Raw genomic sequence first — 288,358 nt, forward strand, 5'->3', positions numbered from 1 at the left:
CTCAAACAATTTTGTACATTTACAAGAAATGGACTGACCCTCTTTTCTTGAGGAGAAAAACAATGGTTATTCACCACATCAATGTCCTTCTAAGTTACCTCCCCATGAGGACTCTCTCCAGGCTTGTGTAACCAGCTGTGTGTTGGTTGCTGCTCCTTTTCCTTATGTACCACACAAAGGAACATGTTTCAGAGAGATCACAAGTAGCAGAAGCCAGGCTAATAGAAGAATCAAATTAACACAGTCCTGTCAGACCTGTGTTGCACGTGAGCTAATAAGATTTGCAGAAGGTGGTGGTTGTAAGTGCAAGCCCAGTACAATATGCAGGAAGCTGATTTGTTTGGGGGAATATTGTTTACAATCTCCCCAAGACAACACCTTGTATAGTATGGCTGAACTACAGGGTTACTGTGGGGGATATCTAAGCATGTCTTTTTTTTTTTTCCATTTATTTCTCTCACATATGCAACCAGTAATTTCAACAATACCCTTTTCAGCCCTCCACCCAGAGAGCTGAGATTCCTCAGTTGCTTTCAAGATGTCCGTGTGTTAGTGTGAAGACCAGTGGCACTCCATGAACAATTTGTTTACTTGACTCCAGATGGTCAAAACTGCCCACTTCAGGGGAGCTTCACTGGACTGTTGGTGACTGAAAGTACTGGAAGAAGTCGCAACTTCAGCAGCTGTTTTCTCTTTCTATGAATAGTATATACAAAGAGATAGGTATCCTGTGTGTTACCAGTCCTATCTGGAGTAACCTTCTGATCTTTAATGTCGACACTATGGATTTTAGTTGGAGCATTTGGGATCCAAACTTAGTCATGTGTTTTGGGGGTTTTTTTATGCAACACCTAGCTAAATCCTTTAAAACAGCTGGACTGTCACAGTCTTCTGTAGAAAATAACCAATGAGCTATTATGGAGAGGAGGGTCACAGGAGCAAATTATTGTAAGGAAAGGTAGGGGCAGAGGCAGTACCAAATCTTGAGTGTGTGCTTCTGTCCTCCAGCAGAGGTGTAATTGCATCAGCTCGCTGTCAAGGCTGTGAGTAAATGGAGACTAAGAAATGATGTGTCTCAGCAAAATGGGAACAGCTCTCCCTAGTTATTACACATTGCTTGCTGTCACCTTTAATGCATGTTTATAAAGTACTTGGGGGTCTTCCCATGCAAAGTGTTAAATATGAGCCACTGATAATTAAATGTTTTATTATGTACTTGTTTAAGCCAATGCTAACAGTAACTAGTGGAAAACTTCAATCTCTGTCTCAAAAAGGTCAGAATAATTGGAAAGAGCTGACTGTCTGGGTAAAATGTGTGAAATCTGAAAAAAGCCTGTCTGAAGAGTGTGGTGTGTTCTCACAAATGGGTGGAGAAAGGGAGTCCTTTTCATTTATCAGCACTTGTATTTAATCTAATATGAGAGATCAAGAATACAGCAAGCTGATATAGCCAGAATATTTTCTGTGTATGTTGCACTGATAGCAGTCAGCACTTAAACAGGATGAAGTATCTAAAAAGATTCGGTACCTATATGTTATTCAAACATTATAACATGTAAGTGGTCATTAGACAACTTTAAAATTCAGCAGAGGAGTCCAATCACCTTATTAAGAGCTATGAATCTTCTCTGAAGTGGGGTGAGGCTCTTGTTATCCATACCTCTAGTATTAGTGCTTAAAACAAGTGGATGCAACAAACAATGCAAAAGGATGAAGAGGCTGGTGACAACTGAGAATAACACAGACTGGCCCTGGCTTAAACACAGGACCTATACATTAACATGTGTGCAGGTGCAATTCTGAACGTGCTCTTGTGCATGTGTGCACATGTTCAGTGTCTGCCAGACAGAGATCACAGCAAGCTATTGCAGCTCCCTCAATCTTTGCTTGGCCCTGGCAGCAGTTGAGGAGCTGGTTGTTTCCCTAAACTATGCACCAGGTGCAGCTCCTTTGGCTCTAGACTGTCATTCACAACACTACACTGCACCCACTCGGGAAGAACCCACACCTTCTGCATACACCATCCTAAAAAAAGAAGACAAGTGAGAACCAGGGAATAAGTACTTTAGTATTGAACAAATATGTATCAACAGCCCTTGCTGGTTCTATCCCTAGCCATTAATATGTGATTATGTGACTTTATTTTTAAGACAATTTATTATCATAAATGTCAGTTTAAAAAAATTCTGTGTAGGATGGGCTGAACAATATACTCACCTGTTTTGCCACACTTTAAGCTTCATGCAGATACCTGTGAGCCTGGGACTGACTGACTACATCGGCGGGCAGAGATTTTAGGATCATGTTCCTCAGGCTGGAAGTCCGCATCCTGAACCTTGGCACATGCCAGGAGGCTGCCTTTTTTCCCCCCTCCTACACATTCACTTCATAATGTCATAAACTACTTTACATTAGCTAAACCCATTAACTAATCTTTATCATATACAGCATATATATCATACCTAATAGGGTTAAGTTGCTAAATAGTTCAATAGATGAAAACGTGTGCTTTACAAATGGAAGAAGTCCCGACTGAGCGGTTGCGTGCTGCAGGCCCCCGCCGCCGAGCCGCCCGCCGGCCGCCATTTCTGGTGTTATACTCCCTCTGCAGGGCGAGCCCGCCCGGCAGCCGCTGCCCGCCGCCCCTCGCCCCCTCCCCTTCTCGCCTCCTTTCAGGCGTCTTTACTTTCCGTCCCCTGCACTTGTCCACTCTTCACCCGCACGTTAACCAAAGGAGTGTCCCGCTGAAAAGGCGGTTAAGGAGTAACATCGTACGTTTATCACAGGAACAACCTTAATCCCGTCATCACATATGCTCTATCCTACTTAGTTTCACCCCATTTCTTTCTGGTGCTCAGGTGCTTCCAGGGATCCTGTTTTCTCCTTCTCTCCCATTTCTGCATAACTTGGGGTAGAGCCCCCTTCTCCTGCTCGTGCCCCGCTGCCCCCTAGCACACCTCTCCATCATGCCCTCTCACTACTGCTCTGTGGTAAAAACTGAGGGACACAGACGATTTTTTTTTTTTTTTTTTAATCCCTCCATGAATTCTGACATCTGAGTATCTTCAACCTAAACCAAAGACAAAAAGTGGCATTTTCATTTTTTCTTGGTATGAACAGTGAGAAAAAAAGGAAATTCTGAAACATCTGTTTGAGTATTTTCAATCAAAACAAAACATAGTTCAGCATCTAAATGCAGCTGGTTTCAAATGCTTTGTCTTAAACTGGTATTAAGCTGCCTTTCCCTACAACAGCATATTGCCTTATAGGAGGAATCTCTGGCCGTTTAATGCCACATCTTGCCTATGGAGTAGTCTTCCCAGCTGAACATCTGTCACAAAGGCTCCAGAGTTGTCTGACTTGCACCCTTTGCTTGCAGCTTGCTTAAAGAAAAGTCCGCGCTGCATTGTGGAAGATGGCCTCCTTCGGGCACCTGGCCAGAGGACAGCTGCAGAAATGGGGATGAGGGCCTGAGCCGCTCTCCTCTGAAGTCAGCGTAGCGATAAAGAAATGCAAGGCAGTGGCTTTGGCGATTTGATTTAAGCCCACGTGTTTTAAGTGGGCTAAAACCCGCAAAATATTCCAGTTTGGTTCCATGAATCATTTCAACTTTGTAGACACTTGTGTTTTCTTCCCAAAAATTCATTCAGGTGGAAGGTTCTCTCTTCCTTGTCCTACCAAATGTCAAGCCTCACCCCCGAGCAGAGAGCAGGCAGTGGTGAAGAGGGATGTGGGGACTGTTCCCCACTGAGGGTCCCGTCCCTCGGGGGAGCGTGGTCCTGAGCCCAGTTACTGTCCCAGCCAGCAGTCTGCTAGGCCAGGCTGCAGCACCTCCCTGGGGACGGGCCAAGCCGGGGTCAGGATCAGGCTGTGAGTATAATGTACCTGCAGCATGGCCTCTGTGGGGATCAAGAAGGAGGCTCAGCCTGGAAATGGCTGCCAGGCAGAGAGCGGGGAGAGCCTCAGGCGGGGAGCCAGCTGGCCTCCAGCAGGCCCAAGCCGCTGGCTGCGGGGGCGCAGTCCAGGCCTGGCAGGTTTAGGCACACCCCGAGTGGCCTTGTTTCCCTAGCATTGAACTCACAACTTGGAAGTCCAGTTTCCTCTATTAAATGCTTTCAAAAAAACCACAGTTCTTAACAGTGTAGCCATCAGTATGAGTGACAATCCCAAGTCTGTCCAAGAGGGAGTTCAGCTCAATTCACTTTGCTGATGCAGAACATAAACAGGGGTGAGCATTCATAAAGCTATTGCACAAAATCAAATAAGTCAAATGAGAAACATGGCTGGATAATTTTAATACACTGATAAATTCTGTCATCCAAGGTCCTTGCCTATATTTCAGGTACATGAGTAATACCACCTATTATCTCCAGAGCCACTGAAAAACTAATGCAGGCAAACAGAGATTTCCATGGTTCAACTGGTTAATCAAGGGTTCCATGATACACAGACTTGTTTTCGGCACTCAGGTACCATCTCAGCAGTAATAAATTTTACAAGACAGCACTTTTAAGCTTTTACAGTTTTCAATTTACAAAGGACTTCATAAATATGAATACAATCACTGTAACAAATACTGCTGTGAAGTAGCCATTATTCATGTTGCACAGAGGGAGATGCTAAAGCACAGTGATATTTACTAACCTGCTGGCACTCATCTTTCCCTGAGCAGGACTAGCGCCCAGCTCTCCTGACTATCTGGTCTGTGCTTTAAACCTGGGACCATGTGCACCATATGCACTTTGCTCTTTTATGGGGAGAAAACAGAGCAGCGGGATACAGTGGGGGCCTGAGGGGTCTCTGCGATCTAGCATTGGCCTCACCATTCTGGGACCTTGTCTTTCCTCAAGCAGTCACTGGGTTCTTGGCCTTCTCCAGTCTCTTTCCAGCACCTGTGTCCAGCCTCGCTCCTTGTGTTGTTTATTTAAGCTATGAAGACCCTTGGAGAAGAGGTACTGTTTCAAAAGTGGCTGGCACATTAATGTCTCAGTCAAGATCAGAAACCCAAAGTAATGCATTCAATTTATAGTGATATATTAGTTTCTTCAGAAATACTTTCATTAGACCAGCATCTGAGTCCAAGTGTTGTACCTACCAATGAACATACATGACAGTGACAGCCATAGTCCGGAGAGTTTACAGGAGGTGTTATTGTTTCAATTACATATTGTATACACAGACAACCTGAGGGCACAGGAAAGAAATTGCGTGTTCTAGTCCATGCTGGAAGTCCATGCCAGAATCAGTAACCAGCAGTCACTCTTCAATAATGTCATTAGTAGGAAAAATAAGACATCTTAGATGTTTGAAACAGCAGATCATCCTCTCAGCACGGATGACTTTTTTGCTTCCTCTAATTATTTTTATTATGATTATTATTATTACTGCTGTTGTTATTGTTGTTATTAATCCTTTGGCTTAATTAGATCATACTCGTTCTTTCCTTACCAAGAGTATTTTTCTTTGGTACTTCAGGACTGACCTTCTTTTTCTTCAGTACTTCAGGACTGACCTTGTTTTGCACTGTATAAATAAGGAAGAACAAACTTCTAAGACTACCTTCTGAAAAAACTTTTATTTTCACGCACATGAGGCATCTCCACAGTTAATGAATATTGCATGCTTTTTTAAATATATGCTAAAATTGCCAGAATAGGACCTACAAGAAAGCTATTTACAGCCCTTATTTTCATCTGAGTGACCATTTCTTTTTTCATCCAATGAAATTTTTTATGCACTCTTGCACATTTATCTTCAAATGTAAACAGAAGGGGTGTGATTCACTATATACAATTTTATATATCCAAAAGTTAGACATCTATTTGAAATTAGTTGAATGTAATCTAGGTACAATCAATTGAAATAAGACATTTTTTCTCACCTGTTCTTATAACTGTTTTGAGTAGGATGAATCGCTTCCTATGTTTCTATGCATAAATGTGATAAGCACTCTCTGAAAGTGATGCAAAAAAAAAGTTACATGTAATTATGAGACTCACTATTGTTTTGAAGTAGTTCATATGGTCATCTGTACATAACTTCTACCTGACAGCAAATATGCAGGAAAATCCAAACCAGTGTAGAGATGGTTGTGTGCATGTAGTGAAACCTAGTGTGCACCAGCAAAGATCTCATATAGGAGTGCACCTCTGTTTACTTCTGTGCTCTCAACTCTTGCTATAAGCGGTACCGCTCTGAAAACACAGGATCATCTTGCTTAGCGTAATGATTAATAGATGTGAGTGAGTAATAAAAGCCACAGCCTAGCCTACAGGCAACCCAAAAAACTTTCCAACAGTATTTACTGCTCTACAGTTTTTCATTAACTCTAGGTACTAGATTTCATCACAGGGAAAAACACAATTTGACTGTACAGACACAAACCAGCATTTTGACTGCAGAGGGCATGAAAGAGCTACTGAATAACACTGGTTTACTTACAAGGCATTATTACTTGAAACATAATTTTCTACAAGTTCGATTTCTTCCACACTCAGTATTTACAATATCACATTTTAGTACTGAAAGATCCTCTGAGGATCCATCTGATTGCTTTCCTGGGGAAAAATACAAACCTAAAGAATATAAATTATCAGATTCATTCTAGAGGATATTTCTTTATGATAGTCAGGGACTAGAAATCGTTATCCTCACTGAATCTAATGGCTGTCACTTCTTACTGAGATCTTATTTCCCATTTTACTTCACACTCAAAATCACTTTTTAAAAATTTGCATACAAGACTGCTAATGTAGGATGAGCTGACATTTACCTGTTTCCCTCTTAATGCCACTTTGAAAACCCCCAGCCATGACTAGAGTCACTGACCACATCCATCATAGTGCAGTGCAGCTATTTTTAAAGCTTTTCTGATGCTTGTAAGGCTTTCATCAAATTGGGAAAATAATTTTTAAAAAAGTGGAGATTTTCACTAAAGTATAAATCATAATTCAGAAAAGCAGTTGAAGGGTCATAATTTGAACACAGAACTGTCCACAACATGCCCATTTGGCCTGTATTTTAGGGTTTTCTGGAAATCTGAAACAGATCTTACGCAAGGGTGTGTTTTCAGAGGAACAAAAAAGGTCTGCAAAAACCGCTACCAAGAATCCAGCCTGAGGCAGGTACGTGTTGGCAGGAGCAGTCCCAGCCGATAACAAACGCTTTGCCCTCCTCCACCCACACCACACCCACACACCCGATTAGCATGAATCCCCATTCTTCCATTAACCCACATCCTAAGCATGTTTTCCAGCCTCCTCTTTAAGCTAGTTGCATCTTTGTTATTCACTTTGTAGACATTTGGGCTGATGCGGGGATGATGGCTGTAGAGTCCACCATGCTCAGTGTTTTTTCCGCCCATCTCAGTACCTCAGGTTGTCACTGCTGGGAGTCAGCAAAGATGGAGAGTGAAATATTGGCTCTTCCTCTACCATCAGCAGTGCTTGGTTTTAGTTAACTCGGGGAAGATTTTTGATAAAATATTGATGGACACCACCAGAGGGTGCATTGCTGCCACCGTAATGCCCGTTCTTACACTAAGTAATCATAAGTAACCATGGTGTGGTGTGGCAAGGCTTTGGACAAATCCTGCACCTTCCGTTTCTGTGAAGCTGCCTACACAAAGGTGCACAATGAAAAGCCGGATTAAATACCAAAGTCAGTGAAGCCAGTTGCTTTAAGAGGAAGAAAAAAGAAACAAGGAGAAGTAATATGCCTTTTGTGCTGCGCACTCAAGGCATTTTGCAGCTTTTCTTGAAATATCCATCATAAGAGTACTTCTTTGATCTGCTGCAAGCAGCCACTCCCAGAAGGGGTGAGAGACACCTTGTTTCCTTCCTTCCTTTTCTTATCCTGACCTACCGGTCTGGAATGCAGTTCACCTCTGAGCATTTTCAGAGGTATCATTTTCAGAGAGTCTTGCATGTCACAACACACAAACCGGGGCTTACTTCACTGCTTACAAAGCCTGCACATGACAGCCAAACAGAGAAGCCACATACTGTGCCTGATCCTCCCGTGCTTCACCTACATATACACTTTTGTCTGCAGAAGGGGCATAGCAGTGTTAGAATAACAAATACTCATCTCTCCCTCAACATAGGCAGGACTGGAGACTGCAAAGATAAAAAAATTGTGCCCCACAGTGCAGCTGAGCAGCAGTTTAGGCTGATCTATGCCTGTATTGCTGCAGCCCTATGTGTCCCCAGCACATCCCTTTGCAACAGGAATCATGACGTCCCTCATGAGAGGGACAAAACACAGTGTCCAGAAGAGGCCAAGACTTTTTCTAGTCCTGCAGACTAACTTAAACCAAGCACAAAATCATCCTTCTAGGCTTACTGTGCTGTCACTGGATTCAGAGTGAGTCTTCAAAGAGATTTTTTAAACTCTGAATTGCCCTTTAGAAGTGCCTCTATAACCCCACGTACCATAGGCCTGTGGGTGCTGAAGCTGGAGTCACAACTAAACTCCAAAACATAGTTGGCATTAATCAAGACCGTAATGTTCCCTCTCCAAACGGCAAGGGAGTTGAGCACAGCATAAATACACACTTAAAACTGCAACACAATAAAAATAATAATAATAAAACCCCAGCATAACCAGCATGGTTATGTGTGAATTAGCTGAAGATGGCCGGAGGGAGGAGATGCCACGCATTCTTGAGTGCACTGCAAGGAACTTTCAGTTCCATTGACTTCAATGGGGCTTCAATCAGACTGTGTCTCTGCTGTGGAAAGGAACTGCTTAACACAGCCTCGTGGGGTTCCTCGTTTTTTGTCTCTGAGCAACTCCTGGCAAAGCCACTGGTTAGTAAGTGAAAACACACTTTTTCCAGTCACCAGAACTGCAAGCTATACCTGGATTTGGCTTCTCTTTTCTTTCACTTTTCATTGTTGCTATGATTCTGATAGATTTGCAAATCTGGCTCCTTGACTAGGTGCTGACTTTACAAACCCAACTTCAGCTACTGAAGCGGGGGAAGTGGGGGGGCCTGACCTTGGAGTGGATGATTTTGCCTTCAGTGGGGTGGCTCAGCTTGCAGCTTGACTCCAGCTAATAAGCGGCATTCAGTGTCAGCCCAGCAGCTGCCATGCAGGAGGTCTGTCCCTTCGGGCAGCTGCTGCTCATCTGCCTGCAGCTGGCAGCGGAAGTGACATCTGTTCTCGGTCCCAGCTGTGAGCAGCATGGAGGTGCCAAAGCCTAAACGCCTCAGTTCTCGATCCAGGAGCAAAGAAGGGTTTCTGATGCCAGACCACGGCCTGGCTTGCAGGGGAAGGGAGGGGGGGGGATTGTCTCCTTCAACGATGGTGGGCTGGGAGGAATGGAAAGAGAGTGACAAATAGGGAGAGAAAGAACAAGTAAGGGAAAGGATGGGAGAAGAGCACGGGAGAAGACAAAAATGGCTGAAATGGAAAGGAAGCATGAAATTTGAAGTGACAGGGCCAGTCTGAGGCAAGGAAACAAAAGGAAGGAGGCGGAGTAATGAAAAAGAAAGTAGCAAGAAATAACTATCCAAGGAAGGTGATTATCTAAAATGGCTGATGAATAGTGAAACACCTTATTGAGCTGCCATCTCAGGCACTACTGAGCCGGCACTGCTGAGCCTGGAAAGCTTTCCTGCCCACAGCCCTCAGCGTATCATGCCATTCAAGGTGTCTCCGCTGCAGATTTTGCCATCTGGAGGAGCTCTGGTATATTCTCTCTTGCCTCCTTGCTTCTCCATCTTATTTAAATTCACAGCACTTTTTCCTTGTCCAAGTCTCTCACTCTCTCATTTATCTTTGTAACTGTGTTATAATTCACTGTTGTGGCATTTTAACTGAATTATAATTTCAGCTTCTGAGACAGGAATATGTGCAGGATGAAGGACAAGATCTGTTTCAATATAAAGATTGAAAAGCAAACTTAAATTAACCTGGGAATAAATGTATTAGGAAATGCCACTTTGCTACACAGGTTGGTGTATGCAAGCTGAGTATGTTCTATCATAAATGTATTTTCACAGTTGGGACTGTTTCTTAGCACAGGCGATGAAATTGTGTTTTTCAGATCTCAAAACTGATTGAGTATTCCTGGAAGAAATAACCAAGGAAAATGTATATTCAACAAGTGCTTTACAGCCCTGTCAATCAAAATCAACTTACACTGGGAAAAATGCAGTGTCAGTGACTGCTTCTTTCCCTTGGTGCTTGCCAGAAGCACAGTACAAACTGAGTTGTGGCAAACAACCCAGCTGAAGGATGGGCCAAGGGAGATAGACATCATAAAAACTTACCAGTCTGAAGCTGAAAATACAGGCATTGGGGGAACAATGGTTTGAACATGTTTTGATACTTTGCCTTGGTATCTTACTGTAGGCAGCCAGAGTGGGCCATTAGTCATCAAACTGGGTGCCATTACAAATTATTCAAAACCAGGTGCAAAAGATTGGATTGACTGAGTTGGGCAGGAATAATGAAAGGAGTTTCTTAGTTTCTGAGAATTCATCCCTTCAAGATTGGCTTTAAATAATGTAGTTATAGTTAAAGTTCTTTTTATATCACAATTATATATTTCTATAAAATAAAGATAAGATATATATTTATATCTTAGTATTTCATAACAGATTTTACCAGTGGGAGCCCTTAAAGATATTATTGTTTTTACAAGTCTCAGCAGCTCTCCGTTTCAGTGAGAATTAGTTGTGGTTTTAATAAGTGATCTTTGAAACAAACAAGAGGAAATTCCTCTGAATACCATTCTTTCACTACCTCCACAAAGAGAAAAATCGACCATCTAGTAAACTATGCATTTGAATTAATCAATCTAATAACTAAATACTTTTTTTTTTTCAGTCAGACAGGAATAAGGCTAGTGCATCTGTCATATGGACCAGAGAGAAGAATCAGAAAGCTTAAAAAACATAAAAAACTGTGAAGGGCTCAATTCATCCAATAATACACAGTTTTCACAACTACCAACCATTTATATGTCCCAATCATCAGAATAGTCACACTGGGCCAGGTCAAAGGTAGCTCTTGCCCAGAATTCTGGCTCCTACAGGAACACTGTTAACATGAGCCTATTCCTGAACCCCAAACCCTTCCTTAACAGGAACAAAGGGAAGCATGTCTGTACATCTTGGTGGCTGCTTGATAAGAAGAACTAGCATTTTTCAGATCAAAAGTTATGGATGAAGAGGAAGGAGATAGGAGATAAAAAAAGCTTTTATATGTCCGGAAGTAAATGTGCTTTTCTTCAGAAATAAAACATCAACAAATAGCAGTGACCAGTAGCAAGTGTCTGAGACAGGGAGAACAGCACAAACAAACAATGACCCTTCCTTGGTGAAGTGACCTATAGACGGGAAAAGTTGCTGTATTATCGGAAAGTACTAAGCAGAAACTTATGTGTCTTTGGAAGCTGATGTTTGCATGGCACCTAGAACAGCATTGTGGAGATGATGAAGCTCTGGCGTCACACAGAAATACAAATCTGAATGCACCAAAAGCTTCAAGGCATCCAGACACACTTTTTGTTCTGCAGCCTACCTTAGTTATCAAGATGAGCTAAAAGCTTCATTGTGATGTTTTAAAGTCAACTAGAATTACACCACTGATTACAATAGGGTCACATCTCACTTTGTTTCTCTTTGCTGTTTGGTTTGGTTTTGGGGTTGGGGTTTTTTTGTTTTTAATTCCATCATCTTCTATCCTTTTCATTATTTCACCCTTTTTTAGAGAACTGTCAAGCCATCTGTTTCAAGCTAGGTAGCCTGGAAAACTAAAGAAAAAAAAATTGCAACTAGAAATTCTTCTGCCAACTGATCTAAGACAAATGACATAATTTAGTTTTTCAGATTTTGCATGAAGTGGGTTGGTTTCAATATACAAATCTAATTCACTCAACTTTGCAGTCATCATAGAATCATTGAATGATTTGGGTTGGAAGGGACCTTAAAGACCACCTAGTTCCAACCCCCCTGCCATGGGCAGGGAAACCTCCCACTAGACCAGGTTGCTCAAAGCCCTGTCCAACCTGGCCTTGAACACTGCCAGGGAGGGGGCAGCCACAGCTTCTCTGGGCAACCTGTTCCTGTGTCTCACTGCCCTCATAGGAAAGAATTTCTTCCTTATATCTAATCTAAACCAACTCTCTTTCAGTTTAAAGCCATTATCCCTCACGCTATCACTACACTCCCTGATAGAGTCCCTCCCCATCTTTCCTGTAGCCCCCTTTAAGTACTGGAAGGTCGCTACAAGGTCTCCCCGGAGCCTTCTCTTCTCCAGGCTGAACAACCCCAACTCTCTCAGCCTGTCCTCCTAAGGGAGGTGCTCCAGCCCCCTGATCATCTTTGTGGGCCTCCTCTGGACCTGCTCGAGCAGGTCCATGTCCTTCTTATGCTGGGGGACCCGGAGCTGAACACAGTGCTCCAGGTGCGGTCTTACAAGAGTGGAGTAGAGGGGGAGAGTCATCTCCCTTGACCTGCTGGCCACACTTCTCTTGATGCAGCCCAGGACACAGTTGGATTTCTGGGCTGCGAGCGCACATAGCAATCATAGTCAGTTTCCCGTCCACTGATACCCCCAAGTCCATCTCCGCAGCGCTGCTCTCAATCCACTCATCACCCAGCCTGTATTTGTGCTTGGGATTGCCCTGATCCATGTGCAGGACCTTGCACTTGGCCTTGTTGAACTTCATGAGGTTCACACAGGCCCACCTCTCCAGCCTGTCCAGGTCCCTCTGGATGGCACATCCCTTCCCTCCAGCGTGTCGACCGCACCACACAGCTTGGTGTTGTCAGCAAACTTGCTGAGGGTGCACTCAGTCCCACTGCCCATGTCACCAACAAAGGTGTTAAACAGTGCTGGTTCCAGTACTGACCCCTGAAGAATGCCACTCGTCACTGCTCTCCACCTGGACACTGAGCCATTGACCTTTGAGTGCAATGCAAATGTGACCATCCAGCCAATTCCTTATCCACCAAGTGGTCCATCTGTCAAATCTGTGTCTCTCCAATTTAGAGACAAGCATTATGAAAAGCATTTCAAGGGCAATATTCTATATTCTCTTTTCTGATGAACGATACCCAAGGAATACTAATTAGAGTGCTTGAGGAGTAAGGTAAGCAAGACTGGCAGAGTCTGAGCTTTTATTTACTCTGTGTTATCTCTGTCCAAATGTTTAAAGAAATATGGGTGGTGACTGATTCACTAGTTAAATTCAAAACAGCATGTGTGTACAAAAGGCTGCCAAGTTTCTCATGTATATTGCTATTTGTGAGAAGTTATGCACAGACAAAAACCAATCAACCAGTTTCTTAATTTCATTTTATATCTTTATTCCCATTGTAAGTATTAACAATCATCCAAAAGACCATTTAAATTTGGTTTGGATACACAATAGGATTAATCACAGTCCAGTTTCTTTTTTTTTTTTTTTTACTGCAGTTCTAGTATTTCATGATCTGTTTTAGTAGTTCTGTTGTTGGTGTATTTGCTTCCAGCAAAATAGATTTTTCAGTGTTTGTAGATTATTTTAAAATATTCTTTAAAAAAATGCATAATGCAGGGATTAACAGTACATTAATAAAGCTTATTATCTTCCATTTAAGATTAGTACTAAGTATGTTTGATGACCTGAAACTTACTTTTTGTTGTGCATTGTCTGTTCATTTTTCAAAATAAGTCCATAAACAACCATAATATAATTTTTCATTACAAGAGTTCATTGCAGTAACATTTTTAATTGGATTGAAATCCTTTTAATATAATGAGATAAGTAAAACAACCCTACAAAGTAAAAGGTTCTGTTTAAGCAAATGGTAAGTTACACACAAACCAATCCTAAGGCAGTATCACAATGAATAAATTAGAGTGGATGGAAAACATGAAGGATTTTCTAAATTCACTTGCTTATTATTTGGGGAAAACACATCACAGATTGTATTTTAGTCTTCAAGAAAAGAAGAATCACAAAATACAATCAAGAGACATCTTTCATCATGTTTTTTAAAAGTCTGGGAGGTGCATTCCTCCATTAAATTTATCAACGTAAAAGTGAATTCAGAAAACTTATTTGTGAAAGCTGTCCTGTTAAATTATAAATACCAATAATAAATCTTTAGTTTCTCATTTATTTGAGTACTCTGCATATGAACAGGCATGAATATATATATGAATAAAATATACCTATTGTATAGCCATACACAGAGCTAATATGAATGCTTATGTTGTACTATGTCAGAAAAGGACAAATTATTAATCAAAGTAGAGAGGAGAGAGAAGCAAAGAAGAAAGCAGATGATACACAAGAACTTTGTTAGTTGTCTTACAATGACTTCTGTGTGGAAGAAAATGTGTGCTTTGGATATAGCAGTGTTAGCTAACAACTCTATTGTGCAATGAAGGAAGTTTGGGATCAACATCAGCTTCTAAAGGGGATTTAAAACAGAGATATAGACAGTCAGGTGAAGGAAAAGAGGAAGTGGAAGGGGACCAAGCATGCATCATGCTATCCTAAATTTTGTCTGAGCAGCAGAGGGAGTGGAACATGGTGGGAATAAGGGGAGGAATGCTGATTTCAGAGGGAAACTTGCTGAACTGACAATGCTGTCGTTCAGGACAGACTGAATGGGGGACTCACTGGACACTTCTGGTGGGGATACTTCTCTAAGACCTTATTCCAATTGTGGCAGGTATGTAAGACATTAACCTAGCCCCTTCACAAATTGAAGGGGAGCTGGAATTCCTGAGTCTGATGCATAGGGAGGGACAGGTTTTCAGGTACTGTCCTCTTCTATTGCTCTTAGTGGTTGTGATACCTTGAGATATTCCACATAATAACCATTCACCATTTCACCTTCCTGTCACAACTTTCCACACTTGAATATCAATGTAGCATATATTTGAACTCATAACACTCAGTCCTCTTCACTACTAATTAATACATACATATGATAACCAGTAAGAGATGAAAGTTGTATTCTTGTAGATGAGCTAACAGAATCTTCCTATTTCTCCATAACCTACAGATTGGGTTGCAGAACATTTTTTTTGGTCTTAGCACTTTTGTCTTCCTTTAAGCATGCATATGCACATAACATGCACATATGTACACACATGTGCAAACACAAAGAGTAGGTGTAATGCAGTACTCAGTGGAGCTCCTGGACCTAGTTCTGAATGATGGTACATGGGCAATAGAAGAAGTGTAGCACTAAGGAGTGTTACAGCCAGAGCATACTGCATCTGGAAAACTGGGGTTTAGCACCTCATTCTCCCCGTGCACATCTCTTCTTAGATTCAACATCACTTTCACTTCATGGAGGATGGGGACCTGACCCTTCAAACACTCCTTGCAATGTGCATATCTGTGAATGTCAGGAAGGCTACACTGTATAATGAACTCTACATTCACTAATAGGTATAGCAGCAATTTTAAAATAGTATCATATAAAGAAGATGAGCTGTGCTTTAGGATTATTTTGTCATAAATAAAATGTAAATCATGCAGTCCTAGAGTACAACACACATACATGGCTTAAAGACAATTCTGCATGAATGCTTTGGTGTCTTGTGCACCTTTTTAAGTGATTGGTACCTCACAAAAACATGTCAGTATCACTCCTCACAGTATGCACCCAGTGTATCTCAGAATGGTTTGTATTTCATTTTACACTTTATACATAACATCAGACTTACATTTTAAGTATCAAAAATATGTTGTTAAAAGATCTTAATAATAAATGTCAGAAATTCATAGTTTTCATCAAAGGGTAAAATGATTCAAGACCTTTGGTGAATGGATGATGAAAAAGAAACATTTCCGAAAGCTACACATGATTTATGGTCTTATGCTACCAACAGCTGGCCAATCAGCTCCGGATTTCTGTCCTTTATTAATGCCATGATAAGAGCAGCAGCAGAATTTACTGTCTCCTGAAGCACCAAATGGTCCTGGGGGGAAAGAAAAGAAAAAAAGGAAGCAGGGAAAACAATATGTTAACAAAAGTGAAAAAAGTAAATACTTAAAATCAATTTTCCAGTATGCAAAATTATCGCATGATCATTGAAAAAAACTCCAACCATTTATTAGTACTTATTAGAAGAACTTCTAAAACTTGTGTTTTAAGGAAACACAATTTCATAGCAATATCTATTTTTCAATCTCCATGATGACTTAAAAAGATTATTTTTTTAAAAAAAGGAATATATTGTAACTGCTAGAGTTAATGTCATCTATCCAGAGATCAGCAAAACAGAAGCTTGATTCTGTCACTTGCTTCCTAACTGATTTTTAAAATCTAAGAGGTAGTCAGAATTTTGGGTTTGAAAACATTGGAACAACATGGAGGATTTGAGTAGCACTGTTAAAGACCTGTAACTTTAAGCACCTACTGAATCCCATCTGTAGTCTACAAACTACTTTACTTAAACTCACAATGACATTCAAGCACTGGGACTTCAGTAGTTTAGGCTGATCTTTGTATCAAATAACTTAGTCTGGTTTTGATAGGCAAGTATAGAGACCAACACAGGAAGAAGTAATAAAATGAGACTTTGATTCTGTGCTTCTAACTGAGCACTCCAGCTCACATTTGAAAGAGACCTTTGTCTAATTGCCAAGTTTTCTCAATTGTATTGACTATAAAAGGTTGGCCTCTCGGTACCAGTAACATTTTCATTTGCACACTGGGAAAATATCAATAGGTGTAGCCAGGCAGAGGCACATCCCTGGAGAGAGAAATAGGAAGGAACAATTTCTGTGAAGCAACGGAGAAAAAGGTCTACAAAACTCTAGGGAGAAACTAGAAGAGTTTTAAGTACAGAAGGGGAGATACAAAGAGAAAGCAAGAGCTCTTGTCCATAGACATGATGGATAAAACTGGAAGCAACAGGCTTAAGGAAACTTAAACTGGGATATAAGAAGTCAGAAAAGTTGTTTTAACAGTAAGGACTGGTATACAGTGGAACAGATTATTGGACAGATTAAGGAAACTCATCATTAGGGTCCTGTAACAAGAGACCCGCATACATGTAAAACAGGATTCAGGAACAGCTTCCTGCCTGGGGCAGGAGGATGGAGCAGTTGATTCCGTATCTTTTCACCACTATTCTCCTAACATGCTGCATCAAGGAAGAATGTGTAGAGGATGTTTAAGAAACTTGGATTAATGGAGAAAGATGAACTGGTTTCAACAACTTATACAAAAACATAACATTAAAAACTGCTTTTTAAGGAATAAGGCTACTACTGAAGGGACCCACCTATTGAGCTAGCACAGAGGGGAGCTGGAGACTAAGAAGTTGGGGTTGAGGAAAAACTGAAAGGGGAAAGGTGGCTGTGGAACACTCTCCATGTTGGAGCGGTTCCAGAGGAGGGCCACAGAAAATGATTAGAGGGCTGGAGCACCTCCCCTACGAGGACAGGCTGAGAGAATTGGGGTTGTTCAGCCTGGAGAAGAGAAGGCTCCACGGAGACATTATAGTGCCTTCCAGTACTTAAAGGGGGCTTATAAGAAGGATGGTGACAGACCTTTTAGTAGAGCCTGTAGCAATAGGACAAGGGGTAATGGCTTTAAACTAAAAGAGGGCAGATTTAGACTACATATAAGGAAGAAATATTTTATGATGAGGGTGGTGAAACACTGGAACAGGTTGCCCAGAGAGGTGGTAGATGCCCCATCCTCTGGAAACATTCAAGGTCAGGTTGGATGGGTCTCTGAGCAGCCTGATCTAGTTGAAGATGTCCCTGCTCATTGCAGGGAGGGTTGGACTAGATGACCTTTAAAGGTTACTTCCAACCTATTATTCTATGATAATGCTCTTACTAACTTTGTGTTTTAAGTAAATGACAGAAACATGCCAGAGAGGTAACTGGATAGAATTAGAAATAGCTAGTTTATACCTGATTCTCTTATCATTCCTGGAAGAATGATATTTCTATTTGACTAGAGTTTTGTCCTAAAAATCACCAAATAAGTAAGGTGTTACAATTTGTAACCCTCCCAAAAGATTAGACTCCTCAGAAATTTATGTTCTATATTCTAATATGCAGTAAAATTATTTATTAGCATTCTAAGAAATTGTCACAGAGCAAAAATGTTCACTACAGCTGTGTCTTGCTGTTTACTGAGTGACACCTCCCATTCAGTTAAGCAAGGAGTGCAGAACTGTACTTAGGCCCTGCTCCTCCAGTACCTTCTGTCATGGACCGAGGGTGCAAAGAGGAACTCAGAATCCACTACTCCAATTTGTTAGGGGTTTCACTCCCTCACTTCCCATGGGTATAAATTGCTGTATAATGTACAAGGAGAGCAGACGTCATGTGCATACACCCACTCAGACCGCAAACACTGCAGTCGCTTTCAAGATCTAGCAACACATTGCTTGCTGTGCAGCAATGCCAATCTCTTTGCAGCCCTCATCACTTTTTGTTCAGTTTGTCTCAAGAAGCACTTCACAATTACAGACACTGTTTTCCAAATGGGCTTCCACCCATATCTGAAGTTGGCTGGAGATGTATATTTTTTTTTCTCATTTCACAAAAAAGAAATAAAATACACCTGGCCAGGAATGCTCTTAATGTTTCTCCCAATAAATCTTCCCACATCCTCTGTTGGTTACTGGATTCAGTACACATTCCTTTGCAGTAATAAATTATTTAAGTTTTTGAACATAAAAGGAAGCAAGAGAAAGAAATTTAACTTTCACAGGAGAGATTGAAAGTGACACCGTAAGATTCCTTTAGACTGAAAAAAGATTTTTCTAAAGCTAAACCTAAGGCTTTAGTGCTAATTTCCATGTTCTGAAGGAAAGACATGCAAAAATTATGAGTATTATTTGTAACACAGGCAATGCGGCACAGTAATGTGTACGGAAACCTGCATGCAGAAGTGGTCTATAAATCACACTGAAAATGACTGGTGAATTGCAATTTGTTCAAAAAGAGAAACACAAAAAAGTAAGCAGCACAAATTCAAATGCATTTGAAAGTTTTACAATTGCTTCACTTCTAATAATCTGATTATTAATATTATTATTATAACTATTCAGGAAGCCTACTGGTTCCTGCCTTTCTTAGAATTAATCAATACAATGGCAGGAACAATGATCTGTCAGACAGAATTAGCCCCTGTGCAGGCCTGGTTCCTGTAAGTCTGTTTTTTGGAAATAACCATAAGTGTATTGTTTAAGTGAATATACATTTTCTTATTTAAGATAACAAATGTAATAGAAAAGACATTCTTAATTTTATACAGTTACAGTTGATGGTTAAATGACATTGTGAAGCATGTACTGAAGCTTTGAACAGGTCAATCCTTTAAAGTATTTATCATAATGGTTACTAGTTTTTAGATCTATGCTGTTGTTCCTTCCCAGTAACACTGTCTCAGTCTGATATCAGGGTCACCTATTCATTGAACAGTGTCCAGCACCTGGGCCTATGAGCCAGCCTCTGAGTACAGGAGAAATCAGTGCCACAGAGGTCAAGTATGTGCCAATTTTAACTTGCTTTATTCTCACAGCCACGGGCTTACTGGAAAGAGGTAGTAAATAACATGAAGAACTGGACTCTTCCAGGAATTTCAAAATCATTGTATATCCTGTATCTTTCTGAGAATCAAAACTCGCTCTTATGCTAGGAACCATTATTGTAGTATCTGAAGGTCATAGCCTGTGCATAATTTATAACTTTTGTCGATCATTTCTAGTTCTTTATTATCACAAAAAAGAGAACAGAAAAAGAAAGTCTATCAACTTGAAGAGAACACATTGTTCAAAGTGTAGGCCTAACACTGGTTAATGGTTAAGTTATATCTTAAGTATTCTTTCCTCTCCTCTGAACCCTCCTGGGAATTTATTTCATTTTAGGCCATTATTGTGCATGTAAGTGGGTATTTTCAATGTGCCACGATGACACGTAGCTTTTTCCTAAGTAGTTATATGTAATTTGGATGCCAGCAGTGTTTATAAAGAATATTAAGAAGAGTTAGAATGACAGAATTCAACAAGAAGTCAGGAAAGAAAAAGAATCTTGTGGGTCTTTATTAATTTAAAGTTAAACAAATAAGTGAACACTTCAAGTCCCCTGGCTATACCTTTAAAACACCCATGTTTCTGACGCTGCAATGTTATTTCTGGCAACAGTGCTGATTATTACAGCTGATAGTGCCTACAGGGAGGCTTCAATAAGGATGCCAGGACAAATTTAAGCTACCACACCTAACTCCATTGCACATACAGGCCTCCGATCCTCTTTCACATTCAATGGCATAGCACTAAATCTTTCAAAAATCTCATTATTAGTTGCAGGAAGTCAAATAATCAAGCAGAACCAGGTCTTCACATGTCTAATTGCCTGACATGTTTGCATATATTGTAACCACGATAAAAAACAGGATATAAGAACAGGATGATCAATACAAATCCTCATGTAGCCCACAAGAGCTCTCGCACGTTATTGCCCACCCACTGCTCAGTGTTACAAATTCCAAGCAGAGAACATACTTCAGCATGCTAGTCAGTGAGTGCACATCCATTCATGTGTTGGATGGATCAAACATGAATAGTTCTTTTCCTCATCAACGAAATCCTTAAAAAAGCCCATGACCTTTAAATAAGACTCGGAGGCAGTAACGACTTTAATGGATTAATGACTGAAGTTCCACATGATCAAGTGGTGTGCCATGATCCCCCCTTAAACCATTGTGATATTCACTGTCTATTCATTTCATCCAGTTGACTTAAATGAGTCTCTTGTAAAAAAGAAAAACCAAAACCCCCTAACATTTCTTGGCCGTTAATAAATAGAATTTTTTATTGTTTGAACAGATGATTAACTACATTTATAAGCTAAAAACAAAACTTTTACCACTTTATATTTATGTACTTTGGAAAAGAAAGTACTCAGAAACACTGCCAACCTTATAAACCATAAATCCACATAACAGCACTTTGATTCCAAAAAAAAAAAAAAAGATCCACTTTGTCTGTTATTAAATAGTAAAAATATTCAAACATAACCATATTGTGTGATGGTTGTAACTCAGAATTTATTTGATGTAGAGTTACTGACTGTAGGGGTTTTCTGGTCTGCAGAATAAGACTGGGAATGGATACAGGGACAGAGTTAAAATTGTATTTGTAATATGCAATCTGATATTTTACAAATGTGCATTTATTTAAGAAACTGTGAGGATATCTGAATATTTACTGACATTCCCCTAACGATTCATTTCCTTGCTTCAATCTGTTTAGGATTTTTTTTTTTTCCCCCGCTGGAACTTCACATACATGCATTTCAATTTACATATGTACTAGCTCAGTTTAAGCATAGCTTGAAAAACACACACTACCCATTACAGCTCAAAAAAAAAATGTCTCTGCAGGTTTTACCTCTGCCTTGTACTGCATCCCTCCAGAAGAATAGAACAGCTGTGTTCCATTATTTGCACTCTGTTTTGCTGTAATATTATTTGACTTTCCATTTAATACAGTTTTAAAAAATGAATTGCAATGTTAGTCCTGATTATATGGCTGATGGGAAACCTGAAAACATGATTTAAAGATGCTGCTAAACTTAGAGAACATGTATTAATACAGTTACGTTTGTACCAGGAACGGAAAGGGGGCCAGGGCATGAGCTGGCATGCCCCTGCCCTTGCTGTTCCATTGTAAGCCCGCTCCCTGGCACAATTTTGGCTCCTGCCAGCTAACATGTTCCCAGACAATGGCTGGGCATGGTTCAGGGGACAGTGCAGGCCAGGGACTGCTCCTAAGGGACAGTCTGAATGAGGCCACCCTCTTTTGGAAAAACGAGAGCTTAGCCATATGGACATGAGGCATGCTGTGCTTTTTAGCCAGAGGACAAGAGAACCATCCCTGGCCTGTTTTACTCACCATAGATGTAGCCTAAGTATTGCTGGGAAGTGACAGTTTTGCCTTTCTCTCCTTACCCAAATGCATCAAGAATACATAGAACAACAATCAAATAATCCCCCCCAGAATGAGGCACAAATCCCATATAGCTACCACATAAACAGAGTCATTTAAAAAGTGATTAACTGCTCTATGGACACTTTCCCCACCAAAACAGAGGAGAGAGGGCTTGTGTTGGGTTTGCATGTCAAGGTTTTGGTAGCGGGGTGGGGGGGCTACAGGGATGGCTTCTTCAAGAAGCTGCTAGAAGCTTCCCCTGTGCCTGACAGAGCCAATGGCAGCCGCCTCCAAAACAGACCCACTGCTGGCGAAGGCTGAGCCCATCAGCAACAGTTGTAGCGCCTCTGGGGTAACATATTTAAGAAAGGGGTAAAAAAAACCCTTGGACAACAGCAGCTGAGAGAGGAGTGAGAATATGTGAGAGCAGCAGCCCTGCAGACACCAAGGTCAGTGAAGAAGGAGGGGGAGGAGGTGCTCCAGGCACCGGAGCAGAGATTCCCCTGCAGCCCATGATGAAGACCCTGGTGAGGCAGGCTGTGCCCTGCACCCATGGAGGGTAACGGTGGAGCAGATCTCCACCTGCAGCCCGGGGAGGACCCCAGGACCCCACGCTGCAGCAGGTGGATGTGCCCAAAGGAGGCTGTGACTGTGGGAAGCCCACGCTGGAGCAGGCTCCTGGCAGGACCTGTGACCCCATGGAGAGAGCAGCCCACGCTGGGGCAGGTTTGCTGGCAGGACTTGTGACCCCGTGGGAGACCCACGCTGGAGCAGCCTGTTCCTGAAGGACTGCACCCCGTGGGAGGGACCCACATTGGAGCAGTTAATGAAGAACTGCAGCCCATGGGAGGGACTCATGTTGGCATTCATAGAGGACTGTCTCCCATGGGAGGGACCCCACACTGAAGCAGGGGAAGAGCATGAGAAGTCTTCCCCGAGGAGGAGGGAGCAGCAGAAACATGCGATGAACTAACCACAACCCCCATTCCCCATCCTCCTGTGCAGCTGGGAGGGAGGAGGTAAAGAAATTGGGAGTACAGTTAAGCCCAGGAAGAAGGGAGGGGTGGGGGGAACATATTTTAAGATTTATTTCTCATTACCCTACTCTGATTTGACAATAAGGTAAGCTACTTTTCTCAAGTTGAGTCTATTTTGCCTGTGATGGTAATCAGTGAATGATCTCTCCCTGTCCTCTCCACCCACAAGCTTTTCATTTATTCTCTCTCCCCTGTCCAGTTGAGGAGGAGGAGTGATAGAGCAGCTTTGGTGGGCAGCTGGCGTTCAGCCAAGGTCAACCCAACACACTCCTTTTTGGCACCCAATGTGGGGCTCGAGGAATTCGAGATAAGGATAGTAATTGGAGAGGTAACAGGCAAAACATGGACTAAACAATGTTAAGAGAGCAGAATAATTGTGGGAAATTTTGTTGTTCAACTGTGGTGAATGGACGAGGGGTGGACTGTGTGTAAATTGTCCACTTCTGTTTGGTGTTGTGAAGATGTTGGTTTGATTTTGGTGTGGGGAATTATTTTTTGTTGATGTGAGTGAAGTTTGTGAAGATTGTGTGATGAATGTGGACTTTAATGATAATTCTTAAATATGTGATTCATGAATGGGTCTACCTTTACCCAAGGCAGGAACAACCCAGACTGTCTTCCCCAGTGTATTTTTGATGCACACTACAGGGACTTTATCCCCATCTAAAGTATGTAGAAGGTTTGATTGGACAGGGCCAGCTTGAGAGGCAGATCCTCTAGTATTGACTAACCAGGTGGCTTTTGCTAAATGTGTATCCCAATGTCTGAAAGTTCCACCACCCATTGCTCTCAGTGTAGTTTATAGCAACCCATTGTACCGCTCAATTTTCCCAAAGGCTGGTGCATGATAGGGGATGTGATATACCCACTCAATGCCATGGTCTTTGGCCAAATGTCTATGAGATTATTTCAGAAATGAGTCCCATTATCTGACTCAGTGCCCTCTGGGGTGCCATGCCACCACAAGACTTGCTTTTCAAGGACCAGATTAGTGTTCTGGGCGGTGGCACGGGACCAACCATCTGGTGGTTGCTTCCACCCTTGCAAGCACATAGCATTTGCCATGCCAGGTTTGTGGGAGCATGATAAAATCAATCTGCCAGGCCTCCCCATATCTATATTTTCACCATCGTACTCCATACCAAAGAGGTTGTAACTGTCTGGCTTGCTCGATCGCAGCACATGTTTCACATTCATGGGTAACCTGTGCAACAGTGTCCATGGTTAAGTCCACCCCTTGATCACAAGCCCATTGGTATGTTGCATCCCTTCCCTAATGGCTTGAGGAGTCATGGGCCTGGTGAGCCATAAATTTCTCACCCTTATGTTGCCAGTCCAGATCCACTTGATCCACCTTAATCTTAGCAGCTTGATCCACCTGATGGTTGTTTTAATGTTCTTCAGTGGCCCAGCTCTTGGGTACATGAGCATCTACATGACATACTTTCACAACCAGATTCTCTACTCAAGCAGCAATATCTTGCCATAATTCAGCAGCCCAGATGGGTTTGCCTCTGTACTGCCAATTGCTCCGTTTCCACTGCTGTAACCACCCCACAGGGCATTTGCCACCATCCATGAGTCGGTGTAGAGACAGAGCACTGGCCACCTTTCTCACCCAGCAATATCCAAGGCCAGCTGGATGGCTTTCACTTCTGCAAACTGACTCGATTCACCTTCTCCTTCATCAGCTTCTATGATCCGTTGTGTGGAGCTCCACACAACAGCCTTCCACCTTCGATGTTTTCCTACAATGAGACAGGACCCGTCGGTAAACAGGGCATATCACTTCTCATTATCTGGTAGTTTATTATATGGTGGGGACTCTTCAGCACGCGGTACCTCTTCCTCTGGTGACATTCCGAAATCTTTATCTTCTGGCCAATTTATGATCATTTCCAGTATTTCTAGGCTGCTCTAGGGCTCCCTATTTGATCCTATTGTGTGATCAGTGTGACCCACTTACTCCATGTGGCATCAGTTGGATGGTGTGTAGAGGGGACACTCCCTTTGAACATCCAGCCCAGCACCGGCAGTCGGGGAACCAGGAGGAGCTGTGCTTCAGTACCAACCACTTCTGAGGCAGCTCAAACTCCTTCATATGCTGCCAGTATCCCCTTTTCGGTTAGAGTATAGCGGGCTTCAGATCCTCTGTATCGCTGACTCCAAAACCCCAGGGGTCAACTTTGGGTTTCCCCTTGTGCTCTCTGCCAGAGACTCCAGGTAGGGCCATTCTCCCCGGCTGTGGTGTAGAGCACATTTTTAACGTCTTGTCCTGCCCAAACCAGCCCAAGGGCTACTGCATGAACTATTTCCTATTTAATTTGTTCAAAGGCTTGTTGTTGCTCAGGGCCCCATGTAAAATCATTCTTTTTTCAGGTCACTTGGCAGAGAGGGCTTACAATCTCACTGTAATTTGGAATACACTTTCTTCAGAAACCCACAGCACCTAAGAAAGCTTGTGTTTCTTTTTTGCTAGTCGGTGGGGATGTAGCTATTATTTTATTAATCACATCCATATTAATCACATCCATTAGAATCTGTCAACGTCCACCTTGCCATTTTATTCCTAAAAATTGAATCTCCTGTGAAGATTCCTTGACCTTACTTCACTTTATGGTGAAACTAGCTCTCAGAAGGATTGGGATTATTTTCTCTCCTTTCTCAAAAACTTCTTCTGCTTTATTACCCCATACGATGATGCCATCAATGTATTGCAGGTGTTCCAGGGCTTCACCTTGTTCCAGTGCCGTCTGGATCAGTCCATGGCAAATAGTGGGGCTGTGTTTCCACCCCTGCAGTAGTCAGTTCCAGGTGTATTGGACACCCCTTCAGGCAAAGGCAAACTGCGGCCTGCATTCTGCTGCCAGAGGGATTGAGAAGAATTCATTAGCAATATCAATTGTGGCATTCGACTTGGCTGCCTTTGACTCTAGCTCATACTGAAGTTCTAGCATGTCTGGCACGGCAGCGCTCAGAGGTGGTGTGACTTCATTCAGGCCACAACAGTCTACTGTCGATCTCCACTCTCCATTAGACTTTTGCACTGGCCATACGGGGCTGTTAAAAAGTGAGTGAGTCTTGCTGATCAGTCCTTGGCTCTCCAGTTGACAACTCAGTTCATGGATAGCAATTACGGAGTCTCGGTTGGTGCGATATTGTCGTCAGTGCACTGTTGCAGCAGCGATTGGCACCTGTTGTTCTTTGACCCTCAGCAATCCCACAGCAGAAGGGTCTTCTGAGACACCAGGCAAAGCAGACAGCTGCTTCATTTCTTCCATCTCTAAGGCAGCTATACCAAAAGCCTATCAGTACCCTTTTGGGTCCTCAAAATACCCTCTCCTGAGATAATCTATACCAAGAATGCACATAGCTTCTGGGCCACTCACAATGGCATGCTTTTGCCACTCATTCCCAGTTAGGCCCACTTCAGCCTTCAATACACTTAGCTGTTGAGAACCCCCTGTCACTCTTGAAATATAAATGGGTTCTGCCCCGTTAAAATCTGATGGTATTAGGGGGCATTGGGCACCAGTGTCCACTAGAGCGTTACAACCTGGGGGTCAGATGCTTACCTGGCAGCAGGAGATGATGAAGCACCAACCGTGAATGAAGTGGCTACCCAACTCCAGCAATTTTATCCCATGGGGCTCAGACCCACAATCCTGAGACTAAAAGTCTCATGCTCTACTGACTGAGCCAGCCAGGCACCAAAAAGGCCTGTCATGGTTTAAACCTGGCCGGCAGCAGTCACTCGCTCACCCTCCTCCACCTGGGGAATGGGTGAGAGAATTGGAGGGGTAAAGGTAAGGACACTCATAGGTTGAGATAAAACCTGTTTCATAATTGAAATAAAATAATAATAGAAAATACAAGCAGGTAATGCGCAATGCAATTGCTCACTACCCACCAGCCGATGCCCAGCCTATTCCCAGCTAGTGATCCCAGAGAAAAGAAGATCCTGAAACCACAATCCTGGAAGTGGGAGCCCCAGCTTCCTGGCCAACCCTCATCTAGATACTGAGCATGACGTTACATGATATGGAGTATTTCATTGGCCAGTTTAGGGCCGCTGCTTTGGCTGTGCTCTCTCCCAGCTTCTTGTGCACCTGTGCACTAGCAGGACATGGGTAGTTGGAAAGTCCTTGATTTCTTAGCAACAACTGAAAACGTCAGTGTATTATCAACATCCTTCTCATACCAAATCCCATACTGAATCCAAACCTCAACACTATTCTAGCTACTAAGAAGGAAAATTAACTCTATCCCAGCCGAAACCAGGACAGTGCTGTACTGCACATTCCTGCTATCTTACAGAAAAAGGCTGGAGCCAGCAGAAGGACCACATGCCCACCACTCCCTTTCGCAGGGTGGGCCTAGGTTCACACTAGGTAAACCACAAGGCATGAGTGGAAGAGAAAAGGGCTGAAACAGTCTGGCAAGCATCTTGCAAAAGACTATGCTGGCAGTACAAGAGGAGCTGCTGTTAATTTAAAACTCCACGGGATGCTGCAATTTATACTAAAGCTATACCAGGTGCCTCCAAAACTCACCTGATGTCACATATTGACAGTGTTTTATTTGCACTCAGAGAAGCTGAGAATCTAGCCTCAAAAACCTCAGTACTTGAAATTTTCTTCTTCAATTAATATTTTTCATTTTAAAAGGTGATCCAAAGAGGGAGTGAGGTCCTTCCACTACCAGAAATCAATCGTATAACATGGGTTGGTGTTTAATCTCACCATGAGGAATTCTCTGGTAGATTCATGAAGAAGCATTTTTTCCTACTCAAGATATGTAGTGGCATGCACCTACATATTAAAGCAACCTCTATTTCTGTAACAGCAGAAATTAATCTGAAGTCTCCTTTCTTCTTAAAATGCTTCCACATCACATTTTTTAATGCATGTGCCAAAGGATCTATTGATAAGTGACATCTCATACATAATATCAACGTAGCAATTTACCTCAATAAGAAGATAGCTATGCAGATCATTCCAAAAGATAAGAAAACTATTTCTCTGAATATTTTTAGGTTTCCTTTCAAGTAATACGTAAATAATTAAGGTAGCATTTGAGTTCAGATAGGTAGCTGGGTTCAAAATTACTCCAGCAGCTTCATAACTGAACCTCTGTATACACAGCCTTGCTTCCTTTCTGAACTAAGAAAATACCATCAATTCTTCATTAGAGGATACTCCTCAAAACAGAAATAATTTAGAAATCTAGATACTTGGGATGCAATGAGGATTGAGAAAAGAGAGAGTAGCACTGGAAGAACCAAACTGTGACCGTGCTAATAAAGCCTAGCAGACCTCTTAGTTAATGAACTCTGATAGATCTGAGTTAATTCCTGCAGTTAAACGGTTGTATATCCATGCTACAATCAACCCAAACCTGGATAAACTGTCCATAAATATTGTATCTCTCTCTCCTGTACTACTGATCAACCATGCCTCTTAAAGTTTGTCATAAGAAAATGGAGAGCCATCAACATTTAAAGTGACTCTGTGGATACACTGAAGACAGACAAGTATTTTAAATCTGGAGTCTGTTGGGGTTATGTCTCTTATGCTATTGTGTGTATCTTTTCACCTAAGATTCACAGATTTAAAACTGAAGGGAAAATCGCTCTTCTGTTAAAAAAAACAGCATAAACAAACCAAAACCCAAATGGGATTAATTCCTTTCTCTAGTATGAACGGAATAGACAGAATTCCCCTAAATTAGCAGTTTTAAAACAGCTCCATTATCTACATGTTCTGCAGCATGTAGGTGACCAGGGTTCAGTTCCCTTCTTTGAGTGAGGTGGTTTATCCACATCCCAGCTCACAATTTTTTTCCTCCTGTGGAGGAATACCCATTCTATGTACAGTCACTGTGTAACAACAGAAGGATGACAAGACTCCAACCTAGATGTTAGTTCACATGCCTGGGAAGCAAGTGAAAGCTCTGTTCTAACTTTTGCTCCAGAAGTTTGTTCATTTGATGTAAAACAGACAAATGGTGTTTGGAACAGACATGAGCTTGGTGCCAACGCCTCTGTCATATGCAAACCTAGGCTTTATATTTCCTTGTTCTTGTCCTGTCCAAGTCTTCTTTTTCCCCCACCCATAAGAAAAATTGTTAGCGTGATCATACTGAATAATCAATAAAAATTCTTGGACCAAAAAATTCTCTGAAGAGTTTGTTACAAAGAGCATTTTCAGCACATTCAATCATTGCAGTTTAAGCAAGGGTTTTCATTCAGCACTTACCACTATCTGATCTAAGCTCCTGGCAAGAGTGAATATGGCAGTACTGATAGCACAACTGTCTGTCAACCATCTTTCCCTCTAAGTTGTTCAAAAAGCTACCTAATGCTTGAGCTAGCAGCCAATTCTGCCACCTGTATGGAACTGGTACAAAAATACTGGCAGAAATAAGCCACATTTAACAGATGTGGTTGTCTGCAAAAGTATATTATGTGTTTGAGGTTTCTTAGAGGTGGTCTCTTAATACAGTATGTTACCAAATAAGACTATAATATGAAATGTATTCATGTTAATATACTGTACTACCTACAGGCCCTATGAGGTGTCACTCTGGTAACCTTGTAAAACACACCATAAGGGTTTTTAGGGGGAATGAAAGAATGTTTCTTACTATCAATATAGGAAAAGTGAAACGCTCCTGACGCACAGGAGACTTGCTTTCTCCTCTGACAACCAGCACAGCAAGACGCTGAAAATCTAAGATTGGGCTGAGGTCAGGTGAAGCTGTGGCAAGTCTTTCCTCTGGTTTCAGAAGGCTTTGGCTCAATTTAATTTCACTAACAAATTCACATGGGAGTGGGATTTAAGCCTTCCATGCAGCAGCAGCATGTAATAGCGTTTCCCTCAGTGTATATGTGTGGTGGATCCTCTGCTGCCTGTTCCACTGTGAGAGTCTATAAATACTTTCATGGGCTGCGGTGTTAAATTTTGCAGGCAGCCAGGAATACACAGCAGACCCACCACACACACATACAGAAAAAACAGGTTAAGTAGTGCTGGCCTCCTGCAAAACATAACACCCCAGTCATGCAAATCATTCACAGACCATTGCAGTGCACCGGGCACCAAAGCGACGATAGAGCAGCTATGGATCATGTATGAATGCATTTGACACATGGGGCTAACAGCAGAGCAAAAGTGGTTCAGCACAGTTTAGCTGGTTTTCTCCTATTATAAGCTGAGAAATACAGCACCTTCAAGCTCAGTTTCACTCGACGACTAGTGTTTTAGCACTAGTCAGCACTAAGTAGGAAGGCAAAAATGTGTATGGAGGTAAGATGGAGAGAAGTGGAGGGAGGAACAAACTAGGAGAAGGGGGAAAAGAGGGTAAAAGAAGGAAAAAAAGAAGGTAGAAGAAGGAAAAGAGGTAAAAGATTAAGTACACAACTGTCTCAATCCTCAAAATATAAAAAGACATGCCATTGCTAAAGATCAGGAGAGATTACTATCAATGCCAGAGGCTCTATCTGATAGGCAAACTGTGTCATATACTGCAGGGAAAAAAAAAATCTTCAAAGAACAGAGTAGGACTTTTCTACCCAGTGAGATCTGAGGTCATCAGTGTAAACATAAAATTATAAGTAGGAGTATCACATATCTGAATGTTCTCTTTACTTTTAGAGCACTATCACATCGTTACTTAGGATCTGACAAAACCCACCTAATGGGGACAGAGAAATCAATACAGCACTTCTTCATATAAACTTCTAGGAAGAGCAAAAAAGTACATACTTTATGGTAAATTTAACACAGTGTATTTCGATATTACAGGTTTTTTCTTTCCCATATTATACTGACAACATAGATTGGTCGTTGCACTTTTCAAGAAAAAAATGAACACATCAAACATCTAAGTTGCTAATATGCAGTACAAGACACAAAATGCTCTATCACAGGTTACAGAATTTTGCATACAAATGCGCAGAACCATTTTCATATCATTTGTAACATATGATTTGTGATTGTGATTATTGGTGTTATACGGAAAGACTGGGCAACTTTGAATTAGTGACTGTAACAAAATGGGAAGGTCTTTGGAAAGAATGAGCGATACATTTGAATCTCCTGGGGGATGCTGAAAATCAGTGCAGAGGAAACGTGAGCAATTTTTCCGTTCTCTCAGTCCAAAGCACATTTTTCTCCCTTCCTATAGGTGCTAACTTCACACGGAATATTATGCATAATAGACATCCAGCTCTCCAAAATAAGAAGAGGCGTGCTTCCATCCATTTCAATATAAGTGTTCTGTTCAGTCATTAAAATCTTCATTATAACAACTCCTACAGACTGTGAATAACCTAAAATATAAACACACGGCTGCAGTAACTAATTGATTTGAAACATTCCTCTTGATTACAGATAATTTATTTGAGATGGTTCAGAGGAAAAACTGTATAGCCTGCTAAAAAACAAAATTAAAACTTCTCCTTTGGGGAAAGAAATAAACAAACCCCAAGACATTCTGAGGGGCAAAGTATGCGTACACATGTGCTGAGCTATTGTTCACATCCCAGTCTTGTGGCTTCCAAACTCTTAGGATGATAATATCAGTTCAGTGGGGTAAAGGTCACATTCCAATCTTGGTTACAGAAATACAAACCAAAGTAACTACAGTGTTACAAGCCCAGTTACTTTGCAGTTGCAGAGACTGAAATTCAACTTTAAACTGTATTTTGCTACATAACTGTTTCTAAACTGCTTTCTCAAAATTTCAAAAGCATCTTTAAAGTAACTCAGATGTCAGTGTTTTGGGCAGTGAGACACAGTGAGAGGAAGGGGCTGTCCAGAAGCTCATTGTTACGATTTGATATCACAGATTTCCCTAATTTGATACTCTTAATTGAATCTAGCTAGTTGCTTGCAAGTGGCTCTCAAATTGCATCATCTTATCATTCTGTAAGGAAGGACTGATTGCAGAATGAATTGTAAAAACTTCATATTTAAGTTACACACTGAAATTTGAAAACATCCTTGAAACACATCTTAACATTTCAAATTGAATGTTCATCCTACATCTCTCATTTCATCACTCAAATTCTACTTCTTTGACTGCATCTGTGTGATGCTTAGGCATAGTTTATGTCCCATCTCTGACTTCTTTTCCTGTCTACAGATGAGGGTCTACAGCCTACTGGAATGCAAAAAATGTAAATTCCTTACAATTCAATACTTTTAAGTAAGGCCAAGCTAGTCTACTTCCCCCCAAAAAATAAAAATACCAGACTGATGAAGAAGTGTCCAGAAATGAGACAAAGAGTTACAAGGACATGAGGTGACATCTCTCCTTGGAGAGTAAGAGGAGAGGAGTCAGCAGGGCAAAAACAAGTTACAACACAAATTATTAATAAAGATTCATTCCCTTTGTCTCTCACACCAATATGACATTTTAATACATTAATTTTGTGGTAATTCTGGTTCTTCTCAACATCCCTTTGCACACAACACGGACTTGTTCCCTGCTCCAAAGCAGTCTTCACACAGTGAATGTAATAAGCAGGGAAGGAACTTGCATTTCTTGCAAGCATGAATATTTCTACAAGCAAAGGAGCTCTGAACACCAGTACACTCAAATATACTCAAATACACTCAAAACTGCTGTGAATGGAGAAAGTATATTTGCCTCTATCTACTGTTTTCTTTCAGTAGGTTGCCTACACAATGTTTACTTACACACTTAAGACTGGACAGTTTATCTGAGCAGCACCCTAGGACATGAACTCAATGAATCCCTATCCAGTATGCACGGGGAAATAATAGTAATTTCTGAAAATGATCCAAACTTTCAATTTCTCTATTTCTTTGTCCTCCTTAGTTCACAAGCCTAAAGCCAGTGCAAATAGAGCATTTACCCTTGTTAAATTTTTCAGCTAAGCAATGGAATGAGCATATAAATTGTGAAAATTTAATCCTAGAGGAAAGATGGTTCTTGAAGTCTGGTGTGAGCAGAGGCGCTGGGTTCAGAAAGCAGCAGCAAACATCCCGTGTCCAATCCAACAGATGGAGCAGAGAAGAATCATAAAAACACACTAGGAAACTGCTGTGGCAAAGTCCTGTTTCCACTGAGTGGCTGAGAGGAATGGCAAGCACCGGACACACCGTACCTTTCTATGGAAGCATGGATGGTAGCAACAGATGGACAGGGCTGAGGGGTATAGTGCAATATTTAAAGATACAGTTGAAATATCGTCAAGCCAGCTAACTTGCCAACAGTATGACTGGAACAGCACAAACTGTCAACATGCACTAATCACATATGCGCTTACTCACTTTCTCAGCTGGGTTTTGCAGCCCCTGGGTAAGCTGAAGCTGTGATGGCTGTTCTGAGTCTGGGCCCCCATCTGATCATCCCTCCATAGCTTGAATCACATGGAGGAATCTCTCCTGCCACTAGCTACTGATTAAACCATCCCATAGCTGGAGAGCAAATAGCCAATTTCCCAAAAAAACCCTTCCAGTATAAGCCCACTGATAGGAAGGCTGAAGAGGGCCCACAACTTGTCTTGTAGATAAAACACAGCAAACAGATAAAGCAGTTAATACCATTCCTCAGGGTTCACCAGTAAATCCTTATCCTTGAACTCAAAATGTATAATCCTTACAATTGTAAGGGGACCGATTGCTTGCTTTTAGATTCTAGTTTTCTTTTAGGCTACGAGAGTCCAGCTACACCACAAAGATAGAGCTCACAGATGTTCTCTTACATAAAAATCGGGGTTTGCCAAGACAGGCTTCTCTTTCTTTCTGCCAGCTAATATCAGCCCAAACCATGTAACACAATAGCCTGTCTATATACAAACAAAGGCACTCAAAATGAAAATATAGCCAAGTGATAAAACTCTTGTAAAATAACAAAATTGTTTTGTGCTTTTAGAAAAATGGCTATTTTAAAACTTTAAAAAGAAACAGAAATAGAATAAAATGAATAAAGAAATAAAGGAGTCTTGCTTTAGCAGATGGATTAATTGTACTCCATAATTAAGATGTTTTATTAAAAATAAAACAGAACAAATATTTTGTTAGCTATGAACACATCTCTTTTTGAGATTAGCATTCAATGCTAAGCTTATTCTTCATGAATGTTGTCTCTTGAGTTCTGCATAACAGAAGAGTCTCTGTTTTACAGCCTTTAACACTTTCAATTAAATTGTTACCAAAGTTTCCTTTCAAAACATCCTATACCCATCTTGTGCCTACTTGCAACTTCAAATATGTCTGTGACTGTCTGCAAAGATTAAGTTCAGTTCTCCCTAGTATCTTCATGTAATAGGCAGTTGATTAAGAAACTATTTATGACAGCTTCCAACAGCATGACTAAACACGATGTGTAAGAGTTTACCACATTACTTACTCCTCACTTTAAAATTTGTGTCATCCAAAGTTAATTTAAATCAGTGGGCTGAGAACAAGTGACCAGTGCTATTTCCACAGTGATGGGCACTAGTCTTTTTCATAAGGGCATTGCCATTCTGCCAAAACAATAAGGTAAAAGAGGTGATATTAGTGTCGTGTAGACTGCCTGCATATGGAGTGTTTTTGTTTTTCAGCTTTCCCTACGAAAGCTGAATATTAAGCTAAATATTACTGTCACCAATATTTAGAAGTGATGCAAGAATCATGATATTGGATATTAAGTAAATACCTGTATAAATCACCTACAGGATCTCTAAAGTATTTTAAAATATGTTAATTGGTAATAATATTTAAAATAAACTCAAGAATAATTTAGGGGGCTTAATAAAATTGTTGGATTATTTTCTGAATATAACTGTCAAAAATAAAAGCAAGCAGAACACCAGCTTTCAACCTGATAGTAATTTTGACAGCAGTTAATCATTACAGATCCTGGACATAAGACTACAGAGGAATTTAAAATTGATTTTTTAAAGTCATTACTTTTTTGTAAAAACTGTATTCTAAAAACAACATTTATGTTTAAAGGAAACATAGTAGCTTAATTTTGTTGGGTTCTGGTCTTGATAGCCACAGCTACCGAGGAAATAAATCCCATGAAATGGTACAGTTGCTCAAGTGAGAACACTGGATGGCACAGATGTGAATCTGAGCACCCACTGTGTGAACCAAGCTATTACAGCCTGCAGAGCTGTTATGTCTGAGATTTGTTTGATTAAAAAGAAGAGGAATGTTTAAGTCTTATCCAGAATTAAATACTAGTTCAGATGCTCAAATAAGTTAGGTGTTTGTTAAGAACGAATCTACTGGTGCTTCAACTAGAAAGAACAACTTTTACTTTCTCTGTATTTGACTCACTTTTTTCTTCCCTCCAGCTTCAGTATTGCTTCCAAGTTCATAGCTGCATTTAGAACTGCATGTATCTTTTTACATGGGCAATGATTTCACATTGTTCATCTCCTCAGCCTGTATTGATTAGATGAATGTGTGGTTTGGCTTTTCATGGACATGTTTTAAAAGTTTCCTCTGGACAAAAGAAGTAATCTCAAACTCCTTTTCCACTAATCCCTCTCTTGACTTAATATCTCTTTTGTCTTCAACAAACTGTATTCCCTTGGGCCTGCTCTTGGCCTCAGCTTTTACCCTGCATGCTCTACTTCCATAAATCTGCTGTCTATTCAGTAAGCAGAACTATGTCTGCAGCACTATGTACGTGCCACAGCCTCATCTCTTAACACTCCTAGATGTCCCCAGTCACAATGTCTCCTTCACATTAACTACTGAGGTTAACTTTCTATTATTTACTTGAAGCTTACCTGTTAGGAACTTTTACATTAACTTTTGTTGCTGAATACCCTTTTATATGCTCAAAGTGAGATTCCATTCTCCCAGTCAAGCAAATCTAACAAGCAGAGCTACACATTCCCTTCAAGGTCTGTTAACAAAACACAGGCTCTCTTGTGCTCAAGACTGTCTGTGGACTTGCTCCAGTCCAAAGATGGGACTTAAAAATCCTTACGCAGTTACTGCTTTCGGATTACTTCCCATTGGTTTCTACATATCCTTGCCTTTAACCAGATCTGACACTAGCAGGAAGGATTTCCCAAATTGTTTAGCCTAACCTTCATCTGAAAAAATGTCTTCATGCCTCAGTTATTTTACTCTTCTTATAACATCGATGTTGCATCACATATTTTTACATAAACTGTATAGCATAATAGAAACATGTATTAGGAAAAAACTTCCTGTCTTCCACTCTCCTGAAATCTTTGCTCTCTTTACCAATATCCTGGATAATATAAGCAACAAGTTCAGTTTTTCCCAGGAATCCAAAACCTACACTTTCAAGACCCAGACCTTGCTTTTATATAGAGACTCATTAGGTCCAAACCCACCAGTGAAATCTTTCATAGTGGTAATGCATATATAACAAAGAGTATTATTCTGACTGATACTGGAATATTTGACTTATTTTTTCATTTTTTAAAATGTTTTAATATCATTTATAGGATTCTATTAGTAGGATGGAAATTTGAAGTGTCAATTTTAATTTTTGTCTATTTGTTTATGACCAATCTCAAAGCCTTATGAATATACAGTAGAATTAATTTGTTCAAACAAACTCAAAAGAAAAAGTGTGGTTGTATAAGATGGCAATAAATATCAGATAGGGGCATTATTAATAATTTTCCAATTACATTTAAAATGACTAATCAGGAAGTTTTTTCTCTCTAAAATTCAACCCAAATATCAGAAAGAATGTATTTTAAAATGCAGAACTATTTATAAAATAAAATGTAATTAAGCCAAAGTCCTGTTCCCCAAAACATTTCTAGATTCACTCCATGTCATTAGGATGCATTTAGGGAAGTAATGAATTTAAAGAGCTTTGTATAGGAGTCCTTGTTTCTGCAGCTATCATCATATTGAGTAAATATTCATGGCAACCAAATTCATATTCTGCAGTCAGTAATTATCAGGATCTCTAAAGCCAAATCAGTCAGTAGAAGCAATCCTTTAACACGCTTAACTGATAACATCCTGAGAAAGCTGCCATGGAGCCTACACTTTTCTAATTCCAAGGGCTGGCCACTGTGATGTTACTTTCTGCTGTGACTTTAGTATGTGTTTAAAGGAACCAATATTGTATTTTCACAATAGATAATACATAAACTGTAATAAGTTATGACAGGCATTGTATTTCAAGACAATTATAATTTGCCTCCAGTAGCTTTATAAGGCATGAGACTAAATACCTATTGAGTTTTACCACCCAAGAAGTACTGTTTTGGACTGAAATGCCTGGATTATATTACTGATATAAAATAGAAAATAAACTTCAAAATAAGGAAAATGGGCTACATATTGATTTGTGAATGATATCATTGCACATCAGCTCCAGAACATCCATTTTATCAGGAACCCTGAAGATATTTATAATGGCAATTGCTATCAGTTAATTTCCAATTTCTTAACCTGTTAGGCAAAGGAAAGCACAGGCCGAATGAAAAGAACTAGAAAATATTCTCATAAACAGTATTACAAAGCAGAAGTACTGCATGATTGTGAGATTCTGCCAGCACCCACTGCTTATAGATCATGCTCTAATATGATCTGATTTGTTAACTTAGAATCCGAAAATAACATTTTAAAAAGTTAAAATTTATAGAACAGTGCTAATTCATGACCAAAGGGTCAAAAATCAAGAAGCATATTCACATGCCTTCATCAAAAAACCAGTCTATGAATCCTTGTATCTAAATAAGGTAATTCAAACTGCTATGTAATTTGCAATTGTTATTTGTGAAATCTTCTAAAGTTTATTTTGGAATCGGTTCCTTCTTCTGCAAGAACTATAAAAACATAAAAAGCATCACAAGTCACTAAAATAGATTATTTAGTTACTGCCCAGGTTGTCAGTCCCACTTTAGGTAAAGACACACATCCAAGATTCAACATCAAGAGCACATCAAGGCTTTTGGATGAAACAAAGTACCAGCAAAGACTGTTAGCAGTAACAAAGTCAGTCAGCCTTACAGTAGGTAATTAGCTACTCTCTGAAGTCACACCTGACAAAGGCTGCAGTCACGTACTTCAGGTGCAATAACCGAGGATGGCTTTTTGTAAGTGCTTTGAAAGGCTCTGACAGCATCCCATGAACATCAGCTTTCTTGGAAAAGTGTAAATATTTCTGATATGAATTGCTCGTTTGTCACAAACATGTCCATATTGTACTTAAACTAGGATTCTAAATCTCTTATTGACCTTAAGACATAAAATATTATTAATAAGTATCTGTACCTCAAAAATATTTTAAATTTGTCTTCATAAAACATATAAAATGCATACCTTTGTTTCTACTATAAACAATTTCTACTGCATCTTCAAACACTAGTCATCAAAAGGAGAAATCAGCATGAATGATGTGTTCACCCAAAGTACATTTTGCTCACCACTTCTGCTACTTCTCTACTCTGTTCTCTCTCTTGCAGATCCTGCTTTGCAACTGTGGCTTGAGATACCACATGAAAAGTAAAGAATAGAAACAGAAGGTAGAATACTACTGTGAAGCTATGGTATAATCCAATTAGATAAAAGTAGGAATTGGATTCTAAAGGCAATATAAAAAAGTGAGAAATCTGGCTTATATACCAGTCAGAGGTACTCTTTCATATTTTATTTAATGTGAAAGGAGTTGAAAGTAACAGTGAACCACAGCCTCCTGGGGTACATGTACAAACAGTGATTAAATGACAGCAAAATTTACTGATAAGGATATCATGTGTATGTGCATAAAACAGGTTAACAGATGAAGTCATTTATAGTAAGAATAATGTCAACTTTTGAATACAAGACCACCATTATTTCATAAGGATTCCTCTGTTAATATTTATTCCATGTCCAAGATCAGAATTGTTTGTGATAGCATTTAGGAGAGAAGGCAAACAGCTGACAGTTACAGATAAAGCATTAACACTGAGTTGATACAACCTCACAGCTAATCCCTAACAAACCCTATGTAATAATTTGATCTGACATATACAGAAAAATGCTTTAAAATAAAGGGGTTTTAAATATCTTTCTGTATAACATAAGGAGCTCTCAGTGTCTATTGTGGTGAAAGAGGTATGTGGATACAAAAGCTTTATTTAAAAGCAGACAACCAGATTGACACAATCCACAAGAAAGTCAGAATTACAAAACTAGACAACGAGAGAACAGCTCTTAACATAGTTAACTAAAATTCACTCCTACATCAGATGACAGGATCCAAAAATATATCATATTTAGACACAGATTCACAGAAGGGCTTTATGGCGTTCAGTAGATCTTGGACAGGAAAAGGGTGCTCAAGTCCAGAAATATAACTTTCAAAATCCAAGGACACCCGCAAGTCAAGTAGTTCACATGTTTCTGACAGCACGCTCCTGAGATACTCTGGTTTCAAAGCACCAAACTTCTAAAAAGCAGAATCACTAAACCTAAAATCTGCTAAATCTCTACATACTTTCTCTAAGTTGTCTGATTTACTCTACTCCAACATTAAATGCAAAAAAATGGACAAATGGATCAGGAAGCCTGTTTCCTCTAGACCCCCTTTACAGGTATAAATGAACTTCTCCTTCCCTATAAAGCGATTCAGATCAGAAGCCTAATGCCTACAACTAGTTTAGATATTGTAGCTGGATGTCTTAATCAAGTGATTCTAATATGGAAAGGAATGATTTATTTTTTCAGATTCCACACAGAACTTTGCATTTGTTACAAAATCTCATTTAGCTGAGAAAAATTCTTGTGTGGGAGAGGGACATTTTAAAAAATCTATTCTAAAGGCAGATGCAACCTGATATAATATATATAAGCAGCAAACCACCAAAACTAAGTCCCACAGATTCTTCTTTTTCATAAAAATTGCATTTAACCTGTCTGTGGTAATAAAAGAAAACTCATGAAATTATTACTTGAATAGTCTCTGAAAATAAAAGCAATATTTTGCAAAAAGTATTGTTCCATTAGAAAACTATATGTAATTCTATGCCTGCATTAGTTGTCTCTCATGCACAGAAAATTACAATAGAACTCGATAGATTTAAATTGCTATAAATGATACCTAACAAGAGGGAATTTTTTTTAATTTTACTTTTGAGTTGTAATAGCTCCTCACTCAAATAAGTTTGTATTTTCTGCCCACCTTTGTCTTGCATGTTTGTTCTCAATTTCCCATTTACTTAGTGTCTGGGTAAAAGGGCTACAGGTTAAGTAATATATTTTCTTAAAGATCTGTGATGAAGTATTTGTCTTCAATTTAATTTTTTTGTTTAGAAGCTTTGTATACTAGGCAAACATAAGGAAATTAGAACGCCAGGGTACTTGGTTAGATATTTCATGAAAAGATATTTCGGTGTAGCAAAGAAAGTTCTGCAACACAAAGTGATAAATTCAAATATACAGTGGTTTAACTTATTAAAAAATGAGAATTCTTAGAGGAAATTTTGTATTTTTACAATTATATTCTATTGTATTATTTTTACAACTTCCATAACTATAAATACGTAGAATATCTGTTAATTGAAAACACAGAACTGACTATTTATATCTAGTAAGAATTCAGCAGAATTTGAAATACCCCAATAATAGGATTAAGGATCTTGAAACTGGAAAAAGTTTCCTTTCCATTCTTCCTTGTGGTCAGTAATAGGGGTGGCACTGCACATTATAAGTCTCCATTTGCAGTATTTACTACACCAATTCCCCAAGATAAAGTAAGCCAAATAAACATGAACATTTAAGAGTCTAAACAACTAATTAGGCATAATTGAGATGAAAGGAGAAGTTCCATAAACTTCAGTGATAGTCAACATAATATTAATCTCATTTGCATTTGTTAAATGCCCAGATTTAATAAGTGGAGGACAGAGAACATCCAAAAAATGAAACATGCCTGCCAGATACTGTTGCTTAATTCATTGGAAGGTATACAGTGAAGCTACAGATGAATGACACATGCTGTATGTGCTTCACAGATACTGCTAGTTCACTTAAAAGTTCATTTTAACAAATGAACAAAAGAGCTCTAAAAATGTCAGCTGCATTATCTGTAACTGCGTGAGTTTATTGAGTCTATTCCCCAGTCATATCTATCACACCCACTCACTTAGGCAAATACAATTGTTAATGAAGAAATATTTTCTAGCTCAATCTACTCAACCCCTGCTACAAATCTGTATTCAACAGAGCACTTTCAAGTTGCCTGAAGTCGAGTTTTCAAATTGCATGCATACACACTGGAGGAAAGAAACTCCACTCTTCCTGTGCCATACCTTGGTTTCCCACACTTCAACGTTTGAATCATTTCTCAGTGAAGTTTTTTGCGTACTGCCACCTTTCTATACTCTGCTCTTAAATTGCTTTGTTTTAAAAAGTGCTTTTTTTTTGACCAATCATACCAGGCAGCTGCTGTTATGTTTTTCCGGAAGGGCTATTTTCCCCAAAGGTCTAGAAAAATTTTTATGTAGGCAAGCGTTACAAAGTCTACCAGTCCTTAGAGTATAGTATTACTGAAGAAATACCTTCTTGCTTAAACTTGTATACATGTATACGTATGATTTCACTCACCCATGGATTATTGAGACTATTGAACAATATCAGTATATAAAATACACTGCACAAATATTTAAGACAAAACACATCTGCATACTAGCTATAATGTGAAGTAAAATCCAAGTACCAAATTTTTGTTTTCTTGGATATAAAACCGCATATGATGTTAATAAATATATTGATCATAGTTTTGTAAATGCACACGTATTTATAAAAAGGGATGCTTTAAGCAAATTTCTTGAACTAACAAACTTGTTTCTCTTTCACTGAAAAGCCTGTTTAGTGTAAGACTAAAATCTGTACAGAAATCTCCTCTTCTGTTTTATAGCATCTCTGCTTTTGAACAATTCAAACATGATAGTATATTTACCATAGCAACAAACTAATTTTTTAGACACAAGTAACTTTGTGAGAAAGCTCATCAACCATCAGAGAACAGGCTTTCTCACCATCTCTTGCTTGGTAATAATTATGGAAAGAACCCATCTATTGATTTTTCTGTGAATTCATAAGCTGTTTCAAATGGTAAACCTGCATGCTATAACATGTTCAGATGGTGGGATGAGAACCAACACATCTCTCTTTTACCATACTCAAGAGTTTCTTGTGGGTTTTCACTCTCTAATTTTGATTGTGGAATTTATTGAAAAAGCACTTTTCAAAAATAACTCTCTATCCCCATTTCTACTTTGTTCCTATGATTTGTATAGAACACAGTGGGATTTGCTTGTGCTGCCATTCAGAAGGACCTGGACAGGGTGAAGGATTGACCCAAGAGGAATCTCACAAAGTTCACAACAGAAGTCCTACAGCATGGAAGGAACAACCCCATGGAGCAGTACAGGCTGGGGACCGACTGGCTGGCAAGCAGCTTTGCAAAGGACTTTGAGGTCCTTGTGGACAAGAAGTTAAACAGGAGCCAGCAACATGCCCTCACAGCAAAGAAGGATGAACAGCCCCCTCAGATGAATTATGCAGAGCATCACCAGGAGCTTAAGGAAGGTGATCCTCCCCTGCTACTCAGCACTGATGAGGCCACATCTGGAGTGCTGCATCCAGTTCTGGGCTCCCCAGTACAACAAAGATATGGGCTTACCAAAATTAGTATACAGGCATACAAAGACGATTAAGGAAATGGAGCATCTTTCATGTAAGGAGAGGCTGAGAGAGCTGGGACTCTTCAGCCTGAAGAAAGCTCAGGGGGCCCTTAGCATAGAAATAACTGATGGATGAGAATGAAGAGGAACTCTTCTCAGCAGTGACCACTGAAAGAACAAGAGACAATGGACACAAATTTAAGAAAAAAAACACGAAACTCAATCTGAACACAAGAAAATACCTTTTTTTTTTTTTTTTTTTTTCCACTGTGAAGGTGGTTAAACACTGGAACAGTCTGGGCAGGGAGTCTGAACTCTCCATCCTTGGAGATGCTCAAAACATGGACATGGTCCTGTACAAGCCCACTGTAGCTGACTCCACTTGCGCAGGGCAGTTAGACTAAAAGATCTCAAGAGGTCTGTGGTGGTTTTGGCTGGGGTAGAGTTCATTTTCTTCATAGTAGTCAGTATGGGGCTATGTTTTGGATTTGTGCTGGGAACAGTGTTGACAATTCAGGGCTGCTTTTGTTATTGCTGAGCAGTGCTTACACAGAGCCAAGGCCTTTTCTGCTCCTCACACCACCCCACCAATGAGTAGGCTGGGGGGGGGGCACAAGAAGTTGGGAGGGGACACAGATAGGACAGCTGCCCCCAACTGATCAAAGGGACATCCCATACCATATGACGTCATGCTCAGCATATAGAGCTGAGGGAAGAAGGAAGAAGCAGGGGGGGGACGTTTGGAGTGATGGCGTTTGTCTTCCCAAGTCACCGTTACCCGTGATGGAGCCCTGCTCTCCTGGAGATGGCTGAGCTCCTGCCTGCCCATGAGGAGTGGTGAATGAATTCCTTGTTTTGCTTTGCTTGCGCATGCGGCTTTTGCTTTACTTATTAAACTGTCTTTGTCTCAACTCATGAGTTTTCTCACTTTTGCTCTTCTGATCCTCTCCCCCATCCCACTGGAGGGGGAGCAAGCAAGTGGCTGTTTGGGGCTTAGTTGCTAGCTGGGGATAAACCACGACAACGTTTCCCTTCCAACCTGACCAATTCTGTGATTCTGTGGCTTGGAACTACAGGAGGATCATTCCTGACAGTGCCGTAACAGGCATCAACCTGCAGGTATGACTGTCAACATTTACCAGAATATGAAGCAGAACAGGGGGCAAAAAGCCAGTACAAAAGCACAATGTATCTTATTATCACACTTTCTAAGCAGCATCACTCTCAGCTGTGTAATAGACCTCAGTGCACTAGGGAAATCACCACACATATATCCTCACTGTTCTCTTAACAAGTTACTTGCAATTAACTATCTCTTTTCTAATTTTTAGAACACTATTTTGCATACAGGTGTTAACTCTGACATTTCATATCAAACACACTCCTGCTTAAATTGGAGTGTGTGTTTCAAAAATGTGGTATTTGCAGTGCAAGTAAGAGTATTGGTGGAGTATGTTGCTTAACAATCAGTCTTCAGGAATTTCATCTTATATTATCATAAAAAGATGTTAAAGTTTTACCTTTCCTGAAATAGTTGGGTAGTGTGCTTAACAGGGGCACAGTACTATTTTGTAAGGTATATGCACATTGCAGCACTAACTTAACATTCCAAAAGTAAATCTTGGTCTGGCTTTAAAAGCAGTGTTATATCATTATAACAGTTTTCAGTTGATCATATACTGCTGCAAGAATGGAATCAAGCCCAAAGCCTCAAGTTTAGTGCTACAACTTGATGTGTTTTAAAACTCTGAGCAGTGCCCTCAAAATAACAGTATATGTCATGTTCAACTTCGATGGTAAAGTTAATGTACATATTGACACACTTCTGTTATAGCCTCACCCATGGAGTGCAGTCCCCGCCATCATGAGGCTTCAGCAAAACCTTCAACATGATAGACAGAAACAAAGTTTAAAAGGCATTTATGGAGTTCTTGTTTAACAAACGCCTGGTATAACACATTATTCCCAGATGAGGATTATAATCGTTCATCAAATCAGAAAGACACCAATCATTTGCCTGTGAGACAGGTATTTAAACTTAAAAGAAAAGCACATTATGAAGTCTGAGCATCAGAATCATCGAACAGACTGTATAAAACTGTACAAAGCTGCTATGTTAATACCACTTGGCTTTAACTTTCAGTGCATACTGCGATAAATTGCTTTTTTGTTCAGTGCATTCCCGTCACTTCCAATTTTAAAACTTTATCTGTTTAATAACCAAAATACTACTTAGTAGTAACAATGCTTGTTTCCACATTCTTTTCATCTTCACTCTACCAAAATGAATTGCCATGAAAAAAAAAAAACAGATGATGAAGCTTGTTCCTACCAAGAGAAGATCCTTATCTACATAAAATTTTTTAATTATGAACTCCATGAAACATTTCCTGTCACAGTTTGCTTAGCGCTCAATTTTAGGCACACAGTACCTTTACTACCTGCAGTGTTGTCCTCCTTGTAGCTACACTAGCAAGCACAACCCCAGATATCTGCTAGGAAACTTGAGTCTGTGTAGGCTGTTTGTCTCACTGTAAAAGTATGTGAACAGCATTGAAACACAGCCACCAGCTCCACTTTGGATCACGCTGCTCTTGGGTACGCTGCAGAATGGCTCAAATTACCACGCATATTCAGTGGAGAGTGCTTACTGCACTTGGGGATATGTCAGGAAGTATTTCTAATTATCAATATTTGAGCAATACTACCTGTTTGGGCCAGCCTGCTCAGGATATTTTCTTTTCATGAGGGACATGAGCAAAATAACATCTGGAGGTCTTTTACAGCCCCTACCCCTTTTTTTCAAAAAAAAAAAAAAAAGATTGTCTGACTTAATGATTCACTGTTGTAATTTTTCTAGTAACTGGCAACTTTCTGTTGCCAATTATTTAAATATCAAAATAATATATTTGCCTGAAGCAATAAAAAGCAATAAAAATAAGTTGGCAGTTATTACTTACATTATAAAATCTTGATCCACAGACTTCATCCAATTAGCAAAAGAATAAATTAGCTAAAAGGTATACTATGCAAAGTGTTTAATGCTGTTTTCATTTAGCTTATATTTGTGTTCAAGTTCAATAACAAGTAGTGAGAGTGACAGGGATCCATTTTGCTGATCCTGCCATTTGGCACAGGATCTCTTGGAAGAGTCACAGAACAAATGTTTAAGCACCAGATGCTGTCGAGGGAGACAGACTACTTCTGTGAGGGGCATGGAGGGTAAAAGAAGAGCCAGATGGGGGGCTCACTGGGCAGGAAGACATCTTCTCCAGCCTCTAGACTAGCAGCATCCAGGCGATTTAGGTTTTGCTTGACCAAACTACTCATTCCAGACTGCCTCCGCTCCATACCAGTAGCCAGAGGCATAACTGGGAACTTCTGGACAGGGGTAAGAAAATAAGGGAAATGAAGAAAGTTTAGAGTAAATAATAAAGCTAACAGGTAATTCCATTGCTGAATGAAGTAAGGGAAAGGGACTATTTGCTTACAAAAGGGATGTTGCTGCTGCAGATGAAAGTAAGGAAAAGATAATTATATGTACTGAAAAGACAAAAAGAGAGGGGAAGGTTGCCTGGCAGGGAAGAAAGGCGGGGAGTTGTTGTAGGGAGAGGAGAGAGTTGCCTGCTGCTTTCCAGTGCAGGAGGGACAGACAGTTGAAGCCAAGGCACAGGAAGGCTTGGGTTAATATTCTAACACAAGGAACCCAAGAAAAGAATAGTTCCTGGGGTTTCCTAAATTCAGACTTCTTCACCAAGTAGGGCAGCACAGTAAGAGCAAATCAATACAATGATGCAGTTGCTGCTGAGCACCTTGCAATTACACAATACGCATTTTGGGGATTTTACTTCAGACTAGTTCAAATCTGAGCCCCAGATCAAGTGTTCCCATTTCAGCAGTTCAAAGGAAAGCTATCCCATAAATCTGTGGTTTCCAAAGAGCAGATATTTCAATTGGATACTCTGGCAAGCACTTCATCATCCTTTTGTCTGTCACATGATAATGCTAGGAGAGAGGGGCAGTGACATGCATCTCCCTTATAAGTCTCATATATGGAGTCAAGCCTTACTTCTGTTTCTCTTCCTGTTTCTGCTCTGTGTCTTCTGTCCTTGCTTACCCAAAAGTGCCACCATAAAACCATCAGGAGTTTCCTATCCATTCTTACCTTGCACCACTACTTTGTCAGTGACCAATATAGAAGGAGATGTGGCCCTACTCCTCTATCTGTGGTAGTTACTCTATGAGGATACCCCAGATGCACTGACTTCAGACCTCATGGAGGCACTTCAGACCGTGGAGGGAATGTCTTCTAGGAGTCTCTAGCACCACAGCTGCTCTGCCTTTAGTCTGACACCACCTGGAGTTGACAGAACCTCTGGATGGGATTGCATCATCCTGGGACATAGGATGAAGCATACAGCATGTGCAGAACTTTTGCACGCAGAGACAGTCAAAGATTTCTGCCATGAGCTGACATCATGATTTCACCACATTCATGATGAATTTCAGATGTCTATAATTGTGCTCAGTTACACTAGGCTAGCCTGGTGTGGGCAAAGTCATAATCGATACTGCTGGGGGCATTTTGCAAACCATATTCTTTGACCATAACTCTACAAGGAGAATATCCTTTTCTTATATGAGCAGTATGATATGATCAAGTCTTAAAACTAGAGACGTTCACACTACACATGAAAACTCCAGGTAAATTTGTACTTGAGGGACAGTGATCGCTGGCATCGAAGTCGATGGCAAAGACTATGAGGTTTTATTGGTCTGTGATGGTATGAGCAGAACATCTTGGCAGTATATTCTATATGCAACAGAGGTTCCCTTTGTTATACTAATGTTAAAACTCAACAAAAGAAAAAAAAAAAAAGAGACAAAACACCATTAATATACTTAACATTTGTCAACTATGCTAACACCAGTAGATTATTTTGGGTAGACCCACCTTGGACTCCATCCTCTATTATGCTCAAGTGTCAAAATAGCCTGAAAGCCATTTATATTTTGCCAGCTTAAAACAGCAATGAATAATTAAAAAGCTTCTCCTGGTGTATGAATAGAATTAGAATTAGAAATAGACTAGACTAGACTAGACTAGACTAGAATAGAATAATTTCAGTTGGAAGGGACCTACAAAGATCATCTAGTCCAACTGCCTGACCAATTCAGGGCTGATCAAGCTACAGCATGTTATTAAGGGCATTGTCCAAATGTCTCTTAAACACTGACAGCCCTGGGGCATCGACCACCTCTCTAGGAAACCCGTTCCAGTGTTTGACCACCCTCTCGGTAAAGAAACGCTTCCTAATGTCCAGTCTAAGCCTCCCCTGATGCTGCTTTGAATGGTACCCATGCGTTCTGTCACTGGATCCCAGGGAGAAGAGCTCAGCACCTCCCTCTCCACTTCCCCTCCTCAGGGAGCTGTAGAGAGCAATGAGGTCTCCCCTCAGCCCCCTCTTCTCCAAACTAGACAAGCCCAAAGTCCTTACCCACTCCTCATACGACATGCCTTCCTGCCCTTTCACCAGCTTTGTTGCCCTCCTTTGGATGCATTCATATCCCTCTTAAACTGTGGGGCCCAGAACTGCACACAGTACTCAAGGTGAGGCCACACCAACGCTGCATACAGCTGGATAATCCCCTTTTTTGACCGCCTGGTTATGCTGTGTTTGATGTATCCCAGGATGTGATTTGCCCTCTTGGCTGCCAGGGCACGCTGCTGACTCATGTTGAGCCTGCTGTCAACCAGCACCCCAGATCCCTTTCTGCAGGGCTGCTCTCCAGCCACTCCTCTCCCAGTTTATACTTGTGCCTGGCATTACTCTATCCTAGGTGCAGAATCTGGTATTTTGACTTGTTAAATTTCATCCCATTAATCATAGCCCAATGCTCCAATCTATCTAGATCCCTCTTCAAGGCATTCCATCCCCCAAAAGTCAACTGCACCTCCCAGTTTGGTATCATCAGCAAACTTGCTAATGGTGCATTCAACTCCTGCACCCAGACTGATGATAAATACATTGAACAGAACTGGCCCTAGAATGGAGCCCTGAGGAACACCACTGGTAACCTCAGGGTAGCCAGATGTAGCCCCATTCACTACAACCTTTGAGCTCTGCTGTTCAGCCAGTTCTTCACCCAGCACACCATGAACCCGCTCATCCCACAGCTGGAGAACTTGTCCAGAAGGATGCTGTGAGGCACAGTATCAAAAGCCTTACTAAAATCCACAAAAACTACAAACACCACCTTCCCCTCAACCACTAGGCGGGCACAGAAGGATATCAAATTAGTTAAACAGGACTTTCCCTTTCTGAACCCATGTTGACTGTGCCTGATGATTACATTATTCTTCAAATGCCTTTTACCAGTATTCAGTATAACATTCCTCACCTTTTTTCCAGGAACAGGTTACACTAACAGGTCTGTAAGTTCCCTAGCTCTTCTCTCACGTCCTTTTTGTAGATTGGAATAACACTGGCTAGCTTCCAGACATCAGGGACCTCCCCAGACTCCCAAGACCTTCAGTAGATGATCAGGCCCCATGGACTTGTGAACATTCAGCTGATACAGCTGGTCCCTTACAATTGCCACAAATGGAAAATCACCATTCCCACACTCATGGTCCTCTGAATAAGGGGACCATCTGAAACAACACTGGCCAGTTTCAACTCTAATTGAGCTTTGGCCTTTCAGGTCTTCTCCCTGCATATATGAACCATGGCTCTGTACTCTTCCTGTGAAGCCTGACCTCGCTTCCAGAGATCACACAATTTATTTTCCCTCCTGTGCTCCATGAAGAGTTCCCTGTTCAGCCAAGTTGGTCTTCTGCCCCGCATGCTTGACTTATGACACAGTGGAATTGCCTGCTCCTGTGCTTCTAAATGGTGGTTCTTAAAAATTGACCAGCACTCATGGACTCCTAAGCCCTCAAAAGCAGATTCCCAGGATACTCTGCTATGATTCTTAAGGGAGAAGCTTCTTATTCTTGCAAGTTTTAGCAGACCTGCATATTTATTTTAATGGACTTGGGTTTTAAATTTTACTTTGCAATTCCAAAGAAATAAATAGCCCTGCCATTACTTTATTTCACCTTTATAATCTTGCATTTAAATGTTGTTATCATTAATAACGAACTCTCTATTGTCTTCCAAATTAAGAATTTTACTTTGCTAATCTCACATTTTACAGTATTATCAATCAGTCTGCTAGCACAGCAAGCTTTTTCTTTTGAATAGGATATACCAGTAGCATTGCAGAACTTGGTTAATTGACACTGAAATTGTTTTTCCCTCAGCATCTCAGATAATTGGGTTTCCACTGAACATCTTCAGCAGCCACTGAGAAATGCTTTTTAACATGCATACGCAATGAAATATGATGAGTAGTCTGGCACAGTCATTTTCATAATTGAGTAGCTGTTAGGAATTCTATTTTCTTAAATAGAAGCATAAAACTGGAGGAAATCTCCACAGTCCTCTAATCCAAAATCTTGCTCCTGAGCTGCCCACAAACAAGATTACTGAAAAACTGAAGTACCATTACTATGGCAACACAGACCGTAACACTAACTAAACCCGGCTTGTCACAGCTAGACATGTAGACAAACCCTCCATTCTCCTAGACGGACTCCTAGGTTCCAGGCTCCCACCCAGCTTACGTTAAATTCAGCTTTCTTGAATGTAACTAACCAAAACCCACATTGTTTACATACACTTATGCATACCAGAATAAGGTACCAAAATAAGTTCTGAAATACTGCAGAATTAATTTGCATGCCACAAAGAGAATATATTTTAAAATAACAGTGTATTTTATAAAGACCATGATTGTGGAATATCAAAAGGATGGAATAAATCAAAATAATACAAGTGAAAAAACAAAAAACAAACAAAAAAATCAAAGAAACATATTCAGCCTAAAGCTCAGCATGAGGTAGAACCTTTCCTCTATTTCAAGCTTAAGATGAAGAATTCCTCACCACTTTTTCTCTCTTTCAAATCTGATCCTGTGTGTTCACTCCTCCCAGATCTTCTTACACAAGATGACAGAGAGACTAAGATTTGTATCTCCAGATCTGGCCAGAGACAGCATTCCCTAGAATGCGTTCCCCCACACAGAGCACAGCATCAGCGGTCCTGTTATCAATCACAGATGGAGAGAAAGAAATATAAATATGCTTGTTCTAAACCTGATAGCTTGCTGATACTTGAAAAGCGATAAATCACTCTACGAGTATCTCATAAATAGTGTTCACTTAGAATGAATATATATATACACTATATATATAGTATATATAAAGAGCTATGGCAGAAGACTATTTACCTATCCCAGTGTATGGGAAGGAAAAACTAATAGAATGAACAGTTCAGAAACTCCGAGAGGCCCAAGAAACTTCAAAGCTATAAAACACTGTTGGAGAAAAATGAAGAATCACACTAAGATCTTGTGAACTAAAGCTGTGAATCCATATGCATTCCACTCCTCCGAGGATACTCGCCCCAGGCTACTATACTTCTGAAAGAGAGTGTCTGTGTAGAGATTTACAAATTAACTTCACTTATTTTCCAAAACTGCTATTCGTCATTGCATCGTATTTTCAGTGAGGGCAAAGAAGCTAAAATGCTTCAGCTGAAGCCACTAAGTATTTGCTAACTTGATACTGATGTCGATTCCAGGGTGGAGAAAAGCCCAGAAATTAAGCATCATGGTAGGCCAATTTCACAAGAATTTTGAAGAGAACACTATTTTCTGTCTGAATTTTAAAACTCCATTCTGCTACTTGAATTTTTACTAGACCTTTTTCTTCCTCTTTGCTTATATTAAAACCATTGCATCCTAGATTTTTCACTATTGAAAGATGCTGATAATCTCTAGCAAGTGAGAAAGATGGAATAACTAGAACATAATCTGCATGGCTGGCACTATTATTTATATCTGACAGTTGGAGCAAAAAAGAACAGTTTTGCAGTTGCTCACACTTTACCCTTCAATATGCCATGATGAACAGATACTGTTAACAGTAATTAAATATTTTATCCATCTAGGAAATAAGCATAGGTTAGAAAGTGAGACGTTCAATAGATTTAAAAAATAATACAAACACACCGTGTTTCTTCAATATAGTGTGCACTTGTAACTCCTGGTAGGCCTTGAGTGTTCCTGCACGCATGAGCATGCGTAAGAATGTCTTGTTTCAAAATAAACATTAGAATCTTGGGTAATAAATATGTAATTATCATCTGGATAATATCAGATGCCTAAAATCCTATTGCCTCTGAGTATAATTATAGTAATAAAAGTATTGCTGACTGATGAAGAAATGTACTATTTATGCTGCAGGGATTGCAAATCATCACTTTTTTATACTTAGTCAGTTAAAAACTCCAGTCTGCATTATAAAACTTCACTGGTATATAAAATAATTCACCTCTGGACTGCAGTGCTTAATCCTTCTGTCTGTATCCTTCTGTGTTATCTCTTTCCTATTATTTATATTATTGTCATGATAATAAATTCATCAATTCAAGATAACACTTGGTCTTTACTGGATAAAACATGTTTATATAAAATGCACGTTCATGTCCTAAATCACATCTTTAAGATATTTTTCATATGTAGTAAAACATTGTCTCAGTAGATTAGAGCAAATATTTCCAAACATGTCTACAAAGCACAACCCTCAGAAACCTCCTATCTTATTTTAAAATCATATCTTTAATCTTATTTTGCTCACTATATCCCTGGAGTGAATATTAAAAAGAAGACCTATTTTACAGTTGCCAAGTGGGGATACATCATCTGAACTGCAAATTTCAATTTAAATGCTTTAGATCTTCTAGAAAGATTAAAAACGTGAGTAGTGTTTTCATCTATATTTATGAAGTCCTTATTGATAGAGTTTCCAAATTCTGTCAGTAGGGGTAGAAGAGCCTTCTCTCATTCAGAGATGATGTGGATATTGCAATGCCTTTCCTGTTCTCAGTGGAAGAGTTGTGGGCAGTGGTCTACATTCAATCGAGCCAGCTGATGATTAGTTTTACATTATATCACTTTTTGAGAAAATAGAGAGGAAATATACTGTTCACTGTATCCATTTTCTATTTTAAAATGCAAAGATTCACTCAAATGTCAGAACTCCAATAATTAAGGTTTCTCTGTGCAGCCTATCTCAGGATACTTTTGCATAAAGCATTTTTATACCATTATGATTATTCACTTTTTCGTCCCACAAGACCCATTGGGAACAGGACTGACAAGTGATGCAGACTACTAGGACTGGTAAAATGATCGTGGACCCCATGATCTACTCCACCTGTGCCATAAAAAGCCAAGCTCATTGCTGCTGCCCTGCCCCCAGCCTTTTTTCATTCCATCTCTGCAATATTCACTCCTGTCTTGACTTTTATCTACCCCTCCAATTAAAATGTCTGTTTACCCCTTATCCTCTCTTCTTGACACTAATTGCCCAAGCTGAGGGGGATTGTGAGCACATGAAAATCATTCTACCCCATACCAACTATCACATATTGTACAACAGCATCAATGGGTGCAATGAGCTGCAATGTGTTCCCTGGGAAAAAAATGGGAAAAAAAAACAAAACAAAGCCTGTGTGGGGTCTATTCAAAGGCTTTGTGGAAGTGATAGCCATAGAGAAATCTGGAACCCAGAAACAATAAACCATGATGAGAACAGAGGAACATCTGCAAATTTCAGGGCTGTAGCTTTCACTAGCATCAACAGTGTATGTACAGGAGAGAATGTTTATATAGCTGCATCACTTGGCTAAATCTGGATTAATGCTTACAGGAAAAAAGGAAAAGATATTCCTGATATTATGCTGATCCTCCCTACCAGGATGCATCTTTATCTTCCTCATTAAAGAAAAGTGGAAAAGAAGAATTTAAAATAAAATCTAGTACATTTACTGAATCTTCCAGTCCCAGTGTAGCTCATGGCTCATACTGGAAGGTATCTCCATCAGCACAGACTCTTATCAAGGGTCCCTATGAGGGGACAGAAGCTAGGACACTTCATAGTGGATGCATAGGAGGTGGTGATAATCTGATACAGAAGAAAGTATGCCTAATGAACATAAAACCAGGATTTTGCTCACTTTTTACAAAACACAATGTTAGGACAGGCTACAAGTATTTGCTAAGTGAACAAACCACACAGCTCAAACCACACTGCATACAGTTAATCTGCTTTCATCTGCTAAGAGAACTATACAAATAACATTCCTTTCTTAACTGGAGAGCTATCTTTATGCATAGCCAAGAGTTTTTCCTAATCTTACTCAACAAAAGCATCCTATGCTGAAGTGAGAAAGCTTTTGGTCAGTTTTACATTAATCTTGTACTTAACCTTATTTTACCAAATAAAGTCAAATCCTATAGATAACAAATTTAGACTAAACACAATGTGTAAGGATACAAATTTGCTTATGGTGCTCACTAAAGTCTGTGGAAATAATAATCATACTCCTACCAATGATAAAATCATAGTAACAAAAAGAGTCCATTGGACCAGTACCACAGGAGTGTACTAGCCAAGACTAATTAACACCAAAGCACTCTCTGAGCTATTTTGCCCAATGTTCCCATCCCAAGTGAATCTGATCTTTCACATGCTTAATTATCCTGGCAAGTACTATCTTAAACACAGCTATGCTGCTTCTAGAAAACACTTCTTACTTGCAGCTCTTACATATTTACAGCATGTGGGTAACCCCCCCCCCCCCCACTCCCAGTTTGAGAAACACTCATATAAGCATTCTGGATAATTCCTTGCACATCTTCCAGTATCTATATCAAATATGGAATATTGATAGAGAAACTCTGAAAAAACACTTTGAAGGTTTCACCAGCACTGCTACTTTTTTAGGAAAAACTCTTATTTTAAAATAAATTTCCTGTTCCATTTTTTTCTGTGAAGACAAAGCTATCTTAAGTCTGCCCTGTTGCAGCACTTTAGTCTGTGATGGCCTTTGATCTGAGGTAAGAGTGAAGATTATTTTCAAAAGGCAACATAAAGAAAGATCTTGACTTAGGAAATAAGATGTAACTGAACATTAGTGTCATTTGGGCAGACAACTGGAGCGGGAAAAAGGTTGCTTCTCAATAATAACCCTGAACATTTCTGTATGTCTGTGTGTCTGAAAAGATATTGCTCATGTCCCACTTAATCAAGAATACGTAGGCTGTAATTAGGCACTGAGCCAGTGAGCCTCCAAGCAGTTTCTCTTAATGCTGTAATATTAATTAGTATAAAATATGTCCTTGCTGAACAGAAGGGAAGAACAGCCTAATTCATACCAGAAATAATTAGAAGAGGAAAAATATCCAGAGCTAACTACGTAACATTTTTTGCCAAGTAGTGAAAAGCTGAGATAGGTATACAAAACAAATACGTGTTTCAGATGAGCTATATCAAGTCACTCTATGCAAGATGGATAAAGGTACTAAAACCAACACAGAAGGAATGCAAAGACAATATTCGCTTAAAGGAATAATCTTGCATGTAGAGTGGAGGAGGCTGGATGACCATTTTTCCATCTCTAATTTCTAACTTTCTGTGTATGAAGAAGAAGAAATGTTCAGCACTGAACATTCAAATCCATTTTTTTCAGAAATAGACCCCAGTTTCAAGCTCTTACAGAGTTACAAAGAGCTGTTGGCATACGAAATCGTATCTGCTCTTTCACTAGACATACAAGCCCTGTTAACAAAAAGCATCACTACAGCTGACAGATCTACAAACTTGCATGCCTTCGCTATTCCTCTGTCTGACACACAACCTGACTATGAAAAGCTCCATTAGAATACTTAGAAACTTTTAGCAGCTACTTTCTTACACTGCTGAATTTTATCCCCACTGCCATTCTTGGGATGAACTATTTCAGCAAACAGATTATATTGTTTAGGAAAATTAATTTCTCCAAGTGACAGAAAGCCATCTTTTTCCAATTCATGCCTGCAAAAGTGGGGGGGCAAAGTATCTTGCAGAAAAACTGACCAGTCAGAGAAAGGTGGAATTAAGGAAAATGAGGAAATCATCTGAGTTCACTAGGCTGAATGTTCAATAAGCTCTAGAAAAAACATATTTAATATTTGCTGGATGATTCTAGGTAGTGAAATGAACTTCTCAATCATCAGGGGAAAAAACCCCACAACCTAAACATCGTCACCTAAGCTTTCAGTATAATGTTAAAAAGCTAAGAAGCTGCACCTACTAGTAGGTTAATCAGCAAAATCTTCTATCAACTGGATGTAACAAATGCACGGTTAGCTGTTATTTAGGTACACACAGGTAACTACTTAAAATTTGGTTTGGAGTAAACTTTAGTAAGTGGAATTTTGACAAACACACATGTTTAATTCAAAAGCTCCTAAACAGTGCAGTAAATCACCCCAAAACATTTTGAAGCTTTATAAACAAAGCAGACTCATCTCCTCTCTGAAAGATTCAGAAACAGGAAATGCGGAAGACATCAAACCTGCCTGGCCAAAGATGAAGAAGTGTGGAATCTCTGAAGTGACCCACAGCCTTACGTGGATCTCCCATGATGATCGACCTAAAACCTGCTCTGTTAAGAGTTTCATTTACTTCACCCTCTCCTGTGGGATCAAACAACCATATACAAATTTACTAGATTGTACATATAGCATTAATAATCTGTCTTAACTACCTTTGTGTTCCTGAAAATGTACATGTGATAAAGTATTTGCTGGTACCCTAAAATTCTCCTAAAGATGCATTTGCAGGACAGCATAACAAAATGAACAAGCAGTTTGGGAGAATATACATCAAAAATTCTTTCCTATCCTAAAATATCTCACATCTCAGATCCCCATTCCATAATGAGATTCTAATAATATTACTTTTTTCTTTTTGATGGGTAACATAATGCTTAAAGAATGTTTTCAGCACACAATATTTTATCTATAACATAGTATGCTCCTCTTACATAATTTGAAAATACTCTGAATTCAAACTTTTTACTGGAAACTGTTTCCGTTCAAATTTTCAGGTAACTAGACCCTTCATACCAACCACTGTTGAACAGGTTCTAAAAAATCATAATCAGCAAGCTTTATCTGCACTAGAATGCATTTATTTGAACCTCAATATTTCAATCTCTTTGCAGGAATGTAACTATTTTAGGCCATAATCATTTCAGTGTGTTAATTATTCGTCAGGAAGCAAAATAACAGTTACATTCCTGTCTAACATAAGCATCTGGAGCATTTTATGGATGGTTTTAAAAATCCAGGAAGAAAATGTAAACTCTGAAACATCAATAAATTTGCTTCAGTTTTTCTTCTGCCCAAACACAAAGTACCCAGGGCAGACTCCTCCTCGGCCACTGCCACTACTTTTAGAAACAGAATTCAGGATGTTTCATCTCTACTCTGGGTAACTGCATTATATTGTTTCCAGTTATCCCATACTTTATAAAACAAGGATTTAAATCTCCAAAAGCTATGTCACTATGTAACATATACATCTAATAAAGAAGGAGAGAAAATGTTTTAATTAAAATTTCTTATCTACAGAACGAGGAAAAGGGCACGTAACCAGGAGCCAGCACAAGAAATGGAGCTTCACCCTGACCCAGACAGGGTGGTCCTTGAAAGAAGTAATTTACTTTTTACAGAAGGAACTAACACCCCCTCTTCCTCCAACAGCAGAATCAAGAGGGAGGAAGGTTACTCTCAACTTCAGAGGAAAAGGCACATGCTGTCCCTTTTGATAACACCAGTAATTTTGGTTCATAAACTCCATGAGCTCGTAACAATAGTTATGCCATAATTCCACTGACTAATCTTTGTGCCTTGAACACTGCAAGCACAGAACACGCTTTGAGGACAAAAAACAAAAGCTGAACTATGGAACTGGTATCTGAGCTAGTCAAAGGAAAGCTCTGCAGCCATTTTACACCATTTTGGATAATGAAAGATCTCACAGGACAGTGAGAAGCTTCAAAGATTGCACAGTTCAGGGAGTGAGCAGACATAAAAGTTCATGTGTAGTTAGCCTTACAAACTGTACTTCAAACCTACTGTCATTTAAGTAGAGATCATACATTATCTCCGTCTCTCAGATGTTTTACTAAAAATTTTGCCTACAAAATTCAACACTTTGATAAATTTAAGCACAGAACACTGGAATTAAATACACAAGTGAGAGATAACTTGAACACCTATCTGTGTAAGAATGGAAAAACTGAGTCAGGGAAAAAGTTGAAGGCAGAGGCTCTGACAAAAATGAGCATTCATACTGCTGCCAGTACCACACAGGTTGAATCAAACTCAAATGTAAACAATCCCATTTTTTAAAAGATTCTGCTTGGTGGAAACTTCAGAGATCAAAACAGTTATAAATCAAGCAGATTTATTTAAGCACATTGTGAAGTAATGGGCTCTGCCTCCCAATAGAAAGTATTACTTTTCTGAGCTGGTGGGAAGTTACACTGTAAGGCTTGGAATATAGTTAAAATATTATTTAGGAGGATGAATGAAAAATGGCTTAGGAAAACCACAGCTCAAAGAATGTTTTGAAATCAAATATAATTAGTTCAGACTGTGAATGCTGGAAATTCTATAATGGTGACATTTTCCACCTTTTTTTAAATCCAAGCATACGATAGGAAAATAACTTTCAGAAAATACTTCACAATCCATGGAGGTTTCCTATGATCTACAAGTCCTTCTCTGAATGACAGTATTTTTTAAATAAAATATAAACATACCTCATTCTACCTCTGTTAATCCTGAATTCATGCATTTCCACGTCTTGAGAGAATTTCCACAGTAGTTTAATCTAACTTCAAACGCTATGCATCTCACAGTCTTGATATGAACATAACTTCATACCCAGATGTTCCAAAACATATTTAGGTGAATGCCAGAAGAAATGCTTAGAGACTTAACATTCGTGAGTTGAAGTTGCCACAAGATTTGCTTTTGTTCTCTTTAAACGTTAAAAAGTTGCTCTCAGCAACCAGAAGCAAGCAGCAGAACGTACTCAGAGATTGTTCGGGCCTTACCCTTGGGGAAGAGAAACAACACATTTACTGGCTGTAAGTGAATTTGTTTGCTTGGTGGTTGACTGGATTAGATACTGCTGGCAGCAAGGTCTGTGAGCTGCTTTGTGCAAATATGGGTAAACAATGCTGAAGGAGCAAGGGCGTATTTGCACCTTTGAATGCAGTGACTGAATAGACAGCATGAGGCAAATGGCTAGATGAGAAACCATGGCTGACACGGGCACGAGAGCATGCTAGGAGTTGTTGATAAGACATCAGGGGAGCTTGCATGAGAATGTTCTCTCATCATTTCTCTATAAAGACAGAGATATACAGGAAATGGAAACAATACATAGTGAAAAGAAAAACACACTGAAGCTGAAAGATAGTACAGTACGCATGAAATACGTTGTGCTAGAAATCTCAGAATGGAAGACTCAGCTACAGCATGAGGTTGTGGCTGAAGAAAGAAGAAAAAAACTGTCCTGGTGAGAGAAAATTTGCAAACATCTGATGAATAACAAATCCAGGGTGACAGGCCACAACAGGAGCAGAAAGATCCACAGAAGCATAGGACAATAAAGACAATGCAGAAAAAGAAAAAGGGTAATAGAAGAGAAACAGAACTGAAGGATTGGTTTCCTGTTCCAGTAAACAGAAAAGAAACAGGTCAAAATATAAGAAATCTTGCAACAAGAACCAGGTCATGCAGCTAGACCTACAGGAAAAGTCAAGATCCTGGCTTCTGAAAAAGCCAGGATCAAAAGCCAAGAAAGAAGAGGGCAACATCCAGACTGAGGGAGAAAACAGAAGACAGAACAAACTGCAGATGAGGGAGTGGGGAAGAGAGAGTAAGGAAATCAAACCAACACAAGAAAAAACAATGGTTTGTATTATATTTTGAATTTAGGATACAGATCTGTCACAGAATGGATCAAAGCTAAGGAAAAGAGCCTGGATTACATATACTGAATATAAAATGACAAAGGGACAGAAATGAAAACTACGTAATGAAAAACTGAGGAAAGTTGTTAAAAGGAAAGTAAATGAGCAGCTAAGAGAATTAAATGCTCACAGAAAACATGGAAGCTCCTAAGGGTGACCATATTGAAAGCACCAAGCCAATGAATGCTGCCTGGGGGGCCTGGGGGGAAGGCTCAAGGAAGGGCAGGAAGAGGGTGGTATGGATAAACAGCAGGATAAGGGAGGCTGTAAGAACAAGAAGGCATCCTTCAAAAATATGGAGACATGCCCAGATAGAAAAAATAGAGAGAATCATAAATTTTGGCATAGTAAATCTAAAAACACAGTAAGGCAAACAAACAAAAAAAAAAAGGTTTTGAGGAACAACTAGCAAAAAGATTCAACACCAATAATAAATCTTTCCTCACAGACATCAGAAGCAGGAAGTCTGCCAGAGAGTCTGTAGGGCCCACTAAGGATCAATGTGTACAGTGAGCACTCAGGAAAGACACAGCTATTGCTATAGGGAAACTAAATTAATTCTTTGAATTGGTGTGGGGAAATTCACATGCTGGATGCCCTCTTTGTTAACGGCCAAATAACCTGTAAAATTGCAGTTACTGTAGAAGAGGTATGGAAGAAATTAAAGAGAGGAATGTAACAAATCCTCAGGACTATATGGCATTTACCCAACAGTTCTGAAGCTCAGTTCCTAACAGTGGTGCATAATCTCTAGTTTAGAAATTGCCTTAGTAGGCACGACTGGTGGTAGTAATTGCCAATTTAAAACAAGAAAAGTCTGGAAAGATACAAAGAACTACAGAATAGAAAGATGTAAGCCTGTTTCAGGCAATTTAACAAAAAAATAACTACTGGATAGTAATAGCGGACAGCAAGTTAAAGATGATGGTAGAGGCAACATGTCTTTGTTTTGAAGTTTACTTTACAATCTTACTGGATTTCTTCAAAGGACTGTGTGACACTTGATTGAATTTACTGGGATCTCCAAGACTTTCAACAAAATCCTTTTCCAAAGGTTTTTAAGAAAACTAAGGTGCCATGATGTAAGATGGAAGTCCTGACGTGGATACATACTTGCTCAAAAAACAGAGTGGAGAAGGTAGGAGTAAATGGTCAGGTCTCAGAACAGAACCTGCATAGTTCAGGTGGGATCTGGTATAGGATCTACATTGTTCAACACATTCATAAACGAACTGGAAAAATGAGTAAGCAATAATATGAGTTTGCTTATGATACAAAGTTCATTAGGGTAGGGCTCACTGAAATGAAATGCAGAAAGACTATTATAAATTGAGTAGGCAATAAAATGATAAATTAAATTTAATATAGATTAATATATAATGCATGTGTATTTCGCATTTTAAATTATGGGATCTCAGCAGACTATTATTACTCAGAAGCAAGAGCTTGTGATTAGGACACCATTTGGTGAAGAACCATCTCTCTTTTTTTGTTTTCCAGTCTATGCAATTGTTCGTTAGGGGACACAGTGGATACTAAAAGTCTACAGGGACCTCAGGGGACTAGATAAGAACATGCAACAGAAATCTATTAAAGGCTAACACTTCCATAGAAAACAGCTCTGGCTCAGGAAATACTTAAGTTAATGATAACTGAGTATAGGGAGAGAATTAGGGATGTCATATATGCTTGCCCTGATCTGATTATTTCCTAGACATCTCCTTACAGCTACTGTTGGACACAGGATAATGGCCTAAACAAACTTCTGATCGGATCCATGATGGTCATCTTTGATGGCAATATACTGTAGCATAATAAAAGCCCACCCAAGAAAGAAACCCGGATCATGACAGGTACTTCCAGATAAGATGGGTAAGTGACATACTTGTACAAATTTCAAACAGGTTCAAGTGCACAAAGGACAGACAGGCTATTACACAAAGGGAGGATGGAAGAGCTTGAATTCTTTATTCTATAGGAATAAGTTTAAGAACGATATGACCGCACTGTGAACGCAGAGAGATAAAAGACAACTGGTCTTCCAGTAAGAATGCGGGATGCAGAAAAACCTAACTCATTTTGGAAGAGCTCTTGACTGATTAATGAAATGAATGCAAGACTAGGAAGCAAGACTCAACTCAGTGTCAGACACTCTTCCAGTTCTGTTTTCTTAATGCTATAGCTTTAGCAATTTTTAACTGCATTTTTTAATGTAACAGGTTATATTAGTGTTGCTAGATGTATTAAAAGAAGCATTCTTAACTAGCTTCATGCATGAAATAATAATGCATGAAGAGGAAAGCTCTCATCCTTCTATGCAAGGGTGCATCATCTTTCACTCAAAGAAAAATCCTATTGCAGTCAAGAAACACATCTCTCAGAAGAAAGTAAATGGAAAGTAAATGGGGGATGGATTAATTCACATTTCTTAAAGTCCAGAATCAAAAAAAGAAGCAGTCTCATTTGAAGACAACAGAAAATATACAGTGGGAAAGACCCAGAGTAGCAAAAGCAGGTCTATGATTTCCCATTGTTCTCTCCATTATGCTGAAAAAAAGATCTTTATTTTAAATAAACTACAAAAGTTATTGATTTCCTGATACTTTCAATCCAAGATGTATGTTATGTTTTATTTCTATCTTTCCAAATAATTTTTAAAAGTTTATTGGGATCTGAAGGCTGTACAGAGGCTGGGGAGTAAAGGGAATTTTTCATTCTTGACATTAAGGCTTTTGCCATAACGTGTAATATCACATATTATTTTTATACACTTCAGCACTGGGTATGTTCCATAATGGATGACTTGCATATGAACAATCTTATATAAGCAACAAATAAGATTTGGCACTTAGTATCTCAAATCCATAAAGAAACCTCAAGCACTGCTTCCAACCCTTGTAAAGAAATCCCCCGAAAGTCAGCTTGGGTCTGGATTACTTGATTCATGCTTCTAAATAGTAGGACAAGGTGAAAGTGAAAATTAACACTCCCAATACAGATTTGTTGACCACTGCCACACAAATTTAAGTACCTACCATACCTTGAGGGCTGCAGCAAAAGTCACAGAATGGTTTCAGTTAGTAGCAATGTACAGCTTGATGGAGATTTCTTCTTGTGTTTAAATGGCTGAAGAACTTCATATGTATTCCTGTCAAATACAGTGATGAAAATGTGCTACAAACTGAGGAAGCTATATGGTTGAAGAGGGAAGTTACATGACACAGTAAAAAACAATTAAAGCACAACTGATGTCTTTATCATTGGATACAAGTAAATTAATTGAGCAGAAATTACTGATCTTTGCCTGCAGAAACCCTAAATTCCACAGAAGTGTTACATAATTTCGCCATATGATTAAATACAAAACCTATAAGGCAACAGGGAATACAACTTCTGTCAGAGAAGACAACTCCACAGTAAAATATTGATCAACATCTACATTACCAGTGAAACTAGCACTGACTTTAAAATCTTATTGTCAGAGTTGTTTAATACTTCAGCTACAAAACTAAACTGCATTGAAACTGGAAAAAGTTTTCTGAAAAATTTCAGCCATATTTTTTGCTAAAAAAGCGCATCCAAAATACAAAAGATCATTAGGAAACTAACACAACAGCAACCTGGTAACGTTTTCAAAATGCCTCTTAAGCACACGTAACAATTTTAATAAGGTTCTTTTTTGTTGTTCTATGTATTCAGAGCTACGCCAGAAAAAATAGATGTACTCATCTCTATAGGCGAGTATTTTGGTTACATGCTAAATGATGCTACTGGATGATAGCATGGAAGCAAGGTGAGAAGACTAATTTTTGATGCCCAGCTTAGACAGTAAAATAGTACAAGCACTGCTTTAAGTTGAGAATTGCAGTACTAACAATTTGGAAGTGCAACTGTCCATAAACAGACACAATGGGTTTCACGGGTTTCTGTTAGGCAAGCTGGCAATGGAAAAAAGAAATTAAAAGCAATTTGTTTGCAAACAAAATTTTGTGTCAAAATCCTTTCATCTTAAATGTTTATATGTTTCCACTAAAAGATAGCAGGTCAACATCAAAGCTTTCGTAAGATGGAAAAAAAAGTCAGAATAACTCATACTAACAGATTTGAAGATGAAACTCAGATTTGATGCTCATAGTATTTGTTTTTGCAAATGGTTCCAAATCAGTGTTTATTTCCTATCACACAAAGTATCTAGCATAATGAATGCTAGCACGCTTTTCTAAGTTGCTATATTGTATATTACATTTTTTCCTTTCCTCTAGAGAGCTTAGCATGTCACCTTTTGAATCCACTTGTTCCCCAAAATCCCACTCTATAATATTAAGCTACTTTAGAGTAATATATTTTACACAATTAAAATATCCACAATAGAAACAACTGGCAACCTTTACTGACTAACATTGCCAGAATGGCTGAACTGGGCTATAAATGCAAGGAAGTTTTAACGACCATTTTATGAAGACATGACTTTTAAGATAAGTCTACATCCCTTAATCATTTTCGCTGACAAAGTGATGGAAGAACTCTGATTTCTCTAATTATAAGTTCAAAAGTCTAAAAAGGTCATGTGTAAAAGGCATAAAACATTAATCTCCATGTTTTCTGTGCAGTTTGTTAAACTCCTAGAAGCTGTAATAGCAGAGACAAATTGAGCAACTTTCTGACCTTTCTCTGATAAAAACCTATATGGTTATTTAATGAAAATGCAAAAGGTTACCAATTATTTTTCTAAAAAGCTCATTTTCCTCAGATTGGGAATTTGGTACCGCACTGTGAACTCAGCTTGTAGAAATGCTTCATTTGAGTGTGTCTAGAAAGTTGCACAGTTGTAATAAATCCACTAATTTATTACCTTGTTTTGGCTAGGAGGAGCAGGAAGACTTGAGGGGAAACAAGAAAAGGCAAGGGAGAAAGAACAACAGAGAGAGAAAGACAGCAAGAGAAAATAAGCAAGCAAATATAACAGCACATATGCATGCATTCAAGGTAGACACACTAACATCCTGAAAAAGGAATAACAATCACAATTTGTTGATCAATGTGATCCAGTAACAGGCTTCAGGATATCTACTAAAATCAGCAGCAGTACAGGTAAGTGGTTGCACTTTCCACAATGCTACACATTTCAAGCAAGAGAGATTTCCAGGCTTGGTGTTAAATAATTTAACACTCAAATGTTTACGTCCTTTCCTGGCTCAAAGCCTAAAGTTTGACCAATATTTTGGTAATCTTGGAATTAATATATTTCTTAACTGACTAATGTTCCAGAGATGTGACCTTTTTAAATTTTTTGCTTCAAGTGGTACAAAAAAAGAAGGTTAGTTTTGTCAAACAGGTTTCACAAAAAGCCACTTACATGGTTTATTACTTCTGTATATATTACATAGAAGAAAAGAAATATCCACACACAGAAGTATTTCTTTGGAACTACTTAGCTTTCTGTCTTTCAAACATTAAATTTAGAACTGATTTTCTGTAGTTAAGTAATATTTACATTTCATTGAATATTCATGTATTTCAAGAAATCTTAAGAGAACTCACCATCAATTTTGATACTAACACGAAAATTATAGAAATATGTTTTGCTAACAGGCAGTTGTTACAAACAGTATGACTAAATCTATATTTAAAAACTGTGCTATTTTCAGAAGTTCCTGTAAATGTGCTTTCATGTGAGCAAGTCTGAAGATCAAATCAACCAGATGGACCAATGTTTTTGATCATACACTTTTTGAACAAAGCCTGTTAAGATTTCCACACATTCACGCAGAAAAATGTATGAATGAATGATGAGCTGTCGGAGATTTCAAAGCAAAATCAAAGACAAAACTATCAAGGTGGGTCAGAAAGTTATCTGTAAATGTGTGTGTAAAAATACTGATGGAGCACAATGATTCTTCTCTGTGAAAGTATAATCTTATTCAGCAAAGCAAATAAGTCTGCTTCAAATAATCTCCACACAACTGCAAAATTCAAATATGAAGATAAACTAAATATTACTGAAATTACTGAAGATCTGAAATTTGATATATGCAAAATATCACCTATAAATTTTTATTCCATAAATTCTATTACCATCTTTTGGGGGCATTAAAAGGTGATATGGCCCATTCAGAATATTTTCCTTTATAAGCGATCTTACTATTTTTGTGTGAGCCATTCTCAAGGGAAAAGGATAGTTTTATGTTTGATTTCTTAAGTATCAAGATAATAGAGCCCCCAGTTCTGTATCTTTTATTCACTGAAAATTCCATCGAGTCACTTGTAGTTTTATTTTAAAAGTCAGTGTCTGTAAATCTTTCTCATCATATCAGTTCTACCTATTGCAAAATATGCAGTAATGCCTCAGACAGTAGTAGTAAGTAATTATTAAGGATGAAATAGTGTCCAGCCTCCATACATATCAATCTCTAGTTTTATTGGTGAATGACTTCTTATGCCTTTGTACTAATAAGCTTACAGATGTTGATTTCTATAAGGTTACTCATGTAGAAAATTTCAAACTGGATTTGGTTTCCCTCTCTGTCCCACAGTCTGTGCAAGCAAGATCACACTGGCTCATCACTCACTTGCCCAGTTTTCCTTGATGAAAGAGTGAATAGTCCATAGGATCATGCTACTTAAAAATTCAGTTTCTGCCTCTTGAAAATACTAAACAGTAATTACTTGGCCTTAAGGACTTCTATGAATAGATGTAGGTTTCCAGATTCATTACAATCTATTATGCCATTGCAGCTGAAATAAAAACAGTGTCATCTTGAGAAGAGAGAGGTTCTCCAGGCAGCATCCCAATCATTCCAATCAGATAAAAATAATTTGACCGATTATATGCTGATTATTAAATGAATTAAGAAGCATGCAGGGGTCATGTAGGGCATGGCTCATTTGTTTTCAACATGTGATCAAACTTTTCATTTGTCGTTTTACTTCATTTGCTCTTCAGGCTTATTACCTCACTACTGATTGCCAAACAACCTTCTGCTTTGCCACTTGGATTATCCCATTTGGGGCTGTGGTCCCTGTCTTGAGAACCACTGCCTAATGTCTGCACATAATGCTATTTTTAAGGGATCTTTGATGAAAAAGAAACCATAAATATTTACCATTTGGTTTACCAAGTTAGACAGAAAACACAGAATCACAGAATCATATAGGTTGGAAAAGACCTTGAAAATCATCTAGTCCAACCATTAACCTAACACTGACACAACATTTAGCACTCTTAAGTATTTCTTGAATCATCAAGCACACTTCTGATGGGCCTCTCGTCTTCAAAAAGTCTTTAAAGACTACAATAAATGCCCAGTATGTTTGCATAAGAAATTACCCACAGTTCAGCTTGCTTTCACAGAATCACAGAATCATCAAAGTTGGAAAAGACCTTGAAGTCATCCAGTCCAACCGTTAACCTAACACTGACAGTTCCCAACTACACCATATCCCTCAGCGCTATGTCAGCCCGACTCTTAAACACCTCCAGGGATGGGGACTCCACCACCTCCCTGGGCAGCCCATTCCAATGCTTAACAACCTGTTCTGTAAAGAAATGCTTCCTAATATCTAGTCTAAACCTTCCCTGGTGCAACTTGAGGCCATTCCCTCTTGTCCTATCGCTTGTTACTTGGTTAAAGAGGCTCATCCCCAGCTCTCTGCACCCTCCTTTCAGGTAGTTGTAGAGGGCGATGAGGTCTCCCCTCAGCCTCCTCTTCTCCAGACTAAACAACCCCAGTTCCCTCAGCCGCTCCTCATAAGACCTGTCGTCCAGACCCTTCACCAGCTTCGTTGCCCTTCTCTGGACACGCTTGAGTAATTCAATGTCCTTTTTGTAGTGAAGGGCCCAAAACTGAACACAGGAATCGAAGTGCGGCCTCACCAGTGCCGAGTACAGGGGTAAGATCACTTCCCTGTCCCTGCTGGCCATGCTATTTCTGATACAAGCCAGGATACCATTGGCCTTCTTGGCCACCTGGGCACACTGCTGGCTCATGTTCAGCTGGCTGTCAATCAACACCCCCAGGTCCCTCTCTGACTGGCAGCTCTCCAGCCACTCCTCCCCAAGCCTGTAGCGCTGCTGGGGGTTGTTGTGGCCCAAGTGCAGCACCCGGCATTTGGCCTTATTGAAACTCCTACAGTTGGCCTTAGTCCATCGCTCCAGCCTGTCCAGATCTCTCTGCAGAGCCTCCCTACCCTCGAGCAGATCAACACTCCCACCCAACTTGGTGTCATCTGCAAACTTACTGATGGTGCACTCAATCCCCTCATCTAGATCATCAATAAAGATGTTAAACAGGAGTGGGCCCAAAACCGAGCCCTGGGGGACACCACTCGTGACCGGCCGCCAACTGGATTTAACTCCGTTCACCACAACTCTTTGGGCCCGGCCATCCAGCCAGTTTTTTACCCAGTGAAGCGTGTGCCCATCCAAGCTGCGAGCAGCCAGTTTCACCAGGAGAATGCTGTGGGAAACGGTGTCAAAGGCCTTACTAAAGTCAAGGTAAACAACATCCACAGCCTTTCCCTCATCCAATAAGCAGGTTGCCCTGTTGTAGAAGGAGATCAGGTTTGTCAAGCAGGACCTGCCTTTCATAAACCCATACTGACTAGGCCTGATCATCTGGTTGTCCCGCACGTGTTGTATGATGGTACTCAGGATGAGCTGCTCCATCAGCTTCCGGGCACCGAAGTCAAGCTGACAGGCCTGTAATTTCCTGGATCATCCTCCCGGCTCTTCTTATATACGGGCGTCACATTGGCCAATTTCCAATCTGTCGGGACCTCCCCGGTCAGCCAGGACTGCTGGTAAATGATGGAAAGCGGCTTGGCAAGCACCCCAGCCAGCTCCTTCAGCACTCTCGGGTGTATCCCATCCGCTCCCATAGACCTGTGTGTGTCTGTGTGATGCAGCAGGTCACTGACTGGATTGGGGGGGGTCGTTCTCCCCGTCTCTGTCTTCTGGCTGAGGAGGCTGGATGCCCTCAGTACAACTAGTCTTGTTATTAAAGACTGAGGCAAAGAAGGCATTAAGCACCTCAGCCTTTTCCTCATCACTTGTTACCATGTCTCCTCCCACATCTAGCAGGGGATGGAGGCTCTCTCTGGTCTTTCTTTTGCTGTTGACATACTTATAGAAACATTTCTTGTTATCCTTGATTGCTGAAGCCAGATTAATTTCTAACTGGGTTTTAGACCTCCTCACAGCATCTTTGTAATCATTGTGAGTCACTAGCCCCTTCTTCCAAAAGCTGTAAACTCTCCTTTTCTCCCTGAGTTGCAGCCAAAGCTCCCTGTTCAGCCAGGGTGGTCTTCTCTGTCGCCAGCTTCTCTTACAGCACCTGGGGACAGCCTGTTTCTGTGCCATTAAGACTTTCTTCTTAAAGAGTGTCCAGTCTTCCTGGACCCCTATACCCTTCAGGACCATCTCCCAAGGGATTCTGCCAAGCAAGTGCCTAAACAAGACAAAGTCAGCTCTTTGGAAGTTCTGCTGCCCCCTCTCCTGGCCTCCCTAAGAATAGAGAACTCTATTATTTCATGATCGCTGTGCCCTAGTTGACCTCCAACAGCCACATCATCCACCAGTCCTTCTCTGTTCACAAAGAGGAGATCCAGCAGGGCACCTTCTCTGGTCGGTTCACTCACCAGCTGTATCAGGAAGTTATCTGCCACACATTCCAGGAATCTCCAGGACTGGTCCCGCTCTGCTGTGTTGTATTTCCAGCAGATGTCTGGGAAGTTAGAGTCTCCCACAAGAACAAGGGTAAGCAATCGTGAGATTTCTCCTAAGTACCTATAGAATATTTCATCCACTTCTCTGTCCTGGTTGGGTGGCCTATAGTAGACTCCTATTACAACATCTGTCCTGTTGGCCTTCCCCCTGATTCTAATGCAGAGACACTCCACCCTGTCTTCACTACACTTGTACTCAAAGCAATCATAACAGTCCCTAACATACAGCGCCACCCCACCACCTCTCCTTCCTTGTCCATCCCTCCTAAAGAGCTCGTAGCCATCAACTGGCACACTCCCATCATGGGAGACATCCCACCGTGTTTCTGTAATAGCCACTACATCATAATTTTCCTGTTGCACCATGGCTTCAAGCTCCTCCTGTTTGTTACCCATGCTGTGTGCACTGGATCCAGTTTCAAGCACGTTCATAACAATTATTCTGTGGCTTCATTTGTCTCTTTTTAGTGTATGGACTGTGATTATTCTGGCTGTCAGTGAACAGTTCCAGCGGTTTCAGAGGCAAAAGTATTCGGGGCCACTTTACCCTAGAAAAGCCTTAGCACATATTTGCTGTTCTGACCCAACATTCTCTGTGTCTGAAGTCGGATTATTTAAAATTAATATAGTTCTATAACCAAGATATATTAGCATTACTCTCATATTTTAAAGCTTTCTGTGTCTTCCTATGTCCATCCATACAGGGTTTATTTTGGATTATAATTGTTCCTTTTTATTCTCTGTGAAAAGTAACAGAGTTATTACTGAAACTTCTAGACCGAGATTTTATTACGGCAACCTTTAAAAGCTTCTGAATTTGTGCTCCCATATTAGGAAATGCTGCTTGTATTTTCTTTTTATGTGTCTTGACTACTTTTTGTAATTCAGTCTTAAGACATTATTATTTTAATAGGGAAACTAGCAGTAAACAGAAAATAGTTGGGTTTTTCTAAACATCACTGTCATATTTAAGTATAAAACCATTAACTACCTAGGATATGTTTAAAGATAATAATGCATGTGTTTGTGAGATCAAGGCCCAGGCTCAGAACACAGATCAACAAATAAGTACCACATGGAGCTGAGGTTCCCTCCCAAATTTTGTAGTTTGAATGACATAAACCAATGCTTTTAAGATTAATATATTTACAGCCCTGCATGGATGCAATGTCTTGACATTACCTAGATCCAATCTTTGTATCAATATCAGTAATTTGGTATTCCATGCATAATGTTAATGAGAAATAACTATTTGTGTACAACATGCACTCATTTTGAGCAAATGGAAGGTACAAAGAGGTCATTTATAAAGCACATTAAAGCCTTTTCCTTTAATTTTCCTGATTAGTTTCTTGAAGTATCAAATATTCGTAGAAGTAATTGACATCTTTTTCTAAATACCAAATGAACACTGCATTTAAGAAATTAAAACATATTTTTTCTTAGGGCTTCGCATCTCCTCCAATACTGTCAAAAATGTACTCCTAGGTTCCAAAAGCATTTCACTTCCATTTCCAAAACATAAAAAACAATTATAAATCTCAAAAAATATTTATGTCAACAAATTTACTTTTCTAATGCAGAATCTTAAAGAGTGCCCCCATATTCTTTCATCTCAACATATCATCACACCCACTTGAACATATCACCCTTCTAAACATAAAATAATTTCACCTCAGTATTACCATGGTCATGTATCTCAATAAATTCCTCATCCCTACATTTTATCCCTGTTTTTGAATTAGTAAATGTGTGTATAGCAACCGTGCATGTCTGGTACTGATGTTATAAACCTGTCAGCTAGAGGGAAGCTCCATGAAGTAATCTGTCATCACTGTTTTCTCGAAATAAACTATAGCTTTCAGGGACTTCTAGAAAGCAGATACTGATAGAAGCTATTTGACAACAGGCTGAATATCCTGCATTACAATGGCAGGTGCTTTTTGTGCTTTTTGTGCTTCTGCTACCTCTGGACCTCCCATCATGCCAGTATGAAATTCACCTTTCCATGGAATTCACCTGTGGATTCACCTATTAGCTAATGGATTGTACTGAAAGTAAAATACCCTGGTGACTCTCAAATCATGCTCTGGAATTTAAAAAAAAAAAAAAAACAACCAAACAAAACTATTTTAACGATGTCTTTTCACTTAAACTGCTTTTATTCTCACTTGCCCCCAGACGAGCAATGAAGTTTGGGTTATGTCATTTCTGGATTCATATGTCAAGTGTTTCCATACGTCTTCACCTAGAAACAATTATGTTCTTTGTAGGTCTGCAGCCAAAAGAAAACTTGACACATATATCATATATATACACATGATGTATATAACCTAATTCTTAGTTATCTGTCAAAACACTGACAAGCAGGAGGTCAGGACTATATCCCCGTCTTTGTGAGCAGGATGTGTTTTAAAGCCTTTTTAAACCAAGATAGATAGAACTAGTTTGTTTACTTTGCAAAGTGTTTTACTTTATATAATACTTTTTCCATGCTAATAAGTGATGACTCCGTCTGCAGTGATCTTACATAATCAATCTAGCTTTTTATTTTCAAAAAATAGAGGCAGCATTCTGTTGCAATTCTCTGCCCACCTATGGTCAAGAATTTCCATTCAGATCCCATATTGTTATTATACATGCCTGTTACTGATAAAATGTTTGGGTGCCATGGTCACAAAAATCTACTGAAGATTATAAAAGTTCTTCTTTTTTTCCAGTCAGCTTTACTAACTGTTGTTATCCACTATCTATATTTGATTCACTTGCATATAAAATTATATATGCACCCAATGAACTTTAAAAGGAAAAAACTGTATTTACACTCAAGCAATATTTGCAATGTTACTTTTTACCATGATAAGGTGCCTCTCAGAGCTACATTTCAACAGTTATTCAAATTATTTTTACCAAAGGAAGCCAGAATTCACCCTGGAAAAGATGGGGCTTGACAGTACCAGAAAGACTGAAAATAGTTGTATGCCCTTGTATGTTGTACAAACAAGAGACAAGCTAAGGTCATGTAAAAGCATTATTCATATTCTGTTGACATCAGAAGTCTGTAAAAGCATAAACTGATAGGTATTGATACTCATAGCTCTTAATAAAAGCCACAGGATTTGAAGGGAAAATTAAGTCTTTGGTATAGCAGAAAAGATACATAACTATAGCCATGCTTAATCAATTATCTATAAACACGAACACCTAACTCAACCTTAAAGAAATCAGCTGAGATTACATTTATTTTTCTTTGTTAAAATTTCCATTGAGTATCTAACTTATTTCTTCCTTCACCACTGACTAAGTTAAGAAGCTGCAAAGACTGTATCTGCACTGGAGACAAGGCAGCCCACTTTTTTGGTTGGTAGAATGTTTCCCAGGAAAAATGGTTTATTTTAAATAGCTTTTGTGAGTACAAAGGATGCTGGAGTGCTAACCTTTTTTGCCTCCAGCTGAGGCAATTTGCTGCTACTGCAGACATGGACACTGTTTCAACATCTCTATGTCATGCTCTTTCCATCACCTGAATACCAGTTTTCATAAGGAATGTAAAATTCTGCAAAACCACTGATCAAATGTACTTCTACTATTTTTTATTTTTTTAATGCCGCAAAAAGCAAGTTTCAAAGCAGAAAAGCAAAAAGAAACAGGGCCCTGACAGTTTTGTGTGCTTCTAAAAAGTCTTTACCATTTACTCCCCTCTAATCAAAATGCTTACATTTTTGCCTGTAACTACAGGCTCCTGAATTTTGAACAAGAACAGGCAAGAATCTTCCAAAAAAAATCTTTTATCATGTCGTATTTGTTTCTCTTTGATTTTGTTTTAAATGAAGATTCTATCATTAATCATATAAATCACAAAAGAAGATAATCTGCACATAGAAAAATAATTACATACCTTATATTGGATAAGGAGACCATAAACCAAAATATTTTTCTTTTTCATTTCCCCTGCAAATTTCTTGATCCTAGTTAGTTCTTCCATCCCAATGCTAAAAGAAATATCTTCTGAAATATCCAAGTGCATCTGCAAAGCATCAAATAAGAAAGAAAGAAAAAAACATTCCACTTTTTCCATAGTGTGTTATTTTAGACTGCCAGTTTTTCAGTATCTCATTTTTATGTGTTAAGCACACATAAAAATACAGGCTAACAAAGGTTTCTCTTAGTTAGCTTCTATTACTATTGAATTGCATTATTACATATTCAGTGACATGAAAATTTTTTCTTCTCAAAGCATAGTGAAACCAATACGCCAGAACACATCAGAACATAATATTCTAATTGCATATTAAAAATATTTAATTAAATCAGAAAACAAACAACACACTTTTCTAAAATCTAATTTAACTTTCACAGATTTTTCTTTTTACTATCAGGTTATTAAAGAAACACAGGTGTTCTTCTTAAGCATCTTAAGAGGTTTTCCAAATGGAACTGCATTATTTAAAGATTCATTTTGAATTTACTACCTTTTCAGTATAGCATATTAGTTGCCTAAATTGGATTAATTTCAAGATAACACTTCACTTTTAAAAAGCAGAAATTACTTCAAAAGAAGGTAGTGATATGACTATCCTGAGGTCTTGGGCAGGGAAAGGCAAGTCTCATATCCAGCAGGGATGCTGCACAAACATGGTGGGCCTTACAGGACCTGAACGGGTATCTCCAGGGAGGTACCAACCCTTTCCCAAGGCTTTTGTGATCCACAGTTTTATCACTTTGCTTTACAAAGTTTCTATTAACTGTAGAAATCAAAATTTAGGATGATGATTTGTACATATAAAGTGCCGGCATCTATTAATAGCAGAAATACCTTTCCCCTTAAAAGAAAGAGAAAATATTTTTCAGGCTGAATGATTCCATTGATATAAAACTTATCTGTAAGTACTACAGAGAGTAGTATAGTCATAGCCCCAGAAATCTGTGCTTGGAAAAATTATTTCAAGTTTCCTTTGTACCTTATGTTCAATTTATCCTGACAGATAACAGGTTTTTACTCATCTTCCCTTGCAACATTTTTTTAAAAGCTGTTTACTGGCTAAGTGCATATTCACCAGGAGCAAAGTTACTGTCTTCTACTACACAGGCAGAGACTAATTTTCAAACACTCATTATTTTGCTATTTTTTATCCCAAACAAGGCTAAAGTACCACTCATTTGCAGCTATTTACAAGAAATTTTAAAATCTATTCTTTTGAGAGAACACAACCTAACACCTATTTACCATTAACCTGTTCCACAGCTTTAAAAAGAGATTTTTTCCTCCAACTTTTGTACTGAAAGGCAAACAATAGCAACTACAGAGTTGAAGTACTAGTTTTCTTTCTAACCCTAAGTAATAACAACAAAATAAAAATCATATCCATTCACAGCATCTACAAACGTGAACATGTATTACTCAAGAAAAGTAATGCCAGTTTAAGAATATGATTCTTCTGGTTATAGCAGAATTGGAAAGGATACTGGTTTGATGCAGACAAGTAACTGCATGAAGTTTAACTCTGTGCTTCCTATTTCTCCTGCAACTTTTCTGCCATGTCCAGATACAATAGTCCAATTACTGTTTCAGCTTACAGATGCCACAAAAAACTCCAGCCAGGCACCAGGATAGAGGATAGACTTTGAAATCTGTGGCAATTTATAGGCGGGACTATGGACAGAAGTCATCATGTCCAGCGCAAGCTCATCCTTTTACTGGGATAATTCTCCCAAGGCTGGTGAAACAGACAATCTGGCTCAATAGTAACACCTGTCATTTTTACAAATAAAGAAGCTGAATATTGGAGGGAAAAATAGAACTGATTCTCTTAATTATCAGATTGTTACAAAAAAGTTACACGTGTCCTGAAATCAAAGAATAGACAAGAACTTTCCAATTACACAAAAGTCTACCTAGACCTTTCCTGATTATGAGGTTAGAATGGAAGCAGTTAGCTGCTCTCCTCATTTATCCTTTCAGTTCTTCATTACCAGGAACAGTTTTACTTTTGAGAGTAGGAAAGAATAATGTTTCCTGTACATCTACTACCTAAAACCTATGTATTTAAATGTCATCATATTGCTTAAAATTCTGAGTCACATTTGCCTGAGAAATATTAATGTGCCCTTTTACATCAAAAGAAAGTGTCTTACAGGACTTTTCACTAACAATGTGTTCAGGTTTTATGTTAGACAAAGCATACAGCAAAGAATAAAGATGAGGAGAATCCCACTCGTAAGCCTTAGTGAAGAGGACACCCAACACTGAATTTAATTAAAGACTGCTGAAGGAAGTTTCTATCCCCCAGCCATACCATCTGTAATGAGTTTTAGGGATCAGAAGTTTAAAGTATTTAAATAGTTCCCAGTGATTAATATGAGACAATGATTTGTTTAGTTAATTCTTTAGTCATTTAAAACATACTTTCCAGTCCTCCTGCTTTCTCCTTGTATTTCTAAAAAATACTGTGGTAACTCCATAAAATTTGAGAGTGTAGCATAAAATGCCTTTTTATAATTAGTGTACTTCATTTTTTAAAGACGCTTTTAACAAATGTATGTGTATCTGTGTTTTAAATGTTAGCAACTGTTTCCACCTAGTTATGAGACTTCTCCCACTGTCTAGTTTTGGGAAGTTTCAAGGAGTTGTCAGGAACAACTGATGGATCTGGAGTACAATAAAGAGATTAACTGTATTATTTTCTCCTGAGGCTATTTTAAAAGCTGTCCACCTAAATAATTTGTGCATGCTGCAGGCTGCTCAAGCAAGTACACTCTCATTAAAAATGGTGCTGGATTCCACAATCACTTCAAGATCTAGGATCTTAGGGGCAAAACCTGAGCTTCATCATGATCTTCTGTAAGCATTATTTGCATTCATACCTATATCTCAGAAAATATTAAGTCCGAAATATTCATAGCTATAATTATTAAAACAAAGCTCTCACATTCCATATGTTACACTAAAAAGGCACTTAATTCAAAGTCCAAAGTAGAGATTAGCTATGCATCAGCTAAATAAGCATGCTTTTAACATCATAGTATTACCTAGTTGATTAACAATTCCAACTTTATCTGCACATCCCCAAAATTTAACACAGACAGAAATGGTTTTTTATATTCTTTATAAAGGACTAAAGAAAACATTCTCAGTCCAGAAAAGAGCATTCTGCACATATCTGCCTTGTAAATGGGCAACAGAATTGGAGACATGTCATTGCTCTGATTATCAAAGGTGGAAATAATTTATCTTCGAAAATTCAGTAAAATTAAAGCTCTACTCTGAACTTCCTCAGAAATAAGGTCAAGAAAAAAAGACAGTCTAGAAATAAAGTGCTAAATATTGATGTTCACAGAATCACAGTAGCTCACTCCAAGACAACAGAATATAACACGTAAGACTGTAACTTTTTTCATTTCTAGGAGTAATTGATCTTCATGATCTCATTTATTTGTTAGGTCAGTAATGAAATTTCATCACTTACATTTCAGATTAAGCCTAAAATTGGGAAGTAAATGCTCAGTTTTACCTCCAGATCACTAGACTATGCACTTCAGAAATTATTCAGACTCCATGTAAAATAACTATTTATTCTTTTTTCAAGGGCTTCATATATGGAATTATATTTTTAAATCACAACACATTATCTTATGCTATTGCTGGAGAGTATAACAACTACAGTCCAGAGGCACACTCCTTGTGACATATGGCATTAATGACACTCATCTCTACCTATTAAGTCAGAAAACACAATGGATTTAATTGTATCTGGTTACACTGCACAGAGACTTTCAAACCTACTCATATTCTTTTCCTTTTTAACAGTCTGAGTAAAATAAAAGTCATGTACACCTTCAGCTGTTCATCCACATGAACTGTTAAATTATTCTGCCAGCAATATTCAAATAATGAGAATTTCAGCCAAAAATACACTCTAAAACTTTTGCCACATACCGGAATAGATTTTTCAGTCTTACAACATCTCAGTAAGTAAAGTATGTATTGAAGTTATATTGCAAAGCCATTAAAAAATAATTTTTAATGCTTGGACCAGAACAGCAATATTAATTTTAAAACTTTGAATAAGCCACACAGCACAGAAAAAAATAAAGCCACTTAATTCTGTTTCAGCTGAGCATTCAAGCAGAGTACATCATTTACAGCATGTTCAGCAGACATGGAGCACAACAGCAAAGCAGGAGTTAACAGTTCAATATGACTAGCCACAATGAGTCTTTCACAGGAATACAATAAATTGTGATTTGCTTGTGTTGGTTTATTTCCTGACAGCACACAGTATATTTGCTGAAGTGCAAATAATGCTCTTTACAGTCCAATTTACAGTTCAAATTTACAATTTTATTCAGAGCTAGTGGCAGTTTAAACCTAGTCTAACATTTAAAAATATTTCATTAGATGTTTTCTACAGTAACTTACAGGAGTTACCTACCAAAATAAGGACAACTGGATATAAGAGAGGAAGATTTGATTTTTCCAACATATCCACCAGCTGCTGGGTTTCTTGAATGGCATACTTTTTATCCTATATGAAAATATATGTTTAGAATTACTGAAAACATCAAACAGTGATTACATAAAAATGGAATTCAAAGATCTGTTTTTTACCAAAAAAAAAGTACATCACCTTTTTGGTTTAGGGGTTTGTTTTGCTGATTAAGGATACCAATTAAACTTGGACATCAGAATGAAAAGAGTAGGTGTATTTTACTAGTGATAACCAAATAATGTAACAGAGTAAAACATGCAGTAAGAAAAGGCAGAATAATGCACCTAAAGCAACATATAGGAAAATACAGGGTAATGCATCAAATCACTACTACATGAGAGAGAGAATAGTGATTAAGAAAAATACATCACCACTTGCATATGTTACCATCATCCAGATTCACAGACGCTGGGGAGCCCCGGTTACAGTGAGGATTTGGAGAGCCTGTCCCAGCAAGTGGGAAGTCCTACGCAATGTGTCCATCCGTAGGTGAGGCATCCAAAGTCGCTGTGAGCGGGTCCAGCCTTACATACTAGAGATCGGCAAGCCAGAATAGCTGGCACCTTTGTTTTGAGCAGAATATTTCTGGTTTCATTCTCCTGTTGGATTCCACCTAAAGCCTGGCCAGGGCTTGGCGGGGGGAGACCAAGGGAGTTTCTAACAAGGCCAAATGCGTGGGTTCTCAGCCTTGAACAAGGCTAAACAAGGGAAGTTGCATACATTCTCTCAGCATTTCGTCCTCACTACTGATTATATTCTAGGCCGCATCTTTCACTAGCGAGCTTACATACTTTGTTAATGACTACATACTAAGTTAGCAGCTTCGGCTTGGGGCCTGTTGTTCAGGCTGCAGTATTTCAATGCTTTAGCACTTTTTACATCAGCGTAAGTGGGTTGTTATAATTTAGTACAATACCTACTAGCACAATGGTTATCAGTTATAAAATATACAGGATTCATCTATAGGTCAACTCTGGCTTGGGCCGGTTGTCCAAGCCTTAGCACTTCAGGGTTTTATTTGGTTGGTTGGTTATTTTTAATATATTTGTAACACTTTTGTCTGCTAAAGTTATATCTGTTTGAAAAAAAAGAGATTGATATTACCTTTAAGAAATATACATATATATATATATATATATATAAAATGAGCATAAGGGTCTTGACTGGTCTCAGATATGATTCATCTAAAACCTTTCTATTCCCATACAGGAACCCAAATACTGATTGCATGGCATGCATGTGTCCAAAATGGGAAACACATAATTTAGACCATGGGAGCAATACACAGGTAGGTGGCTACACATATGACATACTCATCTTGAGACAAGTCACTTCAATACAATATCTGTGAAAGGAAATTTTAAACTACTTTCTGTTGCATCCCTCTTGTTCAAGAATTCATGGCTGGTTTAACAACATACTGATGGAAGTACAGAACCAGGAGAGAAAGAAGAGATCAGTATCTCAAAAGTCTAGTTTGGTGCACATCGGAAACACCAAACATTGGAATAGGTACACCAAGATGACAGAAATAACAAACAACTTATTATTGAAATATGTAATTATTATTTAACATTACCAATAAGTTTAAGTTCATAACTAAAAGCATGCATCCTTACTACTTACATTTATGCAAACAAAATTGTAGCACTGTCCTGAAAAGATGTTTTGTAGATGGCTATCATTTCTGCTTAGAGATATTGATATAGCTTCAACCTGATTAGAAAAAAAAAAAAAATTACTATGTCACAAATTTGACTTCAGCCTTAACTATCTTCTAAAGCTTCCACCATTATGGCAGAGTTTGTTCATTCAAGTGATTCAAAACTGGCAATTATTATTTCCACTATAAGAATAAAAAATAGCTCAAATTTTTAGGTGACTCAACAGTGAAGCATGGAGTCCAACATCCTGCAGTTTTCTGCAAGTTTTTGCTGAAGCATACTGCTAGGGGGACCCATTCCAGAAACATCCCTGGAAGGATCCGACACTAGCGCTGCTGCCTGGGTTAGGATGGATGTTCAACTGTTCCCAGAGATGAAAACACTGTTCATAGCATTAAGATGATCCAATGATTTTAGACCTCTAATTCTGAGAAAATTTCTATAATATTCAAATACAGTTATATATTTTGTCTTCATGCAACTACTATAAATGAAGAAGTACATATGAAAGACCAGGTGCACAGGCATTCTAGGATTCCGCATACGACAAGACTCATTTAGAATTTCTCCTGAAAATAATTTCCTCAGTGAATACTTTAAATTACTGTCTTAATCACAGACATACTTATTTTTCAACCTTTAACTATAACACCAGCTATGAAATTATCTTACCCTAATTAAAATAAAAAGTAGATTCTACTACATTATCAGCTTCAGTATTGCCTTAAGTAAAACAGCAAAGCAGGTAGTAGAAGGGGAATTTGTTTCCTAAGAGAAGATAACACTTTGAAGCCAATAAAAAATATGCCGAAAATAAGGCAAAAAAACCTTCATGTTGCTTCTATTAAACTACCAAACCTCACTGTTCCACTGCTCAAACGAGTTTTATTTCTGTCCAGAACACATATTACATATAGCTGCAAACAACAGAAGCAATACACTGCTGTGTTCCCTCGAAATGTCACTCAATCCACAATCCAACAGAAGTACCAAATACAACATTTAAAAAGGCTTTACACTGTTATCTAAAGCTGTATTTATTTATTTTTGTAATACTTGGGGAGCTAACTTGTTTGCAAAGGAAGGCGGTTTGAAACTCAAAAGTTGATATTTATGCACTCAAGATTTTAGAAACATTTTGGGCTGAAAATTTGATAACACAGCCCCAAAGTGTTGACATTTAATATTTTAAAGAGAAAAAAAAAAAAATCACAGAAGGCAAGAATTACTTAAAATAATTTTAAAATGCAATTTTAAACTCCAGGGCTCTCCTGGCTTGAACTTCCGCAGAAGTAAAATCAGAAATCCCCAGTACCTTTACAACCTTATACATACTTAGATGAACAGGAGCATACTGCATACCAGTGTCTTTTCAGAAGGTAAAATGGAACATGACTCAAGGGAGAAGGCCTACTTTTTTTTTTTTTCCTTGAGATATTACAATACATGATGCCTAAGTATTCCCAAACATTTAAAATTAATTTAGTGTATCAGTATTTTGATTTAACTTGAACAATGTCAACTGTAAGGTCCTGCACCTGGGCCGGGGCAATCCCAAGCACAGATACAGGCTGGGTAATGAGTGGACTGAGAACAGTCCTGGGGAGAAGGACTTGGGTGTGTTGGTGGATAAGATCAACATGAGCCAACAGTGTGCATTTGCAGCCCAAAAAGCCAACCAGATTCTGGGCTGCATCAAAAGAAGTGTGGTCAGTAGGTCAAGGGAGGTGATTCTGCCCCTCTACTCTGCCCTCGTGAGACCCCACCAGGAGTCCTGTGTCTGGCTCTGGAGCCCCTAACACAATAAGGATATAGAACTGTTAGAACAAGTCCAGAGGAGGGCTACCAAGATGATCAGAGGGCTGGAATACCTCTCCTATAAGGACAGGCTGAGAGAGTTGGGCTTGTTCAGCCTGGAGAAGAGAAGGCTCAGGGGAGACCTCATAGTGGCCTTCCAGTACCAGAAGAGTGCCTACAAGAGGGCTGGGGAAGGACTTTTTACAAGGGATTGTAATGATAGGACGAGGGGTAATGGGTAGAAGCTGACGGAGGGGAGGTTTAGATTAAATATAAGGAAGAAGTTTTTTACTGTGAGGGTAGTGAGGCACTGGAACAGGTTGCCCAAGGAGGTTGTGGATGCTCCATCCCTGGAAGCGTTCAAAGCCAGGCTGGATGGAGCCTTGAGCAACCTGATCCAGTGGAAGGTGTCCCTATCATAGCAGGGGGGTTGGAACTAGACGATCTTTGAGGTCCCTTCAAACCCAAACCATTCTATGATTCTATGATTCTATGAATTTGATACAGCAGTACACTGAGCCTTTGTTTTACAGGTATATTATCCAGCAAAGATTAAATCTGTTTTCTCTCTAGGAAAATTAAGCACAGCTGCCTAACTAGAAGTTTTAATACATCATCAATTAACTAAAATTAATTCTTATTCTATTTGGTATGTTATTATCCCATGGAAAAGTATTTTTTAAATTAAACAATATTAATCAAAGTTATCACCTACTTGAGAGAGCAAAAATTACCTAAAAATACCACCTTAATTAAAAGTGTTTGACACATAATGTTTCAGTGTTTAAATACAAAAAACTCTATGGATTTGCTTAATCACTTCCGGTCATTGTAGCAATTGATATTCAGTTACTGTAAAGAATCAGAGATAGTAAGTTTTTATGAACAGGAAGATAGGAATAATAAATATGTTTTCTTTAACATTTTTCTACTTATTGGATGCCCTGTGCTGAAGTCTCCACTTTACCTAACATCTGCTTTCATAAAATCAAAAAATAATACCAGGACAATGGGAATCTGTAAAAGTTAGTTAAATCATATCAGAATTTAAAATCACAGTTAATACTAATCTGGCAGACAGACAATGCAATGATTAAGAAATCAGTGAATTTCTACTGATGAAACACTAGTTCATTTCCTAATTGAAAACAACCAAATATTTTGATATACTGCTTGTGGATATCTATCCAGTCACAAAAATAACACACAAACTTCACCCAGTTGATTACATTTCATGTGACAGGAGCACCTTGTCACTGAATAAGCAGGAGTACATAATTTCCAGTCACAGAAGAAAACACCTTTAGCCCTCATTTAGGTTTGCTTGCTTCAAAAGAAAGGGCTGAATAACAAATGTAACAAAAGACTCTAAATAACAAATGTAACAAAAGACTCAACTTGTATCTTCCACCGCAAGATATATTCTGCAAAACATTATTAGTTATACAGTTTACAGCAACACTGGTTAAAATACTTACTCTTAAAATACTTTGCAAGCAATAACTGTTGTCTTAATTGGGTATTTTTATAAAAGCTTTTATTTTCATTTGCTTTATCTCATCAGTTCCATTTTTAGGTCTTTCTTCCCCCTGTTATTTGCATTATCATGTTATTGGAGTCTCTCTCAGAAATCCCTCTAACAAATTTCTTTTGAATTCTTCTTTAAAGATTCTTTAAGGATGCATCTAGAAGTTAACAATTATCTTAAAAGTAAATATGGCTGCTACTAAGAACTAGTGTCAAGACTACCTAAAACATTAAAATATTGGCTACAGTTTAAATTTCAGATAATATGTACTATACTGGATGTTTCCCAATTAGTGTCTCATTTAGATCAATTATCCTCCAATTAGCCTTTTCAAAAGGCTCAGCTTTCAGTGTGGTACATTTAACTTGCTTAAAATAATTACCATGTTGTACAGTCACCTCTCTCACTGACAAGGTTACTGTGCTTCCCTTGAGAAATCATAACCCAGTGTAAATGTTCTTTCTAAGGTGCTTCAAATTTTTAAGTTCTGTATATTGGTAAGCTTAAAAATTAATTCTTAGAGATTTTTCTGTTTAAAAACAAGACACTCAATACATAGATGTTAGTTTTTACGAATTTTTAATCTAAGGGTTCATAAAATGAATGACTAAGGATGTTTCAAGGACCAGTAGAAGACAGGGATCTTGATGGGAGTTCTTTGGCAGGTGTCACTTTGCAGTAATGTTTTGAAAGCACTGAAGAGAAATTTAACAATCATTATAAGGAAAGGCAACATGGATCAAAAGAGAGAACAACAGTGTTAGAAATCATCAACTAAATAAATTGATTTAATAGAGCCACCAAAAAAAATATCAGCAGGAATCCCTCATTTTATGCTCTCATTACCTTGCTTGTGGTCATTTTATGTGTGTTTCATTCAAATGCACCATAGCTTCAGGTGCCTGACCAACCCAACGATTAACTGGTTTTGCAATGGAAATTTGGAAACATGTAAAATTTAACTAGTTTTGGTGCCAGTCTGATTTGAGGTTGCTAAGTTTGGAGTCACAGTGCTGGCTGGTGAAACATCACACATTCTTTGACTTTTCTTACTGGCTTGGGAGTGTTTCTCATGGTATGATTAAAGTGGTTATATGTAAACATAATATATAGATATGTCAACACTTAAAGAAGTACTCTTTTTCTAATATGGGTAAGTGATGTCTTCCTAGTAATTGCAGAATAATCTAAATTGAGAGAAAAAAGGAAAAATAGCAATCAATCTGGTATCAGTGAAATGGAAACAGACTTCTCCATTATACCGCTACTCAGACAAGAAAAGATCTTATTCAGCTCTGCTAATGTTTCTCACTTTTATATGTAGACATTTAATAGATATAAAGCATGATTTTCCATACTAAATACATTTTTTTCCAAACAAAAACTGTATGTACAATGTCAAATTACATTTTTAGATATAAAATAGCAATACCATTTGCTACAGAAGAACATCCTACTATTATCTAAACACACAATGCAGAAGATCAACAGACATGAATAAAACCATTACAGAAGTAACATTATGCAAATCGGGAAACCTATATTTTTGAACAGCTATTCCCCATCTGTTTCTCTGGGTAATAGAAAGATGCGATATTATCACATAAGATATAATTAGGAATCACCCCAAGATCGGTCAAGATTTAAGCAATTACCAAATGTTAATCACCTTTGGGAAAATGAAAATATGTGATAGTTCTATTAGTAGGAATAATGAAAAAGGAAAAGATAGTTAAATGCCAGTAGAAAACTCCATCAATATCCTACAGCAACAGCTTCAATGAGCATTCACTAAGACTGAAATGTACCTCTATCTCTCTGCAAAAAGGCTGATTAATTGGACTTTGCATTTGCAGTTCCATAGGAATACAACCTACTGTTTAATTGGTTCAGACTTTAATTCAGACTTCAAAGTAACAAAAGTATTTCGTCTGTAACATATTGGTAACAATTTGGGCTTATAAATTCATAAAATCTAAAGAAAATGGCCTCTCTGTTGTCTGGATCCAATTTCTCCTCTAATCCAATATATACATTTTAAGAGGATCTGTAAGATCCCCCTCTACAGCATAATTGGGCAGAAGATGCTTCTTTCTTGGTAACTTCCACACCTGGTATTAATCCCTTGTAATAAACACTACAGTGACACAGGATGTCTCAGTTTCTGTATTCATATTATTTAGACCATTTCTTATGAGTTGTGACATCCAGAAACATTACATTAATCGTATAGTTTACAGCCACAGTACTTACTTTTACTTGGCTTTTCAGAGATTCATGAAGGAGAAAACCTATTTGTGCAACAGCTTCCTTCACATCAGTAATGACACAAACTTGTTGTGATAGGTTGTCTGTGATGAAGAAAAAAAGCTTAGTATTTCATGCAAAGATAAATCAGTCGGAATTACTAATCTGCTAAACATTACCTTCAATCCACATACTGCTGTCTCTTGACAGAACCTTTTCAACAGCTGTAAATTTAACTGTAAGATGACTTATTTCAAGGCACAGTTAACATAACTACATCATTTATATAACATACATTTCAAATACAAACTTCACATTATATTTTATATGATTTTGTACAATGTGAAAACATCACATAAGGCCTGTTCCCAAAGGCCATTCAAATAAGGGACTTCCATGAAAAGGTATTTTTCAGTTCCACACCACTGACATCGGATGACAACCAAGAACGTAACTTTCTGAAAACTGCATACCACCTACCACTTCAATAGATCACTAAACGCAGTGTCAGCAATATTGAGACAAGCAAAAAAAAAGCAGAAGATAGCATAAATCCTCTTCTCAACAATATATGCTACATAATAGCCAAAAAAAAAAAAAAAAAAGTATTGAAGATACTGTTCAGGGAGACAGCAGATGTAACTGTTCACCTCAATATCAAAAAAGTTGCAGAGTCAGTGACCAAGATCTTGGCATGGAGAACTTCTTAGATCTTTTACCTGGTGGTGGAGGGATGTAATATTTTGTCAAATTATTGCCTGATCTTCTCCATAAAGCAAATATTTAAGAAAATTACTGTTTTCTCTTGTTATTGACCACAGTTTCAAGATTCAGTGGGAATTTTCCTTTCTTTAAACAAACAATTCAAAATAATTCAAGACTGGAACTCTCACTTATAATTTAGGGTTTTGTCCTTTAGATGTTGAATTAATATGCAAAACAAAACATAAGATTTCCAATGTCTTTGGGGTAGCCATTCCATAAGCAGCTAGAAATTTCATCAATGTAAAGTCTAATTATGTTTAAAGCAGACTTCAATGAAACTTCAGGGACAGAAATATACCAAACACCACCACAAAATAAATTAGTAGTGAAAGACATAAAAGAAATTATAAAAATATGGCCTAACTGCTCTTCAAACAAGTCTGAATATAAAGATACATATTTGCTGCATGTGGAAAGTTATTTTTATAATTACATACCACACAATAAGTTCAATCAGATGCATTACTTAAGTAAACATCTCACTTTCTTTTGTAAACTCAAAGACTTCTTTACAAAAATAGACATACAGACCTGAAAATTAATTTTAAAGCTGCTGCAGAGTTAACATTATTGGAAAGTTGCTTATGATATTTAAACAAATTTTTGTGAGCAGGAAAAGTGAATTTACCCCTGGGGATCCCAAAGGATAATTACAATGATTTTATGAATCACGGGCATTTATTATATCCAATATTTATAACGTGACAACAAAAATAGTGGTAGCAACTGGCTTTGTATTAAGTTAGCAAGAATGGGGAGGGGGGGAATAAAGAGAGAGAACAATAAACATCTGCTTATAAACCATCACAACCAGATGAAAGCGAGAATTAAAAAAATGCATGGCCAGTTCTCACAGGGCTGGAAATCACAGGATACCACAACTGTGGGAGAAATTATCTTCCCATAGATTCACTGGGCAAAAAACTATACTGAACATGCATCAAAGTTGGCTTCTACCAATACAGGATAACTTTACAGTCTAAAAAATGGGTCAGTGGGAAACCATATTGAATTAATTTCTTATCAGCAGAAAGAAACCCACGGGTAGATTGAAATCAGAGCAAGAACCACTTGAATTTAGCACTGTACATGGAATGCAGATACAAGATAGATGTACATAATAAACCAGACTGGCATATCAAATTTCAGGAACTCAGATTCTATTGAACTAAGCAATTTAATGAAGAAGGTCAGATTGGAGCTATTACAATAAACCACATGTGGGACAAGGCTGCGGAATCCAAAAAGGCACCATAACTTACGTTCAGACAGTTCTTTTTAAAAAGAAGTCAGTTATCAACAGCAAGTGTCAAAAGTAACCTCACAAGAGGCTGCTCAAAGACTGCAACTATAAAAGCCCACCTCGCTTCTCTCCCCAGCCCCCTTAAAACTCTAACTTCCTGTAATGTAAAGGAGAAAGAAGAGACAACTACCAAAAAAAGCAACTGAGATTTGCAGGTTGAATTTAATAAAGAAGAAAGCAAAACCGAATGGAGTGCAAAAAAATGTATTTTTAATCTGGAAGAGGAATATAATGTTATAGGGGGAAAGTCTATTAATAAAGTATGAAAAAATTAAAGTGATGATAATACACACATCGAAAAGATGCTACATGCTTTTAAATGATTGAGAAAAATGAATAAAGGAAGTCTGGAAATCATCGTTCACAAAATCATCATAGCAAAGCAACAGTTCTTGTCTAGTTTAGGTTTAAAACTCAGTTTCCGTTTAAATTCCAACTGTTTCAAGTGGCCAGAAAGATCTATACATTAATTTAGAGGGTCTGCACCTTTGCTGTACTGTGGGAGGAAGGCTGAGTGGAGCCTTCCTCCCCAAGATTGCCTGTGTCCCACCTCTGGCAAGCTGATGAAGCTCTCTGTCACTCCGTGTAACCACACTTGAACCCAGTGAGTGCAGCTGGAGCACTGGCTTGTAACTCCACAGATTTCATGAGTTCTGCTAACCACGTGCAGCATTTTATTCCTGTTTTTCAGAAGTCTGGTCATTCTGGAAAGCCACGTCATGGCCATATCACAAAGACTTTCAAGACTCAGTTAACAAAATTTTGTTTTCCATCAGACTGCTGAGTAATTCAGGCTGGAAGGGACCTCAGGAGGTCTCTAGTCCAAACTCCCGCTCAAAGCAGAATCACCCATGAGGTCAGGCCTGGTTGCTCAGCCCTTTACCCCCTGGCACTTGAAAACCTCTGAGGATGGAGACTGCACAACCTCTCCGGGCAACCTGTTCACTGCTTGATTGTCCTCATGGTGAAAGAGTTTTTCTTTTTATTGAGTTGGAACTCCCCTTGGTTCAGTTTTTGCCTGTTGCCTCCCACCACGCACCACTGTTCTACTTTACTTCTGTACTTCCATGTCATAGCTTCCTTTTCATCTGTCCAACCTTTTCTTTTTTCTCTTGCTATTACATTACCTATCAAAATCTCTCTCTTCCTTCGCCCTCCTCTAGTTACGTTAAACTTATTATTTCCCTGGAAACCTCCTCTTCCCAATGCACATCTCCCATTTATTCTCAGCTTCTTTCCAGCTGTACCTGACTATGGAGTAACCCTCCCCATACCACACCACATTTAACATCCACTCACAGCATATTTTTTGCATAAAATTAAAAATAGTTAAAACTTTATGTGCCAGATTCTGTTAGGTTTAAACATTAAATTCCTCCATCAGGAAAGGAGTAGGAATTTTCTTCATTAAAGATAAATTTGATACAGGATTTCAGAATTTGTTCCATTAAACCTCCTTCCCTCTCCAGCAGAAAACTTAATTTTCAATTTTTCTGTGCCCTTCTTCGATATCCTGAAAGCTTTAGATCACATTATTATTCAGTAACACCTGTTACAGTCTTTATCCTAGGATCTCACCCAAAATTATACATTAAAATGTCTGCATGTTTATGGAACTACCTTAGATAATGTACTAAGTGTACTCTAACGAATGACTTAGAAGTTTACCCTGAAAAGCATGCCACAAACAAGCAGCAATTAAAATAATACTTTGTTTGAATAAAGATCATAAATATCATATCCTAGGGAATTAATAACATAAGAATAAAAATGCATCTGAAATACAACTAGGTTTTAGCCTACAGACATAAATTTTTTCTCTTAATTGCATATCTATGTGTATACATACACTTGTTTCTGTAAACATATGTTCATACCATGCCATTCTTGGTTTGTCATTACAATTCCTACTATTTTGGAAGCACATCCTATTCATCAAAATACTTTTGAAGTTTGCAGGGAATTCAAAAGAGTAAATTAATTTATCAGAATTCCATTTTCACTTGTCACAGAGCAATGGTTTGACTGGTCTGGAAATTCAGCATAGTTCTCTCTGGCATTTTTAGTATCTCATAACAGAGATGTTTCTACCACTGTAAACACAAGAAAAAATTAAATAAGTACTGCCAAGTATTTAGTTCATTCATGCTCAACAGAATGATTTGAAATTGTTATTGGTATAACATAGGTAACCAAAAATATCTAACAATTTTTTGTTTACCCATTCCACATTTCTCCGCAGCCACAAAAACCAAAATGCAAACTTGATACTGCCCATACCAATATTAGTATACAAGAAAGAGAGGCAGATTTTGTGGTGGAAGATAAGCAAGAGGGTTGTTCTCACCTGACAATAACCATTCTGAGGAGTACCTCTCCATCTGCCAGTCTTTTTCTTTGCCCCACAGCAGAGAACAGCCACTCGTTAATGACTGTGCCCATGAAAATGCAGACTACCTCGAATAAGGTATCTGTTCTTTGATAAGCAAGGCTAATGTCAATTTTTAAGTTTTTTTAATTAAAAGTCACACAGGTTCTTCATATAACACAAAACACAGTATATAGCTCCCAACAGTCATAAACAGTTTGAAGGCACTATGATGTTTCTTGGCACTTGCAAAACATATTTGTGTCTACATCAGCAGATACTTATTGAGCCAAATGTGAGGACAAAATATCCAATCCGCAAGAGCACACTCTTGTGAAAAAGTTGTCGCAGAAGAAGGGCCCTTAAGAAAAGAAAAACGAGGAGGAGAGAGAGTCAAACTTCTACTGAGAAACACCATTTAAAGTTTACATGTTGGAACAAGAGTTCAAAGACACCTACCCCGAGGGCAGTAGTCCTAATGGAAATTTTTTAGGATGTTTTGTATTAGCCTGATCTTAACTACATTTCTAGATGAGTCACCCTTATTGTAAGATAATGTTTTCTTACTTCAAGATTATTAAAAATAGGCATGTGCCACCTTGTCTACATACTGTACAAGTTCATACCTGCTTAACTAAAGAAAAGCATTAAATTTACTGTTTATAAAACAAATGATGTTAGAACTCAGACTTTCATAATACAGTTGTAAAAGAGACTTGAGGAAGTAAGCAAATTATTAAGACATGTTTTAAGAAAATAGTCCCAAAAGATAACTAACTCATTAGTCTACATTATTGAAGTGTTGCTCTGTATTGCCTTGAACATGAATTATATATATGCATATAAATATCTAAACTACAAAAATATATGTACGTATGCATGTTTTTCTTACTTCCACCTGAGCCAAGTTTAGCAAGCTGAAATTTGTCAGTTATTATGTCTCATTAGGCCAGCAGTTAAAAATCTAGCCGTGCTTCTATGAAACATTTGGGACTTGTTACTTAGGTAGAATTACATTTGTAATATAGCTGACTAAAGAAACAGTCTCATAATTACAATCACATGATTAACTGTATTTTTTTCAGACATCATTTAATGGCCAAACACATATTACCATAATAATTTTTCTTGTATTTAATTTGATTAATTACAGAATTATGATTTAATATATGGATAATAGACAGAAATGCAAGAGTACCTCAAAAATAAACAGGATAGCAAAATAACATGTCAAACTGAACCACAAGGAACCTGTTCCTTAGAAAAATTGTCTAGAGGCACAAGTGTAACCTTAACATTCTAGTATAAAAATTTAAGTATTAAACGATCTGTTGAAGTTCATAATTAAAAGCAAAAAAAAAAATACTATTTGAAATCAGAAAGGGAAGAGTTGGGTGAATACTTCTCATCAAAACAAGTATTTTTAATATAGCTTAAATGGATTTCCTAAATAAAACTAACAGGTTAACAGAAAAGATAACTGTCATACTCAAGTTGAAGGAAACCAAGTTTTGGTCACTAACAAATCTAACTAGATGACATGAAATTTGGAACTGTAGTCACAAAATTAAATACGTACACTCAAAAGTTCTTCATCACTGCTGAATTCATCCAGTGATAAAATGTGCATCCAGCAAAGTAAGTTGGATCACTTGATAATAAAGAAATCAGTTGTGAAGACTGGAACAGCAGTGGAGAGAGCTGGTGTGAGGCCAGTGCCCTTAGTACCCTGCACCCTCCCAGCCCATACATTTAGCTTCTGGGATATCTCCAGAGGACCTTGACAGCGTGCAAGGTGGCATACCGACAGCTGGTACCTTGCAACCCAGCCTTACAGTGTCATGCAGGACTTCCACTTCAGGCACTCTACGTGGCCTGAACATGGAGTCTGAATCCACCCAAGTGTGTGATACAAGACTGTACTATCCAGTGCACAATGCTGCATTTCAGTCCTGTGTCCTCTTCAACGACCTGACACAAAGAAGAACCATCACGTACCCAAAGTGAAATATAGCATCAGGATGAGGCACTCTCTTCTCCGTATAGGTAGGAAAGATTGCTGCCAGCTAGGCTCTGCAAGGTTACAGACACTAGCACCAGTGCCATGCAAAAGTAAAAGAAAGGGGTTTTAACAAGGCAAAAGATATTGAATTCCACATGGGAAGGCAGGTATTTCTGCCATAAATATGCCTTTTTGGAGTTCCTGGAACTTCATCATCATCACAAAGAAGGAAAAGGAAAAGGGAAGGAAAGGAAAAAGAGGAGGTAGATTACCAGAAAACCTGTTCCTGAGCACGACTCTAAGGGGGAACAGTATCTGAAAATCCACAACCCTGGGGGTCTTGTGTGAGCCACGAATAACACTGGGGACTTCTGCTAGCCAAGTCTGTGCCTCTAAACTGACCAGAATCAGCAGAAGATCCTTCCCCTCTCCAGAGACTGTTACTGAAACCATCAGAAGAAACATTGCATGCCACTGCCTCGCTGTGGTTGTTTCTCTGTCAGTCTCCATGACACACTTCCATGACAAACTTCCATGACACCAGCAGGTCTGTAACGCCAAAGCTCACAAGCAGCAGCGAGTAGCTACCACACAGCAGACAGGTATCAACATTGTGGGAGAAAGCACAAAAGGGTAATGACAAGTAGAAGCACTTCATATAGGATCACTTAAGGGGTTCTGAAGTCTTGAGAAAAGCAGACGCTGTAATACAGTCAATTACTCAGCTAGTAGGAAAGGCCTAACTGAGCATGCCTTGGATTGTAGGATGGTCACCATTCCGGGAAGTGACCTATCCTTGAAGGCTTCCCACAGTTACAGCACAACATAGCAGAACATAGCTATTAAGATTTCTTCTGTAAAACTAACAACCATAAGACTGAATGATACAACAACATGGGGGTACAACAGGATGACAAAAATATAATCTCCCCTTAAATATACTTTCCTTTAAGTGTGGCATGAACTGTGAATAAAATGCTTGCCTAATATTAATTTACATGTCTCAACTGTCTGCTACAAAAATAAGTCATGTTATATCAACCTGAAGACCTGATATTGGAAGCCTTTTGAAGAGCACAGAATATATAGAGCACAACTCTCCAACTGCAGACTCTGAGTGCTAACAGTGTTTATTCAAAGCCCCGTTAAAGATAATTAATTATGTAAGATAAATCTGCTACAGAGTGTCCTAATTAGCTATGGAGGACTCATTACACTGCTTGCATAAGGAGTAAAGAGCATGTTCGGCTTCCCCTTCCTGAACTCACGCAATGCAGCAAAAAGTAAATCTAAACTTCAATGAACTTAAAGTATTGTTTTTCATATGGACCAGGCACAATAAAGACTACTGTGGTTACTGAAACAGATATATTGCATGCTGCCACAGTAACAGAATATTAGATAAGTAAAGATCAAGTAAGGGATTAGCCTGATTTACCACCATGAAGGTCTTCATTTTTACTTTAAGCTACACAAACTTTTTATCATAACCAACAGCTGGAAAAGATTGTATTGGCTTTAGTGAAAACAAAAAATGTGATAACATGATCAAATACACATGTAAATATGTATCTGTGAAGAGAATGACTGGTCATTTACAGCATTTTTGCTCCAGTTATAAATAGAAATAGTTAAAGTTACTGAATGCTCCTTTCATTTGAATAAGCTGCATTCTCATTTTCTACTCAAGCAATTTTAGAGAAAGCTGCTTGGAACACATCTTATTTTTAAAATAAATTATATCTAATCTTCTTTAATGATTTATGAGATGATTGAAGCCCTTATATACTCAGGAACATGGAAATTCATTTGCATGAAGGTTGCAGTATTGTTTCAGGTTTATAATTTTTTTGTATGAAATAATACTGTGAATGTGTTACATAAAATTAGCACAAAAGACTATAAAAATATTTTTTAAGCAAAAGATTAAAAATATTACCAATCTAATTGTTTTTCTTTAAACAATCTATAAAGAAGAAAGGATAGCACTGATTAAAAGAATACAAGGAGTCATCTTTATCAGGATGAGAGGGCAGCAGAGTGAAAGCACAGAAACCATTTTTTCACATTGTATTAATTTCTAGTTTCCCCACAAGAAACGTGATGACTCAGTTCCCACCTTCACAAGAGCTGCTATGTAATAATGGGGATGTGTCGGGATGGAGGCATAAGCAGCTGGATGACGGGAGGCTGCTGTCTCATTCTCTAGCTACATAAAGCAACGTATTTTACACAAGGTGTCCATCTGGCTTGCTCTTTGCCCACTGCAGAAAAACGTAGCTAGTAAAGGATCAAATAAACTACAAGAAGATGAACAAAGAACATTTCAAAAATATAAATCAGCACTGGTTTTGATTTTTCTTTTCCTTTACACATCCTCTCAACTCCTGAAGGTCCTCTCAACTAAATAACTATTAAATATTTGATTAAATACTGAATGATACAGTTCAATAAATTGGCCTTTGTATTACAAAAGTAGTACAGTCTACAGTTAAGTTCAAGGAAAATGGAAATGAAAATGGATCTACTTGATGCAGTAGTGACTGATAAATTACCATTAACTATTGAGAACATATATGGTAAATAAATATGAAAAATACACAGGAAAAGGGAAAATAAGATCAAAGCCAACATAGAAATATGAGTTTGCTGAGACTTTTTCCAAGTTGAATATTGAACGTTTTGTCAAGGTATAGTCAACACAGTACATTCATTGAGCTGACTCATGGCATTTACACCATTTTATGCTGGCATTGCTGGCTTCAGCAAGCCTGACTGACAGAAATACAACAATTCTTATTACAGCAAATATTTACAAATATTGTAACAAACCAGCACATCCAAGTGGCTGAATCAGCTTTCTCCATTTCCTTATTAACGTTACTGTCACTTCTATGACAATCTCTGCTGTATAGGTAATACTTAAAATTGGAGATAATCTTTAAAATTAAAAGAGTCTGTACTGTAAAAGCATGCATACACTCTATTAGAATTAGGAATGCAGTGAGAACCATGTAATGGGATCTATATTTAGACTGGAAAAAAAGAACCTCATTTTTTTATATAATTACTTTTGCACTTCTCAAAGATTGGAAGCTTCCCTCTTTTCCATTGATCTTTCAAGGTAAAGTATTAGTTTCAATTCCTATTCACCAAGGAGATAAAATCATTGCTTAATTTTATATCATACCGTACCATGAAATCCCTCTTTTGCATACTGATTCACTCTAAGAACTATTCTTTTGAGTAGTTTTGCTCATATGACAACCACAATAACAATAATTGAGCTTTTAAAATTTATGTTCAAATTGAATTGTTTTATCCAAGGAAAGATAACTTAAAATTAAATTATAACTATTACGTACTTTTCAAGAGCACAAGAATTTCAGAAAACTTAAAAAAAATGCTTTGATAATCACTGGGACAGCTGAAGAACTTCCTATCTAGATTTTATTTGGGAAAAACTCTTAATGACAGAATTAATTCTGTTTGCATAAAGTTTTAAAATGTCCAATAACTATCAAAAAATAAGTGGCCAAGATTGAGAAACTGCATATTTTCAAGATATTTTTCCAGTTTAAGTCAGATCACAACCCTATTTTCAAAGCTTCCCATAAGCTTGAGTAAGTTAAAAATACTGTTCTGAAAATATTAATCCAAGTAATTTCTGAGACGAAATATCCTTTTCAATTACTCAATAAAAGCTGGTGAAAAATGGCATTTATAAGCCAAACGATGCTCATATTGGCAATCTCAGCTGAATGAATGATTCCTAGGAAATCAAGGACAGACAATCTCCCTTCCAACCTCCCAGCTTTGTAATAAAAAAACCCCTGAGAATCCTAAGAATTTCCAGGCTTTCCAGATGTGTAAGTGGAATTTTCTGTATTTCAGTTCGCGTCCATTGCTCGTTCTCTTTTTGCTGAACACCACTGAGGAAAAGTCTGGCTCCACTTTCTTCACTCCGCCCCATCTGGCACTTATTGCTAAGATCCCCCTGAGCCTTCTCTTCCCCAGGTATAACAGTTCAAGCTCTCACAGCATCTCCTCATATCACAGATGCTCCATTACCTTAATCACCATCATGACTCTTTGCTCGACTCTCTCCAGCATGATCATGTCTCTCCTGCACAGGAGAGCCCAGAATTGGACCCTACACTCCAGATGTAACCTTACCAGTGCTGAGCCGAGGGGAAGGATCACCTCCCAAGACCTGCTGGCAATGCTCTGCCCACCACAGCCCAGGCAGCTGTTGGCCTTCTTTACCACAAGGGTGCATTGCCAGCTCCAGTTCAATTTGTTGTCCACCAGGACCTGCCCAGGGCCTCTTCTGCAGAGTTGCTTTCCAGCTGATCAGCCCCCAGCCTGTAATGGTGCTTCCCAAGTGCAAGAGTTTGCATTTCCCCTTGCTGAATTTCACGAGACTCCTGCTCACCCATTACTTCAGCCTGTCAAGGTCCTTCTGAATGGCAGCACAACTACCTGATCTATCAACTACTCCTCCCAATTTTACATCACCTGCAGATTTGCTGAGGGTGTGCTCTGCCCTATCATTCAGATCATTATTGAAGACTTTAACCAGCACTGACCCCCTAGGGTAGACCACTAGTGACTGGGCTCCAGCTGGACTTTACTGTTTGAGCCTGGCAGTTCAGTCAATTTTCAATCCACCTCACTGGCCAGTCTGTACTTCATCAGTTTGTCAATGAGAAGGTCATGGGAGATAGTGTTAAAAGCCTTGCTGAAATCAAGACAAACCATATCCACTGCTCTCCTCACATCCACCAAGCTAGTCATGTCATTATAGAAGACTGTAAGGTTGGTCAGGCATAATTTTACCTTTCTAAATTCATGCCAACTACTCCCAGCCAACTTCTTGTTGGAAGAAGTTCATTTAATATTTGGAAATCCTAAACTTGAAAGCTAAAGGAGTGTGGAACCTCTAAGAATCCTACTCAAAACAAGTTTTCCAAAAATTTCAGGCCTCAGTTCTGGAGATGAGAGCCCATTCCCTGTCAAACCAGAACTTCCAAGGTTTCTCAGCCCTACCTGCTTGATACATGCTTGAAAAATTCAATTAGTTCTAGCAATGCATATAATACGCAATATTTGCCTACTGTAATAACTGGAAATTTCAAACTTGTTGCATTCCTGGGCGTCTAGAGAAGCAGCATGCAGAATACCACAGTGATATCTGAGCCCTGTTTAAGTTTTCTAGCTTGTCTACAGTGACAGAGCTGATCTTGGCATGGTCTAATTTACTCAAACCAGAAGCTAAGTCAATACTGGATCTTGTAACAACACATGAGCCACTAAAGCGAACAACTAAGCCAATCACTCACCATGCCCTAACAGGACATGGAGTTTGCTCTGTTTTTCTTAAATAGGAACCACACTCTTTTTTCTGGAAAGATATTTTTAATCCAAAGGGAAGTCCCTTTCTCTTCATCAGTTTGTAGGCTTTTATTCCTCAGTTCTCAACAAGGAGTCAAGCAAGAGTCCCCTGAATCAGTGCCTGTAAGTTTACAATAACCATCAGTGTGCACCTCATACCACATTTAGGAGTTCTTCCTTTCTACCTTCTTTTTAGATTGAGTCGATCTAGATAATGACTAAATCTAGTCTTTATGTTAAAGTCCTATGAAAGCACTGTTACCAGGACAGGAAAAGGTTAAAAACCAGTTCAGCAAAGTATAAATTAATGGAATACCTCAATGTCATATAATTGCTATATCCATTTAGGTAACAATTGTCTATGTAAAAGAGTGATGAGCCCTAAAGAGTTAATCTTTAATTTTCAGTCAACTGCTTAGATTAGAAAGATGGAACACATTCAGAATTGAACTGCAAATGAAAGAAAAAAAATGTTTATTCTTTATAAAGCCATTCAAAATTAATCTGTTTGACTCTATAATATACACAGCTTTGTATAAGGTTCTCTGTTCTAAGAGAAGTAAATAAAGGTAAATAATGCATAATGTAAGTATTCCAGTGAACAAGCTAAAACAACTTGCCTAAGCACATTTTTTTCATCATAAAACTTTTCTTAAAGACATTTAAAACTATAGCACACAAGATTCTTAATTAGACTCAGGAATATGCAAACTGACAGCCACAAGGACGAACACATACCCTTAATAATCGATTCAGCTGCATACAGATCCCGCTTGTAGGTCACCTAAAGGACAGACAAGCCTCATTAGATTTAACACAGCAGGAAGGAATGTAAAACCAATAAAACAATGCCCTGAAGGCAATGCTTTACATTTGAAATACCATAAACAAATGATATTGTCAATTTCTTAATTCTGATAAAATATCACTGGCAAGTCATGAGAACAGAAGTTGCAGAAATTACCAGAGACTCAAGATAAACCTTTTTTTAAATACTTAGATCTGCTTACAACTCATTTGAAACCTAAAACTATTTTTAACCCTTTTAAGAATCATGAAAACACGATATTGCATCTATTTTCACACATCCATTCTACTCTCTAATATTGTGAGTAGATTTGCTTTTTATAGGACTTGTGATCATAAAAATGACTGCCAGGAAGAAGCCTTATTTCTTTTACTAATATAGCTGTAATTTTTCAGTAGTGCAAGACTATTACTGCTAATGAGAGTCCAATTAATCAGTGGGAGTCAGTGAGAGTACAGTAGGCTTCGTATAAGCTTTCAGAGGATTAAAAAAACCATCAAGATCTTCTTGAAGACATTAATAAGGTAAGTTAGATGGACAGTAAGATGCTGAATATTTACTCTGTACTTGCAACAAACACCTTTCATACCCACCTTCGTACCCCCATGGTGGTTGATGGTCCCAGTATTAGACTTTGCAAATAAAAACCAGAAAACTAAAGACAGCATCTACTCAAGACATTAACAGTCTTTGCTAGCAATGTCTTCACAATGACATGCAGTGACAACAATCGATATAATAACTTCTAAATATTTGTCTTTGTTTTTACTGTAACTTCCTTTTATGTTAACTAAAATATTACTGGATTTTCTGCATTTGTTTCTCTAGAGTCTGAATAACTTTTTTCTTTCTTTTTGAAATGGACTGAATAGGATTCCAAAAGCTTTAGTGCTACAAAGTATATCTTACAGCAGAAAAATACCATTGTAGGTATTAGCATTTAGTCTCCAAGTAACTGATTATTGATTTTGACATAAGGATTCTTGTAACCATTTTCCTTTCCATCTCATAAATTAAGCTGTGTATTGTAGACAGAAACAGATGAATAATATTACTTTTCTCATTACTCATAACTTCTCCAAGGAATTATATTCTTTTAAACTTAAAAATTAACTTACTTCACTACATCTTGCCTGCAGGAGAAGCAGCCAGAGGATGAATCTAGCCTGAGAAATCTTAGGTGCCTTGAGTTTACATACTGTTGGGAAGAATCAGTATCTTGAATTTAAATTCAGGGATAAAGAATTATTGAGTAACCAATTTTGTTGTAAGGTTTCTTTCTAATTACCTGTTTCTAGAGGGCTTTTATATTGAACTTTCAGTAAACCTGTAACAGATTACCATCCAAAAACCTTTCAAGAAACAAGACTGTCTAAACTCTGTCAAAAGTGGTCTCATACACTCTAAGGCTCACAATCTCTTTGATATGAGAAAGTATTTTTAAATAGTCTGATTTTTAAAAGAAGTTACTTCATAAAGTAGGCCCAGTCTTCAAGAAAACAGCACACAAGAATAAAAAATTAAGAATGAACCTTTAAAATCACTTCTGAATTTCTGAGCCAGACATCAGCAAATACTTTTTAGGGTGGTTTCCTAGAGAATAAATCATCTGAGACCATATCACACTATCCACATATATTTCTTTCATAATCGTTGACCCTATAAACTAATCTCAGATACAAGCTCTATAAAAATAGTAAAGTTAACAGAAAGAAAAACCCTGCCAGCTACCACACGTGACCACCACTTACCAGTCAGAAAGGGACGGATTCTCTACACCTCTTTCAATATTGAACAAGATGCTAAATTCAACCAAAGTTTCTCTTAAGGTACAGATATTCATAATGTCTCTGGATTTCTTGTGTTGATTAGGAGCTGGTTTTGCAATTTAGATGAGACTTATTCAAAAGGCAGGCAACCATGACAGAGACACCCTTTGGTTTAATTCTAACTATTAATTGCTTTAGTATTAGTTTTAAACAACTTTTAAGGCTAGTCAACACAACAGTTTATTGTTCTCAGCAGCTATACTGTTTTACCTTTAGTTTCACTAAAGTGGATTTGCATTCTAGGCTCACCCAAGCCAGAAGCAATTCAGACCTAGCCGAATCAATCAGGAAGAATACTTTTAACTGACACTCTATACCAGAAAGTAAGATGGCACTCTCCACTACTGTAGCCCAGGTGAGGTGCAAAAATCACAGTGGAAAAAGAACAAGCAAGAAAAATGACACGCAGGAGTTCTCTCTCACTTTGCAGAAGAGAGATCTTTTACTTCATCCATTTCTGGGTCTTTTTATATCACATTACTAAGCTAAATCTCTACAGATTTATCAAATTACCATTTAATCTTCTTTTTCATGCTCTTCTCTGAACATTGTCTATTTATCAACAGTTGCACAGAACCTTAATCCAAATTTGATCATAGAATTCTAGATGTGATTGTAACCTAGAACATCTCTTTCCTAATTTCATATTCTATAACCATGGCTGTTGTTTCTAAATCCATGGCTGACATAAGGTATTTTGCCCACAGTGGAAACTTGATATGCTCTGATATATTCTGTTACATGATTTTATACTTTATTTAAGAGGATATTGGCAAAAAGGTCATTTGTTTCAAAGGTGTTAAGCACAAACTGAAAATGTGCTGTTGATAGTGTCACTCTGTTTCCTTTTTTGCCATCTTGATCCTAAATATCTTATAAATAATTATATAATAACTACATTTATAATAGAACTTATAAATATTTATAACACTGAAATAATTTCAACGTTCCTGCCTGGTTGTTGTCACTACAAAGAATATTTTAATTCTGTAATTTGTTACCAGAAAGTAAACAAACTGTCTCTTGCTTTATCTCCAAAGGTAAGTGACTTTGAAAGGTTACTTTTTCTAATTCGCTATAAGCAGACAGCGCTCAGGTAGAATAATTAGAGTTAATTCAAGAAAACACTATATCTGTGCACATAAGTAACTTTTTCCCACAGCTTTGAGTCATGTAATATTATATAGGCTCTGCACCTAATAAATAAACTGAATATTTACAAATATGAGATTTGCCCTTTAAAGATTCAAGGTCCACATATGATGAAACTGATTTGTAATACCTGGACTTTAGAAACTGTTCTCCACCTGTTAATTCAATGCAGTTTTTCTGTTACACATCCTCTGAAACCTCAACTGAACAATGATTATTTATTTCAGTTCTCGTTTATCTGGATGGAGTATCTTCATAGAATCATACAATGGTTTTGGTTGGAAGAGACCTTAAAGACCACCTAGTTCCAACCCCCCTGCCATGGGCAGGGACACCTTCCACTAGACGAGGTTGCTAAAGTCCCGTCCAACCTGGCCTTGAACACTGCCAGGGAGGGGGCAGCCATAACTTCGCTGGCCAACCTGTTCCAGTGTCTAACTGCCTTCACAGTGAAGAATTTCTTCCTTATATCTAATCTAAACCTACCCTCTTTTAGTTTAAAATCGTTACCCTAGTCCTATCCCTACACTCCCTGATAAAGAGTCCCTCCCAATCTTTCCTGTAGGCCCCCTTTAAGTACTGGAAGGTCGCTACAAGGTGTCCCCGGAGCCTTCTCTTCTCCAGGCTGAACAACCCCAACTCTCTCAGCCTGTCCTCATAAGGGAGGTGCTCCAGCTCCCCAGTCATCTTCATGGCCTACTCCGGACTTGCTCGAGCAGGTCCATGTCCTTCTTATGTTGGGAGTCCCAGAGCTGGACACAGTGCTCCAGGTGGGGTCTCGCAAGAGCGGAGCAGAGGGGCTGAATCACCTCCCTTGACCTGCTGGCCACACTTCTCTTGATGCAGCCCAGGACACAGTTGGATTTCTGGGCTGTAAGCACACATTGCTGGCTCATAGTCAGTCTTCCATCCACTAATATTCCCAAGTCCTTCTCTGCAAGGTTGCTCTCAATCCACTCATCACCCAGCCTGTATTTGTGCTTGAGATTGCCCCGACCCACGTGCAAGACCTTGCACTTAGCCTTGTTGAACTTCATGAGGTTCACACAGGCCCACCTCTCCAGCCTGTCCAGGTCCCTCTGGATGGCACATCCCTTCCCTCCAGCGTGTCGACTGCACCACACAGCTTGGTGTCATTGGCAAACTTGCTGAGGGTGCACTCAATCCCACTGCCCATGTCACCAACAAAGGTGTTAAACAGTGCTGGTTCCAGTACTGACCCCTGAAGAATGCCACTCGTCACTGCTCTCCACCTGAACATTGAGCCATTGACCACAACTCTTTGAGTGCGACCATCCAGTCAATTCCTTATTCACCAAGTGGTCCATCCGTCAAATCTGTGTCTCTCCAAGTTAGAGATAAGGACGTTGTGGGGAACAGTGCCAAAACTTTCGCACAAGTCCAAGTAGATGATTTCAATTGTTCTTTCCTTATCAACCAACACTGTAACCCTGTTGTAGAAGGCTACCAAATTTGTCAGGCATGATTTGCCCTTCATGAAGCCATGTTGGCTGTCACCAATCACCTCCTTATTTTCCATGTGCAGAAGCATAATTTCCAGGAGGATCTGCTCCATGATCTTGCCAGACAGAGGTGAGACCTACTGGCCTGTAGTTCCCTAGGTCTTCCTTTTTTCTCCTTTTAAAAATGGGGGTTATGTTTCCCCTTTTCCAATCAGCAGGAACTTCACTGGACTGCCACTACTTCTCAAATATGATGGATAGTGGCTTAGCCACCTCATTCAACAGTTCCCTTAGGACCTGTGAATGCATCTCATCAGGTCCTATGGACTTGCATACCTTCAGGTTCCTTAGATGGTCTCAAACCTGATCTTCTCCTACACTGGGTGATTGTTCATTCTCCCAGTCCCTGTCTTTGCCTTCTGTGACTTGGGCGGTGTGGCTAGAGCCCTGGCCAGTAAAGACTGAGGGAAAAAAGTCATTGAGTACCTCATCCTTCTCCATACGGGTAACCAGGTCTCCCATTTCCTTCCGGAGAGGGCCCACATTTTCCCTAGTCTTCCTTTTATCACCAACGTACCTATAGAAGCTTTTCTTGTTGTCCTTGATGTCTCTGGCCAGATTTAATTCTATCAGGGCTTTGGCTTTCCTAACCTGATCCCTGGCTGCTCAGACAGTTTCTTTGTATTCCTCCCAGGCTCTCTGTTCTTGCATCAACCCTAAGGGCCCCCACGAAGGCCAGGGCTTGTAAATGTGAGTCTGCTCCTATCTGTCTACAGAAGGCCTCATCCGCTTGGTCTTCCTGGTCCGGTGGCCCCCACTATAATGTCTCCTGTCCCTGCCTTCTCTTTAATCCTGACCCCTAAACTCTCAGTCAGACCCTTATCCATCCCCAGGCAAGAGCTCCATGCACTCCAGCTGGTTACTGACATAGAGGATGACTCTTCCTCTTCATCTCCCCTGCATGTCCTTCCCAAAGAGCCTGGTACCTTCCATTAAAACACTCCAGTCATAGGAGTCATCCCACCATGTGACTGTGATGCTAATAACATCACAGACCTGCAGGCATGTTCAGGTCTCAAGTTCCTCTTGTTTATTCCCCATGCTACGTGTATTTGCATAGAGGCATTGAAGTTGGGCCCCTGATGAAGCTGACTTACTGGCTGGAATTCCTTTGTGCTTCTCTTCAGGTGGTGATCTTTTTGCCTCTCGTTGAAAAAATAACAGTGGGGCCATTGGGAACACATCAGTTCTTGGCATATGAAATATAATTTATTATGGCATTGAAAAGCCCTACAGAAAAAACCAACATATTACAAATTACATTGTGACAGCTAAGGAAAGACACTTCTGCGTCTGAAAGGTGATCAGTAACAAACAGCAATAGCTCTTAGCCATTTTGTAAGCAAGCATTACTTGAGAAAATTGTCAGTCTTCTGCACTTCATCAAACTGCACAGCCTGACCATGAGTGTTCTCTTCTTTAATGGTACTGCTCCAAGTCACCTGCCAAACACCCTGGTACAGAGTGAACAATAACACGGTGCTATTCAAACAAGAGGGAGCTATCTTTCTCTGTAGCCTCTAATCTGATAGGAGTGTTTGCTGCAGAAACAATTTACTATTTTACAGACCTTGTCATTTTTAAGCCTTTGCCTTTGAATGTGTTCACAAGCCACAGAAGACACCAACAACTTTTAGCTACAATATAAGACAGGGAATAGAATGTGAAAAGGTATAGGTACTTAAATGACATGGCACCAGCACCTTTGTGTATACAATATAGCGATTTGCTGCTTTGCACCACCTGCAGCACTCCCACATAAATGAGTGCTGTTGCTACTGTCACACACTGCACAGTGCTGTCAACACTGAGACCCAGTGGTGGGCTGACCTTGGCTGGATGCTGGGTGCCCACCAAAGCCACTCTATCACTCTCCTCCTCAGCTGGACAGGGGAGAGAAAATAAAATAAAAGGCTCATGGGTTGAGATAAGGACAGGGAGAGATCACTCACCAGTTACTGTCATGGGTAAAACAGACTCAACACAGGGAAATTAATTTAATTTATTGCCAATCAGAACCAGAGTAGAGTAATGAGAAATAAAATCAAATCTTAAAACACCTTCCTCCCCACCCCTCCCTTCTTCCCAGGCTTCACTTTGCTCCCAATTTCTCTACCTCCTGCCCCCAAACGGCTCAGGGTGATGGGGAATGGGGGTTGCGGTCAGTTCATCACACGTCTCTGCTGCTCCTTCCTCCTCAGGGGAAAGACTCCTCACACTCTTCCCCTGCTCCAGCATGAGGTCTTTCCCATGGGAGACAGTCCTCCACAAATTTCTCCAACATGAGTCCTTCCCACAGGCTGTAGTTCTTCATGAACTGCTCCAATATGAGTCCTTCCCACGGGGTGCAGTCCTTCAGGAACAGGCTGCTCCAGCGTGGGTCCCCCACGGGGTCACAAGTCCTGCCAGCAAACCTGCCCCAGCGTGGGCTGCTCTCTCCATGGGGTCACAGGTCCTGCCAGGAGCCTGCTCCAGTGTGGGCTTCCCACAGGGTCACAGCCTCCTTTGGGCACATCCACCTGCTCTGGCATGGGGTCCTGGGGTCCTCCCCGGGCTGCAGGTGGAGATCTGCTCCACCGTTACCCTCCATGGGTGCAGGGCACAGCCTGCCTCACCAGGGTCTTCATCATGGGCTGCAGGGGAATCTCTGCTCTGGTGCCTGGAGCACCTCCTCCCCCTCCTTCTTCACTGACCTTGGTGTCTGCAGGGCTGCTGCTCTCACATATTCCCACTCCTCTCTCAGCTGTTGTTGTCCAAGGTTTTTTTACCCCCTTCTTAATTACGTTATCCCAGAGGCATTACTACCGTCGCTGATGGGTTGGCCTTGGCCAGCAGTGGGTCCATCTTGGAGCCGGCTGGCATTGGCTCTATCAGACGCAGTGGAAGCTTCTAGCAGTTTCTCACAGAAGCCACCCCTGTAGCACCCCGGCTGCCACAACCTTGACACTTAAATCCAATACAGGCTCTTTCACCTAGTCCACAGTATTTTCAGCTTTTCTATCTGAATTTTCAGCTTTTCTATCTGAATCTCCTTCTCCATTATATTCTCCAGTATGCCACCAGCTAAAAAAGTTCTCTGTCCAGTATCTGAGCACCTACGAGGAATTCACTTTTCACATGTTATCATTTTCCATGTGTTTAGAGGTTGCTAAAGTCCAGTGCTACTGCAGTGGGTCCCTCATGCCAGAAAATTAACAGCATCCGGATTTCATTTCACTGACAATGTTGGAGTGGCACTAACACTTCTCCTTTAAGTTCACTAACAATTCTCTTTTAAAACAGAGATGTGCACAAGCTCAAGTCTGAAGTGTAACTGGGGGCTGGTTACTAGTGCTGTTCCTCAGGGGCTGATACTGAGGACAATGTTGTCTAATATATTAATAACCTGGGAAAGGGGAAATACCCTTAGCAAACTAGTAAATGACAATAAATGGGGAAGTATTCAATATGCTCAAGTGTACAACACTCATTTAGAAGGATCCTGAAAGGCTGGAGAAAGAGGCTGACAGAAACCTTGTGAAATATAACCTTGTTCTGCATCTGGGACAGAATAACCCTGTGTATCAGTCCATACTGATGCCAAAATATAGAAAACAGCTTTGCAGTAGAGGACCTGCTGAGCATGAGTCAGCAGTGTGTAGCAGTGCAGAAAAGGAGTCCAACTGACTGGGCTGTATTAGTAAGGAAGAAGACTTCATTACAGGTGTGGTGGTTTAGTCCCTGCCGGGGTCTGAGACCACACGGCCGCTGCCCTTCCCCCACAAAGGGAGTGAAATACAAAGCCCCGGGCTGAGATAACGAGAGGTTTAATATAACAGTGCGACAGCAACACAACAAACAACAACAGTAACAGTAATAACAATGAACAGAGCAAGGTATATACCTATACAGCAGTGAGAACAGAGCGATGGCATAACACACGTGTTTACCAACCCGTATCGCCTCGGCGCCAGGATGTGACGTCAGCATGGTATCTGAATAACCCGGCTAGAGCTCCTCCCCCACTGCTGTTGGGAAACGTAACCCTATCCTGGCTAAACCAGGACAACAGGGCATACAGGGATTATTCCCCTGTATTCAGCACTTTTGAGAACACACCAGAGTACTGTTTCTACTTTTGGGTTCCCCAGTATAATGCAATGAGGAACAGGAGGAAGTCCAGCAGAGGGCTGCTAAGATGGTGTAAGAGAACTTGGCTTGTTCAGCCCAAAGAACAGAAGATGAAGGGTGGGGAAGGGTCATAATTAATGGCCATAGAGAAGAGTAAACTGGACTTTTCTTGCAGATCTTTCTGTTGGCCTTTCATCTTTTCCCAGTGTAAGAGGCAGCAATGGAAATGCTGACCAAATACTACGAAAAAAGTCTCCTCCATATGGGGGGATATGCATTGGAATTGTTTTCCCCAGAGAGTCTGTGAAATCTCCATTCTTGGAGATATTCAAAACTCAATTGGACAAGGCCCTGCACAGCATAACCTAACTAACCTGGTCCCACTTTCAGCAAGGTGTTGGACCAGATGACATCTAGATATTTCCTTCGGTCTTAATTATTCTATCATTCTTGGTCAAAAGACTGCATTGCATCTGCTGGGTATCAGTAGTATCTACAGATAGTAAAGAACTAAATAAACATTATAAAGAACTAAACTAACATTACGGGTGTATTTTTTATCCTTCATATAAGTACCATACTTTGCAATGAGAACAATGAAACCATCCAAAAAGTGATATAATGCAAATATTCATGACATAATCTGTCCCTGAGAAGACTGATTAGGAAAACAGACAATATACTGTTTCAGAAAGTCTATGTCCCCAGAAAGATATTGAAACAAGTTGCTGTATGCAACCAATGCATAAGTAAATTTTGCTTCTAAATTGCACAGGAAATTTGCACTGCAGACTCAGGAAATTACCTTTCTGTGTAAGATTTATTGTCATCTTATTAGAAATCATGCCCCATTGGAGGAAATTTACTGTCAAAGACAGATGGAGTGGTTTGAGCTGCTTCCAGATCCTTCAATGTGGTAATGAATAAATTTTTAAAAAAAAGGAAACATTTAAAAATTGCATGACACAACAGCTACTGGGAAAGAATAATGTCCCACCACCCGAATCAATGAAAATGGATACTTATAAGCAGCAGAGACGTATCGTTTGGCACCTGTATACACACTTGCTTTATCAGCCATCAGGAACCTACAGATTATTAGATGAGGTAAATGATGCTTAAAATATTTAAAAGATTGTTTGATGAGGTCTTAAACATTACAGTGTTACTGAATGTAAAGAACTGCTCTAAAAATCAAACTATTGTTAGCCAGGTATTTGGCAACAGAGAAAAAGTGCTGTCCTCATGGGAAACGTGGAGGAAAATAGACAAAAGATAAATATCAGGAGAAAGCTCATTTTATAAAAGAATGTTCTTATCTTTAGAGATTAGGGATTTATAGTTGTCCTGGTTTAGCCAGGGTAGGGTTAAGTTTCCCCAGCAGTAGGGGGGGAGCTCTAGTCGGGTTATTCAGATACCATGCGGACGTCACATCCTGGCGCCAAAGCGGGACAGTCAGTTACCGTGTGTACTGTGGGATTTTCTCTGTTCTCACTGCTGTATTGGTAGATATTTTGCTCTGTTCATTGTTATTATTGTTATTCTTATTGTTATTGTTGTTTGTTTTGTTGCTGTTGCACTGTTGTATTAAACCTTTCCTTATCTCAGCCTGGGGCTTTGTATTTCACTCCCTTTGTGGGGGAGAGGCAGCGGCCGTGTGGTCTCAGACCCCGGCAGGGACTAAACCACCACAATGGTTTTACAGATTCTCAGGTTATTCAAGTACCTAGTTGGTTTTCCTACTTCCAGATAAATACTGTCTTCATTGATTATCTCTGGTAACATCTGCCGAAGTCTGTATACAACGAGCTCTAAAAAAAAGCTCATGATAATCCAGAAACAATTCTGAAATTTGGAAGAGAAAAGCCTAACTTTTACAACTGAAAACATATCTGAATTTTTATGGTAATGTGCAAATTTTATTAATTTTAAAAGATACATAAAAAACAGAGACTATTATTGGCTTTACCTTCCAGAGGTCAGCTGTTCCTTCAACAAGTTTGGCATTTGTTTTACAGTATTTCAGAGCCAGATGCAAACATTCAGTTCCGTAATCCAGATCATAGTCTGTACACTGTAGTAATTAAAAAAGAATAAATATTCTTAATCAGTCTTAAAGAAATCATACTTTTAAATATTAACAGATTTTCTTTCATTAAACCTTACATGTCAATGGTTCTGTCCAGAATAATACATGCTGTATTAGGTAGGTAGGTTCAGGATGGATCAGAAATAAAACCCTTCCAAGAATCTTATGCCAAATTATAGCTATCCAGCAAAGTGTTGCAGAAGTAAATAAACACTTTATAACCACAAGCAAATTCAATTAGGTGCTGCAAGTATCTGGCTACACCTTTATGTTGTTAACAAACCAATGAGAAGTTACATGTATAAAAACAATTTTTGATGGAGTTGAGGCCTCACTAAAAAAAAAATCATCAACCTAGTGACAAACTTTTAGAATATGGGAATGAGTTAATAAATTGTTAAAGCACAACTCTTCAAATGCCTTGTCTGTTTTGGTTTTTGCAGCATCAAAAAAAGGATGGTAGTAACTGAGAACCTCTATTCCTTACATGTTTCCCTCTAAAATATTCTCCAGCTATCTGCACACAAAATAGCAAAGTTTCATGCTGCTCCATAAGCCTTCCAGATTTAAAAAATAAAAATAAAACAATAAAACAAGTTTGTCCACTTTTTAGTCATCTATAAGAGGCATTCTTCTCTCAACATACCCTTCCCAAGCAGTTTGGCTTCCTATAGTTAGTGATTATAAGAATCCTATCAATGGAAAATTGATTTGGCAGCAGAGTCTCTCAAGTCAAAACATAGGGAGCTACAAAAGCAGGAACTGGGAGCTTATCAGACAGGACTATCTCAAGATGAATTGGGGTGATTAACATAATGTTCTAGCCTATTTTAATATTGCTAAATTACTAGTCAATCCAGAAACATGAATTACATGTAACAAGGAAGGATAATTTAAGATAGAGTCTTTCATAAAAATGGATGTATTTGATAAGACCACAGGCTGGCTAGCCCAGTATCCAGTCTCTAGTAGAGGTTGACAGTGGATAGTCAAGGACAAGTAAATAAGAACAAGGCAATCATATCTTCTTACTTTCCCAGAATACTCCATTGACCTCATATAAAACTATTATCCTGTCTTAGAAAATCCCTAAATTAAGATGTCCCTGAGGGACACATTGAACCAGGAGCAACTACCTTTACAGTTCTCAGTGAATTACAGGAATCCTGAATTCATCCAATTACTTTTTGAATAGCAGCATCACAGAGCATCTGATTCATCACCCTTTTGACCACATGCTCTGTTGTTCTGACAGAAAAGGGAGTGCAAAACCACCTTCTCAGCCCTTCAAAATGCTCTACCACATCTCTTCTCACATCTTTCCACAGATAAAGAGATCAACATCTATGCAGTCATTTCATGTGCGGAAGCTACTTCAATACTTTGATCAACCTTTTTGCCCTCCTTTACATTTATCTACACTTACCTACCAATTTTATCATAACATCTTTCTACAAACCTTCTTAGTTAGCCCTCATCTCTACTACCTAGAAAAAAAAAAATGGGTATCTCTACTTCCTGTTCCAAATTATTTATGAACAAATGAACCGCACAGGTCCCAGCACAGATCTTCACAGAACTCCACTGGTGATTTACTGCTATGAAAACTGGCCATACACTTTACCTTGTTTCTTATCTTCTAACAAACGATCTACTCTGGTAAATCCTTACTCTTAGCCCAAGTCTGTTTGGTTTCCTTAAAGAGACTTCAGTAAAAGCCTCAGTGAAACATCTTATTATGCAAGTACCCTGATATCAGCTTCAAGCAACCTCAAACAACATGCTGGTTAACTCCTTAAAGAACGACAATTAGCTCTGCAATGCATAACCTTTCCTTTACAAAAGCTGAAATAACCCTTCCACTGCGTCAAATTTAACCATGTCTACGAATTCATGTTTTGAATAAAATGTGACAGTCCAGAGACTGTGCTCACTAATTTACAGTCTTCTGCAGGATTCAAGAATTCAAAACTGTCACGAATGCAAAAATCTTAAGTGGGTTAAAGAAGATCCAAATGAGAGTGCTGCAATACAACTTGCCTTTTTTTGTATAATTTCCTATAATTTCCAAGAAGTTTAATAAAAAAAGATGAAGAAAAATTTTAGTTTCTATTCTTGCTTTATAATGCATCAGGGAAATTCAAGGAATTCATTGCCATTATGCATATGAATTGTATTACTAATACACACAGATATCTTAGAAAAATCATAGATATCACTTTTATATTACTTAAATTAGTAACTTTTTCATATATTTTATCATGACTGCAATCAAAAAGATCCTTTTACACAGCCCACTTAAAAAGTAATTTAAGTGTTATACTTCTCTACAGAAGTTTTTAAGTGCTTTGAGTAACAAAAGACACAAGAAGATAGAGTAACTTAGAAAGACTTCTTTCAGAATATTAAAGAAAATAGGGGTTTTAAAAAGACACTTCTGAATATTTTTAAACTAAGCAGAAATGATTTATAGTCTTTAAATAGTCAAGATACAAAAAAGGTCAACAGAAAATAGAAAGGAATAGGGAACTCTAGCTCTAAAATATGTAAAATGGAGTGATCTCGTGAGTAAAGACATCCAGAGATAAATTGTCAATGAAATCAGAAATAGCCTAGTAACTTTCAATTTCAAATATTTCTTACCAAAACGTTTCCCTTCTTTGTTTTGTTTTCAAGGAAAATTTTCTAGTAGAATGCAAACTAATTTCTACTAATGTGAATAACATACAGATTAAAACACAAATATATATTTTTATTTTGCCTCAGAATGGAAGAGAAAATTTCAGAAAAATTTATCTGTGAAAGAATTTACTTTGAATTAAAATTAAGTTACATTTTTAAATATATCGGTAATGGACAATACTAGGACAAGACTAAGCAATTCCAACTTTTTAGCAAGGTATTAATTACAGATAATTAGTAGGGAGTGGAGAAATTCCATAAATGGGCTAAAGCATCTTGACGGTATTGTTGGCTTCAAGGGATGAAATATGACACAAAGCAAAGTAATAATTAAAAACATATTTCACTAACACTTGTACATCATGACATTTACTACTCTAATTGTCTGTAATTGTTTAAACCTAGACATATTGTCACAGTGTACTCTTCTGCAAGTCTGATACAATGATGTCAGAGGAGAACAATGAAGTGGAAGTATCAGCTCAAGACCAGCTTAGTTTATATATTATCCATGTGCTAAACAGTTCCACAAGTGAAATTTTAAATCCATATTTAGGGTGCAGAATTTGAAAGCTTCTATATTGCCCTAAGAAATTCAGTTAACAAATGAAGTATCATCAGGGAGGACCTATAATAAAAATTGTAATCTATAATGAAAATTCTTACTGACTCAGGCATGAAAACATTCACATCCTAAGTCTTCTGTATGTATTTTATTGTACACCTAGATCCAATCTACATTATAACAACTAGTTTAAAATTCTTACTATTTCTAAAGTCTCTTTTTGACTGAAAGGCTTTTTAACATAAAGTTTGACAGAGTTGAGTTAACTAAACTTGACATGCCCACATAGCGTCGTGAAACAACAGACATAGTTTAAGTTTCAGACCACAGATCTGAAATGGTGAAAACAGCTGGAAATATCCATAAAAGAAAGAAAACAGATTAGTTTAGCTCTTTAAATGACACTGGAGGAAATATGTTATCTAAAAATGTTTTTGAACTGTTGAATATTCAAAGGCATTCTAATAGGTAGCATTGGGGACTGATTTTTTTGTGGGTGGCTTGCTTGTTTGTTTTCCAAGAGTGGATGTTTGAATAAAGTGCTATGGGTGGAGTGAGATCCAGATTTTAGCATTACACAAGTTCTTCTTCCCCTGCCCCCTAGATTAGTTTGAAAAAATTTTGATAAATAATATTACTTCCTAAAATGGAAGCTATACTGTTATTGCTTAGCCGTAAACATGGAACAAGGGGTTAAAGAACAGCTACACAGCCTGTATCTCCCTGGTATTTATTAATAGTCTATAAGCTAACTTGTTTCAAATCAAATATTTTGAACAAGTAAAATTATAAAGAAGCAGTATTTAACATTAACAACTGCTTTTACGGTTAACATGCACTTTTTTACTGTATCTTTATACCAATAAAAGATTTTGAATGGATATATGGGAAATGGTAACCATACAGCAGAACATTACAGCACTGTCATTTTCTTATTCATCATTCCTTAGTTTTATAATACGGAAACAAAATCAGTATTCTGAATCAACTGAAAGAAAATCTTCAGATTTGCTCCTTTACCACAGGTACCTTTAAAGCCTGAATAGAGGCAGACTTCTACACTTCTGAAACCACTGGCTGTGTGATCTTTAGTACTTTTTCCATTGTGGGCAGCAACTATCTCCATTTTACTCTCCCATGTAAATCCATTCTATAACAATATCAGAACATTTGCAATGAAAATGCATAACTCATTAACAATAGAGCGCTTTATGATTTTTCCAGATCCTTACAAATCAAGTTTCCACTGCTGAAGTGCCAGAGTACATCATGAACATTCATCATCAGGAATATTTTACTAAGTTAAAAAAGAAGCAGACACAAGCTCTTGCTGAACCTGAATTGGCTTATTTTTATTGTTATTTTATAAAGAATTTTTTTGTCACGTTCATTACCATAGAAACCAAAAAATGCTGAATTCAATGGTGGATTTGCAGCAAGCACTCAGCCTACAGCAATACACCACAGCTAAATGAGAAATAACAGAGGCAGCAAACAGGAGGAAACACCTGAACGAAGAAACAGTGAGATTAATGTGAGTGCAAATAAGCTCATCTCTGAAACAAATTCTACTGTAGTTAATTAGTAAAATTGCTGTGACATACATTCAGATAGAGTAGTGCTTCACAGTGAAAAGAATAAAGATACAGCAATTTACTCTAACAGAATTAAGCAAGCCTGTTTTTTCTACAGATCTGTATCTATATCCCAATGCCCTTCACTGCAGTAACCGCAAGTGTCCTCTCCATACATGCCATGCTTTCCCTGCACACTACCATCAGATCCTCTGAGTATTTCCTGGCTGCCTGTTAAAATATTTTGGTACTCAAGTTGCTTCTAAGTTCACTAAATACCCATTAAAGAGCTTATGTATTGGTTGGTTCCAAGATCTCATGTGCTAAAAGATGTATGACCAAGTAAAACAGAAGATAACAGCTGAATTCACATTTCAACCACAGAGCTGAAAGCCTAAGAGCCTGAAGACATTCATTTGGGTTTCCCTCCTTCTCACACTTGCTAATTTTTCAAAAACTATATAGGTACTTGACATCATTGAAATCTCTATGTCTCCATCAATTTTGATTGAAGTAAGGTCTTTTCCAACCTAAAATGATTCTATGATTCCATGAAATTGAACACAATGTGCAATATTATTGAGACAAGGGTTAAAAAAGGTAAGGATTTCAAGTATCTTTTTAATAGTAAAAGTTACAAATGAAAGAATAATTTTGCTTCTTCCCTTTCTGGAATAAATGTCCTGGGTCAATGAACGCAGTTCACACTGCCATCACCAGCAAAGATGTTCTATACTCCTGCTGTAGGCACGTGAGCTCCCAAGTCAGGTCAGCTATGCATTTTCTTCCTGTTAAAGTCTTCTCTGAAAGCAGTTTATAATCTCTCTTTATGTTGAGGCTGACAGTTACAGTTCACTGTACACACCTTGCTGCTAGGCAGCAGGAGTCCTACAGGCAAAAATGTGGAGCACAAACACACAGTGTGGGCAACATGAGATTTGCTTTCCCTATCGCTGTTTGGAGTTTTAGCTAGTAGACAGGGTTGGGGATAACTCTGCTTTTTTTTTTTTTTTCCTTCTTTAAACACAAATTTACTTGAAAAGCTCACTGTCACAAAATGTAAAAGCAGAAACTCAGTGGAATTCAGAAATGCATATGGATGCAGAGAACACACATTTATATCAAAGTTTGGACTTCTGAGCTTAAATTAAAACAAATTATTGTGTAAGATCTAGGAACAAAATTTTTACATGGATATTTCTGTCCCTTTTGGATGGGTTCCTTCAACTTTCTTCTAAGCCACAAGTCACACGTGATTCTCTGACCAAAACATAGGATCTAGGACTAATGAGCTAGATTGGAAAACCTTTGTCTTCAGTGTTCTACTCTATCAAGACTTCTAAGAAAATATGTCATTTACCTTGATTTAGATTCATCAAGGAATCACTACAACAAAAGCATTGAAATAAGGTAACGAGATAATTAGAAAAGATATCCATTTTATTGGCTGTCATTTTCTAGCTCTCACCTCAAAATGAAACAGAAGCTGACGTATAATCACAGGACTAGGTCCTAGTCCCACAATCCTTAAGTGTGACTGGATAAAAGAAACAGATAGATCAAGCTTTAAAATTCTTCTGAGAAAGTGTAAGACCTATCTTTTCTGTTCTTAAATCCATGCCTTAAGATACCTGCAGATACCCTGCAGGATTATTATGACAGCGTTTGTATCATTGCCTCAAGTTGCACCAGAGGAGGTTTAGATTGGATATTTGGAAAAATTTCTTCACTGAAAGGGTTATCAAGCACCAGAACAGGCTGCCCACAGAAGTGGTTGAGTCACCATCCCTGAAGGTATTTAAAAGACGTGTAGATGTGGTGCTTAGGGACATGGTTTAGAGGTGGGCTTGGCAGTGGTAGGTTAACGGTTGAACTCCGTGATCTTTAAGGTCTTTTCCAACCTAAATGATTCTATGATTCTATGATTAAAGCCTACTCTTCAAGTCTTAAATCTTATTCTGGCTGCTACTGCTTCTGTCTCTGCAAAAGGAGAGGTCCAAACAAACAAATCATGCTGTAAAAGAAGTACACACGCTCAACTTTACATCAAAATCATAAAAACACTATCCTTTTGAAAAACCCTAGTTTTTCTTGAAAATTCATGGAGAGCCCTAACTCCTACATACCCAGAGTGATTCATAATTCAGTCCTTCCAGAGAAGGAGGTCTGCTATATTCTCCTAGACAAATCATGATCAACCTGTAGAGAGAGGCGAAAAAGTGCAGCTTTGCTATTAAGGAATAAAAATGTAATCAAGAATAACTGGAGGTGCTTTGCCAAGGAAAGAAGGGTATTGGTAGGCACAAACAAGAAATGTCAAGGGTTATGTCTACATTACTAATTTAGTGTGCAGGACAGGTTCTTTTTGGTGCAAGTCCTTCCTGCATCCCTACTCAGAATCATACAAAATGCACTTGATTGTGCTGCTGAAGAGCTCAGAGTCATTACCCTTCTGGTGGAATCAAGGTGGAAGTCATATGCAAGGGCACTGGCTAAAGCACATCATTTGCAGTGCGGACACAAGGTGTCCTAGCAGACAGGACTCAAAATACATTATGTGCCTATGACTGGCAACTGGGATGAATATCATTGCTGATAAAGTCCCAGTTTACACACACAATCCTGAAATAATAACAGATCACCAAAAATCAAACCTCAGTCCTTCCTTCAGTCTTCCTCTCTTGTGCCACACCAGTAGATATATTCCTAATGTTACTCCAACAAAAGTCCACACAAACTAGCATAATGAGAATACAAACTAGGTGAGAATAAACAATGGTACTGATATGAAAATGAAATACCCGATGCAACTAAGAGCTAGTTATTAATCAGTTGACTTCATAAAATAGGTCCTGAGTAACTATGAGACAGTATTGATTTTTCTGATTATCAGAAAAGGACACAAGAGTCATTTTGCGCATGCAGCTGACCATGGAATTTCAGACCTTGTATACAATTTCAGCTTTTTAAAATGTCATATTTTAATTACAACATCAAGAAGAAATAAGAAAATTTTAATATTCTATCTTACAACAGTAGTAGTCAAAATACTGTGTTAGGACTCATTGTTTACACTTTAGAAAATTAATCTTACAAATTGGAAAAATACTTGGAAAAGAGTTACATGGACAAGACAAAAAAATCTTGTCCCATTGTAGAAAATTACAGATTATTTAGGTTATTCTAAGAAAATGTGAAGAAGTTCACATTCTCTCAGTAAAGAGATTCCTAAATATATCAAGTTCTAAAATAAAGCAACCAACAGATAATTTAATCAGGCTTCAAACGAGAGGTAAACCATATTCAGGCCAAGTTAAAATCCCTGGTTTATTTTAAATTTTTTTTCAACAGATAGGATTATTCACTCCTGAAACAATTTACTTAAGAATCATTTTTTGAAATTATGCAAGATCATAAATGGTCCTTTTCCTTGCCTTTAGATACCCTATACTGTCAATAGCTAGGAGATTAAAAGCTCGAGAATCACTACCTTGTTTTCTTTGCTCTCTCAAAACAAGCAGCAGATGACAATTTAGATGGGTGGTCTCCCATATGCTGGATACAGTGATTCTCGCTCAGTATTCAGCATTTTTTGAGTCTGTGCCAAATGGGTGATTCTTGTGGATACAGTACATTTATCAGGGTAAATCCAGTAACACAACAATACGCTCATAATCCAGTCTAATTTTCTATTTGAAAAATTGCAGTGTGTCTCCCTAACATACACCCTCCAAATCATATCTGAAGACAAAATGCCTTTCCACTGCTGCAGAGGTCAGATTTCACCCAGGGTGTGGCAGCTTTACACCACTGCACCAAACAGTTCCAAGAGCTAATATGTGAATTCGCGAAGTGCTTTGACATCCTACAGGATGAGGAGTGCCATAAAATGGAAGTAATTATCCCATTAGCAAAAAAACCTTTTTATTTTTTTGTTATGCAAGGCATTAGAATTTCTCCAAACATTCTTGTGGCAGAAACTAATTAGGGCAAGGTGGGGATTCATACAATATCCTGGCTCTACCATTGCGCCAAAGAACTAATCAAGTACAGAGCTATCTAAACTAGCATAGTTTTCTCAATAGACCACCAATCTAGCTTCAGGTTTTGAATAAATTAAAGTATTATTGACAAAATCCATTTAGTATATTTATCCTGAAAAGAATTGGGTAGGTTTTAAGGATAGGAAAAGGGAAAAAATATTTATTCCTCAATCTCAGAACAAAGCTGCTAGGGTAAAAAGATGCCAGATGAAATAACTGTAAAATCTCTTTGGAAAACATCTCAGAATTACATCCTGAAGACTATACAAATTAGGTGAGGTTGACAACCCTGTATTTATGCAACAGTCTGTGTGCATCAGCCTCAAGGTGAATGGAGAAAGGCAGATCAAAATCCTCTGCAAAACTGCATTATTTAAAAATTGCAATTTTGCATCAAAACCAAAAAATTACCAATTTTCAGCAGGAATGAAATGGAACAGAACACAGGTTCTACTGAAGTTCCAAAGAAATCATTTTTTAAATAGAACTGAAACCAGAGATAAAACCCAAGCCAAAATGGACCACAGCAATGAAAGGGTGCTGTTAATAACGTATAAACTTCTCAGGTAAGGAGATACTAGATTTTCTTTCAACATCTAGGAGCTACACAGACTTCATTGTCAATTGGATCTAAAATCCTAATGACCCATGGATAAATCAGCAGAAAGGTTTCCTTTTCTAGGTTATTTCACATGCTTAGACTGCACATGGAAAAACTCACAGGTATTCCCCATCTTGATACTAGTATACAGCTAATTAAAATATGTATTATTATACCATCAAAGGAACTAGAGTAGGAATTTCAACAAACTGAAATAATTCATGTTACTTTACTATTCAGCCAAGAAGGCTGACTTGGACCAACCAAGTAGGTAGTTCACTAAAACTGTAATTACCTATTACATTTCACAGGCAGATTGAAGTATGCTGTCTTTGGGACTCCATACAAAGAAGAGCATTGGCTTGCAGTACTGTCCTCACACAAATCATACAAGCAGTAGATTACTATTATTTTAGCTAGCTCTCGCCTAATTCTCAAATCACTTCTTGATTCAATATTTCAGAATATAGTTGATGAGAAAGAAAAGAAAGAAAACCTATAGACACAAACTGGAATGCAGAACTAGGAAAAACACAACAATGATGTTACATGGCACACATTTAGACAACCTGAACACATAACTACAAAATGCAAAAGCAAAGTGGGTGACCAAAGCTGGGGATGGTGGAAAAGAAAGTAGATCTCTATACACGCACAGAGCATATAGAAACCACAAAATACATCTGTAGAAGAATGAGGTAAACTGATCATTCTTACACATCATACACTTAATAAAAGATGTCTGACGGCTTTTTAAAAAGATGAAGGCCAAGAAACAACCCATTACAGCTTATGATAAAATCTATATCTCTTACCTACTTTTTGTCGTATTTTAAGAACAATGTTGATCTTTTTCCATGTTTTTATACTACAAAAACAAACAGCTCCAAACCATATCACCAATTCTTGATTGAATAGCATCAGGCAAATTTTTTTTTCTCCAAGTGAATGTTTACAGGAGGTAAATATTAAGCTGTTCAGCCTTGCCACAACTTAGATGCTTTGGCATACACAAAGTTTCATATCTGGTGAATGTTAAAAAAAAAAAAAAAGTTGAGGTACCTTGAAGATTTAGGTATCTTTAGTCTTAGGAGGGAGGCAAGAAGTGGGGTTTTTTTTCAGGATTCCAGCATTAGACTTAAATGCCCAAATTCTGCCTCATTTACATTTTGACCCTTCAGTGCTTTTTCTGAATCTGACCCCTGCTCCCAAAGTCACCAAGGTTTTACTCAACAATTTGTCTGCTACTGTTCATTTAATCGCCTGTTGCTCCTGGCGATGTTAATTTGACAGACATTGATTTCTTTAACAAAGAACGAACCCACAGGAAAATCCCCAAATCAGTCTAGACATTTTGCCTCGAAGGACTTGCCTGACCTATGCCAAAATATTACTAAGCTGCTACAGCTGACTCCACTTCCCGCTACAGAGGATACTAAAATGCTTCACACATGTTTGAAGAAGAATCCCAGTTATGCTGTGCCCTTTCAAAAAGCACTTTAGAAGTTTACCAAATCCACATGGAATACACTCCCTATTATTTACATACAGAAAAGACAATACTTTGAGCAAATACATCTAGAACGGGCCTAACAATAGCCAACTTCCTTTCTTACTCTGGCAAAATCTTCCCTGAACATTCTCAGGCATTTTTCAGACAGGAACAGGTTTGCGATTTCCTTTTCTTCTACTGAGGACCAGGTTGGACAGTTTGCAGAATATCTCTTCTCTCCATCTCAATGCCATCTGGGGACATCTTGTAGTGATTTTTTGGAGGAGTGGAAGAACATCTGCCTCCCAGAATTTAGCATCAAAGTATTTGCATGATTCGCCCTGACACACTATTAGTTTGTATCTTGTCATTACTATGCTTATATATAGCAGTGCTCTCCTATGCAGGGAGATGCTGTAATGTCCTATAAGTAAATGTGATTGCTTATTATCCAAAAAGTGGGTAATGTTGGCTATGAACAGATGTATTAATTCAGTGTAGTCCCAAAAAGTACTAATCTCTACACAGTTTCTACACAGATTAGACAGAATCCAGAAAATCAGTCTGTTCCATGTGGATATCTGTAAAGAGATTATAGACATGCATCAGAAAAACATCTCTAAGTATGTTGAAGCTCATCCTCCTTCAATGAATATTCCTGCTTCCTGTTCCTTTTTTTAATTATTATTATTTCAGCATCATTGTTCTGATCAGCTAAATACAAACTTCCGCAATCTACAAAAGGTCTACTATCAACAGATGATTAAACTAACTACATATGCAATACAAGAAATCCCCAAAATGGTGTAGCTTTTGTGGTAAATTTTCCCAGGCACAGAAGATCTTGAGGTAAGTGTAAAAATGTAAAGTGCAAAACAACGTATAAAAGATTACCAGAAAAAACATTGTGTATGAAAATTATTTTTTAAAATTAAGATTGTTATAAACCTATCACTATCTTTAAAAAGTGATTAGACTTTGTCAAGCCATTCACATGCGAAGGATTCCTGCAGAATAGCCTTTTAACATGTCCCAACCTTTCTTCAGCTGTGTGTAGCTCTTCCCTCTTACAAGGTCCTGGGCTTCACCAGACTGGTCACATTAGTGAGCAATTCTATTGTATTTCTGCTGGCAACTCTCTAACCATGGTATCGCCTTCTCTAGGCTTTTTGTTTACATCTCTTGACATAGAAACTAGTCAGGATCTTCTACACACCACTCTTCTGCTTCTATTTTCAATTGTTCCTCTGCCAGATAAGGAAACGCAAAGCTTTTTAATTGTTCCTACTACCTTCCTTACTTTGGCAGATACATTTCAAATACACAATGCTTTGTTAAATTTGGGTATTTCAGCCTTTGTATATTGTGGCTGTGTTATTTTGTACACTGTAACATGACATGACACAACAAGATGCTTTGTGTTAAAGACAAAAGATCTCTGAGATCTCTGTGCATTTCACAGTATGTCAGAAACAGAATTATTACAGAAATCAGTCTCAGCCTACTCTGATTAAAGGAAAAAGGTAGTCTACCTGTCTTCCTGATACTCTAATTCCCTAAAAGATACTGCTCCAGGGGAACACTTGACTTCTAGTAAGTGAAGTTCCCCCCCCCCCCTCCTCCTCCCAGGCTTACAGGATCATACTTTGCATTTTCTCCTTTTTAATTTAAAAAGCTGAACAGACACATGAAACTACCTTAATCAAAAATGAACAAGTCTGGTCTAAGGAAGTTATCCTTTATCTGCTATCTTCGGAAAGGGTGGATTTTCAATTAACACTTAAATTTTTCTGATTTCCCTTAGGCCTGATAAGAATAGAAAAGAAACATGCATTTCCAAAGATCAGGAATTTAATTCTTTTAACCTTTAAAAAAAAAAAAAAATCCAACTGGCTATTTCTGTCCCAGGTAGGTTAGAATTGAACAAATCATGGGTTCTGCAATTTTACAACTTTTCCACAGGTTTTACTAGTTATTAGACATTTGCATTTTTTATTTAAAAAAGTTTAACTTGTCCATTACTAATATTTACTGAAGGTTAGGGGTGTGGTTCATTACACTGTGCAGGAAAGAACTCATGAAGTAGGACATACCAGAACTAAGAGCACTGATGCAACATTACGTTTATCCCCTTAACACATTTATATGTCCTTTTATACAGCATCCCAAGGAAAACCCCTGGCTAAGGTAAAGCCTCCTGCTTGCCAGACACCACACACATAAATCTAGTTCTTTCTCTCCTTGCAGCTGCTTCCATCTGTTGCCTGTCCACCCTGTGTCAAGCAATCATCATACAAATAAAAGCTACAACTATTATAAATTTTATAAATTTATAACTTTTATAAATTTAACAAATTGAAGGGCATGAAAGCAGTGCTGTACTTCATAAGAGTATGAGGTGAGGAGGCATATATATGATGAGTGACACAATAACACAGGCATATGTAAGGAGGCCAGTACAATTCACTCTTTTCTCATCTCAGGACCATCCCAACACCAAATTCCAAAGTCCTACTACGAAGTGGAGGCATCAGAATACTTCACTGAAATAGGAGTAAACAGCTGTTTTCCTATAATCAACTGAACACAGAGAGTTGCAACAGAGGCCAAAAACCCATTATGCCTATTCATTTATTATAGTTATGTGCTCTACCTAATGACACATAACTCAGAGTAGTAAGGCCTTTTAAGATCAAGACATCACTTTAGCTCCACTGGCTGTTGCAGGCTCTCAACAGTTCCTTAATTTCAATATTGACCTTAAATGTTTTTAGTCTGGCTTATGTGACATCCAATACAGTGGCCAAAAGGTATCCTGAGTTAAAAGTAAAACGTATAACAATGCAACAGAAACTTCATAAAAATGTTAAAATCACTATTCTGGAGTGGAAGGAGCAGCTATTTCCTGAACAGTGGTCTTCTCATCCTGCTACGTTGGAGTAATTATCATTTCAGATAGAAGAATACTGAAAAGTTTTCCCTTCTCTGTTGCATCTCCACTTACCTGCATCACAAAAAGGCAGAAACAAAGGACTCCCAATTCTTCTTTCGCCAAAGTTCCCAAACGTTTGCATTCCCCCAATAAAAAAGTAAAGATATGGGATATCTGAAGCACATTAACATCTGTTAACCTCTGTTTAGCATCTTTGTTGGTGACATGGGCGGTGGGATTGAGTGCACCCTCAGCAAGTTTGCTGACAACACCAAGCTGTGTGGTGCAGTCGACACGCTGGAGGGAAGGGATGTGCCATCCAGAGGGACCTGGACAGGCTGGAGAGGTGGGCCTGTGTGAACCTCATGAAGTTCAACAAGGCCAAGTACAAGGTCCTGCACATGGATTGGGGCAATCCCAAGCACAGATACAGGCTGAGCGATGAGTGGATTGAGAGCAGCGCTGCGGAGAAGGACTTGGGGGTATTAGCGGATGGAAAACTGACTATGAGCCAGCAATGTGCACTCACAGCCCAGAAATCCAACTGTGTCCTGGGCTGCATCAAGAGAAGTGTGGCCAGCAGGTCAAGGGAGGTGACTCTCCCCCTCTACTCCACTCTCATGAGACCCCATCTGGAGCACTGTGTTCAGCTCTGGGGCCCCCAACATAAGAAGGACATGGACACCTGTGTTACAACCTGGACTGGGAGCACAGGGAGCGTAAAGGTTCTGTGACCCCCTCAGATTAAATTAAGGTGAAGCGACACCAAACAACCAGTTAAAATGTTTCACTTGCGGTAGAAACAAACTAAACTTGGAAAAGGATAATAAGCAATGTGGTCTCTTATAAATATATAAGGAAGGAAAGAAAAGAAAAAGAAAGGAGAGAAAGAGAGTCGAAGAAATCCAGATCACCACCCAAGAATCCAGCATTGTCTCAGGTCTGGTAATCTTGAGTGGTGGGTGGACACACAGCAAAGTTTTCTGTCGCCTTTTGAGTTCATCTTATCAGCTGATTAGCATACTAGACCAGAAGAAGCAGGTATTCCACAAACTCATTTCCATAAGTATGCACTGAGGGGGAGTGGGGCGCACCAACCCCCTCGTCCAATTAGGTCAGTGGTCATGCTTGCCCAGCCCACCTTTATGTCTTTCCTCAGTTCCCACAGACTTTTTGCTAACTTCATGCTTCTTGAGCATCCAGCTTCCGGGGCAGAAATGCTCACCTCTCATCAGGCCTTATCACCTCTTCAATAGTAAGACCTGCATGGTGTCAGGCTTACACAATAAAGCCACAAAGTATCAGGCTTACACAAGGGAGCCAGTGGTCCTTGTGCTTGATGAGAGACATTTGGTTTCACTCAGTCCATGTTTCCCCACTTTGAAGTTTATCTGAGGAGTTTGTCAATACCACCATAAGGAACGGGGGCATGCACCCTTTGATACACTCTGTGCTTCCTTAGGTGACATTCCTTAGACTAATCACAAAGGCCACAGCTTGTCCTTGAGGTTTTCTGTGTCGATAAATGTTTGAGGCATTACTTCCTTCAGTTCCTTACAACCTGTTCAAACGAGTCCAGAGGAGGCCATGAAGATGATCGGAGGGCTGGAGCACCTCCCCTGTGAGGACAGGCTGAGAGAGTTGGGGTTGTTCAGCCTGGAGAAGAGAAGGCTCCGGGGAGACCTTATAGCAGCCTTCCAGTATTTAAAGAGGGCTACAGGAAAGATGGGGAGGGACTCTATCAGGGAGTGTAGTGATAGCGTGAGGGATAATGGCTTTAAACTGAAAGAGTTTTAGATTTAGATTAGATATAAGGAAGAAATTCTTTCCTGTGAAGCCAGTTAGACACTGGAACAGGTTGCCCAGAGAAGCTGTGGCTGCCCCCTCCCTGGCAGTGTTCAAGGCCAGGCTGGATGGGGCTTTGAGCAACCTGGTCTAGTGGAAGGTGTCCCTGCCCATGGCAGGGGGGTTGGAACTAGATGATCTTTAAGGTCCCTTCCAACCCAAATCATTCTATGATTCTACGATATACAGACATGTAAAAAAAGCTGCTTCCACCACTATTTGATACTAAAATTGACATTAAATGGAAAAATCTGAGATTACTTTTAAGGAAATATTTTTATAAATCTATACCACTGTTTCGGTATGGTTAAAAAAAACTGTACAAAATTAACCATCAGAAGACCTAGCAGTATCAAATACCTCACCAACATTTTTTGGATTGCTTTTCCCATTTCAGATTTATTTACTTCTCTGGGGATCAAAAACAAACCAAACCAACCAATCCACCCTACTTTGCAAGTAGAAGTCCTTGGCTACCTTACAATAGCAGAGTAGAAAGATGAAATAATTTATCCACCAGGATCAAGAAACATAGGGAATTGTGAGAGGAGGGCCATCCCAAAGAACAGAAGATTTCAAATTAATACACCTAGCAAAAGGAGATATGACGAGTGGTTACAAGAAACCCTTCTGAAAACAATATAATGCATACCTTCTCGCAGAACCTAATTCTCTCACAGAACACGAGCAAAAATTAGAAACACAATGGAAATTATTGCATAGCATACTTCAGAGGTAATGGATGGAATACTTAACCCTGTTTCTGGGTAACTGACCAAACAGACTTTAATTTGATGTCACTTCCAGTCCAACATTTTTTCTTTTTTTGACAGAGTGGTTCTAATAAGGAAAACCAAAGCTAGAAAAATCACACTTTAAAAAGTACTAGGTTTTAAACTTTGAAAAATCCTATTTAAAAGGGGCTTTAATATCAGATATGAAATTGATGAAGAATATTTGTTTTAATGAGCTCTCAAAGTCATTACAAAGACAATGAGTGCATGCAATTTTTGAAAAACAAGAAGTAAAAGGTTTCAACAGCACTACTATAAAGCTGAGAAGTTAATAGTTATGATGTCAGAAATGTTGACATCGTCACAGTTAAATCAGAAAGCAACATATATCTGAACAAAGAAGATCTGTTTGGAATATGCGTGTTCTAGGCAACAGCGAAGAGGTAATAGTGAAAACTAAATTGAGATCCAGCACACAAAAATTATATGCATCACAATGAACTGCATGGACACAACCTAGCTGAATGACCTCAAAATCTGTGCTGGATTTTTGCCACCAAATATAAAGGGAATTCACTGTAGTATACATATATTTTAAGATAATATTGTAAACCAATCTTTGGCATTTGTTGTATCTACTTCAACTAATTTTATGCACAAGGCAGGTATTTTTCACCAAATCATTGCTTGATTAAAAAATGATAGTAAAAAGTGGAAAAAGTTTTCTAAGGAAATTATTTTTAATTTGATAAATATCAAAGAAAAGTATTTTTACATATTTTAGTAGTGTTAAGGCTTATTCCTTTCCAAACAAATTCAAAACAGCAATAAGAGGAGAAGTAGCACTAGTCTGCTCTGCCCAGATTGGCACCAGACGAGAAGAGCAAGAAAGACTATAGATGGCAAACCTGTAAGGATCAGAGAACTGACTAATTGAATGTAGCAAACATAGTGGTCAAGATATGCAGAGATCTTACATTCATGAAAAAGAATACATCTGGAAGTAAATTCTCTAAATCTACCTACTCGCATCAGATGATGTATTTAAATAGAAGCAGAGTTTAGGAGCAGTATTCCACATTACCCACAATGTAACTGAAAAGCCTGTTATTTGCAGCAACGATGGACAGTTTCTTTCTAAGGAATGCATGTTTGACTGCTGTTTTTCCCCACACTGTTGTTGCATAAAGGTCACAACTGTATAAAATACACAGGAGTGGGATCATGATCCCACGCCAAGTCAGCCAAAATCAATTCTGTTCCCAGCTTTGTGAATGATTTCCAACTTGAGTAACAAAATTATTATTTTTCTTTTGCTCATCTCTACAATACTTACCTACTTCACCAGGTTGTTGTGGGAACTAATGATGGATATGTTAATATTTAGGAAGCATCATAAGCTTCATCCATTCCTACAAAAATCTGTTCTACAGTAGCTTGACTAAGTTTCTCAGGACAACGATTATCTATCCTTTTTTATTTGTTTGTACAGTTCCCAGAACAATAGGGTCTTAATCCTTGACTTGGACAGCTAGGCACCATTGAAACATAAATAATCAGCAAACAATATGAGTTGAGAGGTTTAGTGGAGTGTTATCCTTCCCAGAGCTCCAAGGCACAGAGCATTTAAATGACCAGAATTTAGCCAATGCAAAGGGAACTGGGGACAAGGAACCATAGACTTGGTTCCTTGCTAACAACTTTGGTGGCTTGTTCTTGAAAGAAGGCATACAAAAAAGAAAACTGATGGAATGCATATGTGAGAAGAGAACACTATTCAGAGGAGCACAGGGACTGCAAATATAGTTGCCTTCTGAGCAAGACATTTAGGGCAAAAGCTTTTTATGTATTTGCCAGCTCTACTGTATCTGCAAACTAAGAGCAAACACAGTAGGAAAAAATAGGGGTTGGTTTGGGGGTTTTTTTAAAGAAACAACACATAAACATGCAATTTGCCAAAAGAGATACACATCAAGAAAGAAACAGTTGTATAACCAACAGTAGCTGTTGTCTCTTGAGATGTGTTCTAGGCACATATATGCTGCCTTTATCATGAGTATGCCCACTACATTCAAGCTAGAGTCTCACTTATAAGTATCAGCTGTGTGTTATATACACCAAGAACATCCCCCTGCTTCCCATCAGAAGTAAAAAAGTTGGAGCTAGTCCAATCACTTGAGTAGCTCTTCATCTTGGACAGACCTTCATCTTCAGTATCTAAGGATATCTTCAAGTATCATGTATAAAGGGTATGACATGGAATTTGTGCCAACATTTTTAAGTAAAACAATTACTGAACAATTAAGCAACTGTTTCTTCTTCATTGCCTGTCCACGCATTTGTTCTGTTGTTGGTGACTTCTAAGCTATGCACTCTCTGAAGGTGGGTATCAGTAATTTGGGCTTGTTTACTCTAGAAATGAAAGGCTGATGGGAAGCGTGACTGTCAGCATTACTGGAGTGAAAAATAATTCCTTCCAAATGACAAAAGAAATGCTCTGCTTCCAGTCAGTCTGGAAGATACCTAGAGGACAGGCAATTTCCACAAGGTGATGAATGAAAAGGAAGTAGAATGCTGAGACGAACGCTTGGAGTGTTTCCAGTAAACTGTGAATGCAGGGTGGGGCAGTCTTCAAGAGAGATAAAGGCAAAAGAGTCAAGGTTTAATACACTACCCACAATTTTTATTTTCTTAAATAAAAATGTTAAAGCAATATATTAGCAAAAAAAGGGAAAATTACAACAGAGACTAAGTAAATATTATTTTCAGCCAGTAATCAAAGTACGTGTAATACACATGCAACATGAAACAAATTGAACACTTTTTACCTAGATGTATCAAGTTAGTATTATCAGAACGTTTCACAACAGCCTGTATCCCATCCTGTTATTATATAATGTCGTTATTACACTGTACATCCAACACTCTGATACTCTCAGTCAACAATACGTAATACATACCTAACTTTAAACACATTAATCCACTCATTTAAGTAATCTATTTAATGTGCAATAAAATTAAAGCACATCTGTCTTTCCAATAGTTTAGACTCCTCACCCCATCTTGTATTTGGCAGTTTGATAATTGAAAAACTTGAATAGATTAGAATGATAAAGCATTTTCATCGAAAGACTACAGAGAAGTAATACGCACACAGTTTGATGTGATCTGAAATAGATGCTGAATATTTTTGAAAGAAAAGACATAAAGGTGTTGGAGTTTTTTTAACTAAAGTAAATGGAAAAAAGTCTTGGAAAGTCTCAAAGTCTTACCTGTTGGTATGCTTCATAGATTATATCAAATAAGAAAGCCTGAGGCATTTCACTCGCTCTGTACCTGGCACGTTCCAATGAGTGGTCTAAACAGCCATCTGCAGCAGAGGCAATAACAGTAGAAACTAGAGGACGAATTGCTCCTGCAGCCTGTGGAACAAAACACAAAGAGAGGCCTCAATGTTACTAATTAATGTATATCATATAGTTGCAGTCAAAAAAAATTAAGAGCGTTAAAATGCATTTTCTACTTATCTTTTATATATCTCATAATGCATAAGTCATATTACTTAATCTGTATGAGACTTTTATCATTAATACAGCAACAGAAGACTGTAGGAGTACACACTGAGGGCCAATTACAAAAAAATCTTAAGTCCTTTACAAACATCTACTGCAAATACATGTACAGATCCAAGATGCTCGCTTTTTAGACTTTCTTCTACATAATATTAAGTGGTTTCTGTGAGGACAGTTCTAGGCCTATTCATATATCAAACAGCAGGAGACACAACTGAGAAGTCTTGATAATCCACCTATTGCTTTCACAGAATTCAATTTGGCTAAACTGCTCAGAAATCAGCAACAAGAAAAGTTCCAGAAAAGTGAGCTTGTTCCTCTATGTTGAATTCACCTTGTGAAATACTGAGCAACAACACTTACTGGTGAAATCACTGGGAACACAGTATATACATCGGAAAGTATTTAATATCCAGCAGCACTGTGCCCCAGGACAGATACTTAAATGCTTATATTTCAGTTTTGGTTTTGCTTAGATTTGAAACCAATTAAACATGTATCTTTTATCTTTTCATCAATATATGGTATTATAATATATGGCATCTCAAACAGAACTCTCCTAGCTGGTTTTAGTCATTTTGATACAAGAAAGTTACCCCCACTTCATCAGTCACTTATGTTCACATGAACTTTAAAGTTCACATGAACTTTATATGAAGCTGAAGGCAACTGGAACAAGAGTTGTTCATACAAAAATGAAGTAAAAGATGCAATGGCAGAACATTGCTTACCAAGTCACAGGGCAAAAAGCATGTTCTCTAACAATGCTAACTATGAATGGCGTCCTTACACTATACTGTTTATCTATTTTTAAAGAATAATAAAAAAGAATAACTGATGCTGTTTCAAAACATTTTGAATTATCCAGCATCTTAAATCAGTATACCTAGAAAACCACTCCCAGTGGTGAACTCTGACCCTTTTCAGCCACAGAAGATCTCCTGAGGTCTAGTGAGCTTTGACACAGAAAAAAAATGGGTGTCTCATTGCATAAATGAGAGCACTGTTGTTGTTGATTTCATTTATCTTCTGTTAGCAAATCCTACCCTCATACATACGAGCCCTGCCCATTCTTACAAGATTTCTGATCTCAGATAAGCATACAGTGGCAGAATGAGATGCCAAAAGTGAGCCCAAGGTTTTTTTTCCTCTTAGAAGAGAAAGAACTAGTTGTCTTCCCTTCCCCTTTTACACTACTGAACAATAAAACAAAGAATGCAGTCAGCGTGTTGAGCGCTTTATGAGCTCTAAAATACAGCTTCTTAGTTCATTCTTTTACAGAATGAGGACAGAGATGTGAACCAATTTCTCATGCCCAAAGAGTTCTGATATGCATGAGCTACTGGGGCAGGGAGAAGGGAGAGAAAAGATTCAAAAGATTCATATGACAAGAGAAATATCTGAACCACTTTCTCAAAATCTGAAAAGCACTTTTTCTTTCTAATACATGGGAAGAGATATCTATATAAAACACTACATGGAGCAAAACACTACAATCCAAAGGCAAAACCTGGTACAGAAAGATAACCGAGAACTATGAAATTACAGAAGTGTGTGTAAAGGATCTTGAGAGGTGATCTATCTAGTCCATCTTTCTGTCCTAGGCAGGATCAATTTTACTTCTGTAACAGAAAAGACAAACTGACAAAACAAAACACTATAAACTTAGTAATACATCGATGTATTAAATGAGGAGTAAATTTAACAGATATACTTTGAGGAAAAGCTGTGCATAAGAAGCAGAGAGACTAAATTATCTGCAACTTGTCCCCTCTCTATTCCCTACGATTCCAGGATTACTACTTCTATATCCCGGCTGCTGGGCATTTGGACTATGCTGTTTTGTTCCGCCGTCATATTTTAATTGGTCACATACACACACAAAAAAACTATATAAAATTAGAAGGTCATGGGAAGAGACAGAGCAGCATGCTAGCCACAGCTTTTCTGTAATTAGTTAAGTCTGTTTGAACTTTTTTTTTCTGAAACAGTTACCATTCCAGAAAACCAGTTAGCAAAAGAGGATTTCTTAGGCTGATCCAATATTTTATTACAGTTTTTAACAATCATGTCATGTTACATTTTGAGCATAAAACAGGCCAAGAGAGTACAATGTGACTTGCGTAACCAAATCTCGCAAGTGAAACACGCACTGAGGAACCAAAAACCAAACTGCAATTCTAAATAAAATTGAAATACTCAAAATCATATTCTTAAAAGAGCTCTGAAACACATTGTTTTCTTGACATCTGGTTTATTGCACAATAAAAATTCATTAATGTCTGTATCTTTGTGACAATACTGAACCACATCTCGTGCTCTGCTGAGGCTTTGCTCGTCCAGAAGAATCAGGAAGATCTGATTTCTAATAAATTCAAACATGGCATTTTTTAAAACCCCCAATCAACTTCTCAAATAATTGAACGCTTCATGGCACCTAAAATTTAACAAATGGCATTTTTCAAATGACAGTTTTGCTTTACATTGCCCCAGAACTGAGTCGAGTGGCAGGCTGAGAGTTTCTTACCTGTCTTCCCTCCATTTCAATGAGAAATCGCAAGTTGGGCACAATAAGATTTCTTCTGCAGCAAGTCCGCTCAAACTATACCTAACACTGACTGAAAACATGAAGTTTAATACAAAGAATAAGATTTATGGCTGACTTCTGATCATACAAGTGAGAGAAATTCTATGTATGCAGTAACAGGATAACTAGCAGTCACTTGATTAAAAAAACCCCCAGCTTTTATTCCAAAAAAGGACAACTCTGACCATGACTACTCTATGCTCTAAAAACAGGATGCAGAGCTCTAGTACTTACTAAAGCCAGGAAGTTTCTACTGCATAGAAAACTTTCATATGATGAGCAGCTGCGGTACAAAAGCTGTGAATCCATAAGCTAGAGCATACTTGCTGAGGTGCAGCACTGAGTTGAAAACTTAAAATCCTGAGACAAGATACAGAAACTGGTTGGTTGTTTTCCTCAGTACCGACTCACCTTTCTGCAGGACCTTTCTCTGTCTCAGCACACACACATACGGGCTCCCTCAATGATGTGACCCAACACAGGGCTGAGTTTACCACCCCAGTGACACAAGACCTACATTAGTTCCTAAGGCCACTTTCACACTGGGTGAAACTGGGATCAAGCAAACGAAAACATTGGCCTGTGTATGCCCTGCACTGTTTTCATATGGGACAAGAGAGCTGAGTCCCTAACACAGGAAACCTTGCATCTGCAGTACTTCTGGTGGCATTCTCTAGCTGGCCTATGCCAACACAGCTGCCAAACACAAGCTGGCTTACACAGACCTCACCACACATGCTTCTGGTTCAAAAGTTGGCTCATGAGTATCTTCATTCATGGTGTAAACAAAATATTTGGCATGTAAAAGCAGAAGAATTGAGCTATGATTTTTGTTCTCATATACAGGCCAAAGAGGGGCACAGTTTAAGATGTATGGCTCATTCTGTGGCATTTTCTTTGGTTAGTGCAAGCGTCCTCCCTAGTCAGCACAAAGCCTTTTCTAAATTCCCCTCCAATCAGTCTTGCAATGAACTGAATGGGGAATTTAGGTACTTAAGACAGGGCTTTAGACTACATTTTTTAGTTCAGAAACTTAAAACATTAGGGCACAGTTGGGCCAATAAAACAATAAGGTACTACTGTATCTAAAGGGGCTTTTGCCCCGATGGCTGTGGGCTGTAAAGTGAAGAACACCATCTTCCAGCTAGTTTACATATGTTCAGTTACATCAAATATTTTATTTTTTGCAAGGAATTTCCATGTTGTTTTTCTGGTTATAAATCAGTGACAAAGATCTATTTCTATATTAGTAAAGAGAGGATATACTGAGTCTCAGGTATCTGAATTTTATTTGTTATAATCTGAGAAGCTTTGACTTGCTATTTATGTCAGGAATGTATAGGTATTTGGCCCAGCTCTCAGGCAAGAGGTTCAGACATGAATTTAAAAAAATGAATAAAACAAAGAAAATCTGTCCTCATTTAAAATTATAAGTACTTGTTAATGTCACTATAGTTTTACAGATCTTTTTTACACTTTGAATTAGCCTACCACAAAATACAAATCCTGTGAGTCTAAAGCAAGTGCCTGGGTCTTATACTAACATTTCCCTACCCAGAGTACTCATCTTCCAATTTCTAATCATTTTGACCCAGATCTCAAGTAGATTTGCTTTCAAAATTATACACAAAAAGCGTAACACACTTTTCCTGCATGTGAAGTAGATAGATGATGGATAGTTAAACTGAATTTCTTTAAATGTCCACTTTACAGCCTTCAAGCTACTCTACCTCAGAGACAGTCAAGCACTAGTTTTGGTGAACCTGGCATGCCCAGGAAATGCATACATTTCTTTCCCCCGTTTTTGCACATTTTGATAAATATATCAGTTAAAGTATCAAAATATCTGTGGGCAAGCTCTTAAAATGTTTCAATGTCTGTTATGCTGTGAAGGAATAAGTTCTGCTAACTGGTTAGTTTTCTACTGCAGACAAAATACTGGAACAAAAACCACAATTTTAATCGTAGTTTCCTTAAAATAATCCTAAAATGTCCTGAGAACACAGAATTCCATCAACTTCAGGGGAAGTGACAGACTGGTATCTCAGAAGCAAGCTCACCCATCCATCTGCTGAAAACTGAACCAGCCTCTAGATGCTTTTAGAAACAACAAGTGTCTTTTATAACCTATTTTAAACAGCACAAATCAAAAACTTTTACAAGCAGGTTCTCATTTTTGTATTCAGACTTTTCCATAACTACCTAGAGCACAACATACATTCAAGATTTAAAGATTCGATGGTGACTGAAAAAAAGGTAGAATGAAGTGCACCATGCAGGTGAGTATAATAAGGTATCCCAAGTATTTTCAATAGATTCAAGGCATACTAATCCACCTTTCCACTAAACAGTAACACTGTATCATTCTCATTTTATCATACTTTTATTCTGACTAGAAGTTTTTAGATGCCTACATTCAGAGAATACATAACCAGGGTGTGTTTCATGGTCAGACAACACAGTCAGTTCAAGAAGAGTGAAGTCCAAGCAGTACTGATGACACCTGTTATTACAAAATGAAATATGAATATTTAGGCCACACAAGCCTACATACAACATAGCAACCTGGCTAACACAATGCATTACAGCTTATTTTTACTGAATATTCATAAAAACTGAAAATCCTCTTTTTATTTAGAAAAAAAAAAAAAAAAAAGAGAGCCAGAATCCATTAACATTTCCAAAATAATTAGGGCCGGTGATGGAGCTTATATCACAATCAAGAAATTATCCAGGTTACAAACACCCACACACACAGTGCATTATTCGACTGAGACCAACACTTCACATCTAGAGTACTACCTAGCAAGAACAAATTATCCAAGAGCCAGAGCTCCAAAAGAGCATGAAAACCAACACACCCGCATCATTGATCTGGTCATTTTTGGTAGCCAGAGTTGAAATGGAACAATGTTAAATAGCTGCAAAGTTTAACAAGTTGAATGATATGGAGTAGGAAGGGAAAAAAAATTGCAGTGGCACAAAATCCTTAAAAAATTTACCACAGCTACAATTCCTTTTGTTTTTCAACAGTGTGGTAACAAGTTCAGACAATCACAGATCGTGCAGGCTGGCATACTAAAAAAAAAAAAAAGTATCCTATGTCTTTGGCACACCCCTGTCCTCAGTAGGCTCCAAGTACTAATGCAGACCCACAAAGGTCACTTACACAGCCAATTTGCAACCCTAAACTTCAAGTGAGTGGGAATCACAGCTTAAAACTTTACAGAGTCTAGTCCTAAATGAGCAGACTCTTACATTCCTCTAGCATGACTCCCTTCTACTTTTTAATTACACCAACAATACTTTTCTTCTCATTTCATAGCTTCTATCTCACCTGAAATTCATTTTCCCTATGCTTTCTATCTTCTCAGCTTTTTAGTAGCATTAAGTAAATGTACATTTTATATTTCAGTCGCTCTAACTACATTAGATTCAATGTTTTAAAATTACTTAGGCATAGGCCTGATGTCAAACACATACAAGCATAGCTTATGAGTGCTATCTTTAAAAGAATGTCCCTATTTTCATGTTTTTACATGTCTTCTCACTATTCATATTTATTAATTTTAATTCTTTAACCAGAGTTGTTTTCAGCTCTGACAAGCAAAATAGTACTGAACAAAGGCTCCCAAATAATTTAGTCACCCTGTCCTAGAAAAAATAAACTTGTCTTGCATATATACACTGGAAATAGAGGTATACTAGAAGTATTTTTTCATCACTTCAAAGCAGCTGACTTCTTTGAAACTGTATGCTGAAGTTTGTGGGGCTAGTCACACTTAGCAGGACAAATACATCCATCTTGAAACTCCATTAAAGTAAATTTTGTAGAAGTGAATTTGGTAAATACACAAACAATTTCATCTTGCTTTTCCATGAAGACAAGGATTGCATTTGGACACTGTTCAACTACATAACAATAACAATCAACGTTAATTTAGACAAGCTAGGTATCTAACAGTTTACAAATATGTCCTGGAATGTTTTTTATTAGGTGAAAGATTATTTATGTTACCAAACACTACCATCTCCTAAGGATTTCAATCTAAATTAGGTCTGGCGATGAACCAGCAAAAGCAGCTCAGAATAACTATGATTAATTTCTTCTCATTTTATTCCATCAAACTGTTTCCACATGTTACTACAGGGAAAGTATTCTTTTACACAGATCAAACTACTTGCCATGAAGGGCATTCACAGCCAACTACAGTATGAAAAAATACAGAAATAAACACGGTATCCATGATGCATGAAACAGGTAGAAACATGCATTTCTATTCAGACATCTGCACTCAAACTAATTGTATCTATAGTAATCAACATGCTTCAGCCACACTCAGTAATTACCATTTAAGTTAGAAGAATTGTCTCTACTGAAAGATTTCTTATTTCAGATTTATCAAACAGTATCTTCAAAGCAAAATTCAATAACTCAATTATAAGATTAAAATATTTCACATATTTAAGAGGATGTTCTTTTCAAATCTTTTATATTGTAAATCTGAAGGGGAGAATATCTAATAAAACAAAGTCATATAACTATCTTTGTAAAATAAAGCAATTAAAGAATTTCTTCCAAGGCACATTCAAAGAATCGCATTGAAATATCGCATAGTTTTTTCCTTATGTTTCTTTTTTTCTTTTCCTTTTCTGCATTTTGTATCCAGCTGTTGTCTAGGGCTACATTTTATCTTCTCTATAACCAAAAGTTGTAATCTATGAGAAGTTCTATGATTCCACTGCAGAGATAGAAGACAAGAGTATTTCCTCCTCCAACCCGTCAAAACAATTCTGTTTGGATGGAAAAGACTGGGACACAGATGAAGTAATGACACCAACCATACGCTACCAGTCCTATACAGAAGTACAGTCAATAACTACAATTTGGTTATATGTGCAAAGTTTTCTAAACTTAGATGGAACACATGTTCAAGACCAAACTAGCCCAACTTCCAAACTGAACTGAGTCAAGCCTGAACATAGTCCACAGAGTTCATAACCTCATTCTGCACCCAGAACCCACCTACTTGCTGTACAGCAAGGTCAGACAGCAGTCTGGCTGCATGGGTTCAACTCAAACCTGCCACCATCTGCTCCCGTAACTTCTTCTGTTAATGTCATGTCCAAAAGACACCCCCCAAACCAGTACCTCAGCTGCACACTTCTCTTGAAGGACCAGATACAGCATGCAGTCAGGACCACAGGACAACCAGGATGACTCAGTAAAGGAATAGCAGACCACAATAAAGGTAGAGGTACTCTCATTATCATGCAGAAACAGAAATCTGAGTCCAGGGCATATCATACTTTCACCCACACTCACACCCAGGCTCTATCATGTAGCACAGATATTCTTTCTGTGGCAGTGCTGTGGTGGGGACAGGATTCCTTCTACCAGCAAACATGTGCAATCCGCAACCTGGGCTATGTATCCATTAGAGATTAAGGCTGAATAAAAAAGGTTACCTTCTTTCTGCCAGGTATCTGCCTTTTTTAAAACAATAGTACTAATTCTTAAATTACCTTATTTTTAATTTTGGAAAAAAAATCAAAATTCATAGTCATTATGGGCATACCATTTTTGATTCTCATCAGTGAGATACCCACTAAAATTTCTTCTGTGTAGGCGGTATCACCAATCACTCCAATTCCAGCTATCTTGACATATTTGTACTGGCAGCTTTTAATTGCCCAAGGACAGCACTGGTTGAAAAGTTAAACAAGCCCAGTGTAACACAGATATTAAACGCAATCATCAGACAGACAAAAAGAAGGTTAATTAGAACAGATGTAAGGAGTTTTGAACGCCGTGAAAAAAGGTTGTATGCTAAACTTCACCTAATTTCCTTAAAGTCTGTTTACCCAGCTGGCTAGGAGCAACAGTCAAACTCACTAAAGTTGGGCACATGTTAATCTTAAACCAACACCAGGAAGGAAGAAGTTATAATTGTGTTTATTCCTAGCTGCAAAAGAGGGGATGTTTAATCAGAAATTTAATATACACTTTGATCCAATGTTAATGAGCTGACACTATGTTGTACATTGAATTGACTTCAAAGACACAGGATGCCTTAAACAAATGTAATGTATATTTATGACACTGTTTAAGAAAAAGAAAACATTTCTTCTAATGAGGTCACCTTTATCAGAACATACTATCTGAGTAACTGGGGATAGTACATGTACATCAAGACACGTCAGTCCCAATTAGCTATAGCAAACTAAAGATTACCGATAACAGAAACTGTTGCTCAAAAATTAAGACTGCACATGTTTTTACTTTACATAAATTTCTGTTCTTTTGTATTTAAAGTATTTACCTCTAAGCATCAGCAAATATCATTTTGATCTAACTGACAACATGCTAAATTCTAAATGTTATTCTATGGAAAAAAGTAAGAATTCCCAAAGAAAAATCAAAAAGATTCCCCTCAAAAACACACGACGATAGGCATATGCAACTGAATATATATATGAGGTGGAGAAAGAAAGCAGAACTAAGCATATCACAGGCTGCAATTTTTCAACAGGCAGCGAAAAGCTCAAGAACATACTGAAGTGGAAAAGAAGCAAAATGTATGCATGCACTAAGAAAAAGCAGAGTGGTTCTGCAAACAACAATACAATTAATTTATGTGACCATTTGATTTCATATTAAAACTGGATTTTAAAACACAGACTGAAAATAACTCTTAAGAATGTCATTTATGTTGCTCTTGTATCATGAATTACCGCCGTAAATCAGATTAACTATTTTTAATACATTAAAGAATAAAATTACAAGAATTAGCAGGATTAAACCAATATATAATTTTTTAATGGTGTCACACAAACTATATAGCATTTCTCTTAATCCATTCTTTATCTGTGCATTCCTTGTGAGAAATAAAAGAATGGTCAAGGAAGTTCATGTTTTCCATAAATACAACAGTATTGTATATTCAATAAAATATATTTTATCATATTATTAGCCAAATAAGGTCTTATTAACTTAGTCAACATACTCAGCTAATTTTTGTCACAGTGCAATAATTGGCAATGTTTAACAACATGTTCTCATTTATTAAGGTTTTGTCTTCTTCTTGACAGATGTGTTTTTAAGTACTTCAAAGTTTGTATAAAGTCTGCATAATGCTACCAAAGTTCCACACTAAGTATATGTGATCCAGACCACACATAGCATCCCCTGCCTAAAGAGCAGCGCATGCTGGTATAGTGCTTCAAGACTTTCTTATGACGTATTTAATCTTTTCAGTTGTCAGCAATAATTGTATATTATACACAGCTATGATGTATTCTATAACATGAAAAATTCAGTCTAAGCAATTCCAAAGTAAATCATATGGCCAGTACGCTACCAACAGTTTTCAATATTTTTAGAAAGATTTTGAAGTATACTTACAGCTTTAAATTTTGGCATTCATTCAACATATGATGATAATATGATGAGCTACCAGCACTTTCTTGTTGTAATTAGTGCTATACTGCAAATCTAGGTGGCAAAAATTAAACAAAATATTTGCTATAAAAATTAATGAATCACAAAGACAAACATTTTTGCCTCAAAAATTAACAAGACTATATATTTTACTTTGACTGCATAGTATTACCTTGCATTAACAAGTAAGGAAACACATCTTACAGTCAGCAAGCCATCTTTCATACCCTAATTACTGATTTACATTGCAAAAAGCTATCAGTGAGAGTGCATTGTGCCACAAAGGATTCTGCATATTAGAGTAAATCAATATAAAGAGGAGGTAAAATCTGTATTCAGTGGAGTAGAAATCTTGAAGGTACTGCCACAGGAGTTACAATTACAGTTAAGAAGTTATATTTTACCTCCAGAAAGTCTACATTATTAAAAAATCAACAATACCATGACGTGAAGGCTACTGATCCACTGCATATCATTAAACACATGATTTGCATCATATTATGAAGAAAGAAGGAAAAAAAAAAATCTTGGTGTTGTAGGAGGACTCTCGCACAATTTAATCAACCAAATGCAAAACTGCAATGTTTAATTAATAACTCCTTCCCACACACAGTCCTGAGCAACCAAAACCACAGGCACTATAGCTTGTGGTCATGCAGTTCCCTAAGCAACTCTGCACCTGCTTATCAAATGTCTTGCCTTCTGAATTTGCGCAGCTGCTTCTCTTGGAACTGCTTGTGTCCTCTTCCTCTCAGAAAACCTTGCACTGTGCTTCTTTCTCTTACAGACCATTAGATTCAAAATTTCAAGTCACCTCTTCACAAGAGCTTCGTCTAAGACCTTCTCTGTTATCAAGGGCCTTGTAAAATGGATCATTATACCTTACCACGTGAGCTTGGCTCAAATAGTGACTCTAATACACATATGCATGAATCTGATACCTCATGAATTCTCTCCTACATGCTCCAATGCTCCCTAAGGCAGTTTTAGTTCTATCTGTACCACAACCCACTTACCTTCTTGGAAACAGAAAGATAAGCACAGAACCAGTCCAGCAAACTATTACAGCATATGAAACAGGCCAAGTCGGCTTTCAGAAGCTTCACCTAACCTGCAGGGCTGGTGTTGTCCTTGTCACAAACCACCCACATCACACTCAGCCAAAATGCAGCTGGGGGCATTTCTGAATGAAAACTCAGATTTCTTTTCAGTGCAGTATTTGGTGAAAAGGGAAAAACTTGGGGAGGTGTGCATGCCTACTCCTTAGCAGAGAGATATGGGTAAGAATCTCTTCCAGATCTTGCTGTGTAAAAGTAGCTAGAATGATCCAAGGCCTTTATTCAGCTCCTCACACATGCTGCACAAGCTGAGATATCCCTTATTTTAAGGAACTATTCTTTACTCCTTTGATGTCCTGCAGGAAGGAGAATCTGAGTGACTAAATAGACACATCTTTGCTAAAGGCTGCTTCATTTTCCAAAGTCATGTTGTTTACTCAGATGAAGCATACAGACTTTAACTAGCCTCAAATCAACAGCAGCATCATATTCATAGTTTCTCTAAATTTAAAGGAGATACATTTCATAGACATTACATAAAAATTACCTCAGCAATCACTTAAGTACAGGAAGCTATGCTCAAAATTTACTTCCAGGATAACCTAATCCTACCTAAAAAATGCAAGGTAAAAATTACTGTACGTGTAGACTTCCAAAAGCCAAAAAATGTGGGATTAAGTCACCTTTTTAAAAGGATTAAATACTAGTTGTATTAGGCATGGCTGGCTCTGTTAGTACAACAAAGAAATGCTGCAAAGAAGAAAGGGAGATTATAATTTAAATTTCTGTCTATGATTTATCTATTTCAGTTGGTTGAGTTGCATCCTTTTTAATGAATGCAGTGAATCATCTAAATCACTTAAATTGAGACTGGAAAGTGACAGACTTGTTTCTCCCCTTACCAATACTTTCCCACCACCAAACACTACATCTTGTGAGGACAAAGACTTCAAGTATTTGCTAACAATACATTAGTTCTCCATTCAACACAGAAAACAATTAACAACTTGGGTGAGAAGGTTATAACTTTCTATAGAACCAATAATGCCATAAGCTATGGAAACATCAGCATGTTTCCGATAGTTATCCATAACTACAGAGTTGGAAAAGGAATAATGCACTGTGTAACTATTTTCTGTACAGCAGAAAAACCACACTTGATTTCTTCACACATTCATAAAAGTTTCAGGGCTATTGAACAGATTCTCATCCTCACAATAATGTAGCTCTTCAAAGATTGTTTTCTTCTAAAATTACTATATAACACCCCTACAATTCATTAATATGTATTTTTACATACTTTACATAAGTCAGAGTCTCCTAGACTACAGAACTCATTCCATCAGTGGAATAAAAATCATGTCAAGATGGTCATATGTCATCAGTTGTTGACTGCTTTTGCACAAGCGTCTGACAGAACAGCAGGAGCCGCCCAAAGTATGAAGCATACAATGAAAGCAGAACCTCTGAGAACACAGGCACAGGATGACTTTGGATGACCCAGTGTATAAATAGGAATCAAATATGGTCCATTACTGATGCAGCCTTTACAGCTGGCTAAAATCTTTGAGCATAACGAAGTGGACAAAGTTCATGCGTAAAATATTCCATATATGGCAAAACAGAGGAGATAAGAAAACATAAAAAGATAACAGCTTCCAAGAGAAAAAGAACAAAGAAAGGACAGAGGGAGTAGAACTGCTCCAGCACTGCCGTCCCCATTCAAGTGCACCATACCAGATCAGCCTATGTATCCACCCAAGTCCTCCTTCAATGGAAAAAGAGAGGTGTTTTTTGGTTTGCCACCCAGCATATTTTGCTAATGCAACTAAACAACCATACATAAAGCATTTTATTTTGCTATCTAACTGGGTGAAAAAACAGCATGTGTATGGGTGTGTGTTTTCTGCTCCAGCCTTCCGATACAGTAAGACTGATAACCACACCACTGAATCTGAGTAAACTCAGGAGCAGACTGAGCATAATATGCAGTGTCTTCTGTCTGGGGGTATTATTTTGACTGATTCTGTACATGAACAAGAGTCCATGAGACTGAGTAGCACTGTACATCTGTATTGGCATGTATGTTTTGTTCAGATCCTTGCTAAAGCTGAGAATAAAGTAATGATGTTAGACAGCTTCCAGAAACCAGCTTTTTAAGAATGCCGTTTTGATTCAGTCCTTTCAAAGAAATAAACTATACTTTCAAATCTAGTTTATGTTAACTACAGAAAAAGAGTCTTTGACTGTATGTGCCTCTTTTTTTTAACTCTCAATAGCAGAACTGACAAGTTCCCCCCGCCTTCCTGATTTTTTTTCTTGTAAGCATTTTTCTTTTTAGTTATGTTGTTTAAAATGCGATGTTGGCAATGAAATATTGCTAAAGGCTTTGGACTGATGCCTTCTGAAGCTTCCACTTTTCCCAACTTTTACTAGCAATAAAGAATTTGTTTCTAGAAACATGTAATTTTAATTACAAAATTACCCCAAAAACATAAATGGAATTTAATTGGTTACAAAGTAATATTTTCACATAATCAAGCGATTGTTTGGGGGATTTAAGGCATAATTTATTAGCTCTGGATAAGGTGCACATTTTGCTTCCTACAGGCAAATAACAAACTGATTAGTAAGTGTAATAAAGGAGTTTATTTGTCTGACAATTGGCAGCTAGAAGTGCAATAACTTACTTGATCAATTGCCATTTTAAAGAGCATTAAAGCTTCTCATAATTACACTATTTATATGGTATGCAGATGAACAACAATACAGCATTACCCCTATGACACTAGTGATTTAATATGATGTTTCTGCCAGGTTTTGTACCTTTCTACATAATGCAAAAGGAAGTAATTACTTTTTGAACTGAAAGATTGAAGAATTGACTCCTTTTTAGATATGCAAAGAATTTTGACTATAGGAAGAAATAAAGATGATAGCTTCTCCAGATCAAATTTCATTTAGGTCTTCAGAATTCTGTAGCTGTCAAGTGAAGATAGCCACCTCTCTCTGGCAGGAAGCTTTTCCAATTTGTTACACAAAGTGAAGTTCTTCTCATGCTCCTTAATTCAGTTGCTTTCCCAGGTAACATCAATAGTTAACAGCTTTTGGATTCCAGTTCTCTGATGGCCTAGCCTCACTGAATTCACTGGATCTAAGCCAACACAGGAAGCCACCACAGAGCCAATAAATACCACGCACATTTCAGACAGACATTATACAATGGAAAAGACTATGACAAAGGTATAAGATCACCTTTTTGAGATCAAATGATACTTCAGTGATCTAGGTAAGGAAATATTTACCAGTCAGAAGTTCAGATGAACTAAAGTACACTGCCTTGAGAAGGTCAATGGAGATTGCCTTGGTTTCCTTACTGTTTTATTGAAAATGTCTTACACCCAATTAAAAAGAAATCCAGGAAAAAAATTACACTGAAATCACACAAGTTTTATGAAAAAGTGAACAAGTTAAAAAACTTAAACGCAAAGATGAGATATGATCTATTGTAACATGCAAAGACACCTAAACACAAACACATTCAGAAAACAGTTATTCTCATTTCAACTCAACATCAGTACAATTAACTCCATTCTTCTTCTACTCTCAAAGAATCTCATTTAAAACAGATTTACAAAGCAGATCTATTTTAAAGTCTTTGGCAGAGAATCAGTTCTGGAAAGCTATTCTGTGCTGTATGAGAAAGGTCAAAAACCTTGTTAAAATTCTAACGGAATTTAAGTTTTAATGACTGGAAACTTACATTCTGCATCACTAAACTATAGAGCAATGTTTCTATTTATTGACATTTCTCATTAAGTCAATCTACAGAAGTACAGGCCTATTGTTAAGAAGCTCAATATATTTAGATTTCTAAAAAAGTTTTGAGAGACCTTACATAATTTAATTTTCATAATAAATATTTTAATAAGTGGTAGATTTCCCTTTTACACTATGGTCTTTCAAAAAAAGGTGGAGGAATGCTAAAGAAATACCACAAGTCATTCTTTGGACTCTTTATTCCACTGATAAAGTTGTGAATTATCTGTCAATCAGCTCACCTTTTACCTCATTTACTGAAAAAGACAAGTAGTGGTAGATTTTCCTAGCTTTCCAATACCCAATCAATCTGCTGTCACTAATGACTTCTACCTCAAATCATCTCCTTGAAGTAGGGAAGCATTCTACAGTCCTATTAATGGAGAACTAAAGTACAAGGTAAAGGTAGCAAATTGTACAAACAAGCCCGTGGCAAAGTTGTGATTTCCAACACCTCTATCTTAGCCAGTTTATCCACTGGTTTCTCTAGCTGCTAGTGCATGCCTTTAATAACTCCACCATTCTACTTGCATAACACAACTACCAACTCTTCCCCTTCACATATCACTCACTGTCTCAGAAATCTTTCTGGTTCCTGTGAATATTCCCCGTCGTCAGACACAGTGATGACCAGGAGGATCTCCAACCTACAGCTGGAGGCTTCCTGCTTCCCTTTTTCCCAGCAGTTTGCAAGTCTTACAGATTCTAGAAGAATCTGGCATTAATACAGAGATAGCTCTCTTGCCACTTATTCAGAATTTGCATAGAAGTTTGAGATAAAAACACAAAGTTTGCAAGTCATCCAATGCAGTACTCTCTTTAGCTATTATTAGTAATCACTAACTGAACTACTCTAGCATTAGGTGAGAATTCTGCATGGAAAAAAAGGTAAACTATCATTATGTAATCTACCTTTCAACTAACAAATTGCTGATTAATTCAATCTCTTACTGATAGTCTCTGGCAATAATTATTCCCCATAGCAAGTAACACCTGTGGTATTTAAAAATGTCTCACTCCCCCATTTGACCTACCTGCATAACAGGGATTCGGAATCTGTCCTACTTAAAAATCAACATAATACATTAATTGCCAGAAAAATCCTTACTTGTCAATCATCATTTTACACTGTACAGTATAAAGAACATAGCAGAGTTGCATTTCTGTATGGTACATACCCCATATTCTTTAGCAGCCATAACCACTTTTGAAAGAATATCTTCTTCAACAAATGGCCTCACAGCATCATGGATAATCACTACTTCTGGTTTCTGGAGCAGATGGTTGGAAAATTCATTCTCTACAAATACTTTCAGGCCATTGAAAATTGACCGGTGACGAGTTATTCCACCTTTTACTATCATGACTCTTTTGTGGCCATATTTTTCAATGATAGACTTCATTGTTTCAATATTTTCAGGAGAGACCACCACAATAATGTTAGATATCCAACTTATCCTAGAAAAAACAGTACAAAAACAGAGAAAGTAGACATGAATGACTAAGTACAGATATCTCCATGAAACAAAGAAATTCATATGGAAAGAAATTCAAGCTGGCTAAATAAAACATCTCTCAATATATTCAAGTCCATGTTTTTGTGTGTGTATTAGCACTCCACCCCTAAAGGGAGAGCTACGTGAGAGGATCTCTACCAATACATGGACGTCAACTAACGTGACTGGAATTCTGGGAAGGGACTTGCTTCCAACAACCAGTTTGCAGAGGTGAAAAAAGTAAATTCAAAGAAAAAAACCACCTTCTGCTAACCCTTCAAAAAGCCTTCAAAACATTTCTTACTCTAGCCTCATTCCTAGCTTCAAATGTAACTCCTAAATTGATCAGCTACAGTCTGTTACTTTAGCTTTCTCTAAATTCAGTCTTCAATAAATTGGTAAATCCTTGGTCCTGGTCTACTGTGCAGTACACTCTGTACAAGAGAGTAAAAGGATCAAGAAAACCTCTGAAACACAGAACACAATGTAAAAACATAGCTATGCTAAATAAAATTACCGTAATATGAAAATCATATTTTTAGAGAACTTCAAGCTTCTACTGTTGGTATCAGGCTAACTCTACAACTGAAAGGTGGTACAGGGAGAAAATGGCCCACATCCCACAAGATTAAAATCGGTCATAACTAAAGTCAGGCTGAAGTCATACTTCTGTCAAAGGGCCTAGGAATACAAATTATAGTCACATGTGGCATACTGTACTTCAAAATAACAGACATACCGTAATTCAAATCCAGCTATTTGAGTGGTTTATTTCCTAAATGCTATGTAGAGAACATAAAAAAGGATTTAAGATTGGTTTATTTCCTTTCTGTGTCTCCACAGATGACAGGAGAGCTTTTTAGCATGACTGACAAGAAACTCATCAGATAAGCAATGATTACAAAAACAATTTACTACTTACTATAGTAAAATTACTCATGTGTAGCCTACACATCCAACTAGGAAAAAAGAGAGACAAGTATGGTATATTCCCTCAACTGAAACTAGCAAAGCTATTGAAACTAATTTCACAGACACAAGACAGGTTAAGGTATTAAGTACTTCCAGTTAAAAAAAATAAGAGGCAGAAATTTACAGTTCAGAAATATACAGGCTCAAGCGACTGGTTTCTGCAATAACACATGAGAAGGATTGCTTACAAACTATCCTTACTCCAAAAGTAAAGCCATCTGTGATACAAACCACTCCCCTAGAACTATGTGAAACAAAAGAGCATCTCCCACCTTCTGTACATTTTTTTTTTTTTGCAATTAATGGAATTTCATGGAAAATTATTTTAATGAATTTTAAAATAACTGTTAAAAATAAAATCAAAAGAAGTGCTATTAGCATTTTTCAAAAGAAAAATATTTGTCCTTATGTTCATTTTATTATTAACAAAGGCAGAAAATACAGCCAAACCAACATACTCTCAACATTTTTTAAGTATTGAAGTTGTTCAAATGTAAAATCTGAAGTCATATGGTTTCATGTTTCATTTCAACTTGTCACTCACCACAGGTTCATCAAAAGGTTTTCAAATCTCTGAAATGAGTCCTGGCATAGTCTTACATTGAGCCACAAAACTTAGCATCTCTGCATGACTTCAACTCAGAACTAGGGCAAACTAATTGGATTAATCTCAGCTCTTTTTTTGAATATTGAGAGTCCGTCAATTAAATAAAGCAAAATTCAAGAAGAGCTATTTCACTCTAAACAAGAATAAGAACTCTGCACTTCTATTTGCAGAAAGACTATAGCCTTACACAGTTCCCAGAAACAGTGGACAGTCTGCACATTCACTAGTGAATGTGTAAGAAGAGCACTGACATTTCCCATTCTGGAGTCAAACGAAAAAGATTATGAGGCAACTGGGTAGCACATAGCATCTTCTGAGAAGGGAACACAAGCACTGGCCAGCCTATGATAAATCTCTGCACAGGGCGAGTGGAATGGCTCAAGGCCTCCAGTGGTAGAATACACCAAGTGACAGGATGCGGTCACAGCTCCACCCTGTGTCTGGATAAACACATTTATAAATTTGAGTATGTCCTTCAACTCACTCTGGACTAATGTTCTCTAATTAGAGCTGGGATTTAGAGATGCAGCCTATTCATGTAGGACTATAAATGTATCCTCTAGATTGGTTAGGTACAAGAACAGTTTAGGCTTCGAAGCCTAACATGTCCCACCAAAACTCATGAAAAGTACAATCAGTAATGTATGCTACAACTTCTCATAAATAAGAACTGTGCAACACACAGGTGCTGACTCTTTTAAAGATCTGCTTGTGGAAATGTTGCAAAGTGTTTTAATGAAGTAGAAAGTATACACTCAATCAGTATACACTCAAGCTGGCAGTAAATGGATTCTTTTTTTCCTCCCTCAAACTTGTCACACCCTTTTCTTCAGAAAGATTTCATACTAAAATAACACAAAGCTCAGGACCTGCTCAAAACCAGTTGAAAAACAGTAAGCACCTTTTCCATTTTATAACTGTAATATTAGATCAAGATAATACAAGCTTCAGAAAAAAACAGCACACGGTGCAAAAAAGATCAGAATACCATACCCCAGTGTGCTTTAATGAGCACTAGATACAGAACTCTAGTGCTTCTATACAACATAGGCCATAGTTCTAAAGTGGAAAATCAGGTCTGATCAAATGAAACAAAAGTAACAACTCCAGTTATAATCACTTTACAGCTGCCTTGGGAGGACCTCAATGTTAGTAGAGGGAAAACAATGAGGCAGAAAAGGACTGTATGTTTCCTGCAACTGTCCTCACATCATCTCCTATCAACAGACTGACTAGCTGCCTAGTAGAAAATAGTATTGTTTCATTACATTTCAAAAAGTACATATATTCATATTAGCTAAGCTAGAACTCAAAGTAAAGGAGCACATTAACTCAGCAACAGATTAAGCTATTACATGACTTCACAACACAGACCGCAGAAGAAACTGAACAACCCCTGAGTTATGCTCTGAGACTGTATCACCTAAATAGCATGCTCGAGTACAAACCTGACTGACATTTAACCCTCTATCAGTTCACTCACATACAAACCAGTGCTGAGCCTGAAATCTGACATAAGGCTTAAATACTCACTCTCAGTTTCTTGCAACTCTCTCGGATCAGCAACAACCTATTTAACGTACAACCTACTGAAATCAGCAGCTGTGCCTGCAAAACATGGCCAGAACCAAGCAGTCACTGCTGAGATGGCTTTAGTAGTATAAGATATTATCTTTCACTGCCACAGAAACTCTTCAGAGGTACAAGGTAAATCATCATATTAGTTTTGATGACCATCAAAACTATTCAAGCATCAAATGAGAAAATGAACTGTCAAGAACAAAATGCATTTGCAGAATGCAGGCATAACTCCCTTTTGCTCCATAACAACTTTGTTATGACTTTACTGATATATGAAAAAGATATATGAATACATATGGATCCGTTATGGTACAAAAATGGAAGCAGGGAGCTTTCAAGTCTGTAAAGTTTCACAGGTACATTAAGGAAGTTTTGAGCATCTCAGGTACAGACGCCATCCATTTTTTCCTGAAAGAAAGTGTTCCTTAGTAGTCAGACAAGATACCTTCATAAAGTTAAAACAATTGGATTGTTTGCTATGATTATTTTTAGCTCATAAACAATTTTAAGAATAAGCTAATGATAACTGGACAAAAAGAACTATCACAATAGATACATTTAACAGAATTGTAATTCTGTGACCTGTAGAGCCAGTGAACATGCATCAACCAATGGGGAAAAATACTTGGCAAATACAGTACACAAGACCCTTCCGAAGACATGAATGTTCAGAAGCTTCCCCAGGTGATGTTTTTTGATACCAAGGCATCTGTTTTAAGAGACTACATTACAGTAAACAAAGTAAACAAAGCTGTCTGAAACCTTTATGGAAAAATTTTATTCTGCCAGTAAACATAGTAACTGCTTTCCTCTTTCATAACTTCTCACTGTACTTTCAACAACTGGTGAAATAAGAGCACAGAAAGAATAGCAGCAGCTTATTTGTCCCTCAATGATTCTAAAATCAACCTTTACCTTAGCTTGTTTTCTGCTCTATAGCTTTATTAAAGTATGTGTGCACATGTGCAGAGAGACAAGACTCCTGTCTCAGAAAAGATATTGGAAAGGTTCTATTCTAAATAAACATACACCAAAAAAATTTGAAGTGGAGGAAGAACCCTACTAGTTTGTACAGAAGCAAAAAGGAGGAATGCCATGCTAGCTCTGTTGAACTTGATGCAGAAGCCTTGCCCAGTTCAGTTCAACAGAAGCAGAAACAAATCCAATGGGAGAGATTTAAGTTCTCCAACACACTTTAATTCTACCCCCAAGGTAAGAACTGACCTTCCTATCAGCACCACTGTACTGACAATGAAAACCAATCATTTCTCCTCACCCTCTCTTCCTAAGGGCATCATCTTTGATTACTGGCAGGCCAACATTCTACATGCTGTCATCCTATGCAACAGGATGCACTGCCTATTCATTCATGTATGCTCTTGTCTTGTCTGACACTTTTTCCACATCAACATTTAAGATTCTTGCTACTTTAAGATGAACAGAGTAAAAGTCTTTCTCTCTTGATTTTTAAAAAGCACATACACAGCAGCTGCAGATTCTTGATTTGCTCACGTATTTCTGTCTGTATGTCGCTATGTTTTTTTCCAGTCTCAAAAAAAGCTCAATAGCTGTGATAATCAGTTCAATATTCAAGAGTCAAGGGTTCATTCAATTACAGTGGGTAAACAATAGACATCAGAAGATAGTATCAAGCTAAACACAGAAAATCTGCCACTTCTGGGTGATAAGATTACATGACAAACTGTAGTTCCTCAATATTACATTTTTGCACATACATTCACATAGAGTAAGAACAAGGTATCTCTTTTGCAGTCTCAGAGTCAGAAGTGTTGAGATTAAAATGAAAGCCATTCCAAGCTTTAGAGTACATCTGTTCCCAACTCCTCATACACATACATACCAGCCAACACTCCAATTGAGTACAGAGATGGCAGAAACCTCTATCCGCGAGAGCACTGGCACCTAAGCAAAAGCACCGAAAGCTCTAGGTTGCTACTCTCACAATCAACTTGGGATCACGCGCCTGGTTGGACTGTACAATTAGAATTCAACCTTCTAATTTTTTGCAGCTTCAGGACATAAATATAATACTGTTGCTCAAAGAACTGGTTTTTTCCCAGAGCTTACTGGCAGCAAAAATGAAAGATTTTTTTTAATGAATAATGTTTTATTTTCTTAAGAATATCATTTCCTTCCCAAACCTCACTCTGTTCTCTTTTCCAGGTCTCCAATACACTGAGTAAGGATATTATTCTTTTCTGTAGATTCCCATGACATTTTGGCAGAAATTACGGCTGTGACAAGCTTTGGATTGGAGGTTTTGCTTACTGATGTGTTTAGCATTGTGACTGGCTGCTGTTGAAAACTAAATAAAGAAAACAAGCAATATTTCTTTCATAAAGTAACAAGTGACCTGAGGGAAGCCTCTCTGGGTGGGAATGGAAAAATAGTCCCAATTTTGATGTTGTACAAGTTTCCATGAGTTAAGACTTTGGGAGATGTTGGCAATTCCATTTCTTTTCACCACCCTCCACTCCTCCCCATTTATTCTCTCTAAAATCTAAAGATTTGTTTTTCTACAAGTTACTGCAAAACATCCAGAATACATCTGACACTCCACTCCTACCTGCAGTGTTTCAAGTGACACTAGATACAAGACTTACATTATGTTAACATTTGACAATAATATATTAACTGTCAGTCACATGCCTAGAACTCAACAGTCTTATGAGAAGGAAAAACCTGAGTGCTAAGATATCCCATTACTTAAAATTCTTCGCTCCAACATAAACAAATGCATTGCACACACGGCCTCACGCTACCTGAGCTATCAGCTTTTAGCCCAGTAACTACATCTTAAACAAAGCCAAGGGGGCATTTAAGCTTCCTGCTGATGCAGGGTGTTCCACCATGGACTGTAAAAGAGAGGCATAATGCAGCGCTGTAAACCACCGAGTTCATCACACTACGAAGAGCGGATCTTTTCGAGGTCTCTGGACACATTTGAGGTCTCAAATGGCTATGGGAGCACAGATCTTTTTCCAAGGCCTCTGGATAACATTGTGGCCGTCTCCAACGGCTACGGCAGGCTTGTCGCTCACCAAACCAGCCACTGCAGCTACGGGAACCCTCGGGCTTCGAGGCTGAGGGCCTCGAACACATCTCCAGCAGCAGTGGAAAGCGACACCACCTCACGGCAGCGGCCTCGCTGCGGAGAGACGGCGGAGAGCGCTCGGCTCCCGCCCGGCACCTCTCCCCGGTGAGCCTGCCCGGCCACCGCTCGGGGCAGCCCCGGCCTACGTGTCCCCAGCCGCCCTGTCGCTTCTTACATCTTCTGACTGGGCGGGGAGGGAAGGAGACCCCACCGAAACGCAAAACCAAACCCTCCGAGGGGCGGCCGCGCCGCGGGAGCCTAGGGCCCGAGGCGAGGGTGGCTGCCGGCGGCTTTCTGGGGACGGGGGGCACGGCGAGGCCCGGCAAGAGCGGGGCGGCCGGGCCTCAAGCGGCGGGGGGCCGGGGGCGGAGGGGAAGGCCCGCAGGGCGCGGACGGGGAGCCGAGCGGCGCCGGCCTCGTTACCTCTCCATCGCCCGCACCGTGTAGCTGACGAGCGGCCTCCCTTGCACGGCGCAGAACTGCTTGGGGGTGGCGCCACCCAGGCGCTCCCCGCTCCCGCCCGCCGGCAGCACAGCCGCCACCGGGGTAACGGCGGGCCCGGCGTCGCGGCTCCCGCTGCTGGGCTCCATCTGCGCGGGGCGCCGCGCCTGCTCCGCCCCCCACAGCAGCAGGAATGCCGCCGCGCCGCGACGGCGCAACCGCCCGCGTGTTTTATTTGCCCGCGACGTCCGCAATCCAAAGAATCCAGCGCCCGCCCGCTCGCCTGCCCCCAGCGGGGACAGGGCCCTACTCCTCGCCCGCTCTGCGCTACGCGAGGCCCCGCAGCGCCGTGCAGGCCCAGGCGCGGCCGGGCAGCCCCGCGGCACCCGCCTAGACCCCGGGGCGGGGTGGGGGGGGCGGCACCCACCGCCTGGGGCACCCCGGTAGGGAGACGCCGAGCAGTGCAGGAGCCCACGCGGGAGGTACCGTAGCAGCCTTTGGCCCTTTAAATGCCCGGCGCGCGGGTGACTCCCCAGAGCGCATGCGCGGCCGGGCCGGGCTGCTCCCACCTGCGGCCAGGCCAGGGTGGGGGTGGAGCGCGCGCGGCGCGGGGGCCGTTAGGGGCGGTGGCCGCGCGGGGCAGGGCGGAGCGTCCGGCGGGGTGTGCCAGGCCTGCCCGGCTGTGCCAGGCCCGCTCGGTGTTCCCCCGCGCTGCGAGAAGGCTGCGAGCCGCTGCCTCTGCGTGGCCCGTGTTGGGCTCCGCTGATCGGGGGCGGGGCGGCCTCAGTGAGGAACTAAATCCCTCGTGTTCGGAGCCGCGGGGAAGGCGGGCCGAACCGCGGGCCGGGCGGGCCGAACCGCGGGCCTGCGCCTTTCTGCGGGTCCCGGCCGTGAGAGGACGGATTCTCCAGAGGCTGGCTGAGGTCGCCTGCCAAAATCTGCCCTTAGTCCGAGGAGGGAGAGGCTGAAATAGCAGCACTTAATTCACTGGGAGAAACGGATGTTCCAGTCACTTTATGGTGTTACTGTAGACGGGAGCTGAGACGTGTTGATAGAAAATTCCCAGGGCTGACACCCATTAGGTGGCAGAGGAGGCATGCTAAGCATGACATCATGTCACACATTTATAATCGAAATAAGTCTCAGGCTGGTATGTCTGTCTTCACTGTACATCTTAAGCTGTAACCATGAGTGTATTTAAATACTATTGCTACACTGTTCTTACCTGAAAGTTTTGGACATCTCACTGTAAAGATAGCTCAGCAAATCTGAAAGAACTGTTGTGAACTTGTTGCTGCTTATCAGGGAGCGGCGAGGGCCAGCCACTCCAAAAGGGAAGGGGAGCCTGGAGCGGAGCACGCTATCAAGACAGGCGAGAACAATAGCCTCACTGACAAGGAACCAGGATGCTAAGCGTGAGCCAGGGTCAGGATCGGGCCTTCGGAGTCAGGCATAGTCCAGGGATCACCCAGCAAGGTCTCAGTGAGGCGGCAGGTCCCAGGGCAAGTCAGGAAGCTGAGACAGTGGGTGTGGGTCAAGGTCAGGGAGGCTCCAGACCAGGGGCAGGCATAGGGGGCCAACAATAAAGACTCTGCTTAAAAGTAGCTCCCAAGGGAAAAGGAGGAAAGGAGGGTCAGGCCCTTGCTTCTAGCTTTCTTCATAACAGCTCTTATTAGTGGAAGAGCTGCCTTTGGACTTGGCAAGCCAAACTGCTTAACTCAGCCACCTAAACTTCCTGAAGGTGGGTGCACTCAGGGCCCTAACACTGTCCTCTTTGACAGTATTTTTAAGAAAAAAATCAGTGTCTTGCATGCAGGCTGTTCTAAAATGACCAGAGGCTTTTAGAGCCTGCAGGATTTTTTGATCTTTATATCTTTGAGAAGCTAATTTATTTACAGATTTTCATGTTTTTCTTAGTTGTGTTAAGAGGAACACATACGGAGACTTTTCTGAGGAGTAGGTCTGATCAAAAAAGCAGCATGGAAGAAAGTTTGTTATGTCCCAGCTGGGCTGCTTTGCCAGTGACAGCTGTGGACTGGGGTCATACAGGATCACAGAGGCATCATAAGCAGGAGTCATGCCGTAGAAGTGAAGTGGTCCCTGCTAGCAAAGGCACAGCTCACAGATGTCCTTGATACCTGTGATAACAGGAAAGTCCTGGAAAATTGCATAGTACAGTGGAGAACATAGGCACTTTACATGCAGGGGTGTCTTGGCAGTTAAGACAATGAACAGAAATCACATCAGCTCGTACCATGCAGGGAAATGTGAGAGGGGCTGATGGCAAACAAAGGAAAACATTTTAAATGAAAACATGCAGATATGCCTTCTAGATAGTGATGTCTCCAAAATCTTCTGTAAGGAACAAATGTATTATCATGGGCATTAAAAGAAATGGACATGTAAAAAAGAGGAAATAATATGAGTTATACAGATTGCTGAAAAACTTCTGGAATGGAGACCCTTTTCACCACTGAAAACATTAGCTAGAAGTTGAACTGCCTTCCTTCTGACAAGTGTTGGTCTCATTGTCTTCAGGATTGTTTATCATGTGGGATTTTTTTTTAGAAAATCCATTGGCTCAGAAACTCTGTTTACCTGTTTCTTTTCCTTTTCAGTGGGTCTTACATTTTTGTTTTCTTGGAAAGTATTTCTCTACACCTAATTCCTGACTGATGACATACATTTTTCTGTTATCTCTTTTCAGGACTTTCAAGTTTGCCCTGACTCTTTCCCTCTGTACAGATTGCCATCCATTCAGCATCACTTCTTTGTTATCAGATGCCCAAAATGAATTTTTCTTCTTAAGGTAGCCACCTCCAGCATCCACAGTCATGTTGGAATGTATAGGTTACATTATTCTGACTTCTTCTGGCAGCAGTTCTATACAAACACATTCATGGCAGGTTTTTCTGCAATATTCCCACTTTTTCCATTTTTTTCAGTGTAATAAACATTCCGAATTCCTGAGTCTTCATACTTCCATTCATAAAGAGCACAGACATTAGTAAACTGTAGCTGATTTTCCAGACTTTTTTCTTGTTTGCATTATTATGAGCAAAATAAGCTCTTTTTAGTTCCCACAGCTCCTCCCACTGTACATTGGTTCTGAGACGTAGGCAAGTAGGACATTCCTAAACACAAACACAACCTTCAGAAATATTTTCCCCTTCCTTCTTGACATTATGGTTTTGCACTTCTCCTACTCCAACAGTCTGTTGTGCCTAGTACCTTCTCTCTTGCCCAGCCAGTATTTTCCCACTTCATTTCTTTCTTGCATATTAATTTCTTTCATGAAGGATAAAATGCAAGAAAGATTGAGGAAAGAGGATCACATGCCAAAATTGGTTCCGTTCTTGTTCTGAAGCCCATATTCCATATTATGCTAGGTGAACGAAGTTTGATCTGTCCAGAAGAAATTGTATTTGGTAATAACTTTGCTGGATGCAGACTTCAGCGTCATGAAGTATGTTGTATATTTATGGTGAGACTTGATGATCCAGCCAAACAGCACTTTGAAGCTGCTTTTGGCTACACTCGAACATCAGATGCTTCAGAAGTTTTCATGCTTTCCACAGTCCCTATGGAGTCAAAAGATTTTTGTCTTGTGTTGACAGCACCTGTTAGTTCTTCAAGAAGCTCCTCAAGCTTCTTGAGCCCCGAGAGATTCTCGGGGTCTTGGTTAGACTGAGCGTTTTACTGCTATTTCTCCTTTTATTTTCTGTTTTCTTAGACAATGACACAGAAGGAAGAGCATATTTAACATCATTAGCAATTTATGCTGTGTCTTAGCATGAGTTAAGAATATTGGGATTTTCGGTTTTACATCTTTTTAATATTCATTTGATAGTAACATGCTATGAAACACAGCAGCATTTTGGGAATAAATAATTTGCTTCAGTTCCATTCCATTTTGCATTTTTTATTGAATCAATCTAATAATTTGGTTACTGTTCATATGTGTGCATGCTCATATATAAACTTTTGAAGTGGGGTAAAAAGTAAATTCACAGATAATGGAAGAACAATTTTACACAGTTTTTAATTGGATAAAGAGGGACAGAGGCAACATTTTTGCCTCAAAGCAAGTAAAGAGCAGGCTAATCCATCATTTCTGTGCAGGGGTATAACATCTGAAACCACAGTAGTAGTTTGCAATTATGCAGTAAATATGCCAATCATATGTTTGAAAAGTGGTTTTTTTCTTTTTTATTGAAGAAAGAAGATATGTACAAATTGGAATCAAATTACAGAAGTGAAATTCATCTGAAAATTTAACTGCTGGGGAAAAAAAAAAAAAATCATCTGTTTCTATGACTGAAACTCATATTAGTGTTTCCAGAGAACATTAAGTTATTGGAGTGGTAGAAATCACACTGAAAGGTTTTTGTAAAAAATTAGTAAAAGAGAAAAATTTCTTAATTTAAAATTGCAATTGAGTCTTCTGTAGATGTGATATAAATTAACTGAGAAATTGTCCCTTTTTCAAAATAATTTCTAAGCTCTTGAAGTATTTTTTTTAATGCAGGCAAAATAAGATTAATTTACCTTTTATTGACCAGCAACAAGGTTCACTATGGTGTGTTTTAAAGGGAAATGCATGCAGTCAAGGAACATTTTTTAAATGAAAGTGAACTGTAAAAGCAAAATTACAAAAAAAATACAGTACTTCCTACTATGGTAGTTCAAGATCTATAAAAGACAATATAAAGCTAAAAATATTTACAATATGAGAGCCATTCTTGCAGCTAACACAGTATCTGCAGCATTCTGAGCAGTGATGCAGGCTTTTAGCCAGAACCTTGTGTTTGCAGGATTGTATTTCACTGATTTTATCCAGATATATAAGTTATTACCTCGGTGGGGGCAAGCCATAAAACGAACGTCCAGAGCTGTAAGTAAGCAAGTAGAATATCAGTTCTCTTTAGAGAGTTTTTCTGTTCAAGTATGATAGCAGTCTTGGCTTTCTTTAAGTCATCAATGACTGTCTCTAATTGTTGAAGTCACGGATTACAGAGACAGACACAGGTTCTTTGCATATCTAAAGAAATTAGAACATCCCCAAAAGGACAGTATTTCAGGTTTTATCTCGCATGTCTGTTGCTATTTGTGGCAGTTTACACAAGATCTCAAAATCTTAGGCATCATCGTCATTTCCACGTCTATATATGAAAAAAAAAAACTGAGAAAGCATAGTCTGGGTAGGCATTTTGTTTCCAGATATTTTATTTTAGTCCTGATTGATCACTAGAAAAAATAATCATGTGACAGTTTTCTTTGTGTGAAGAGCATACTTCACAATCTTTTACTTGTTGCCTATGACTGAGACCTGATCGACCCTCCACATAGTCCTTTTGGGCTGACTTACATCTTCACTGTGTCAGTGTTTGTTGCACAGCAGCTGCTTCAGAGTATTTGCTCTGTGGTGACAGTGGTTCCCAAGTCAGTATCATGTCATAGAGAACGTATAGCTTGAGGCAGTATAATAGATGGTGGAATGTTGAAAAAGGCAAAACTATTTTCCCTCCAAATCAACACCTTCAGGGAAATCTTATCTTATTTCATATTAGCATATTTTTATGTTTGTAATTTTACAAATATGATTGCAAAGTTATTTCTTGCTCTCAGATTCTTTGATGAAAGATGCTATAGATGTGTGGAATACTTACATATAAAGTGTTGTGCTATTGATTTACTCCCATTGCTATGTGGAACTGAGATCAAAACAGTGTGTATTCAGCAAGGGAGTTATACACATGCATAACTTAAATGATGTAAATAGTTGACTATCAAATATCAAAGAGTGCTTACATGCCTAATATACAGTGTGCATAGAATCGCCTATAGATCAGACCCTAAGTGCTATTGCCTTCATATGCAGTTCTGCAAAATATTTCTGATGTATGGTTTTGATTTTTGACAAAATGGTGTAACGGGCTATAAATTTTAGTTACTAAGGTAGAAGCGTTACACGATTTTTCATTTAGTAGTTGAAGCGTAAATAGAGAATATGAATGCTACAAATGTAAAGGAAATGTGGTCTCTGAACACAATGGAGTGTTTTCATACTTGCACATCATTGTAGGTAAGTGCTGAAAACCTTATGTTGAGTTTCACGTGTTGTATCATGTGTGTTTCATGTCACGCCTTTGGCATTGTTTCACATGGTTCTGATAGGTACATTTCTTCCAGAGTCTATGAATACTTAATATACAGAGGAAGCATCTTGCTTATATTCTGTGCAAGTGCTAGAGAAAAAATTGACAGAGATTTCATTTGATGTTTGACACCCATTTTAAAGCTTCACCCAAAAATGTATATTCACCCTGGAGTATTTATCTGTTCTCTGCTCAATAATCCTTTAGGCTATTTCTCAGAGGTGTGGAAGGTTAGTTCAAGAGCTAATGAGTATTGTGTGTACACAAAATAGAAGAATTTAAAGATAAGAGAATTACCCCGTAGTATCTAATCCGATAATTCATGAGAGTGGGAGTCCCTGACTGCAGGAGTTTTTGTGAAATTCAGAAAGGTTAAAGTCTTGAAGAAAATCTTCTATGTCTTTAGGAAGTACTTTGGCAAGTAGGGAATAAGGTGGAGGCCTCATGTAATTTTTCATTAGAAATGGTTGACTAGTCTCAAACATTTGGCTCTGGGAGGGTTTTCGTAGGTTCTAGGTATGTTGGTCAGATGTTAAGTAATACCAGGGTTGGGTAGGCCTATCTGCTAAGCTTTAACATCACTATTTATTATTCTGGTTTATAGGAATTGTTGTTTGGGGTGTTCAACTGTCAGAGTGCATTGTATGGTGGCCCTAACAAAGATTAAGTCATGGAAGTTGAGGGACAGAAATCCCAGAGGCTGTCTTCTACTGTCACTGTGACTTCACAGCAGGCACCAGCCATTGGGAGAGTGCCCTATCATCTCAGTAAAAAAATAAGTGTTTAATTTATTCTTTTTTGACAGGTATCTGGAGAAACAGTTACCTCTGAGGAAAGACTAATGGTGGTTTCCTTTTCCCAAAATGATTCAAAGCAGAGATAGTCTATGAACTGGTTAAATATGTGGTATTAAGCCACAGATGCCAGTGATACAGAATGATGTAGTGAAACATTAGAGAATACTTAAGAGCTGAAGTTAGATCTGGAATAGGGTGGGGATTTTCACTGCTCTGAATCTTTGTTTTAATTTTGGTACCTGCCTAATATCATGCCCTGTTTTATTGCTTTACCATGTTCTATGTTACCTCCATGAAACGTTTGTGAATGAATGTGAAACCATTTACCAAACAAAGTGATGGAGAGAGTCAAATAACACAAATGAAAATCTGCAGATTTGGTATGAATAAAAGTACAAGCTTTACTATTTATTACTACACTGAATGTATTGCTTCTGTCATGTTAGTAATGGTCCTTACCCTTAGAATGCCAAGAACGTTATTCGTTAGTCCCATGTCTGAAAAACATAGATGAACTCACAGAGTTCGTATGGGAGGGATTCCATCTGTGTTTTTACTTAACAAATGAAGACTGGTCCTAGCTATACCATCAGGGGCTGAAATTGCAGCAGGTAAGAGAAGATACTATCCAACACAAAAATTGGACTTTGCCTTCATTGTGGATTTGTATGGTACACATTAGACAAAACAATCATGTGGAGCTAGTTCGTTTTTCTCCTCTTCTTTTGAATTTTTAGTGTTTCATTCTCACCTTTTTGGCAGTTTGTAAGGGAAGTGCCTTAAAATGCAGCCCGCCTCATGGAAAGGTTTGTGAATCTTCTCTTTCTGAAGGTTGCTTTACAGTGAGCAAAACCTGCAGGATGGTAGTCCCTTAAAACAGTAGTCCTGTCCTAATCCCTTCCCTCATCCTTTGTTGGCTTGTCCAGTTCTAGCATGAAAATGTCAGATTGGAAAGGGTCAATCCTTTGATCCTGTTCGGTTTTCTGAAAGATCAAGGTTACAGATTTTTCCCAACTGCAGCAATGTGGCTACCTGTCATGCAGCAATTATGTAGAGACTCAGCCTGTTTAACATATACCACTGAGCAACCATCAAAGGTTAACCATTTTCCAACATACTAATCTGGCTGGATGCAAACCAACTGCTTAATGAAAAATGCTCTGTATCCTGTTACTGTTTTTCTGAGTAATGTGGTGCAATTCATCTGACTTTAAAAAATTCTTCCTGACACTTACCTGTGCCAGTACACTTGTGTTTCCACATACATTGTTTTCTTCAGTACTGAACACTTCAGAAAATGGATTTTGTAATGCATCCTTTTCTTTTATTTTTTGTGTGGGAACAGAATTGTGGGACAAGTAACCTAACTACCAGAAAGAAAAGTTTGGTCATTGAGACACCATGGGAAAGAGGATTTAGATTTTGCCAGAGCCAGAAGTTTCAAAGTGGAGGGCAGAAGCAGGCAGATTTACAAGGGGCTGTGGTGTTTGAGTAGATAAAGAGTACCACAAAGTACTGCATTCTAAAGACTCAGACAGTGGCTTGAATGGTCTGTCTAATGAGGGCTTTTATGGAAGAATTATGCAAAAAGTATTCAATTAAGCAAATAAAAATGGAAATCCATCTTAATATTTATTTTATTCTTGGCAAAGGATGTTGCAAACATTTTTTTCTGGCAGCAGTGTCAAGATTCATAACTGATTACAAAAAGTTCAAAAGAAAATACAGGGTCAATAGTTGCAGAGCACCGAAAAGAGGTTTTATGGATAACTCACTACCTGTATTCTTAATGGTGTTGTTCACAAAATCAGATTACTGTAATTTTATAAGGGTAACACTGAGAGGGAATTAACTGATAGATTTTATGTAGGTTGTAAGCAGGATTTTGAGCCAAATTCTTCAACAAAGAAGTCCAGGTGTGTGGTAGACTGATAGCTTTCTAAGAAACCTGTATGTGAACCTCTTCAGCTTAGGTAGTATTCTTTCTCCTCAGAAAGAGGAGGCTGTGGTTACCCACCAGAAGATATTACCAATGCAGTGAAACCTGAGTTCCTGTGAAGGTGTCAGATTCTGAAGTCTCCCTGACTTGCCCTGGTTCTGTATGGAATGTGTGGTGGTACAGACACACTGTGCTGTGTGTTCTTCCCTTTGCATGGGAAGAGAAGACACAGAGACAGTCAGACATGGTTATCATCTACCATGCGAGTTTAGACTTGGCAGTCTATTAAATCCCAAGGGTAGCATGTGCATTGGCTAATGTTTGGCTTGGCAATCTGCAGACTGAACAAGTCTTTTGAAGTCTCATGAAAAGTTGTGATGATCAGGAGAAAATGAAGGACATGCAGCACATGCTGTCCTCCACATGTCATTTTGTGGAATTTTTTGATCCGTTTTGTCTTCTTTCTCCGCCTCTAGACACACTCACATTCAGACATTTCCATATCTGAAAACAAAAGATTCAGTGCAGTGATACAACCTGCTTCTATAAGCTGTTCTGGCTACCATCCTAAAAATTGCAGTAAAGATGTACAAAAGCAAAAGTTTCAGCAGGCTTTTTCAGTGGAAAAAAAAACGCCAAGTGATCCTTGCTAAAACCAAAACTTTTGCAGCTTTACATTTTAGAAACACTCAGACCTCTGTTCTCCATCCCAGCTTAATGGCCATAGGGAATCTAAAAGAGCTTTCTTCAACCCATCCCAAAAACAAATGAATAAATAAATAAGTAAATAAATAAAATAATAATCTAACAAGCAACAGATGTTTAAACTTGCTTCAGCTGCAATTAAAGTCTTTGTGCTACAGAGTCTGTTCTAAAGCTCTGCATAGTCCCTCTATTTCTCAGTGGCTGTTCTTGTGGTAGGGCTAGATGAGTACTTTTCTTCTTAGGCCTTCTCCCTCAACTCTTCACTGTTTCATATAAAAGAACTTTAATGAATGTGCCTGGTTAGCTCTTCTTTAGCCCACCAAAGCATCGGACTTCACAGACTGCTTTATGCTTTTACTAAGTTTCTTTGCAATTTCCTCACAAAGTCACTTCTCACTGGGGCTAACAAAACAAATCAAATGTGGAACTCCTAGGTCAAGTTAGAGCATGACTTTTCATCTCAGTAGACAAAATTAAAAAATTATGCATTCAGTCATTCTAAAAAGAGATTTTAAATATTTCTGTATCAAAAAGCAAGTGTGCTGTAGTAAGTGTAGTTAGAACAGCTAAGGGTTTAAACAATGAGACAGTAATACACTATTGTACAACTACTAAAATAGGGCAGGGGACACGAAGTAGACAAAGTGTTCAGCAAAACTTTTTTAGATGATTTAATATTTTTTACTTAAGTAGATGGTAACAAAGATCACTTTTTGACAGCAGTTGTCTTTGGGGTTTAGTAAACAGAACTCTATTATTGTTGCAGTGTATTCTGACTTAGGCCTCTTTTCCAGGGAGCTGATTTTTATTTTCCTTTACATTCATGAAGTACTGTATCCCACAAACAGCACAAATTAAAGTCAGTGGTCCCGATTTTTGTTTATATTAAGCTGTCCTCTGTATTTCTTTGTGGTTGTATAGGGGCATTAAGACAGCCTGAACTCCAGGTAGGTAATGTAACACTACCTCATTCACTATAATATGTTGTCAAACCAAAGTGAGTTAAGAAAAAACAAATTCCCAAAATGGAGTTACAGTCCAGTGTTTGTAGGATTTTTCTCAGCAATTGGTAGAGACTAGTTATTTTCGTGGCATGTAGTTTGATGAGCATTAATCAACAATGAAGAGTATTTTCTTGCATGGAAGTACTGAGGAAGGTAGGTGTTTGAATATTAACTCAGTGGTAGGCAATATCACTTGTAAATCACACTTTTCTAGGGTGTCAGTCCACATAGCTCATACGATGAGTGAGCTGAAAGGCTGGATGTCTTTCAGAAAGATACATGGGCAGGCTTTTTGTTGTGGGGGCGACGTTCAGGCAAAACGAACAAATCCAGTGACAGAATGTCTGCTTAACTCATAAATCTCTAGAGAATTTTCAGTTCTAGCCTGGAGCGATGTTTATATATATGTCAATGAACTTAAAATCAAAGCCCCTTGCCTGGCCTACGGGAAAGGAAATGCATCATGAGAACAGGATACCTTCCAAGACTAAGGATTCCTTATAATTTTCCAGTGAACACCTCCAGGTTAATACTGTAGCAACAAGACTCTCACAGTGGAATGTATTGAGCAGTCCTTTCTTGATTAATGCCGTACTTCTTCAGGAAGGATATAAAGGTCAAGGTTAGGAGGACTACAGTGATTTACTAGCAGAAATCTGTTAGGTATTTTGAAGGGTGTTAATCAAATGTCTGTTTTATTTCCAAACAAATGACTGAACTTGGATTGGGTGATTTGGATGCCAAGGCTGCTGAAAAGGAGAGCACAACAGATTTGTTACTACTACTAAAAAACAATAAATGAACTTCTCAAGGGCCTTTCTCGGCTAGTCTGCAAGTGTCAGGCCCTTCTGACTTTCAGAGTTGATAATGTCTTAATGACACACACTACCTACCACTGTCTTTACAGAGTGTGCCTCTGAGTGCTACCATGCGATCAAAACAATCAGCATCTGGCTAAGTTTGTTTCTAGTGATGTCTAAGGAAAATTGATTTCCATTCATTATAAAACAATTTACCCCTTAGCTGGGGGCAGTTTTCATCAACTCAAAAGTATTGAAATAATGATGGCAGATAACAGATTATTTCTAATTTTTTTCACTTCTAATATTCTAAAGAAGCTAGCTAGTATGAGAACTTCTTATAAAATTTTTAGGTTCATTTTAAGATGTTTGAAATGCTTTTATAGAAGCCCCTGGATGTAGTGATCTGCCCGTATGATAGGATATTATTGAGAAAGTCAACTTCTATGTATTCTTAGTGTAATAAATCTAGGCTATTTAGTGGTCTAATTTGTGTAAAAACTTACCTGATCTGCCTCTACATTGTACTTTTGCAAAATATTTGCATGATTCTGGTATCTATTTGGCTTAATATTTCAGGTGAAAACTAAGAAAATTCTAGCATGTTTGTCTTTCCTTTTTAACTGAAACAAACATAAGAAGATGTATCATATTTTAAATTATTTCCGTTTAAGCAGTACTATTTTCTTCATTGAATCTTTGAGAAACTTTAGCTAGATTCTCCACTGTAGATATGAGAGCAATGGCCCATATCCTACCCACTGTAACTTTACATGTTGGAGGCTCCCCACATAGAAATAACTGATTGGATGTTGTACTGTGTTTAAGTGTGAAGGTTTTGGAAGCAGGGGAGCTACAGGGGTGGCTTCTGTGAGAAGCTGCTAGAAGCTTCCCCTGTGCCTGACAGAGCCAATGGCAGCCGCCTCCAAGACAGACCCGCTGCTGGCCAAGGCTGAGCCCATCAGCGACAGTGGTAGCGCCTCTGGGGTAACATATTTAAGAAGGGGAAAAAAAACTGCTGCGCAACAGCAGCTGAAGAGAGGAGTGAGAATATGTGAGAGCAACAACTCTCAGACACCAGGGTCAGTGAAGAAGGAGGGGGAGGAGGTGCTCCAGGCACCAGAGCAGAGATTCCCCTGCAGCCCATGATGAAGACCCTGGTGAGGCAGGCTGTGCCCTGCACCCATGGAGGGTAACGGTGGAGCAGATCTCCACCTGCAGCCCGGGGAGGACCCCAGGACCCCACGCTGCAGCAGGTGGATGTGCCCAAAGGAGGCTGTGACTGTGGGAAGCCCACGCTGGAGCAGGCTCCTGGCAGGACCTGTGGCTCCGTGGAGAGAGCAGCCCACGCTGGGGCAGGTTTGCTGGCAGGACTTGTGACCCCGTGGGGGACCCACGCTGGAGCAGCCTGTTCCTGAAGGACTGCACCCCGTGGGAGGGACCCACACTGGAGCAGTTCATGAAGAACTGCAGCCCGTGGGAAGGACTCACGTTGGAGAAGTTTGTGGAGGACTGTCTCCCATGGGAAAGACCTCATGCTGGAGCAGGGGAAGAGTGTGAGGAGTCCTCCCCCTGAGGAGTAAGAAGAGACAGAAACACCGTATGATGAACTGACTGCAACCCCCATTCCCCGTCCCCCTGTGCTGCTGGGAGGAAGGAGGTAAAGAAATCACGAGTGTGGTTAAGCCCAGGAATAAGGGAGGGGTGGGGAGGAAGGTGTTTTAAGATTTGCTTTATTTCTCATTACCCTACTCTAATTTGACTGGCAATAAATTATTACTTTTCCCTGTGTTGAGCCTGTTTTGCCTGTGACGGTAATCAGTGAATGATCTCTCCCTGTCCTTATCTCCACCTACAAGCCCTTCGTTATTTTCTCTCCCCTGTCCAGCTGAGGAGGGGAGTGATAGAGCGGCTTCGGTGGGCACCCGTCATCCAGCCAAGGTCAGCCCACCATGGATGTACTCATATAATGTCTGGATCCTTGGATAGACCCCTGTGAGTTCACACATAACAGGATGAAACAGAAGACAGATTGTATAGGTCAGACTGAAGCATGCAGAGCTAGGAGATGAGTCACAAAGAGTAACATTATTCCTTAAGAAAATTCAAGATTAACATATTTCTAACACTCCTTTCCTGCAGATCTCCCCTTACAAAAGACCAAAGTCATGGCCAAAGAAAAGACCATAGCTAACTCAGGTGGTACTTCAAAATGAAGTCACTGCTGATGGACAAAGCTCCTTCTGGCTTCCCTCATGTTCCCTCAAATACGCCAGCCTTAGAGATGGGCCCCATGGACCTTCTGTTGCTTGTCCAGCAAAATTTCATGAAGTCATCTTAAAGTGTGTCAAAGTATTCCCCTTCAGGTAGTTCTGCGTGAAAGGACAAACTAGGAGTTATTCTCTCTATTGCTAAACGCAAACTCTTATTAAATGTGCATATTGTTCCTACAGCCAAACTTCACTGACTGTAGAAGAGTCATGAGCAAGATGTGTGGGGTTCTTCACCATTCTTATTTCTGGGAGTCAAACACAGAACAGGCAGGGCAACTTTACTGATGTGTAGTGACTATTGGCTTTGAAAATAATTTCAGTTAGATTTTGGTCCATTACCTCAGTCTTTTGTGCATTATCATCTTGAAGAAGTAGCTGGAGAACAATTTAAAAATGGATAGATATTTGGCATTCAGGAATAATCTTTCCCTCATAGAATGGAATGAATGAGAATATAATGTCTGTTAAAATAAAAAACTATGATATCTGTAGGTCCACTGCACTGATGTGCCTAGGAGCAACGTCATGTCAGCTGTCTCCCTGCTAACTCCTTTATTCTTCATCTATCCTCTTAGGCTTAAAAGAAGCACCTTTAAGATCAGACAATTTAAGTATAAATGATCTCTGATCTCATCATTCTGATATTTTCATGATCACAGAACTAAACTTGAAACAACTAGGTCATTAATGCAATGTTTTTAATGGTACCATCATGTAGATCACTTAAAATTGAAAAAAAAAAAAAAAAAAAAAAAAAAAAAGGAAGTATATATCTTTCTTACATATAGCAGATTTTAAAGAGAAATCTTGAAAGTAGCTTTGAGGAAAAATCATTAAATTTTGTCAATAAAATTTAGGATTCGGTAAGTCAAGCAGTAGCAGTGATTTTCAAACAGTTCTACATTGATGGCCAGGGAAAATCTGTGCCAAGAACTTAATGGTGAATCTTTTGGAATTATTAAATGCAAAATGGAATGAGATAAAGAGGTCAAAGAGAGCTTGTGTGCATCCTTATCAGGCAAGACTTTTCATTATTCTCTTCTTGTGTAATCTTTTTCTGGGTGCAAAAGGGTCGTAAAAGTTAATGATTTAAGAACAGCAGAATCTCATGATGAAATCTTGCCCGTAGTATTTCAATATAGTTTGAAAGATTAAGAATAGGTGATTCATGGACTATGTGTTGAAAGGTCAGTTGGTTACTATATATTTCCTGATACATTCTATAAGAATTTGTGGATAATGTGCAGGACTCTATTGACTCTATGGGAAAGATGAAACTGCATGTTATTTTTACCATTAGTCTTTGACTTGTTCATTGCTAATGAAAAGGAAAAAAAAAATGGTAGTATCTTACTAGCTTGTAAAACTTCCCAAACATACACTTCTGCAATGTACGACTTGAGAATTGTTTAATAAGAACCTGGCTTGGACCATTAATAAGCACCATCTGGTAAATGGCCATATAGGATTTTTACACCCAAAAATACTCCACAGAAAGATTGTTTTAATGTTAAACATCATGGATAGATTTTTTTTAACCAAATAACGTTCTCCCACTTTTTGAGACTGTATGTTGTGACTGATTAAAATGTGTGCATTTTCATACATAGAGCCAGACAATACAGTATTTTAGGAGTGTTTATTTTTGTAAAAAAAAAAAAAAAAAAAAAAAAAAAAAGAAATTGAAAGGAAGTCATCATATTCTGTCTTTTGATTGCACACTTTTAAACAAAAATAATACAGAGTGGAGAATGAAAAAAAACAATTTTTATGTTGCTACTTCAAAATAACACCTAAGTCTATGAATGTTCAAAATGAAAATATATATACCAAGAACGCTAAAATGTCTATTTTACATTATCTACAAAATGTATGTTCTAATCCAGCCACAAATCATGGGAAAATACTTTGATACATGAGAAAAGCTATAAACATAAGAACATTTTGGAAGAAAATAACACACATAAAAGCTCATTAAATAATTACAACAACAAATAAATAGTTTGTTCAGCTTTACTTTTTGATTGCTGCCATGCATATTTTAATTTTTGGTATATTGAGATAAGAGAGAGGTCAGCATGCAAGGCATTTTTTTTAGAATGAATCTGAAAGCAGATACTAGGTGTTGTATTTTTAAGCTGTTGTCAGAAGTTCATAAAACATGATATAGAAGGCAACAGATGTGATAACTGTTCTCACGAAAACACACAACAAAGCATCTTTTTACAAAATAGACTTCAGTGAATATTCATGGCAAATTTTCTTTGCCTCCATGGCTGGAGAAAATGTAAAAGTTTATAGTGTGGGCTTGGAAGGCTTATGTTATTCCCCATCTTGAGCATTTGGAAAATCACCCAAAAGGTCCATATGCTGAGAATGCCCCTTTTGATTTTGGTCAAAGCAATAAGCATGTAGTGTCAACTGAGAACACAGCAATGGCAGACTTGTCTTTAAGCAGTCAGAATGGTAAAGCAAATGGTTACAGGTGAGTTCAATTTTGGCACGAGGAGAGGGAGATGAGACAGGAGAGAATGTCTGACTTCTAACTTGTACTATGTTTGCTGGATTTACTGGCTCTTTTCCTCTCTTTGTGATGCTGGATAGGTTTTGCTTGAGAGGTTCCCTCGAAGTTGTGGCTGGACTCATTGTGCTGCCGGGTGTATCGTTTGCACTTGCAGGCCGTGACCACAGTTATTTTGTAGGTTCTTATACTTCCATCCTGGCACTGAAGCTGGATCCTCTGGGTGCGAGTTTTGTCATTGACACATCTCCACTCTTGTGAGCTCCGCCTGCTCCAGTACTTGGTTCCATAACCTCCCCCAATCCAGTTGGGGAGCAGTGGCAGAGGGAGGCATTCGCCAGCACACACCAGCTCCTTCAGTGGATTGATGCTGGTGCACTGGCCATCTGAAATGTACTTGGTGGATCTCAGTTCCCGACAGCCAACTTGAACACGATCTGCAGAATGCACAGAATAATAAACACTGAGATTCAGAATGGAGAGATTTCCTTAACCAGTCATTCTCACAATAACAAGCCAGGCTTTGCAGAAGTTAAAGGCGGCTGTAATCTTTGCAGGACATCTCTTTATTGTTGGGTCCCCCAACACAAGGGCCTCAAGCACTGATGGTATCTTTGGGTATTACCACAGCATAAAGAAATCATAATGATATGCACTTCAGCAGTTGTGGTAGAAGAGGCAATTTTATTCTCTATCCGTCTTCTCAGGGACATACCTTTTAGAAGAGAAAAAATGCCCCAAGGGAAGAAATGTTTCCTGCTTGTTCTCAGTCTAGGGAATCTGCTCTGTGATGTTTACAACAATTATGTTGGATCATTAGCAAGGGGGGAAATAGCGCTTTGGAAACTGTTTATATGCTTTTAAATTAATTTCAAATAGTGCGTTTCTTCTCATTCCACGGTTACAGTGGACTGAGTCTCCCATGAGCGCTGCTGCTCTGAACACAGCTACTGCAGAAGTGATAACAGCTGGAGTTACCAGGGAATGGTGTTCTGCATATAAACTTTGAATGATTAGCAGTAACGATTTCAGAGTGGTCGTTTTGCCCTCGGGGTAACAACATCTCTGTATCTGTAGTAGTCTTTATATTATACGTAACATAGAGGATCCTGCAAAATTCTCTCAGGCAGCTGACATAGAATCAACATGCAGAGCTTCTCATACGGGCATGTTTGTACCCGTCTGAATGTGCAGCTCTGCACCCTGCAATAAACACAACTGTTTATTTCAGTAATTACACTTTGAAATAAACGCCCACAGCGCGCTTAATTTTAATAAGCAATCTTTACTGGCTGTGCTCTCCCTCTTTCTGAAGGACAATTACGGCGCAGATTCTACACACAATGCAATTAACTAACGCCTTTAAAATAGAAGTAATTACTAGAAACATTTTAGAGTGAATCATAAAAGGCTTTGAAGGTGCATCTACATATCACAGCTACAGGCTGCTTCTGTTTCTACTTGGATTTTTGGAAGCAAGTTCTGAACAGAGACACTGAGTTAAGATTACTTCACCCTGTCGCCTGTGTCTCAGGATGGGCAGCCAGAGGGACTGTAAATCTGCAGGCAGGTCCGATGGGCTGTTCACAGGGCTGCTCTCCTGCCTGCCTTGCAGGAAAGATTCAGGCTCGCCTTCCCGCAGCTGCACTCAGGAATGTACCTGGAAGCAGCTGGTCACAGATTTGAGTTTGTCTCTCCTTCTGTTTTTATGTCTTTCCTGGCTCAGCTTTTCTCCCGTGACAGCTCACTGACAATGAATACCTACTGGGCTGCTCCAGTAATCTCATAATGATGCGATGTTTCCTGTGCACTTAAACCCTTAACATTCATAGAAGCTGACACACCTGGCTTAGCTGAAAGGTATTGGTGTCACTTTTTGCCTTCACTTTCCAGGGATGACGCTATTTTTATCGAATTGGTGGGGGGTGGGGGGAGGGTGCGTGCGTTTCTCTATTTGGATTTCTTTCGTTTTAAGGAGGCGGGCAAGGGAGGTAAGAGATAAAGTCAGCAGGTTTCCAGATCCCCATGTATCTGACGTATATACATAAAACTCAGCAGGAAAAGACTAGATATAAAAAGGCAAGTTAGAGCAGAGATCATAGGTAAATTATGAGCTGATTTGTTTACTTTTGCTGGAGGTGTTAAGCAGGTAAGTGCTACAGCAGGAAGTAAAACTAAACAGCGGGCACAAAATTCAGAGTTTTTTATTGCATTTGAAAAGTAGCCCGGACACCTCCCCTGCCCGCAGTGGGAGGGCGAGTTAAGAAAGCGAGCGCTTTGGGAATGTCTCTCACTCCTTCTCCTTTATCTTGCTTCCCTGTCCGGATGACCCGCAAAGCCCGGCGCTCCTGGGTGAGCCTCCCCCGGGAAGAACCCGCCCGAGAGAGCCGGTCCCGCCGGCCTCGCCCGGGGGGGGACGGGAGCCTCTCCCGGGGGCCGCCCGGCGCGGCAGGTCCCGCCGGGACCCCGCCGCCTCTGCCCCTGCCCCGCTGCCCCGGGCGCTGCTCCCGCGCCGCGCCGCGCTGTGCTGGGGGGGGCGGGGAGGGGGGGGGGAGAGGGGCGCCGCGGCCGGGGGGGGCCGGGGCCGGGCCGGGAGGGGCCGGGGCGCCGCCGCTGGAGGGCCAAGGGCTGTGGGAGGCGGGGGAAGGGCCGCCGGTCGGATACTCACTGTTCCGGTCGGCCCCGGCGCTGGTGTAGTGCCGGCCTCCGTTCCTGGCTTGATTCAGCGTGCTGTTGCTGCCTGGGCTCGCTGCAGCAGGTTTAACGACGTGCGAATAAAGGATCTCTGTGGCATCGTTCTTGAAAGCCGAGTAGCTTTTGGTGAAGATGCAAGCTAGGAGAAAGCCGTAGAAGTGAATGGCAGGGAGCAGCATGGTCGGTTCAGTCTCTGCCTGACAGAGCTGGATGAAATCGTTTTCTTCTGCTGCTTCTGGGCAACTCTGAAATTGCTCTTGAAGGTTTCCTTTATATATTCAGAGAGGCTTGGCATTCGTTCAGGTGTAAAGTTGTGGATAGCTTCAGAATGAAAACCCACAAAAGGGGTGGGATCCCTACATGAGCCTGCGAAGACCTTTTACCAATAGGAGAGAAGACTGCAGTAAAGGAGGAGTTAGATGCACTCATTGCAGGATTCCTATTCGGGGCTTTGGAGGGTATCAGAAACTCTTGGGCAGCACACAGCAGCATTCGGGCTGAGATGTAGAGGCTGCCGGCTCTGCCCTGCCGCTCCGAACGGCCCTGCGTGCCTGGCGATTTGTGTGATGTGACTAACACGGTGTCAGAAAGAGTCTCTCTTGCTCCTGTTGTGCAAAGTTACATCCCCTCTTCTCGAATGTGACTTTCAGAAAACTTGACAGCTCTGTAAGGATGCAGAAGTTTACAGCACTTACAGAAGACGGCTAGTTACACAGTCTGCAATATACCAAGATCACTTAAAAAAAAAATATTGTGAATAATTTAAAGCTGCCTCTAGATGCTTTAAATTATGCAGCTTTGATCAACAAGGAGCACTGCTACAAAAACTACTTGTTTTAGGGGGATATTCTCTCCCTGGTGTGCAGAGTTACAAGTTATGTATTTCTGTATCACCACGCATAAAAAGTATCTCCTCTAGGCTCCTTGGTACAAACGTATCCATATTCATAGCCTCTCACTATGCTCATTCACCAAACTAGCCTTTTTTAGTTTTGTACACTGCCTAGAGCATTCTTATATTTTTAATGTATTATTTCATGTGATAAAGAAAACAAAGAGGAAAGAAGAATCCATATTTCAGCATACTGTTTTACTGTGCCACACACTTACTTGGTTTTACATAAAATTACATGGCCCAAATCCAAATGCTAGTGTAAACTGTGATGCTGTCAGTAGGCCAATGCTTGTCTCCATGAATGCTCTATAGATTTTCATTAGAAAGAAAACAGCAGTAATCAACACTGAAAGCCATAGTGTTCTAATTAAAAGGAAACTTTTTTCTTGGGAAAAAGCACCACCATGCAGGAGGCCACATTATGTAAAGGTTAGACTCTAATCTCACTTAACGCTCTTTGTAACTGAGTTGATATCTATAGTCATCCTGGATTTTATTTGCTGTAATGAAAGCAGAAGTGGAACACAGGTCAGATACATCTAATGTCAGGGTCAAAAATCTCAGTCAGAGAAGACAACTTTGTTTCATCCTAGTCACAAGCAGAGAGTTGTCTGTATCAGCAACACTTTCCTCTTGCATCACTAAGAAAGCTACCCGGGATTTCAGCAAGAGTAAGGATAGATCCACAGTAAGTGCCAAATTGATAGCCTTTGCTTAAAAGACACAGGAAAAACAGGAGTGTTGCAAGGTGAAGTGAGTTTTACTGGCGGAGCTGTGTGTGGGGAAGTTGAGTTGATTGCCTGCATCTATTATGACTAGCCCAACCCAGTTCTGGAATAACAAGAATGTTGCAAGGCAGAGTGAGATCTTCCATCAGAGTAATGTATGGAAGAGTGGGATCACTGCTAACCCCTGACAAAGCTCCAAGTTCCACTCTGATGGAATGTCTTATTTAACCACAAAAGCAAAGATATGCATTCTACCTTCCCTTTAAAAAAAAAAAAAAAAGAAAAAAAAAAAAAAAGAAAAAAGAAAGAAAAGAAAGTGAAAGTTTCCTTAAGCAAATTATCAAAGAAGAGATGTACATTACAGACCATTAATATTTCAGCATTATTTCTCTTCAACAGCAGCTAACCAAAAGTCTGCTTTGTCGGTGTTCAAGTCCTACTTCATTTTTTCTCATATTCACAGATCATACAGGTCTTCACACATCTCACTTTCCCTGCAGGATAGTCTCTGTGCTGAACCGAGCCAATATAATTAAAAGCATGGAACCCATTTTCCAGTTATCCACAGTACATGTGGATACCAGTCAGGGGACCTCTTCCTAGTAGAAAGATTTTCCCACATTAGACGAGACTTGGGAAAGTCAGAAGTTTCCTTGAGAGCTGTTTTCTTTGAAATAAGGTATATAATCTTCTCACAGGAAAAATGAAAGGGACCTTGGAGCTATAGGACTGGGTCTGCAAGGAGCTTGCTAAGCCTCAACCTTTTCAGCTTTCAATGAAAGCTAATAATCATCCTTTCAAATTCGGGCTATATGAAACCATTAAGTTTGTCACATACATCTCTTGGTCTTGTCACTTAGAGAAGGAAGACCTCAAGACAAGACTCTTACAGCCTTTGTAAAGGAAAAGTTTGGTCCTGAATCTGCCACAGGAAAGATAATACAGATTACCTCATTTTTCTGTGCACTAGACACAAGGTAGACATTATTTTAATTTCATTTGTATTTTCCACTTGTTACAGACACTGTATGAAAATTTCACGATTTCAGTTCCTTGGTCAGTACTGTCAGCCTCCCTGCTTTGAACGATAAGTAGACTGCTGAGGAGTTTGTCAGTTAATTTGATTTATACTTTCAAATCTAGAGCTTGCAGTCTTTCACTTTTTCCAAGTCTGCCTGAGAGATATTAGAAGTCACATGAGGATCAGTCAAATTTGGTTATTCTTCCTGAGCAAACTTCATGATCAAAAGGTGTTTCTTGATGCTTGGCTCAGAAAGTTCCTAGACTTAAAATATTTTTTTTGCTGTTGTTAGTTAGATGACTGTTATACATTTGCAAAGGTGAAGGCTACAAGTTACTTTTGTAGCCTCCAAAACAGAGTTATACAATGTATAGTCAGTCTGTCCCTATTCTAGTCAGATTCGATGGCTTGTGTAGAACATTGCTCTGTGCTTAATCTGTAATATTGGCCATAAGGAATATATTACACAAGGTCTTTGAAGTCTGTACTGACTTCCTTTTTGCCTGTGGGCATAACTCAGGATGTTCTTATTGATCTATAAAACCCTATATGCTTTGAGTCCTAGGCAATAAATTCTCTCTCCTTTATCTTCCATTATGATGCTTAAGATCAGCCAGGGCATACTGACTATACCTGAGTGTCTGGAGAGCTTGAATGCTCAGCAAGAAGGGCCCAGGAGACTGGATTTCACTGCTCCTAAGGATCCACGAGAGCTCCGTTCTGCTGCTTGGCATGGTGTAAAGGACATTGTTTAGTCAGATCCTTGAAAGGTGACTGTGGGGAAGGCACAGGGAAGAAACTGGTTAACCAGATTAATTTAAAAGTTTGTACCCAGGGATCAAGTGCTACATTTAACTACGCACTTTTTTCAACTTCACTGCTTCTTGTATCTTGACAGCCTTGCTTCTGAATGAACCTAAACATAGTGGTAAAGCCATCCATCACTCTTCAGAGAGAATGGTATCCAGAGTTATGCACACCTTAAATCTTGCTTTCTCCATTTTCTGTGATGAAAAAAACCCCATACTTCTCTCCATGGATGCAGAATAATACAGGGCATATGTTCTGTAAAGATCCCAAAAAACAATTCTCTTCTTCATGGTCATTTATAAGTCTGTCAGGATCCCATCCTCCATGTTTCTTAGACACTATAATGATGTCCAAAGGGCAAAGTTTTGTGTGGAGTGCACACACCTGTCTAGCAGCACAAAACAGCCACAGGGAATAGAAGGGTATGCACTGACAAGTACAAATGACTGCCAGAGAGCCTTGTCTTTGTAAACCGCGTGATCACTGAACATGCACAAAATAAGAAGGAATTCCCAATTTTCCATAAAACTTAGGTCTGCCCAGTTTTAATAATGACGGAAGAAGGCCAGAATTAGAATGAAGGCTGCATGGAAAGAAAGGCTTAGAATTTGCTTTTATATTTTTATTGTTAGTCCCAAAGATAAGACCATTAGAGCGTTGCATTTCTGACTTGTTTCCAAAGGCAGATACTTTGAGAATAAGTACAGGCTCAGATAAATGACTGCAAAAAAGAAACTGACATTTATTACTTTGCACCTTAAAACAGAAATGACTGTCAGGCTATTTTCTGTTAAGCAATAAGCATATTAGTAATGTACTTCAAAGCAGCATAAAATGTGATTTGGAGCATGATAAGAGAACTTGTCTGAAAGTGAGGTAAAATTGTAATAAATGCAACTGTTGAGAACTTGTAAGCTGTTGTGCAACAAGTTAGCATAGTTTTAAAGCTCATACAGAAAACATGTTAGAGAACCACAGTACCCCCCTCCCCCTGCAAATTCTCAAACCCAAGATTTTTTGAATACTGAGGTTTTTTTCTATACTGAGTGGTACTTTTTAATTTTCTCAGTAAATTACATTTGAGAGATTCAATGGAAAATATAACATATATTCTCATTAATGGGAATGACTAATTAGTCCTGATTTATGTCTTCTTCATCTCCCTAAGATTTCATATTACAATTTTATTTTTTTCTACTTGCTCTTATACATAATGTAGACAGAATAATTTAGGTCAGGCTGTGGCTTCAAAGGAGGTAATTTATCACTTTTATCAAAAAAGACATTAAATAGACTGAAAAGGGGGAATATTTAAGTTTATTTTGAAATTCTAGGAAAATTTACAGTAGAGTGCAGAACTGTCTGTACTAATTATAACTGCCACCCCTTCTTGAGCATTTGCAGTAAGATTTTAAGACCAGATTGAAGATGATGTGGCTTATTATAATCCAAAACATGTTTTATGATTTCTGAATATGTTGAAGAAGGAAGAAAAACAAAACAGGGGTTTACAAATGAAAAAATATGAGAATAACAGCTTGTTTATTTGGGGTAATATTTTCAGAAACTCTTAGGTGACACTGAAGTATAACACTTCTATTTTAAAGACATTTAGGGCAAAAAAGCACAATTTTTAAATATACATAGACACTGAAGTCAACTGGACTTGGTATCTACATACTTTCTAAAATGTTGCCCTAAGGAGTGAAAGTCCTATTGATTTCCAGTGAGCCAGTCACTTAAATGCTTTTGAAAATTTTACCCTCAGGTTAAAATTCTGAAACTCCTACTCAGTGTTAAGCAGGCAAAGTCCCATCAACATGCCCCAGTTGCAAATAAAATAGAAACTGAGTAAAGGTTTTGAAGTCTGACTTGTTTCTTTACATGTAATTAACTGAACTCTTAATATATCACTATGTTTCAGTAAACTGCTTTGTGTTTCTAATTACGTGGTCTGAAATGATTACAGTGTATTTAAAAAATGCACACTCTACAACAAACCAGCTAAGAAAATCTGGCATAGTGTCAGGATTTCCTAGGCAAACACTTGCCAAACCTGTTGTTAGATCCAAAGTCGTAATTTAAAAACAAGCCTACAAGGTATCTGGAAGAAGATCCCTCTTTCCTTCCTTCTGCTCCATCTCCCCCTCCCTTACAAGGAAATCACTTTACCTTATCAAAACAGAACAGTAACTGACATCTGTCTCCTGGTAAGAAACCTATCCCTGCTACATTCAGATTTTAGATTTGGCTAGTGCATATTCTTGTTAAAGAAAAAAAGTTACCTTCACCAAGCATGTTAGTGTCCAGAGTCTTCAATCAGATAAACATGCACAACTCCCTGCTGAAATTAAGGAAGTACCTAAGGGCAAAACCTGGCCCCAAATTAGAATTTTAATAATTGTAATACTGTGTAATCCTTTTCCTGCCAAGAGACAGCAATGGCCCATCCTGCACAACAAATTCACAGACTTAGCATGCACTCAGTATCAGGGTTTCTCTTCTAACCCATGAACCAGAATATAATTGAACAAAGTGTATACAGCTTATTTTACTAAAATTAATCCATCCAATATTATAGTACATTTGTAGAGTACTGAAAATCCCTTATTTGCACATGTAGGATCTGCTGTAATCCAGGAAATGTTTCCACATTATCACCCCAAAGTTTTAAACACTGGGAACCTTAATTAAAATGGAGATCTGTCTCTCAAAGGATTTGTAAGAATATCTTCATGCATTTTTTTACTCTCAGCTACTGATATTTCCTTCCTACCTGAAGTGAGTTTCAGTCACCTAGTTCTCTTTTAAGTCCCAAACTGTTTCATGCAATCAATGAATGAGTCAGTCTGAATGAAATTAAGACACAGAACCAAGTATCACCTGCCTACACAGACACTAGAGCCCATTCCAGACTTCCTTTCCAGCAATTACCTTGAATTCACATATAAAAGCCAATGGAACAGAAAGAGCTGATAGATCCCTCACTGGAATGCTCTAGGATCTCTTTTGAAACAATAAAATTACATTTTTACTAAACTGAAGCTTAGTTTGACTTACTATGACTGCAGTACAGCCCAAGTTTCCAAAATCCTAGGGTTAAGTACTTAACAGTTTTTAGGCATTTTTACAGTGAGAACATTTTGTTGTTGCTGTTGACTCATGTATGCAGATATAATATATAGAAACACATGCACACCCAGTTTGGCTAAGAGTGTGAAAAATGATATTGCCATAAAATTGAGAGGTGGGAATGAATATTCAGCACATTCCACCCATTCTCCAGGTTTTATGTAAAATTTAATATCAGAACACTTCAGGGAAGAACAAAGAATGGAAATTCTTTGCAGCAGTGAGTGTCAAGATTTCAAAATATTTCCTTCAATCCAAGTCAGAAAAAACCTCCCATATTCTGAAACTCCTTAGAAAAGAAATTTCAGAGAAAAAAAAGAAAATCTAACCAGATGTTACTATTTTGTTTTTTTCTTTGATTAATCTTGACTTTTAATAATGGGAGTTCAACAGCAGTAGGATAATCCCTGCCTTAAGCATGACATTAGATTTTAAAGGATTATTTGTCTTATCTTACCTAAGCTTAGAAGTCTCTCAGTATATCTTTATGGTAATAAAAAAATATTAGCTGTACTTGCTTAATCACAGAGTTTTAAGCAAAATCATCCTCTAGCCTGAAGTGCAGTGGGATTTCAGTCTTCAGCTAATGCTCTATATATCTATATGATCACAACAGATTAACATTTAGAATTAAAGTGTAGTTAAAGTAATATGGTCGCAAAACAACATTGAGGCTGCTGTCAGCAGAGATAATCAGCAATGATGAATTTAAAATAACTACTTCTCCAAAGATTAAACTTTGTCCATACTGTTCATAACTGACCGTAACAGTAGTTCTTGTCACTATTGCACCTGACATGAGTGTCCAGAAACTGAATAGGCTCCATAGCAAATGTGTGTTACCCCATATTCAAAACCTTGTCACTATTTATCTTCAGGCAACGAAGACATTTTTTTTCCAATGCAAAACGTGGTTGTTGTGAGAGACATTTATTTTGGGACTTCAGTCTTAAGTCTATTTGGAATTACAAACTGGTTTAGATGACATATAAACAGTATTCAAGAAAGGAAATGTCAGAACATTCTGTTTGTTCACTTGGCCTTTCTGCAATTCTTCAAAGCTTTTCACAGGGTTGCTTTTCTAAAATGTATCCTAACATGGAAAAGTTATACAAATAAAGCTTTCATAACTGTCAACATCTGAATTTGTTTTTCAGGAGGAATATTTCCAATAAATTTTCACTCTGAGGAAAAACAGAATAGTGTTCTCCCTTTGGGTAGTTTTAATCTAAAACGTAGCTCTCATCTCACACATTCATGCCTGCCTGATTAGAACAACATAACAATTTTTACTGTAAATGGAAAATCCTGCAGGTGAAAATCCCTGGCATGACTATTCCCTGACGGTAACCAGCTTAGCTTCCTGTAAATCCAGGAGATGCATGTTTCCTTTTCAAGGTTCGATGTAGCAAGCCACCTTTGTACAAACAGCCAGTAAGAGATGGTGTTTTGCATAATTTTTATTTTTCTCTTTACTTGCTACCTTTGCTACCTCTTGGGAGGGTAGTATCACAAAATCTTCCAGCTTCCCTTCCGAGTTTTGCATCACAGATGCTCATTTCCATCCACCTGTTGTGTAGCCAAATGGAATTGGCATCCCATACTGACTCCCTCCTGTACTTTTTCCATGGCAAACTCTGGCAAGCTGTTGGAGTGCAAGAGGTGTGATAATGACTGCCTGGCATTTCCATGTCAGTCCACCTGATTTCTCTGTGCAGGAAGCACCTTTAGCAACCGACAGAGGTGACAAAGGATTGGGAGGGTACCTCTCCAGTGATTTTTTTGAACAGTTGAAGCTTCAGGAGAGGAAAAGCATTTGAGATACTTATTAAGGCTGCATACTTGCGCAATGTCAGAAAAAGCCAGTAGATCAGGCAGGTCCAGGAGGCAATCTGGGGACAAACTTATAACATAGGTATTCTGAGGAGATTCTGTTAACTAGTAGGTGGCAATGCATATTGCACCCGTTTATGTAAAAATGAGTGAAAAAGTATTTTAGTGGTTTCTATGACAGATGAAAGTACCTGTTGCTGTAGAGCTCCTAACAATAGTAAAGAACCATATCTGTGGAGGTTTTTTTTTCCTTTAAAGAAATGACTTAAAGGAAAATTACTTTAAAATTACTTGTATATGTACAAGAAGCTATAGCATAATTTCTGCTTTATAGTTGTAGAGAACGTCAGTAAATGCTGCTATATGTCAAATGCCTACATGAACTTTGAGGTTGCGCCCACTCTAGCCTGTATCTGGTTTTACATCTGCTTCTCACTTGACCTGTACCACATTTACACATGTAGCATGTTATAAATTGTGCATAGAATAGATATTTTGTGCTCCTTCTAAAAAACAATATGGAGAACATAAAGAAGGATATCTTACTCAGAATAAAATATTTTGTTCTGGGCGACCCAATGCATAATTCTTGTCAACACTCAGTATCATTATAAGGTCTGTTAAAAAACTACTAAAACTGAACTACTGGAACTAATTTGCTCAATAAGACTTTAATGACTTTCTCTGTTCTTAAGTCAAGTGAGGAAAGTGGTCATTTTATTACTATTCTTTTAGTCAACAAGTATCAACAAAAATGAATGGATATGATGGTTATTAAGGACAGAGGTATACATGGCAATGAAATACTTCATTATATTTTACATTCTAGAAAACACTTACTGTCAAGAATAAACTATTTGAGATAGATCATTTGTTTTATAAATTGTCAGAAGGAAGAACTATGCATGCTTTTTCTGCAGCATTAACTTTCTTTAAGGGTCCAATTCAAACCTTGTTGAAGTCCATAGAAATCCTTCAATTGTCTTAAAGGGAGTTGGGTTTAGAGCCTCCATGCAGTAAAACAATCACCAAAAGACTAGCTGGCAGTGTTCCGATAATCTGTGTTCATAGCGTGCACATTAAAATAACTTAAAACATCTGTCCTGTAGGTGGCATATGAGATCTCCTAGCCTAAGACGTAAATAAAGCAATGGCATGTCACCACCAACGCAGGAAAATTACATTTCATGTTGGGTCTAAAAGGCCAATATGAACTATAACTGTCTATATGCAGCAACCAATGTGGTCTTTTTATTAGCTTTTATTTAATTAGCATTATTAGATTCACATTTCCATGTTAAAAAGAACTCATCATATTTATGAATAGCATGGTTATAAAATATTTGATTTATCCAACTTGTTAAAAATAGTTCACATTTTTCAGTTTCTCCATTAGTTAATGTTTATTGCTGATGTCAGCACACTTGTGCTGATAATGTGGTGGCACTCCTTCCCAAGTTGTCGTTCCAAACATCTGAGGGAGGACTTTTTCTCATTCTTCCCGAGAGAAGTTTAGTCTGATTAGAAGTCAATAGTGAACGCATCATTCCCTGGAAGCCCCCTTCCCCTCCTATATGCATTGCTTCCTATGGACATTCAGCACTGAGACTCAAATTTTAACCTCATGCCACATGCAGTAATGCCACTGTAAGAAATCAGAATTGTCCTTGAAAGGGAGGCTTGGGAATCCTCCATTCCCATTCCAGTCTTCTTTGTATCACTAACTGTTCTTTATTTTGATACAATAGGTAACGTAGCAGTGACTTAATACCACATCACCACATAAGACTAAACACTACTTTGTGAAACTACAATACCTGAAAGAACTTCAAAATATCTTAATTATCCCACACACAAAGATTAAAGGAAGGAAGACAGTCCCAGGAATACAGAAGCTGCTTAATGTAATCATACTTCAGGATTACTCTTGGTTATTAAGGTCCTTTTTGGCTAGGGATGTTGTGAAGGATTGAAGTCGCTCATTGTTTGCCTTATTACCTTCAGCAAAACATCTGAGGAGCAGGAACACTGCGTTTGCTCTCCAAATCTAGCCTTCAGCTTTGTGGCGTGCATAATCTTTGCATGATAAAAGTTCAGGCTGTATCCCGAACCCTAATTGGTTTGGGCTCCAGCATCAAAAGTTGGCGGTGTACTTCAAAATATCTCATTAATCTAATCTCATGATTTTGGGGCCATTGCAATGTTTTTTATGTCTAGGATTTGCATCTATACTGTCATGCATGTGTGGATCTCAGAATATTCTCAAGACGTAACTCTCCCATAATTCACACCACAAATCCTTAAACTAATACCAAGGCGTTATTTTAGCATGAGTGCCAGGAGGTGGAAAAACTCTCGCTATACTCAGAAACACTGATTATACTCAGTGGCTTTGTGTGGGCTAAGCTTTTGTTCAGGCAGTCTGCCTGGTCTGCACCCAGGCAAAATCAATCATAGTAATGGTTCATCAGCTAGTACTGGGAGGTTGTTTTTCTTTATAACAGTGCAGATTATTTAAAACCAACACGGCTATTTACAAAAGTGTAGATGGAAAATTTGTGGGACATGTGGCTTAGCATGTGCATGTGTGCAGTCAAACCCACTTTTCAGTTTGTAGTCTAGACATGGCCTTATGGCTTGGATTTGGAAACACTGAACCTCACAGAGATGAAAGTAGGGTTTCATACCCTAAGGCAGATGGGTTGGAATGTGGAGAAAACCTAATAATGCAGGTTACTTTAAAGTCTGCAGTATGACTGTGGTCAATTCCGTGCTTTTAAATGGGGAGGGGGGAATTTAATCTCATCAAAAATTGGCAGGTACAATTCAAGATAAATAGTTTGAATCTCTAGTGACTGTGGTTTGGAAACAAAATTAAGCTTCTAATAAATATCTGTAAATTTTCTTTCTGAATGCTCTGCTAAACACAACTTCTCTCTTGGAGGCAGCTGTAATAATACAGTATTTTACATTTATAAAGTGCTTTTCATCCCAAAAATTCCCAGCAGACTTTGCAAACTGCATTCATTTAAAATCACCTAAATGTGACTAAACTGCATGGGGAGCAACAACCAGACAGGGAGGCACAACACATACCTTGGACCACAGAAATTTTGGCCAAAAACACTAGACTAAAATTCTATCACTATTGAAAGAATAATACTTTTTTTATCTACGTGAAATGGCCAGGACCCTGGATTTTTCAAAATACTTTGTTTATCGTAAACTTTACCAGTCCACTAAGTACTTGGGAAGGTAGAAGCAGTGAAATGATTTGGTTGGGACTAGAATAGTAGTAGCCAGGGTGTCTTAAAACGAATGCTTAGTGTGTTACGCTTTCCTTGCCAGATATACCTGGATATTAGTTCCAGCTCCCTTTGTTTTGCATACAGATGAGACAGTTGTCGGGTACAAAGCCTTAATGAGGCTGCAGACAAGCAAAAGCACTTTCCTATAAGAGGGTGATGAACTGAATGTTGCTAGCAGTCGTTTGCCAGACTGGTATGTATGCTCTGTTAAAAATAGAAAATAATGAACATAGCAGTAATTTTGAAAGAGAAGAAGTACTGCATGCAAGCAACTAATGCAAGTAATAGTATTAGTTGACTGGATATGTTAAGATCATGAGCTTTTTCATTACAGTGGAAATAAAATGGAGGGTATAGTGAGTGCTCATTTTGTTAGGTTACAAAACTGTCATACAGCATTATGTTTTGACATCAAGCTTGTTAAAAGACCCCAAAATGCTCCATACAAGTTAGAACTCAAATGTCTACTTCTTTAGAAGAAAGTCCTCTCATGGATTTCAACTGAAATTGTGCATAAGTGAAGCAGGATCTAGCTTGCTAAAGAGTAGCTGCACCATTCACTGAAATGCTATTAGTTAAGACTGGAAAAGTAATGGACTTAGTACATGGCATTAGAAATATTAAATCAAATTGAAATGGCATTTTTGTACATTGAGACAAAAGTCTTAACAAAATAAAAATGTGTTTCACCAGAAGAAATAGACTACACTGATTCTCGTTTTATGTAGTCCATGCTACCTCACTCCTGCCAAAGGGCCAGTCCTTATCCAAGCATTTTAAGTAAATTATCAATAGAACACTTATGGACAAATCATGACTCATATGGTACAGATAATAAACATATATAAAAAACATTTTAAAATGTACATTTTCCTTTTCCCTTTCTAATTGTAAACTATAATCTACATACTTTCAATAGTTTCTGGATGAGTTTTTGGAAGAATTCTCTTAAAATTGGACCATTTTAATTTTAAAAGAAAATAATGATAACAATTGATGTTGTTTCTTGGGACCTATTGTTCATTAAAGTTATTTTTTTCTTTTCCACACATGGTCTGCTGGCCAGGCTGTGTGTTCTGTGCCACAGGCTGTAAAGTCTTTTATACAGTAGTTCTTTGTTCCAAGGATAACTGTTTAGAAAAACAAAAAGAAAACACTATTTTTTTTTTTCAGTGTATGGAATGCAAATTTTTCTTGTTTCTGAGATTGTATTTGCAGGAGAAACATAAAAAAAAAGGAAAAGTGATTTTGCCTGTCCACTTTAGTTGGTTCACGAGAATGGTTTATGGTTTAGTTTCTGTCAGCTTTACATTTGCTGAAAAAGACAGCCACTAAAGCAAAGCGCTACTTTTTATTAGAGCCTAAGAATCTGAGACTATGGAAGCCACAAAAAATTATGCAGACTATTCATTCTAAAGGCTACAGATATGGCAAAATATTTGACACACACATGAGAAGTATTTAAATGTTATTTGTTACTCTTTTTTAAATGGAAGATTAAACAGAGCATGGGTCCAACTTTACTGCATTTCCCAAAGCTTACTTATTATTGGAAGGCCAGGGGAAATTGCTAGATGATTATATACAATATATCCAGGTACTTTTGTACTGAACTTTATAACCTGTATTTGACTAAAGAATGTGTTTCAGAAAGGCACTGAAATGTGAAGGAAGACTTCAGCAGATGCAGAATCCAACTCTTCTGCTAATATGGACATTCACCCTTGCTATTAAGAATGTATGTCTTATTTGTAGTCTGAAGGTTTGGGCTTTCATTCTTTGGCTGCACAAAGATTTCTCATCTATAATACTACTCAGTACTTTTTCTTGTAAAGGTACAGGCACACTAGGTTTCAGTAATCTCTAAGTCTTCTTTTATTTCTCTCTCATTTATCACTGTTCAGTCTCTCAGACAGCTACCAAGCTACTCAGCTGAACACAAAGGAGTTATTTTTGTTTCTAAGAATATGGTATGAGGCCTAGTATATACAAAGTACAAAACATCAAGGCATTTATGACAAAAATCTAATTTAAGAACAGTGCTGTCAAATTCTCAGCAGTATCAGAGTGAAAAATACCTTAATAAAAAGTTATATGTGTCCCTACCTTTTACAATTTTTGCTTCATCATGCAAGTAGATACTGCTGGAAAATCAATTAGTTTATTTGGACCCCCCTCAGCCCTGTTTTTTTGACATGTAAAGATCATGTAACAAGAAGTGTGCCTGTTTCAGGCTGGTTGAAGATTTTTCATTGAATGCTGGCCATTTGTACCTCTGCACAGTCCAATTATGCATTCTCTCTAGAAACATCTTACAGTAAAAAATTCCAGAAGCATTGGACTGATTTCATTGAAATGTGCTGGTTTATGAATAAGTAATATAGGCATTGTCTTTGTAAAGGTAGACACAAATGAGGAGGTTGGTGCTTTCATGGACATGAAACTAACGTGTTCCTAGAACTTGTGGGACGAACGTTGGTGTCATCTGATGTGAACTGGGGGCAAGGTTACGTGTTCAGGCAAGTACTGTGATTTCAGACCAAAATTTCCATCCCCTAGAGGTATATCTTCTGTATTTCATCAGGGCAAACTCCTGAATCTGCAGAAGGCCTTAGCAATTATACTGATGCCACATACCAGCAGAGTGCTACAGTCCAGGTGCATACCAAGGAATAAAGGCAGTGAATGCTGACATTTTAAACCACTTAAGAGTACATATAGTTCCTCCTCATGTTTCATAAGTGCTGTAGAAGTCACTCAGAAGTAAAAAAACCCCAACTTTTAATAATAAACGAGGATTAAATACAAAGAATGGAAACTAATTAGGAAATTGGAGACATTATAGTGAATAAAAAGACAGAGCATACTATTAAATAGGGTTCCAAATAGCTGCACATCATTACTAAGCACTTTTATATCAAATTATTAGCTCTACCTGAACTATTTCATAGAAATCTATGACTTAAAGCCAAAAGAAGCCTGAGTTCTTGGGGGTTCTTTGCTGTTTGTGTAACTGTTACTTACTTCAGGCCAGTTCTCCACATAGGAGGTCACTCCCCATGAATCATGCTGCTTGAGAAGTGGCTAAAAGATGGATGAGGCCAAGGCACAGAGCTGTGCTGAGGGAATGTCTGCTGGGAGAAGGACTGATATGCACAGGGCGGGAGCAGAGGGAGGCCATGGAGCAGTGAAGCCACATCCTGAACCATGGTAGCTCCAGAACCTTCCTCCTCATCCAAAGCAGATGCTGGAAATGACACCAGGAAAAGAAACATCGACTCTTCAGAGTTAACTGAATCAGCCACAATTGTCAGTGTGGGATCTACATGGTATAGAGTCAACCTTTCTTTACCCATGATTATGTATCTACTTGTCCAACAGAGAAATTGCCTGTTTGCAACAGTTTTCATACTGCAGAAGAAAGACGAAGAAACAAAGAAGATATATTGGTGAGAGTAGTGGCAAAGGTGAGGGGAAAAGTTTGCAAACCTATGTAAGTTATATTAAAATGTTGAGCACTCAAGTTCTTACTGACTCAGCAGATACGGTTGGGTGCTCCGTATAACTAAGAATCGGACCACGTATTTAAGAACCAACTTTAGACTCCTAATTTTGAAAAAGTATAGAAAGTCTTGGTTTAAATATCAAGAATTTATGAAACATTTTGTACAGATAGTAGTATAGCCTATTGCCATAAGGTCTTTCCATTTAGTCAATACATACGTAATGGATGACACACTAAAGGAACCATAGAATATATTTGTATTTTCTATTTGTTTTTTCCTGTCTTATTATTCTGCTAGTAGAGAATTTAAAGTGCTATCGTGTACTTTTGTAAACATAGAACCAGATTCCACTCAAATACACACCTGTGGCCCTCTTCAGTAAAAAATTTAAATTCTCATATTCTGGCTTTCTGTGAGATTTTTTTTTTTAGTCTGTCACATTTTGTTTCCCTATTCTGTCACATTTTCTTTCCCTATTGTCACTACAGACTCCATGGGGTACCATAAGTGAAGATTCACCAGAATTCTCCATTGTAAGATCTTCCTTTTGTGCTGGCTTTTGTCCTGGCAGGAGATAAACCATCTCCTTCACTTTGTCTGGGACACAGATGGGTATGGGCAACATTCTCCCACTATTGAGTCATTAATCAAAAGGATCTATTTTTCCACTTTTTAGTGGCCTCCTTTTTTCAAAATTTTGTCATCGAGTAGACTGTTGAATATTTTCTATTTATACAAGCCTGACCTTTTCCTAAACCAGCTTGAATTGATTAGTGTCAATATTCTCTAAACCATGCAGTTTTTCTACACTTTTAATAAAACACGGATACTTGAGAGCTTCCTGCCTCCAAGGCTCATTGAAAGACAAAAAATGGGCAAAATGTAATGCAGCAATAGAGAGCACAGTTTATCATGATTTTTTCCAGATATGGCATTTTGATAAAATTTAAAATTTGTCCTTGAGCATTCAAGTATTAAAAAATATTTGTGAGTTTCAAAAATCCAGTGTTGGTATCTGTGAAATAGATGTAGAACCATTTCTCATTCTTTCAGGCAGCTCCTAAAGGATATATTGTGGGACACCATCTGGTGGATAAATGTAGTTAAAGCAAATATTTATATGTGCAAACAAATTTTTTTTGTTGTTCTGTGAAGTTCGTACTTGCTCAGATAGCTTACAGTTTCCCTAGCCTTATCTGGTCTCATACTAAAGGGAGGTTGGAAGTACTGTTCTGATGAAAATCCTTCACAAGCATGGCCTCTGAGTAACCTAGACTGTGAAAGACCTTTGCGCTTAAAGTACTGAAATGTAACAAATTTTGAATGTTGATGATACCTATGGCTGCATTTCACCATTAGCATTTTAGCATGTGCTTCTGGAGTATTTATCATGCTTTTATATACATCATGAAGCAATCTCAAAGCATAGGAACTAGGTTGCTTTTGGATGAAATCAAACTAGAAGGGGGGTTCCCTGCCCATGGCATGGGGGTTGGAACTAGATGATCTTTAATTAGATGATCTTCCAACTCAAACTACTCTATGATTTTATATGCTCCAGAAGCACACCTAACGCTCCCCAGCCACACGACCAGGCTAGAAATACCCCTAAATAAACCTTTCTGAAATGTGTGGTGTGGATGTTAAGCTCTCAGCACTAACTCTTTCATGCCACAAATCTTTCCTATTAGCCTGAACTACATACTAATGCAGACGTCATTCATGTGGCTCACCTGAACTTACCCACTACCTAGATGGGCTTTGAGAATCCGACTGGAAACTTCAGTCCATTCAGAAAAGTGAACTTCAAAATGGAAACACTGATGGGGCAGGCTCATGTATGCTTGAAGTTTGGATCTATGCTATGTAATGTACTAGCTAACTACAAAGCCCTTCATTAAAGCTTTTCTCCTTAGTAAAATAGAATCCAGAACAATTAATTTTCAGAACATGCTATTTTTTTTCTTGGTGTGATAAGATGAATGTTTTGAGAGATTTCATAAAGTCATCATGGAATCATAGAATGGTTTGGGTTGGAATGGACCTTAAAGATCATCTAGTTTCAACTCCCCCTGCTGTGGGCAGGGAAACCTCCCACTAGACCAGGTTTTTCAAAGCCCCGTCCAACTGACCTTGAACACTGCCAGGGAGGGGACATCCACAGCTTCTCTGGGCAAACTGTTCCAGTGTCTCACTCTCACAGGAAATAATTTCTTCCTTATATCTAACCTAAATCTACCCTCTTTCAGTTTAAAACTGTTACCTTTTGTCTTACCACTACATGCTCTTTTAAAAAGTCCCTCCCCATCTTTCCTGTAGGCCCCCTTTGAGTACTGGAAGGCTGCTAGAAGGTCTCCCCGGAGCCTTCTCTTCTCCAGGCTGAACAACCCCAACTCCCTCAGCCTGTCCTCATAGGGGAGGTGCTCCAGCCCCCTGATCATCTTCATGGCCTCCTCTGGACCTGCTCAAGCAGGTCCATGTCCTACTTATGCTGGGGGACCCAGAGCTGAACACAGGACTCCAGGTGGGGTTTCACGAGAGTGGAGTAGAGATGGAGAATCACCTCCTTCAGCCTGCTGGCCATGCCTTTTTTGATGCAGCCCAGGATATGGTTGGCTTTCTGGACTGTGAACACCCACTGCTGGATCACAGTCAGTTTTCCATCTGCTAATACCCCCAAGTCCTTCTCCGCGGGGCTGCTCTCAATCCACTCATCGCCCAGCCTGTATCTGTGCTTGGGATTGCCCCGACCCACATGCAGGACCTTGCACTTGGCCTTGTTGAACTTCATGAGGTTCACACGGGCCCACCTCTCCAGCCTGTCCAGGTCCCTCTGGATGGCACATCCCTTCCCTCCAGCGTGTCGACCGCACCACACAGCTTGGTGTTGTCAGCAAACTTGCTGAGGGTGCGCTCAGTTCCACTGCCCATGTCACCAACAAAGGTGTTAAACAGTGCTGGTCCCAGTACTGACCCCTGAGGAACACTGTGGTGTATTCTACTAAATCTCTTAACATTTTGAAGACAGCATTACTGATATGAATGTTATACATGTGTTTGAAAAATGCATTTTGTCTGCTACTTTTATATTTCTCATGAAGCAAGCAAATAGAGAGATAGGGTGTCTTTTTTAAAATTAAAAAAAAAAAAATTGAGACAGAGAATTACATCTGTGTATAATCATAGCTGATGTGCTGAAAATTTAGACCATTGCGAGCTCATCCTCAACAAAACCTTATACAATCATCCCCTTTTCATGCCAACAAAATGAGTTTTAAGGCCTGGACTTTTCTACAACATAAATGTAAAAATAAAGCAGCGTGTTGGGAAATATTATCGACACCACTATATGTCTGATGAGCTATAACACATTGCTTTATGCTGGTTTCTAGGTTAAGCCTGGCTGTAAATCTGTAAGCACATACAACTTTGTAGTACTTTCACCTGATAGGATATGATATAGAATCTTAAAATATACAAGCTGTGTATTTAAAACAAACTAAGCGCAAATTCTTACAATTCAGAAAGCAGCAGTATTCTTGTAAAGAGAGGATATAATTTACTGAAATTGTTTTTACTAGGCACACCCAATTTTAACTTTTATGAGGCCAAGATAAGTAACACTGATTTCTTAAGTTATTTTAACAACAAACTTAACTATTCAAGCTTTACATTCACATTTAGGATTAGAAATGCCATCAGATTGATGCTTGCATTTAAATAGAGCTTTTAATTTTATTTTAAGGATGTAAGAAAGGCTCTACTGGGTCAGACCAATGGTCTCTCCAGCCCACTTTTCTGTCTCCAGCAGTGGTAATAGCAGCAGCTATTCACAGAGAATAGCTGTTTTCAGAGGTCCATTCCTCTTTCAGACAAGCCCAGCCGTTTTCAGAGGTCCATTCCTCTTTCACTTTCTACAATACACCATTGTTGTGTTAGGGATGCCAGAGGCACATCCCTACCCTATGGTGATATTGTCCATTTATTTGACTAATCCCTTTTTGAACCTGTTGACACAGTTTGCCTCTACAATCTCATGTGATAGCAAGTGCTAGAAGTCCACTACCTTGTGTTTAAAGGAATGCTTTATTTTATCTGTTTCAAGTTGATGTTCTATTATCTTTATTATGTATTACAGGATGAAGTGAACAGAAGTTCTGCCTTCACCTTATCCACTATTTTAATGACTTTGTAACCCTCATCACTTTTCTTCTCAGCCTTCTCTTTTCACTGCTGAAGACTCCCAACTTTTTTAGTATCTCCTCATAAGGGAGCTGCTCAATTCCTTATTCATTTAAGTTGCCTTAGAGCTGCATGTTGTTACACAGAATGCCAAGACATTTTTAAATTTTTTTGAGAGCTTCTCAGCAAATTCTGGGATCCAGCTGATGAAAACTGAAGGTTTCCATATTATCAATCTGATAGTTGCTTTTCTAGTAAGACTGGTTATTTTTCCTTATTTCTTATTCCTAATGGTTCAAAAAAATTAATTCTGGAGAATATAGTTTGATTTTCCTTCTTACTAATTTCAACCTACTATTTTATATGTAATGCTATTCATTACTTCAAATATAAAATTTTGAGGAGTACCTTATTTTTGCCATAGCAGGCTAATATATTTAGCTGTGCTTCAGTAATACTTACAGTTTCCTCTAACGTGCTATTTGGTTATTCCTTTAATGCATTTATCTATCTACAGCTCTTTTAATTATGTTAGGCTCTTCTGGAATGTCTTTAAAGTTTTCCTCAAAGACTCTGAATCATATATATTCATCGCCTTCACTGACACTCAGTATTTCTCCTGCTCTAGCAATTTAGGCTGAACACTGGTTTTGAAAACTTTCCTTTTTGTTTTCATTTGAGGGGTGTTTTTTCCACCTTGTATGTTAGAAATTTAATTTTGCATTAGTAACAAGTATTATGTAGAAGTACAGAACCTTATCGCCTCAGGTAGCTATCTTCTTTTCTCCCAGGAGAAAAATACAAGCATTGTGCTGACTGTTACTGATTTATAGAACACAAAGGCTTCATTCATTCTCATTTCAAGGTCATCGCTATGTGATCTTCTTTGAACAACTTGCAGATAAGCATCAAGAAGTCCTCATGAATAACAATGACTAAACTGTCAAGACAGTAATAGTATGATTGAGGAGAGCATCCTCTAAACGCAACATATACTACGGAATGTGGAAAAAACTTCCATGCCTTACAGTTGTGATAAAATGGCATGTTCCATTTTTAATGTAATGTTGAACTGGATTACTGATTGGAATCAAGTCTTAAACGAAAGGCTTATTTAGCCAAGAAAAGGGGTTTTGACATTTTGAATAAAGCAAAGTGATGTGCAGGAAGCTCAGAGAATATAATATCTTTCTCTGGATCCTTTGTTCCTGTGTGGGAGGTCACTGTATAGCATTCAGTGAAACTCCTTGATGCTGCTGAGTTTCATGAGCAGATTGACAAAATGCACAGTTTGGCACAATTGTCTATTTCTGATCAGGATTACAAATAGCCAGGGTGGCAAAGATCCAAACTGACCTATATTGGTGCAATAATTTGAGTAATTATTCAGGGAACCATACTGCAAACACATGTAGTTCTTTACTTTCATGTGGAGTTCAAAATGCTGCAAAAATCTCATGGTATGTGAGTTCCATGCTGCACACGTTGATTAATAGCATGGTGAGGTACCATATGAGACTGAGACAAGAAGATACATACAAGAAGGTTCTAAAGAGTGATAAACTGGGTTTATTTAATTCCTAGATAAATTTCATAGAAGTAGGACACATATGTGAAAATTGGATGGTAAATATTCCCATGCCCAGTGCGACTAGGAATGTCATGTATACTAATTAAGCAAACAGAAACAAAAAAACCAGTTTGTATGTATTTTTGAGGTGCATACAATTCACAATAGAACAGGTTTCCAGTCTCAGTGCCAGATAAGCTTAGTCAAAAAGGATAATTGATTGGTTTTATGCACCATTGCACAGTGTCTAAAGGCATTCATATTCTATGGTTGATTGCATTTTGAATATTGCCAAAATGAATACAATCCCCTCACTGTTGAACAAGATCATAATATTTATATTGACAATTGAGAACTTTGAATAATACATAGTCCCATCAAGTCTTTTCTATAAAATTAAGACTCTTTTATGTCCGAAATCACAAACAGATTGCACAGTCCAAATAGTTAGGATTTTGTCAGCATTTTTCAATTAAAATTGCTTATTTGTGTAAGTTGTGTCTTTGTCATATAAATATGAAAATACATTCTCACAGTATGGACTTGGATTCAATTCAACTTCCAGTTTCTCTTGTATGTTCTTATAGTAAGCTATCTGCCCTCTCAAAATTAGATATAAAGGAAGTCCTTCATTTGTGAGGCTGAGAGAATAAAACTCTGTTCCCATTTAAAAATTGTTTGTCTTAAAAATTAGTATTAAAAACAGAGACATCTTTCAAGAAGAGTGACCAGATTCATTTTGACAAAGCGCAGGCTGAGGAAGGGTATGTTCTCTCTCTGAAAAACATCCCTCTTTTCAGCCAAAACTTGGAATAAAAAGTTATTTCAAAATTTCTGATGGAACATGGAAACAATCACTATATTCTGTGAGTGTCCCAGTCAAGCAAGAATGTAGAATCACTTTTAACATACCAATTTTCAGGCACTTCAAAAATTTCTTCTCAGGCTCAAACTTCACTGCATGCATTTAAGTATTTTAAAAGTTTTAAAAACTTTTTTATTAAAATGTCTTTAAATTCACTTTCTTTTTTTTTTTTTTTCCCCTTCTAATTGCAGGGAGTCCTGCTATTTGGACATAGATTTGAGAGTCAGTAGAAATTAGTTTTATTTTCATCACTGCCATTCTGTGATTTTAGAATTCTGTGCTTTGAATTCTCCATGAGTAAACCATGGATAAAAATAATTTCCTTGGTATAAAGCTTCAGGATTTATTGATGAAAGTATCTCCATAAAAACCAATGAGATTAATTCTGGTTGCTGGACTTAACAAAAAAGCTGTAAGGTATCTAGGTATCCTAGAACAATTTTGAGATGTAAAATGATTGATCTTTCTTTCAGAGAATAGTTTAACTAAAGCTTTCACCTGCATTGAAGGCAAACAGGTTAGCCCAGGCCAAGGCAAAGACAGCACCAGCCTTGCTCATCTTTTTTTAAGGGACATTTTTGTTGTCAACAAAACTTGAGGGGAAAAAAAGAAAGAAAAGGCAAGTGGAATAGCCTCACCATTGCAGTATATCCAATAAACCAGCAGTTACATTTTTCTCATGGAAGGCTTAAATTGAAATTCCTGCCACAAACCTGGCAGAGAAGTGATTTGAGGCATAGAAGACCTCCTCAGAAGAAAGTGCACACAGAAAGACTGATGCAACTGGCATGTTGGGTTGATGCTGGACAGTCTCTGGGACAAAGGGAGTCCCTTTGAGTACAGTGCCCCTGCCCAAAAACTACCTCTGAACATTTTCTTCATTCTTTACTGGCAGAGGAAAAGGGCACTGGGCTTCTTTGGGTGCCTAACTCCCAAGGAAGTCACAGCTGCAGGTTGAATTTTCTGTTGGCTAGCTTAGACTACAATCTGCCCTGCAAACCGATTTCAGTTAATTCCCTTATAGACACCTAATTTTTCCAGGGCATTGAGCATGGCAAGTTCACTCAAAATTCTGAATTTCTGTAAGTGACAGGGTTTCTGGCAGTCAGGCACAGCAATACTAAGTTTTATAACTCATATGTCTCCCTTTTAAATCCAGATAGAGGTCTTCTGCTTGTGAGTGTTAGATAAAAAGGAGATAATCTTCCCTGTGTGAAGAATGCCACTGAAGCAAGGCATTGCTTTCCCCTAATTTTCACACAGCTACATTTCATAATGGGATTGCTAAAATAGGGGCACTTATTTCTGTTTTTTCGACCTTATCTTTATGTCTCTATCATTCCACAACTTAAAGTTTTTCTTTCTTCTTGTCTAATGTTCCTCCACTATCCTTGTGACACAAAATGGCATGGGCTATACAACATAAGTGCTAGTGGATCGCTGCTGTAAAATGCATCTACTGAGAGTCAGAGTATAATTAGAAGCTGCACAATTAAGAGCTTTAAAGACGAACAATGAAGTCCTGAAGGCAATCAGAGCATTGAGGATAAAGGTGTTGTGCTTTGTTGTTGTCAGGAGGGCTGCAAAGCCCCTTGTCACCACTGGCTGTTCTGCGAGGGCCCATGAGGTCTGACTGCCTTGCAGAGGTGACTGAGAATCCTTTGAGTTTATGGAGCACCATTTTGGAATTTTACTCTGGGATGTCTCAGGTATCAGTTCAAAATATTAATTTGTGTAATTTTTGAAGTTCTGTGAGAATTCTGCAGAACTGCTGCCTACCTTTGTTGAAGATATTTCTAAAGCATTAACTGAGACTTCTTTGGTTCTTTTAGGCAGTATGGGAGAAGATCAGAGAAAATTGTTCAGGATGTGCTGTTTAATCTTAGCACACAGATTGCATGCCAAAGCTGTTTATGTATGTGGTTAGCACAGTAATAGAGAGGGGGGGAAAAAAACCCCAAAAAACCCAACCAGAAAGCCAGTTGCAATGAATTTAGATTGTTCTTATTTGTGGTGGGGTTTTTTTGCTAGTGATTATTTGGAAAAAACAGTATTTAACTACAATCCCGTCAACCCTGGAGTTAAATATTCAGCACTGCTTACTAGTGACCTAGCATTAAAAAACATAAGATTTACTGGCAGTTATTAATGTTCTAATAGTAGATGTTTTAGACCATTCTGAGAGTTAAAATGGTACTGTATAAAGAGCTTACAGATACATATCCATATCCAACTCCAGTAAATTCCTAACAATGCACTGGCAGACACAGGAAATCTCATAGAAAACTATCCCAGTGCAGACTAGGCAGTATTTTATTTCTGGCCCTACAGAACTCACCTCGAATACTGTGTTCCATCTTGAATACTGTTTGGTTTTGGGTCCCTCACTACAAGAAAGACATTGAGGTGCTGGAGTGCACCCAAAGAAGGGCAACAAAGCTGGTGAAGGGTCTAGAGCACAGGTCCTATGAGGAGCAGCTGAGGGAACTGGGGTTGTTCAGTCTAGAGAAAAGGAGGCTGAGGGGAGACCTTATTGCTCTCTACAACTACCTGAAAAGAGGTTGTAGTGAGGTGGATGTCAGTGTGTTCTCTCAAGTAACAAACGACAGGACAAGAGGAAATGGCCTCAAGTTGCACCAGGGGACGTTTAGATTGGATATTAGGAAAAATTTCTTCACTGAAAGAGTTGTCAAGCATTGGAATGGGCTGCCCAGGGAAGTGGTTGAGTCACCATCCCTGGAGGTGTTTAAAAGACGTGTAGATGTGGCACTTAGGGACATGGTTTAGTGGTGGACTTGGCAGTGCTAGGTTAATGGTTGGACTCGATGTTCTTAAAGGTCTTTTCCAATCTAAACAATTCTATGACAATATTTTAATCAAGAAAATTACATGTATAAAATGCAGTTTCAGAAAATGTGTACATTTCGTCTTGTTTTTCAAGCTGAAACCAAGGACTAGATTTAGAAGCTATTCAGACATCTAGAGTTACAAGCAAGTATCTAATGTCACCTTCCAAAATGCCTAGCATAAATTAGTTTTCTTTGTCAATCAGATTGCTAAACATTAATTTTTAGGATTTTTTAAAAACTTACTATACCTGCACTTTGTCCCAGAGCACCAAAGGGAAACTGAAATACTGAAGAATTTTTTGAGATATCCCTAATTTTATCCCAAGCTTCTCTATTTTTGCCTTGGGGATGTCCGTTACTGAGGCTGAAGAACGAATACACTCTGTTGAAGATGGGTTCACACTTTCAGCTTAGAAATCAGACTCTTTTCTTCTTCCCCCTTGGGCATATTCGCAGTTCAGATAGAGGAGTGTAAAAAATAAATTCTTGGACATAATGAACAAATTAGAAAGTAACAAGAGCTAGAGGATTTTCAAAGGATGGATGTTTGTTACTTTCTGAAAATCTGAAAAATTAAAGTGCATCAAATTCGGAACCAAAACTGTTTAAATATAGTGATAGTTTGGCGTGAATTTCATGGAATATATGTTCTTTTCTTAGGTTTAAAAAACTTGGGGAAATATAGGATTAAGATTATCATTCTAGATACACTAACTTCTTCTTGGTTATGTGGACTAGTTTAACAGGGTCATTTTTATGTATCTTACACAGTTACACTGAATCAATACTAAATATTACAGTATTCCACCTTAATCTATGATTTTTTGTTGTAACCAGGGAAAAGAATTTTGAGATAGAATAACTTGAAGGCAGAGAAACCCTAGCTGTACTCTGAACTGTCGACAAAATGTTGGTCCTGGAAAACAGAATTACAATAAGCAAGATCAAGCTTATGCCACTAAAAGATAGTAAGGAAACAAAGAAATAACTAGAAGGCATCCACTCCATTTTGCAAAAGTATTTCAAAATTCTGAACTATGTCCTTGTTGAATGGAATATTTTAAACATTTATGTAAAATTATTTGTTTCAAAGTAGTTTTTTTAAAATTCAGAAATTCAGCTCTTACAATTCTCCTTTCCATTCTGAAGTTACATAAGTTTCCTGGATCACTAGAACTTCCTAAAAACGTCTGGCTTTAACAAAGCAGTATATTTGAGTAGTATTTTTAGGTGAAAATCTTAGCATCTTGAATGAGCTAAAATAATAAAAGCCAATGCTATGTATGTGTGTGTGACTAGAATTTTTTTAATCACATCAGATATACACCTTTTAATGGAAAGTTATTCCCACTCATCAATAAGCAGACACACAAAACGGGGAGTTTCCTTGTATCAATAGCCTTTAATTAATGGCAAATCTGTCTCCTCAAGGCAATCAGGTAGCTCTGACACCTGCAGCTACTGGAAACATTTAAGAAGGAATCAAGCTAGTGGGAGCCTGGGGAAATACAAATACAGCAAATGGATTGAAAATACTTCAGCTGGTGCTTAGAGATTGTACAATCAGGAGGTACCACTCTTTGCTAATAAAAACCCCCTAGAACTTGCCAAGAGTTAGCTTACTGTGGTATTGAAGCAATTAACAAATACATTTAGCAGAGGAGAAAGCGTTATTATGGATTAAAGCAGTGTTTATACACAAAACTATATGGAGGTAAAACAGCTCTCTTAAGATGACATTCCTTTTAAGGTCTGCTGGTACACTTCACAGAACACATCTATCACTTTTTTAGAAACACAGATGTTTCTGTGGAAGTGGGGTCTACCCACGTATGATCTTATAACTGTATATGTCTTTTTAAAAAGAAATCACAAACTCAGCCTGACAGGCATAAAAGCCAAATTCTCAAAGGTAGCAGTGTACCTAGAAGTCCAAACAGTCTAAAAGCTCTTTATAATTCATGTAGTTTGAGTAATTCCTCTGTGTTTGACAGTTCCAGAGTCCATATTGGATTCAAATGTGCTTACTTACAATGACTTACTTGTTCGAGTTCCCTACCACTTTTACAAACATACTCTCAAGTATTTTCCTCCCCAGTACAGTTTTGTGAACTTGAACGCGTATCTTTGTCAGTCATGGGCCTAAATAATGCCAATACATATTGGTGTACATACTGGGCCTCTACATCATTGCAAGATAATACTATGAAAAAATGAGACCATGGGCATAAGAAAACTTTAACCTAAATTTATTAAACTGTTCCTACATGACAGTGCAATCACCATGCCTACCAGCTCTATAAAAACCTCGAAAGTCAGTCACAACTACATAGTTTGTAAGAATCTTGCAGTTCATGAAGGTGCTCTTCAAGCACCTTCTCCAGCCCTTCATCATTCAATGTTACTGATCCCTTTTTCTCAAACATGAAGGCAAGAAAGAAGAAACATAATCAGAAACAGTTGTGAAACATAATTATGCTATTTTCATTCTGCGGCTAATTGGCAAGAACACAACAAATTTATGAATGTGATTATACAAACGTAAGAGGAAAACAGTGGATTCGAACTAGAAGGTCTGTTTCGGGTCTAAATCCTGTATTCTGTGCAGGACAGTATCGTAGTGTTGGCTTTTGCCGTGTACACAGATTCAAGAGACAACTGAGAACTAATCCATTAATTGCTTGTGATACACTGCTACAGTGTCCAGATGTCATTTGATCCTAACTCTTTTACTAGCTTTAGCTACTTTTTAGTACCTTTAGCTTAGGTACAGTACTGAGTATATGGTAATAACTAGAGAATAAGAATAGTGGTAGTAATGTACGTATAAGTAATTCATTCACACAGCTTAGGTCAGCAGAGCTTTGATAGACTAAACAGAAGTTACAGGATCCCAAAATATCAAATCAGTGAGACAGATGAGTCAGGGTTTTTCCCAGGGCGGAAGGCACGAAGAAACAATTTCAGTGCCAGGTAGCCAATAAACATAATTTATCCCATATTTAGATTAAGGTGCATGATTAGTATTATATAAATTAAGACTTTTTGTATGATTGAGATAATAATTTTAAGACTTCTGGTATTGTGATTGCACTCCTTTTCTCTTGAATGAATGTACATAGATGTTCTTACATGTATAAACTCAAACTCTTCTTCAGACTAGTTTTATTTTGTATTTGAATATAATCATTTGCATGTATTTCATATTACAGTATGAATTCACCACAGGACATGTATTTGCCACGTTATATCTTCATGGCATTAACTGAACAAATAAGTTATTACACATTTTGTTGTTGTTACTGGGAATGCCTACGCTCTCTGAACACATTCCCTGAACCCTCATGGTTCCACAGATAGTGTGTAGGGGCCAGCAATGGATACAGACCTTCCAACACTCAAGGTAATTAATTTAGAACTGTTCCAGTGCATCTCTGCATGGCACAGTCTTGCACCATGTAAACACAGCCTCATTGTCAACATATTAAGACAGAATATCAGAAGTTTACATCTAAAAATTACTTTGGCAGTCATCACAATTCAAAAATTACTTGGAAATTAAAAGTTAAGGTTTTTTTTCAATATCTGCAGGTTATAAAACCAGTCCAGTGACAAAGAATTCTCTGAATTAATAGGCACACTGCCATCAGACATCAGTAAGGATAGTATGGACTTCTACATGTAGAAAGCTCTGCAGACGTTATCCTTGTAGAAACAGTTATTACTTAAAGGCCTTTAAGATGGTCAATTTTGTTAGAAAGCAGTATTAAAAGTTTTAAAGATGCATAATATGTTTTTATGAAAAATACCAACGTTAGTAACTCGATTTCAAGTACTGAGTACAGAAGTTTTACTTACGTGTCTAACAGCGACACTTCTCTGTTAAGTATCTTCCCATGAAGCCTCAGGCATTCCAAGCTCATACATTATAGAGGACAAAAATTCCAGTTATCATGTTCTGGAAAGCATATGTGAACACAGCAATGGAGATTTTTTTTTTAATATGTTAGGATAGATACAAACCATGGTGAAAGTGCACATACAAAATTTTGAAACATTAGGATGTAAATTTCTGAGACTAGAGTATCATTTGACATAATGTTGTTTACATACCCATAAAAGAGCTGCAGCAGACAAGAATTTCTTTTCTGACTGTCGATCAGACTTGGAAGCTGTACTGCAGGAACACTCCAGCACACAGAATGGCCACAGAACAAAGTTGGTTATGTTGAAATAAATGATACATCCAAATTGTGCTGATAGAAAAATAAGACTGAGCATTTATGTATCGGTTGGAAATCTTCTCCATCAGGCCTGTCACATTTGTGGTGGTGGTATTCTTTATTCTCCAGGGTAGTATTCAAATGTCGTCAGACTGAAGCTGGATTTGAATGAGCTAGTTCATCCATATGATGCAGTCTGCTGGGACAACTTTGCCATGGGCTGCATGTGGACTATTTTGTCTTCTTCCCTTACACTTACTATTGTGTAACATATATTAATTTATATTACTCATAATACTAGAAAAACTAAAGAATTCAAATCTCTTGTTTCCCAGGCATAGTCTAACCATTCAAGTTAAACTCTAGCTTCAAACTGAAAATAGTCTGAACTGTTTAAATACGGGGTCAAGCTTGTATTATTTATTGGGAAAAAAACATTCTCCCAAAATGCTGCTCCTGAACTTGTTAGGGTCACTGGGTTGTCATCAGTGCCATCAGCAAGATTAATAGTATGAGTGAGAGAAGTGATTCAAATACCTGAATGCTTTAGGCAGCGTGGAGTATTTGAAACATCTGCACAGGGCTTGCAGCTACTGGACCTACGGGAGACCTGCACTCTTCTGGAGCAATAGCTGGAATGCAGGTGGGATATCCTACTGATCTTTCCTCAGGCTTCTGGGTTTCACCTGATAAACACTGATAACATATTTCCGGTAACAAGAAGAAAAAAGGAAATATGCATTTATCTACAATATTTTGCATTTACTTCACACCTTTTCTAGAGAAATTTATTTAGTCTCAAAAGCAAGTTAATTGTACTTGTTTCTATGTAGCATTAGTATAACACAGGCAATTTTAAATTTGTCCCGGATAATTCTCTTATTTTTTGATGGATGTTCCATAAGTATGCAGAACTGTACAGACATGTGAGATGGAAAATAATTCTGTAGTGGGATCTGCTTTCTTTGGAGGGATGGACTAGATGACCTCCAGGGATCCCCTCCAGCACAAATTACTTGATTCTATAAAATGACAATGCAGTTTTTAAAAATACCTTTTGTGAAAAAAGACATACAGCACAGTACCTTTGATGATAAGTATTTAATTATATAAGACAGTAAAGGAAAAAACTGTGAAGCACCACACTGTAATGGTGTATATTGTATCCATTTTTTAAAAAAATTGGTGCATTCAGTCTTACCATTTTTTTTATTGTTATTTTTCTTTTTACACCAGATAAATATGCTGTAAAAATGCAGGCCTTGTCAGTGATATGCATTGAAACACACTCAACATTAAATCAGGGGTCAATATGACTACAAAGACTAATATGCAAGTAGTTTAAATTATCTGTATGAAAATGAAAATAGATTTTACTTAAAATACTTGGGACATTGCATGAAACAAAAATCTTACTAGTATAATACATAGAGAAATGAAGACCTTCAAAACTGTAATTTTTAGAAATTATACAGGACTTGAAAAGCAGAAATCGAATATAAACCCTGAAAAATAAAGAACATAGTTTTAATATCATAGGCAAAGAACAACTGAATTGTGAAGATTATAAACTCTGGTGATTAAAAATATCACATATTAGACATTAGTTTTAGCATGCTGCATCTTTCACAGCTATTGAACAATAGGTTAAGTTACAAAGAGCCATTGTGGTATCATTTTTTCAGTAAAGCCCTATTGAAATCATTGGGAAGTCAAAAAAACAAAATAAAAAATGGCAGAATGATTTAGTCCATCACTTAATTATTGTCCAAGTGTCACTTGCTAGACTGTGATAAAACTCCTTCCACCATATTTTCCCCAGAGAGGATGGAGAATGTGGGACACTGGACTAGAGACCATCCAAGCTCCTTTACAGGGGCTCAGCAACGTGGACAAAGGCAGATTACGTTTTAAACCAGGTTTAATCTGAACTTTATTATCCAAAGCAAATCTATGTTTGTATAAATGTGGTCTCCAAAGTGGCACAATGACAATCCCCTCTACCCATGGTGTGTGGCTGAAGCATGGACATACTCAAATGCACTAGGAGGCCTCTGAAGTACCTTAGGGAATAAAAGGTGTTGCTCTGTGGGTCTGATGAACTCCTCATGGCATCTGCAATCCTGGTGATTCAAAAGAAGGAATCATCTCCTGTTCTGTCCTACCACCTTTGTCAGTAAAAACAGAAGATGTCTGCTTTCTCCTATTTTTACGTTCTGTTATCACATACTATAAGATGCCACTGTCTTGTTGCAACTGCGCATCCATCTATAAGCAAATTAAGTATTTTTAGTACAGAAGTATAATGAGAACTTTTCTGAAAAACATGTATAGCAAGTAAATTATTACTCTGGATATCCCAAAGGACAAGTGATCACTTATTCATTTATGCACATCAACCCAGGAATAGGATTAAATAGGTGATAGGTTACATATTTTGGAAAAGGAGAATACCTTCAGTCAGTGTAAAGTATGGAGATAGTTCAGTCTGAATACAAAAAATATGTCTCAAGTTCTTTTAAACTTAGTGGGGATTTTAAGTGTCAGCTTGGAGATGCAGAACAAAAAAGAGATTAACTTTTCTGAATTTTAAACAGTCTCTAAGCATCCAGACTAAACCTGTAGATATCAGTTACTAATTGAGACAAGCACCTCAAAAAACCATACCAAAACCAACCTTAATCCATGTATGTCACACCTCTGTGTTGAAATGCAACAAAGTATCTTCTAGAGGTTCCCTCTCTCTCCATACTTTAGATTACTGAATTTGCTGGTCATATCATGTTAATTGGACAAGTTGATAAGACAATTTTATTGTTAAAATTGACTTTAATAACCATTTCACCTTTCACAATTCTAAAGTGGTAGCTTTACCTTGTTGATTGAAAACAAACTCAAATGTAAAATGAAAAAAATACAGATCTGTGTACCAGTTTCTTGTTCTCCAGTACATTTCCTCTTTTTATGTTTTTTAATACCCTAGAGATATTTTTAGAAGCTAAAATATGTGATTAAAGACATTTCTGTTGTCAGTTTTATACCTTTAAGATGTCTAGTCTTATCTTATTTGAGGTTTGTTTAAAGCTACCTAGCTGAAATGGAACCCACCCACACGATTTTTCTGTGAAAATTAGATATTTGCAATATAATACTTGTACCGTAGTTCCATTCCTCCATCATACACACTACATCTAGTTTCAGTGGTCTGAACAAGCAAAGGCACGCACGTAATTAATTCCATGAGGGACAGCTTATTCATATATTTGCACACACAACTCTTGCTCTTTGTGTATCAGTTGCACATAATTTACAATGACTATTTTGGCTAACTTGAGTACTCTGTGTAAATTAAATTTTAAATAAAGCTCCAAGTTTTCAGATGTATTTTTGTTGTAGCTTGATCAAACATTTTCTGTTGTCCTACATGTACGTAAGTGTGCATGTACACACACACTGGAAATGGCTTTTCCTATTTTTCGCCTTGTGCTATGCAGTGAAATGGTTATAAAAATAACAACATGGCAACAGTTGCTTGCACATGTGGATGTCATAAACATTTTGTGTTACTTTACAACCAAACTCGAACCAATGTGCTGTCCCAGCCGTGGGCCTGTTCCAAGAGCGGGCATGGAAGAAGTTTTCTCAGGCACCAAGGTGATTTGCAAGTCGCAAATGAGTAATACATACGGTGTGGATTAGTTGTAAATTAAAGTCACAAATGTTTTCTTTATAAGAGACATATACACATACACGCACATAGGATTTGTGCTTTAAAAAAAAAAAAAAAAATCCAAAACCCCAAACCCACACAGGAATGTAGGTTTTTATTTAGAAATAAAAGCGCACACTTTTTCAGGATTGTGAGCAAATACAACCCAAGAGACTTCCCAGAGGTCAAGCGGGTCTCTCCCCATCTCCCTCGGCCGTCGCCGCCCCGGGGTCTCCCGCAGGGACCCCCGGGCCCCCCCGAGCCCCGGCTGCCCGCGCTCTCCGGGGACGCGCCCCTCGCTCGCCGTCGGCCTCCTTCCCACGACACGACACGACACGACACGACACGACACGACACGACACGACACGACGCCCTGTCTTGATTAACGCCCGGGCTGCCCAGCAGCTGCCCAGGCTCCCATGTTGGTGTCGCAAGTGGTGCCACCGTTCCTGAGGGAGGCCTGCCCAGCCCGCCCTCTGCCACCCCCGCAGCTCGCACTCCAGCTCCGCGGCTGCCTAGGGAACGGGACTCTAAAATGGCGGCGGCCGCCCGCGCCGGTGGGCAGGTGAGCCGAGCGGCGGCCTCTCCCCTCACCCCGCCCCGGCCCGCCCCGCCCCGGCGCGCCGCCAGGGCCGGCGCTGCTCCCCCGCCTCCCGCCCGGCGGCCGCCCCCGGCGCGGCCCCTCGCAGCCCGCCCGCCCGCCCGCCCCCGCAGCGCCCCCGGCCCGGCCCCACGGGCGGGCGGCGCCGGCCTCGCCCCCTCGCTCTGCCGGTCCGCGGGGCCGCGGGGAGGCTCGGGGCCGCATACCAGAGGAAGGCGTGCGCCGGTTCTCCCGCGGCGGCGGCGGCAGGAGCCAACCTCCCCCGCCCGCCCTGGCAGCGCGGCCCGGCCCCCGCACCCCTCGCCCGCCCCGGGGCGGCAGCCGGCGGCGCGACCCCTGCGCCACAGCCCGCCCTTCCTGGGAAGGGTTCGGCCGGGGGAAGCCGCACACCTGAGCCCTGGGGGAGCGGCTGCGGGACCTTGGGGTGCTGCGGGAGAGCGCCGGGGCTGACTGGGAAGGGGGCTCCCGGGGCGGGGAGAGGATGAGAGCTCAAATAATGGAGTTTGAGAAGTACAGATCTTGGGGCACAGGCTTCTTGTCTGTCGAACGTGGTCTCTGGGATTTCTGTTCTCTGAAGTAGGGGTGCACTCCCCCGTGGTAGGTCTGGCAGCCCTGCGCCTTCTGCAGCCCCGGGGACAGACGTCAACACGCTTGGGGTTGTCGCACAGCTGCTCTTTGCCAGATAGCACTTCTCCTTCCATCTGCAGATTTTGGCTGTGTAGAAAGAAAAATAACGGCCATTTGTCCCAGGTTTTGCCCCTAAGTGACAGCTGCAGTCAGGCAGCCGGCCATACCGAGCTCCAGGGCAAATGGCCGCTGTCCCAACATGAGCTGTGTGGCATAAGCAGCTAGTGGGCACGGCGAGTCCCGCCAGCTCCTCGCTTCCTCTGTTCAGAAGGTGCCACAGGTCCAGCACATTGGCAAGTGCACCTGCCGTTATTTCCTATATATTCAATACACCCAAAACACGCTGGAGTGATTGTGCAGCCAATACAGGCCGCACTAGACATGCCCATCGGTGCTTCCAAGCCATTTTGTATTTGTAACGTTACATCAACTTTGTGTTTCAGGCAATAGTGATCTTAATGATGTTGGGCAAAATAACTCCTGTAGTAAAACCATTTTTTCCTGATAGACATTTTACTTTTTATCAACCCCTAGTAACTGAGATCCATAATCCTTATAAAGTTAACTAGGATTCATTGCTTTTGCAGATCACACTGGTAATATACTCTGACAATCAAAATTGTGTCTACATTTTTCAACATTAAATGTACAAGCAGAGTTTTCTGGATGCATAATTTTAAAATGTTATCTGCATAAAGTAAAGTTGCATAAAATAAAGTTGCAACTGTATTGCAAGGTAATCAGTTTTCTTGCTGATCACCTGTACTGGCTTGGCTGACCTGACTGAGAAGCCTGTTCTCCAGTCAACATATATTACTTTTTCACTTCATGTCAATGAACTGCGATTCTCCACAGGAAACGAAAATTGGTGTAACATAATTGTTGGAGTATTTTTATCAATTTAAAATAGAGACTGCTCATTTAATATCTCTTTCTCTCTCTTAGACTATGTTATAGTTTGCGAAGTGCTGTGATGCATATATTAATTTTGGTGTGCATATTAATTTATGCACATGTTATAACGTAATGAATCTATAATTATGCAGTATATTATGCTGACAAATGTACTGTATACTGTCAGGCAGTAGAAAAACAGCTGAAGATCTGTGGCTTTAAGAGGAATGTGGATGTCTTAGTACTGTATCTGGCTGGACAGTAAGTAAAATACGTTTCTCGGTTTGGCTTTTACTAAAAGTAGAGCACACAGTAAAGGGTAATCTTTCATAGTGCTTTCTGTATCAGATACTCTCTGAACATCATTTATATGTGAAATATCAGTAAATTATGTTTATACCTAGTCTGTACATGTTGTGAAGGAAGAAACGGTGAAGATACACTGACACATACACAGCAGAGCTATGCTCACAGTTAACTGCCTCAGCCCTAGATACACAATCCTTCTCCAGCAACCCAGAATTGCTCGAGGGTCTGTAAGTTCACAGAGTTGTGCATGAACTTCTACCACAGGGAGCAGAGGAGTGAGACTTAATGGGCTGATTTCTGCCTGTTCTAACTGGCTTGTAAGGCTGGGTGGAAAGAGTATCAAGAAGGCAAATGAAAAAACACAGGACCTGCCCAGTCTAAGAACTGCCAAATTTCTGACCTCCCTGAAGAAATCTGTTATTGCAACAGTAAAACTCATTGGTAGGACCTTTGAAATTACCTGCATCTCTACTGTTAAGAACTGAGGGGAGGGCAGGGCAACATGAAGTGAGTACAAGTACAAGAGCACTTGTTTGGGGCTGGCAGTACTGATCAGAGAACTGATCTCTAAGAGCTTTATGAAACAGCGTAAGATGTAGGGCAGATGAGAAGAAGCCATGCTAAGTGAAGGAAGGCAAAGCTTTCATGAGCCTGTGGGTGATCTAGGTTGATAGAGGTGTATGTTGTAGGATGAACATGCTGAGAGGCTACCATAGAAAGATGGGTACGTGACAGGGCATACTTCAAAGTTTTTGGAAAGCGTACTTTGAATTTCTGGCCAGGGCTTAATTCCAAGTATTGCATACCTGTCTGCAGCCTCACAACTGCATCTACTGTTTGTACGGTTGGTACGTATATAAAGAACTAATGTAGTTTAATAATTCAGGGACAAGGTTTTCAAGGTCTCTAGGTCCTATGAATACCAAAAAAAAAGGTGTTAAGGGATTTCAGTGTTGTCTAGCCTGATTTTAGTGGAAATCAGGTGATCTTGAAAATCTAAATGTGCCCACTAGTGTCTTTAAATTCCTCAGCACATCTCCTGATTTACACCAAGAAAGTATTTGATGCTTTGTGAAAAGAAATTTAAAACATATAGTTACTGTTAAAATTATTAAAATATTTATTTTAGAAAGAAGAAAACATACATAAAATATGTGAGAAGCTTATTTAATGAGAAAATTACAAGATGCATATATTATCTAAACAATACAAGAAAATTATTTATGTGTATGTGTGAAAGAATTAAGCCTGTGTATACAGTCTTGATAGGCACAATATTAAATGTGTGCCCTCACTGACTTTGAAATCTTTTTTGGTATGGAATAAAAAGAAATGTTCAGATGGCAGATATAGAAGCGATCTGTCTTCTGTGAAACCATTTTGAGAAAGACGTTGCAAGCTGGCTTCTTTGATGATTGGAGAGAAGTGAATTCCTTTTATTCTATACCAATTTATATAAACCTTGAACCTCAGCCAGTGTCAGTATCAGATCATGCCTCCTTAACTGTTGGTTTGACATCATTTTCTGCTGGCTGAAATAAGTAAATGAAAAAATAATAATTAAAGTCAATCAAATAAGGGGGAATGAGTTTATATTTTTAAACCACTACTATTAAAGGGACATGGAAAAATGTACTTTTGGACACTGAAAGCTGTCATCCTAGGAAAACTGATTAACTTAGCAGTAGGTCGGAAAAGAGTGCTGCAGGCCAAAAAGGATCAGTTTGTAAGAGACATGCAAAGTCTGGAAGGCATACAGAAAGGGACAGGCTCTTTTAAAATGTTAGAGGAATTAAGCTCTACCTGGGGCAAATTAAATGCCTTAATACCAGAAAAAAAACAACGCAACAGTTCAAGGCTTGGAGATAGTCAAGATGAGGCTGTTACTAGAGGGGGAGTAAAGCCAATTAAAATGTAAACCTGTAAATTAAGTATTGAATGGCAGTGACAAAGAATATGAGGGAAATTTTGGCTTTGCTACCTGAGAAATAGATCAAGGGTGTACGAGTAGAATTATACAGAAGAATTAGATGGTAGCTGTGTAAGAGCTCTGTACATCCTGTCAACACTCATCTGCTTGTGTTTACTACTTGCAGTAATGTATTTTCTGGTTACTTGTGACAGTAGACACATAAACACGTATTTGCAGGGTTCATTTTTGTGGATTATTTGAGGAAGCCAGATAAAAGTTTAACAAAGTAGCAGCGTGGGATAATCTGATTTTCAGAAATACAGGAGAATAAAAGTACAGCACCTCAACTTTGTAGGGTTTGCTCTTGGCAGATTTTTTTTTTTTCAAATGAAAGATCAGAAAAGGTGTCCATTCCCCCTTTGTATCTGGTGAGTTTGTTGAAAAAAAACCCACATGGGAAACTAGAGGTTAGATTTGACAGTTGGAAAACAAGCAGATTATTTCAGGCTGATGATGTGAGGTTAATTTTTATCAATCCTGTTAGTTCCTTCTGAAACACTGTCCCTAATCTTGCAACATGGTAAAATCCATGAGGAAAGTTTTATTATGTCAATAAAAATTTCTCCTGTAAAGGTAATCTATAATTATTCTAGTGGAAATCAAGAACATTTATTTAAAGCAATGAAAAATAAGGAGAATCAATTAGTGAAAATTACTCAGCAGTTCACTAATGTTCTCTGGTTAGTAGGTAATTTGTTATTTATGGTACACTAGCAAGCTCAAAGTGTTAGATACACCATTAAACAAAAAAACCCTACCAGCACATAGGAGGTAGTTCCAGCCTCAGTGGATGTGCAGTTTGATTTAAAACAAGACTGTTAATGAATATGGGTAAATACTAAGTTTATATGAGGACAGGAGAGAAGAGAGGTGAAAAAAGGGCAAAAGATTCACAACATACACTAAGATGAAAAATAGTGGGAAATGTACATTGATGTGCTTGGTGTTGATGTCTTCTGTTGGCTTCTCTGGCACCATGGCTGAACAATCCACACTGCACCATCAAAGCAATTTTCCTTTTGGGTTTGTTCCCCAGGATGCCAAATGTCTCCCATGTTCTGAGCAGAATTTCTACAAACTGAAAAGTACATGTAACTCATAGTCCCTGGGAAAATAAATGCTGTTATGGAAACAAAAATAATGTATCACTTAGTTTGTTCTCATTTCTTTACCGCCTGCTGCTTTGTTATGCTTTCAGGTGTCTAGAATGCTTACACTGTCTCTGCCATCTGGTTCTTTGCATCTTTCTCTGCTATGATTTCTATAGGAGAGAGGCTTTTTTGTGCTTGTATACCGTTATTTATAAAAAATTCCACCATTTATAAAGTAATTAAGCACCATTAAAGTTAAGCAATTTGTTACTCTTTTTTTTTTCTTCCACCAGAGGACTAAGAAGTATCCCAAGTCTATCACGGTTTCATAGGTTAAGATATTTGTGGATTAACAACAATAAGGTAATAAGGTATTCCTTTAAAGAGCAACAACAATGAATCTGATTATTATTTCATCATTTTTCTAACATAAAGTATTTTAGAATTGTTAAGCTAATTTAATTTCCAGGCAAATTTAAGTGAATTAAATATGAGTTTTGAAGAAACAGTATCTTGTTTTATATTACATTTATAAATTTTGTGTATTTAAGAAGCTGCGGTTTTGTGCTAATGCCTTAGCAATAAAAAGAAAGGTTGAGTGTATTTAGAACTAAGTTATTGGCAAAACTGTCTGATAGCATACTGATACCTGAGGTCTGGAATAGCAGTTTCCAACGTAGCTCATAGCAAGTGTACCCAGCCCACTGGAGCGAGCAGCTCTTGGAACAGACTGAGGAGTGACATGGCTGTAAGGTTTTCTTATACAGCTTCTGGGCTTCCTAGTTTTTCAGGAAAGGAGTGGACTGCAGGAAATGCATAGCTCTTTTTTTATGCCCTTGCAGACATGCATAGTTTATTTCCTGGCAGGCTGGTGGTTGAGGTGACACTCCTTCTTGCCCTCATGCATGCAAGGGTGACATACGACTCTTTCAAATGTGCTTCTCCCAGTGCACAGGAAGTAGGTCTGCAATGCTAGGCTTGAGGGGGTGTCTTCTGCCATTATGCAGGCTATTGTGTCACCTAAACTTGTTCAATTTAAGACCAATTTCCAGGCGAGTGATTAGAGTATGACATTGGGCCACATTAATTTCTCTTATTTCCAGTTCACTGTGTGGTCCTAAATCGGTTACACAAACCACATGCCTCACTTTCTCCATCTATGCAAATCTATATTATAGTATTTATTATATCTTGTAGGGGTTTTAAGACAATGCTTTCTCAAAATCTCCGGACACTACAGTTTCCAACCAAGCCTAAGCACCTTGCATCTTAAACAAAGTCATCTACTTGACAGTAGAATTATCTGATGTAGAAATCTCCAAATACATAGTCAACCATTATTAAATGGTTGAATTGAATCCAAACCTTCACCATTAACCAATGGTAATTAAAAAGCAAGAAAAGTGATAAACCCCACGAATTTCTAATCTGCTTTTACATATCTTATTGTACAGTAGTTTACGTGACTTTCACAGTGGTCTTAAGTTCTTAAAACACCAGCTTGCTCAGGTAAATAAGTAGCTCTGTGAGCAGCAGAAAAAAATAAATTTACATTCCATGTCACTTAGGAGTGTATGTATATCTGCTGCCCCAGGCTAACATCAATTATATAACATGTCGACTTAATTGAAAGACCTGTGGTTATCCAGCCATTTCCAAAAAAAGCAAAAGTATGGATACATTAAAATGTTGAACTAAAATCACAGGTATAATAAGGCTTTCATTTGTATTTCTAAAGAACACTAAAGAATAAGAAATGGCCTAATGACTAAGCAGAACTGATCTTGCTGACCATAAAAGATAAATCTGATTTTTGCACAGATCTCACTTTCCTACCTAAGCAGTAATGAAGAGCTTTCTTCTGCTGTTCTATGTAACTTGTCTGGAAATGTCATTTTCTATATAACTTGTGTGGAGAAGCCACTTGGTGGCTTTCCTTAGGAGAAGTCTCAGCTAAATGCTCTAATAGGGGGAGCATATTTTTCTGAACCCAGAAGACCTGACATAATTTTTTTTTACTTAAAAATGCATCACAATGATTTTATCACAAAAAAGTAAATTTCAGATGATCCTAAAAAACGCAAACTTGTCAAAGATAGAGAAACACCACTATGTACAATAGGTATGTGTGGGCTTTACAGTACACAAGATACAATAATCATTATGAAGAATAGGATTATTTTTTTTTGTAGAACATTGCTGTTTTCAATGAACCAGGTTTTTCTGAGGTGAAGCAAGACTCAGAGAATGGTATTATTTTGAACTTTAACGTATCTTTTCTCAGAGGATTTCAGAGAACTTTAGGAACGGAAAAACCTCTGCCTCATTCTCCTTCCAACTTTCAGATACTGTTAATGCACAGAGAAAACACATTTGTTTTAAAATCAATGGCACAATTCAAGGACAGAAATCATTCCCCCACTAACAAATGATGTTGCATCACAGAACTCAAAGTAGCGTCAGGAATAAAATTCTGGTTGTTGATCTGGCATTTAAACTCTAGGATAAATACTTAGGCACCATTTGTACTCCCAGTTCTCAACTGTTATAATGGTCAGCTTGGTATCCCATTGCATATATTTACCTTGCATTGAAGTCAAGACAATATTAGAACTGAGCTTCTCCAAGCAAGGGGATGAGATTCCATAGGGACTGAAGGTAATTTTTTGTTGAGAATATACCCATACATACATTTTTTTTCTGTAATTGTGATTGATTCTGTAAATTTGATTAAATGTCATTTTTTGAAATTTAGAGCAAATATGTGCTCTTTGGACCTGCTGCTGAAGAAGTAATTTTAAAACTAGGTGCTGGTCTTATTCCAAGGATATATTTCAGGAATATTCTTAAATCAACATAGAATTATTACATCCTACGAGAGTGTTCTCACAATAAAAAATATTTCATATGTGAAAAGAAGTAAATAAAAATGTGAAGACCAGTAATTCAATGAAATCTGTTTCCAAATACAAATACTACATTTGTAGTTCAAAAAATTAGGTAAGGCTGTACTACGTGTATTTGATGCGTAATTAGTGTTTCTAATAAAGGTTCAGCTGTCAAGAGAATCCTTAAACCAAGAGTCCTAAACAGAAATAAAGTGTCTATAGTTAAACAGTTTTCAAGAGGCCGTGTTTATACTTCTCCGAAGTTAATTTTAGGCTGGCATATAACAGCTTTCCTAACTCTTAATTTCAGATCCAAGATTTAACTTTCTTGATCAAAAACTATTGTTTGACTGAACTCTACCTCAACAATAATGAACTGACAGATATATCAGGTACCAGTCTTCCCTTTTTAGATTGTTAAGTAGAGGCCTGTATTTTCTTTTCTGTGTTTTGGCATTCAGATTTATAGAAGTGGATGACAGCAAGTAACTTAATGGTTGAAAGCTCCTATGTATGCATAACAGTACATGTTAATTATTATTAAATTGTTCTAGCATACTTGAGTGGCAATAAGGTGATACATTTATCCTGGTCTAAGAGATGAAATGTCATTCACTTTAATGTCAGGCAATTTTGAAATATTTTTGATCTTACATGACCATATTTTATATTGAAAATGAACATGGAAAGCTCTTTCTACATGATGATTTGTAGTCCTCTTGCTGACCAGGTACTTGGTAAGCTGATAGAAGTACGTTTGGAGAGTATTAATGTTTTTATGATGAAAAACTGATAGCAGTGCTGACAGACTTAACATGAAAATGAAAAGTGTAATAAATCATTAAGTTGTCCCACTTGTAAGGTAGTCACTAAGGTTCTGCAGTTTCTTCATTATATAGTTACATTTATAATCAGAAGTATTTTGCAAAGTTACTGCAAAACTGTTTTATTGTAAAATTGCATCTGTCTTACACTTCTCTTTCAGTTTTGCTTGCTCTTGTAGATTAAGGTGGGTGAACCAGACTAGTGAATTTGTGAATGAAGAGGTCAAAGCATAATAAATTTGTGTATATTTTAGACATTTTAAATGTTAATGTTTTACTTTTCTCTGTCCCTATAATATGTTGGGATGAGAACTGATCTTGATTAGTTTCTGTGAGATTTTGAGAAAAATAAATGGTTGGAAGAAAGAAACATGAGCACAAGAGACAACACAGAAGATAACAAAATAGGGGTAAACAGGAGAGCAAGTATCACTGATAGAGAAATATGGAGAAGAAATACTGTATAGAATCTGGAAAATGAGATGTCAGCCTGATGTGGCGTGAGGATGTGAACAAATAGTCTGGGTCAGGCACAACAATATTTTGTAATAACTTTTTAATACATAAATAATTATTTGAAATTGAACTGTTTTCTAAGGAATTCACCATTTATTGATTGTGAGGCAAAGGTAGTATTAGGGATATACTGTTATTGGTGAGGCAAAGGTAATATTAGTTCAGGGTAAAAGGAAGTGAAGATGAATTAATCAAAGCTTACTGGAATATAGGAGGAGGGAAGGGAGGAAGAAGAGAGGTTGCAGTTGATGTTGATTTTGTTGAGGCAAGGGTGATGGGGAGAAATGGAAGGAACTGGAATGAAAAAAGTTAGGCATATGTTAAAAGGATCTGACTAGAAAGATGAAAGCAATATTGAAATCTTGGATAATTTTTTTTTTTTTTACTAATCTCATGCAAGGTGTTACTAAAAGGCAGGCATAGGTGGATAACCAGAATATCAAATTCAGTGTGCAGCACAGCAAAATAATTCTTAATAAAGGCAGTCAGGTATGGTGAGAATAATTAATTATTTTTTATTTTATTTCAGGTGCTCTGAAACACTTATGTGCGTTACAGATTCTGTTGCTTCACAACAACCAGTTAAAAACACTTGGCAAAACAGTGAAGGAATTGAAAGGAATTATAAGCCTGCAGACCCTAAGTAATACCTTATTTTTATTTTGCAGAGCAGCAAGCAGTAGTTTTTTAGAGTTTCTTATCAGGATGTTTCTTGTCTGTTTCTGCATCATTTGCCAATAGCTTTTGAAGCTAATTATCAATTTCAACCAAATTTGACAGACGAAAGAGATCTCTGAGACGTGAAAATTCCACAGAGAGTACCTCAACTAAGAAAAAACTGCCAAATGAGTTCAGAAGTTAACACTTTTTGGCTGCTGGCTAGCCAGTCTCCTGAATGAATAGCTTGGATGCAGTCAAAGCAGTTTATTGCTGCCTTTGTGTAAGGGAACATGGGAGTAGAGTGGATTATCATAGAGGTGAAGGAAGTTGAGAAAAGAGTGTTACTGCTGGTGAGAGTGTAAGTGATAGGTTATAGAACCCTAATTCCTGCCTCATTAATTCTGTTTTTCATAGAATTTATTTTCTGCCTCTCTTTGGCAGACTGGGGGTTTCTAGAGTCTAAGAATAAATATACTTTAGATGTTAAGTATAACAGTATCTAAGTAGCATACTTTCTGATAGACTGGCTAGAAATGAAAGTAGCATAGGCTCTGAAATTTGAAATTAATTTATACAAACAGTGTTGGCACCACTAAGTTACAATGTAAGAAGTACCCTCTGGGGAAAGTAGGATTATTTGCTATTTCACTAGAAAGTGAAAATGAAAGCTGTCTTTTTCCATGGTTCCTAAATGAATGTCATCATAGGTCATGCCACTTTGAGAAAACAGGAAACAAGTTTCGCATCTTAGTGACACAGTTAATGGAGGTGAATGTCATCAAGCCATACCTCCTTATGCATTCAGAGAACTGAATGTCTGATTGCAGGAAAGGAAAAAAGGGGTTGAAAAGTACACTTTTAATTGAACTTGACACTGGGCCAAAATTAAAAAAACAAATCAAGTGTTTACGAAGACAACATGCCAGCCAAATTATTGTAATCTTTGTCATTATATGCAAGATTGAAAAAATAGTCCATTTAAGAATGCAGTTGTTTGAAGTGATTAGGCAAAGTCTGGACAGACATCCTATGTATGAATGGTGCAGTCACCTGAATTTAATGTTATAGCCCTACAAATTAATAAGAAGCTTCAGCAAGCACAGGGAGTTTGTTGTACTTGTTGCAACCATCTGTGGGAAATAAAGACAAACAGCAGATAGTTAACATGCTGCATGGCAGTCACAGAGGCATAGCGAAAATTGGGTGCATATTGGACTGGTCACCACCATAGAAAAACAAGTGTTTAAGAGAGCTATCAAACAATATATAGAGAATATACCAATCTACCCTGATAAAAAAATTGTTCTTTAGTTCAAAGGTATGAGAGTGAATACTAATCAGTGGAAGAAACTTAATAACCTAACTTTACAGTTATTCCTTTTTGACCTTTGCTGTCGTGAAAAAATCATCAATGTGTTTGTTTCAAAGAGATTTCATAATAATGAGTTCTCAAATTAACAGGACTCTATTGGTTTAATAAAATGTACTGTCATCTTTGAAATAAATTACAGCAGTAAATGAACAAAATACATTTTAAAAGTCATATCCTATATAATCATATCATATTACTGTATCATTTATACACCTCCTTGCAATATTAAGAAATGTGAAATGGGTGCAGAATTTACACTGTGTAGCTTTGAAAAGGGCTGCACCCATAGCTCACCTTTGTAAAATAAAAACTGCTTTGGGAATGGGAAAGTTCTCACTGTTCTGAGGTAGATCTTTTTTATTGCCAGACAATCTGATTAAAAAACCACACTTGCTAGCCTTCAGCAGAGCTTCTGGATGCATAATAACATGCTATTATTTTGTAACTCTTGGGGACATTAGAACTATTGAAATGGGGCAGTCTAATACACTCTTATTGTTCACTTCAGAAGTAGCATTCAACTGCCAAAATGTTGCATTTCTCTTCCTTAAGGCTCTCTTGTGATTTTTAGCCACTGCCCTGCACTGGATTTGTAGCAGAACACCATTCTTCATCAGGCATTTAGGGAAGACACTCAGCTTCTAAAGATTTACTGGATGGGTTGCTCACAACTGCAGCCTTTTGGGAGATATGTAGAGTTTCTTTATGAGCTCACCTTGTGCTCACATCTCCCTTTTGGAATCCAAGATTTTTGTTATGTACTCTATAAATTGCCTCAACTGATTTATTATCCACAGCTGATAACATCTTGCTGCTAGACCTCAGAAAACTCTTTTTGTTCTTCACTATGTTTCTACCGCAGTAGTTCCTTTCTGCCCCTTGTGGGATAGGCACACTGTTTTCCTACACTCCAAATAGAGAAAACAGACAAAACTGTGGAGGAAGAAAGCATTATCCCTAATTCGTAGAAGTAAAATTGCATGACCTTGACAAGCAAGTAGATAGCAGAGCCAAGAATTTGTCCCAGATGTTTTGTAAAATAAGACCATCTTGATCCGTACAATGGTTGGATTTATTGTAAGAATGAGCAGTAGAAAAATTCATATACTCTAAAACAAACCTACAAATCAGTGTTGATGAGGAGGGACGTGCTCCTAGTAGCATCCAGAGTCAGAAGTACTTAGTATTGACCCCGGTTTGTGCCTTGGAAAAATCCCTCTTGAATGTTCATTCCATTCCGCTACTAAACATACCTACTTTTAGAGATCTTTCTGAAACATTTTTCTCTCTGGAATGCTATCACGTATTGACTCAAGAACAGACTTATCAGATATATACCTAATATTCTTTCTGATTAACTCTTTCTAGAAAAAATAGCTAGATAGTACTTTGTTCAGTAAAAATGGAACTTTCTGCTGCTGCCACCTTGTGGGTCTCTCACTAGTTCTAAGTACAGTGATTTTAAAAAATTTGTTAAAGAATTAAAGTATTTTAAGTTCTCCTCTGAATACATGAACAGGTGCTTTCTGTGTAGGAGTTACCAAATGCCCATTCCAACTTTACTGCGCCCTCAAAATAACTGCTAAATTGCATCAAGCACTGAGCTCTCTTTGGCAGTCATACTTATCCTGAAGAACGTGAAATGGCATCTTGTAGTTTACAAGTGCATAGAATATTTCCAGACTTTTTTCTTCTTCTAGTTTCTTATTTGCTACTGCAATACCACCTTTCTCTCCCTAACTGCTAAAATTACATATAACAGGATTTTTTACCCTAGAGTGAATATTAGCCACAGCCTCTCCTCAAAAAGAGAAAACCAGACCAGTGTAGACCTTGGTAGAAGTTGTCAAAATTATTAATTTAAGATTTTTTTTTTTTCTGCTCTGATCTCAAGGTAGCAGCCTCCTGATTATTTTTACTGTCTCAGAAGAACAGCACTTGTCTAAGGAGAAAAATGACATGACTGTGTTTTTTATTTAGAAAAAAACCCACACCCAACAACTCTTGTTTGCTTGATAGCTGATCTGGGAAAGAGCCAGTTTCTGTTTTAATCAACTTCAGATATCACTCTCATGAAACAAACTGATATGTCATGTCAGCTAGGCAAATGTTACACTTCTGGCAAAGCAGCATCACAGGATTGATACCTGTCTCTGTGTTGCAAAGGCTCGGTTATTCACGTGGTGTGAACCTGATTGTAAGGATTTTCATCAAGTTGCTAATGGGCTTTTGGAACTTAGTACCTCAAGTCTCACTGAAAGTTAGTGGGATCCAGGTTCTCAGGAACTTAGGCCATTTTAAACATTTTACTCTTTAAGTTTCTTGAGTCTTCAAACTCATCATCTGTCAAAACATCAGAAGACTGGGTATTTATTGACATTTCATATTGTGTCTATGGGATAAAAACTTTATATCAGCTATGATGAAGCCTTAGGAGTCCTAAAGCTCATTTGGTTTTAATAACTTTCTCTCCCTACAAATTTTGTGTCTTACCTTTAAGCTGTCACACCTAAAAACCCACTATTCTTTAAAATAGGCATCACCTAACAACATAAGAAAATCAAAGGGAAACACTTAGTGGTTTTGTCTGTATATCATAAAAAATAGAAAAAAACTTCAAAGGTTTGGAGTGCATGATGGCACCTTTACTCAGTTCTTGCCTGTGGTATTTTGCATACTCTGCAATAAGCCAGTTCTTGCAGTCCATGTTTGGTTGAGTAATTTTGCATGTGTAAAGAGACTGTGCTTTGTTTACCCAGCATAAGAACAATTTGAATTTGATTATATTTTGTACAAAATCTGGCTACTAGTGATCTTTAATTTTCCTGCCTTGCCATGTTAGTTGCTTTTCTTTTGCTGGGTTTGGTTTTTTGTGATGCTGTTTGTTTTTTCTGTATACATTTTGCAGACCTATTCCATAACCCTCTGGCACAAGACCCAGACTACCGGCTTTATGTGATATATTCCCTTCCTTCGGTACAGCTCCTTGACAGGAAGTGTAAGGATTGCTTTCCTCTTCTCACAAAGCATTGACAGTTGCTTTTGATTTTAATTAGTATGGAAAAATAGGTGAATTAATCTTCCCTGTTCTTTTACATGCATTTGTTGACATAGCAAAACATCTAAGGAACAGATAGCCATTTTCTGCAAGATTTGTCAAGCAAATAGAGTTTGCAGGGCATAAACAGTTTACTTTGCCAAATGCGTTTGATTTCTGTCTTTTTAAATTGTATATGTTTATCTTGTATCTTGGTTTGTATATTTTTGGGTAAGACAGATAAAAGCCTGTGCTTAGAAACATGTACCTACATTTGTGCATTCAAACTGGTGTATTCACATCAGTGAGTGTGTTTACTTAGGTATGGGTAATATATCCTCAGCTATCTACATGTTTCTGCACAGTTTAAAGATGTATATGCACGTTTCTTGATGAGGTACATGCTGACCAAGCTTTCAAGTATAAATCTTCATAAATCATCAAGAGGTCTTTCACAGCTTGTCTGCTATAAATTCTACACACAAAAAAAAACCCCAAACTGTCTTAAGAACAGCCAGATGATAAATTGGTGAATCTATAAACATGCCACAGTGGACCCAGAAAATCAGTTTTGGAGATTTTTGTCTCTGGTGTTTGGAGAACTATGTGATTGGCAGGAGGGCTGAAAATTACTTCAGAGCACTGAGAAAGGTGTTGATTCCTACGCCAGCTCTGCCCTATAAAATGTAGCAAGAAAAAACAATGTCATCATGAAAACCTGCTCCCAGTCTCTAGGAGAATCAGCTACAGGACTTGAGCCAGGCAGCCCCAGGACATCTGCAGGTGCTGGCAGACTGTAGCTCTGTCATGAAGGAAAGCTGGTGGATGGGCCACAGCACGTGTCAGGGGTTGATGAGGAGCTGCTGGATCTGACCACACAGCCATTGGTTGCACATTGATTTTGCACTGGTACCTCCAGTTGCTTGAATATTTGGTCTTGGGTTACACGTGTGCTTAACACATCTGTCAGACTCTTTGACTAATCATCATTTTTGACTAGGGAGCAAAGACTGAAGCTTAATGTGCTGGAAAATATGTGTTGCATTTACAGCTCTAGAAACACTTCCGTAAAACTTCCAGGACTTAATCTTCTAAATACAGTCCTGGATTAAGACTTGAGGCATTGATTTGTATCAAGCTGTACCCTGGACATTCTATTTAGTGAATTATGTCTCTAACATTACAAAGCTTCTTCACCATCTGTGGAACATTACCACAGCATAGTCCTGGGTGTCTCTTTTACATAAGACATGTGCTCACATTTCTGCTACCTCCAGGCATGACTACTGCAGTTCCTTCCTAATTGGTCCCCTAGACACCAAGACTTAAAACCTTCCCTGAACTCAGAATGCTTCTGCCAGAGTTACTTGTTCTAAACCTTCAGGTGACTTCTGTTCCATAGCTGAAGTACTAGATTAGTATGCAGTTCATATCACTGAAGTTAACAACCCTTAAGTTAATCGTCTCAAACTCTTTGTTTAAAATTTAAAGTTATTTTTGAATTAAAGTGCAAAACAGGAAAATTTGAGGCTTTTCTTTTGATTGCACTCCTACAGTTTTCTCTATAATTGAGCAGTGGGAATTGAACTGGCCTTGAACCAGGACTTGCTTTTGCTTTTCAAGGAGAAACTTCCAAATCTTTACCGACTTGTACAGTAAATCTCATTTAAGTGGTATGAAAAGTCTTGCTTTCTAGTTTATTGGTTTAAAACTTCTGATCCTACTGCACCTAAAAGAAAAGACTTTATTTTATCGGACAGGACTTTACCCTAAAGCCTTAGAAGTAACACTCCATGTTCCCATTTTGAATCATTGTGAAATTATGCAGATTTACACCACTGTTGTTACAAAACTTGGTGCAAAAAAAGTGAATCACCTTCTGCATGCAGATAGATAATACCAGCCTTTTAAGTTGGTAGAAAAAGTAAAATTTTTATATTCCTTCTAACAGCAGTTACACAAAGAGAAAGGGAGTCAGCGCTTCATCTTTATAACCACGAAAGGTCTTGTGTTGTGCAGTCAGTAGCTTTTGGAAAGAGAGTAAATACACCCTTGGGGACTGCAGTGGGATCTAGCAGATGCACTCAACCAGCCAGAAGACTGATGATACCCTCAGGTATTTTAATAGTGTAAGGAAAAGCATATATTTTTAGGTGCTTTGATTAGAAAAAGTTTGCTCATCTGATAAGAAGTTTTTTGGTTTAGTAATAAAGTATAAATGCATCAGAAACCCAACCAAATTGCTTCATAAAGTAAGTAGTAGCAGCAACAGGCAACAAATGAATCCTTCTACTAAGAGTGGCAAATAAGTTCTAGTCACTCCCTGTAGTTACAGAATTGTCTATAAAGATAGCTGAACAAACACAATTTCATTTTTTTTCAATAAGTCTTGTGACTGTTTAGTTTTAGTTTTATTTAATTAAAAACATCTCGGTATACTTCTAGGCTGTCTCAGTCAGTGATCAGCATCATAGAGTTTTGATGCCCTCTAGTGCTTTTATAAAGCAATCTCTTGAAGAAAGGATCTTTTCTAAATAGTGTTTTAAATTTTACTTATCTTACCTAGTTTTGTAAGCAGATTTCTTTTTATGCTTTCCAAGTTGAAAATATTTTAATGATGTCTTATAATAGCATATAAAGTAATTTTTAGAGTTCTTAAAACATTCAGATCTGGAAGACGGCATGATCCTGGCACAAGAAAGCAGGTGAATACCACCTGGAGCCTTGTGACTTGTACCGTGTGATAATCCAGAACAAACCTTGAAATCCCACATCTGCTTTTTTTTTTTTTTATGTTTTAAAGATAAGAAAAAAAAATATTGTGCATAGATGACTGAAATGGTAGCATTTTAAACAGTAATGTAGATGAAGTTTGGAACAGTAATAAAATACCTGCAATTTTTTTTTTAATGTATATATCACAATAGTAGACCTGAAAGCAGTGTATTTAACAATAATTTTGAAAAGGTTTGGAAAAAAAGGATAGTTTAATCATATTTAATAATTCATTTGTTTTGCTGATAATTACTAAAGTAGGCATACAATTGTCTTTATCTCTACCATGCAATCATTCACATATATAGACAGTGGCATCATCTTTCTGTGGAAGAAAAAAGAATTCATGGAAATGTATGTCTATGGGAAATAAAATACAAGAACTGTATTAACTTTAAAAAAACCCCATACAGATACTTGTTTCCACAGTAATTTAACAAAAGATGATCCTGAACATTTCAAAACATCTGCCAGTTTTCAGTTCATTTGAACAAGTAATTTAAGATCAGGGTGGTAATCCTCAGCTAATCAAAATGCTGCACAGCCATTAATGTCTTAATTTTAACTTTTTGTTATAGGATGTGAATTTGGAAATCACACAAATAAGTGAGTAATTATTTTGATTTTTTTTCTTTTGCATCTCTGAAGCATTTACTTGATTTCTTATTCTTGTGCGTAAAAAATACCCAAAAGAGAGAAAATGTCCAGTAAAAATGAGCTTTTGAAAAATTTCTGGACTTTGTGTTTAACATAGTTGCAACTCTATACTACTCTGATGAGACAACTTCTCCACTGCTGTCTGAAATTTAATATTGAAAGGTATTCCACATTTGGAAATGGGTATATAAAAATGCTATTTATTTATAAGATCAAATACTGATCACTAGAAAAAGCATGCTTTAAGTATTAGAGCATCAGTATAGCTGTTCTATATTATGGCCTAGAAAACTTTCTTCTGACTGGCTGTTCAAAAAGACATACTCTCTGGAAAATATTATGACTTGTAGAATGAAACTTTTTTAGGTTGTACTTGATGTTACTTTTATTCTGTTTGATTTCAAAATCATAGAAATAAATGTAAGACGTATCTCTGTTTTGTATCTGGATTGAGCCAGTATAAAGGGGTTGCATTTTAATGCAATGACATTTTAGATGCTACCTTTATAAGAGTAAATTTACAAACTTCAGATATCGGGCTTGTTTTTACTTTCTAGCTTTACACATGAAAATATTTGAAAAATTTATTAAAGGAAATAATAAAAGCCTACATATGATGATATCTTTAAACAATTTGGTTTTATATAGCTATTCACTTTGACTACAGCTCTTCACAATGGAGCTAATAACGTTTAAAAATTAATTCTTACCTGCTTTCAGCAGAGTTAGCTGTCCTCATTGATAGAATGGATGTACAGCTTCCTCTTCATCCTGTTTATGTAGATGCTTAGGCTTTGCAAGGTACCATTTCATGACAAAGTATGTTGTACTCGGTGGAAACATTCCCATGGTTTATATTAGGTGTTATTATATTACTGCAGATACATCTTTAAGAAATAAGTTCTTATAAGATCAGGTCTTAATATTGCATCTGAGTTAAAAGGGTTTTGTTTAACATGAAGCCCCCATCAGTTCTGCACTGATGTTGTACATCTGCCACTTTTCTCTCCCAGACTGCAGCTGTGGCAGGATACATAAACAACACAAGCTCACAGTGTTCTGGGTTCAGAGCTTGGAGAAAGGATATTTGCAGCGTGGCTAGTTAGAAGATCCATGGTGAAATAAATGTGCATTTGCATTAATAGACATCATATCACTATGAAATCATAAAATTTGTTTTATGATTTCCATTGAATCAGAGCATTAGAAGTATACAACAATTATAATTTTTGTGGAAAAGAAAGCGGTGAAAACAAAATAGCATTTTGAAGTCTACTATAAATTTATTTTAAATAATTTATAGCATGACTTTTTTCCTTAGAATCCTGTGATTCTGACCTTTTCTCATTTTGTTTTTCTTTCTTAAATTTGGTAAGAGAAGGAAACCTTTCAAAAATTTAAAATTTTCAAATCCTCACTGTTAGTGTCATCTTGACTTCTAACTTCACCTTTTACACAGAGCGTGTGCAGTAAATTATCTCCAAAGTAGCTTGGAAACATTCAGCTAATACATATTTTCTTTGTTCTTTTTGCAGAGTACCATTTGAGAACCCCGAAGATGCCGTTTTACTCCGGGCAATGACAAGATCTTTAATGGAATTTTCCTCTGTTGACTGGAACAAAGTAGCCACCTGTCAAGAAAGACGGCTTGGAAACAAGGCAGAAGAACCCCGTGAGAAGCTGACAGTCCAATTTAGATGAGTGCTTTCTTCCTTAAGGAAAAGAATTATTCCTCTCTCTAGTGTGGAGATAAGACCCCTAAGTAAGTTAGTATCTCTATAAAACAAGAACATTAAAACATGCATCTAATTAAATGAACTTCCAGAAAAAAAAGTATTAGTGTAACATTCCTTTTATTATCAGATATGTAATATGGAGAGTGAAAAAATTAAGAAAACAGATGATAAATAGTGGCAATGTTACAATAAAAGTTACCTGAAATGCGATTCTTACCATACTTTTGTTACCAGAAATTATTAAAGCTAAACTGCAAGTTAATTTTTAAGAAGCTAAGGATAAATAATTTCATTCCTTATAGTTTCTACCTAAGAATTAGATTTACTGTGTTCACTAGCAGTAATTTGTCTTTGTCAAAATAAAGATACGAGAAAGCAACCATTAAGCTTTTCTCACTTCTGAGAGGGATTAAAGTTTCAATTTGCCAATTTGTGTGCGGCATGAATGCACTGAAAACTCTTAGTTTTATGAGGATACACATTCAGCCTCAATACAGTGGAACCATGAGCCCTTAAGCATGCTGATATTATCCCCGGATGCAGGCCTCTGTTTACTGGTCCTTCTGGAGAGACAGGACTTGCCATGCACAATGTGCTGCCCTGAGACTGCTGACTGGTTTTAACACACTCTTATAACCACATGGGTCACACAATGCTGTCGCACTACACCTGACACTTTCAGCTTCCAAAGCCTGTTACCACTAAGGAAGCTAGTGGGAGATGTGCATATAGATGGAAAATAATACATTTCCTCATGTCTTTCTCCCTCCGTTCTGCCAAAGGCTTAAAGTCAATGCTGTCTGATGTATCCAAATCCTTCTTCAGCCTGTGGCTTGTCTTCCGAGTTCCTCCTTCCTCTCATAAGTCAGCACAGACTCACAGGACAGTCTAGGTTGACAGGAATCTCTGGAGCTTATCTAGTCCAACCTTCCTGCTGAAAGCAGGTCTGAGAGTAGGTTATCCACTGCTCTGTCAAGGCAAGTCAAGTATTTCCAATGATGAGGGAGGTACCACCACTTGGCAATCTGGTTCAGTGTTTAATTGCACTCCAGAGCATCTTTCTTATATTCAGATGGAATTTCACCTGCAACAGCTTGGGCCTGTTGGCTATTGTACGTCACTGTGCATCCCCCATCTCCTCTATAACTACCTCTAGGTATTGTAAGACTGTGATTAGATCTCCCAGAGTCTCCTGTTCTCTGGGCTGAACAAACCAAATTCCTCCAACCCCCTGATCATGGTGGCTCCCTCGCTGGACCTCTATTTTTTGATGTCTCCCTTGAACTGAGTTGACCGAAACAGGACAGTGTTCCAGATGTGGTCTAGCACCTGCCAAGTGAAGTGGCGTAATTACACCTTGCATCTGCTGGCTGTACTATACTTTCATCTTCACTGACACAAGGCACCATTTGCCTTCAGTGCTGCCAGATCATACTGCTGGCTCCAGGTGAGCTGGCTGCCCCCCCAGGACGCCCAGGTCCTTTTCGGCAGACCCAGGCAGATCCCACTCTGTACTGCTGCTTGGGATTACTCCATCCCAGATACAGGAGTTTATCTTTGTTAACTCTCATAATTCCTTTCACCTTTTTGATATTTTGATGTTAGATTCCTTTCTTTTTAATTTCAACTTCCCTATTTTTCTTGTTTAAAGTTCCACGCATTTTGTAAACGCCCTTAAATTAGCCTCATCTTTGTGGTTTAAAAGGTAGATCAACACCTTGGTTTTGATTAGGTTTCAAGAATGTATAATTTCTCAAATTGAATTAGTCTACAGAGAAGCTAGACCAAACTAAGCTTTGGCTAACAGGTTTTCTTAAAGAGGTCCTCTCTAAGAAACTGTCCATTAGGATTTAGGAAGTGTAATCCCGAGTTTGCCTTGTGTCTTTTGAACTCTGAGAGCTGACTATGCTCATGGACACATGTCTATGATGTAATCATTTCATAGCAGCAATTTCACAATCCCAGAATCTGTAGATTTTACATGCCATAATAGATATGGAAAAGGCTGAATTTAAGAGATTTTCTCTGAAAGCAGACTCTATCCCAGTTGGAGCTAGACTAAGGTAGTAAGCATGTCATTTCAGAGTAAATTTCATTGATTTTAAATTTTTGGATCAAAGTAAAGGCACGGTATTTTTGGCCTCGAATATTTTTCTGCACCTGTCTTCTTTTGACTAAAAAAAATTAAAGCGAAGTTAAAGAGCAGTTTTCTGCTCAGAGAATGCTGCAATGCAATGTTTCAACATAAAGAATTTTATTACAGAATCTTTTTTAACAACTAATTTAACATTTTCCCCAAAGAATATAGATTTTGAAAAGAAAATATACATTTTACAGGAGTAACTGTGAAAGAATTTTAACATGAGTTCTTGTAATCTTTTTGAGCATATAGATGGGCTCAGAGAAGACAATGAGTTAATTTATACATATATAACCTTTGATGGTGAAAAGTCCATCAAAACCTCTTAGATTTTTTGGCCCTCCCACTGTTGCACACAAGTGTCCCAGGAATATATAGATTAAACAAAATAAACTGCCATGGCATCCAGAAGCTCTTCATTATAATGTTTGCTACCTGTTCACCTTTGTGGCTTGTAGATGCTGGGTGCTGTCCAACAAGCCACAGGTCAGTAGAATCACTGACTGCCAACATGCCCACCTTACTTAAAAGGCAATGCTTTCCATACAATCATCCATTTGAGCTTTGTCAAAAGGTTTGAGTCTGTTTTAGAGCCATAAGTGGAAAAGCAATAATGTTAGCTATTTATATATGAAGAAATACTCAAATTACAATGATAATTTCAAGTTTTGCTGAGAATTCCCTTTAGATGAAGAAAAACCCTGAAAATCTACCTGCAGCAAAAATCTACTGTGATTTGAACATGCAACGTTTAGTTCACTAGAAGATATGCTCAGATATTTTCAGCTTATATATTAATGCAGATTTCCCAGGGTGAAGAGATAGTTGATATTAAAAACCACTTAGCCTAAAAGTGAACTGGGGAGGAAGAACTGCGATGAAGCAGGCTAGACAGATTCACTGCTGCTGTCTTCCAGTATCTAGCAAAACAGCTGGAGAAGAAATGAGAATTCCGTCTTTCCTAGTGGAGGGCAGAAAAGCCTTTTGAATCACACCCCCTTGAAGGTGACAGAGTGTGTCTGTTGGCCTTGCACTCCACAGCTGTCTTGTCACTTAAAACCTTGCTTAAGGAATCAGTAAATTGCGTATGAATTTTCATTCTACTTTAAGTTACTTGTTACATGTCACAAGATGTTTTCTCCGGTTCATGATTATGCAAGAGCTAGTCGTTACCCCAGGTTTATGGAGGACCTATCAACCATGATCTTACAACAGGAGAGCTGTCACCAGCTCAAGCTGAGGAGGGCAAGAGGTAGCTCTGGAGCGCTGGTGCACACCAGGACCCAAACTTGGGTTCCAATTCCTCTCCTCCAAGACTCTTGGCAAAGAGAGGAAAGTGTGGCAGCCTCTGCCTTTTCAAGTTAGAATGAGAACAAATGCAATCTCTGTCCACGATCCCACACTTCACACCCATTTCCAATGTTCATACTTTCTCCTATTGCTTGGGCTTTTCTTCTTTACCAAGAAAAAGCGTTGGCTGGGAGAATGAGAGCAGGATTTGTGCTGTGGATTTTACCCCACTTCTAAAATTCCTGAATCATTTGCCCTAAATAATTTTCAGAGAAACCTTTCAGAGAAAGAGCAACACATCCCCGTGAGCCCCAAATGCTACGTGTAGAACAGGGAACCAGCAGTACTTCCACATTCCCAGATCCAAGAGTGGACAGTGAACCACATCAGGACTTCATACCGAAGCTCCAGGCATGCACCTCTTGCATGCAAGTTGTCATGAAATTAAACTTGCACAGCCCAGCTAGAGGAGGCCCATGCAGGTCAAATAAGAATGGCACCATATGTCCCAACAGGCATTAACAGATGCAGTAGACAGAATTGCCACACAGCTCCCTTCTTTTAAAAAACTTCCCTTTATTCCTCACAATTTACTAATCCTTGAAATTAAAACACAGGTACATTCCCTGCACAGGTGCATTTATGTATCCTCACTCTTACAGTTTCCAGAATATTAAACCAAAAACTTTCAATATATTAAATAGTAAAAAATTAATAGCATTTCCTTTTTCCTCTGTTTTGAGGCTGGTCCTTATTCCTCTAAGTTGAAGGATATTGCCATGTTCAAAAACATGTTACTCATCCAACAATTAGAGAATCTCAACTTTTGCCATCCTTATGCAGCAAAGGATATTTTTGGTTGTGGCATTCCCATTCATTTCAAGAGACACAGTCATAAATCTGAGTGAAAACAGCATAGTTAAGGGAAGCTATTTTCTAGATATGGTATTTAATTGAAAGCCTAAACAAAATTCCAATTGTATCAATGCACACATGACTTTTCCCATCTGATTCACTGTGACCAGGTTCAGCATGAACAATATTAAGCATCTTTCATGTTTATGAAATGATTCATAAGCAACATCCCAGTGTGCTCTAAGGCATCTTTACCTGAACACTGAGATTTGGAAACCATTATTCTGGTCAGTCAAGATATTTTAAGTCATTCTGGTTTTCCCTTCATTAGCCTTTGATAAACCTGGAATATTTTTGACCAAACCAATAGTGAAATAATTCTGTTGAAACACACATTTCACAGTCAGCTTGAGACAGCAGTATCATTTAATAAAATTGCCACAAAATAGACACTATTGTGCACTCACTAGTTAAAAATATTTACAGTAATGTCATGAAAAGTTGAGAATTCAGATGAGTATCTTCAGAAACTTAACTGCTACTGGATTCCTTCAGATAAAGCTTCATAAAGTAGTGTAAAAAAGCAATTTAACAGTTGGCTTCCCAATGTTGTTAACTACAGTTCTGTGTACTTGCAGAAAAAATATTTAAATTACAATTAGCATAAATTTTAGGTTCTGAAAACATGAATAATCCAAATCAAATGCTTTTTATTTTTCACTAAGTGGTTGGTTAACCACAGATACTCATAGATTTTTACTATGCTTACTGTTGGTATACATACAGATGGATCTATGCCACTCTAGTTCTTATCAGAGAGTAAATACCTATTTTGACAATCTACAACAGAACCTGAAGTATTTCTAGACAAAATTAGCCAGTATTTCATCTCATGATGAACAGACTCATGCTGTCTTTCAAAGGGAGTCTTGCATAAGCCATGCTGTAAGAACTCAAGACATGGTCAGCATAAAAAATTCTTTAGGACTCTTGAGGTACAGGGATGTAGCCAGAACTCTTAGTCCCTTCCTACCCTCTTCTTACTCCTCAGAATCTTGAATTTTTTGACGAGCAATGTCAGCTATGCCAGTCTCACTTTCAGGGTGCAGGGCTAGTGCCTCCATCTCTTTGGTAAATTCAGGTTCTTCCATTTGGTCAGTAGCATGATTTGGATCCACTTCTTTGGTGGCATCTGGACCAGGATCTGACTGTTCTTCACTTGTAGAACTACCCTCTACTAGTTGCACTTCATCTAAATGAAAGAGAAATCGCATCATAAGTAAACATCAAACCCATCTGCAAGCAAACATTTTTATTATTGAAGAATAATAAACACTAGGAAACTGTGTCAATTACAAAAGTGATTAATTTAACCAAGGTTTTTCAAAAAAGACCTAAGACACTAGAGATCTGCCTCAGTTGGTGTAATGTTACTCTGAAACTAACCCTACACAAAGGTCTCATTAATTTATCTTCCATTTTGCCATACTTCTTTTTAATATGTAGAGGAGCAGAGTAGGACACTACAGTTATTTTAACCTTCAATTCAAACATGCTTTATTGACACTTCTTACAGTTAGCTTTTCAAAGAATGGCTGCAGGCTGGTTAAACATAGAGTACAGGTGGGTTTTGTTCTGCTTTAAAAAAAAAAAAAAAAGAAGAGGAATTACATAGGAATCATTTTTGCATATGACAGACTGAAGAAATTATTTGCTAATGAACAGCTGACCACAATGCACTTTGGTTGAAGTGAGTCATCCTGAAATTTATAATCTGACTGCAAGGAAAGGAATCAGCTACTGCACCTGTACTTTTCAAGCAATGTTTTTAGAGAAAAAAATTGTTAAATAACTTTCTGCCCTGATTCTGCTAAGTAGGGGTTGTGTGCCAGCAGTCTGAAAAGAAAGAGGGGAAAGCCTAACTGGGGGCCCAGGCACCTTCAGAAGTAGTTAATCTTGGTTTCTTCTTCTCTGTTATGTTTGACAGCCAGCTAAAACCACTGTCACAGCTAGCCACAACACTGCCAAGGCCCTGCCCAGGTCTCATGTAGCTATGGAGCTAACTGCCTTAAGCACAGGCTGAAGCACAGACTTGCCCTTGTACAGTGGAAACTCAAACTTGTGGGTTTCCTTGTAGTTGCAGCTATAGGATTTTTTTTTCCCTTTTTTTCCCCTCCCGATGTATAGGATTTGTAAGGGGTATTACTACTTTTTTGAAATAAAACTGTGGTTGATATGAAGAGCTTTGATACACCACCATTCACAAGGTGGCTTGAAGCTAGGATGAATTCACTGCCTTGCTCACAATGCATACGCTGGTAAGGTCTGTAGTGTGTTGGCCACGTATCTGAAGAAGTTAATGAAGATGAACAGGTAGATAGTGCAGTAGTAACATGTCAAAAAATGTTAGCTTCCCTTTTTAGGAAGGGAGGGAGAAGAGCCATCCACCAAGACCCTGTCTCTCCCTCCAAAGGGGAGAGCACCTGGCCACTGACTTGCTCAGTTAATATGAACCTGCAAGTGTGTGTTTGTCACCAGCGTGAGGCATCACACTGCTCACAGCTCATTATGTTTTGCTGTACTGGTATGCAATATATTCAGGGATTTCTAGTATCCTTGCCTCCAACTTCCACAGCCATCTTGATCCCATGCAACAGCAACTCTTGTTGTAACAGGATCATCACAGGAAGCTGTTGAAAACTTCAATAATTACTAATTTATTACTAATTTATATCCTCCTATAGTCTTTAGAGTCCAGCTGAAGTGAAGAATACTACCATTATAAGACAAGTGTGATTGATCCAGTGCACTTCTACAATGCTTAAAAGAAGGAAAGGGGAATCTAATAAATTGTGGAAGAGATTTCACCACCAGTTTTCCAACTATTTCACTTACAGAAACATTGTATCAGAGTACTTGCAGGGGAGAGGTGATACAGTGTTTTTTCTGTTATCATGTATTAATTATTTGCTTATTGAAGGGAGAAAAACATCATTAACAGTTTAAAGACTAACTCTTCCTTCAGGTGCAAAATACACAGCACAATTAACTTGATACTGTGATTATGAAGAAGAAAGTATTACAGGAGAGTTAACATCTACATTAACCTTTGCAACTGGAAGGAGAGGGCTGCTTTCTTATTATCCAACTTGTCCTAACACCTCTAACGAAAGAGTGGCATGAAACTCCTGCATGATTTTGATTACAGATTTGGATTTTGAAAGAGTGCAGTGTATACAGAATGCTTTAGCTGTAAAAACCTGTGTGAGTCTAGCATTGAAAACCACATTTTAGAAAGTACACAGCATTTGTAAATTGAAAGACTTGAAATTCCAACAAATGCAGGTTTGCTGTTACAACAAAGATTTTTCTTTCAACCTCAGCTGTTACAGATTTTGAGACCCATTACTATTGTTCCTTGTGGTGCAGTTAATGCAGCATTAGTTTCAGCAAGCAAACTATAGATCCTAACCTTTCTTTTGCTTTCTTTCTTCTTGTTTCCTTTTTTCTTTGGCAGCTTCTAGTTCTTGTTTCTCATGAATTTCCTTCAGGGTCTTGCAGACTTTTTTGTGGGTAAACCAGTGTATTTTCTGACAGTTCTGGTCGCAGTACATCACCTGAAAGTTACCAGAGCTATCAATTCATCTTCACGTACTAAAAAATATACAATATTCTTCCGTTTCTTAGTCTACCAAGTTAAATCTCTCTCTATGTATAGTACTTAAAGGTATTTTTAAGCAATCTGTAAGGTCATACGGAGTGATTTTAACCTATATAAAAATCTATAAAGAAGAGTTTGTTAACTCTGAACATACAGAAATTTTACTCTTTCTTTATTGTTAAACATACACACTTGGAAATCCAGGTACTTGTGAATTTCAGGCATCTCTCCCAGAAGTAGACAGCTTGCACATTTTCAGTGTAGGCACACATACCATTCCTCCTAAGTTCATGGAGTAAATAGTGAAGCATTCAAAATCCTCAGTGGCACTAGTTTTTGTGATTTATTATCACTGTTTATGGATTCTTACCATTTTACATACTGAACATCTTTTGTCTGCTCCCTTTCCTCCACAAGTTGTACAGAATTCAGCATCCACAAAACCCACTTGGCCAGTAATAGCTTGTGTAAGTACAGAAAAAGCTGTAGGATCAGAACCCTGAAAGGTAGGACAAGAGGTGGTAATGAGATTAGAAAAAACACATAATGAAGAGGGACACGCAAGAGAAAAACAAACCAAGCAATGCAAGCTTCCAGCCAGCCAGTTGCAGTCTCACTGAAGATGCCATAGCAGCAAGAACGTAAAACTAAATCATAGAACTTCAACTAACATGCACAACTTAACATTTATACGGTTAGATAAATTTTTGTTTATAAAGTCAACTTAGTCCTTAGCTTCTGTAGAAGGGAGGATAAAAATTACCATTTTTTTACTCTGTAAATTATTACTAATACTACTAATGAACTCAGTGTTCTTCACACACTGTCACCCGCTTGTAGATCATACGCAGCGGGTTTTTGCAGATTAGTTTCTGTGCTGGCACACAGAAAGATATTTTACTTGTCACTGATATACTATTGTGCTCAGCGTACTCAGATGCTACAGACCAAATGGTCAGAACTCAAAATCTTCAAAACAATTATTTGCATATTATTATTTAGATATTATTTGCAGTACCTTTCCCATGCAGTACAAGCAGTAAGATTTAGTCTATTTTACTGGCAACCATAAATTAAGACTATTCTTTTGGACAATGATGTAAATATTAGAGGAAAAAAATGCCAAATTGATTCAGCTCTAAGTAAATCCTTAAACCATTAGACTACCATGGAATATGCACCATCATAACTAATACGACAATGCTGAGGTGCCCAGGTTGAATCCAAGTAATTGTGCATGTCAAAGGCTTCCAGACAAATAAAAATTTATAGCATCTCCTCCTTTCTAGTTCTGCATAATGGACAGAAATCCAATGTAACCAACTGTATTTCTTTAAAGGCAGAAAAGACTGCAAGGTCTTAGAAGAAAAAAGGGACAGGAAAGAACATGTTTACTCTAAAGCACATCTTAATGCATCATGATGGCTTATGTTTTCACACTGTGTTTATTTTTTTGGCTTAGGCAAACAGTAGGGATTGCATTAAGCCTCAGGACATTTTAGTAGACTTGAAGCTACTTAAGATGGAGGCTATTTTTAATTCACTCAGCATAATCCAAACACGTCACAAAATTGTTCCACTTCCCCAGTGCATAGAACATCTAGCTCTCAGAGAACAGAAAGAGCATTCTTAAAAAAGAATAGAAACTCTTGTGTAAGATTTATTATGAAGTAATTGACAGTACTATAATGAAGAGTGTGTTAGCAAAGGCATATGAGGAAAACTGAAGTTAGATTTTTTTACTTGTAATTTTGATTTCCTAATTCAGATATACATTTTGCTCTGCATTGCATCATCTTGCCTCTCTCTGTGATAAAAGGAGCTTCACAGAATGTTTCTTCTTTTTCTACCATCATATATTACCAACTTTTTGTGTACACTAGAAATAAAGAATGTATTAAATCTAGGAAATGGTTTGATCTTAAGTTGAATTTAGACATTGTGAAAAAAGAGTGCAAAATGAGTTTCATCTGTGTCTGAATCTACAAATTGTAAAAGCGAATTGGCAAAGAAAAACTGACTAGACATCCCAGAAAAGGAAAAGAAAGCTCTGAGACAAGAAACAAATTGTTTCAGGTTTCTTTAAAAGCTGAGGCATTTAGGCATTCATTCTGGGCATGGAAAAAAACTACTAGTTGAAGTATTTTAGAGCATTTTCCTGCAATATGTAAAATAAAATTCCAGTTTGCCAGAGAGTTCAGGGGCATCAAAAACCTTTGCTTAGTATAATACATTGTAGAAGCTGAGGAACAGAAAGATGGCTTAGTTTAAACTGATTTTACTATGCAAGTTGCTTAGCATATTTTCTTGATAGGAAAAACTTACTATTTCAACAGGAGCAATACTTCTCACGAGCTGCTGGAGCAATGTAGCTTCACAGTAAGGAAACTTTCGGATACTTTCTCGAATTAGCTTCTCTTGATATACAGGGAAACCATCTTTATCTCTCCCTTTCAAGAGACTAAATTTTTAAAAAATGAAGTCAAATAAGAAATTCACATAGTAAATGTTCAAGAACAAATCCACAGCATGCTGTACTCTGTCCTCTTTCAAATTATAGAGAACAATTATAATTCAAAAGAATTTGGCAACTTCATACATAAAAGTGTTTAAAATGCAAATGAAATTATTTTTATTGTAATGCACGATCATTATGCAATATAAAATAACTAAATGTGTGCTCTGAAACCACTACTTACTAATTCAACCACACAGAGAAAAATAATCATGTACAGGTAGACTAGTATCTACATCTGACTAAAGCAGCAAAAGTGCTTTGTTGTGTTTAAAAATGAGTATTGTAAAAATAAACACAGAAGAACGCACAATACTTTAAAATAAAAATTCTGCTTTACTTACGTTTAATAATGTGCTGTAGTCCTGATGCCTCTATAATTATCTGGATGGCTGCTACTTTTTTATATGGATCACTGATAAACTATTTGATTTCATTATGTGAAAGATGACTTCATCATTTATTTTCAGCATCACGTAGCAATCCACAGAGGTCTATGGGGAATGTGATCCTTCTAAAAGCCACGACACTTTGATACTTAAGATCAGGCAGCCAGTTTTGTGACTCTGAGTGGGTTCTGAGGATCTGTCTAAGTGATTCAAGAGTCCAAGTCTTATCCAGAGCCAGTGGGATTTGCAGTTCTCAGTTGCTTAACTGTTTTTGAAAAAATATCTCACCCTGTATGACTGCTGGAGAGCAAAATAACAGGAGAAATGTTCCCAGATGATCCATATCGGACACTGAGAAATTCTTTTTTTCAAGCCTATCACTCCCCTTTTCTCCACCACATGTTGCTCTCTGCTGCTTCACAGCGTCTGTGTGACTGCCAAGATCTAACCAGTTCCAGCAGGGAGCTGAAACTGCAGGAATGTTTCTTTTGTACCCTAGAAAAGGACAATGCCACTTCAGACAGGAAAAAAGGAGTCAGTGTCACCCTAAAGTGGCTGCAGCTGGGATTATTTCAAAATTTACTTGGCATAGCCTTTATCCAAGACAATCCAATCTATTATTACAGTTGTCTTTTTCTGATATCTGATATGTATGATATTCATACATATGCCTTCAGACCTCTCTGTAGAAATACATACCTTTTGATAAATCCATCTAGTTTATCCTCTCGCTCTTTTAAAAATGTAATACATTTCTGGAAGATGCAACTGATGTAGTGCATTTTCATAGCAAGTACTTCATTCATATCTTTCTGCTTCATACATTTCTCACAAATTAGATCCAGAACCCTATAACATTTCTGCAGTGCTTCTACTTCGGCCAACAGAGGGTTCTCTTTTACCAGCAACACAATCTATGAGAAAGATTGAAGAAGATGTAATCCAATTAGGAACTAATATTTTTAAACTTGTGCATTAACATTAAAGGTTATACAGTTCATTATAGCTAAATTTCAGTGGTGTTTCTAATACTCCTCTACTTCCATCTTATACAGTCTTCCTCTTCTTTTTTCAGTAATTATTTAGTATTATTATTTAGTATACTGTAATTCACAGTTCCCATACAAGAAACATTTAAAATTAGGACTGGTAATAAAAATAATAAGGATTTTTTTTCAGAATAAGAACCTGAAGAATCAAAAGAAAGAGTTACAGAAACTACCATACACTGTCCTAAAATCTCTTTCCTTTTGAACACCTAAAATAAACTGGACTTGTATGATTTAAGCAGTTTCACAGAACACATCAACCTCACATAATCTTGGAGTACTTCAGTAAAGCACTGAACTAACCATTTTAAGAGGCAACCGTATACTCTACTCACTAAATTAGCTGCCACTGGTGTATCACTGTTTGTACGTACTGCAGATACCTGGCTGGCAACTGTTGACAAATTACTGACTTTGAATGGCAAGCCCAAGGAACTTGCCTTTGAATTTAGGTGTATTAATTTATCTGAACTACACTGGAACAGCAAACCATAAAAGATATTATTTTCAGCAAATATACTGGGAAGTGAAAATAAATGTCTCTTGCACATACTTTCAGAAACAGCAGCAGCAGTAGACGTTACTATGGTGAACTATGATGAAGGTAGGAAGATACATGCTGAGACAAGCATTGAGAAAACAATGAGATTTTGTTAAGATAGGAAATGGTTTTATGTTTCCACTTCAAGTGGGGCTAGCAAAAAGAGAAAGCCAAAACAGAAAGCTATTTATGGTTATTGATGTAAACAAATGAGAATCTCTCCACTTAAAGGTGTTACTTCGAGATTCTGGTGTATATAAACACTGGAAGAGCTTCATTTTTTAGTCATGTCTAAATGTTGAGCCTGATTCTTTCTCATTTTCAGAAGCATCTGAATTAGTGGATAATGCTTTTGATCTCAGTTGGACTCTCAGAAGAGCTGAATGCTTCCTGATATAAAGAAACATGTGTCAACAACACACAACTTACAACAACATACAATTTACATATTACTCCACCTTAACAGGATGCATGTTAGTAGTAGTAATAATTTTATGCAGAGGCCCAGCTAATTTTACTGGCAGTTTTGGTTCTTTATCTAAGCCTTGTGGTTTAGTATAGTAGTCCAGCCTTTCACGCGGGAAGAAGTTGTTGATGATGGTCACACAGTCATGTTGACCTAAAGGCACATAAGAAAAAAAATCACCAATTAAATTAAATAATAACCAGAAAAAAGAAGACCTAAAACCAAATCTAATATAAGCAATACAGGTGAGAATTACCCACACAAGAGCTTAACATGATCTGCTTCACACTGATAACAGACAACTCCTGCCATTCTTTTGTGTGTAACTTTTATGTTCAGCAAGTGTAACTTACTGACTCCCAACAGGGAATGACTTCATGAAATTTCATTTTGAGAACCCTGTCCCCTTCCCACATCCTTCCTCCCTGGTAAGGCAAAACTAAGAGAACATGTATTTGTTCACAAAGTTAGATTATACTAGTAGCCTCAAACTGGTGTTAAAATTTTTCAAGAGAAATTCTTTGCACTTTGTACTTTCAAAAATTAGTGACATTTGCATTGAGACTTGTAAGTTTTCAGACCTGAAACAGATAGCAGTGTACTAACCTAAAGTGGGAGAAGTTATAAGAACAGAACATGCTTAAAATTTACCAAGAAAAAAGGACTGTGATGAAAGTAACAAGGTGAGCGAAGTTACACCCCCTTCTTGTTTTCTACATCTGACAACATGATGGATTACTTGGCTAAAGGGAAAGTAAAATTTAGCTTCTCTAGTTCAGGACTACATTCTTTACATTGACTGATTTATCTTGGCACTAATCCTATTAATCAGTGGAAGAAGACACAGCCAACCAAATTCCAGCACTTAAAACCTTCCACTGTTTTAGAAGAGATTGTTCTAAGCTAATAGAACACAGCGTAAGACAAATGACAGGGTAAGAAGTATCTTCACTTCCCACACACAGACAGATGAATTAATGTTGATTGGACAGAGAATAAAAAAGAACAGGAATGGATTCCAATGTTCAGACTTTTACAGAGTAGCGTATCTCAGTATGCCTGAAAATATTTATTCTATCTTGGTGACATGATGAGACTTTAACAAGAATTCACCAAAATGATGTTGGAGATAACATTCCTTATTCACTAATAACTCAATTCAGCATCACATTGGAAAAGACTCTCCAAATCCAAAGTATCATTAATGGGAGTGGACTTCTCTGACGTATTAAGTGAATCGTTAAAAGTTTTGCTGCTTGAATCTCAAGTGAGCAATGTCAATCTTTTCCTCTTTACAAGACCAGAATGAGATATGATTCAAACTGAAACCACACCAACTCACTATTCAAGGAAGTAAATCTAAATGGCAAGGTGGGCTCTTGAATCCAGAACACCTAATGGACTTGCAAGGGAGTTCTCAGACATTTAAACAATATGGGAAGGTTGTGTTGAAATGAAAATACAGGTCCTCATTTTTGGTTGTTGGGAAGGTCATCTGGACACCAATAACTGAGTCATTAAAATGACTCCACTTTTTCTGGTAGTATTTTATCACACGTCCTTGCTAAAAATAGAGAAAAAGTGCTATATGTGGGAATGTTAATTCAGGAATCTCCCAGCACTGTCAAGATGGGCAAAGAAGTGAAAAAGGTTTAGAAAAAAAAGACAAGAAGAAACAATGTAACAACAGAAAACAGCCTGGTTCCATGTTTTGCCCAGGATCTCACAGCATACTGGAGTGACAAATTTTTCATCTTGTTCTAGTCAAGCTCAGGTCAGTAAGTGTTGACCCACCTCAGAACAGGTTCTGAGACTTCTCCCTCTCCCAAATGCAGATGGAGAAGGGCAGGAGGTGACTCAGCCACTAGCACACAGCATGCTCGTGGGAAAGCTCCGATGAGAGTTCCTGACTCCTAATGCTATGGTCGTTCCTTCCCACAAAGGAAGCTTCAGTCACGTGCTTCCTACCGCAGAAACACCTACCTGCACTTCAGATGTTACCAGCCTCCTATTACTATTTGAAAAGTGATAACATTGCAAAAACTTGCACACCTAAAGAACAGCAGCATCTATTTTTACAGATATCACTTGTGCTTTTATGAAACAAAGCATGGGAATAGAACACAAATTGACTGATACAGGATGAGATATGGAAAAAAGGCAGAACAACTGCATCAGTTCAGATCAGGTCATTAAATAATGTTTCACCAATAAAAAGCATCAGAATCTAACATTTTACTTCTTTAGGAATTTAGGAAATGATAATAGACTTTCACCTTACCTACAAAAGCAGCCATCTGAGCTGCTGTCCTTCCCACAGAGTTGACAACATCAGTCTCTGCTCCAGCCTCTAACATCATCCAAGTGATTTCTTTGTTTCCTGAATTTGGGGGGAAGATATGGAGAATGAGAGAGAACAAACCAGAACTTGTAATTCTTTATGCGTGTAGAAAAACAAGGAGTGAATTTCTTAAAGATCAGGAGTAACACTGAGGGAAATGAATGTTCTTAATGTCATTATTTTAAGAATGGATTAAGAGAAAGGCACAGTGCTGCCTTCTTATTTATGGTTCCAGAGGGTCAAATCAAACTAAAAACTACATTTAAGCAGAGTATAACTCTGCTCTCTGTAATGCACATTCAGCTCCCTGCGGAGCTTATGGGAGTCATACACATATAACTGTGCTAGAGCTTGGTCCCTCTGCATAGCAGTATAGAAGCAAGTTCTACTAATCTAGTTTGACAGTTCAACTACAACATTTGCTATTCTAAGAAGAAAAACAAATCCGGTACTATTATGTAGCAGGAGCAAAGAGAACAGATTGTTCCTTTCTCCACAGCGGGAACTGGGTGTTCAGACTGGGCTAAACACCAAGTAAAATGAAGCTAAAATTTGATGGGAAGATTAGATGACTTAATTGGTGCCCTTCAGAGACTAATAAGGACACTTGTCACCACTTGTGCTGATTCTGCTTTCAAAGGTATTCTTATTTTATCAGTTATTCTGCATATGTTAAGTACAAAAAAGTGAATATGAAGGGGGTGGTGGATGGGAAGTTTCTGACTTAAAAGGCATTAAGTCAGTAGTGCTCATGTACCTTTTGCACTCACAGGTAACAGACCTTGAAGTCAACATTCGGAAGCATTCAAACCCAGTTGTGAAAAATGGTAAAATCCAGCATTTTCCATAAGGCTGCAGTCATTTAACAACTTCTAAGAGTTTGTTCCCATCTATCTGCTGCAGCTCTGATATTGCTCAATGCCACAGAATGCTGGAATTTCCCAAATCTTTTTACCAAAGTTTTATCAGAAAACCAATCTGATGATCCAGTTAAGGTTCATATATACACATATGCCTTTCTTCTTTTTATGATGAAAGAAGGCAGAGTTTAAACTCTACCTGCTAAGAAATCTTACTTCCCTAGAATCTCCTTTTTGGGAAGATATAAGTGGCCTAGTAAAGAAGATACTTAAAATAACCTAATATTCCCAAATCTAATCTTTTTCCCAGAAAGAACAAAGTTTTTTATGTAGTGTCTTTTTCTGACTCAAGGAAATAATTATTCCTTTCATCAGGGAAAAAGAATAGCAAGAGGAAAGCTGCAAACCAACACCTGAGACAGGAGAAGATACACACAGCTATAACCACTCCCATGAAAAAAAGATAATGTAAGAGGAGAGGGAAAATTGATGGGAGAAAACATGTTTTTAAAACTTATTAAATACATTTTTGAAAGCCCACAAGATAATTGCAAAAATAATGCAGGAGAAAGGCAAAATTTGAAAAATACTGACAAGCCTCAAATATTACTAGAAGCTACTGGTTTGTAGCCTAAAAAAGGCAGTTTGGTGCAGTATCTTTTCCAGTGTAATATTATAGTATACATAGTATAATTAAACAGAGTGTATCCCACTGCACAGGAAAACTGTCACAGGAGACTGAATTTTGAGATTTGTAACAAACAGTAGTAGAGATAGACTATATGCCTCAAAAGATCCCAGCCTGAACAGCAGCTCTCCTATTCCAGTGTCCTGGTGATACTCCTGGTCTTGACATATTTGCATGGTTCACATGAATAATAATAAAAATATGTCAACATTTTCCTTTAATTTATGACAAATTGTACCCATCAATGTCATAAAAATCAGTGATCCAAGTTTAGTAAGAAGTTACCTGAAAGTCCAGCAAACATCAAGGCAGTATATCCGTGCTCATGTTCATTGCAGTTAACATCAGCTCCATGTCGCAAGAGCAACCTGCACATGTCTACTTTCCCTTTGTACGCTGCATGCATTAGAGGGGTCATGCCATGCTAACAGAAGAAAGAGGAAGGAAGTAGCATACAAAAAAGAATTAGTTGTATCTCTTGATCTTCATACCACTGACGATTTTTACTTGTACATACATATTCAGTATAACTACTAAAGCCTCACATAATATTTAAGTTAGCAATAACAAAAAAGCTCACAAAATCATAATGAAAAAATATAGTAACCGTCATGCAGTAGATTTTCCATTTCCATGTCACTTTTCTGAGTATGCTGTGTTGTATATTTGAAAACACACCAGCTGAATAAATGAAAAGCATTTATCACCAATTTGTGATTGGTCTTTTGTATAAGACATTAGTGTTAAGGACAACTAATGCTTCTGCTAGAGGAAAGCTTGTTTTAGAAAATTTGTAAGGTTCCGGAGTTCTTTCTTGTCTCCTCTTCATTACATGAAAAGCAACAAGAAAATTAGGAATAGGCTCTTGTTCTTTTTGGCATTACAAAGATTTGTAGTTTCTGAAACACATCCTGCTCATTTTCAGTCATGATTACTGGTAATTGTGCTATCCTCCTCTGTCCCATTTTGGTCTTGTGTCTCTGATCTTACATCAGCCAGAGCTCTGAAAGCCCTTGTAAAGATACACAGCTCTAAGCAGATTTTAACAACCACACAGTCTCAAGCCTTGCCTTTTGATAAACTGCACCAGTGCAAAAAGGATTTAGCTTCAGCAAGGGAGGCACTGCGTTTTTATTAGATTTGTACTGGTGTAATTATAAATGCAAACTGGGCAAACCCTAGGGGAAATTTTCAGAACTAGGGTGAATTGTTAGTGCAGGCTCTCACCCTCTCAAAGGGCAGGGAGAAGCACATTTCTGTATGAGAAAACTGCATGACATTCCAGTTTTAGAATTTGATACAGTTTTTCCAATATGCTGTTTATTTTCACTTAACATCAAGTCAGGATTCATGTTAGCAGCCAAGACATAGCAGTTGCCCAAGAACATTCTCCAGCACTGAATACAAGGCAGTTTGTCCCTGAAGGAAATAAAAATGGCATTTTCTTCCTTTTTTTGCAGGTTAAGGCTGTGTGCATGAATCCACTCATGTACACCGTTACTGCATCTGTGTCAATGCATGGAAATGTGATACTCTGAAATAATGATTTGTCAGTTTGAGCCTTAATATATTTCTTGTTTCAATTTATGACAGAATAAAACCCAACTGAGTTACATATATCAATATAACTTTTCTAAAGGTGAGGGAAATTGGGAAAGTTAAAATTATAATAACAATTTTTAAGTATTACATTTTCATTATTCCCCATCCTAACTGAAAACAATAAAAAATGATTGCTTGATGCATTATATTTTAGTAGCCCAAAATATTTTGGTAAGCTGCAATATAAACTGCCATTAAAGAAACAAAAGACCTGAAGAGATGACTTCACAAACATGAAACAAGTTTGTGATTACTTCTGCTACGTTTCATTTGTGTTCCTATAAAGGTTAAGTGAAGGCTTTCTCTTCTAATATATCAAATATGTTATGTTTTTGTTATGATGTTATGTTATGTTACGTTACGTTATGTTATGTTACGTTGACAGCAATTTTTATGGGCCAATCCCAGTCTGGAGCCATAGTATAGATTTGCCTCCTTTAGCAGTGCAGAAAAGTATGCTGTAAGGGGATATGAACATGGTAAGGTTTTTGACTGGAGAAGGAACTTTAAGAAAAGAATGACTAAGTTTGGTTATATCTTGAATGCCAGTTGTTTCAGTTAAGAAAAATCTGTCTAAAGGTTATAGGACAGAGGAAAGGGTTGGTGGGGTTTTTTGGTTTTTTTCTTGTCATCCCCTCCTCCTGGGAAAATTTATTTAAAAGCCTTTGATTAAATTTTGAAAGTGTCAGGCTGTGATGTGGATCAAAAAAACATATCAAGCACAAAACATGTGGGCAGTCATTTGAAAATTGGATTTAAAGTCACACTAATATCAGGCTTTCACATTCACAGCAAAAAAAAAAAAAAAGGGACAGGCTAGACACAAGTTTATCTGCAAAAGCTTGGTATCCTGTATTATGTTCCTGTGCAGAAACTGAAGTGACTGCAAACACTCTTCTCAAAGACAGGTTCAGCAACAGTCTGTTTTCTGACAGTTGACATTTGGATTGACAATACAACATACGTAAAAGACCATACTAGCAGACAGTTTATTAAACATACAGATGAAACAAATTATTTGTTGTTCCAGTACGGAACACAGGATGAAGAATCCATTTTCTAGCAGCTACTATGTAACATTCTTCTGACCAAAACCCCAGTCTTTTAACGTCATTCCTTAGGACAAAAATGAATCTTTCCCAGTTTCTTGTTTACTTTACAGGGATGTTACATGGGTTACAGGGAGAAAAATTAACATCTCCCATCTTCTGCAGGGCTCTAAGTATTCCTTGTATGTCTGACTGTACAAGGGGAATAGAGTTTGCAGTGCCTCTAGAAATTGCTTGGCACCTCCCCTGACCAGGTTCTTCTGCTCATCAACCACCAAGGACTCCATGGCACAACGGGGCTATGCCTCATGGCACAGCCAGCCCAGCCATTACACACTGACCCGCCCAGTTCCTGATGCTCAAAATATACCAGAAGCAGACTGAGTGATGGGATTCCAAGGGTTATGTTGACCTAATGCTGCCATGGTGGGAAAGCCAATTGAAGAAAAAAAAACAACTACAGGGTCAGTGGGCTGAATTGGCTAACAAGGGAAGAAAAGGTCGCATGGGGAGGCAGGAGGGGCAGATAAGTACCAGAACCAGGGAGGGGTTGGACTCCACTACCAGAAGTGGGGGAAGAAGCAAGCAGGTCAGTCTACCTCTCTTCAGCACCAGGGAGAGGTGTGCGTCCACAGGATGAATAAAAACATTTATAAAGTTAATAAACTGGAAAAGCAGCCTTCTGCGTTCTAGAAACTAAGGGAGAAGTTTTCAGCAACACTGTTTCTCAACCTTCGTTGACCAGAGGAATTGGGCAGTGGGGGGTGGCCAGGGAACAAGAGTTGGAACAAACAAATACACAGACCATCTCGCATCCCAGTGAGCTATGCATATTTGGCAGAAAAACTGACTAGGTCATGTTTAAACACTCGTGCTGACTGTGTAAGAACACAGACATGATGCATGTATATTTTTAAAAGCCACTGTATTGTGGATAACACGCTGATGATTCACTACTGAAGTAGCCACATAGACTTGTGTTCCTCAAGAGAAAAGAGGAGTCCAAGTGGTCCCAACATTCCCAGTGTTTTACACTTCTCATGCTCACTTCACCCTTCTTCTCAACCGTGGAAACTTGGCCAAGATATGGCACATGTAGGCTGGATTGCACTGGAGCAGCTCTCTCAGCAGGTATTAGGGTACGCGGTGACATTGAATGTGTGAATACTAGCTACCTAAATATAGCAGGAAAGGGAAAGGGCTGTGAAAACCCTAGCTGAAAAACTGCTGTAGACACTTGTATGCTGACAATGTTAAAGCATCCACGTCTCCCTTTCCCAGCTCATTTTGCAATGAAAAACTGAGCCCCACATTAAGATGGAAAGAATGCCTCATTTTATTCTTTATATTCAGGCAACTATACCAATTCTATTTATTCAGAAAATTACAAACATAGACTGTATGTTTGGTTTTTATTTGAGACAATATTTGGGAAGTTACTGAAAAGGAATCAAATGATGCAAAAAGAGCAGGTGCCACAAGGAACACAGAAATACTAGTTGATGTATGTCTTCAAAATAAATTCCACTAAATAAAAAGGAAGAGCACTCCTGAAATCAGACCAACTCATTAGGAGTGGTTCAGATAGGTATCTGGAATTGGATTGCAAAAAAGTCTCTGACTTTTAACAGAAATCATACTGAATGCTGCTAGTCTAGAAATACATGAATTGAATTTTCATTGGATGAAAGCCTTTAGAAATTTCACCCTTAAAACTTTTGAATAAGATTGCCCTTACCTATCTTAAACTTATTACAAGCAGGATTTGGAAGGTAGTCAACAGATACATGCACAAATAATTTTAGCTATAGCTAATTATGAACTAATTAGAATATGAAATATTGTTCAGTGTTGATCATAGCTATAGTTCTCCTCCTTTACAGTCATCCTACTGCGCCGTTGGTTCCACATATGTAACACATTAGTTTCCTCTGATGATCTTTCTGTTCATCTGCAGTGACGAAAAGTTAAAGTCTACATCAGTCAGCGACCTGAATTGAAACCAGATAATTCTTAATAGATGCTGAGTTTTCTTTGGGTTGTGTATTTTGAAATACTATGTAAAAAACATCAAAAGACTGAACTCCTTTTCCTCAATAAAGGCCAAGGATCTGGGCACTTTCTGCTAGCATAGGAAGTTCATGCTGGAATAGCAAAATAGATTAACTGAAGAACCCTTCACAGAACATAATCAGCATGAGTAAAGCTACATATACCTCATACACTAATGAGCAGGCTGCTGCTGTAATTCCCAGAAAGTAATCAGTTCTGTAATTAGCATATACAAGTGGACTGTTTCTAAAAGATGTATTTTATTACAGAAGTGAACAGCTGAATTACCAAACTAGAGGAAAAAAGTAATGCTGCTAATGACAAATGATAATTCTGTATATAAGACCACCATGAATGACCTTAAAGATATTTTAAATACAGAAAAACTGTGAAGGCTTTTCAGGTCAAGCCTCTCTGCTTGATCTGCAGAAAATACGGGATTGTAGTACTACAGCACTCCTTTGCAACCTTAACTACCAACACAACTGGAGGAAATTTCCAGCTAGAAAAGCCACATGCTTCCTCTAAACTGCCTTTCCTTAATAATCTGAAAGAACTTGGCCACACCCTGCCAAGGGATGGAGTTAAAGTCAGCAAATTGCCAACATGAAGTCACAACACTATTTAGAAGCTCTGTACTCACAGGGGAAATAAAATTCCTGAGGCAGCGTGCATTTCAATGAAATAATTTGTGTTTATTTTGCATCCGTTTCCATTGCCCATCTATTTGTCCTGATATTTTGGGATACCTGAGCTTAAGCGCCCCTTAAATTTTAAAGTTTCCAGAGTCAAAGTATTAATGACAAGGTTTGTGGAAGAGCTGTGCATTTCTTTGCTTTCATAAAGACAATGATTAAGCCTAAATACCTTTCCCCTTTCTTCAACTACCTAAATCCTCAAAGAAACAACAACAACAAAACTGGTCAGAAAGGATGCTGGGAAAAAACAGGACCGTATCTACTGGATATCTACAACCTTCTGGAAGATGGGCATCTGTGAAACTAATTTGAATAAAGGGGTCTTACTCTGCTTTCAAGTGACCTATTACTCCCAATGGAACACTGCAGACAGTAGGAGGTGAAGGGTGAGTGAGTCCTGGCACATAGGCAGGAAAAGCAAATAGACTTAGAGGAGCAATTTTTTATTTTTTAAATACGTGTAACAACAGCAGAAGCAATGCTGAAATACTGTGTCCAGCTCATGCCTAGCATTTTTGAAGGAAGAAGCTGAAACAACTGGAAAGGATTTGGAAAAGAGTCACGATTATAGCTCAGTTGCTGAAGAAACATAACTTTAGGCAAGATATTTTAAAAAGTCAGTGCATTTAGAAGATGTTAAAATGTGACTTGGTCCTTGTCTAAAGGTACGTGGAGGAAAGATTGCTTATTGTCAGTAGTTTTTAATCTAGAAGAAAGCAGATCTAAGCAGTTAGAATATATGGTAAAACCAAAAATTAAAGGGTCATCTTAAGTGTTTATTTTTTAAAATCAGGAAGTGCAATATATAACAGCCTGCTTCTGGATGCTGTGGATTCTCCAGCCTGTGGAAATTATTAAATTGTGACTGCATGTTTGTTGTACCACAAATAGAAGAGAGAATTACGTTAAACCTGTGCTCACTCTGTGGATTCTCTCATGTAAAAAGGACTTTAAGGAAGGAAATGAGTTCTTAGTTCCCAAGTGAATTGTGCTCCCATTTCAATATCTAAGCATTTTCAATTTTCAGGGCTGTTTCCTCATTTCTTAACATCAACAAAGTAAGTAACAGTAGTAATATGAGTAATAATGTGAATTTCAGGATAAACAGCTAAGGCAGCAGAGGAAAAACGTAAGACCTGATGCATTCAAAGCAGACTCCAGTTGTGGCAGCGTTGAATAACAGATGAAGCTAATGTTTAACTGGGGTTTCTCACGCTCTATTTATGTATAGATATTGGAATAACACATTAGAGGGAAAGTAGTTTATAATAGAAAAGTTCTAAAAGTTGATGTGAGATGACTGATAGATTAAGAATTCTAAACAAATCTGAACCCTTTCCTGTTCAATATGCATCATTACACACCACTCCTGGGGATAAAAAGGAGACTGCAAGAAGTCCAGTGCATGAACTTAGTTTTATGTGCCTCGGGTGTATTTAGTCAGATGTGAGCATCAGGCAAGTATTGTTAAAACTATTTATTCTTTAACAACAGCCTGAGGCATAACTCAGTTATGGTTTCTATTAATAAACCATATCCTCTCAACAGTAATTCTGCATGTTGCACTAATACTGCATCAAGGGTGCAGTCGTTCAGCAATTAAGCTGAGAGAAAAGCTTTTAAAGTCCACACAATAAAGCACACTTACAAACAAACTTACATTGTATCTTGGGTTCCTGAAGTTTGCTGTAAAGCTTAGTTTGACTAGCTTGTCAGAAGTGTGTTGAAATTCATACATTAGAAATTAAGGTTTAAATATTTAACTGTATTTAAGAATAATCAGAAAATGGATCTGTTGGCAGCACAAAAAAGGCGAACAATATTCCACAAAGATAACCAGTAGATGAAGTGATAATTTTCCTCCATTTAGCATTCATGAGACCTCATCTACCTGTCCAATTTTGGGCCTTTCAGAACAACAAAGACATGGATAAACTGCAGCAAGTTCAGTGGAGTACCACCAAGACATGGTGGGAACTTCAGCACTTGTGGGGTGAATAGAGGCTGCAGGAACTGGGCCTGTTCAGCCTGGAGAAGAGATGGCTTTGGTGGGACCCTACAGCAGCCTGCCAGTGCCTACAGGAAGATCACTGAGATGATGGAGCCAAACTCTTCGGTTCTGGTGGCAGAAGGGCAAGATTCAATGAGCCCAAGTTGAAGCAGAGGTTCAGACATAGGGGAAAAACATTTTCACCATAAGCACAGTAAGGCAGTGGAACAAGTTGCCCAGAAATACTGTGCAGTCTCCATCCTTGGAGGTTCACAAGGCCAGACAGGATAAAGCTCAGAGCAACCTCATCTGACCTCGGAGCTGAAGCTGCTTTGAGTGGGATGCCAAACTAGAGACTTTCTGAGGTCCCTTCTAGCCTGAATTTACCAGTGATCCTATGAAATGACAAATTTGGGAAAACACACAAACTGACATTTAAATGAAGAAATTACACATTGATCTAACATGTATGGTGGGCAATTACAATTTTGCTTCCACGTTACACTTCATATTAATGTTGCGCACTTCAGAAAAACATTGCAAAAAAAGAAGAGGAAACATATGAACGTCACACAAGCTTCCTTTCTCCACAAACTTCCTTCCATCTTCAGGTAGCACTTAAGGATTTTATCTTGCACATATCTATCACACCTGCCTCTGCAAAAGACACGTGTGTTTTCCACTTCTGACCTAGTCACTCATTTTCCCAGTATGTTTACGGTTCTGCAAAGATACGGCTTTGGGTAATGAGATGCAAGCACGAGATGGGGACAGGTATTCTTTATCCACACTGTCTGCTGCTATCTAAGCAGAGGGACTATGGTTTGGTGGAGGTGACAAGAAGCCAGGAAGCACCCCCACGTGTCTTGCTGCAGTGTACCTCTTACCTTACAGACACCAAAGGTCATGCTGAAACTTGAGAGAAAATACAAACAGTGTCATACTTTAAGTAACATTAAACTTTCTTAAAAAAAAAAAAGTAAGAGCTCTTCAAATGTTCATTATTCAGCTGCAGGCTGGAAATATCTTCAGAATAACTCTGATTTCCAGGAGTCTGTATAGCAATGTTATTTAACAACAAGAAGGCCTTCAGACCCAGTATTTTCCTTGCTAAACCAGCATAATGCTTGTACAGTTTCGCTGTACCTCATCCAAGCAATTGACACGGACATTCTTGCTGCCCAGTAGCCTTCCAGCCTCCTCGGTGTTTCCTTTAAGTAAAAAAAAAAAAAAAAAAAAAAAGACACAAAGAGAGAGAAACAGGGGTGAGAAAGGGAATAAATTGAGAATCAGGAGGAAAAAGGTCGGTTCCATTCCTGATTAGAATCAAAATCTTTGTAGATTAACCACTTGGGATATAGATTAACCACCAATAAATCAATCCCACTTAGCAAAGAGGCTTAGGAATGAACAGTGTTCTGTTCTAGAAGCTAAAAGCCAAGAAGTCACACTACAACCACAAGAGTAGTCTGAGAGCATGCACTAGAAGTAAACATTCATTTTTTGTGAAGTAACTGATCTACACACATATACAAGACACTAATATGTCTCTTCATAAACAGCACCGGAACAATTCTGAATGAATAGTGACACTGAGCATGTTAACACATTCTGCACTTTGACTTCTTTTGGAGCACCTTATGCCTAAAAGAGCTATCTAAATTCTCACAAAAGGAAATTATCCCATTTCAAATACTTTTCTGGTCTGAATGAAACGTTTTATTATCTACTCACATCTCCTTTCCTAGTTAAATTGGACATTTGTAACATTGCACCTCCCAGATTCACAAAAGTGGAAGGAATTTGTGTTTGGTGACAGAATAGTGGTGGAAAGGACCAAGCACTGAAGTAGCTTGATCACTGACATTTCTAAAAATAGCCAAATGCGTAAGGAGACTGAAGTCTGAAAAAAATCTGTGCAAGGAAAAATAGGCCATAACTTTTGTATTTTTCAATTTGCTACAAGAATCCTCTCAGCTAAGCCACAGATCTAAGAACCTGATTTAAAGCCCACTGAAGGACTATTCAGTATTGTCAGTGGAGCTTCAACAGGCATTCAAACAAATAGAAATAAATGAACATCCGAAGAGTCAAAGTTTGGGGAATTACATTTATTGCAAATTAACAGAAACTTCTGATCACTGATTCAATCACAAGCAAAGCTTTTTCGGCAGTCATATGCTTAATAAAAATAAGCATTACATTCCTCACTTTCATGACAGGCTTCGTGTTTATCTTCACTGTATCACAAGGAGGTGCTCTTCCAGAAAATTTTCAGCAAAGCAGCTCCTGCAACTTCAGTTTTGGCTCATTTTCTTTCAAAAAATACTACAAATAGTAGAAATAATTTATTTTCATAAAGTTTTTGGTGTGGTTTAACTATACTAAACAGTTTCTTTACCAATTTTTTTAAAAAAATAATTGTTTTAGGGGGAAAAAAGCCAGTCACCTGAGTCATCTCTCACACTTGATAAAGACCCAGTAAAATACACTGACTGACAGGGCACTGTCAACTAGCCTACTATATATATTTATATACACACATATATATTTTTTTAAAGATGTGAGAAGCTTCTTAGGACCTGGAGTAATTTTCAGAAGAACACCTCAGCAAAAGAACAAACATCAGAAAGACCAAGTCTTCAAGTGGTGATCTTCAAAGTAAATTTTAACGCAAATAAAGAAAAGCAAAGTTGCATTTACAAGTTCAGAGTTCCATATGACAAAACATCAAAGGAATTCCAAACAAGACACTAAACTGATGGAACTCAAGACTTCTAGAACTGGCTAGAACTTCAAGCTGGAGCCAGGCTGTTCATAGTGGTATGTGGTAGGAGGCCAAGAGGCAACAGGAAGAAGTTGAAAGAAAAAGAAGCTTCAGACTGGATATAAGAAAAAGCATTTTCACTATGAGCCCAGTAAGGCAGCAGAACAGGTTGCCCAGAGACACCGCGCTGTCTCCATCCTTAAAAGGTTTTCAAGGCCTGATAGGATAAAACCCTGAGCAATCTTGTTTGGCCTCACAGCTGACCTGTTTTGAGCAGGATGTTGATCTAGAGACCTCCTGAGGTCCTTTCCAACCTCAATTATCCCATGACCCTAATCATAAGCATCAGGTAAGTTAGATAGAAGGGTCTGCAAGATGAAGGAAGGCCTGAAACTCTGATTAAAGTGAGTCAATCAAACTGATTCTGGATCCACAACAAATTCACTGCTGACTGTCCTATGCTTGTGTCTCTGACATAGAGAAACATTTTAATATAATTGAGAGTAAAGCCCCAAAACTACGAAAAAAAATTTTCTGGGTTCAAATTGCTTCAAAATTACATAGACATGCATGGAGCACGTCAGGTGTTTTTAGTTTACCTCCAAGTAACAAACATTGTTCAAAATTTTCAAAACACCATTTGGAGTATAACTATTTAGATGGGGCTGTGAAATTCATGTTGCTGGACCATGAAACCCAACTGTTAAAACAAGTGTGACAGAAAGCCCCCGAGCAGTAAGCATATGCACCACAGGGACACCTCCCACTAGACCAGGTTGCTCAAAGCCCTGTCCAATGTGGCCTTGAACACTTCCAGGGAGGGGGCAGCCACAGCTTCTCTGGGCAAACTGTTCCACTGTCTCACCACCCCTCACAGTGAAGAATTTCTTCCTTATATCTAATCTAAATCTACCCTCTTTCAGTTTAAAACCATTGCCGCTCATCCTATCACTACACTCCCTGATAAAGAGTCCCTCCCCATCTTTCCTGTAGGCCCCCTTTAAGTACTGGAAAGCTGCTAGAAGGTCTCCCTGGAGCCTTCTCTTCTCCAGACTGAACAACCCCAACTCTCTCAGCCTGTCCTCCTAAGGGAGGTGCTCCAGCCCCCTGATCATCTTTGTGGCCTCCTCTGGACCTGCTCAAGCAGGTCCATGTCCTTCTTATGCTGGGGGACCCAGAGCTGAACACAGGACTCCAGGTGGGGCCTCATGAGAGTGGAGTAGAGATGGAGAATCACCTCCTTCAGCCTGCTGGCCATGCCTTTTTTGATGCAGCCCAGGATATGGTTGGCTTTCTGGACTGTGAACACCCACTGCTGGCTCACAGTCAGTTTTCCATCTGCTAATACCCCCAAGTCTTTCTCCACAGGGCTGCTCTCAATCCAATCATCACCTAGTTTGTATTGATATTGGGGATTGCCCCAACCCATGTGCAGGACCTTGCACTTGGCCTTGTTGAACTTCATGAGGTTCACACGGGCCCACCTCTCCAGCCTGTCCAGGTCCCTCTGGATGGCACATCCCTTCCCTCCAGCGTGTCGACCACACCACACAGCTTGGTGTTGTCAGCAAACTTGCTGAGGGTGCACTCAGTTCCACTGCCCATGTCACCAACAAAGGTGTTAATTAAAACAGTGTGAGGGATAAGACGTGCACAATACTCTGGACAAGCTCATGTTCTGTTAATTTAAGAGCATCCTGTCTGCAAGGACATCCTGGTCTGGCAACAGCATAGGCAGAGCTGTGACAGGCTGAAGAACTAGATTATGTCAAAGAAAACATTTTTTTGCAGAGCACATTGATACAAGACATTAGATAAAGTTATGTACATTACTAATTAGATAAATGTTAACGTACATTAGTGATATGAATACATATGAGAACAACGTCAGCTTTCCTTGGCGGAGTCAGACCCTCGCAGCTGGGCTTCCCCAGCCCCAAGTGCCCAGGGACGCGCACCCCTCCGCGCCTGGCAGGCGGCCCCCCGGGACGCCCCGGCCCGCCCCTCGCCTGGCCAGCGTGGGAGAGGAGCGGGCTCCCGCTTCCGGGGGAACGGCCGCTCGCTGTCCCGGGCGGGGAGCAGGGGTGGGGTCCCGAGGCGGGGCCGGAGGCAGACGGGCCCATACCGCGGCCCCCGAGCAGCCCCGCGGGCCCGAAGCCGAGGGGAGCCCGCGGCCCGCGCGAGGCGGCAGCACGGCCGGTAACTGACGCCGCCGGCGGCGGGTGCGAACGCGGCACAACCGGCGGGGCGACGGGGCGCCCGCCGGAGCTGCCGCACGGCGCGGCCCGGCCCGCGCTAGCAGCACAGGGGAGGGGAGGGGAGGGCGCGGCACCGCCCAGCCCCGCCAGCCCGCGACGAGGCGGTGAAAGGCGCCGGGGCCAGGCCCAGGCCCGCCGGGGCAGCACTACCGCCCGCCGCCGCGGAGGGGCGAGACCCGGGCCGGGCTCACCTGTGGCGATCACTCCCAGCAAGTCCTTCTCCTCCGGGCTCAGGTCGCCTCTCCTAGGGGGAGCCATCGCGGCCTCCCACCGGTAAGGCGGGCTCGGGACGGTGCCGCCCGGCGGGGCGAGCTCAACCCGGTAGCGGCAACAGCCCGGCCCGGGCCCGGCAGCACCCCCCACGCGCCCCCTCCCTGCGCGAGGCCGCCCCCACCCCCGTCCCGCCCCTCACAGCCGCTTCCGCCCGCAGCCCCGCCCGGCCGCGGGGTGAACCATTCCCGCCGAGGCTTGGGGGGGATCGGGTGCCGGCCGTCCCCCCTCCGCCGACTCTCCCGCTCGGCGCTGCCGGAGAGAAAGTGCCTGTCCCGCTCTTGTCCCTCGTTCTGAAGTTGAGAAACGGGTTTTGCTTTTCTTTCCCCCCCTTTCTGGCTTCGCTGCGGGTCCTCCTGCGCGCCCCCCCCGAGGAGGTGCCGGGAGTGGGGCGGCCGGGCGGAGGGGGCGGCCGCAGAGGCGCCCGTGTGTCAATGTGTCTGTCCTTCACTCCTCCATTGTCTGCCGTCGCCGCCGCCGCCGCGCCTGCCCTTCCCTCCCCGGACCGCGCAACCACCCGACAGGTGCGGCCGCCGGGCGAGCGAGGGAGCGGGCGGGCGGACGGGCGGGCGGGCGCCCCTCACGGCCGGGCCGGGCCACGCCACGCCACGCCACGCCACCCCGCGGGAGAGCGCGGCCGCCGCCGGGCGGGAGCGGCGCCTCAAGCCCCGCGGCGGCGCTGCCCGGGCTGCGGCGGGGCAGCTCCGGGCGGGCGAGGGAGGGAGGCGCGGGGCCTGTGCGCGGCGGCCATGGCGGGTCCGGGCGTGCGCTGCGGCGTGCCTGACCGGGTGCCCACGGAAGGAGCGGAGCGCAGCGCCGCCGTGCGCGGGAGCGGGCGCCCCGGGCACCCCCGCCGCTGCGAGGGGCGAGGTGGCCGGGCGCCCTCGGCGGGCGCGGGGGAGCCCGCTGGAAGCCCCGAGGCCCCCGGGACGGGCGGGCTGGCACCTGTGGCAGGGCGGCCCCGGCGCCCGGCGGTCTTCCCTCTTGCCTTTTCGTGGCGTCGGCTTGCGGGGTGGTCTTTCCTAGGCAGGCAAAGCTGTTTATTCGGCTAAAGCGGCCGAATACAGCACTGGCTGTGTCACGGCATCGTGTCCCTAAAAGGAAGCGGACTTTGATGAATTGGGAAGGGAAATAACGCGTGTGGGGTGTTTAGAGCGGTGCCTTTTGTTAGCGCCCTTCTAAAATTAAACCGTCGGTGGAAAAATGATCTTTGTTACGGATCCAACTTTCCACTCCTCCGGTTGAAGCTCGGTAGGCAAAGGGATGATCGTGCAGATCCCCAGCCAGGGGCAGAGAGTGAGGTTTAATAGCGTGTGTTTGTACGAGAGAGAAAAGCAGAACCCTAGTACTTGGTGCTGACTTTTTACCCTCCTTTGTTCTACTCTTCAGTGTGTGATTTTTGTATCCTTTGTTTTAAGGAGCCAATTTTTTTCCCATAACTAATCTTTGAAGGCATAGCTTTATCAGCAAGCTGATTTTTTTTTTCTTAATACTCACAGATCATCTCATGGCTACTTATTGGAATCTCTCTCGAATGCTAATCTTGTTTCCAGTTTTCATATTTGTTAATTGCTTGACTGACTTTCAGAAATGGTGAAGTGCCGTTGTTTGCTTCCTGGTTTGTAGAAGAGCATGCTCTCTGAACCTAGTGTATCTTCATACCTGTTTGGGTACAAAAGCGAAGTATGATATGATTTTATTTTAACAAAACAGACAATTTCTGTATGTTTTCCTGATTTTAGAAATCACGGAAATACAGGGATGTACCACCATATAGTTTTACTTGAATCAACAAGTGTAAATAAGAGAGATTGCTTTGGACTTCAGATTATGACAGGTTGCCTTGACTTCTTTTTTGTGTGAAACCAAAAATGCCTTGAAGGGAATGCCCTTAAAACAGAAGTGCTTTTTATATTCTGGTCCAGAAAGATACCCTTGTGTAGTAAGTACTATCAGAGGTCTGTCACTGGCTCAACCGTGAAGGCTGAAATTGGGGTTTAAGTGGTCTTTTGTTGGTTCACTGCAGGGTGGGAACTTTACCCGCTGTGAACAAATTTTGTGATGTTGTAGTACGCTGATAATCTCTGTGGCAGTATTAAATAGCAAGAGCCTACAAGCTTCCTTTCATATTCCAAAAAAACCCTGTCAGGCATTCAGTGTACAAAAGTATGCATATTACATTCATTTTTTCTTAACGTGAGAATGTCAATGCTGTCACTGGACCCTAGTTCACAGAGTAAACAGGCAAACACAGTTTTTCCTTGGCAGCCTCACTGGAGCTCACTTGGTGACTTAAAGCTGCAGGAGTGCTCCATCTGTAAGGATAAGAAAATACTTTAAGACTAGTTAAAAATGTTTATTGCTCTTACCTATGGAAGGCTTCTGTATGACCTTCATCCCACAAATTTGCAGACATTTCACAATCTTCGGTTTATTGTTGCAAGACGATGATGAGGTAATGAGGTGGCGTTGCCTCCATCTTATGTATAGAATTTGAAACATGGAGGCAGCAAATGATTTTTTCAAGGTTGTGTAGGGAGTCTGTGTCAGGGCGCAGAACTGGAATCTGGAAATGTAGGTTCTGTACTTTTGTGTCTTGCCCCTTAAAGTATTTTCTTTTATCTGCTGTATCTGGTTGTTACACAATATATTAAGTTGTGGGTATTACTCTGTGGTAATTAATAATTTAAGTTGTGGGTGTTACAGAGGGAAAAGGACGTGTTAACCTCACTGTCTCAATATTGTTTAGATTTCAATTGCTAAGTATCCTATGAAACTTTCCTTATTTCCTCATCAGGTTATACATCTGATACTTTTGATTTGTGAAGCAGATACAAGTGGTAACATTTTTTCCCCTCTGCTTTGTTAGTTCTAGCCCGTGCGGTTCTGCTCTTGGGAATTTATGCTGGCTATTGTAATACATGTATAGGTGATCCTAAACACCTCATGTTTTCTGCAGCTGTCAAGAGCAAGGTCCATGCAAGAAAATAACAAGGATTTCTTTAATTAAGCATTAGTAATACAATATACAATACAATAAATGCCTTTTCTTGGGCTAAGATAGGGGAGAAGGGACTGCCTTATTCCTTGGAGAGTGTACCATGAAACTCTCAGTCTTTGGACATGGAAGAGCGGAAAAGGAGATGCTGAAATGGTTTCACTGGTTTCAAGCTGTTTTCTGTCAAATGACTAACCTTCGTTTGTATCTTAAAGGCTTGCTTGAATTATGACCATGTACTCTGCTGCTCTGCTAGTGGTAGCATGGGTCAAAGATCCTACAGCCTCTTTCTGTGCCAGGGCTTAGCATGATCAGAAACCTGGTCTGACCCGCTACATTTGATAAAATAACAGGTCAAACAAGTACTGATATTCCTATGATTTATTCTCCTAGCTCCCACCCCGCTGGTCAGAACTAAGGACTTCCCTTTGTATTGGATCACCTGCAGTGGTTTTTTTGAGTTTAGGTAAACTCTACATCTGCAGCATCTTGTGGTTGTGACTTCCACAGCTGCTTGAAGAAGGACCTCTTTTTGGTTTTGAGCTTGCTACTTCACGGTTTCGTTTGATTCCCCGCCCCCAGTTCCTGTTTTGGGAGAATGTGAAGAATTGTTCCCTGTTCACCCTTGACGTGCAGTCATACCTTGACAGACCTGTATTACCCTCTGCCACTGTCTTTTTGCCAAGCTGAATTCTTAAGTCTATTTAATCTTTCCTATATAAAAGCCATTTCATGTGGTTCTCAAGTGCGTTTTCATAAAATGGTTCTGTCTTCTGTATGGCCTGGGCTATGGGAAATCTCCTTCATGTGGAGTTGAGCCTTTCAGACAGACCTTTGCTGGGCTTTGGACCTCCTGTCTCCAATCCTGGCCAAACTGAGGAGCATCTAATGGGGTTATTATTCATTTAGATCAATGCAAGTTCAAGGGTTTTTTATTGCTAGAAACATCTGAGTTTTTCTGTCACAGATCCTAATTTGTGGATATGTTACTTTTCCACCCGTGGTTGATTTGCATTGTATAAGTCTTTGACTTCCTGAAGTATTTTTATTTTATCGTAAGTGGGGTTTTTTTAGGTTTCATCTGGTTTTGGATCTCAGGACAGCCACTGGATCTATGATATGATCTGTCAGCATTGCTAAGTCGTGTTTTGTACCAGAAGGTAGATTATAAAAAGACTGCAAAAGAATAACTGAAAGCAGCCAGGGACCGGCGAGCATGATAGATGTTTGACCACAATAGGTATGCCTTTGAACGATAAGGTATTCCTATTGCTGGGGTGCTCATCTGAGACATGCATAGAGATCTCCATCTGCTACCAATTCCCTGTGGGACCCTGCACTAAGTTAGGTTTTCTCTACACTCTGAAATTTAGGAGCAAATCCCAACACTTGACTCTAGCTGTATCCAAAGCCTGGCATGATGAGACCTGTGCTTGCTTCATCTTCTCTTGAAGCCTGACTTGAAGGCTTCTCAAGCATATGGGACAGAAGGACACCAAAGTATCCTCCAAAGGATTGTCTGACCCAGCAGGGGCCTGGGTTAGCAGAGTTCAGGTGAGCAGCATCCTCCAGCGGGAAATACAGGACAGCAGAGTGAAAGTACCAGTTTGGGACTTGAAGGTTCATATAACTGTGTGGTCCTCATTAGTCTGATTTAGCGTGAGTATTGGTTGTTTGCTCCTAGACCTGATCTGACTGAGCAGAGCCAGCTTTGGTGGTTTTGCACCCAGAATATAGTGAGTGTAGCAGCCATCTATAGAGGTTTCTTTAGAGAAAACTGCTCACAAGTTTATTTGTATAGGTTACAAAGTGCATTTTTGAGTATATGCTTCTATTTTTATGTATATATTTAACTGCTAATTGTACAAGGGCAACCCGCATAATCTTCCCACAGATAGTAAAGGTTAGCGGTGCAAAGGAGGAATTTTAAGGTGCTCAGTTACTGTGATGATGAGGGCAATGTGTGCGCCTTAGATAAATGTGCATTTGGGCTACCTGGTTAAAAGCTTCTTTAAAAAAAGAAATCAGCATTCCTTTCATAACAAAACCAGATATGTGTACTCCTTGCTCTATTTATATACTCAACATTGGATCTGTAATTTAAGAAAAAATTAAATTGCTCCTTTGCAGGTTGATTTCATATTATCTTAATTGTTTGTTCTAGATGGTCCTAGTATGAAAAACTTGCTCAGACAATACATCTTTCTTGCTTTTCATGAGAGACTTTAAGTCATTATAATTCTTTTTGATTAAGAGAAATCCAAGCTTTAAACAAATTGTTTCATGTGTATGAATTCCATGTAAGTAGGTACTTTAATTTTTCTGTAAGTGGAAATACAGGCATACAGGCAGCTTTTTGCTGATAAAGGACCGAGATGAGTTTAGTGACTGTGGAGCAATATGTGTCACAGCACCCTTGCAAGGCAAAGTTCTTTCCATTTAAGCTTTGTAAGTGGTGGAAATAACCCAATTGTGCATTAGCACAGCTTCTGTAAGAGTTGATTTGCAATGGCTTTTCAGACAGGTGTTGCTAAAATAAATTCAAAGCTTCAGAGATGTGAAGTAAATAAAGTTACATAAAGCTGCAAGGGAAATACATCTCCATGTAGAAGAACGCTGAAAAACTTTTCAGCACCAATAAATCCTGCACTACCTTTTGGGAATAGTGAGTGTGATACTGGGAAAAATAGAGATCCTGGGAGTGTCAGCAGCAGTTAGTGACAATTAAACCTTTTATCTGGTGAAAAATGGTGGAGGCAGTTGGGTTAAATATATCTAATTTGTGACTAATTTTTTTAACCTAAGACAAGTTTATTTAAACTCTGCTTACAGTCATCTGCAGATATATGTACCTGTTTGCAGGCTTAGGGTGACTGTTTAGGACAGAGGAATAAGATTGTGTTGAATGGATATGTGCTATTAAGTTCAGATTGCTTTAAGAGACATCATCTTTTACTCCTCAGCTTATTTTCTGTCCTCATTCCTCCTGTTTAGATTCAACAATTCTTGTGTCTGTGTTGCACATAGGGCAATAGGCCTATATCTGTCTCACTGCCGAGTCTACAGGTAAAGTAATTCCATTTGGATACTTCATGTGCAATAAACTTCACCTGTGAGCTGCCATGGTTGCCCATTAAACTATGGATTTGATTTCTGATATTGTTTCTTTTTCCAAATGATCTGTTGTCGATTAAATGAGTCCTCTCCTCAATTGCAGCTGTACTTGTTAATTTAAAATAGTAATTATCTGTTCAAAGATAACTAAAATACTCAGAGATCGGTCAGAGATAATGCTGGTGTATGAGAGGAAGATTGACAAATGGAAAAAATCCATTGCTTCTCCCTAGAGAGAAGTCTGTAGAGTGCAGTAATATTCTGCCATGCCTGAAAACCCTTTTGAACTTGCCACACTGTGCTTCTTAAATCCAGCTGTAGATTCTCTAAGAGAGTGCAAAAGTCAAAATAAAAGCTCTTCCAAAATAAAAAGCAAAATAGAGAGTCAGTCCAGTGACCAAAAAGATAGGTACAGTGGTGAAGTGGCCATATTTATGGCACCATAGCGCTCTTCAAGATTCTTATGTGCTGTAAAGCTGAGAGCAGAACGAAACACTTGAGTTTCAGAGTTTAACAACTTTGGTCTTCTGTGAAGTGTGGTTGTATAGTGCAAGCACAATAACGGGAAATCATCTATTTGTAACATATTGCTGGTAAACCTTTCGACTTGGTTCACAGTTTTGCAATGGAGTTGCATAGGTGCAAGTGACAGCTCATGTAGATCAGACTGCAAAACTAGGAGGTGCTTAGTTCCTAGGCAAAGGGAAAGTAGTTAAGAGGTAAGCTGGTCAGGAGTCAGTATGGAAGCTGAAACCTGGGTAATGGCTGATACTCATGGTAAGAGTCCTTTTTTTCCTGTTGTTGAGTCTTGTTCCCACCCCATCTTTACATATGCTTCTATTACTAAGTATGTTTTAAGAAAGAACTTCCTCACATATGCCGTATAAAAAAAAAATCTTTTGTCAAGTTATGTGTTTTGGTTTTTAAGCTCCCAGAAGTCAGGAAAATATTTCCAGGAAGTAAATCCATAGTAATTCCTACTGTAATAGGAATTTTGTCTATAAGAGCTGTTAGTTGCTTTTGAAATTAGAAATGTGGTTTTTCCTAGTACAGAAACTATAGAGTTTTCTGTAGGAATTTTAAAATTCATTGAGTACTTCATACATAGGCATGTTTTGGAGTCCTGTGTAAGAATTTGCTCTGCCAGATCAGAGTTATTTTTAGGTCAGATGGAGAAGTTTATTACAGAGATTCCTAGCAGTTACTGCAGACTCTCAGTAGCGGACAAAGATTATTGCTTTTAGTCAGTCTGTAAGAAGGATGGATTACCTCTGGTGAAAATTAGAATTGAGGACAGACAGGTCAGACAAGAAAAATGCTAGATGAAGTCTGGTACAGAGAGGTTGGTCAGGGACACAGGAAGGAAGCATCTCCTGTGATGTCTTGAATCCTAACGAGTTACACCCTTCTACAACTCCTTCAACTACTGCAGACAAAACAAATATGGATTTGGGGTTGTAGTTCATTGTAATAACCAGTTTAATGTGTTTTCCTTAAATGTGTTTTCTTTTCATGCAGAAAAAGAAGTCTAAACAGTTCAACAGTTTGTAATTTGCAAGCTTAAGTGATCCTTTCATTTTAGGTTTTGTTTCCATGAATGAAATCCTCAGCTTCTCTAGAAATGATTTTAAAAGGGAAAATTCATTCAGTGCATTCAAGTTACACGTTAGTCATTTTTCTATGATCAGGCACAGGGGTGAAATCTTACGAACGTGTTACTGAGCATTAACAGACATGGGACTTGTCATTTATTTTCACTACCACTTCATGTCTCAAGCGATATAAAATTAGAAAAATAAAGTATGTTATTTGTTTGAAATGCTTAAGGAGATGTCAACCCTTTAGAAAGAGGAGGAGATGGTGAGTTTCCTTTCAATCTACAACCTTCTCTGTATGTGCCAATATCGATATGAGTTTGGTTAGAGTCTTGTTGCTGGTTTTGTCCTGTGTCTCTGCACCTCTCTAAGGTTGCTCCTGAAGCCTGTGCTGTTAAGTCTCTTTTCTGTCTTAGGTCTGCTTTGACTATATTATCTTAATGCATGGTTTCCTGTGACCGAGGCCTGAAGATCCCCAAATCATCAGCCAGTGCTACAGAAGCCCAGTGTTGTGCTGTTGAATATTCTGTCCGATGTGTTTTTTTGTTCCCCTACGTTTTGTAGCAAAAAGAGGCCCCAGTCAGCATGTCCCCAGGGCTGCCTGAATCCTTGGCTCTGCCCTTGAGATTCATTGTCCTGTGCATCAGTCTCGGCTCCCTTCCCAGCACAGGGAAGCACCTGCTTCTCCTGTGCCCAAGTATGTGGACGAGGTCTTTTGCCAGGTTTTGAGTTTGGCTACCTTGTTTTGCAGAACTTTTAAAAGAATTTTCCCTGAGTTAGAGAAATGAAAACATACTCATAATTTACTTTTCCAAAGGAGCCAAGAGAAGGGCTTTGTATTTTCAATTGTTGCCTGTTAAAACATTTATTGGTGTGTGCTGGAAAGTGCCTTCTTCCCAATGTGCCATTAGTATGTCAATTTATTTGCATTGCTGTTGTACCTCCAAGATCCTTCGTTATAATAATGGACTGGTTGTTTTGTGACCTACACTCCTAAATCATCAAGGCTATCAGGTCTCTTCTGTGATGAAGTTGTGCGATTCTTGAACTTTCATCTGTAAGCAGTGGTCCACAGCTCCCTGAAGCCAAAGCATTTTATGGGTAGCCTGTTTGATGCTAGGGCTAGCTTAATGCTCACCCTGACTTTTTTTCTTGGGTATAGGAAGGCGTGATTCTTTCCTCATTTTCCTTTGTCTTGTCAGTTTAAACAGTTGTTGACCTTTTCAGTCTGACCTGTTAGGTATCAGCACTGCAAAAACAGTGTTATGGTATGAAGAGACAACACACAAAAATCTTTTGAAGCTGAGGGAGAACACTGTGTCAGTGATGGGGAAAAGGGCACTGTCTTCCTAGTGTAGACCAAGATGTTCCCCATTTATTCTTTTTCAACATCTTTGTTACTTGTTTTTTGTAATCCCTGTATAAATTACTTGGTTCCTGCTAATAACTAGGTTATTAGATTACTGAATAGCTACTTTAATCAGTGTTCTCAACAGTTGGTTAATAAAGGTTCATATCAACGTATTCTTAATCTGAAATACCAACTCTTGTTATTGCAGTGTGGTCAACAATAGAGGAAAATTTCCACCTATTGCAAAGGCCCTGATTGAGAGTCATGTTGAATATTTGCTTTCTTTTCTTTTAGATTTAAAAAAAAAATACATTTAGGTTGGCACTAATGCTACCTTTGCATTTTATCTTCTATTAGCAAAGAACATATGCTAGGTTTTCTAGTTCTTCAACTCTACAGAGCATATCAAACTAAGGCAAAGCAGAGCTCGAGGGAGAATGCAAATGCCTTGGTTTGCATGGGCTTTCACAGTCAGTTCATTGAGAGTTTGGCTGTATCCATGACTGAACAAATCTGTGTTTTGGGATTTAGCATCAGTTCACTTCTTAAAATTAGAAATAATTATTTATTTTTAAAAAAATTTTCCTCATTGGATGATAGATGCAGTTGCTGTTAACAGGTTTTTGGCTATTGAAGAGCTTCTGTTTCTTTTAAAAGGACAGAAGGTGTAGCACTGGAAGGTGTATGCCCCTTTTTCACTGAAAGTCAATGTATTTTGTAGAATCTTTTTCTACATCCACATTCAAGAGCTCTAGGTTTACTGGCATGTCTTTTTGAAGTCCTTGAGAAACGAGCCAAGCCTTTCATTGTGTTTTCTCAGTCCAGAAAAAAAAAAAAAAATCTTTATCTGTCTCATTAGTAAACCTTTCAAATTCTTCGTATCTTGCATTCTCATAGGAAGTGAGCTGTAGAAATCTAATGTAGCTTTTACTGGCATTCTTACTCTCTTGTATGTACACATGTATGCACACACCTACAGATACACATCCCGTGGAATCTTTATTAGGTTATCTGCAGAAGTAGATTGCTGATATTGGTCTTTCCAGTGCATGAACCATGATGCTGTAAACAAGAAAATAGATTTCCCTATCAATAGTGTCAAAGCTGACATTGATACAACCCAGACAACCGCAAAGCGGATGTATGCTGCTTCTACTGAAGGAAGCCAGGCTGGCTGGCATAGTGATGTTTTATGCCCATTTAAAAGGATATTAAACCTATTCCAGTTGGAAATCTTAACTCCTGCAGTAATGCTTGGCTTCAGAATCTGGGTTGGGTGTGGGTGGGTGGTTGTGGTGTGATGCTGAGCCTATTCTCTCAGCATATTTGTGGTATGCTGGATTTTGAAACTTCTCAGCCAACAATGGAAATTCTATGAATCATTTCAGAAAGATAAATAAGCAGGTCTACTGAATTAACTATAGAATGAATAATACACCATTAGTAATTGTCCTATTGTTGATTTTGGATGCATAATTAAACTCTTAACGCTGCCTGAGATGTTTTTAGGTGTCACTGAGATATAGACTTTCACACAGATTGCCAGTCTGCAGGTGTGAATTTCTGTTGTAGAAACTGCTGGAGGAAGTTTGATCTAGTTCAAATATCTAAAAAGTGCCTAAAACTGAAGCTGTGAAGCTGTTCACAAGAGACTCTCTAAGATCTCACCTAAAATAGGCAAGCAGAGTATTTTAGATAAGCTATTTTCTGGAAAAGTTTACGTTTCTCCATTGATGGTAGAAAGAAGCAAGAATCGCAGGGTCAGACTTAGGTGTCTGTTGTTAATTTTTAAAGTTAGGTCACATGCATCCCATTTTTGGGTTCTGACACTTGGTCTTTTGGACAAGAAAAGTGGATACAGGTTTTGGCTTACCTGATTACCTCCTAAAATGATCGACCGTTAAATAGGTAGTAGTCCTCACAACCAATAGGCATCAATTAAATTGTCATTTTTTGCATTGAACTGAGCTGACTGACAGCTGTCCGTGCTTCTATTTCCAGTTCATGGGCACGAAGTATTTCAGGAACTGCTGCAGTCTAAATGGTACTGCCTGCAGGTGGGATCTGCTGCCTCTCTGATGGAGTGGGGTAAAATAGTATATACCTGCTCTGGTCTACATCTGAGTGAAACAGATGTCTCTCACTCAATAACTTTTAGCTTTTTGTAATGTGATTATGCTGTTAGCACATGATGCTGATACTGGAAAATAGATACAGATTAGTGAAGCAACAGGCTAATTACTCTATTTTTTCTAGCTCGGGTGATTTATATTGCTGCTTTATTTGACTTCCTTTCATGGCAATGTTTCTTAATTCTGAGATTCTGGCCACCTGTGTACATAAATGTATTTTTGAGAACTGAGTTTTCATCTGATTGCAATTATGATCAAAATTGCTTATAAATATATCTTTGAGGAGCACAACTACAGAGATGCATTCATAGCATTCATAATAACCATTGCTTGCAATGCTTTATAGATAGACTATGAATTCTTTGGGTTCGTTTGATGGACTTCAAAGTCTCCTGAATCTGGATTACCAGCAAAGACATATTCTTGGTTTTAGGCATTTTCAGATAAGTGTTTCATTTAATGTCTTTCATGTTCAGATGCAGCATGGAAGAAGATTAAGAAAAAGGAAGCTGAACTGTTGAAATTGAGAGAAAACGTGGTGTTTTGAGCACTTCTGTGACTGTGTCCGTGCATGGTATATCAAAATAGAGGAAACTTTGCCATACATGATTGCTTAGCATTTGATCTTTTTGGTTACCAAACAGAGACTGATCTCCCAGTTTGTTCTGATGTGTGAATAGTGTCTGAGTCCAGTACTGTCTGACCAGCTTCTTAGATGTTCCACACACAGAGGATGTGATGTTTAGTATCTAATTTACTTATCTGAAGATAGTTGATGTTACATGGGATTTCTGATTTAGCAGAGTGATACAAAATATACTGAAAACACAGTACAAATGTAAGTTACACATAACAAAGTAAAGCAATTACAATACACAGTTCAATCACAATACCAATGTGATTTCTATTACCAGTCCCTACAGTATGCTCACCATCACGATGCTGAGCATCCCCAGGCACTGGGAAGAAATATGTGGGTTGAATCACAATATTCACAACACAGATTGGCTCAAGGCTTTTTGTTTTCATCACTGAAGACTAGTTGAATCTTTTCTCTCATCTTAAATGAAGCAACCTAAAGTCCTCCTACAAAATTAGTAATAGAACATGCTGACCCAGGTCAGTCCTCCTGGGTTTTTTGTTTACTTCCCCTCACCTGGCTTTACTGAAGTGCCACCCAGCTCTCAGTGCTGTTGTCATAGTAGTCCCAAGTGGAGTATGCTGTCATGGGTGAGTAATGCTTGTCTTGCGCATTTGTGGATTTAAGAGACAGCCTTTCTTGAAATAGAGTGAGGAGGAGCTACATATGGGATACACAATACCTGTAAGTTACCTGACTTGATACAAAAGCTTGACTTACTGGGAGAAATTTGCCTTTGGTTCAGAGTCTGGTTTCTGAAAGCAGCCTGTAGAGTTGGGTAGGTATAAAAAAAAGGGGGGCAGGAGGGAGGATATAGATATATGGAGTGCTACATTTCTTTCTTTCTTTCATGCTCTTGTCATACAGCAATTTTTGGCTTAGAAGGTTGTGCCAGCCTTGTGTTTAATAGCCCTTGATAGCCTCGTCTTTCATGAATTCCTCTAAGAGTTTTCAGGCTTCTGCACAGAGGTGAAGAAATGCCTTTCTGAAGTCAGGCTGAAAGTGCTGGTATGTGAGCTGCCAAGCTGTGGGTAGGATAGAAAGTGTGTGCCCCCTTGCTGCATGTTCAGTCTGTAGCTATTTTTCTGACTCACATGGGTTAATAGTTGATTGTGTAGGCACCCCACGCCATACACTGGTGTTTTTTTCAATGCCCAACTTGTGGATATGAATCAATATCTATTGCCATAGAATTATCTCAGCTTGACCTGAGAGGAATTGTATCCATCACTGCCTAGAAAATAACCATTTGCAGGTTAAAGCGATCCAAACGTTGACTACTTTTATCCCCCACTCCATGAATTTGTTCACCAAAACTAGTGCGTTCTGTCAAAATGTTCAACCTGCTCTGAGGAGGAGGAAGCAGCTGCAGGGGACATGGGACTGCTTTTGGGATGCAGAGTGATACAAATCAGTTATGGACTCCTTTTCTGTGCAAGTGAATGCTGCTAACGGCATAATCAGTGTTAGCTGGTATGTTTGGAATAGTCGACATGGTGCAAAGGGTTGTGCGTTTCCACTGCTGGCTCTTTGTACCATTGCATTTTAGTCAGAAATACCAGAATTCAGGTATCTGGAAGCTGATTCACTGTCCTGCAGGTAAAAAGCTACACGTTAACTCAGTGAACTCCTTTCCCTTGCACATGCTTTGAAGAAATAATTAGGGAGTTCTAAGTTAAAATTTACTTTACTGCTTACAGCAGTTGTCATTTTATTAAAGCCAAGGCCTTCAGCACTTGCAAGTGTGTAGGAGTTGCTGGCTATTAATACATCCCTCCTCCAATTACTGTATTTAGTTCCCGAAATAATAAACTGTTAGCAACTGGGAGGCATTACTTTCTGAAGAATGCACACTTTGTATTTATTGTTTTATTTTTAAGCTTAGCCCTTGTAATTTTGAAGACATTTGATGGGTTTTCAAATGCTGCAGCGCTGTATCCTGGAGACATTGGTGATCTCCTGTGCTTTTGCTGCTGCTCAGAGCTTTGAGACAGCAAGAAAAATGGAAGCGGCACATCTTCTGATTTTATTGTTGTGATATTTAATTTGTATGAGTAGGGTCAATACTAAAAACTTCCAGTGGGCTGATACATTAAAAAAAGAGAAGCAGGGTGGACTTGAGCAGAGGAGTGGTACTCTACATGAGAAAGCTGCTCTTCCTGCACTGGCCTTCATTACTGAGCTGTTCTTTAGTTGTCTTGTGTCTGATGGACTTCATTGCTAGAAATGAAGCCTTTCTGGTAATTTTTTTATATATTTTCTTCCTAATTATTTGCATTTAGTGGTTTATTGGAGACCTGGTTCAGGGGGACCCTATAAAGTAACTCCATTAATGATTTCTTCCAAGTGTGCTGTGGACAGTGTCTAGTACAACTCTCTCTGACATACATTTTTCCTTTAGCAACATCATCTCTTATGGTGATTGCTGAGAGAGACAGTATTGTCTTCTGCTTGTTTTCTAAGTTTGCCTGACCCTGATCTCTGCCGATCCTTTTTGCCCCCTTCTTTTTCTGAGAGGTTTTCCTGCTGGCAAGGCATGCAAGCTTGGAGTTGGATGACTAACCATCACCTTAAAATGAATGTTAATTGGGTATGAACTGATCTGTAGCAATACACTGTCTCCATTATCTCAGAGTACTCCAGTTAGGAGCACAGCAGCTTAAGAGATCTCTCAACAGTCTGAGAAAAGCTCCCACTAATACCTTGTCCTTGAAGAATTATATCTAATTCTTCCTCTTAGTTGCTGAAAGAAATCTTGTTACTGAAAGATAACTTTCTGTGTGTGTCAACCCAAGTGTATGATTTCATTTTCTTGACTTGTATTTTCACCTGTCAATGATTAAGAATTTTATTCTCTGGTCGTTTTTGTTTTTTTTTTTTTTTTTTCTACTGACTGTGCCATGATTCATGCATTTTTCATATGGTTGTGGATTATGAGACAGAGAAGTCCATTGCCTCGGTTCAATTGACAGTTCTCTTGACCTTATGAAGTGCATCTGGAGTGCTTTGGTTGTGGGAGGTTTCTGTCTTGTTTTTTACCTTGTTATTCAGCTGAGCTGCTTCTGTAGAAATTCTTGGTTATTGACCTAAGAAGCACCTGCTTTCCTGAAATACCTCTAGTGAGCTGGCTCTCTAATGCAGTGCATCATTGTATGTTAAATTGTGGCAGTCATTTTTTTTGGCTGTTTTTCAAGAAACATCTTCCTGTGTATCCCAGTTTAGCAGTTAGGTGATGAGATTTATGGTGCAAATTTTGGTGAGTTTGTCTTCTCGATTTTTTTTTTTTCTGTGCCTACTTATTTCTCAGCTGGATAACTACTCACAGGTTGCATGCACAACTCTTGGCTGGAGAATCTTGCATTTTTTATTTTTTCTTTAATGTGTGGTAAGTTTCATTCTCTTTTGGTATTTGTACTTGCTGCAGAATGAAACCAATTCCACTTGTTTCATCTCTGTTTTCTCCCCCACTAGGCATACTAACAAAGCACAACTCCTTTTATTAGAGTGCACACTTACTCTTTACTGTGAAAAAAACACTGTCCTGTGATTAAAAAAGCCCCACAAAAACCAAAAGATTAAGTGCCTTAAGAGCTTCTGGAAGGCTCTTTTGGGAAAGACAGGGCATTTGGTGTGTGTCGAAAACCTGCTATAACACTATCTTGAGATACTACACAATAGCCCTGGTGGCTAGGGCATGCTTCCAAGTATGAAATCAAAGGTTGGTATCTAGTTGCTTCATGTGCTGTAAGCAAAATTAATCCATAACAGAAGATGTATTTTTCAGCAATATACATGTGGATTAGCAGTATCCTTTTTTCATTAAATATTAAAACATGAGGTTGATTGTATTTACGCTGCATGTAGTTATGTGACTGTTTAGTCCCTGCATGTTGCCATTGCGGTCGTTGGTGCAATAAAATCAGTGAGGGGATTTTAATGTGGCGACAGCCTGGCTCTGGCTTTACTGTTTGTAATGTGTAGGACCTTTGGGATAAGGGTTTCATAAACATTGTAACTCTGCTGGTGGCCTCTGTGGGCAAAACAGCAAGATAAACCTTCTACCTGCCAGCACTGCCCTTCCTGCTGATTTGTACCATGGTTGAAGTTCCAGACCTCCAGGTTATTAGTCACTTGAAATAAAAAAAATATGTTTTAGGAACGGAGGGCAACAGTAGGAAAATGGTGATCAAATAGCATGAGTCAACCTGCATAAAGAAAACCCAACATGTCTTGCTGAGCGTAGGGGCTTGGTGTTGCTGGGTCCCCAGATGTGCAGTGAAGGAGAGAGGAAAGGTGGCTTCTTAGCGCTACTCTGGTCCTGTCCTCAGCACTTGGGACCCTGGGAAGTAGCAGATAAAGCTGCTTGTTTCCTTATTTTTCAACAGTATCAAAGTGAGCTTCATCAGGTGGAAGGTAGTGTTGCTGCTGCTCTTCATGTTGTGGGCTAGCCATCGTATTGCCTCGGATGTGCAACTAAAGTGCTTTTCCTTCATGCTGACCAAACCTGGGAAATGTCAGCAGCTGAGGTGGATTTCATAGCCTTACGAGGGTGTGAAAACTGTGTTAAAGCAGAAAATGCTTTACAGCTGTCGTGGCAGTGAATGCTGTAGCACCTGTTGTGCTACAGTAGCTCTCTGCACCCAGGTGTTGGGAAGTGCCTGTGGAAAAGGAGGAGCTGCGAGAGTCCCTGCAGGGACTCAGTGTCTGGGTGGACAGTGGAAAGTGGGAAGCGTGATGAGGATTTGGCGAGAACCAGCGGCTGCATTGCATCCGCTCTGTCGTCCCCTTACGTTGCTCTGTTCCTCTGTACTGGTAATGATTTATGAGTTTTCCACCTACAGATTTTGTTAGCTCGTAAGCTAGCTGCCTGCTGCCTTCCCAGGGAGCGGAGACAGCTGCTGACTGTGTGCTGTCGTGTTTCCTCTCCATCAGAAGTGCAAGGACAGCTCTTCTTCCATGGTGCTCAAGTTCAGGAATTTGCTTTTAACCTAACTCCTTGGCTTGCTGCTGAAAGAAGAGGAAAACCCTCCTAAGCCAGGAACTGTAACAGTGAGAGGATGAAAATGCCTAGTAACTTGCTGGATGAAGAAGATCCAGTAAAGCCTTTTAACATCCTGGATATTCCACTTCTTGGGGGCGGAAAAAAGATTGACTTTATGTGGGTTGGGGTTTTTCCTTCATAGAAACTCTCCCCATCTATGCTTTTATTTTATTTGACTTTGTGATAAGTGCTCCTGTCTTGCATGATGTCTGAGCAAGGGAAGGAGATGGAAATAATTCCTGCCAAGCATCTGTTCCTGTGAAAGCTGGTGGTGCTGTGTTGGTGGTGCTCTGGCAGCTCTCTCCAGCACCCTTGTCAATCAAACACCATCGGTGCAGTTGCATTGATGAAGCGACAGCATGCCATGGAGCAGTGCCACTGGAGCCCACCAGTCGGCTGCCCAAAGGGTTGCCACCTGCCCCCGTGGGCTCCCTTGCTGTTCTTAGTGCCCTGCGTACATAGAGCCATAGAATCTTGGTAGGGAGTTTTATTAAACGGTTGTTCTTTTTTTGATGTCGTCTGGCATTGATTTCCCTTGCTCTGTAACTAGGGCAGTGGAGTTTTGCTGCTGTGAAGCAACTGTTCTTGAATTCATCGTGAGCATGTTAATGTTTGAAGAATCTCAGATGATTCTGAGCTTTCTGTTAGAAGAAGTGTAAAATGATGCTTAGAAAAATAGTATTGGTTTGGATAAACATTTTCATTTTTTTTTTTTTTTTTCAATTTGGGCAATATGTTTCCAAGAAAAAAATGTTTCCAGTATTTTAGCTTGGCAGAAACTTCAGCCTTATCAAGGCTTTAAATAATTTAGGAATTAATCATCATAAGAATTTCTCTGTGGTATGGCTAAAAGACTGCATTTTTCTAAATTGCAAAGCAAGTTCAAATTTGCTGAGGCTCTGAAGTAACTTTTACTTAATCTCTTCCTGGTTTTATAAATTAATTTTATTAATTAATGCTGGCTTTATTAATGAAATGTTATAATTTTTATTAATTGTGTGAGAAGGATTGGTTGATTATAGAAACTGCTATATCATATATGTCTAGATATCTACAAGTGTAGATGTCCCTCAGTGTTATTTAACTATTTAGGGTCTTTAGCACGTAAATGAGAAGCAGCTGTAGAGAAAGCTGAACTTGTGGACTTCAAGCAGTTTCAGGGAATGTACCAACTCAACTTACGTATTTTTTTAAGTATCAATCTGTCTTGTAGAAGCCTGTTAACAAGAGTGGGAGTGGAACTTGGGAAACTGTTTTACGTCATGCATTTTTTTTATTTGGCTGATGAATTTTTAGCTGCAAATTAGTTAGCAGCAGCCTTAGACATTTTGTGGTTTGTATGGAAAATTATCCCATTCTGGGGTGTGGTGCCTGGTTCTATACTGCTCTCTTGACATCTTCTGCTTGAGTCAGCCCAGCCCAGCTTCTGACTTACCTGCTTATAAAAAGTGTTTGGCTATGAAGTTTGAACCTCTACAACAAGTTTTCTGGATCCTAAAGGGAGAATCAAGAGTAAAGCATCTATTGCTGAGCCTGTCCCATCTTCTGTAGAGGAGTGGTCTGTGAAAGGAGTGTGCTAAAGAGCTATCATTTCTGCATCTCTTGCTCTCTTTCCTGCTGGCAGTTCCTATGAATCCTGGAGGATGTTGGGCTGAAAGATAGAAGTTTGACTGGTGGTTTGGATTTTCTTTTTGAGGCTATTCCTTCCTACCCATACCCATCGTTAAGATCTTTACTCTTCTGAAACCATTATGACTTCTCTAGCTGGCATTTCAAAATTTGCCTTTGGCTTTGATCTACCCAGATCCTGTACCTTTCAAAATGGAGAATATATGTAATAGTTCAAGGTCTTTCATGATCTCAAGGCTTTATAGCTGCATGACACCTGAGAGGCAGGCTGCACTGCCATGCAATCAAATGTGCTGTGTGAGCTTATATGCTGCCATCCTGAGTCTACAACCTTCAGCCATCACTTTTGTGCTGTTGTCGGTGTGTTCTTGATTAAAAAAAAAAAAAAAGAAAAAGAAAAAAAAAGAAAACAAAACAAAAAAACCCCAAAAAACACGTTTTTGCATTACATTCACTTTTGTAAATTTTAAACTATTGTCCAGGCACCTGTTGTGGTGGCATCAGCACTTTAAAATCTCATCTGCAGTAGCTGGTGTCATTTGCAGTATAGATACATCCTGGGCTGTCATATAGATCACTGGGTTGGTTTTGTTCTGGCTCATGCTGCAGTTTCTTGATGAAAGTGCCTGTGGTCTCCCTGGGCCAGTGCTTGAGGGAGTGCCTTATAAAGCCTGACCCTGACTCAAGCATAGAGTGCAGTATATTTAAAGCTAAATATAGAAGAAGGCAGATCCTGTGTTCCTAGTAATTAACTATTCAACAGTCTCTTCTGTTGCACTGAACCTCTAGTCATTAAACCTGCCACAAGTGGTGAGTCTAACTGCTTTTAAAAAAGTCTTCTTCCCAGCTGTCTTAAAGGGCGTATTTTGTATTCACATGGAACAATTTTAATATCTGGTAGTCAAGCTTCAGGTGCATGCAACTCTTTTTGCAGTTTAAAAAGACAGTGCATCAAAGGAAAGGAGAAATCTAGTGCTAGAAACTTAGCATATGCATTTATATCTTTTAGAGCAACTGGGAAACCGTAGCAGTACAGCTCCGTTGAAGGTCAGGTGTCATTCATTTTATTGCCCCCAAGGCCTCTGTGTGGTCATTAGGGAAGTGGGCTGTGTCAATCCTGGCCCGATGGCATGTTTGTGCTCTGAAAGAGCTGTGACAGGAGGATTAACTCTTATCTGCTGTGTGGCTTGCTTGACGCTTTCTTTCCAAACCTCATGGGCTCCTCTCGATGTCAGTTGAAATGAACATTTTTAGACCCAGAACAAGGCATAAGGTATAGGGGCCAAGCATAAAACCAGTCAAAAATACCTGGGCAAATATTATATATTATAGATCAGTCTCTTACAGGTAACTTGAAGGTCAGAAAGACAAACCAGATAAATAAGTCAAATCTAGCTGGTCACTGGCTAGAGGCTGGGCTGGTGCTTATCCCTCTTGACTGCTAGATTATCTGCTTAATTAACTTGTAAAGCACCTCCTGTTCCTCTGCCACTAAGACAGCTAGTGGGAAAAAAAGACTTTTGAGCTCTGCTGTGAAGGGAGGCTTGGATCCTACAGCGCTTTAGAAGATCCTGTGATATCATGGTTTGCCATTTTTATCTCTTTGCAGATAGGCAAATCGCTTTTCCAGAAGGCTGTTTAGTGTTGCAGTTGTTTCAAAATGCTCCTTGGTCTTAAAACCATAGCTGTAAATCTCAGTGATGAATGTGAGCCTCTTGGTGTAACTACTTCTTGCATCTTTGTATTTTTTGTGACCTGCAGGAAGCAAAACCAGTCTTGACTCTGAACTTTTCTGGCTATTTCCAGTGCATGGCAGGCAGTTTTTGACTGTGGGTAAGTGGTAGACCTAGACTAGAAAGCAGTGGTTTAACAAGTTAGATGTTTAAAATGCTGCAGAAGTGGCCAACTAGTGATGCCACTGAGGTAAACTTGTGAATGGGAACATATTGTATAGCTGGAGCATTGTTAACAGAGTTATGGAGCATTGTTAACAGAGTTATTAAATGAACTTTCAGGGGTTGAGAGAGCATTACTTGGATAGTAATGTGTGATTGATGGTACCTTTCTAGCCATGGAGCTTGAGTTTCTCGTTCTTCATGGTAGGAAGAGTTGGCAAATGTGTACTTTAAGACCTGCAGAGTCCACAATTAAGAAATACAAATAATACAGATTTTTGTAAAACTAAAGTTATTAGAAGAACATATCCAAGGGACGAAGCTTCTTTTATGGTAAGGCTTAATTCTGGACAAGCAAATCATATGTAACAGTGACCTAATGACCTGCAGGGTGTGAAATAAATGGCCTGTAAGTCTCAGTGCTGGCACTTGCTGTTGGCAGGACAGGGGGATGACCCATGACGATTGCCACGTGCTGCCAAGCTTCCTTGTATTTGGTGCTGCTTGCTTTCAGCTGTCGGTTTAGCTGCTCATTGCGCAAGCTGCATCTCGTGTGATTAAACTAATTATATCTGAAGCTGAAAAATAGTTTTTGCTTTAGATGAAATGGCATTAATATATGATCGCTTCCCAGATTTTTTAAAATTGCATGTGGAGATTTGCTGCAAAGGTCTGAAGTAATATAAGCCAAATATTTTTGCTGTTGTTATTATATGATGTGCCATGTAGGGTCATTAACTATGTATTTATATACAAAGTTGATGGGGGGAGGGATTTGGTTAGCTTTTATTATTTTTACAACACCTACATGTTTTTTAGGAACTAAAAGTTATTAAGATAAATGTTTCTTCCAAGCATCACTATAAGTGGGATTTGATGGTTAAAACATCTTTGTGGTTAGACTGCAGTCATGTCTTCAGCAGGACAGTGTGTAGCCCTGGGAGTCCATCTGCCTGGTGAACATGCCGGAGGGTGAGACCCACCAGGATAGTTCCCTGTCCTGTGCCTGAGCAGCTTCTGTGCCCCTGAGCATCCCTGTGAGCTGTGTGGGCAGCGCTGCTGTACCCCTGCCCCAGCCGTAAGGGCGGAGGCTCTGTCACCTTCCTGCTTGGGTTTGAACTTTCAGGGTTTTTTATAAGGATGCTAAGAGCCAGATTTTGAGAGAAGGACATTTCATCAAAATTATTCTTGGATTGTAGTGCTCTTCATCTTTAAGATAATGTGAATTATTCTTTCAGTATACATCACAAATTTTATTTCCGTTTCACATGTCGGGATTTTACTACACTGAATGTTTATTTTGCCTTTAGGTTAAACTGTTGTCTGTAAATGCTGTAGTAAAAATGTATTTTTCTCTTTTTTTTATTCCAGAAATTTTATGAATAAGAATCAGAAGCCGGTGCTAACAGGCCAGCGGTTCAAAACTAGGAAGAGGGGTAGGTTATGTTACATTTTTTACTTTATTTTCCTCTTTGTTAAAGTGACTAGAAACAGAGCAGGTGGAATAACTGAAAGTTCAGCAGTATTATGTTTTTTTCTCCCCTTCTCTTCAGCCATGTTAAGAGTGAAGGTGTTGTTTTTAACTAAGCTCTATGAATTTTATTATTTTCATTATATATCTTAGGGCTTTCTGTAAAATTGGGTTTATTAGCTATTAAGTCTCAGTTAAAGAACTAGATTCTAACTGAGTTTATAGTATATTTACATATGAGGAATAAAACTTACTAGGTGTTTGTTTCAGGTGTTTCTTAAAATGTCCTTTTCAACTGAGAAAGTAAAATATGGGCTTTTATTTAAAAGTTATGTAAACAAAATTATCTGGCTCTTTTGGTTTTGATTTTTTTTTTCTTATTTCTTTTACTCAAATCAATGCCATCTCTATAGATGAACCTTTCACATCTAAAAAGGAATTCTCTCACCTTCCTTCTCCATGACATGGTCAGGTCATCTCATTGGCCCTGCTTTCTGTAACAATAGAGGTCAGAAAGCTCCTTTTTCACGAATATTTATTTCTGCTGTGTTAGTGTAGTTTGGTTTTTTTATTGTTAAAATAAAACAATTACCCTTGCGTAAATCCCATTTTACTCATTGTGATGCTGTTTTTCTGTAAACTTGACCAACACTCTCTTTTATGTGCAATATGTCATCAATTTTTGAAGAAATCTAAGAGGTGCTAATTATACTGATCATCCAGGTATTCTGTACAGCGAGTGTTGTCCTAGCACACTTGCTCATACTATACTCAGAGTTCATTTGTCATGGTTTAGGTGTCTGAGATGAATGCCCAACACTTTGAGTCAGAGGGCAAAAATACTTGTGATGATTTTTTCAGGAAAAAAGTCTGGTTTGTGAAAAGACTTAGATTTTTTGCTGTTGCAATAGCAGATTATTATAGCACACACAGGTGGGATTCCTGTCTGTCATGTAATAGACTTTATCCGTCTTGATTTTCCTGTTTCTGATTAAAAGCTAACACCTGGTCTTAACATATTGTGACAGAAAATGTACATAAGAGCATTTTCTCAGTGTGGATGAAAAAACACAAAGTTTGTAACATTTCTCAGAAAATTGGAAATTCTATCACGAGTCTGAAGAGCTGAGTGTCTTAAGATCTAAGATGATCACGAAGCTTGGATGAGAACTGCAAGATAGTTTGTTTTCAGTCATGTTAAAAGGCAGTGCCAGATTTCTTGTCTTTCCTCCCTTGCACACATCACTTCCTTGGTTTGACTGGTGTGGTTTCTTAAATGGAAAGTGTCTTTTCTATGATGCACATACAACATTTGTAGGTATAACTAATTTTAAAAAGAAACCTATATTGTTTGCAATTAAATGTCATGGTGCTCCAGTAATTAGTGGGATTAACTTTCTATCAGCATGGTCCAGAACATTATGCAGTAGGAGCTGTATACTGCATTAACTACCAACAGCGTAGACGTAGCTAGAGGAGTGGAATTAACAATCCCTGAAGAAATACCTCTATCACATCAACCAGTAAAAGCAATCAGATATACATAGTGCTGGATCAATTCAATGTATTATTCTGTCTAGTTCAGTCAGTTATGGTACATACGTTATTTGATAAAATTGTCTTAGAAAACATTCTCTCTCTCATAAAGACTTAGTTTTCAGTCCATGTTTTGCACTGTATTTGGCATAATGTGTCCTAATACAGATTTGGTCTTTGACTCCCATTTAATACAAGTAATAATTAGAATAAATAAAGAGATTTTATTTGTAATTCTGTGCCTATCTCTTGAATTTCTGGTACAGTGATTGGAAGTGGCACTAGATAACTCGTTGACTACATGGAAGAAGGAAAAGACTTGGGGGGGGTCTGGAAGATTGGAGGGGTGGGGTTTTTTTGCTCTTTTGAGAGATTACAAAAATAGGATAGGGGATATTAAATGGCTTTAATATAGAAATTTTAACATGCAAACACTTCTTTATGTGCTTAAAGCAAAGCATCTCTTCTTCAAATATGGTGCAATCCTGATTGCCTTAATATTTGAGGATCCTGCTTAGAAAATTGTGGATACCTGTTTTCTTTCTAGAGGCAGAGGGCTTGAGGAAGAGAAATGGCTTCCTAGCATATTTGTTGCCTTCTGTTTATATGTACTTTTTGTATCATAGCAGTGTCACAGACTGTTATGTCTTGGACTTAGACTACAAGATGCTATTGGGTTTTTTTATGCCGATTTTCAGTATATCAGGGAGTCGTGAAATTTCACCCAGGTAGGACAGAGTGCAGTGGCTGTGGTTTGACCATGGCATTGGAGACTCTTCTGTTGTGTGTAACAGGCAAACAGGTAATGGGATCTGAAATGTCCAAATGCTGGGGGGAGTCAGCTGGTTGAGAGATGACTGCTTGTTCTTACCGGTTGATTTGTGGCCCATGATACTCTTTTTTTTTTTTCCCTTTCTCAGCTCCTAGGAGCACTGCCATCTGAGGAGACAACGATGTGTGACATGGCGCTCAGGCATCTAATAAAAATAATTGTCCATTTGAACTCTTATCACTGGTCAGCTAGCAGCAACTACTCTCTGAATGCGAACAATTTCTGAGCTTTCAGAGAGCAAAAAAAGGAAAAGATTATATTTTTTGTCTTTAAAGCTTGAAGGTGTGCTTAGCATCTAAAATATTTTTGAGAGAAGACTATGAAGGAGGAGCTTGTAAATCCCACTCCTTCCAAGTCTATTAGTTGACCTAATGAAAAGTATAAACCTTGCCTCCAGTATATATAGTGGCAGGCATTAAAATCACTTTTAAAAGATTTGAAGGAAGAAAAATGATGTTGTAAGTGGAAGAACCTTCCAAGGGGAGGAGGCATCTTACAGTTCCATATCAAGTTTTTAGCAATCTGGGCAAAAAAAATAGTTTGGTTAGTTCTTAGTATATTCTCTGTACCTGTTGAATATTGCTTTTTTGGTGAGGGTCAGCAGTAGTTAGCATCTGGCCAGTATTTGTGCTTATGTGCAGATACGTGGGATGTGGATTGTATTGACTGCATGCGTGCAAATTGATGTCTTTATGTGTTCTGAAATGGAAGAGGAAGAAATAGTATGAGTAGCAAAAATGCCGGTAGGTAGTAAGGAAAATTTATGCATCCAGACAGATGACAAATACCTACAGGACAAAAAGCTTCCCAAAGCATTAACAGGAAGAAACAGTGCGTATTGTTTCAAGTAAGCTGGCAAGCAATACCCGAGACCCAAGTTTGTTCCCATGTTGTAGATAACAGAGTTACTATTGGCTAAAAACCTGGTGCAAAAAAGTAAATAGCAGCATAAAAAGAAGCTAAGCGAAATGATGCATATTACTTTCTTTCAGGAAGAAAATTACCTAGTAAAGTCAGCATTAACACCTCTACGTTAACATGAAGTCAGAAGAGGGCCAAACAGGGCATCTCATTTTTATTCCACAGAAATACAGTTGTGGGCCTTCTGTTGAGGAGTTAAGATTAATTCTTAAGGAGGGGGGTATAAATGTACTGTGTGATTTCCTTGGAAGCAAAAGAAAGGAAACAAGGATCTGGGAACGTGATGAAAATGAAAAGCTGTGTATAGCACTGCCGTGTTGGATATTGTGTACATCCCATCTGCAAGCTACACCTGCCTCTGCTAGCCCATGATTGAAACTGTGCTTGTTTAGTAATTGTGTACTTGACAGCTCAACATACTGTCACGACTTCTTGATGATGGCTTCTTACTCAGCCTGTTGTACTACATCAGCAGATTCCTCTTCAGTACATTAGCTTGATAGGAAAATAATTTTTCATGCAATGAGTTCACCTCCTCTTCCTGTGTAAATTTTTAGGTTGTGATAGACAAGAAAATGGTAGGGTACTCTAGACGAGAGGATAACTTCTGAGGCAGGAGAAGAATCTCTTTAAAATAGCTAAGAAATATTAATCATGGTGTTTGTGTTTGTACTGAGCACTGTGTACCCATGATACCAAGCATATAACAACTTTCAGTTTAGATGTGAACATCTTAAATTTTTAAACAAATGGGATTATTTTTTTACCCCTCCCTTAAGACAGAACTCTGTCTTCTTACTGGTTAATGACTCATAAAGCCTTTTTTTTTTTTTTTTTACTCTGCAAATTCTACATACTTATTTGGTAACCCAAAAGAGAATAATTATACTCAGATACTTGTTTATGGGTGGAGCTGGGTTTCTTGTGTGCAAATAAAACTTACTGAAGTACTTAAGCTTACTTCAGTAAAAGGCTTGTTTGTTTGTGGGTTGGTTTTTCTTGCTTGTTTCAGGTTTGTTTAGTACTCTAAATTGAAAGAGAGCTGCAACTGAGTATTGGTTACTGACCTGATAGCTCAGATGGGATTCCAGTAGTATGCTTCTCTGTAGGCATTTCCCCAGAGCAAAGCACATTCTTCAGTTTACCCACTTGACCCTCTGGTTTGTCCACCATGGGCATATCCTGCAGATATGAGAGACTCCAGATCTTCATCACAACTGAAAGTCGAGGTAACACAGCTGAGAGCCTGACTATCTCTCCAAGGTCAAGTAAAAGCCTGGGAAGAAGTTGCTTGCAGTCCAGAGAAGGAGCATATTGAGTAGTTTATTGGATGACAAGAGCATGGTAGAGGAGAAACTAGGTTGGCACTATGGTTGTGTGCATCGCTACAGGATGAGCTGGGGATGGGAGCAGGTGGTTTCATGAGCATATATGTGGGTATTCGTGGAGTTTAGTAATCCTTAGCTTTGGTCTGAGTGAGTCAGATTTGGGGGATGGGGCAGCAGGCCATGTGAAGACAGGTAATAGAGTCATCAAGCCACTAAAAGGTAGGCGTAGCAGGGGATTTCTGGAAAATAAGGCGATGCTTCATTTTTTCCAGTGCTGCTGAGTGCTTGACGGACAGCCCTGGAGCTGCTGTTGGCTGTGTGCTGCCAGGCTTCTTGGAAGGACTAGTTGACTAGTCCCCTGAGCTTCCCAGTGACCTGAGACACTGAGTGGAAAGGACTGCTTTGTGCCTTCCAGATACAATTGTTATGGGGGAAGGGGATGCACTGGAAGAGGGGAAGAATGTGCAAGTGATGTGCTGAAGATGGTAGAACGGGTGCACACTGAGTACTTGCAGGGGAACAAGAGAGAGCAGCTTTTCTATGTTAGAAATAATAAAGCTAATAAAAGTAGGCATTGTGTGTAAAATAGTTATTTAATTGCCATAAGACTATTGTGGCAGGAGGAAGGAGTTTGAGGGAAGAAAGGCTATTGGAAACCAAGGTCTTTTGGTTAAGGACTGGAATAAAAAGTTGTACTATGAGTTGCAGGGAAAGGAAACCTGCAGCCAGAGGATGTGTAAAGTCCAGAATCTCTTCTCCCAAAACGTCTGCAAGAGTTGCAGCTGGTATGTTTCAGACTGCATTAGCACGTGTTTAGACAGGAATTTTATCAATCCTCATTCATCTTAGTAACTAAAAATCTCTGTATTTATCCTCTGGATATAGTATGTGCAGGTTTTTTAATTTGTGTCAACATTTGTGTCAGCAGGTGATACCAAACTAGTTTTGTTTTTTGAGTGCCACAGAACAGCTTGCTGTTTTGTTTCTGAAGTTCAGTTATTTTGATGGTAACAAACATTTCGTATGTGCTCTTATATAAAGCCAGGACTTGTTTTGTTAAGGAGCTTGAAGCCTCTGTGGTAAGCTGTTAACAGCCTGCAAGAAAAAGCAGCAGGAGGTATGGGTAAATCTACCTAGCTTTATCTGGAGGTTGCAGTTACATCTGTTGTGGCTAATGGCCTTGACATAGGGATGTTGTCTGTAAGACTGTACCTTAATCGAGTTCAACGAGGGACAGCTGTAGAAAATGCAATGTGAGCGCTGCATTTCTGTGTTCATAAGTGCTGCTTAGGTCTGTGAATATGAAAGATAAATTCTTGGTCACCCTGTGTTGCCTGGTCCCAAGTGTTTACGCAAAACCTATTTTTATTAATACCTTGATCTCCTCTTTTGCTGAAGACTTGTCTTTTTGAAAATGTTTTAGATATGTGATCACAGTTATTTAAAGAAACATATCAAGAAATGAAAAGTGGAGTGTTCCTACAGTGAGATTATGTACACGTATCTGACATTCCCTTTGCTATCAGATTCAGCAATGCATAATGATACATACATTCGATAATATCTTCAAAAAGAGAAGGAAGAGTATGAAATTTGAAAACAATTTTAATAGTTGCTTTTCCTCCCTTTCATTTATTTATTACTGTATGTTTGTGTGTGTTTTGGTGTTGGGGGCATGAAGAGGAGAGGGAAGCAAGGGTAAACACTGCAAAATTTCCAGAGTCAATAAAAGTCAAACTTCTGGTACATTGACCAGAATGGGAAGAATATGTTCAGGTGCCATGGTCATGTCAATTGCTGGCTGATACAAGATTGTAACAGAAAGTTTAAAAACAGACTCTCTCTCCTTCTTTTTTATCTCTGTTCCAGATGAAAAGGAGAAATTTGAACCCACAGTCTTCAGGGATACAATTGTCCAAGGCCTCAATGAAGCTGGGAATGACCTGGAAGCTATAGCCAAATTTTTGGATGCAACAGGCTCACGGCTTGATTATCGCCGCTATGCCGACACACTCTTTGATATTTTGGTAGCTGGCAGCATGCTAGGTAACTTGCAGTGTACCTGATACAGAATTTTGATGATCAGCCTTGTTTCTTTTAAGATGGTGTCTTCCTTTATGGAGTAGAAATCGTAAACTGTATTATATTTTCACTTATCTAGATACTTCTTGAATCTTGTTTATTGTTTGTAGTGCAGTAATACCTAGGAACTTGATCGTGTGAGGCATTCTGCAAATATCAAAAAAAAAATAAGATACTGCTCTGAGAAGCCTTCAGTCTGAACTGAAACAGCATATCAATTCAACAGCAAAGAAAATGAGACACTAACTAGGGGAGAAACAGAGGAATTTATTAGCATAAAAAGGTGTAATACAGCACTCCAGGTTATTAGCTGTTGCAAAGCTTGCTTTGTAGACCTTGCAACAAAGGCTAGCTAAGAGAAGTGGAAGATAATGAGGAGTGCTTTGTGATGTTCACGGGGCATTTCTCCCAGATATCAGTGGCAGCTTGGGCAAAAACATGCATTTCACTTTCCTCTATGTTTTCAGTAAGTTGGCACTTTTTACTGGTCATGTTGGTTTGCTTCCTGACTTCTGCTCTTTGGTAAGTATGAAGAGAAGGTATTTTTGTAAGACTTGAGATAATGCAGGAAACAAAAGCCAGTGGAATTATCTAGGAAAAAAACTCTCAACAAAATAAGCCAGGAGAAAACTTTTGCTGCAGTGTGTTGAATGTTTATGTGGGCCTGGTAAGCATTAGGGGGGTTAGGAGGATGTTCGAAGTCCTCAAGTTAGTAATACTTCTCTCTTTGGAAAAGATTTACATTATTGTGGTGTTTAACGGAGTAGTTAAAATATGTGCAAGCTAGCTTTTATCCTTGTCTTTTGCCTCAGTGATACTCACACAAGATTTATCAGGCTTATTAAATCTTATAGGACATTCTCTAAAGTAAGAAACTGTTTCTTGCATTTGTTTTTTTTGTTTGTTTGGGGTTTTTTTAAGCTCCTGGTGGCACACGCATAGATGACAATGACAAGACCAAGATGACCAACCACTGTGTATTTTTTGCTGATGAAGATCATGATGCCATCCGAAATTATGCTCAGGTCAGTAAAGGTGTGGTTGCTTACTGTTTTCCATTTATGTATCAAAAGGAATTACAGGGGAACATCTGCAGACCGTCTAGGCTACAGTAGGCTAGTTACAGGGCAACTGAAAATCCAGTTAACCAGTAATCTGCCCTAACCTATAAATTTTAGGTAAGAAAATAGGATGTCTAAGATAATCTGATCACAGCTGGCAATGCTTTCTTTTACAGAATGCAGTCTTACTTATTTCAGTCTGCTGTTGGTTCAGCATATTTTTAGACACCATCCTTATTATTTTTGTTGACCTTTTCTGTATGCAGCCTGAAAGATTTGTATGAACGTGTTTTTAGAAACACATGAAGTATATGAATGACAAAAAATATAAAGCTCACACCTCCAACCTTTAGTTGTATAACTAGTTAGGAATTGGGCATATATTCCAAGAGCTTTCATTTCTCCTACGTACGTTATACATAATTTCTTTTTACATGATTAAGGTTTGCAGAAATAGGCCTATGTGAAATTAACACAAAAAAGTAATGAAACCTAAAACATTATTGAAGAGAAGCTAACGTTGTGTAACTCCTTAATGGAAGATAATAATTATGTGAGAAAATACAGCAAGAATTCTATTTAAAGTTCAAAGCCACCATGCAATTCTGGATACAAGTAGGATTGCATAAAAATGCAATACCATGGAAACTCCCATATGTAAAAAGCCTGTTGTTAATTAGGTAACATATTTATCTTCTAAATTAACTAGTTGTTACTGGGATGCTGGAGACAGTAATTGAAAGCATAAAAGCCACTGTCCCTGCTAAGGTGCTGAGGGTAAGTTGCTGAAAAGGTGCATGGTTGATTTAAAGGGTGTTGGGATCAGAATCTGGATCAGTAACAAATGTTTGCTAAATAGCAGAAAGCTCCTTTAAAAACACATCTTTGATAATCTGAAGAAGTGAAATATTTCTGGAAAGGGAATCAATATATCTTGTGTGTCAGCTTTACCATCTCTTAAAAACAGGGTATTCTGCTTCAGGAAAATCTCTGTTATTGGTAAAAGCATTGATTCTGTCGTCTTGAATTGTAATATTTTAATAGTTTGATAATAAAAATTGACAGTACAAGTCTGTCCTCCAAGGAGAAATTTAACTTTAAAGTAAAAGGTTGCATGTTGGAAAATGGAAAAGAAGGCTTCAGGATTTGAAGCAGTTGAATTTTCAGTGTATTCTCTGCATTTCAAACCAAAAGCCACCAAAATAAGTCACCATTTTGTAGTCAATGCCTGGAGACATGTATCCTTTTATAGACCTTGCCAATTTTTTTTCATGCATAGTGGGAAATAGAGCTCTTACTGTATTAATGAAAAACTGGAGTTAGGCTAAAATAGTGTTTAGAGCTTCTTTAGCTTCTGGGTAATTTCTTACTCTGACTCCTAAATGAACCAGTAGTGTGGCTATTTTTGTGGTTTTAGTCATGGAAACAGTTCAAAGATTGAAAAGTCTTCAAGAAAAAAAGACTAAAGCTGGTGTTGATATTTTAGCAGATTATTTGCTTATGAAATGTTCTTCTGTCATTTACATGGACTTACAAAAATGTACAAAATTTTGTTTGGACATATGAACAAAATGCTAGCTTACGTTTTCATCTTATACCTTATTTTACACCTTATTTATTAGAATTTTGTGTGTGTCTGCCTCTCAGCTTGGCCACAACTTGATTTTCACTTGTTCTGAGCCAAAATACTACCATTTAGGATGTTTGAACGTATTTTACATTCTCTGAAAAGTAAATTGAAACTTTCTAAAATTAATTTCTCCCCCCCCCGCCTGACAATAATGTCATTTGTTCCATAAACCTTTTTACCCGTGACAGTGAGTCATATGTTTTGTGCCCTTTGTACAGTAGTGAGACCAGTGATTTGTTGATTTAATTTCTTATCTCTTCCTTCTTTGATCTGAATGCACCCTGCACCTGTGCTGCTTCTGCTTTAGTAATCTGTGGTCGCATGATGGGAAACAAATGGTGAAAACTGAAGAACAAGTGTTTCCAAGAACATATTGATTGTAAAAGCTTTGACAAATGTTCATCCTCTTTCCCTGGCAGTAGCGTGTTTTGTTGTAAGCATTATGTTAGTGGATTTGACAAAGCTTCTGCATCTACTGAAGATGCCCAGCAGTGCTACCGGACTGCCTCACTCCTTTGGCTTATACCTCACAGCTTCCTCACAGAGATGCATTACTGGGGGAGGGGTGCAGAGTTAACCTCCTTCTCCTCCTTCTTTCCCCTGCTTTTGGTATGTGTATAGGGTGAAAAGTAGATTAGGAATAAAATTTTGAGAAATGTGAAAAACAAAGCTCTCAAACTGCAGTAAATTCTCTGATTCAAACATTGTTCTGTGAAGCAAGAATTGCAAAACTTGTATTTTTCCACTTGTGAACAAACTAATAGAGAAGGGTGTTTCATGGTCTGCCATGAGACTGACAACTCAACAGAACTGCAGAAATATCATTCTGCTGGCTGCTTATTTCCTGGAAACCATGTCTAAAGGAAAACTGTGCAGTAGAATATTAGTGTGAGGGGAAGCCAGCAGTGATTCCTACTTTTTCTCTCCTGCTCTAGAGATAATAAAAAGAAAAAATTTTCTTATCGTGGATTAGTCAAAGATATTCTGTATGGATTCAGTAGTTGCAGTCTTGTTTCCCTTTGCCTTTTTTGTAAAGGATGGCTGCAATTATTACATTTTTTTAAGTTAATCTGTGTTTATCTTTAGGTCTTCAATAAACTTATCAGGAGATACAAATATCTGGAGAAAGCATTTGAAGATGAAATCAAGAAGGTAATGTTGGTGGCAATCTCCTCTTGAGCATTAATATTTTTTTACCCTGTGTCTAATATAATTGTATATGTACAAATGTGATGCTGTTACGTATTTTCTTTAACTCTACTGGAAAAGAGAATGGAATCTACAGGTGGCAGCTTTTAGTCTGCAAATTTATCTCTGTGGAAATACTGCTGGCAGCATTTGATGTAGAGTGATTCTGAATTAATGCTTCCTTTGGTTGCTTTGACCAAACTCACCTTCTTATCCCAGACTTTTTTTGTGCAGAACTTTGATATGCTTTGGGGTATAGTTCTTAATGAGAGGTGGTGTTACTATCCTGGTAATAGAACAGCGCTCTGTGGTTTTTCTGTAGAATAAAAGCAAATCAGAATTTCACTTGATGTATGAGTATTAAACTACTCCTGCATTGTGGAATGAGTCCTAACCACAAGTTTTTGTATTCAGGGACATAGATATGTGCAAGAGAAAGTCATCACCACTGGCAGAGTGCTCAGGATTTGCCTGTTAGGCTGTAGTGGATATTTGTGGATATTGTGTGTTGTTTTGTGATACTGAATTCTAAGGAGACAGGAGAAACCTGGGTAGAAATTTTTGAAAAACAAATTACAGATTTATTTTGTCTATTTTGAGTCCCTAGTAACAGATGTAAATATATTTTTCTAATGGCCTGAATAAGTAATAAATGCTGTGCTGTAAGTTAACAGGCATGCTGATAATGGCAAAACCTGTCCAGTGACTAAGATACCATGTTTGTTAAAAGTGTGTTTCCATATTATTTAAACATTAGAAAGATTGCTGCAAGGGTCAAGTGAGGGTAAGTCTGGAGCATGATGCCTCACTGCCACCTCTTGTGGCTGAATAAATTTGGCTCTGATTTATACATTCTTGCTCATATAGGAAATTATTTTTGCACTTGTGGCCAGCATGCCTATTAACTGATGCTGATTGCTCAATACATCATTCTAAAGACCTAAATTTACCTCTATCCCCACACAAATCTAATGTTCTTGCTGTTAATTACTATAATCATTGACATGAGAAGCGCTGACTCATAGCATTCAAGTTTCAGAGAGTGTTCAGCATATTAAACAAATGCCATGTCAATTCAAGCCGCCTCCTCTCTCTTCTGTAACTTGCTTGAGTTTGAATCCTTTAAGTTTCTAAGAAGTCACTTTGCACACTTAGTAACAAGATGAGACTATGGTTAATATATAATTTAACTCTTTGGTTGAGGAACAAGTGCCTCTGCTGTGAAGTTTAGCCATATGCTAGCTTGAGAGAAAGCAATAATTTGAGGTACAGTGTGACTGGAGTCATGCTACTCATTTAAAGCCATTGGAAGCATCCTAGCCATGGCAGCTCAGGGTCAGAGTGGGCTTGTTCACCTTGCAGACTGCAAATCTTTATTTTATGTACATGCTTTTTTCTATAGTTCTCAGTGTCAGATTACATTTTATATGACAAATCACAAGATTAAGTTTGCCTAGTGGTCCTAGGCTGAAGGGAAATTTTTCCATCTGCCCTTCCATCGCCTCCTTAGCGCTGATGTGAATCTTGGTGTGGCTCCTGGGGACCTGGCCTTTCGGTGTGGGTGCTGGGTGCACTCTCTTCCTTGGTTAATGCAGTTTCTCTGAGAATTAGAAACTAGGAAGGTGGTTGTGAAGGTGTTTGGGCCTGTGTGTTGCACCTGCACTGTCATTGACTTGAGGACTATTCGTAGTTCCCTTTTGCTTACCTTCTCCCTCCCTCTGCTTGTGTAAACCCACCAAGTGACTGTCAACTTGCTGATAAGGCTGCCAGGTTTTTAACTATTTAATGCTTTAATCCCTGTGTGCAGTAACTTCTATGAGAGTAGCTGCTCATGGAGGGTCAGAAGATAGATACATTCTAGAAGGTGTTTCTGCAAGGTTTAGTAGTTCAAAGACTACTGTAGTTAGTCGGTGGTTAGAAAAGCAAGAGAGCACCTCCTTGACATTCTTTCGTGGGTCACTGTCCCAGTGATGAAAGTGATTTTTTTGGCAGGTTCCTTAGGCAGCTAGAGCACTTGAGGGAAAATTAGCTCTTCTCACAGAAAAAGTCAAACTACAAAACCAAGGCAATACCAGAAGCAGATGGTGTCAGTGGGACTTCTCTTTCAAGAGAGATTGTCTTAAATGGCAGTATTTGTACAAGTATTTGCTTTATGTCTTCAAGTTCATAATTTTCTTGCTAGGACATTATTATTTCCCAGCACCTTTCCCTTTATTGTCTGTTTCTAGCTTTCAGATGTTTTATTTCTTAACTCTCTCCCCCCAAAATTGCCAGTTATTTTTTCTTCTAGTGACATAAGCAAACCATACATCTAAATTTTTACATCTAAATTACTTTGTCCAAGCAATTTCAACAGAAGACAAACATGTTTAAGGGCATTGCTCACCTGCTGTTTTTTGATATAGGCAGCTTAAGTTCATATGAGCATTGCCCAGTGTACTGGCATAGACCTATGACAGCATTTTCAATAATTTCAGTAAAATTCTTAGTTCAAAATTTGTGTTCATCTTTCTTACTTATGTATTTCTGTTCAGGTCAGTGGATGAAGAATGCAATATTAACTGTCTGTATGGTGTATCTGCATGTTTAAGTAGCATTCTATATAGGTTGACAAAATTGGGATAAAGTACAGATAAGTATATCTTTGGTCTTAACAGTGGTAAATATTGCTGAGTCATATGAGGACATCTGAAGTACTGGGAGATGTTATGCAGTCTGTTCGTGTTCTTATTTTCCTAATGGAAGAACCCTAGATCAAGCTGGGAATTATGAAATAAGAGGAGACTAACATTCTGAGATCAAATGGGGAGTAAACAAAAATGCTTTAAGTCAGCTAAATGAAAGGCGAGAATCAGTCAGCGGTTACCTGTTACGTTAGCTGCCTTCTCCACTGCTGACAATTCGGTGCTGTCTGCAGATGTGGCAAACTGTCAGATGCTAAAGCAAGAGACCACTTCAGATAATGAAAATAAAAAAGACACCACACTCCCTGGGTGGATAAAATTCCTTAATTTTCACTGTTAAGGTTTCCAGATCGCAAGAGGAGAGCCAAAGCACTTGTTTTCTTACATGCTTTTTAATGTTGCATGCATGTCTTTACTTATGTGTATCTTTTATGCCCTGAATTTGTGCCTAAAAGCCGTTTTCTTTAAAGACAAAAATAACATGTAACAGCACACTAGGCCTGGTCTTGTGCTTATTAGGCATTCTGAACTCCCACTTAAATAGGTGGGAGTTCTTATAGCTATGATAGAAATACAAAATAGTGAGCCAGAACTGCGCATTTTATGCCTGAAATCAGTCTGTATCTGGAACAAAAGCAGTAATGGCAGTGCTTGGCTAGCAGCAGGGAAGCAGCAGCTTGGAGAACTTTCTGTGGGTGGTTTGGTACTATTCTGAAGTGACTTGGACATTTTG

The 288,358-nt window shown here is 38.8% G+C and overlaps 5 protein-coding genes and 1 long non-coding RNA gene across 13 annotated transcripts in view; 2 read left to right on the plus strand and 4 right to left on the minus strand.

The window, feature by feature from the left end:
- Positions 1-5,402: 5,402 nt before the first annotated feature.
- Positions 5,403-151,792, minus strand: CRPPA (CDP-L-ribitol pyrophosphorylase A). Of its 6 annotated transcripts, none has more exons than XM_074836706.1 (11): positions 151,518-151,792; positions 144,502-144,781; positions 128,119-128,268; positions 108,259-108,363; positions 97,606-97,651; positions 85,042-85,139; positions 79,426-79,515; positions 77,743-77,835; positions 73,209-73,337; positions 5,882-5,953; positions 5,403-5,523 (listed from the first exon to the last, which is right to left on the minus strand). In XM_074836706.1, exons 1-10 carry the CDS (start codon positions 151,682-151,684, stop codon positions 5,888-5,890), a joined length of 1,224 nt encoding a protein of 407 aa, XP_074692807.1. In that variant the 5' UTR covers positions 151,685-151,792; the 3' UTR covers positions 5,403-5,523; positions 5,882-5,887. The 6 variants fall into 6 exon arrangements, 5 of the variants coding, with proteins under 5 accessions (XP_074692807.1, XP_074692797.1, XP_074692828.1 ...); XR_012624768.1 differs by lacking the exons at positions 5,403-5,523; positions 5,882-5,953 and adding exons at positions 13,300-15,941; positions 62,628-62,735 and having other exon boundaries at positions 151,518-151,791; XM_074836696.1 differs by lacking the exons at positions 5,403-5,523; positions 5,882-5,953 and adding an exon at positions 13,300-15,941 and having other exon boundaries at positions 151,518-151,790.
- Positions 151,793-166,500: 14,708 nt separating this feature from the next.
- Positions 166,501-170,664, minus strand: SOSTDC1 (sclerostin domain containing 1). Its single transcript, XM_074849195.1, has 2 exons — positions 170,401-170,664; positions 166,501-168,169 (listed from the first exon to the last, which is right to left on the minus strand). The coding sequence occupies exons 1-2, from the start codon at positions 170,603-170,605 to the stop codon at positions 167,754-167,756; spliced, it is 621 nt and encodes a 206-aa protein (XP_074705296.1). The 5' UTR covers positions 170,606-170,664; the 3' UTR covers positions 166,501-167,753.
- Positions 170,665-203,470: 32,806 nt separating this feature from the next.
- On the plus strand, positions 203,471-223,226 carry LRRC72 (leucine rich repeat containing 72). 2 transcript variants are annotated; one of them, XM_074849211.1, is made up of 9 exons: positions 203,471-203,622; positions 205,367-205,440; positions 208,845-208,914; positions 211,750-211,831; positions 213,309-213,422; positions 217,720-217,809; positions 219,800-219,964; positions 221,202-221,229; positions 222,816-223,226. In XM_074849211.1, the coding sequence occupies exons 1-9, from the start codon at positions 203,593-203,595 to the stop codon at positions 222,979-222,981; spliced, it is 819 nt and encodes a 272-aa protein (XP_074705312.1). In that variant the 5' UTR covers positions 203,471-203,592; the 3' UTR covers positions 222,982-223,226. The 2 variants fall into 2 exon arrangements, with proteins under 2 accessions (XP_074705312.1, XP_074705323.1); XM_074849222.1 differs by lacking the exon at positions 213,309-213,422.
- Positions 223,227-227,696: 4,470 nt separating this feature from the next.
- ANKMY2 (ankyrin repeat and MYND domain containing 2) lies at positions 227,697-252,615 on the minus strand. The gene is made up of 10 exons (XM_074836741.1): positions 252,419-252,615; positions 248,349-248,413; positions 240,097-240,235; positions 238,204-238,302; positions 235,915-236,075; positions 234,566-234,780; positions 233,288-233,423; positions 231,333-231,461; positions 230,774-230,918; positions 227,697-228,553 (listed from the first exon to the last, which is right to left on the minus strand). The coding sequence occupies exons 1-10, from the start codon at positions 252,483-252,485 to the stop codon at positions 228,342-228,344; spliced, it is 1,368 nt and encodes a 455-aa protein (XP_074692842.1). The 5' UTR covers positions 252,486-252,615; the 3' UTR covers positions 227,697-228,341.
- Positions 243,775-248,342, minus strand: LOC141928468 (uncharacterized). The gene is made up of 2 exons (XR_012624770.1): positions 248,090-248,342; positions 243,775-244,413 (listed from the first exon to the last, which is right to left on the minus strand). It is a non-coding gene; the product is annotated as an uncharacterized LOC141928468 (long non-coding RNA).
- Positions 252,616-252,891: 276 nt separating the features above from the next.
- Positions 252,892-288,358, plus strand: part of BZW2 (basic leucine zipper and W2 domains 2) — a 60,819-nt gene continuing 25,352 nt past the window's right edge. Inside the window, exons 1-5 of one of the 2 annotated variants that reach the window (XM_074836774.1) lie at positions 252,892-253,021; positions 274,264-274,328; positions 280,850-281,026; positions 281,984-282,087; positions 284,840-284,905. In XM_074836774.1, the coding sequence (XP_074692875.1) occupies positions 274,271-274,328; positions 280,850-281,026; positions 281,984-282,087; positions 284,840-284,905 (405 nt within the window). In that variant the 5' untranslated portion in view covers positions 252,892-253,021; positions 274,264-274,270. Of the gene's footprint in view, positions 253,022-272,811; positions 272,831-274,263; positions 274,329-280,849; positions 281,027-281,983; positions 282,088-284,839; positions 284,906-288,358 lie in introns of those variants that run through there. The other variant, XM_074836765.1, reaches the window with a different exon arrangement.

The sequence above is a fragment of the Strix aluco genome, chromosome 1 (genome assembly GCF_031877795.1).
Source record: "Strix aluco isolate bStrAlu1 chromosome 1, bStrAlu1.hap1, whole genome shotgun sequence".
Classification (NCBI taxonomy): domain Eukaryota; kingdom Metazoa; phylum Chordata; class Aves; order Strigiformes; family Strigidae; genus Strix; species Strix aluco.

Bases quoted from the DNA above. Each gene is read 5' to 3' on its own strand.
- CRPPA (XM_074836696.1), bottom strand. From the start codon at position 151,684: ATGGAGCCCAGCAGCGGGAGCCGCGACGCCGGGCCCGCCGTTACCCCG. The intron at 128,269-144,501 runs GTATGTACCATA...TTTGTTCCACAG, and splicing joins TGGCTGCTAAAGAATATGGG to GCTGCAGGAGCAATTCGTCC. The intron at 77,836-79,425 runs GTAAGTAGTAAG...ATTTTCATATAG, and splicing joins ACAATTTTGTTTGCATAAAT to GATAAAAAGTATGCCATTCA.
- SOSTDC1 (XM_074849195.1), bottom strand. From the start codon at position 170,605: ATGCTGCTCCCTGCCATTCACTTCTACGGCTTTCTCCTAGCTTGCATC. The intron at 168,170-170,400 runs GTGAGTATCCGA...TGCATTCTGCAG, and splicing joins CGCCGGGGCCGACCGGAACA to ATCGTGTTCAAGTTGGCTGT.
- LRRC72 (XM_074849211.1), top strand. From the start codon at position 203,593: ATGGCGGCGGCCGCCCGCGCCGGTGGGCAG. The intron at 208,915-211,749 runs GTAATAAGGTAT...TCTTAATTTCAG, and splicing joins TGTGGATTAACAACAATAAG to ATCCAAGATTTAACTTTCTT. The intron at 219,965-221,201 runs GTATTTTAATAG...TTTTTGTTATAG, and splicing joins AAGACTGATGATACCCTCAG to GATGTGAATTTGGAAATCAC.
- ANKMY2 (XM_074836741.1), bottom strand. From the start codon at position 252,485: ATGGCTCCCCCTAGGAGAGGCGACCTGAGCCCGGAGGAGAAGGACTTG. The intron at 240,236-248,348 runs GTACAGCGAAAC...TTCTTCTGTTAG, and splicing joins GTGTCAATTGCTTGGATGAG to CATGGCATGACCCCTCTAAT. The intron at 228,554-230,773 runs GTTAGGATCTAT...TCTTTCATTTAG, and splicing joins AGAAAGAAAGCAAAAGAAAG to ATGAAGTGCAACTAGTAGAG.